The 279,066-nt window shown below is 38.8% G+C and overlaps 14 protein-coding genes and 2 long non-coding RNA genes across 34 annotated transcripts; 6 read left to right on the top strand and 10 right to left on the bottom strand.

The window, feature by feature from the left end:
* Positions 1-4,421: 4,421 nt before the first annotated feature.
* rarab (retinoic acid receptor, alpha b) lies at positions 4,422-111,943 on the bottom strand. 3 transcript variants are annotated; one of them, XM_052553323.1, is made up of 10 exons: positions 111,601-111,943; positions 86,794-86,865; positions 70,088-70,654; positions 19,431-19,579; positions 12,226-12,367; positions 8,737-8,897; positions 8,473-8,649; positions 8,166-8,370; positions 6,862-7,020; positions 4,422-6,777 (listed from the first exon to the last, which is right to left on the bottom strand). In XM_052553323.1, the coding sequence occupies exons 3-10, from the start codon at positions 70,242-70,244 to the stop codon at positions 6,578-6,580; spliced, it is 1,350 nt and encodes a 449-aa protein (XP_052409283.1). In that variant the 5' UTR covers positions 70,245-70,654; positions 86,794-86,865; positions 111,601-111,943; the 3' UTR covers positions 4,422-6,577. The 3 variants fall into 3 exon arrangements, with proteins under 3 accessions (XP_052409283.1, XP_052409284.1, XP_052409282.1); XM_052553324.1 differs by lacking the exon at positions 111,601-111,943 and adding an exon at positions 105,976-106,454; XM_052553322.1 differs by lacking the exons at positions 70,088-70,654; positions 86,794-86,865; positions 111,601-111,943 and adding an exon at positions 36,863-37,725.
* On the top strand, positions 37,762-39,550 carry LOC127953951 (uncharacterized). The gene is made up of 3 exons (XM_052553327.1): positions 37,762-38,238; positions 38,318-38,474; positions 38,807-39,550. Exons 1-3 carry the CDS (start codon positions 38,094-38,096, stop codon positions 39,312-39,314), a joined length of 810 nt encoding a protein of 269 aa, XP_052409287.1. The 5' UTR covers positions 37,762-38,093; the 3' UTR covers positions 39,315-39,550.
* On the bottom strand, positions 39,962-41,670 carry LOC127953950 (uncharacterized). Its single transcript, XM_052553326.1, has 2 exons — positions 41,077-41,670; positions 39,962-40,989 (listed from the first exon to the last, which is right to left on the bottom strand). The coding sequence occupies exons 1-2, from the start codon at positions 41,391-41,393 to the stop codon at positions 40,068-40,070; spliced, it is 1,239 nt and encodes a 412-aa protein (XP_052409286.1). The 5' UTR covers positions 41,394-41,670; the 3' UTR covers positions 39,962-40,067.
* A 5,394-nt stretch (positions 111,944-117,337) lies between the features above and the next one.
* Positions 117,338-118,762, top strand: LOC127953952 (uncharacterized). Its single transcript, XR_008153381.1, has 3 exons — positions 117,338-117,513; positions 118,275-118,459; positions 118,602-118,762. It is a non-coding gene; the product is annotated as an uncharacterized LOC127953952 (long non-coding RNA).
* A 17,314-nt stretch (positions 118,763-136,076) lies between these two features.
* On the top strand, positions 136,077-136,923 carry hspb9 (heat shock protein, alpha-crystallin-related, 9). Its single transcript, XM_052550162.1, has one exon. It carries the CDS (start codon positions 136,164-136,166, stop codon positions 136,797-136,799), a length of 636 nt encoding a protein of 211 aa, XP_052406122.1. The 5' UTR covers positions 136,077-136,163; the 3' UTR covers positions 136,800-136,923.
* An 18,985-nt stretch (positions 136,924-155,908) lies between these two features.
* pyya (peptide YYa) lies at positions 155,909-159,227 on the top strand. The gene is made up of 4 exons (XM_052552770.1): positions 155,909-156,037; positions 156,817-157,004; positions 158,333-158,413; positions 158,890-159,227. Exons 2-4 carry the CDS (start codon positions 156,817-156,819, stop codon positions 158,912-158,914), a joined length of 294 nt encoding a protein of 97 aa, XP_052408730.1. The 5' UTR covers positions 155,909-156,037; the 3' UTR covers positions 158,915-159,227.
* Positions 159,228-159,857: 630 nt separating this feature from the next.
* On the top strand, positions 159,858-199,994 carry mpp2a (MAGUK p55 scaffold protein 2a). 10 transcript variants are annotated; one of them, XR_008152940.1, is made up of 15 exons: positions 159,861-159,985; positions 166,161-166,203; positions 166,417-166,437; positions 167,312-167,412; positions 168,125-168,277; positions 168,370-168,525; positions 169,594-169,821; positions 170,664-170,795; positions 170,999-171,101; positions 171,508-171,576; positions 171,670-171,831; positions 172,012-172,214; positions 172,342-172,467; positions 173,449-174,666; positions 199,176-199,994. XR_008152940.1 is itself a non-coding variant. In XM_052550863.1 (14 exons), the coding sequence occupies exons 1-14, from the start codon at positions 159,884-159,886 to the stop codon at positions 198,136-198,138; spliced, it is 1,776 nt and encodes a 591-aa protein (XP_052406823.1). In that variant the 5' UTR covers positions 159,858-159,883; the 3' UTR covers positions 198,139-198,796. The 10 variants fall into 10 exon arrangements, 9 of the variants coding, with proteins under 9 accessions (XP_052406823.1, XP_052406826.1, XP_052406825.1 ...); XM_052550863.1 differs by lacking the exons at positions 171,508-171,576; positions 171,670-171,831; positions 172,012-172,214; ... (1 more) ...; positions 173,449-174,666; positions 199,176-199,994 and adding exons at positions 196,024-196,092; positions 196,189-196,350; positions 196,525-196,727; positions 196,855-196,980; positions 197,962-198,796 and having other exon boundaries at positions 159,858-159,985; XM_052550866.1 differs by lacking the exons at positions 171,670-171,831; positions 172,012-172,214; positions 172,342-172,467; positions 173,449-174,666; positions 199,176-199,994 and adding exons at positions 196,189-196,350; positions 196,525-196,727; positions 196,855-196,980; positions 197,962-198,796 and having other exon boundaries at positions 159,859-159,985.
* On the bottom strand, positions 184,668-228,623 carry abi3a (ABI family, member 3a). Of its 4 annotated transcripts, none has more exons than XR_008152942.1 (13): positions 228,344-228,615; positions 227,174-227,344; positions 225,352-225,531; positions 223,497-223,555; positions 222,353-222,448; positions 221,951-222,258; positions 219,868-219,987; positions 217,956-218,072; positions 194,655-194,782; positions 191,547-193,102; positions 190,251-190,317; positions 189,503-189,734; positions 184,668-184,887 (listed from the first exon to the last, which is right to left on the bottom strand). XR_008152942.1 is itself a non-coding variant. In XM_052550871.1 (11 exons), the coding sequence occupies exons 1-11, from the start codon at positions 228,473-228,475 to the stop codon at positions 217,627-217,629; spliced, it is 1,575 nt and encodes a 524-aa protein (XP_052406831.1). In that variant the 5' UTR covers positions 228,476-228,623; the 3' UTR covers positions 216,931-217,626. The 4 variants fall into 4 exon arrangements, 2 of the variants coding, with proteins under 2 accessions (XP_052406831.1, XP_052406832.1); XR_008152941.1 differs by lacking the exon at positions 217,956-218,072 and adding an exon at positions 194,948-195,064; XM_052550871.1 differs by lacking the exons at positions 184,668-184,887; positions 189,503-189,734; positions 190,251-190,317; positions 191,547-193,102; positions 194,655-194,782 and adding exons at positions 216,931-217,790; positions 219,222-219,317; positions 219,524-219,655 and having other exon boundaries at positions 228,344-228,623.
* Positions 209,189-216,194, bottom strand: si:dkey-283b1.6 (uncharacterized). Its single transcript, XM_052550876.1, has 4 exons — positions 216,107-216,194; positions 214,814-214,880; positions 214,066-214,297; positions 209,189-209,408 (listed from the first exon to the last, which is right to left on the bottom strand). Exons 2-4 carry the CDS (start codon positions 214,840-214,842, stop codon positions 209,325-209,327), a joined length of 345 nt encoding a protein of 114 aa, XP_052406836.1. The 5' UTR covers positions 214,843-214,880; positions 216,107-216,194; the 3' UTR covers positions 209,189-209,324.
* Positions 228,624-229,587: 964 nt separating the features above from the next.
* On the bottom strand, positions 229,588-230,929 carry LOC127952433 (Ig-like V-type domain-containing protein FAM187A). Its single transcript, XM_052550873.1, has one exon. It carries the CDS (start codon positions 230,927-230,929, stop codon positions 229,652-229,654), a length of 1,278 nt encoding a protein of 425 aa, XP_052406833.1. The 3' UTR covers positions 229,588-229,651.
* An 88-nt stretch (positions 230,930-231,017) lies between these two features.
* ccdc103 (coiled-coil domain containing 103) lies at positions 231,018-232,495 on the bottom strand. The gene is made up of 3 exons (XM_052550875.1): positions 232,177-232,495; positions 231,557-231,686; positions 231,018-231,440 (listed from the first exon to the last, which is right to left on the bottom strand). The coding sequence occupies exons 1-3, from the start codon at positions 232,317-232,319 to the stop codon at positions 231,018-231,020; spliced, it is 696 nt and encodes a 231-aa protein (XP_052406835.1). The 5' UTR covers positions 232,320-232,495.
* Positions 232,496-233,178: 683 nt separating this feature from the next.
* Positions 233,179-235,368, bottom strand: rpl23 (ribosomal protein L23). Its single transcript, XM_052553050.1, has 5 exons — positions 235,286-235,368; positions 234,226-234,309; positions 233,807-233,935; positions 233,545-233,658; positions 233,179-233,305 (listed from the first exon to the last, which is right to left on the bottom strand). The coding sequence occupies exons 1-5, from the start codon at positions 235,296-235,298 to the stop codon at positions 233,223-233,225; spliced, it is 423 nt and encodes a 140-aa protein (XP_052409010.1). The 5' UTR covers positions 235,299-235,368; the 3' UTR covers positions 233,179-233,222.
* A 959-nt stretch (positions 235,369-236,327) lies between these two features.
* Positions 236,328-240,026, bottom strand: si:dkey-283b1.7 (von Willebrand factor C domain-containing protein 2-like). The gene is made up of 3 exons (XM_052553049.1): positions 239,604-240,026; positions 238,329-238,458; positions 236,328-237,535 (listed from the first exon to the last, which is right to left on the bottom strand). Exons 1-3 carry the CDS (start codon positions 240,024-240,026, stop codon positions 237,291-237,293), a joined length of 798 nt encoding a protein of 265 aa, XP_052409009.1. The 3' UTR covers positions 236,328-237,290.
* Positions 240,027-240,800: 774 nt separating this feature from the next.
* Positions 240,801-242,720, bottom strand: LOC127953289 (uncharacterized). The gene is made up of 2 exons (XR_008153134.1): positions 242,212-242,720; positions 240,801-242,059 (listed from the first exon to the last, which is right to left on the bottom strand). It is a non-coding gene; the product is annotated as an uncharacterized LOC127953289 (long non-coding RNA).
* A 533-nt stretch (positions 242,721-243,253) lies between these two features.
* gtpbp1 (GTP binding protein 1) lies at positions 243,254-254,224 on the top strand. Of its 2 annotated transcripts, XM_052552331.1 has the most exons (13): positions 243,254-243,943; positions 245,920-246,031; positions 246,118-246,298; positions 247,590-247,938; positions 248,334-248,457; positions 248,546-248,660; positions 248,756-248,900; positions 248,974-249,156; positions 250,922-251,057; positions 251,146-251,324; positions 251,417-251,581; positions 251,884-251,922; positions 253,119-254,224. In XM_052552331.1, exons 1-13 carry the CDS (start codon positions 243,755-243,757, stop codon positions 253,215-253,217), a joined length of 2,016 nt encoding a protein of 671 aa, XP_052408291.1. In that variant the 5' UTR covers positions 243,254-243,754; the 3' UTR covers positions 253,218-254,224. The 2 variants fall into 2 exon arrangements, with proteins under 2 accessions (XP_052408291.1, XP_052408292.1); XM_052552332.1 differs by lacking the exon at positions 251,884-251,922 and having other exon boundaries at positions 243,358-243,943.
* Positions 254,225-255,399: 1,175 nt separating this feature from the next.
* On the bottom strand, positions 255,400-272,532 carry sgsm3 (small G protein signaling modulator 3). 4 transcript variants are annotated; one of them, XM_052552283.1, is made up of 22 exons: positions 272,041-272,255; positions 266,330-266,423; positions 266,138-266,226; positions 265,950-266,013; positions 262,929-263,140; positions 262,474-262,581; positions 262,051-262,194; positions 261,777-261,972; positions 261,519-261,664; positions 261,157-261,390; positions 260,860-261,042; positions 260,057-260,212; positions 259,916-259,970; positions 259,733-259,782; positions 259,499-259,651; positions 259,329-259,399; positions 259,194-259,242; positions 258,994-259,079; positions 258,797-258,919; positions 258,027-258,087; positions 257,804-257,875; positions 255,400-256,584 (listed from the first exon to the last, which is right to left on the bottom strand). In XM_052552283.1, the coding sequence occupies exons 2-21, from the start codon at positions 266,334-266,336 to the stop codon at positions 257,804-257,806; spliced, it is 2,259 nt and encodes a 752-aa protein (XP_052408243.1). In that variant the 5' UTR covers positions 266,337-266,423; positions 272,041-272,255; the 3' UTR covers positions 255,400-256,584. The 4 variants fall into 4 exon arrangements, with proteins under 4 accessions (XP_052408243.1, XP_052408240.1, XP_052408242.1 ...); XM_052552280.1 differs by lacking the exon at positions 257,804-257,875 and having other exon boundaries at positions 272,041-272,532; XM_052552282.1 differs by lacking the exon at positions 257,804-257,875 and having other exon boundaries at positions 266,138-266,223; positions 272,041-272,248.
* Between the last annotated feature and the right edge of the window lie 6,534 nt (positions 272,533-279,066).

The following is a 279,066-nucleotide window of genomic DNA, read 5'->3' as shown; positions in this document are numbered from 1 at the left end:
TACTTACCTTAATGTGTAACAGTCACTCCTCTCTTCCTTCTCTGCTAATCTCTCCACTGCTAAAATTACATACTACCACATCAAAGTTAACAATTCGTCTAACTCTTGCATGCTTTATTAAACATTTTCCTCACTCCTTTGTCCTCCTCCTCCTCCTCCTGCTTCATCTCTAATAGTTGACGACTTTGCCACATTTTTCATTAATAAAATTAAAAACATCAGTGCATAATTTTCCACACCACAATCCGTCAAACTCATATCACCAGCAAACATACACTCATTCACATCCTTCTCTTCACTCTCTGAGGCAGAAGTCTCCAAACTCATCCTTTCTAATCACCCTTCTACTTGCCCACTTGATCCTATTCCATCTCATCTCCTTCAAGCCATTTCTCCTGCAGTTGTACCTGCACTCACTCACATCATTAACACTTCCCTCCACACTGGTGTTTTTCCCTCATCATTTAGACAGGTTCGTATAACACCACTACTTAAGAAACCCACCCTCAACCCATCTCTTTTAGAGAACTACAGAGCATTAGATTAATTTTTAATGAGCCAAAAATAATACAAGTCACACATCTGTTTATCAATTTGCACTGGCTACCAATAGATGCTTGCATTCAAAACATTGATGTTTGCCTAAAAAACCACAACTGGCATCCATTTACCTAACTCCTTAAGTGTCACTGGCCCACCGGTGGGCCCAAAGCCATTGCATATTTAAAACCGTAATATTCTATACTAAACCTAAACTAATCTTGACAAACTATATATCATTGGAGACCTTAGAGGTTGTATTTTTTTGGTTGCCAATAATTCAGACAAAACATTTTTTCTAGTTTTTATCAAAAAATTTGAGAATAAATTGAATATGTATAATTGTATATCTATGATTGATGTTGCAAGTATTCAGTAAAAAATTAAATGAATGTCAATTTCATGTAGCTATGTTTGATTAAAAAATCATTTACAACCTATCTAGAATGTTTTATTGCTGTTTGAATAAAAAAAAATCAAATCAGTCGTCCATTTCAATTCATACAAGGAGCATGACTAGTACCTAGTGGACATTGTTGGTATAGCAACTAAAAATAACACAGAAACCTCATTTTTTTTTTGTGATATCAATGTCAAATTTGGAACACAACTTCTTTAGATTTTAGGCTTTTCATTTGACATGAAATTAAATTCAACACATATATTTTTTTTATTTAATAAAATATAAATAAATATTAAATTATTTTTTTTATTACAACAAACTTAAACACCTATAACTTTTTTATTTTACATTTTATTCAACTTCTATCACATGTACAAGAAACTTCCAAGTGTGTTTTTAAAAACGAGCCCAAAATTAGGTTCATATTCCAAACCATTCCAGAATTACATTAATTTGAATCTGGACATGCCCTTTTCAGCTCTACCCCCCAAAAGGGGGGGTGACACTTAAGGGGCTAATGTATTATTTTTAGACTTATGTGCCCTCTAGGAGATTGCATTCTGCAAGTGAACGTTGCTTGATTGTGCCATCTCAAAGATGCACAGTCACTTTTACATACTTTTAAATTAAATGTTCTCTCCTGGTGAAATGACCTCCCCAACTCAATCCGTGCAGCTGAGTCCTTAGCCATCTTGAAGAATTGGCTTAAAACCCATCTCTTCCATCTTTATTTGACCCTGTAACTTTAGCACTCACTATTCTAAATTATATTCTTAAAAATAATAATAATAATCAAATTACCCTTCTAAATCTATTTGTATTCAATTTTTTTTTCATTTATTTTACAATTATAAAAAAAGACCTCTAACATTAGCTTGCGCCATTCTTTTTCTAGTCTATCTGTTTTCTTTTTATTATATTATTTAAAAGCCCTTGCTACATGTACTCTGTTAACCTAACTGAGACTTGTTATAGCACTTAAATATCATTGCTCTTTTGTTGTTTTTGATTGCTTCCACTGTCCTCATTTGTAAATTGCTTTGGATAAAATCATCTGCTAAATGACTAAATGTAATGTAATAAACAGAAACACAATATTCTGTGTTGATTTGGCCAGACCCTGAGAATACATATATATATGTATATATATATTTATATTAGGGGTGTAACGGTACGTGTATTCGTACCGAACCGTTTCGGTACAGGGCTTTCGGTACAGTGTACGTGTGTACCGAATGACCGAATGCAATATTTTGTGTGCTGAACATGGGTACATTTTCGTGTTTCCAAACGAACATATTAAGTGGCAGAAGTCTCCGCGTTTAGCGCAAATCCCGCCCTGCAGCTGATTCTAAGGCCGGTGACACACTGGCTGCATGGAGTGAGTGTGGCGTTTCTGCTGCGTGTCAGTTGCGTGACGGCTGCTTCGCATTTTCTATGTCTTTACACACCAGAATCATGCCTGACACAGCGCTGGCGCGCTTCTGCTGCTGTAGGTGACATAGAGCGAGGCCGCCGACAGACCAGGAGTTGAGCATAAATATAAAGCCCACTGTTAAAGGACACCATCAACAGTAGTGATGCGCAGGTCATCTCATAACCCGCGGGTCGGGTTGGTGCGGGTTAAGAAAATTGTCCCTTTATTGCGGGACGGGTTGGGGCAGCCCTCCACAGCAGCGCTATTAGCAGCGCAAGCGCAGCTCAGTGAACTGGTAACTGAACCATTTCATCCTGTCAAAGAATTACTCAACCTCGAGCTAATAGCCTTCGAGTATGAGATGTGACAGAGTATGTTATTTGTTGAATGTAGTGAACGAATACGCCCTTCAATGAACGAGTTTCATATGAGTCTGAACGAGATCTAGAGATCTTATCGTTCGTGAACGAAATTAATGAGAGTAAACTGGGTTAGTCTGCCATTTAGCATGTCAATCTTGCAAAATGCAAAGCACAGTTACAGGTAGGCTACTGTGCACATACGCTTGTTTTGATATTTAGCATACAGAACTCCACGTTTAATTCCCGATTTATGAATGTGAATATAATACAAACTGTCTGACCAAACAATTAAAATACTAATTAGGCAAGAAAACCTTGTGCTTTGTTCATCTGAACAACTTAATTAGACATTATATATATAATGCGATTATGCACATTTTAATAAAGCCAGATCAGTTTTTGTAACAAGTGAATACGTTCGTTGATTTAAAACATAACACACTCTTTTTTTACCACCTGTTGGCATATTTTGTGTAATACGAAGAAATGATCACTAAATGAATCAGTGAATGATTCTGAACGAATCATTTTGGTTAACGAACTGAAAATGAACGAATCTCTTGAAAGAATCATAATTTCCACCACTACAGTGGGCTTTATATTTATGCTCAACATGATATTGTTGTCGTGTCGGCGGCCTCCCTCTATGTCACCTACAGCAGCAGAAGCGCGCCAGCGCTGTGTCAGGCATGATTCTGGTGTGTAAAGACATAGAAAATGCGAAGCAGCCGTCATGCAAATGACACGCAGCAGAAACACCACACTCACGCCACGCAGCCAGTGTGGCACCGGCCTCAGAATCAGGCGGGAAAGAAGTCAACCAGAAGTTGAAGTCGGCCGTATGCCGCCATCTTGTAGCAGAACTTCACTTGCGTTAGCATCTTATTGACTCCCATTCATTTTGGCGTCACTTTGACAGCGAATAACTTTACATTTGAGGCATTTAAAGACTCAATTTGTCCATTATTTATTTCTAAAGATACACGACAATGTATAAAGGGCTCCATTACCTTCTATGTTACATTATGGCCCCATAGAAACAGTTTTTGTAAAAATAGGCTAACGATTGCATCATAACCACTCGACTCTCTGTCGCATTACCGTACAGACAGGATGAGAAGGTCGCATGCAATTAACTCAATATGGCGTACTGGCGTAACATTTTAAAATACTATACAAAATAATTAATCAGAATACTTACTCCTGCTCACTCATGCCAAAGAACTCCCCACTCAAGCTCGCAGTCTCTGCAAGATTAACGATGGCAGTTTACACGCACAGCTACTAGAACATTTACATCTGTCAGACAGGTTGCTGACGTCATCAAGCTTAGTTTGAGTCTGCGTGTCAGAATGGGTTTCACTTGTCTCAATTGAGTTCCAATGGGGTCGCTGTGTCCATTTCTTTTACTGTCTATGCTTAGAATCAGCTGCAGGGCGGGATTTGCGCTGAACGCGGAGACTTCCACCACTTAATATGTTCATTTGGAAACACGAAAATGTACCCATGTTCTGCACACAAAATATTGCATTCGGTCATTCGGTCCGTACCGAAAGTCCTGTACTGAAACAGTCCGGTATGAATACACGTACCGTTACACCCCTAAAAAAAAATAAAAAAATTAAAAAAAAATAATATATATATATATATATATATATATATATATATATATAAATAAATTTCACAAAAACCCAGCATGTTCAAAAACACACAATACAGAAGTCTTTATTATGATCACCTGACACAACAGAAACATTTTGTGCGGTTGACTGTATAACAACTGTTAAAGCAGTACAGGGTTTGTGCTGTACATCGTGTAGATCTCTGTTTGTCATACTTCGAGTGAGAGAAGAGGCCCGTCGAGGTCTGTGATGCAGTACGTCTCAAAAGCAGTGAACCTTCAAATGCAGAATCAAATGAAACGGACAGTGGAAGAGTCTTGTGATTTTTTTTTTCAAACAGGTAGACAGAAGTGAATAGACTGTAGCTCTGTGCATGTTGTGTGCATAGTTGCAGTGAAGCAATTCACACTCCACCCTCAGAGGAACATGTTAAAGAGGAAGTCATTTCGACCCACCGCACTGTTCAAACTTTCATGACACCAGGTTCAGCAGATGTGATGCAGAGGCAGAGCTGTTGTAAACTGGTACAAATCATGATATGCTGACACTGATCCAGCAGAACTGGGTTGTATGGTGCCTACTAATCCTATTCATTTAACAAGCTATTGTTTTGTTTAAAAGGGACACTTCTGTCAAAAAAAAAATATATATCTAAAAAAAACAACAACAAAAAAAACCTGTATGACTATCTTTTGCAGAACGAACGAACATACACACACATACACACACACACACACTATGATTTGGAATAAAATGAGTAAATAAAGACAAAATGTCTCTGGTGGTTCAGATAAGACTTAATTTCATTTAAAACAAAAGAATGCTACATTATCAGAAACGTCAATGCAAGATCTTGCTCTTAATAAAGCATTTCTAGGAAACTCTAATTGTGAAATCAGTACTTATTTGATGCTTTTAGACCTAAAAAAACAAGGCTAGTGGTGTCATAAACCCAGAGGTCTGGCGCGGATCAGTGTGTTATAGAGGCAGAGTTGTTTGTGAGCTTTACTTAAAGTGATTGTCACACAGAGGCAGTGTTGTTGTTCACAACTGTTCAATGATTGTTGCAGGAGAGCAGAGGCAGAGATGTTGTGTAAGGTACAGAAGAGACACGTGACAGATGATTAGAAACAAATCTACCACAAACTGAGGTGTAAAAAAAGAAAAAAAGGCATGACGTTCTGTTACAACATTCTCAATACTTTTGAAATGGCACGTTTTTCTTCGAGCACTAAAAATACACTTTGTATTCTTTGTGAGTCATTATGTTTGGAAATCTCTTTTTTTATTTTGTAATCTGCTAATACTGTGTAGAGGTCGTCTCTGTCTTTCGACAGCTGACAATTACAAAAATTAAGAGTAAATTAAGAAACAATATTAAAAAGCTACACAAAGGCATTTCCCACTCTGAGATCTCATACACATCGTCATAATCACAAGCTGTTGACATGAGATCCTTCATTTCTTTGCCACAACTGCCAATGTTGATCATTGTGAATAAGTCTCGAAATCATGATCAAAATTGTGTTTTAACCCCATCGGATGATTTTCAGTGCTAGTGTGATTTTCAGTTCCCTTGTGTATGACAGTGGGTCGACCATAAACTTGTTTAACCCTCGAGAGATAAGTGAGAGAGAGAAGATAAGAACTGTTCTGCATTCCACCTAAGACACAAGATTCAAATCTCATTTTTCTGTCAATATAGATTTCATATATTCATATATCTTTTTGTAAGAAAACAAAAGAAACCGAACCAAAACGGCTGGAAAGTTCAAAATGTCCCTGACTTGCGGACATTTGACGTCCTAATGTCCTTTAGCTTGCTCTTAAGAGATTGAAATTTATAAAATAAAGTCACAAGCTAAAGAGGAAGAGAGCTTTATCTGGGCCTTCACAGTTTGTGTGATGGGAGCGGAGCTGGGAAGACACAGAAAAGAGCCGCTTCTGCACACACAGGACGTCTCCACAGATCACAGCCATGTGGACAGCTGCAGGACTCTGCTAGTCACTGAATCACTGCTGCTTTTATTGACGGTGTGAGTTTTGAGCAGGCTCGGCCTGTGTGGAGCTCAATTGGTCTTCAGCTAATGAAAGCCGGCCAGATTAACTGTTCGGGTCCGGTCATCCCGGATCAAAGTCTACCGGAATTCTGGTTTCTGGCGCGGGTCGGCTGTGGCTTATTTCTGGTTTGGAACCAGTTTGTTCCGTACGGAGCCCTGTCTGGAGGTGAGACTCAGGGGGAGTGAGCTGAGGGGCTGCTGTGTGTTGAGCTCGGAGACAAACTGGGGCTGCAGCTTCCTGGTGGCGCTCCTTTTCCTCCTCCTCCTCTCGCCCCGCCGCCCTCCAGACCCTCCGAATTCTCCAGCATCTCCTGAATGAGTGGAGGCATGGAGCCGGGAATCTCCATTTTCAGAGTTATTACTCGCTCGGCTCCTGATGGAGAAACACAGAAAATAATGTTAGAATGGATTCTGGATGAGTCAAGCTTGACGTTCAAAGAGTGACTGTGAGTCTCACCTTTAGCGCTGATGCTCCTCAGGTCTGTGATCTTCATCAGCATCTTGGGGAACATGTGTGGTTTATGAGGCCTCCTCTTTCTCACGTAGATCTTCAGGGCCTCCAGCAGTGGCTCCTGAAGCACATCCACCTTATCCGACTGCTCCAGATCCTGCCGGTCTGAGCACAAGTGCACAGGGTTTAATAACATCAGCTCACAGAGAATGACACGAGCATCAATGCTCTAGAACTCATAAAGAAATAATTTTTTTTAACTCCATTCAAAAGACTTCTGAAATGGAAGAAAATGATAATGATTTAAAATGATTTAATACTATTAAATTATAATTCAGGTTGGCAAATTATAATTAGGAGAAATTATATTATTAAATTATTTATTGAATAAAAATATTATTTATAATAATATGAATTGTTGTGAATAAAAAAAATTTGTTGTTAAATATAATTTGAAAAGGCAGATGAACCCACAATTAAAAAAAAAATAAAAATAAAAAAATAAAACCAACATTATTAAACAGTCAAAATTGGACGATATAATTTGGTATACAAGTTAGAGCTGTCAAATAAAAATTTGAATTTTGAATATTCGCCAAATTTAAGAAAAAAATCTTAGACTATCAAAACATTAAATAGGCTAACAAAACACATTTCTTGTGCCACTGATAAGGCTGCCTGATGGACACCTGAAAAACTGAATGCAATTTAATTAAACACGAAACGGAGTGACGATGCAAGTGTCGTTGCTTTTTAATGTTTTGTAAGCCTTTCCAGTTGAACCCTCTCTGCTGCAATGTTCATTAAAAACACTGTAAAAAGAGGACATCCACACGGAGATGATGTTATGTCAAAACTAAAACTAAGCCTTTCACAAAGAACACATATTTGCACATTTTCTAAAGGGGCTTCTATCAACAATGCGAGTTTTATGCTTCAAAAGCATAAAATGTGTGTACATTGAACTTAATAAAAGTGCATTAGTAATATTTAGCTTGATGCGCTCTCTTGTGGCCTCAGGAGAGAAGACAAACCCCCCCCCCCAACTGAAATTATAACGTTTAAATTAAGATATAATCTGAATATTGATAATATTTAAAGTGCAAAGTTTGAATTTAGTTTTTCAGCCATTTTGACAACCCTAATACAAGAGATGTAAAAGCCCAAGAGAAGGACTGACAGATAAAATACAAAACAAAAAAAAATTATATGTGAGAACTGAGTAAGTGAAACATTTACGTAAAGACATTCACAAACCAAAATATGGCTGTAAGTGTCTCTGATTGGATTTGGTTCAAGAGCTGCAGTACCTCCACACAGCAGACAGATGGCGCTGAGGAGCCCCGTCTCTGCATCATCCATCTCCAGAGGCAGGAGCTGGTTGGCGAAAGCGAAAACCAGATCCGTCAGTGGACCGAAGCCGGCGTTGTGCATCTGCGTGCGGTTCAGTGTCAGACCGTCTGAAAACGTCATGGTGTCCTGATCCGGTGTGTAGCGTGTACATATTCGCAGAATCTGTAGACCAGAACGAAAGACACAGGAAAGATGACACTGCTGCAGTGTTCATTCATGCACTGTTTAGACACAAGAACAGATGTAAGTGTGTTGTGCTCTTACCAGGATGTCGAGACAGGCGGCCTTTAACAGGGTGATCTGATCCGCGATAGTGAGTGTGGTGAAGCCCGGCAGCTGCTTGGCGAACTCCACCGTCTTAATAATGCATTTGGTGGAGAGTTCACTGAACTTATCCCACAGGTCCACATCCAGAGCGACCCTGTGGTCTGCACTGTTGTTCTGGTCGAGGACAGAGACAATGTTTCTTAGCTTGCAATTTATTTACCCACAATTCCAAAACGAGAAGCTGCTTTGCGTCTGACTTACGGTGGTGTATTTGCCCAGCTGGCACAGAGAGGGGAAGGTTTCCTGATGGGCCTTCCTGACCCGCTCGATCATCTGCACCGTATCAGGACTTAACACGTAACTCTCCGAACACTCCTGCTTTTTCTCTTCCTTCTTCCTCTTGTTCCGGTCGTTCCGAACAGCTGTGACGACAGGAAGAAAACAGGTCAAACCATCAGATTTACTCACTCCACTCATTAATTACATAACCATACAAGTAGATTTCTATGCTTTATACCAGAAGTGGCAATAAGAAAGAAATATCTAACTAATCATTCACACGTGCCACAAGATGGCAGTAAAAGTCCAGAGAAAACAGCAGATCATACACCGTTAAACCTTAGATACATGTTCTTCTTGCGATTCAATCATTTTGGCAGCTAATCTACTTCAAAACAACAACGAATGAAAGAGGAGGAGACGGATTAAGTAGGTCAATCAGAGCACATATGGGGTGTGTATATAGATAGATAGATAGATAGAGAAAGAGAGAGAAAAGGAACATGCATATAGAAATACATTTCTTGCAGTATTTCCACAGGGTTAAAGAGCTGAATAAAAAACCAAGTGCTTTGATGTGACAGTTCAAAAAGAGCTTTAGGTAAGAGAGTCTCAATCGCTAAACAAGCAGAAAAAGAGGGAAAACTCCAAGGATGGGATTCTCTGAGGTCTTCCCTTCTCTTTCTGTGACACTGAAAATGTGTATTCAACTGCCTTAAAAACACAGAGTAAACTACACAATAATAGAGAAGAAAAAAAACCGCTGTGAATATTTAGGGGCATTATACATGCATCCGATATACACGTGTTTCACAACAACACACAGACGAGCTCATTATACACACACACACCAACGCAAGAGCAATGCAAGTGTTTACAGCAAGATTTTGAAAACGCCTTTTTCCTTTTGGCTTTGACGTCAATGTAAACATAAATGTGAACAATACGCCAAAATGCCATTAACAGTGTTTACATGCGGAGCAAAATGAGGATAACTGGAAAATTAAGTTTTGCATAAAACCAACAGTGACCTACTCCTGAACCAGACCGTTTTAGCCATTCAACAGCACTATTCAAAAAATCAATTAGAAATGAGCACCTTAATTTAGCAAAAACACAATACAAATCGAAAAAAGCTGACAGTAATGCCATTTATAACTTAAAAGGTTTAAATTCAGATTAATCAATTTGAAATTTCTATTCAAAGAGTCCTAAAACAAGCATTTTCAACATTAATACGTTTCTTGAGCAGCAAATCAAGCATATTAAATTGATGTCATTATTGACGTATTAATATGTATTGTTTTTACTCTACTATTATTAAATGTAACCTTGGTGAGCATGAGACTTTGAAAACATGTACAGATATGTTATAAAATATCTTCCTGAACAGCAGTGTTTGTTTTCAAAGATGAAGGGTGTCATTTCAGCACCAACTGCAACCAAATGTAGGACGATGAAGCCCCACTTGTGCCGTTGAGGGGCCAAAAACATAGCTCCATGTTAATATCTCATGCCATCGGTCGAATCCACATTTCTGTATCGAGGTGTTCGGGCTGCTGAATCAATCAATCTTTTGATCACATCCCAGTATTTACACTTTTCAGGGAAATCCGTGCGTGGTTTAATTAGTTGTTTTTGCACATTAAACTGGGATGAGAAAATATTAATGACACTGAAGAATTGCAAACTTCACTGGAAAAAATAATGACTGTAAGATGGTGCATGTAAATGCACTCATTGTGTTTCATCACACACACACACACACACACACAGATGTGCTGATGGTGTGCAGCGTGCAGAGATGAGAAATGAATGTTGGTGGTTGTTAATAACTGTGACAAACGACCTCTGCTTTCACTAAAATCCAGCCTAATCTAATCACGTCACATGACAAATCTCAGCCCGCTTTAAACGTGCTCTCCCTCTGCGCCTGCATTCCTCCCTCCTTCCCTTCTTCCCTTCTTCCTGGAACCTCACAATCTCTGGGTTTTCTTGTCCTCACAGCCTCAATCACTCTTTTATCTCATGTTTTCTTGCTGTTTTCGGTTAGGACTCCTTCCTTTGTCTAAAGATAACTCCTCGCTCTTCTTCTCCCTCCTCCACATACACGCAGGGGAGCGAGAGAGCGAGCGAGCGATCGAGAGAGAGAGGGTGGTAAAGGATGATTCTCCCTCACTTCTCCCCACAGCCACATATTCATTTCTCCAGAGGGAGCTGGGTGCCAGCGTGGGCTCGGAAAACACAATCTAATGGAGCCATTAAAGAACTATTAACGCAGGGAGGTAATCTTTCACGACACGACATGTGCGAGAAGACGAAACCTGCTTGCAAACAACTTTATGATGACAAGAGCGCGCCATCATATCCGGGAGGAGAGAATGAAATATGTAAAATAACAAATCTGGGGCAGAGGTTTCGTGATAGAAAACGCAAACTATAGTTCAGTACAGCACAGAAAGAAAAGTATCTGCACTTTCATGCTAATAACAGAACAAAAGGTACATACAAATCCATATTCATACTTAAAGGCGAAAGCAACTAAATGGTGTACTACTGCAACAGATACATCAGATAAAGCAATAATAATGCACTACAGTAAAACAGATTAAAAAACTATTAATTAAAAATATAGCAGGTATTCATCATGACGTTCATTTGTCCTAGCACAAAAACACAAAGCAGCACAACTCCTTATTAAATGCTTGTACACAAGCCTGTCACACAAACATCACTATAAATGCTTTAAATAACACTGGCAAATGTCCTGTCTGTGGTCATGGTGCAGAGCACTTGAGCACTCCGTCCAGTAGATGGAGACAGCAGGACCAGAGAGACAGATGTCTGACAAGAGGTCTTCCTGGCACAGTGCATTAAACATATGCTGCATTTATTTGAGCAAACATAGTGAAAACAGCAATACTGTGAAATACCATTACTACTATTTAAAATAACTACTTGAATACATTTTTAAAAATGTTTGCAATACATTTTCTTCAGTGTCACATGATCCTTCAGAATGCATTCTTATATGATGATTTACTGCTCACAAAACATTTCTTAGAAACAATGAAGACAGTTGTGCTGATTAATATAGCAATATTACAAAAATATAAGGGTGCAGTACTTTAAATACTGTACTGTAAAGTACAGATAATATTTAAAAATATATATTTTTTACACTTTAAATGTGCCTTTACAGAAGAATGTACACACTTGTCAACATCTGAAATGGATCAAAACCTTTCATCGAAGTTATCCTTAAACTTACAACCTGTGTTCTTGCCTCCGACGACTGTATAGGTGCCTTTATACGTTAGAAAGGGGGTTTCTCGCAAGGGGACCATCATGTTTGGGGTACCATGGTACCTGTATTGTTGCTGTACACTAGATCAGCCTTTGACAAATGAGCTTCCGTGACTTGTCCAGTCGTTCATGATTAAGGGACTTTTAGTGTATGTAGACACTTACATTCTTTAGACATGCCCACTTCCAGGCACTTCTGCAGCCGGCAGTACTGGCAGCGGTTTCGGGTGACCTTGTTGATGATACAGCTCTTCTCTCTGTGGCAGGTGTACAGCATGTTCTTCTGAATGCTCCTTCGGAAAAAGCCCTGAGGAGACAAGCAAGACACAGAGGTTTACTATAGCTGGAAGCAAATTAACACCAGCCCACAGAAGTCGACAAGACTGAGGAAGAACGGTTATTTCAAAACACTAATGATTCACCAGATATTCATCCATTCAACATAATGCGTATCGTCACTGTACACAAACATGAAAACACGAATAATCAACCATGGCATAGATACAGCTCTCTCTCTCACACACACACACGTGGCTGGCTGAGCTCGGTTTAGATTTGGCTGTATTAAGGCTGCTGGGTATTATCTCTCAGTTGAAGTGCCCAGAGGTTCCCATTGGCTAATACCCAGCAGGGCTTAACCCACATAATACTCGAGCGAAGGGCTTCCAAAGAGAGATTCATTACATTATTCTCCTGATCTTAATTACTGCTTGGTCAGACTCTCGAGGGCAGAGAGTCAGGCCTAGGTCACAAACGTACACGACAAAGGCAGGAAAGATGCAGCCGAAGCCACAAAAGATCAGAGAGCAGACGCCCAAGTGTGATTGCGCGGGCTTGTGAAAGGGATTTGAGCTGCTGTGCTGCGACCACGGCTCTCTGGCTGAGGATTAAACCGTGAAAGCTTCACTCGTGACTGCCGCTGGGCACGTGGGTTATCAGCGGCGCTCTGCAGGATTCACAGACTGGGCTGAGCGGGAACACAATGGGTCCAGCGCTTCAGTGTCAACACGAAATGAGAGGAATTACTCTGTGCTGCAGATTTATACCTGACAAATTAGGTCAATACATTTGATAAAATCCACATTCACAGGTTATTAAAAGGGATAAATACAGAGCTGTGTAGATTAATTACAAATTGTGCTAAATTACTGATCACATTACATGATGAAAACTAATGAGGAGCGATCTAGGTTACTTATTTTAAGGTAATGTATTCGGACTACTTTTTTAGATTACTTTTAGATAGACAAATTTGCTTTAAATTTACCATTAAATGTATCATATTGATATTGAAAAAAGCAAAGAGAAAGAAAATATATTCATTGGAATATTTCCTTCTTTCCTGGCTTTGTGAATATACTCAAAGCAACTGGTATGACACACAGTAGGATGTTTAGAAAGGAAAAATTTAAGAGGAAAAAATAAGAATCAGGGAGAATCAATAAATTATGAATAATGTTATCAATAAAAAGTCACTGTAATCTGCATTTTTTAATTATATATATATATATATATATACAGTATTGTTCAAAATAATAGCAGTACAATGTGACTAACCAGAATAATCAAGGTTTTTCGTATATTTTTTTATTGCTATGTGGCAAACAAGTTACCAGTAGGTTCAGTAGATTGTCAGAAAACAAACAAGACCCAGCATTCATGATATGCACGCTCTTAAGGCTGTGCAATTGGGCAATTAGTTGAAAGGGGTGTGTTCAAAAAAATAGCAGTGTGGCATTCAATCACTGAGGTCATCAATTTTGTGAAGAAACAGGTGTGAATCAGGTGGCCCCTATTTAAGGATGAAGCCAACACTTGTTGAACATGCATTTGAAAGCTGAGGAAAATGGGTCGTTCAAGACATTGTTCAGAAGAACAGCGTACTTTGATTAAAAAGTTGATTAGAGAGGGGAAAACCTATAAAGAGGTGCAAAAAATGATAGGCTGTTCAGCTAAAATGATCTCCAATGCCTTAAAATGGAGAGCAAAACCAGAGAGACGTGGAAGAAAACGGAAGACAACCATCAAAATGGATAGAAGAATAACCAGAATGGCAAAGGCTCAGCCAATGATCACCTCCAGGATGATCAAAGACAGTCTGGAGTTACCTGTAAGTACTGTGACAGTTAGAAGACGTCTGTGTGAAGCTAATCTATTTTCAAGAATCCCCCGCAAAGTTCCTCTGTTAAAAAAAAGGCATGTGCAGAAGAGGTTACAATTTGCCAAAGAATACATCAACTGGCCTAAAGAGAAATGGAGGAACATTTTGTGGACTGATGAGAGTAAAATTGTTCTTTTTGGGTCCAAGGGCCACAGGCAGTTTGTGAGACGACCCCCAAACTCTGAATTCAAGCCACAGTACACAGTGAAGACAGTGAAGCATGGAGGTGCAAGCATCATGATATGGGCATGTTTCTCCTACTATGGTGTTGGGCCTATTTATCGCATACCAGGGATCATGGATCAGTTTGCATATGTTAAAATACTTGAAGAGGTCATGTTGCCCTATGCTGAAGAGGACATGCCCTTGAAATGGTTGTTTCAACAAGACAATGACCCAAAACACACTAGTAAACGGGCAAAGTCTTGGTTCCAAACCAACAAAATTAATGTTATGGAGTGGCCAGCCCAATCTCCAGACCTTAATCCAATTGAGAACTTGTGGGGTGATATCAAAAATGCTGTTTCTGAAGCAAAACCAAGAAATGTGAATGAATTGTGGAATGTTGTTAAAGAATCATGGAGTGGAATAACAGCTGAGAGGTGCCACAAGTTGGTTGACTCCATGCCACACAGATGTCAAGCAGTTTTAAAAAACTGTGGTCATACAACTAAATATTAGTTTAGTGATTCACAGGATTGCTAAATCCCAGAAAAATAAATGTTTGTACAAAATAGTTTTGAGTTTGTACAGTCAAAGGTAGACACTGCTATTTTTTTGAACACACCCCTTTCAACTAATTGCCCAATTGCACAGCCTTAAGAGCGTGCATATCATGAATGCTGGGTCTTGTTTGTTTTCTGACAATCTACTGAACCTACTGGTAACTTGTTTGCCACGTAGCAATAAAAAATATACTAAAAACCTTGATTATTCTGGTTAGTCACATTGTACTGCTATTATTTTGAACAATACTGTATATATATATATATATATATATATATATATATATACATATATATATATATAAAACATTTTTTGCAATCTGATTACTTAATCTAAATTACATGCAATCAGTTACTGGATACATAATACTACAAGTGATTTGAATCATTACAATTTACAGTAGAAAAAACAACAACAAAGATTGCTAAAGATTAAATGATTTTTTATTAAATCTGTGTTTTTAAAGACCAAATAAGCGTTCAATGCTAACTATGGTAGTCGTAATAATAGGGGAAGAATATACAGAATTAAATACCCCAAATGTAGCAAAAAAAAAACCTAACACTGACTTATAAGTGATTCATTGTGATCACTATGATTGGTGCTATGTTTGTATGATTATCTAACTACACATGAACGGTATCTTAATGTGCCGTAGTCATGCTACCATTTTAAAAACAAGCATACAGTAAAAACATTGTCCCTCTCTGGTGTAGAAACAATAATCCCAAAGGCTTTCAGTGGAAAAGTCAGGACACAGAGGGAAGCTTTTAGTATGTGTGTGCTTTTGACAGGTCTGTCCAGTGGATGCCATCTAAAAACACTCGTGTCATTTCACCGAAAGCGTGTGTCCAAGGACACGTCCCGCATGCTGAAAGGACATGTCCCTCTCACACTCGGTCTCGGCTATGAAAAAGTAATAAAGGAAAAGGTGAGCATGGCAGATGTGTGACAGAACGTGTGCTCGCCGAGCCGAGTCGAAATGGTTTTCTAATGCGCTGCCCAGAGGCCTGATCTCCCTACAGAGGCGCTCTCATTCATCGGATGTTTTATTCATGCCAGCTCTGATCTTCTGGAGGTCATTGTTGGAGGTGATTGTGGTAGACGCAGATGAAACGCTTCTTCCTGGACCAGTATCAGCAGGTCAGTCACTGCTGTACACACGATACATGAAGTTGCGCGCTGCTTCTTGCACATTTCCTTTTTCAGTGGGCAGCAATTTCGCTTGCACGGTTTCAAAACCCAAACAGTTGTATAATAAAAGCATTACATTTAAATTGACTTTGCACAGGCTTCATAAAAAATGCAGCAAAATTCAGCTGAAAACAAAGCAGTAGCTCTACACTGCCTCACAAAATGTGTTTACATCAGTAGCCAAATATCCCATGAATCCTGAGCGAAGGGACCCTTTGTACAGCCGACAGCCGTCTCACCTGGAGAGCTGATTCAGTGATAACAAACCCATGACAAAAGTCACACCAGTCCACAATCAGAAGACCTCTTTTCCTCGCTCTGCTCAGTGCCGCTGTTGGTCAGGCCTGAAAGCCACAGGAATGAAGCTCAATATCATCACAAGGTGTGAAGAATGCTCTGGCAACAGAGGGGCATCTGGGTAATTCCACCAGATTAGGGGCTGCAGCATTGGCCCATTGAGAGGAAAAAGTAATAGCTGCTGAAAATCCAGCTTTGCCATAAGAATAAACTGATATGCCTCTCGGGCATTCTTGTGCATCTCCCATCTATCTCTTTGAACAGGGAAACTAATTCTTCAAAACTGTTCACCAAACGTATGATTAAATTTCATATATAAAAATCAGCAATGTAATCTGACAGCAACTGTCCCATGAATGCTGTTTCATATGATAAAAAAGCATATTTTCAGTCTACGCAAACCAACGTGAACATATAGTCCTAAGCGTACGTCTGAGCTTCAGTGATGTGATGACTTTATCAATTGCCGAATGGCTCTTTTATTGAGAAGACAGGACAATTACAGCACTAGAAGCCACCACTCACCCAACAGATGGTATTCTGAAGGCACAATCGATTGGTGCTTGATTCAAGAAATCCTTACTGTAATCAACCTTAATTAATAATAATAAATAAGTTTTATCCAGATTTTAATAAGGATAAAGAGTGTTGTCTGAGAGACATGGATACCAAAGTGTAGAAGCAGAGATGGATGAGGAAGAGGCCATAATGGATGTAGGACTGATCTGTGATCCTAATCTCTGTCTAGGCATCACCTGACCTCTGTGAACCCGGGATTGACCTAGTCCTGACCTGCCGGCCAGATCCTGTGTGCCGAAGGCAGCAGAGGAGGGCAGGAAGGAAACGGTTTGAGGTCTGCTGTGGCTCTCACTGGCAGGAGCGCTAAGCCTCTTTAGTGTCTCCACTAATCCTGGACATGAGTACAAACCCCCAGGAGCACTGAGACAACGGAGGAGCAGGCGTGTGCTTGTGTGTGTATGAAACATGCAGTCTATTTCAAATGCATTTGGAACAAGAGACCGTGAGATCAAAATAAGGCCATCCGTCTGTTTAGCGTGACTAAGGGGCTGTGCGTATGATAGTTATTTGTGCTTAGTAGCCGTGAAGATTTAAACGAAGATTTAGACCAGCAGCCGTTACAAAACTTTGTGAGCTGGCTACCTAGGGAATATTTTGGATGCGATTCAGATGTAAAGCTTGATCCAAATGGTAAACAGCTAAATTATGCAGCATGGCATCACATGGAGTAAGGGGTGGGGGCGATGTGGCAAACATGCAATCGCTGTATTTTGATTTCATACAATGATGGAACAATGCAGCGCAAACAACCAACATCTGGTTATTTTAGGCAATTTATAAATCCTGGCCAGATCATGTCACCAGGAAGTGGCACATCTGGACACCTTACTTTGGGCATAACTAGTGTGCTAGGCAGCTGTCAGCTCACTAGAGTCTGGAGCACAGCTAATGTACCAAAAACTCAAACGCTGATCGTTCTCACGCACAGCCACAGAAAACAAGACACCATGATTAAAAAAAGACAACATTTAAGGAGGAGTGTTGCAAATCAGTCCCTAATAAGCCAGTTTCCACCACCTTTGTTAAAGTGGTAGCTATATGGATGGCTACCTTCAATATGGACTACAACACAAAAATGCAAGTAACTGACTTAAGGACAAATAGCCCAAATGCTGACTCCTCTCTTTGTTCATCTCGAAGCAGACAGGGCTGTAGAGGCAAGAGGAGGAGAGTGACAGGAGCTTTCTGAAGGGAAAGACGAGTGCAGATAAGTCCTCCCACTATTCAAAGGCAGCCAGAAAGGGAGAAGATAGCACATGCAAATTTAATGAAGTCATGTTTATTTCTCAGCGAGCAGCACTGTGTGTGTGTGAGTGTACGTGCGCGCTCTCCACCCACACTTCCCTGCGGCTGCGCTCAGATAAGGGGGCTTTGTAACTATCATAGTTCATCTCCAAACCCTGTGTTTCTCTTTCTCAGGGAGACACTGTGTAGATCATACATTGTATACTCTACCAGTCTTCAATTATTAAGTAGCACTGAAGTAAAAGGCTAGAGTTCACCGTTGTGCCCCCCCCACAGTAAACGTCAGTACAGGAGGCTGTCACCAGAAGCACTGCTTGAAACCGCAAAACATATTTAGCATTAAAGGTTAACAAAAGTAGCAAGTTATACATGTTTGTGTGAATTTTGGAATACACAATCTACTGGTACAATATTACTACCCGATTCATTTAGTGATAAACTGTAATAACTCAAATTACCACATGGTATAATTTCCTGACTCCCAATGCCCAGATTCAGAGATTCACATTTTCAAAAACACCAAAAAGTATTTGGATACTTGAAGGCTGAATGCCTCTGCATTTACAAAATAGTAAAAACAAGTGTCACTTATTTTAAAGAAATAGCGGTGAGTATACTTAAATGGACATCAGTAATCAAATTATTTACCTTATTCTGAATAAGGCAATATTTAAGGTGTTTACATGAGATGCTTTTATGATGCCATATACAGTTTTGTGCGTTTCATTTTTTATTTTACGAAAGTGCAGTTAGTTATTTGTCATGTTATACATGCAAAAAGACGATGGTGCTGTTGAAGTCATGCTCTTTTAAATGCTGTCAAGTGCTTGACCACGGTCGTGTGTGGATCCTGTCGCAAAATGCGGCAAAAAGTCCTACACGATGCTATAAGTGTGATTAAGGTGTGTATGTCTATTCTGCACTTCAATTATGTGTCTAAAATAGGAATATTCCACATGTCTCGATTTGATTTGTGTTTACTTCGAGTGTGACTTTAGCCGGACTAAAGTAATCAAAAATCTGTTGACATAGATTCTTAAACACAGTATTATTTAAATCGTGTTCAAATCGGAATATTGTTGTCCATGTAAACCTACTGATTGTGTGACTAAAGCATCTAAATATTTGAGGCCTCAATCCTGTAAACGTGGACGGGACAGATTCTTACCTTGCACCCTTCACAAGCACTAACTCCATAATGGTAGCCCGAGGACTTGTCCTGGCAGACGAAACAGGGCTTGTAGACCCGTGGTGGAGGAGGTGGAGAAGGTGGGCTGGGAACGATCTCCTCTGAGCTTGTGCTCTGGGTCTCCACAGCTACAAGAGAACAGAAACAGCCTTTAGTTTGACTCATTAACGCACCATCATTTCCTCATGAGGGTTACTAGGATCCTTGGTGTTTTAGCAACAGTCTGCAGTAACCTTCAACCTTCAAAAGATGCCTCCGCTCCCCGGGACGGCTCAGTGCATCCCGATGAGCAGCTAAGGTCAAGCTTGTCAGGAGAACGTCTCCATTCCTGGAGCGAGCAGACAGATAGGCTGGTGCCACGCTCTCCTTACAAATTCGCTCTCACTTTCCTCCCGGTTTCAGCTGCTACCGACTGGGACGAGTGCCAGCCTTAATTAATAAAGTCATGACAGTCAGCCGGGGTGTGGAGGGAGAAACCGCACGCTGTGCTTGAGTGGAGGGGGGCGCCCGAGCCACACGGCACCGTCAAAGAGCTGCCATGACAGAGAGCTTATGAAACAACTGCCATTTAAACAGCAGATCATGAGGGAAGCCCACATGTCCTCTCCACAGGTCAAGGGCACAAAACAACAAGCACATTAGGAATTTTGAATAGCTGAAATTCTCCACGTCGCTGATGTTTCCCTGTATGAATATGCCCACATGTAAGTGATATATTTTCTCTGGCATCACTTCTATATTTTCAAAAGATTTATATACACAGACGCATTCACTTCTCAACCCTCATGTGTCTCTCCCTCGCTGCGATCCTCTCCGTTCCTGCTGTGCCTCTTACAAATGCCATGGTGTGAAGAGAAACGAGAGCTGAAGACACAGGTTTGTAGTCAGGGAGAACATGCTATTATGTGGGTGCAGTTAGCAGGTGTCAGTAATCGGAGTTATGCAGAGTCTCAGATATCGTTTCAATAACCCTAATAGCCTAGATGTTGAAAAGGATCAAATCGCAGCATTTAATGGACAGTTGACACAAATGAATATTGTGTCATTTACTCGCCCTATGGAAGTCAATATCGATCATAAGCTATCAATCTTGTTGGCCCATTTTTCTCAAATAAGTTGGTGCACCTGCAATTCTGTCAGCATTTAGGAATACACACGCATATGGGCTACACTGTTCAAATGTTTGGAGTTGGTGAGATTTTCCTTGTTTTGTCATCTCTTATGCTCACCACAGCTGCATATATTTGATCAAAAATAAAGTGTGACAGAATGACATTTTACAGTTTAAGCATTTTGTAATTTTTTTAGTTTGTAATTTATTCTTGTGATGGCAAAAACATTATTGTATTTATGGGGAAGTCATGGCCTAATGGTTAGCGATTCGGACTCGTAATCCAAAGGTTGTGAGTTCGAGTCTCGGGCCGGCAGGAGTTGTAGGTGGGTGTACATTGCTCTCTTCCACCTTCAATATCACGACTGAGGTGCCCTTGAGCAAGGCACTGAACCCCAAGCTGCTCTACGGGCGCCGCAGCATAAATGGATGCCCACTGCTCCGGGTGTGTGTTCATGGTTTGTGTGTGTTCATGGTGTGTGTGTGTGCACTTTGGATGGGTTAAATGCAGAGCACTAATTCTGAGTATGGGTCACCATACTTGACTGTATGTCACGCCACTTCGTCACTTCATCAATTATCTTATCTGTTATCAATGTAGCAAAATCAGTAGTGCTTCTTAATTTGGAAGAACCGATACTTAACGTTTAAAAAAAGAACAACATTTACTTGAAATAGAAATCTTTTGTAACAATGTAAAAGCTTTCACTGACACTTTTGATCAATTTAACTTTATGATCATAAAAAAAAAACCTCGTCATGTCTTTAAATAGAGCACCCAACAGCAAATCTCTTCTGATCTAGCAGTCAGTTACGGCTGTGTGGTAGAGATGCTGAGAGGCACTTAGAGGTGCTTGTGTTGCTGTTTAAGGTTTGATATGATATCTGACTCACTTAGATCAGTGTCTGCGTTCAGAGAGACAATCTACCTACATCATAGTCCCCCCATCTCACAGACGCAAACACTGAGGCCGCCAAACAAATGCCTGAATGTTGAAACAATAACCTCTTTAGGCACAAGGACACTGGTGAAACATGTTAAACTGTGAGTTAGGTGGATCTCTCTCATCTTTGTCTATTACGAGCCGTCTAGTAGAAAACGTGGCCTCACCTTGATCACACTACACATGCACTGCTGCGGAGCCAGTGGGCAACCGTCTGCGTCTATTTCCTGTGTTCAAAAAAAGCACAGTCAAAGCTAAAAATACCGACTCTGGCACCAGCGCAGAGTCAGATGAGGATGTCGAGTTCTTATCTCTTTCCACACAGAGACAGTAAGCGTCCCCACAAACACAAACACGACTCCCAGCGCATTACAAAACCCACTTCACAGCAGTGTACCGAGAGAGCTGCTCACTGGATTCATGTAGAGGAAAGAAAACGTGAAAAACTCCAATGATGTGAGGAAACTACAGAAGAACAACAGACCCATGAAGGGACCGTTACTAAGAATTACAAGAAATTATTTGGGAAACGCAGGGTTTTCCCAAATATACAGAACACAACTTCTGGCCAGTGCATTTCTAGTCACTGGCATTTCCAATCAAACACTGAATAAAATGAAACGTTTCACAGAAGCGACACTCACAAAGCTATTTCTTGCTTATTTGAAATACGAGATGAGCGAATGAGAGGGAGGAAATTTTGATTTAAATTTGAAAATTTGAATTATACAGGCCTGGGAGCTACTATTTTATTATTCCCTACAAGTTTATAATTATTCCAGGTGTTTTTGGTATGGTAACTAAAGGTCAAGTGATTAAAAAAAAAAAATATGGCAGATGCTGAGATCTTAGGGGAGGTAATGTCCGCTATAAAGCTGACATATCACTATTTGATATATATATAAAAATAAAATAAAATACTGCTAGAAAATACTTTAACATGACATTTACTGAAGAAATTATTGGAAAATTAATCAATATGAAAAGATGAGGTAAAAGACTGGTTTTAGCATATACTTTAGTTTTGTCAAAAAAACTGCCGCTATAACCTAAAAAAAGTCACACTTTGTCCTTTAATGCAGCGGTTTTACCATACGAAAGGCAGAAACAATGCCGTCAAACAATGTGTTAATCAAATCCATTTGTATATCAATTTGCAACACTAAAAAAATGTTATTTCTGTTATTGGAAAAACATAGCAAACCGGTATCTCAGCACGAAACATTTGCAGATGGTACTTTAGCTTGTATTTTCACACAAAAGAGAGAACAGGAAGTGAGAAAAACTACCGGCTGGCATCACACATCCTGCTCTCGCAAACACAAAGCTTCAAGAAGGTGAGACTGTTTTTAGATGTCAAACAGTTCATTTCTCTCCCGCAATTATTCTCACTGTTGCACTCGTTCCCTTTCACCGAATCTCACTCGCTCGGCTCTTTCTATGCCATTCGCTCGTTCCCTAGAGCGCCGTCTGACCTCCTTCTGCTGCGCAGCTCCGACATGAGTGGCACATTTTCCATAACCGGGACAGAGCTCAACACATATCCAGGACAACATCATGGGAAGCGCTCTTCTGACAGCAGACACTGCGGCGATGGCCAAAACTACACCTTCGTCTACTCTCACCCATCCCACAATGCTTCAAACTTCCTTTAAACTCCAGCTGATCAATTATAAATAGCACGTATTAAAGATTGAACGGCTGAACTGAACAGAGAAATCCCTCGCTCTTATATAAGTGAAAGTTTGAGGGTTAGAAGCTACTTCCCTGAACCCGAATAACCCTGAATAACCGCAGAACTGGCAGCACAAGCAGCTTGCTGTGAAGCTGTGATCAGGTGGCATGCTCTAATTACACACTCTGTTGCATCTCGGAGTAGACGCGTCTTAGTCATGGCTGTTGAGATGGCCTGTAGCTCTGGGAGGAACAACCTTGTGCTGAAATCAACTTTAATTATGCCCAGAGGTTCGACCCAGGATAACCTCACATTAACCACTGTGAGGCTTTGGGAAACAGGTCAGTTTCAGCACCTGTCCGAGACGGCCCTCGTGCACACAGAAGACATCAGTTACCGAGGTGTTCTTTAGCTGTTTCGTATCACTGCATACTTCCACTCACTTCCAAAGCTGGCAAACTGGTTAAATCTCACTTTAAAACTGCTCCAAAACACAGTCAGCAGGCTACCTAGACAGCATTTTAAGGCATTTAAAATGCATGCAGTCTTCTTATATAAAATACTTTGCTTTCAGTCAGCAATGCGGGAAACCCTCATAAAAGAGGCATTCCCAGAAAGCATTGCAACTATGTAGGCAGCTTGCCAGGTTTTGGAGCACAGGTGTAGCTTTCAATGATCTTACTCATTCTTTTCTTATCAGTTTGTGAGGGTTTGAAATCCCAACAGGGCAAAAATGTCATATTAGCACAATCACTAGGACTGGATTTTTTTTAAAGTAAGACAGAAGTAATAACGGCATTAGTGTTAGACTGCACAAGCAGCTGGCATCGACCTCCTGTCACAGCAAGAGAAGCAGGAGATGAAAGGGGTAAAGGAAAGAAATATGGTTCTTGTATCTCAGTTTCCCCCCCGAGACCGCTAACTGAACTCAATGAACTGCCCTGAGCCCTGTCTATTAATGAAACACAAGACAAATCATCACACACAGCAAATACACTGTGCAGAAACTGTAGAAAATGTAGTTATTATGCAAATACAAAAATATAAACGTACTGAAAAAACCTGTTTCATTAATTTATATCTTACATAACACCACCAGCAACAACAACAACACCTATACCAACAAGATGTCATACAACACCAACAAGTACTATGTGTTAAAATCAACTGTATTGTATGCTTTATATGAATTTGTATAGATGATTTACATATTTAATTATCTCAGGGCCAAAAATCACTTTAATTTGGGTTGTGGGCTAAAAGTAAACAAACATTTTTAATTTACAACAACAAAAAAAGTCACTCACTCATATTTAGGGTTGGCTGGGTGATATATCGGTAAACACGATTAACCGGTAGAGATTTTGGACCATCGTCTTGGTCACAGTTACACGCTCACTACATTATATGCTCACGAAGGCTTATTGTTTTCATGCATTTTTAAGCATTGCTGTTTAAAAACAAGTGATTTTAAGCCATTGAAATGCAATTAGCAGTGAAAGAACTTATTTCGCTGTATGTGCATGCTGTTTGAGAGACTTGAGTGCTGTCAGAGAGGTGCAGACATGAAGCGCAGAGGACTGAACGAACACTGAGGTAAATTATTTTTGCAACTTTATGCGCCTTGAAATACCCTTGACAATACCCTTGTATTTGTCAAAATGCAAGTCTTCACAAGTGAAAGCAAACCATGATGCAAACATGAAATATCAGTCATACAGTAGTAGTTATTTTATTCTGTTGTGCTGCTTTTCCATAGTTTCTTCGCGCTCACGTCTGCAGTGTCTCATGCATGAAACTGCATTCTAAAAACAGTTCACTCATCTTCTTACATGTTTTACCTATTCCACCGCCCGCGTCTCATCTCGGTCAACACAAAAGCTCATTCTGTGTAAATGGCACTTAACGCTATATTTATGGTCCTTCACATGAACGCGTCACACGTGAGCAGTTAATCGCGCGACTTGAGGTTGGATCCTTCTTTTCTCTTTACTGTTATCATCGCCATATTAACAAAGTGTCTAATTCTAACATTCGGTGACATTTGTTCAAAATCACGATTTCCTCGATTTCTAAAAAATATAATCCTGGCAAAACAAATTCCAATTAATCAAAATCTGCAAAACAGCCCAGCCCTATTTCTATGGTATCGAATTTATATCATAAACACCTTATTTAAAGGAAAAATAACTGTACTGTGATACTGTTACTGCGAAATAATACAACTCATATCGTTATATAACATTTAGGTCATATCCCCCACCACTGCTTATACTCTATACATTTTAATGCAATAATCAAACAAATGTCAAATTAAAGGTAATTATGGGTCAACTTTAGCTTGGTCATCTCGGTGTTAAGGTGCATTCCTTCCCACTGTTGCCTTTGGTTCATAAAAGGTGTTCAATTTTCTTTTCAGTTTACAAAAAAATGAAATGACTGCAAACAACAGGTATACTTAAAATACTTGACACTACAAAATATTCCCATATGGATATGCATGTCACTTCTACGTACAGTACTGGCGTATTCTGACATTTCACAGGACATGTCAAAACGGCCTACAGTCAGCATTATTTGTGAGCTCTTTGCAGTAGACACCATTTAGGGAGATAATTATGTTACTTGCACATAAGAGTGAGAAAAATATTATGGTGTTAAAGTCTTTGAGCGTGTGGGTGTGTGTCTAAGTGACAAAAATACAGGAAAGATTGTGAGTTATGTGTGAGAGCGAGAAAGATAGAAAGTGCGTGTGAGAGAGGGGGAGAGGAAAAATAGGACAGACCATGAAAGAAAAACGCTGCATACCTCTCAGCGTTGGCGGTAGCTCTCTGGGGGAAAGCGGATCCTGGTACTATTAAGCCTCCCTATACTTACCCAACACACACTCAATAAAAAATGAGTCCCGTTTCTTTGTGTTATTCAAAGTTAACTCCGTGAGAGGGGGAGAGGGAGATGGATACAAATGGAATCAAGGCCTCATCATTACCAACACCATTATGGTAATGGCCCAGTGCTGCTGGGCACAGAGAGACGGAGACGCTGGAGAAAAACGAGGGAGCGTGCAGGATGAAAAGCACACACTCATGCGAGACGACGATGTAGGTCACTTTGCAACAGAGTGCTGGTGAGTCACAGGCCTGGATCAGTAGCTCAGTCTGGTGACTCATCTCTTTAAGCTCCGCCTCTTCTCTCCTATTGGTCAATGAAGACATGATAGACTGCTTTCCCCCCCAGTATTCACCTTTTTCTTTTCTTTAAGTTAAGGAAGTGGTGAAATTGTTTACTCGTAGCCCTTGTGCTGGTGTGCAGTCTCCCAGGCCGTTATACGCGCAACAAGATACAAATGTGTTCTATTTGAAATGATCAAACTTAGTCCTTAAACACATCAATCAAGACAAAGAAATGAATTTACAATAACACCGTTTATCTGCAAACAGCGAAGGTGTCTCAAAAACTGGTTTCAGACGAGCTTCACTGAAGGTCTGAGTGATTCAGAGAAGTGTCTAGCGCAGCACAAATGGTTCAGGTCAAATTCCTTCTTGCAACACAGTAATAACTTCATCTGCAAATGTCTAAAGGGAAACGCAGATGTCCGCTCGCTCTTTTGAACAGGGACTCTTAAGAAAGCTACTAAGCAGCTCCCAGATGCTACACTATAGGCAAAGATCTCATGCTCTGATTCATGAGTCACTGTTTACACAGCACACAATAGGTCATGAGAACAGCATTTGCCCACAAACCAGTACTGTTGTTCGAGTAATAAAGTCCTCTGTAATCTTTACTGTATAAAATGGCTTTTATGGAGCTTTCAGGCCACTCGGAGAGCAATTCAAACTTGACTCAACTCAAACACATGCTCTTTGTGTGAATGGACTGAATGGTATGGTGAGGCGGCACGGTATCTATTTCTTCATGTGTAATTCAATTAAATCACAGGTACTTTGAAAACATCTGCCGTGCCAGATGTGTGATGTACGGAGATCACAAGACCACACGTGTGCAGTGAGGAACTATCATTTGCGGTGCTTCGCGTTTGTGGTCTGATAAAAAAAAAGGTGCAAACTGGACAACAATAGGCATAATGTGAGCACTTGACACCGACTTAGATTTGAAATGTCAACTTTAAGTTAAAGACATACCTCAACAAGTCCACTGAACTGTCACTCGCTCTTATGGCCATAAATACACCACACTGTCTTCTTAAGTCTAGCAAACTTTTGGTCTTCACAATCTAATTAACGCATGTTTATATATTTATCACTATCATTCCCATAGCTATAATTTCATTACAGCTGTATAAGCTAAAAAAAAATATATATTATATTTTTTTATTATGGAAACCTATACATTATTTTTTGCTTAGAAAATGCATACTAACACAGAAACATGTTGCTAAAAATAAGTATTTTTGTGGTAGGGCCACTGTCCCAACTGGGCCAAAAAAAAAAACAAAAAAAAAACAAAACAAACAAAAACATTACAACTGTGTCCCGGTTATATATTTCTAAAATAATGACCTCACCGTAAATGTACAAAAGTAACATACGCAAATTGCATGTCCTGTTTAAGATAGATTTGACAAAACAGAGCAGTTTAACATCCGCTGCCCCGAACAATCATTCATTTTGACAGCGTAGATGTAACACATAATCAGTGAGGGCCCTCAGTCCTGATCTGAGCCCACGGTGACGCGTAACAGCACACAGAAGCAGTGCCCTTTCATCACAGCAGCTGAACTCAGCAGGGTGAAGCGCGAGCGCTTGCCAGGGCTCTTTGTGGTCAAACCCAAGAGGTAGCAATTTTCCAATTAAGCCCCATTTTTATGGGTTCCTTGGACAGCAGAGGGAAAAGGAAAGTCCTGAAAGCAAACAAATAAGTGTGGTGCAGCACGTGGAGACCAAATTAGCATTTCCCAAAGAGCCTTATTACAGCTGCATCTCAAGACGAGGGACTGCCTCCTTCCTGAACCAAGCAAATAAAACACAAAGACAGGCAAAGAGGGAAAGGATTTAATTAGATCAAGGGCAGTAATGAGATTAGCTTTTCATTAAAATCTTTGAGGGCGGAGTTACGTGCGGGATCACGGTTCAAAACTGTACAGGAATAAAGATCTTAAAGGCTTATGTTTTGCCTCTAAATAGCTCGCTTCGAGTTGGCCCTCCAGATCCAGTTATGTCCCACCGCGCCCTGCGCATCTCAACCGGCCTGTCACGCGAGCCCTAAAGCCCGCAGAACGGTTTATACCACGACAGGCGTGCTTAGCATATTGTGGACTTTATAATAGAGCCTAGCGAAGGGGGCCGGCTCAGTCATAGCTGAGGGAACCCCTGATCTGCCACTAATAGCTGCTGACCTACATTCATCCGCAACAGCCCATGCCTCAGTGAATGCAAAGAGAGGGACTACAAATAAAAGAGGGGCTGTGAGAGTGTTAGCGCTAGTTAAGCACTTTTCTTACACAGCCCATAAAGCCAACAGCCTTTTGAACCTCGGCAAAGCCTGAGCTACGTCAGAGGAAGAGAGCAAAATATGCACAGACAGAAACAGAAGGATGGAAATAGGCAACGAGTTTTATTACCATAGCTATAATATCATTATAACTGTATAAGCTAATAAAAAAAAAATGAAAAAAAACTTATGGTAACCTATAAATTAGGGCTAGGCGATATGACCAAAAATAATAAAAATAATAAAAAAAGGATACAAATTTCAAATCTTTATATCCTTGAAGTTTAAAAACGTATTTTTTGCTTCTCTTTATGGTCAGAACAAGAACTTTTTGAATTCTTCACATTTTCCCAGTCATTTGTTATCAAAATAACTCTCAGCAATAAATGGTCAGCGTGTGGTGCGGTTCAACTGAATAAGCGTTTTTGCTCCGCTTTTGGAGCATAAACAAACTGAACATTTATCAAACTAATTTTATCGATTTGAGGGAAATTATATTGCGATAATTATAGCTAGCATGTTGACGTTAACTTAATACAGCTTAAGATTCATTTTAAAATTGAAGACAATAATATATACATGGTGCACTTTCAGACTGAAAACTCTGCAGGATGCTTTCATTCACTTGGAGCTGTGTTACACACTGCATGAAAGGTCATTTTCAACCCTTTTGGAGGAAAACCACAGGGAGCCCTTAAACTTGATCATGAACAGCTTGCTTGTAAAAGAATACAGTACCAAGCTTCACTCTGAAAGACAAGACGCATTTAATTAAATCACTGCATTTGCGATTTGATAAATCACACTAATTTCAGTTTTACTTTAAATAACTGTAAAGCCCTAGCTGCTCTGTTCATGAAGGGCAGCTACAGTCTGCCACAATGGTGCAAAAAATGTTCTTTTACTTAAAGATAATGAAAGAGGAGAGAGAGAGCGAGAGAGGGAGAGAGATAGAGCGAGAGAGAGAGAGAGGGGACATGGAAGTAAAGCAGCAGGTTAAAGGAAATCAAACTAGGTCAAATGTCAGACTGCTGAATTGCTGTTCGACCCTACAAATGGCCCTTTCATCTTATCAGAAACATCTTGCGGAGGAGGATAAAATGCTTGATGTGCATCACTATGTAACGCACTCATCTCTCTGGTCTTTATCCAGTGACGGCTGTTTTAATTAGTGTTAAAGAATGAATACTAAGAGGCGGTTTTCTCACTTCTTGACGTTTTGTGTTTTGTCAAACTTGCGAGGCAAAGGCCATCAGACACCAGGAGTTATTCCCCCATCAGTAAGACGGAGATAATCACAGGACAAGTAGGGTAGTCGTTCCCACAACTCTATTAACTGTACGCGCCTCATTAAGCCACTAGATTCATTTGCAGCGCCCTACAGAATTCATTCTGATAATTAACAATCTAGCGGGTGAGGAAAACGCAAGCTTCGCAGGACAAAGCGGTCCATTTCGCACCCTCGCCGGAGGAATATTTCAGCCACGGCGGTGTTTAATACACTTCTGACTCTTGAGATCTTACTGAGAGGGGGAAAAAAATGAAATGACAGAACGGAGCTGCGCACACAAAGCCATTATTTCATCTTGCCGTCACGTTAGAGAAGTCGACACGTGATCCATAAAACAAAACTCCAAGGCATGAATCACGCCGTTATGTGAAACTAAGCAAAAAGTGAAAGGCCATCTGGGACATTCAGGACTAGACAAAAAAAAAAAAAAAACACAGTCTGCTGGACATTATAGACATGCTGATTTTGTTCCTTTTAACCTTCTCCAGCCCGATGGTCCCTCTGAGGTGCTGCCCAACCCCTTCCCAACGGGCCCCTCGCCAGAGCAGGTTTCAGCCCCCAGGCCTCCCTTATTTTTATTGCCTGTGTTTATAGCTGGTCTTGGTTTCTCTTTCTGCCCTCTTTTGCTTGACATTTTACGGCCTGCAATATAAGAGACGCCCTCCACCCCCCTCTGTCTGAGTTTTTAAGTACCTCGTCCACAAATTCTTTTTTTCTGTGCCGAAATCCGGCCCTCAGGAATTCACTTGATGTCACTGGCCATCAGGAAACACCACAATGGGTCAAGCGCAGTCTTTTGAAATGGATTGCACACAGCTGGACGACATTCATCTCCTACGACTTAACTTCGGTGCTTATCGCTCGTTTCCATGCATATTATTAACTGATGCAGCAACCGTGCTGAAACAGTGCTCTAATTGAGGTCCGATACTCTTTTTGGACTGTTGCTGGTGCGTTTGGAAATAAAACAGATGTATGGTCATCCATCTGTAATCAAGTAAATCGCTCGAGTCAAAGAGCATCTGAGGCACGGCCAGCATGGCTTAGGTAGCCTTAGCCTCGGCCCAAAATCTGTCAGCGTGTTTGGGCACGGCGCCCTCCAAATCTGTCTTAGCGCTACATAAATATATATTTTTTTATTAAAAGTTTATTTTACTGGGACAAACGCATAGAACATTGCTTTATAAAAATGCAAAGTAGATGCCATGCATACAGGTTTATAGCCATGACTAATTTGCAACCCCTGTCCCTGGTTATGTTTGTAAAATTAAAACAGAAATTACACTATTGAAAATTATAACTATTAAAATACATACAATAAATACAGCCCATACATAAAATAAGATAATGGCTTAAATAGATGTAGAAATCTCTATAATACAGAGTTTAGACACATTTAACAATACAAAAACACGAAAGTATGCACATGTCTGTTCATGCTAACATATGCAACTTTATGTTTGTATGCATTGTGTTGTAGAGCGAGCTGCTGTGGGTAAAGGGCATAATGCAATTTGTCCTAAACATAAGACATGCTTTATATTAAGGGTTTTAAATTCACTTGCCAAAAAAAAAAATGTAACAGAAATATGATATTTTTTTGGCTAAAGGTGATATCAAACATTCAGAATATTGAATTAAAGTAGAAACACTGCGAACCCGTTAACCTTGTCCATGCACAGGTTCGCTCACGGATTCTGGCGCCTTAAAGAAATGCAGAATTACCTGATAGTACATGACTAAGAGAAGAGCTAATGTATGAAATGTGCTTGTGGTCTACAGCACATGGCGGCACTTTAAAGCAAGCAACAGCCATTACAGCTGGAGGGTTGCACATCTGATTTGGAAAGGCGCCATGTGTTGCAAAATCCTGCCCTATGGCCCTGTGCAGGTACAAACCTCCCTGTTCTCCTCTGCCATGATTACAGAGCAGCTCGGCTAATGTTCAGCCTTCGGGTAAAAGTTGTCTCTCTGATCTGAAATTTTAAGACAGCAGACGAGTGATGTTTAGAGTGTCGTATACTAAACATGCACATCTGACTATTAAACTGTCAAGGCTCATTCTTTGGCAGTAAACTAATACAGATCCCCTCCGTCATTCAGGATACATTTACCCCTTCATCAGAGATGAAAACCTGACATTCTGGAGTGAATCTACGAGAGGACGGTCCAGTTTTCCTACTCCATATTATTTTGTCTAAATAAAAACAAAACACTAAAATTTTGGACATTACAACATTATAATGCACATTATGACAAATGGACATTTAGAGATTTCCAAAGGATTACATTTAATAAGTGTTATAAGTGTTTAGGATTAGCTAAATGCAAGCATTTTAAAATGGTCATTTAAAATATAAAAACTGAATAATAAGCGTCTAATATGGACAGATTTGTATCCAATATGGACTAATAAATGTTCAAAGAAAATTTTACAAAATAAATAAATAAAATATATAGTATGTAAATCATTAATTATTTAATATATTGGGGATCCATAACTAAAACAACAAAAACAAACCCACGTTGCAAATGCTTTTCACCTGGGTTCTCTCCCAGTCATTGTTTTAAACACTAAACAAGCACATGGAAACAAATGCACACATTTTAACTGTGCTATCCAGAGTCCGGGCCACAGCCAGCAGCTGGTTACATTTGTGTGCCTCAGCCTCCCCCCACAGTCCACATGGCACAGATGTGGGGTGTGTGTGTGTCTGTGGATCCGCCTGGATGTGTACTGCCACAGCGCCGGCAGGCCCAGTATCTATTGCAAGTCCTACTGTGTATTTAAGGCTAAAAGAAATAAACACTCGTTCAGCCAGCCAAAACCACAGCAACACAAGCGCCACTCTTGCCAGCAAGAGCCGCTGGCAAAATGCAAACTAGCAGCTCGACCGTTCTGTGTTCAGCAGCAGACCTGCCACGCTGTCTGGAGTTCAGGCAAACCCCGGTCCTTAGTAAGCCTTGGTTAACCAACGGACCAGGGCAGTTATTCTTTCTTTCCCTCTCAAACTCTTCTACTTCTGCCCTTATTCTACAGAAATCCCTTTCCCCCCCACTTTCCATCCCCTCCCAGCTGCAACCGGGCCGAGCTATTGCTCCCACCGGCACGGCGCTGTTCATGGGAAACAATAAAACGCCACATGCGTTTCCTTAGTTAGGGCTTCCACACTGCAGCTCCACGCGAGGCTCATCAAGTCATCGATGAAACACCACAGAAGCTTCACGGACTTCAACTTCATTGGCATTTTATGCAAATTAGGGATGCAATAACGAGCCAATAGTTATTTTTGTGTTATGCCTGATATTGATTCTATGTAACCTCGTCTAAAATAACAAACAAAACCATTAGATGGCAAAGGTAATCTAAATGCAGTGAAAAGGAAATGAGCGTCTAAAATATACAATTTCAACTGATAGCAATTTATAATTGGAATTATATCATGCTTTCAATATAACGCATCTCTAATGGACACAAAGAAAGATTTGGCTAGATGTTGATAACATTTCCAAGATGATTGCTTGAGGGGATAAATGGTATAGAAGCTCATCAAAGTCCTTTGACCTTTAGAAGATCTGAGTCACATGACTAAATGCAGAGAAGTAAACAAAACCTGCTCTGGTTGTTTTGAAATTATTTACCACTACATCTCAAAACTCTCTGATCCTACGCCAACCCCTGACAAGGCATTCCTCACCAACTACTAGAGAACTCTGTAAACTTATTACTTTTAAAAGCTGCTTTGGTTTGCCCAGTGGCTATTTTGCATCAAGTTTCCTAGAAGTGTGTGGAATGGAAATACTACTTTATCAGCTTCTTATGAATCGTTTTTGCAAAATTTAGATTTTTAATTTAAGCCGAAATCAAAACTTGGATAGACATATTACAACTGTGATTCTCTAAGTGAAACATACGTGATGATACATCCACGAGATGCACAATCGAAGCATGCTCTTCAACAATGCATGTTCACAAGAGATCAAGCTCTCTGTTAAAACAAAAGAGCTCCACTGGAATGTCGCGAGGAGGCTCGTGAATAGAAAGTTAGCAGTCTTTTAGCGGGGGGAGGAACAGCAGAAAGATCCGACCGCCTGCTTTGATTCTGCTGGGTCCCAGGCAGCCTTCAGAATGATGGAGAGCTTTTCAAACACACCGTGATGGATGCCTCCCTGAGACACGGAGCGCCTGAGCCTCTCACTGCGCAGAGGTAGCAGGGCTTGGAGGTCAGGGAAGCGGAGGGCCTAATCCGCTCCTGATGGCTGGGAAGGTGCTCACGCTTGAGAGCCACGAAAAACCAATCACGTGGCACGCTTCAGAAGAACGCAAGACAATACACAGACAGCAGCAGCAGAAACATGCAACACTGTAGCACACGTCACTTTGAGTGTCACTTAAAGGAACACACTCTGGAAGCATCCATTATTCAAAGTCTCCTGGTCTTGTGCAAGACTCAGAACGCGGTCATTAAAAGCTGCTGCCTGGCTTTAATTATTCTGGGGATTATCTGAAAGAGCCAAGCAATTCATTGCTCTTCCGCCAATGGCCCTCGAGGGTCTTTTCGAGCTTTTTGTGATTTACGCTGTAAAGTGGAAACTATGAGGAGTTGAAAAACCAAACACATGGTTACTCCTGACCCATATATGCCGCCACTGAAAGTCACTCTTGCAGAAATATAGAGAAATTCAAAATATCTTCTTGGACCAAAAGCACTACTCTCATACAGGGAGAAAAGGAGACCATTGGACACTAGCCTATATTCCACCCTAACATGCCACTTATACAAAACAAACAACTTTTCAGGAGATCCTAGGTCAGCACTTATTTCTACAGGTCTTCATTTAGATCTTGTCTCCTCAAAGCTCTGGGGTCGAGCTGCACATGGACGCACCACCGAGTCTCCTCGCTCTACGTGCCCTTTTCAAGAACCATAAATACTTTGGCTGCTAGGACTGTTCTCCATAAGAAAAGGATGCTGAGCTGCAGAACAAATCATCCCTCAAACAGGCTTACACAAGATTAGCAATGTTGACATGCCCCAACAATCACTGGAGACCATGTTTCCAGACAGACTCTGGCCCCCTGAAATGTCACGCTCGTGTTGCAAACACATACCATACGCTGTGAGAAGACATCGCCGTTGTCTAGTGGCCGTGTGTACAAGATGTGGTATCCAAGCAGTCCCTAGTTCTTCTGAAAAAAATATAGTCTGTCTGTCGTTTATGCTCTAAAGATTTAATAGCTGTTATATATAATTGCTATTATTAAATAATAGCTGATAATTAATATACTCAAACCAGGTTCATTAAAATAAATAAATAAATCCAAACAATCAGATAAGTGCTACTGAGAAAAACCACCGTATCTTCTCATACCTTTTATTTTGCAAATATAAATATCTTTCCATTTTAAGAACGTGTCAAACGTACCTTTAAGAAATAGTAAAATTAGCCCACAGGAAGTGATGGTATTATTGTAGCTTCTTTTCAAAGCTGGCTGCACACAGCTGCTGATGGAAGTTCTCAGATCTTGCTCATCAGTTAAACTGTGTTGATTTTCACACATATTCCCCTCAGTTTTCTAACACACTACACTACATTTGAAGGTAAAATAAGGTAAAAAGCTTTTCCAAAGCAACCACTAAGATTGTGTGTAAAATGAGGTGGTAACACGCAGGAACCACAATGCACATGGGAGTAACACCAAATCACATGGAGAAAATGATGCAAAATAGTGTAGGTTTCACAATGTACAGAACTAAAGAGCACTGATTAAAGGGTTAGTTCACCCAAACACGAAAATGATGTCATTCCAAACCCGTAAGACCTTTGTTCATCTTCGGAACACAGTTTAAGATGTTTTAGATTTAGTCCGAGAGCCTTTTCTCCTGGTTGGCTGTGTGTGCGTTCACGACGCTGCAGTGTTTTGAACGCACTCACAACAGACCCGGAAGAGAAAACAATGCTGAACAAATTCTAAATAAAAAAAACAACAAAATAAAAGCCTAATTTATGTTATTTTTGGACCAAAATGTATTTTCGATGCTTCAACAAATTCTAACTGACCCTCTGATGTCACATGGACTACTTTGATTATGTTTTTTTGAGGTCTCACAGGTTTGGAACGACATGAGGGTGAGTCATTAAATGACAATTTTCATCTTTGGGTGAACTAACCCTTTAATATACGTTTAAACGTTTACCTGATTTTCATGTAAATACTGTTTGAATATGAAATTTTAAACCAATCTGATCTGTAGGCCACCACATTAAAAGAAACTTTCTACTACTGAAGTTATGAAACACTACTGCACTAAATGCACAATCATTCAAAACTAGAAACAAAACTAAAACAAGTTAATGGTTTCTATGAATTGACACAACGTAGGCCTAATGGATAGTGGTCACTGGGAGAAACTGCCTCAAATTGACCTTTGACCCTCAAAGCCTAAGGAATTTGAACCCACATACATTTACTTTGATTAGTTTGTTACTCATTCATCACAACATCAATAGAAATATGGTGCAAATTCAGTTCCTGAAAGTGTCTGTACTGATTCACTATATAATTATTAAAAGTAACATTTCATAAAGCCCCACTAAATATACAGTACTCGTATGTTCTCAATGAATTAATATCACACTGACAGGAAACAAGTGTTTAAATTGAGGCTTATTCTATAACAACAGGCAGTCAAATATATCACAGGTAGTGCATTAGCAGTTGTCTAGGTAGTCAGCTCTCTAGGTTTGAGACACAGCCAACATGTATACACGATGGAAAAACACGCACACTCCCTAGCTGACGTGTAGCTGCCCCTGTAAGAGCCCCAGTGACCCCTCAAACATGCAGCAGTCGGGGGAGGAACTCGGAATGAAATTGTGCGCATAATGTTAGATCAGAGACTGTGTTAAGGATAAAGAAAACAATAGGCCACCTACAGTGATTGGAGCCGCTCCAGTGCGGGGTCCTGAAGCCGCGCGCCGCTCCCGACACGAGGCCTTTCTCCGGGATCAGACAGCCGCGGCTCTGGTGGTAGTAATCCATGCTTAAAAACGGGTTCGGACTAGGGGTCAGCCCAACAACGTCCACACTCTCGTACATCGTGCAATAAAAGCAAATAATCTCCAAAAGTGAATGCTTCCTTCTAGTCGCAGCAAAAAAAAAGACTCGAAATGTTATATGCAACGGGAAAATAGCAGGTTACAATTTTTAAAAACCCTACTCAAAAAAACAAAACGGAAGCAAGAGGTGCGATTTCACACTTGATGAGAGACGCTGATCTTGATCTCGGTGTGTTTATATAAATCAGTTCAGCAGAAGCACGCGCTGTCCACGGGGAATGAACTACATTCTTCAGATGTTAAAATCCTGCGCCAGTTGTTGCAACACAGCGAGCTGTTGAAACTGTGTCTCTATAAGAGACCCCGAGATCGATGTGAAACTGTTACATGAGTAACTGTTAGCAGCCGAGACCAGAAAACCTCCGAAAACTGTTTATCTTGAAAAGCTCCCAAACGCCTCCTTACCCCAAACGAAACGTCTTCTAAATGCTATTCGTTAACAGGCCGACGCATTGACGCATATTTACTGTAAACACGCAGTCGTTTGCGTCGATGAGAGAGAGAGAGGGGAGGTTTGGTGTTGTGAATAATCCCGCTGGAGGCTGCAGATCAGACGCGGGACGAACTTGATCCAGTGTTTCCAGACGCGAGCTCAAAATAATGGCTTTTGCATCCTGTGTCGAACCCCTCGCAAACTTGTGGGAAATTTCTCCCTGAAAACCCGAAGCGCTCCTCGACAGGGTAAAGGCCTGTTCACACCGGGACGAATTCCGCGCGCGATATTCGCCGACGTTTAACGCCTCGTGACTAAACAAAGGGCGCCAATGTGAGTGTGCACACCGACGCGAAAAACGCCACGCGTAAAAGAGTCATTTTTTAAAAAACGCTTCGGGTTCGTTTTTTTGGTTTGACGCACCGCGTCAAAAACTATACGACCAATGAGAATGGCACTTTTGCACACGTGTCTGGAGCTTCTGAAGTTACAGTAAAACACAACTTGGGGGCGCTCAAACACAAAACTGTCTTGCTGTGAGCACACATACGTAACGGCGAAGAAGATATACGCCAAGTAGCGTCTACACTGCCGGGAAGAAATAAGACGAAGAAGATGCAAGGCAAGATGAATGTAGAGTTGCTGGTCTCGTTGGTGTCGGAACACAAAGAACTATATGACAAACGTGACAGCGATTACAAAAATCTTGATAAAAGAGAACTGTTATGGAGTGGTATTGCACAGCAAATGGGCCTTGATGGTGAGTTTCATTTAATTTAATTGTCTTTCATGTACGTTCCTACAAACGTTTGACAATCGCCATCGTTTGTGTGCTGTAGTGGAGGAGGTAAAACACAAATGGAAAAGCCTGCGAGATACATATACACGAAAAAAGCGCGAAGATGATTGCCGAAGTGGACAGGCTGCTAAAAACAAGAAGACGTGGAAATTTATGAAGGTCATGGAGTTCCTCGCAACATCAACTGAATTTCGAAGGTAATATTATTAGAACATTACAATACATAGCTGTGTGAGCTCTGCTATAATGCATTGACATTAAACATTGATTAACATGATATCATTGCATGTTCCCTGTTCACCATGCGATCACACCTCTAGTTCAATATATTAGTTTATGTTCTGTGTATAGGTAACCTCTGCTGAAATTTTGTTGCCTGACATATGGTACATTAAAATTTGTATGAATCTAAACTAAATTAGTGATTAAACATTAAGCTCTGGAGTATTTTGTCAAGATGGGTATGAAGTGTGGCATGGCCCACAGTGTGAGTTATTGTTTCTGATGTAAACTGAATTTGTCTTTACAGTGTTCACAGCAATATTTCTCCTGAAAATATGAATGAAGGGGTTGAGCAAGTGGTGGTTCAAAAAGAAGTCAGCGACAGAGAAGAAGCATCAGCAAGCACGTCTCCAGGATCATCCTTCTCCAGCCCAACTGTGACCAGGTCTACTTTCAACAAAAGAAAACGGCCAGAGACACCAGACTTGTTGGACCGGTACCTTTTATCCAAAGAAGCCAGGGAAAGTGAGAAAGAGGAACGCAGAAGAGAGAAAGAGGAGCGCAGAGAGCAACGAAGAGAGCAACAAAATGATGAAAATTACTTGTTTGCTCTTGGCTTGATACCAGCACTAAGGAGATTGTCCCCAGCCGTACAGTCTTCAGTCAAATTAAAAATACATCAGCTGTTGCATGATGCTGAGTTTGGCCAGGCCTCTTCTGCTTTTTTTCCACAGCAGTCACCGGTGTCCTACCATCAGGTCCCCCCACAGACCCCAACAAACTATGGCTGCTCTACAACTTCTTGGCTACCCTAATAGATGTTTACTGTATACATTTTAATTCTGTATTTTTTTTGTTTGTTTTTTTACATTCAAGAAATTTAGTTGAAAATGGCCGTTTCATAAATGTTTATTTGCACTATTGTTCACTTGCACTACAGTCATTGTGACTTATTTGCACAACCTTTTCTGACGCCCTTTTTTACTTTATGTTTGTGATTGTTATTGCAACTTGTAGTTCATTAAAAAATGTTTCATTTTTCCAAAAGAAATTGTGCATAAGTGACTTGAAAGTAATGTAACATATTTTGGGATTTGGCATATATTTGTACATAAGTATTCTTGACCTCTTATTGAAATAGCTATGTGGCTAATTATGGAGTCACTGCATTTATAGGCAACAGTTATCAATCTACAGGAACATAACCATTTTGGGCACAGCATTGTGCAGGGAATGAGAACATTTTAAAGAAAATGCTAGTAAAAATGTTTATTAAAAATACACATTTTCAAAAATACAACTTACATTTAGTTGTAAATAAGTATATGTTGAAGTGACCAAATACTTTACTTTTTGCAAAAAAAAACTATGCTTTAACTTTGATAGAACATGTTATATCAAAAATATTTAATTTGCTGTGGTGAGTGCTGCCATATTAATTAATGAAGAATCAGATGCAATAGATTTGATAGTGTATTCAAGTTCACAGAAATTGTATATATACACATACACTAGCAGTTTTCTCAATGGAAAATGTAATTAAAATGGCTCAAATTTATAGGTTGATATTATCTGTTCCCCAGAGCATGGTTCACATGGTCATACTGCCAAGCAACTTCTCCTGCTGGTGAGTTGAAGTACTCTTTGTACAGTTCTCGGACATTTTGGGCCTCCACAGATGCCCGCTGCCCCCTACAATGTTCAAAGCCTTGTAGTGGTTGCTCACAATCATGGTCATCCTCTGTGGCACGATTCTGGTCATTTCCGTTCGGGCGCAAATAATTGCACAACGCACAAGCAGCTTTGACAACTTTGTCAACAACACTTGGTTGAACCTGTAAAGTTCTTTGGAAAACCCGGAAGCGTTGACTGAGGATGCCAAATACATTTTCAGAGATGCGCCGTGCCCGAGACAAACGATAATTGAAAATTCTCTTGTCTGTGGGGAGGCGGCGTCCAGGGTATGGCCGGAGGAGATATGGTTTCAGCGGAAAAGCTTCATCCGCCACAATGACATGGTTAACTTTTCCCAGCTCAGGAGCACCTGGAAGTTCACTTGGTGGGGGAACATTCAGAGTTCCATTTCTGAGTGCCTTTCCCAGTACAGAATTGGCAAAGATTCCTCCATCACTGTTGCTGCCATAGCTCCCCACATCAACCACCAGGAAGCGGTAATCTGCATCAACTAAGGCCAGCAATACAACGGAGAATGTACCTTTATAATTAAAGTATAGAGAACCAGAGTTTGCAGGGGCCTGGATGAATATGTGTTTCCCATCCATGGCTCCCAAGCAGTTAGGGAAATTCCATCTTTCATGGAATCTCCTGGCTGTACTCCTCCACATCTCTTCAGTAGGCACTGGCAAATGTTCATCTCTGAGGCAGTGCCACAATGCATCACAGGTTTCACTCACTATCGAAGCCACAGTTGACACACCAAGTCGAAAGCTGAACACAATAGAGCGGTACGAGTCCCCAGTGCTTAGAAAACTGAAATAGAAATACTAATTTTTAACAACGCTCCACATATGTTTTTACAACATTCTTTGAAGTGAAGAATTATGTAAACGAACTCACCGTAAACACACGGCCAAACGCTGTTCTGGGTCGATTGGTTTACGGTAGTGTGTCTGTTCTTTCGTCAGCAAGGGAGCCAGTTGTTGAAGTAAATTTTCGAACTCACTGACGGACATTCTAAAATACCCCCGAAAACGCTCATGATACATTTTCAGCTCTTGTACCAGTCGATAAAACTCCCCATGTTCTTCTCTTCTCGTAACTATGGGATGTACCCAAAATCGGCGTCTTTTCCGGCGTCTTTCCTCATTCAACAGAACAATAATTTCTTCATCGCTGGAACTGGAGCTAGAGTTACTGGTGCTTGAAATATTCATGTTTTCTTTGTATGATTCTGACAAGCGCGTAAATACTTGCACTCTTCTTCTGAGTGAAAAGCGAGTTTAAGAAGCGTAAAGTTGCGCAGCGCCACCTTGTGTACAGGGGTATTTCTGTTTTACATTAAGCGCCATCTAATGTCAGGGAATGAATTTGCATGTTCACTCGGCTCATCGTCAGCGAAAATCGCTTGGGTGTGAACACAAAAAACGTGTTGGAAAACGCTGGCGAATAACGCGCGCCGATATTCGTCCCGGTGTGTACGGCCCTTAACTCTAGTCTACACGCACTTCCCAGGCTATCCCATACAGCAGTTCTTGACGAGTGTCAGCAGCTGCGCACAAACCCCGCCCCCGTCCACCCCCAGTCTGACTGCGCCGCTCTCCGATTGGCTGCCGATACACCTAATCTCGGTTTTATCAATGTGAGCCATCTACGAGGATCTGTCGCCATAACAAGCTCAAGTATAAAGTGTGTACATACACAAGTTTACATGTATTTGACTCCCGTTTTCTTCTTCTTCTTCTTCTTCTTCAAAAAAAAAAAAAAAAAAAAAAAAAATTACAGACCATGTTAAAAAGAAACTGGACCAGAGTTATCCAAGCGTGAGGCCAGTTGGATTATAAAGTTTTGAAAGAAACATTTTATAAGTATTTTTGTTTTAAAGTTTTATATAGCTCAGGCTTAATTACTGTATCATATTGAGACAAAATGTTCCAACTTATGTACAATTATATAATACATCTTATATAAACTTGTGTATAACATTTGTAAGAATTTAAATATTATGCATCCCTTAATCTTATTAATAAATACTATGTTTAAAATTACACATTTTGCCGTGTAAAGGTGAGGGAAACTTTGCTATAAATATATATATATATATATATATATATATATATATATATATACACACACTCCCTAGCTGACGTATAGTTGCCCCTGTAAGAGCCCCAGTGACCCCCCAAACATCCAGCAGTCGGGGGAGGAACTTGGAATGACAGTGAAACGGTGACATATTATACCCAAACATTTCTTCATACAGTGCACTACCATTAAAATGAATACAAATTGGGACCATAAATTATTCAGACACTTTGACCTGACCATGTTTTGCTAAAGTGTTTTTTCTTTAATTGTAAATGCAACCTTTTTACACCACAGACTGAACAAAATTAAGCATTGCTTGGCAATTGGTTGACCTAAATTGGTATTATCTAATTTTGTACTTAAATTTAACAGCTGACAGCTATTCAACCAAATTCAATTTAACTCTAATTTATTGTCATATTTTATTACCATTTTCTAAACTATTGCAAATAAACTGTGATAATGTGGGAAATGTTGGTGTCTGAATAAGGTTTGGTTTGACTGTACCTAAACACACACACTGTGTAGTGTTTGTATTAATACTTATATCTTGTATTTTGTTTTCTCAACTTAAAGTGGCTGTCTGATCAAACATGACTTTTTTATCTTTATTATTTTTTACCAGCCTATTACAATTCTAATCAGTTCAAATGAAGCACTATAAATGCCAGAACATCTACTTAATAATAATAACAATAGGTCTACACACAGATCATCTCTTCCAGTTACCACCATGCTGTCTCTGTAAAGAGCAGACACTCACTGACCCTAAGACTGCTTTATCAATACAAACTGAGGTAAACAACACATTGCAACACTATCTAGTTTCCCACCACAAAATCCATAGACGCTGTCTGGAGAGTAGTGTTCATAACAAGGCAATGAACACTCGGGCTGCAGCCCTACAGCATCCGTCAGCTCAACGCACCAAGGTTGCTGCCATCCGCTGATGGCTCCATCCATCAGTGAAACGACGTATTAGCCTCCCCTTATTTTCCGGCTTCAGCCCTCACATTTGTGTCCTTGACATGTAAGAGGTACTGTATTGATTTTTCACCATCTAAAATATTAGCCTGCGCACAAAAGGCCACTCATTCAATAAATACACGTTTATTAATGGACAGTCCTTTTAATTCAACTAGACCCATATAAATCTAGCTATGAAATGGTCAGGGAGGAGGGAAATGGCTGGCTCTAAATAATACTGCTTTACATTTGTGCCAGTTTAAATGTTTCATGGAAGACATAACACAGGCCAAACTGTAAAACTATATAAACAGTAAACACAGGTAAGGTGTGATCACATTTAGCATTGCTCAGCACTAAATCCAGGCTAAATCCAGTCATTTCAAAAGGAATGCACTTCAGAATTTCAGCGAAAGCTTTCCCCTGCAGATTTCACATCGGGTTCAACTGGTCATGCACATTTTCTGTGTGATCTGTGCTTCATACATTGCTACCAGTTGACAATGGACCATTTTGCCTGCAAATGTCTCTAATTTAACCATGACTACACACACAATAAGCTGAAATTTGACTTAAGAACTAATTTTAGTGACTTGATTACACAGCATCGATACTGTTTTTAATTGACAATTGCTCGAACACAATTGTGTGGTGTATTAGAGGAGAAAAACAACAACAGACTAGTATAATAAGCTACATATGTCATTGATGGAGGCAAATAAGCTGAGATTGTCAATACCTTGAGACTGCAGGAGTGGAGAGGTGCAGTATATCGGGGGAGGAGGGGGTTGTATGGCGGCTGTTAGGAATTCAAAGACTTTATGGGGCTTTAGGAGGAAATGCATGAGCAAACCTGCTGGCAACATGAAAGTGTGAGGCTATTTATTACCCTCAATCCACCTCCCCCACTTCACTTCCTCTAAATACGCATAAAAAAAGCTTCTTTATTTTCTAGCTCGACTTCTTATCAATGCTGCACAATATATGTTGTAAGGAGCGAATGCAAGAGAGCACATATTATGCAATGTCAACGCTGTTAGATTGGGTTTGCGATGTGTTAGCATACTGATAGCATGCAGGTTTAAATGCTTATCATTATTCTGTCAGTCACATGACCCAGTTTGTCCCAGAATGCCCGGCCCTGATGAACAGATGGGTGTTTGCATTCACCCACAATGCCTTTAATCTGTCGGATAGGAAGGGGCCATCATTCAATACTGTTACAATGAGAGCCAGTGCTGACTCATTATAAAGTAGCACAGTATGGATGTGCCGCATGCTATTAACACAGACAAAGGTCAAGAGAAAGATACCATTCGACATTCTCAACGGTGACAGCTTTTGAACTCCAGCTATATAAAAACTGCATAGGACAAAGTGAACCATTTTCCCATAAAATGCAATCACATAAGCAGTATGTTTAAACCGATCGACATAACCTTGATCGCTATCTCCGGACATGCACGCTATTAACTCTTCTGTGAACCTCGCTGAAGCAATTTCCTGAAAGCGAGTGACATAAAAAGAGGGTTATTCTTATATAGTCATTAATAACCAAATGTCATGGACTTTTGTAAATTATGGTACAATATAAATGCATTGAAAGGTTTGTACTGTCACTATATGCCAGCTGATGCTTACTGCTGTGGTAAACATATGGTGGAGATTAGCTACCGTCAACCTCTCTGCCAGATGTGTAATGTTAGCGGGTGAAGGCTGTTGACTAGTCTCATTACTCTTGGCTCAAGGTCAAGGATTAAGTGATGAGAATAGATCCAGCATCTTACCGTCCTTATGGTGAGCTGTTTGTTTGTTTGTTTGTTTGAATGTGGGTTTGTGTACTTGAGGGTGAATGTCAGACATCTACATTATCATTACAGATTTATAATTATATAGTCATCACCAAAGATTTTTAAATGCACTCCCGTAATTTTAAACATCCTTTTATTATTATTATTATTATTTTTTGTAAGACTTTAAAAAGGTAGTTCACCCCAAACAAGAATTCTGACATTATTTATTCATCCTCGTGTCACTTCATTTGCATTTCCGAAATCATTTGAAGTAATGAAAATCTGAGATCCTAAAATATAACTATGAGTCAGGTAGCATTATGAGATACATGAAGTTATTTTTATGAAATATTAAATTATTAGATAAAAAAAGTTATAAGATATGAATAATAAGAAATTATAAGATACTAAGCTGTAATTAGGAAAATAAGGTTAAAATAATGACAAAATTCATAATCATGACATGAAAAGCCAAACATTTCATAATTGTTTAAATTAGTAATTATTTGTTTAAATAATTACCAATAATAACATTTTCTCTCATAATTTCATAATTATGATTTACCAATGCATTTTGTTTTCTTATGTTGCAGAAAAAAGCTTCCAGACAATGTCTAAAGTGTCTCATATTGTTTTGGACCCCATTAGCTTTGATTTTATGAAAAAATAAATAAATAAATAAAACTATTGAAATAAATAAACATTTCTGGGTGAACTATCCCTTTAATGCATCTCTATTTTGTTATAGTCAACACATTTGATCTCATCTAATTCTGATGGCCAGGTGATGGGCAGTTTCTTTTAAGTTTAAGGTACAGCATGAGTGGTCAAGTCCATGTCACCTGTCCCCCAGTATACGCATCATAAGACTCTATTGACCTTCTGACCTCTACTGACCCAAACAACAGATAAACAGCTCAATGACACATATGACTGTTTGTATAAGATCAGCCGAGTATGTTCAAGGTATACATGTGTGTGTTATTTGTCTGAATATCATTTTTTTTGTCCAATGAAATGTATTTATAATTTTTTTTAGTCCTGTGCTACTGCTATGGTATGATTATTGTTATCATCTAACACATCATACTATATAGTTTCATTATCAACCCCACAATTAACAGTTCTTAACGGGTTATCATTGGTCTTTTGTGGTGTATAGTGACCTTTATCAGTGGTTCCCAACCTGGGGTCCGTGCCCCCCTCGGGCCATGTGTATGAAAGATGAGGCTGTTATAATTTTCACAAATACTTTGTGAAACAGGAACTCTTTTTGTTAATGGAAATAAGTGTACATCTGCAACCCAACTACATTCAACTCAAGCTAATTTTAAATGTGCATTTCTAAAACTTGTAATAATATTAGTATAACATGTGCATATATATACAGTATATATATGCACATGTTATACTTATATGATGAATTCTTGCTCTTTTCACTAGTAAAGGCCCAGGCGCAGATCGAGCGCAATAGGGCAATGTGTAGAGCTGGTTCAAATGTTAATGGTCCAACTGAAAACCCCTACTTAGCTAGCAGGTTGAGGAACAAAAGCCCCATAGAGGTGCAGCTTGCGGGGTCTGGACATGACAAATGTGTCCGGGACCGGGGCAGCGGTTGCTGTGGAGCTCTGGGGAGGGAAAAGCGGGGGCAGTGGAATGATCTACCAAACCCAAGACTCATTGAGGGCGTCGCATCGGGGGCAGCAGAGGTCAGCCCATCATCATCACCATTTCAAAGAGCCTAAGAGTGAGGTGGAGCCGAGGACGGGGTGGGGGAGGTCCGCTGACCCCGACCGGTGTCCCCGCACTACTCCATCTTCTGTGGATGGAAAGGGCATGAAAGGAAGCCCCATCATCTCTACTCCCAGCACGACAGAGAGATATTGAGAGGATGTGAGACAGATAGGGGCTGCTCTCTAAACAGGCCCATTACCTTGACATCCCCTAGAGGAAAGACCCTCACCCCCGACACTCTCGCTTTTGATTTCTCATTCTCTCTTTCACATGGAGGCAAACACAAAAAGGACCCAACGGGACTACGTTGTGATGGTGGGCCTTGGTCAGGAAATCTGGCGGCCAAAACAAAACCCAGCAATTTCTCAGTTTAAAGGAGTTCTGAGTCATCAAACGCACCTTGGTAGAGCACAGCCATTATGTCTTCCAGGCCACCAGCTCTCTATCTTATCAAAGCAGCCCCACTCCCCATGGAGGACCCCATATCACCACACATAAGAACATCAAGCAGCCTTTGTGATAATCCTCGGTCTTTACTGCCAGTGGCTTAAGCCTAAGCCCCATGCATATCAAAAAGCTCTGAATGTGCTGGCCAAACCCCTGCTTTGCATATAGATACTGAGTCTATTGACATATCGATTCTCCTGGCCAAGAACCCATGAAAGCAGCCGACGCAAATCCCCCCTTTAATCAGCGAAAGCCCCCTAAAATGGTCTGAAGCGGGAACAAGAGCTGGCCGCTCTGCTACAGTACCCTCACAATGGCCTGGCAAATGCACCATTATGACTTGTTTGACCCTCCTCTCCAAGTGCACTGGCCACTTTGAGAGGGTAATTAACCCATTTTTCTCCCTCCCCTCGATACAATTACAATAGAGGCACAGCATTCCTCAAACGCTCTCATGCACTTGCGCCGGGGAAGAGGGCAGACGGAGGCCACGGACGGGATGGGAAGGGACGATCAGGACTCATGGAGCAATGAGAGGCTGAGTGCTTCAGAACAAACACAAAGAGAGTGAAGGTTTAGTCCTTGAGAAGTAAATGAAGAGGCAAAATGTTAATGAGCCATTTGGTTATCATATTCTCATACAGAATGATATGATGCATGCTCTAAAAAGTCTGCACGGACTGCTGTCCGCAACCCATTTTATTTCTGTAATGTGAAGTATTTCAAAGAGGACAAGTGGGCGTTACATACCAGAATGAAGGCAGAACGAATGAGTGTTTGCTAAAACAATGCTTGAATAGCTGAATAGCTATATATATATAAGGTGCTAATAACTTAAGGTACAATAACAAAAACATTATGTTCATTTTTAAAGACAGGAAGTCATGAGATTAAATCACATTTATTTTATTCTTCAGATGAATACATCTAAGAGTGCTTAAATATTGGGTAGAAAATGCATTACCAACTTACATGAAAATATGTTTACATGTCATGAAGATGATCAGATTTGTGGGTTTTTCAAATGCTACACTGCAGCTATAATATGAGCATCTCAGTGTATTTCTACATCTGTACATGCAGTCCACTGTATCTGACACTGTATCTGATATTAAGAGATCTATCCATTTCTAGTGTGCTTCTTGAATGCAGAACGAGCTCCTCCTATAATCCACTTCTCTGAGGGAAATGCGAAGGGGGGAAAAAGAGAAGGGAGATGAAAGAGGGTTGGGTAGTTACGATGGATTACAGGCTCAGCGAGGTGGTGGGGGAGGCCAGTGCACTGATAATATTTAACCAGGCCCGGGTGGACCATCTGGAACACCCCCCCACCCCTCCCCATCAACAGTCCAGCTCTCACATCTGGGTCTTACTCTGAAGGAGTAACTCACATTTGCCTTCGGATGAATAATGCTGTTTTTACATGATCCTGAAAGAGGCTCCACACTCAACTCCCATGACCTCATGCAAAACGATTCTAAAATGATTACGCACACTGTAGATCTCTTAATTAGGTCAACCATCTGAAGCACTCGCACACAACGCTCAAAATGTTTTATGCAGATGTCACATTCCTGGGAATTTCTAAAACAATCTTCAATTACGTTCAGGACATGATCTATTTCGAGTCCCTTGCTTCTTCCTTAACGCGAGGCCTGCAGTTTATACTATTAGTAAGGTTGGGATTCCCCCTAATTCTCCAGAGCAGCTGCAAACCCGTGTGGGGGTCGGGGGGAGGAGGGAGGGGGTACATGAACAGGAACAAACACGCTGACCCCCGTGCGCAATTGGCCAGCCATTCTGGTCCCCATTCGGAGAGCCACTGCACTTCCCGTCTCCAAACTCCAGTCTAAGAAAACAAGCATGCTGTCACTCCACAAGCCCTTCCACATATTTCAGCAGACCAGATTTCTTTTGGATGAGACTGTGACAATGAGCTACAGGATATTTCTTCAGTATAATTACAGCTCGTTTTTGACATCGCGTGCGATCCGATAGTCTGCATCTAAACAAGATTTACAGTTTACTGTCAGTGCTTTTTAAACTGAAGTCTGCCTCTAATACTGCTTAAAAAGTAGAGGACATGATCAATAAAACAGATCTGCCCTTTAATCCCCATGCAAATGCAAAGACATGCAATACATCTCCACAAAAGATTCCCTCGTTAAAGAATATGTGCTGACACCTTGAGAAGATAAACGAGTGCAAGACCAGTCAATGTCTGTTAATCCAACATTAACATATGACATAGCGCTAACAATGGAAAATGTGGTAGAAAGATTAAAGGTTGGAAAATAGAAAGGTTTCGAACCTTAAAGGGACAGTTCACAGTTTAATTCAGTCGTGATTTACTGACTCTCATGTTATTCCAAGGCCATATGATTTCCATAGAAGACAAGGGGATGAAAAAAAATTTTATAATAATAACAATAATAATAATAAAGTGAATGGGAACTGGGTCTGTCAAACTTAAAAAGTAAAAAAAAAAAAGCTCCATAAAAAGTACTGTAGTCCATATGACTCATACTTTTGATCTTCTGAAATCATGCAGCTTTATGTGAGGAACAGACACAAATTTAAGTTATTTAATGACTGCAAATGATATATCAACACCATTCTGGCAGTAGTTCTCATGTGCATTGTAACCACATGTTGACATTAAAACAGAGCATCAGAAGGTGTCATATTTGATTTGTGAGCTTTATATAAGGGAAAAAAGGCAATAAATCCTTTTTGTCATAAGAGTCGTCTTGCCAGACCCAGTCTTTATTCACTTTCACTGTATGGAAAAAGGTGGCCAGGATTCTTCAAAACATCACCTTTCTGTTCCACAAAAACTAAAAAGCGAAAGACCACAACATTCTTCTTCTTCCTGTTTTGTTTGGGTTCAAGTAACAGTTCGGCTCTCTACATTAGCTTCCTGAACACGGATCGGCAGCAAGAAGAGAGGTCAATTGTGTTCATAATTTAGCCTCTTAAGATAATACGGTTGTACAATAGCATCACTGTTCAGGATCTGTGAATGAGTACAAGACTTCCTAATCAAATTCATTCGAAGTCCAGGAAATATTTAGCATGATGATAAGAGCACAGAAAAAATGGTTTCATTTGAATTCTCAACTAATTATAAATGGAAGAAAGCACACAAACAAAACCACGACATTCTCCACTGTCTAGACCCTCCATGCCAGAAGAAAAAACACTCCTGTAAATGTCAAAATACTGTTTTTACTTTGTCTTCAAGCAGGACACTGAGACTGAAAAGGGCTGAGCTCAGCCCCACCCCCCAACCCCCACCCCCACCTTCCTTACAGTTTTTAAGGTTCAGATATCTCTTAACTTGAAGGAAACTTTAGACTACAGTATCTGCTCAGCAAAAAAAATAAATAAAAAAAGTACCAGGAAGTTTTCTACACATTGGGATGCTTTTGAGAGAAAAAAAAAAGTCCCCAGAGAAACCTGATAATGAAATTACAAGTCAAAACTATTAGCTGGCACCATCATGACCGAATCAGCTGGCCATGATTCAGTATGCCGTCAACAATGGGACTGATGGGAAACAGTGTAATACAAAACCTCGAAAGAAGTGCTTGAAACCATGCCATCCATACATACTCGTCAGTCTGACTCTTCCTGTGTGATTTCATCTTGGATTTCAGTATATTCTATGATTTAGCAATAGCAACTAATTATTAGCTTGTGCTCTGTGAAACTCAAAAGATTCACAGGCCTCTACTGAGAACATTTCTCTATTGACCCATCTGTGGATATAGACTAAAGTAAAAATGTTTGGAATTGGTAAGCATAAGTCTCACCAGTGCTGCATTTATTTGATGAAAAATACAGTATATGCGATAATATTGTGAAATATTATTACAATTTAAACTCACTGTTTTCTAGTTGAATATATTTTAAATTCTTGTAATGGCAAAGCTGAATTTTCAGCAGCCTTTACTCCAGTTTTCGTTGCAACATGATCCTTTAAATTAATACAATGTGTCCTTGCTGTATTAAAGTATTAATTTCTTTAAAGAAAAAAAAAATAGTGATTTCAAGTGATTAACTACTACTAAAATGTATTTTCATTCTATGTTGGACATCAAAATGTAAGGTTTGGTTGTTCTGACATAAGAAATATTAAGACAGATCCACATAAGCTTCATGCACACACTCTATAATCTCTGATTTGACCACAAAGTACATGTTAATGAGTCATTTTGTATGATTTTATTTCAGTCAGTATTCATTGGAAAGAAAGAAATAAGAAAAAAAGACCAGCCGTTGTCAGCTGCCACAGGGCAGAGTACAAAATCAAAGCAGATATGCTAATAGCAACTCTTGGACACAATTAGCGAAAAGGAACTCGCTCCATGTGCCACAAATGATTAGCAAATGAACTTTTCCTTTTGATGTAGACTAAAGAAGCGGCTTATTCTTCCCCCCTTCTGTCTGCCTCCTCAATCGGTTCTTTCCAGTACATTCCAGTGAGCTGCTGGACTGGCATGACTGACACAGACATGGTGGCAAACAGGTTTGGCAACAGTTTTACCAGACGTTTATTATATGAAATTGTTCCCAAATCAAGGCATCACACTTCCATTTTTACCAAACAAATAGGCAATAGGCATTCATTCCATATTCAAAATAGACATTTTCTGAACATACAAGCAGAAATCAGCACTGGATTTAATGCGACAGTCTTCTGTTTGAGAAGTTCATAGCGTATTGCTGTCAACCACGGGAAAATCAGTATCTGACGCCGCGCCAATGACTTCCAGTTCACGCAGAGACACAAGTTGTATTTTCACCGTTAACTCCTCAACATCCACAGAGACTAAAAATACTGACAAACAAATGCAAGGACGCCTCTGGCATAAAACTGTCAGTAATAGTTATAAAGCAAATCGTTATGTAACACATTCAAGAAATAAATAAGCTTGCCAAAAGCAGATTCACAAAATGTAGGAAGTAAGAAGTAAGCAAGATGTTTTTGTCAGCAGAAGTTCTCCTGAAGATAATATTTACTTTTTTGCTCAATAAAAGGCTTTTGGACACAGTAGCTATAACTTGGCTTTCTTCACTGGTCCACAAACAGTTTAAAGGCTGTTAGTTAGCTTGCTAGCTTTAGCCTGCACATGTAAAAAAGTGTTTCTAAACACGTTCAGGTGGACAGTTTTATGGGTATATTTAGTACGTGTACCATCATAAGTGCTTAATTATTTGTGTGTGTGTGTTAAACTGTAATCCCTTTACAGTAGCGCACGCAGTCAGGAGTAATCTGTCATCAGGAGGACACTGCTGGTTCCTGTCATTGAGTCGTGCCTTCACTAAATGAGGTCAGACTGATGTGTTGTTTTAATCAACCCAGCCTGCCTCCATTAATTATTCAGCACCTTAGTGGATAGGGAGCCTACGGCCAGGGAAGAGCGACGAGGAGAGAGTGAGAGAGATGGTTTACAACTAGACATGGCTACCATATTAGAGGAAATACAAACAGACACTGGGCAGGTTAAGTAGGCGATGGGTTAAATAGGCATATGTGGCATAAACAAAAACACTAATGTCAGCAGAAATTAAGCACGGAAAATGGAAAACGAATGGTAGAAATATTAAAACAAAAGCTCAGAGGTATTGAGAGCTGTCCCTTTAACAACATCCACGATGCACCTCACACTCGGTCGGCGCATCCCATCGTCCACACCGCGGTAAAATGTCAGCAGCCGTGGAGTGTGAAAGTGTGAATGCGAGGTGTGAGGGAGGACGGCATTTGGGACACAGGCTTTCACACCAGGCACCAGGCCCTCACACACACACACACACACACACACACACACACACACACACACACACACACACACACACACACACACACACACACACACACCAAAGAAACTCAGAGAACTTCATATGACAATACACAACAATAAGATTTCCCAGTGAGGGAACAGACTTCCCAGAGATGCACAACACATCAGTGACCGTCAGCCCATATTAGCAGATTTAGTTCATTATCAGCAAGAGTCTTTACTTGTGTTGACTAGAAGCAGATCACAGTTATTTTGTCCTCAGTTTAAGTAGTACTTGTTTTCTGTAATAAGTCTTTCCTGCTGCACAGTTTTGATTCCTGCATTCCCTTAAAACATGTAGCCTATTATTCTGCCAAAAAAATTATATATTTATCTAACGTAATTTAATGTAATATAATACAATATATAATATAATATGTGACCCTGGACCACAAAACCAGTCAAATTCTCAATGTTTCAAAATTGAGATTTCTACACCATCTGAAAGCTGAATAACTAAGCTTTCCATTGATGTATGGTTTTTATTTTTTTAATCTCTTTACATTATTAATTTGCAATTAAATCATGATAGTGCTACAAATATAATATGATTTTCTATGTGTGAGTGAATGTGATTGATGCCTCTATTACGGCTTAGCGGTGTGTTCAAAACCGAATGAAATAGATTCATGCACACTCCCTAAATTCCACTCGGACACAAACACACACCACACAAACACTTCAGCGATAGAGAGATCCCAAAATATTCCATGCTTCAGCAAAAAATAAAGCACGGCATAGAAAGGTGTCCTGCTGCTTTCCGCCTCCCCTTTCGGTTCCCTCCTTTCCTCTCTTCACTTTCTCTGTAAGTACACATATCTCAGGATGGGGTCTGGAGATTTATGAGCTCTAGTGAGACGAGGGCCTGAAAGCCCTCCCCGGCTCTGGATCTGCTTTGCCGCCTCCCTCGCGTCTTTTATTTCCATCCCTCCCTCTCTGGTTGCAGCGCTTTCTGCTCACATTACCCTCTGTTGAGTGATAAACATTGTCTGTGAGCAGTAAATTCAGTCTGAGCCTGACAGGCCTCCAATAAACCAGTCTATTCTCTCACTGCAAGGAGGCTTTGGTCTGGAGGCCCACAGGAAGGGAATGCAGACACACACACACACACACACACACACACAAATATCAAGATAAACAACTTAAGAGGGACTAGATACATGTGGCGTACATCATGCACATCAAAGGCACAAATAAGGAACAAACACAGGAGACATATTCATACACACTCGCACAAAGAAACAACGATCAAGCGTCTGATTAATAGAGACTAGCTGAAATCAACCAATGAACAAGCATTCAGTAAGCATCAATATACAATTAATGTTTACTAATCATACACGCAATGATTTCAGTTGTAAAGAGTGATTAAAAGGCACCAAATAAAAGCTAATTTCTTAAATGTGTCTTTATCTCTTTTTCATTGAACGTAATGGCATTGCTGTTCTGCTTCAGCTCGTTTTGATATCACCTTAAACCACAGCACACACACTTCTGCTGCTTTACTCAGGCATCTGGCTAACACTACAATGAGCGGTTAGATTACAGTTTGGAAAGCAAATTTATCCGGTAAAGGCAAGACCACCTGCTGCACGGTTAACAAGTGAAACTTCAAGTACCAGGCAGTAAGAAATCACACGTTTGAGAAGGAAATAGCAAGTATATGGTATTTGCAGGATGAATTCACTGTTTATGTGTGCAAATGATGTAGAAATATTTTTTAAGTTATATTTCCAAGTTGTGGTTGTACAAAGTATTATTTTCAACATTGTTGATATTTTAGGAATAGTAGTATACAGAAATATCCAACTCGATCTCACAGGAAAACACAATGATTTTACAAGGTTTGGTTACATATGAATTCATATTATGCGAAAAAAGTAAACATAAAGGCCTGCCCCTAAACATTACTGTCACTGGGGCATGAGACGATTGTGTGAAAACGTAGAAATGAGATTGTACAAATTCATGAATTAGCCACTACTTCACCAAAACCTTAATGAGTTATGAAAAGCCATGAGACTGTGTTACTGTTATTTAGCCATTTCATACAGGCACTTCATTCCTGTGTCTATCGACAGCATTTTTTAATAGGCTTCGATCCCCCACCCCCTTCTTTTAGTTAATACTGACTAATTATTGTGTAAAATTGTGTTCTTTGATTTAAATTCTCATTTGCTCTCATGAAACCGTATTATCTGCATTTTATAAGCTAATGGCCATCTTCTCTAAATATCAGCCACAGAAAAACAACGACACCGGTCCACCATTAGAATGAATCATGACACAGCATCGGACAAGTTCTTTTTCCTACAATGCTCTAAAAGATCTAATAAGTCGCCAAAGTTCTTATAACCCCAGAGAATGATGACTGAAATCAAACACTGTAGCTTTAAAAGCTAGCAGACTCTCCCAGGTCCAGCAACAGCACAAGCTCTGTGACGATTTACAGATGCACCCATAAACCTCCAGCCGATAATGGACCAGCTTCTTCTCATCTACTGATGGCAGCTGACAATTACAAACAGAGGCAATAAATCTGGGTGGTCACAGGTGTGCTCCAAACACACACAGGATGGCCCTGGCCTCTATGCATCTCACTAATTGCATGTTTTAAGCAGAGCTGTCTGCTGTGTCCATTTCCTTGATTGAAAGGGTGTTTATTGGCCACTCTCCACTGAAGTGCCCAGCACAGTCAGCTTCACCCTGGACCACAAAACCAGTCTTAAGTCACTGGGGTGTATTTGCAGCAATAGCTGAAAATACATTGTATGGGTGTAAATGATAGATTTTTTCTTTTATGCCAAAAATTATTAGAATATTATTTAAAGATCACATTCCATGTAAATATTTTGTAAATTTTCTACTGCAAATATATTAAAACTTTATTTTTGATTAGTAGTATAAATTGCTAAGAACTCAATTTGGACAACTTTAAAGGCGATTATCTCCCTTTTTTTATTTATTTAATTTTTTTTTTGCACCCTCAGATTGCAGATTTTCAAATAGTTGTATCTCTGCAAAATATCGTCCGATCCTAACCAACCATAAATCAATGAAAGCTTATTTATTCAGCTTTCAGATGATGTATACTAAATCTGATTTTTTTCAAAACTGACCATTATGACAGGTTTTGTGGTCCAGGGTCACATATGTAATATATGAAGCTTTAAAATGTTTCATAACACTACACTTTGCAATACACCAATAAGTAATAAATATTTATTTATTACTAATATAATATTTTTTTTCACAGCAGATCAATAGCATATGATCATTCAAAAATGTGCCCAGTGTTTACATAGTATTATATATAGTATACACACATATAATGTGTATGTGTGTATATATTATGTGTGTGTGTGTGTGTGTGTGTGTGTGTGTGTGTGTGTGTGTGTGTGTGTGTGAGATATGGAATGTACACACACACACACACACACACACACACACACACACACAAATACACAGAAATTATGAGGAAAACATTCAAATAAGAAATATTAAATAAAAAAAGTAAACATTAATTTTATGTATTATTATTTTGAGTAGTAGTAGTAGTAGTAGTAGTAGTACAGAAACAAAATAAAACTAAAAATATAGTGAAATTCATTATCAATCACAATGAATTTTTCATTCTCACCTTGTTAAAGGGACTACTATATCCAAACCTGCTGTATCAGCGCATCTGTTGCAACAGAAATCCTGCCTGCTACATTTCCATTGTGTGGGTGTGTGTGTGTGTGTGTGTGTTTGTGATATGGGATGTAGAGCGGGCAGAGGCTGTCACAGCTGGATTGGGAACATCTGTTAAGGCAGACTCAGAAATAACCTCTCACACACATACAAGCGTACGCTTCTGTGACCGTACTGTACACTACTGCCAGCTCTGTTCAGAGAGAAAAGAAGAAGTGAAAGAGGGACAAGAAGCATGAAAATGACACCTGGTTGTAATTTCTTCGGTTTGATGAATCAGGTCAACAGTAAACATAATGTGCGTAACAGTTTACGGGTTTCATCCTTGAGTCAAATAAAACCAGAAAACCAGAAAAATGTCCGATGAAAACACTCATATTTGTATGAATGAGTCTTTTCTATAATAACTTACAGGAATGCTGTGGTCCATATACGCCAGAATTACATGTGGAGGCTTCAGGCAGCTGAACGCAAATGTTGGGGCGTTTAATTACAGTGATCCTCTTCAATATGTGTGTTTATGTAACATAAAGGGTAATTAAAAAGCTATCAAACACTTACTAAAGAGCTGGTGGCAGTAGTGGTGGTTTTGGCCACAGTTGTGAGGACAAATGCTGATTATGTCACGGTCCCACAAACTCTCTTTTGTGGCGCATGCCGTTGATACAAGCTTGAATTCACTTCCTCGCATGTCAACGGTGGCTACTGAAAACCTTTAAAAGTCCATAAAAGTTTTCTGTGAAGAAGTCCGAGTAAACAAGCGCAGGAAATCAACACGTGCTAAATCATTCTATAAATCCACCCTCGGATGGGCCTATTAAATCGCTTAAGGAGTTAACGGCGGCAGGCGTCCCCCAGGGACCCTGATTTACGGGACATTGTGTGCATGTCTGTACGTGTGTGGCTGTTTGTATGTATAAACACTATGTATATGGCAGACTAGCTCCCCTCTTTCTGCACTAAAACGTACCCACATTGAGCTTCATCTATAAAACGAGTCCTTCACAGCTTAGCAATGGCCTTGTGAAGTCATTTATGGCTGAAAATGGGGAAATCGTATAAAAATGTCAACCTTCAAACAGTTTATGACTAAAACCAACACAGACTTTACACTGTAAATACATTTTGTTACTTTTTAATTTAAGAGAGCTCATAGGACAGACAATGTGTTCGAGACCAGAAACTGATGATTAAGAATTGGGGCGCTATCATACACCCCGTGTGTTTTGCTTGTTTCCACCTGACGTAATTGTTATTTTCACATCCTGCGCCACGTTGTTTAAATAGCAAACACGTTTGTGCCCATTTGTGCGCTCATGGGCGTGCTGGTCTGAAAATGAGGTGTGTTCAGGAGCATTGCTGGTGCGTTGCTATTTTGAGGAACTGAAATAGACTGCGCCATTGACCAACAAAAACCTGGTCTAAAGACTGCCGCAATATTTATTTATTTATTTATTTTTTATTTAAAGAGCGCATTAGTAATATGCGCTTGGGAGGGTGCATATTACAAATGCATACACTTTGCTTACTACACACACAGGGATGCACAGCAGCACACAAACATAAAAAAAAAATTAAAAATTAAGGATTAAAATATTATTATTATTATTATTATTATAAAAATGTTAAGATTATTATTGTTTACATAGATATAAAAATGCCTACATGTCATAATGGATAGTATTTGCATGTATCAGAATTACACGTATGGGATCTGTTCCCTCACTGGAGAAGTGTTCGGTTTTTTCCTCTTGTAAATTCCATTTAAACGGCGAATCCGCCAATGGCGCGAGCGCAACTGGCTTTTAAAGGGAATGGGAAATGAGACTCTGATTGGTTTAAGCCACGTTACGCCCAAAACACACCCATTACTCATTGAGAGAATAGGGACAACCCTTTTAGACCATAAGCTAGGTGCATTTTTCCCACAAAAAAAAAAAAAAAATAGGGACAACCCTTTTAGACCATGAGCTAGGTGCATTTTTCCCACAAAAAAAAAAAAAAACTAGCAAAAGTAGATTCAGACATGCTCTAAAAGCAATTGCGGCGTGCGCTTTAGACCATGCCCTTAGCTCTTTAAAATAGAGCCCTTTCCCTTTATAGAAGCATTCACCAGAGAAAGTTTTGAACATACAACATAGACAGCAAATCTGTGTGCAATAAAAATGGAGACTATTTGAGTAGAGGTATTGCAGTAGAAGCTAAGCTAACAATCAGCCATTCAGGCATGACGTGGGGCAAACAACATCTTTCTGGAATCAGTGAAATATTAGAACTAGGCCTAATAAGCACAAAACACACACAAAATAATGAAGCAATTCATTTGAATTAAATTGTTATTGTTAACTAAAAATACAGCTATTTGTTATTGTGAACAAATTACTAAAATTAAAATAAAAAAGTTAAATATATTTAAAAAAACTAATACAAATGACAAACACATCAAAAAAATGACTAAACGTAAAATGAATACAAAAAAATATAATATAATTCAAAACATGTATAAATACTACAATATCAAATACAAAAGAGTAAAATAACTCTGATTAGATTAGATTAATCGCTAATAAAATTAATTATTAAATTATAAGTAATGTAATCTGGGACTGCCTTCTCCATAAGAGATGCATGCAACGCAACCTTATGACCTGACCAAAACAAGTTCAGTTAACATGCTGAATAATTACGATTTTGGAACATTGCTTACATCTATGATGTCACAAAAATGTTACTTCTAAATGCAGCTCACTAAGTTTTGGAACAAAGCTTATTGTCCTACAGGCAAAAAGAATCTACTGAACTTACAAATTGAACTTGTGTCAATAGTCTTTTTTGGTCTGAATGTGCGCTGTTCATCTGCGCATGATATCCAAGATGGAAAATCGTTGTCAATTTTAAATCACTTCTAAAACGAGGCTCATTTTCTAATGACATCACATAGGTCATGTGGGCTGGCCTGGCTCCATTCTGCTAGAGAACACCCATTTATCATGGTCAAATCAATTCCTAAATTACAAAATCAAGTTCAGTCCTTCATTTTTTTTGGCCCTGAATATCCTGTTGCGCCATCAATCACATCGCATCACATTATGGAAGTAAAATGGGTCAGGAGCAAACTACAGGACTGAATCAATGAATCTTTGTTTTGACTCAATGAAGATGTGGATCATATACAAGCATACAAAAGCTTTTTTATAACTCTGAAGCCAAGCAACCTCAGCTGATCCTCTAATTATGAGCATTTTGAGTTATATTAAAACAGTGGGCCGGGTAACTAGACTGTGATGACATTTTCTCTGTGCGTACGAGTGAGAGTGTGCTTTTCACACTCCTACAGTACGCTACACTAATCAGATTTGACCTACACACACACACCTCCCTCTCAGTGCCAAGTGTTCGTGCTTGCCCTCATTTCCAGTGCAAGGACTTGCGAAGGTCGAGACTGAGTGAGAAATCAGAATAGGAGCAATAAAAGCAGTTACTTTAACAGGCTTTTAGCGACTTGGGAGTGCCATCCTTTTAACAGTGTCACCCTGAGGCCTCTCCCAAAGGCATGATAAGAGCCTCCCGCTCTCGAGGGAAGCACAGTGTCTCTCCCCTCCTGCACTAAATCTATCCATCCCACTCCATCATGATGGAAGGGTCCAAGGGTCCTCACAGTTAAATGTATCTAAGACTGTATGTAAAGGGTTTGTAGGAAAGATCCTCTGCAGCGCATTCGAACACATCTCACTGATCGTATAATAGCTCAGTTATTAAGATTTGATCTTCAGCTGGGTTTCATCAACTATGGCCACTTCTGGAGACAGAAGAATTCATTTTTTTTGTCATTTTCTGATCTGGCACGAATATTTGCACTACAGAATCCTTTCCATCACAAGATCTCCAACCTTAAATGATGTATAGTGGAAACGCCTATGTTCCATGTTATGACTATTACTATGTGGTAGAAATTACATTTTGAAATATTTAGGGAGAAAAATCTCACTTGTCCCTTGCTTTGCTAGAGCTAGTTTCCTAGCCATCATTTTATGCTTCCTAAAAACAAATTAAATAATATATTCAAATTTCACAAAATTACTAAAAATGTATCATAGAACCAAAAAAAAAAAAAAAACACACGGTACAAATTTGTATTGATATTGATTATTGAAGAAACCAATACTGAAGAAACACGCAATTGCCAGCACACACATGCATACTGTACATAAGGCAGAACAACACCCAATCCAAACAAACAGTTAACTAGGCTGCTGTCATTTAGCCAGGAAGCGAAAGAGAGAGAAAAGCAAGAAATTCAAGACCCAAAAGAGAGCTTCTTCTCTGAGAGGCCGCCTGACCCAGGGTGATTTAGGATGCCTGCAGGCTGCGTGGTCGCCACCCTGTCTGGGTGCCCCCTGCTGCACATTGTGTGGACACTGGGATCAGTTGATGAGCCAGCATGAGACGCGCCGCACGCGAGCAGCATATTGCTGTTGGTTCGAGCCAGTATTGCACTGCAATACACAACTACTGTCTGATGATCACAATATGCCAAGACACATTCTCATCAGCTTCGAACACATTTTCACATCGAGTAGAAAGAGAACTGTGGTTGACACTATGACACAAACCCAACGTAAAGGAAACTGCATTCTTGTTAGTTCTCAGAACATATGTGGTGGACTGACGTGTAAAGGCAACCATTTGTGGTTAATGTTAAATGGGTATAAGGTAAACTGGCATGCTGACAAGTAGGCGGAGCTTAGTCAGGGCTGTGGCCTTGAATGCAGTTAGCATGCATGCTTAGACATGATGCAGGGTCAAAGCCCATTTCCAGACACTGTTCCTTACTCTTTTCCCCTTCATATACTATACTAAAGTCTTTTCTATATTCAATGTTTCCAATGAAAAGTGAACAAAATAAATCTGAGGCCTAAGTTATATTAGCTTCTTAGCTATGACACAGTTCAACAAAAATAAAAGCTCTTAGAACTTAGACACTAAACAGTAACACTACTGTTCAAAAGTTTGGGGTAAGTATGTTTCAATAACAAACGCAGCATCGGTGGCCTATTAAAAACACTAAAAGATCTCGCCAACCCCAAACTTTTGAACAGTCTTCTGAAGCCACATGAGCTCACAATCTAGCCATTAGCCTTATGTTCAAAATAAAATATGGTGCCTTCAGATGTGTCAGGCTTGAGGATATTATGTGTCAGAAGTAAAAATGGTGCACCAGTCTGTTCCTGTTTTGGTCTGTTTCTCAAGCAAAGCTATTAAAAGGACTTAAACAGACTTGGAATAATAGCACATGAGTCACATAGACTTCTTTTTTTATTTTTGGCGCTTGTGTCCTTTATGGACCTTGACAGACAAGATCACAGCGATCTGTTATATGACAAAGAGCTTTCAGAAAGCTTTCATTGGTTCTCACTGAAGACATAAATCAATAGCATCATACAGGTTTGACATGAGAGCCAGGAAATGACTGAACTTTAACTTTTGGTTGAAATGATGCAGAATAGTCAGCCAACACTAATACTTGAATTGGCACAAATAAATAAACTTCAGCTGAATATCTGAATAACATCTACTCATGTTTATTAAAACTACTGATTGGGTCAAACAGATGCTTGCAGATCAGATCTGGACTGTGAAATGAATGAGTGCTGAAGCCAGGTGCAAGTAAACAACAGCAGAAATCAGACGGCTCAAAAACTGACAGAGATGAGCGAACTGTGACAGTGTGATTGTGAAGAGATCGCTCCATTGCTCTGGGCATCTAGAGACAATTCTCCCGGCTTCAAAGCTACTCGCTCTGCCGTTTCCTTATCCTGGCATCTGAAACACAGGTGCACTTGACAACATCTCTTACCAAAACATAGTGTAAATCTTTTTTTTTTTTTTTACCTTTTTGCAATTAATATTCAAACAACTGAACCAGCATTTCCGACACAAGCACCATAACCCGACATGTAGAGTACTAACCACTACGCCACAGCACTGACCAGTGTAGTTTAACATAACACTTTCTGTCTGCTTCATACGTCCATTTCACATTTACAGGATAAGCAATTCATCAAAGTTAATGCAAATTACTAGTCAAAACTAATTATTCTACTCACTTCCATAAGCAACTGAAGTGTGATTAAACATCATATATGAGTGAACTAGTGACATGGTGGCCCTGGTTGGAAGGTTAGGAGACATAAATATCACCCTGACAAGCCCGCAGGCTGAACGCCCAACCCAGGCACGCCCCAGATGCAGATCCATCATCCACACGGGCTGCACCCAGAAAAATCCACCGTGACGAGGAGTAGAAACAGCACGCTTGACAAACAACGGGGGTCTGCTCCTCACTGACAGGAGACAGGAATCCTGAAGACAACCTAAAGCTAAACGACACGGGCAGCCAGCGCCAGAGCTGACAGGCAGCATTTTCACACTTCCAGGAGCCAGAGAGGAACCAGAGGGACTCTCCTCACACACACAAGTGTGAGTGAACGACTGTAGCATGACATCCATCAAGATGCGTTCCAGACAGCTGCTGTAGGACAGACAGCTCTTGTATCGGCATCGGACTGCAAACCAGCACTCTGGTGAGCATCACAGAGCAGTGCCAGGCTTGGTGGGAGAAGCGGATCTCAGGTTTTTGATGCATCCGGTCACAAGGTCAAAGGTCACGTAGGAATTTTCATTATAATGATCATAATATTCATGCTCGACATGATTTCCCCAATAGGACAAGTCCCTTGATCATTGATTTGCATTGGTCTTTACAAAATGATCAATATCGACATTATTTTTTTTTGACAGAAACCCGTAATCCAATTATCTTTTGCATGTTATGGCTCATGATTGATATATAATTGATACTATAAATCGTTGTCAAATAAAAAGAAAGATAGGAAAAAAACGCCAAATAATAAAATAAATAGACTGTACTTGAATTTAGGCATTAAGACATTATAAAACTTGAAAGATATGTTATATTCAGTTTGAAATCTGCGATTGAAAATGTATGCAGTGTTCATTACAGGAAGGCCTCTGGACTGCTGGTTAGTCTTTGAAAAAGAGAGAGCTTAGTGAATTAAAAACAATGGATTAGAATGATTTATTCGGCTAATACAAAGGAGTTTGTGTGAGTGGTCTGAAACAGTTTACTGTCTCCTTCAGCTTGACATTAATAAAGGGTGGTTTACATTTTTTTTTTTTTTTTTTTTTTTTGGAGACACAAACCCAATGAACTAAGAAGTGAACTCCCTCACACACAGCTCTAGTATCATATATGAGCACAGCAACTCATATATCAGATATGTGCTCTTAAAGGGACAGCGCTCCTCAGGAGAGCTTTGCTATAATCTATCAGTTTTATAAGTGCTAGATATTTATCAAAATCAGAATAACAACAACAAAAAAAGAAAAAATAGCCAGAAACAAATAAATAAAAAAACAAACTGACAAATATCAGGTAATAAACATCCAATAACAATTACATACATTTCCAGTACTATTTAAAAACTTAAATAAACAACCAGCATTGACCAGAAAGTATCCATTCCTCCCAAAAAAACCCTCCTTCCAGGAGCAACAAGGGCATTGATTCGTGATGTCTTAGGGAAATCATATTAAGCTTACTAACATTGCTGTGAGCCTTTAGTAATGATATAAACTAAGATATAAGTACAGACATGGGGTGCGTTCACTGCTGAGAGGCACTCAACATTTTATGATACTTTAGTCATGCATCTAAAACATGAAAATGACTCAACACAACACAGCCACACTAGAAGGCTGAAGGTCACCTAAACATTAAGGGAAATGGAGCAGTGTGATAACGACAATTGTGTCGCATTAGTTAACTCATGCTGCTGCTGTTGCTTACTAAAGCCAATGAGACACAGCAGCAACAACAACACATTAAAAATTAATAAACCGAACCAAGGAGGGTCGCCTTCATTTCCCTGCAGAATGGAGCACAGTTGGCATGCTTTGAATATTTCTGTGCTTTCTCTTTCTGCAGGTACCCTGGAGGGGAGCAGGCAGGGGCTGTTGGTAGCTGATGCTAACCACTTTGTGGCATTAAACTGCGTTCTATATTTAACTCAAGTGGCGCTTGGGGGGAGCTGGTGGCAGAATAGAAGTTTGAATCGGGGGAAATTGAGAATCAAGGATTAGGGCTATACTAAAAAACACAGCTGCCCAAATTTGTTACAAGCTGTCGGAGGGACCCAGCAGACAACAGTACCTGGCAGGTCTGATCAGGAGAACACTTCATTAGCCTGCACTAGCCCTGCTACCACTGCTGGAGATACACAGTGTGACAGCACAAACTAGCACACATATCTACGTTTTTGACTCTACTAAAGCATAAAAAACCATAATATATTTGCAGATATTAAAGAAACATGCCAAGTTAACATACTTGTTTATCTGTAAAACAATGCTACAGTCAGTTATTCTCCTTTTCCGGGCCGGAACGTCACTCTCTGTTTTGGTTTGTGAAACACGCCCACTGCCAGTTTACCCAACTGTATTTCGGGTCCGTGTATCTTTTGGTCATTCGATTTTCTATTTAAAAATGAATAAAGATAAATGAGGAACGGTTTGATTTTCGTTTTTTCGTTTTGTTTAAGAAACGGAAAACGAAAATTTAGCTGGATTTTTCGTAATTTTGTTTGTGGGTAAAAAATGAGATTATGCTTTAATATTTGTTTGAATGTGTGGGCGGCGCTGAAACGCCCCTTTCATCCCTTCTGTACCGCACCAACAAGCGGCACCCGCAAGCTCAGTTCATTTTCACAAGAAGAGAAGCGGCAGACAGCAGAGTTTATTAATCCTGCGAATTCTTTGCTAGTGGTGCTGGCAAGCTTTATATATATATATATATATATATATATATATATATATATATATATATATATATATATATAAATATTTTTAGTTTCATTCATAAATAAATGACATACCAAGTAAATCTTAATTAGATTATTTAAAAAAAAAAATTAAATAAACAAATAAACATATATATTTATAATATATTTTATATCATATATATGTTATTACTATATTTGCCAGCTACCCACAGAGTTCTAGATTTTTTTCATGGGTGATAAATAAACTACCCAATATTACATTTACACATACACAATTGCACACATATTGCATGTTGTCTCTTAATTAATGAGGTCATACAAACTAGTGCCCAAAAACAAATTCGCCAGACACTAATGGAATTCACTTGAGTCTAGCAGACCTCAGAAGTGTTCAAAAAGAGCGGAGTCATTCATGTCATACTTCACTCACACTTTGTGAAATCTGGTCACTTGCTTTTTTAGTGTACAGAGCCTCTTGTGAGAGCTGAGTAATTCATAACTGCAGTATCATGAATAAACTTTGTACATAAAAGAGCATCAGACTTCGAATCACTTTCAGTCTTTATTGGGAGGACAGACGTCCACCTTTCAACTTTCTTTCTAGAAACCACACCGAAACACTCACATATCATGCCAGCTAAGCCCAAATCGGAGGTGAAAGTCTGCTATCTCTGCATAACTCCTAAACCTAATCACCGTACCTCCCAGCTGCTTGAATTCTGTGCCTGGCAGTTGACACATCATTACAGCACAGCAAGTGACAAGAAGCACCCCGGGGATTCCTTCTAGCGGCTGTTTAAGTCAAGTTAGGAGAGCTCGACAATAACAGGCACCTTCATATCCATCCATATTCTATATCCCACCTCCTGCGCAAGATGATAAACAAATGCTCCGCACACCATCGATTCGTGTTCTCTCATTTGGACCTCATGCAAATACACCGCCCAAAGCCAAACCAGCAAACTTATTTGGGTTTCACAGCGATACAGTCTCCTGACTAATAGGTTTACCAGAGGTAATCCCATGCAAACTTTTGCATCATCCTCAGGAAGCAAAATAATAACATTCCCACAACAACCCCCCCCAAACCCTATATCTCACATGGGGTGCCAAATTTTTGCTGCACGCCTTTCCTCGCCTGACAGTGTGCGGATTCTTTCCGCAAGTCAGCAGGTGTGTAATAATTAGCCCCCGAGAGCGTCAGAGGGTTGTCTGTCATATAGCACTATGCAGAGAGGCACATTAGTAGCTCCAGGCCCAAGAGGGAGCTGGCGCTGACTGCCTGCCAAAACCTCTGCCACGGCTGCATCAGTAGCTGACTCAAGACGCGCTCCCACCCACCGACTCGAAACATTATGTACCGTCATTTCAAGTGTGCAAAGTGGACGGGAATGTCTCCACAGATCACTTATCTCCTCTCGGCGGGGTTGACTGGAAAGCTACGATGGAGACATGGAATACTAGAAATCGTCCTGCTGTACGATTTACTCGTTATGGTCTCGCTTGGCAATATATTTACACTAATGCCGTAGTTTTGATGAACATCAGTAGCAATAATGGCATAAGTTTGGTTTCTTTACGTGCTTGAATCATATCAAACTGTGATTTTAGCATCATCACTCAAAATGGTGTTTTCTTTAAAGTCCCAATGAAATCAAAATCTACGTTTTTTGGCTTTAAGTATGAATATCTTAGCCTTGAGGTTATCTATAAAGTAGTGCGTAAATTCGCATTTACAAGATATTCAGAAGCATTCAAAACTTAGTCTATAACTTGCACCAGTATGTGACCATGGACCACAATACCAGTCATAATGGTCAATAAAAAATTAATAAAATTATATATATATTTTTTAAGACATCATCTGAAAGCTGAATAAATTGAGCATTCCATTGGCGCATGGTTTGTTAGTACAGGACAATATCTGGCCGAAATACAACTATTTGAATATCTGGAATCTTCTCAATATCAAAATACTGAGATAAATCACATTTAAAGTTGTCCATATAAAGTCCTTAGCAATGCATATTACTAATAAAAAATTAAGTTTTCATATATTTAACATTTATTTACCATCACCAATTTTAAAAAAATATATATATATCTTAATGGAGCATGATCTTTACTTAATATCTTAATGATTTTTTTTCATAAAAGAAAAATCTATCATTTTAACCCATGCTATGTATTTATGGCTATTGCTTCAAATAAACCTGTGCTACGTATGACTGCTTTTGTGATCACATACGGATCGACGATTTTGATGACATCACCCTGCACTTCAGCTTCTCATCAAACTTTCTGTCCAATCAAATGCTCTCTAGAATCCGAAGTGTCCCGCCCCCTTCATTATAAACAAATGCTGAAGCTGCATCTGAACTCGATCACTTGTTCCCAGAGTTAGTGTTTGACGTACAGTGAATGGTATGTAGTGCACTATATAGTGGATCGGGATTGAGCTCTAAAGCTCTGGCCCAAGTTGTGCTATAAACAAAATACTATTGGCTATTTAAAAAGGGGGGCAGGGCTGCTTGATATGTCCTGAACCTGTCTTCCAGTTTAAGTTGAAATTCCGTCACCACACAGGAAAAAACACTGCTTGTTTCAAGGCACTTCAGTGAACCTTTAATAGTAGAAGCAAAAATAGAATTGGGCTAATTTCCATGAACCAGTTCAAAGTGTCATTTTTTAATTTGGTGATTTGCGTCATTACTCCAATTGTAACTCCAACTCCTGTCTTGCTTAGACAGATAGTCCCGCCCCAAATTCACACTATCAGTTGAGCCAGCGTTACTTTGGGCTGGTTATAGGATACACAAAATAAAAAAAAGCACCACAAACCCACAATGTTTGCATTTGTGTCTGTGGAAACAGCCTTTGACTTACTTAAGCTTGACATAAATATCAAAATAGATCTCATCGTGCCTGTCCAGACTATGAAAAATCTTGTGATTTTTGCGATATACTGCCCAGCTAGGCTATTGCTAACAAGCTATAAAGAAAGCATGCTTTTTCATGTTTCATTCAATAATCATCAAGTGCTCGCATGCAAATGCTCATGCACAAACAGACCCGAGCTAACACACACAGGTCTAGTTCACATCAGGACGTTCATAACCCCAGGCACTGTGGGCAGCCCAGGAACATTCCGGTGGTTTTTGCACCTCAAAGTGCAGAACAGGCCAAACAACAGATAGCAGAGATATAACCTGAATAAACCAATGAGATCTGACACATCAAGGCCTTATGAAACGGCAGGATCATATGTATGGGCTATAATCAAATTCAATGCATGTTTGGCGGAGCAGAGCTTGAAGTTGAGCATTAAAATATATGACAGATCACAAGCACCAATGAACCAAAACTTCAGAGGGATTTTAAATAGTCAGTCACTCTAACATATTGATTTAAAGTGTATTTCATACATTTATGCACACACAAGCTATGCTGAAATAGATTTTCAAAAGAAACGTCGAGACAAATTCCAAAGTTCTGAAAGCGAAACTCTCTCCAATGATTGGTTTTATAAAATGGTCTCATCGTGGTTGTTCAAAAATGTAAAACTGGGCTTTAACAGTATTTAATCAGTGGGTGATTTGTAAAGTAAACATATAAATAGCAGCCACCATATTGTCAAGAACAGATTTACATCACTTAATTAAGCTGTGGCCAGTGCATATGTAAAAGACCAATCACAAAAAGTTCAATCTTAAAGGGACAGAACACCAAAAATAAATTTCTGTCATCATACGGAATATTTGATTTGATAGCTGTGTAATCTATTCATTATAGAATCACAGTTTCCACAAAAATATTAAGCATCACAACTTTTTCAACACTGATAATAATGAGGATTTTTTTTTTCTTGAGCAGCAGTTGATTTCTGCAGAATCATGTGACGCTCAAGACTGGTGTAATGATGCAAAATAATTCAGCTTTGATTTCACAGAAATAAGATACATTTCAAAATTTATTATATAGACAACATCAAATAAAATAAACACAACCTTGGTGAACATTAAATAATTCCCTAAAAAAGATTTAAAAAAATCTCATTGACTCAACTTTTGAGAGGTAATGCATACAGCGCTATATTTTTCCATCCTTTCTTGTTAGTCCCTGTCACTGCGGCATAAAATAGCAAAAAGATAATAATAATTGTGCAACTGTGAGATTATGTTTAAAATAGAAAGTCACAATTGTAATACAGGCACATATTGCCTCCATTCTATGAACTACAGTCTGAAGAAAATTAACTATATATAAAAAAGACATCAATTTCATTTTGCGATGAGCTGTTTCTTTAAGGATTTAACTGTGCTGTGCATGATAAGCCTCAGGTAACAAGTGTTTATTTAGTACGTACTTCTTGTACTTTTCCCAATAGACCACTATGTGCCATTCTTTATATGTGTGTCACACCTGAAATCATTGGTTGATAGCGAGATGCAGAAACTTCCCACCAGAAAAGAAGGGTACTCACTTGCAGGAGACGGAGTGCTGTATCCACTGACAGGAAGTCCTGGAAGCGTAGGAGGGGAGAGCCCTCCTAGCATATGAGGAAAGAAGTAAGGGTAGTGCGACATCGGGAAGCCCCCTAAATGGTTGCCCAGACCTCCGGGGTTGCCGTTTCCAGACATGGCACGCTCAGATACAGCACTGAGTCCCAGACCTCTGTGAAGGCTATCCGTGATGCCGGATGTCTACTTTCCCATCATGAGCTACTTTTGGTAATCCAACTAGGAGAGCTTTGTCTGCGGTTGTCCGCGCGGGTGCTTGCTACTGTGGCTTGAGACAGATTGGTGATCCAGGGTGCATATGAGTGGTTAAGACTCCATTCGATCACAGTGTATGGCTCACAGGTGTAGCACTCTTTGTTTTGGTGTTATGTAACTCTCTGGATTCAATCCCACAGTTCTCTTGCTGAGGCAGTATATTCTAGTTACTCTACACAAGGGCCTGCTCTCAGGCGACGTGACGCAAGAGGAAATGAGAAGCAGTGCTCCGGAAGGGTCAAACCTGTCCGAGCGGGTCAGTCCGACACGGTAACCTAGGAAAGACAGAAAAAGAGTGGACAGGATCAGACAAGAGGACATTGTTTAGTTGTCAGATGTGTTTGTGTGTGTGCACTTCAAATAATCCTCCTGTAAACAGCTGTGACCAGTATATAGATATATCGGCCAAGTCAGTGGATAAAACTCTCTCTTTTTTTCGCTTAGCCAATAATGTTAATGCATAATCTACTTTTTTTCATTGAATTAATTTTGCTGTCATTATATCACACATGCTTTTCCAAATCTTTCAGTAATTCCTTAAGAGCACATACTGTGGATTAAAATAATTTAGGTAATTCCTAAATGAACATGTATAAAGAACATCACATTATTTCATCAAAAATATAATAAAAACAACAATATAGTGATATATCATTACAATTTAAAATAACTGTTTTCAATGTGAATATTAAATATTATTGTATTTTAAAATATAATTTTTAAAGCAGCCATTACTCCAGTCTTTAGTTTCAGACGATCCTTCAGAAACAATTTGAACGCACTGCTCAAGAAACATTTCTTGTTAATATCCAAGTGGAGAACTGCTGCTATAATATTTTTATTAAAAAAAAAATTTGGGAAATAAGTTGAAAGTTCAAAAGAACAGCATTTATTTGAAATAATATTTTGTAACAATACATGTCTTTACTGCTACTTTTGATCAATTGAAATCATCCTTTCTGGAAGAAAAAAAAAACTGACTCCAAACTTTTGGACGATTATGTATTTGCTCTTTCAGTACATAAATTAATATTATTAAGTTAATGTAATTTATAAACCAATTAATGTCATTTTAAGTCAATGGGATCTAAAGAGTTCACAGTACCATATTGTTGTAGTATCATCACAGTTGTGTTGACTTACACTAATGCTTTCACATGAAGGTATCAACCTTTCAGTTGACTGTGAACATCATTTACTTTTATCTAAAAATAAAAAAATTAAGAAAAATTGGCCATGCTTTCTAGATATCGCTATCAGTACTGCCAATTGAAAACCCTGTAACCCGTATTATAGACTGTCATACACCACAGATCACACTCAGATAAGATACGATGACTGCTGAACTCTGGTTCTTTGTAATCATAGGAATGTGTTCTCCATTCTTACGCTTTCGCTGACAGAAATCTGGAACATCACCTTACATCCAGTTTGACATCGAACCTCAGACAGAGTGTAAATAAACTGAGGAATTGGAGCAAGACAGAGGGAAAGACTGCATTTGAAGACTCAGGGCTGTTCTTGACAGCGTGGGAAAATGCTGCCAAGGTCTTCCCCAGTGAGCTTGTTAACTGTAGAGCTCCCTCAGGAACACGGAGCAGGATCTTCACACAGACCGTCTGTCAGAAACCCTCATTAACACTGTCTATCTGGGCACAACCTGCATGAACTGTGAGGTGGAGGAGGAAAAACACTGTTTGAAGACCCTGTGATGTGCACTATATCTGTAATGAGTCTGTCTGTCTGCAAGCCTGTGGTGCTTCTTCACCGTCCCAGCATCCATCTATCCTTACCTTCTAATCCATTTGTATTACCGTAGCTCGCGTCTTTCTGCTCGTCTCCACCCATCCATTCTCCAGACTACACAACAGATACGAAATACCGCACAGATAAATCTAATTCAAATATCCTACCATATGGAATATGGATTATGAATTTCCCAGAAGGCATGCAGAGCATCATGGGGGTAGCGCTCAAAGCGGGAATGAGAAACTAAGAGAAAAAGCAGAAAAAAAACAAGGCAGCAAGAGGGAGAGATCAAAGCTGAAAAAGAGTAAGTGAAGACACCTTATTGTGCTGCACACGGCTCTCAAATCTCACTCATACATTATTAAACGGCGTACTAAGTAGGTTAAACCCCACTGGTCCCCTTTACATAGCAATGAACTCACTAATTCAAACTAATTCAATGCCACAGAGTGTGTGAGAAAGAGAGATTAGAGGAGTGTATCTGTGTGAAAGACAGACAGGAATAAAGAAACCAAGATGGAAAAAGAGAAAAAAAGAGATGTGCAATGTTTCCATAAGATGGTTAAATCGGTTTGAGGCATCACCTCACTAGAATTTATTTGATTCATGACAAGACACAAGTATATTTAGCTTTTAGTCTCAAAATAACATTCATCTTTAGCAGATTTAACTTTTTCTTGAATTAAATTGTGCCATTGCAATTAAAAAAAAATTATGGTTAGTGCCTGTGAAGTAAACGAAAGCCATTTACTTTCAAATATTAAAAAAAATGATTTATTCATTTAATGTATTTATAAACAAACAAACAAACAAACAAAGCTCAATTTATTTATTTTATTTGTTGAAAGAAAGATATTTAGTCATCTGACAGAAAGAGCATACAGTTTAATAGTGATTAATAGTTTGGGGTCAGTAAAAATAAATTAATACTTTCATTAAATTAAGTGATGGTAATGGCATTTATAGTTTTACAAAAGGTTTCTGCTTCAAATAAATTATTATTCTTTCCATTCATCAAAGAATAAAAAAAAAAAGAAAAAAAAGACTCAGTTTCCACAAAAATATTAAGCAGAATTATTGATAATAATAAGAAATGTTTCTTGAGCAGCAAATCAGTATTGGGTCACAGGAGTAAATTAATAATAATAAAAACAAATTCCCTTAAAATACATTCACTTAGGAAACAGTTATTTTAAATCGTAATATTACCCAATATTATCGATCGCTATAAGGGGCATAGACACTCATATACACAAATAATCTGACAATGAAAGTAAGTGTGGGCGAAGGCACACTGGTTCCCATGCAAGACATACACGCAAGACTAGAAGGTGACGCACAGCTCAGCAAAAACACTGACAAGCACACACTCAGAGTGAGAAACTCCTGTTTTACACCAAAACATCAGAAGTGCCCTCTCTTTATGCTCCCAAAACACTCTGTATACACACGCTGCACAATAACAATCAAACATAATGAGTATAATTTGGTGTATGTAATGTATTCTGTATGTTTGTTTATGCAGTTCACAGACAAAATAATTATATATTTCATAAAGTGCGTGCGTGCATTCATAAATTGTCATATGACTAAAAACTGACCATGAACTTTAAGTTTTTTTTGTGTGTATGTGTGTGTGTGTGACAAATGCCCTTTAGAAAGAGATATAATCTCCTCTGACTAATTGAGCAAACTTAAAAAAACTAGTCAAAAATTCACCATTACTAATTACTAAACCACATGCTATCTATCTAACACTCCCAATCCCTGTATTACTCATTTCCTTCACAGTTTTGTGTTGTTAAAAGTTTAGGAATGAAAAGGAGTAGTTATTTTATTGAATATTTAAAAACAGTTTTATGATCTAAGATTTATTAACCATTTCACAATCAGATTTTATGCTTTCATGATCCACTAAACAAAAGGCTTATGTCAATCACCCATTTGTAAAGAAGGAAATGTCATTAGAAATCTCTGCAGTCAGAGATTAATCATCTTTCTAAATATGGGTGCATGCAGTGCAAGCTCAGATTTATGCACATCATTCATCATGCATGCTCTTCAGCAATGTGCTTTCATCTTATACATGCCTTAACCAGCACTCAAATGAATCAAATCTAGTGACATTTGTATTCTATTAAAACATGCTGGTTGCTTGTCTCTTTGACCATGGAAACTATTTTTGAATGACAACAGGGGACAGAAATGGCATATCTTGAGGCAATGATGAGAATAGAGATACTGAGTCTGTGTGTGAGAGAACAGAAGATCTGGCAGACTGAGGGAAATGTGCAATAACAAAAGGTCAAGGTTCGTGGCCTAGGATTCAGGAACCTTGACCTTTGCTATTTCAGCATAACTGGGAGAGACATGTGGACCTACTTTAAGAGCTCACACACACACACACAGTTTCCTTTTCACTTTCCGCCGTTGCCTGTGGCATCGGTCCATGTCTCACATATTTGCAGTAATGAATGACTGAAATGTCAGAGCCAGTAAAACCAACATTTTGTAGCAGTGCTACAGACTGCAACTGTCGACAGTATTTATTGCACATTATCGTCCCACACTATATCCCTAATCATAAGCATTACCCATAAAATATACACACACTGTACACTGTAAAGAATAGCTAGAATTTGATCGCAAGTCTAGTGAACGGTTTTGTAGAATTTGATGTTTCTCCATTCAAAGAGATAGCAGTTGCACTTGGATGCCCAAGAGGCGTTTCAAAGATGGCCGCTGAGTCACATGACTTGTCTTAAAAGGACTTCGGTTGAACATAAAAGAAGATGAAAGCAAACTAATTTGACACGACCAGAAATAATTGGTTAAGTTGGATTTATAACACTGTTCCAGAACAGTTCAACTCAAATAATCAGACGTGTGCTGTGCATTTTATGGAGGACTGTTTCCTGATCCTGGAAGAGAAGACTACAGTGCTGTCTGTTTTGACTCACAGACTGTAAGTACATTTACATATTTAAAGGATTTGTCACTGATGATTTAAACAGAAGTTTTGAGCAGTGTAGAGTAGCACTTGTTGTTTGTTGTTTCTCCGATCACAAATGCAGACATGGTTTTATGTTTATGCATCGTGATGCAATGCAATGAGTAAAAAGACAATATAAGTCATTATAATCAGTAATTATGTCCCCATTGGATGCAACAAATGCCTCGATTGTAATGGGTTTTATTGGTTTTTGGTAGCATTATTTGTTAGAACACCGGGACACGCATCACAGTATATTAAGAGGAGTCACACGCTTGAGGTTTTCAGCCAATCACAACACACTGGATAGCTGACCAATCAGAGCACACCTCTCTTTTCAGGACGACAGAACGTCTCAGAAAGGCAGGGCATAGAGGAGCAACAACAATGTGCAGTATGGAAAATAATGTATTTTTTTTAACCTTAAACCGCATAAACACATTTCATTACACCAAATAATGTTCAATGTAATCATATGATACCTTTACTATTTTTGTGGGAAATGTGATTTATTTTTTTCATATCATATAATTTCTTTCTTTTTTTAAATTTTTTTTTTCATTTATCGGTATAGACATAGCTTAATAATTATTAGCCATAACTTAGGTATCAGGACTAGGGATGCACCAAAATGAAAATTCTGGGCTGAAACCAAAAAACCCAAACCCATACTGAAAATGCTTTGTAATAATGATTTATTATTTCATAACGTTATTTTGTAAGACTTTTCAATTTAACTCAATTTAAAATGACACTAAATATAAAAAACAAAAGCAAATAAAACAACCGCAAGTAACATAATACAATGACCAAAAAATTAATTAATATTAAATAACAATATATTATTTTCATTCAGTTCTATGCAAAAAAATCAGATATAACAGTTTTATTCATTTTATTTATTTATTTTTTGCCTAAAGAATGCATAGTCCTACAAAGCTATTATATTATCAGAGCTTGAGATATGCGCGGTATATTTTTCTGGCCGTTTTTTCTTTGGGGTTAAAACTGAAAATGCCACTTTCGCTGATAATCTTGGGCGTCCCTGTTTGGCACATCTCCAAAAGCACTTATTCAGTTGAGCACGCCTTGGCACCATGTATTCAAACATTAAATTGTTACAGTCATCTCAAATCTTTCTAGGGTTTCAAAGTATCACTGATATATACTTTGCAATAATAATAATTGCGCTCACACACACACACACAGTAACATACAATATCTGGACCAACTGCTCTCTTGCTACAAACAAACCAAAACCACTGGGGAAGAAACCGCCCGTATTAAACATTCCCTAATCTGACCGACATCCACTTCACATACTAATATAGATATGAGAACTCGCTCAATACATGTATTGCAACTGCACAGTCAGATGCAAAACTGTGTTTGAGGGGAGAAATATTAGAGTTAAAGAGGCCATGTCTACCAGCACCACTCTTAGATAAAGCACACACACACACAGACCCAGAGAGAGAGAGAGAGAGAGAACCGTAAAACACAATTTCCTCTCTGAAATAGAAGGTTGTTTTTGCTTCAATATCTTTTTGTTAAAGATGTCTCTGTTCATTAGCATTAGCCATTAGAGCGCCACGAGGGGGGGGGGGGGGGGGGGTTGGGGGGGGACAGAGAACGAGAGAGATGATGAAAGTCCATAGCCCAGTAATGGGCTCTATTTCCCCTTCCTCTCGTCCATTAAGACAGCCAAATGAAATGAAAGGAAATGAATTGAGACTGCAGACATGTGGTAAAGGAGACAAGTGGGAGAGAGGGAGGGTTCGAGAGCGAGGGAAGAGAATAGTTTCAAAGGTCATTACTATAGGTATGAGATGAGCAGAGGTAATAAATCTAGGCACTAAACGAGGACTATCACCTTTATGAGAGAGCGAGAGCTAAATGCATGTGAACATCATGCATATAGAGTGCACAAGGGAGCGTTTCAATTAGATAGGAAGAAAGGCTTGATCTATAGATACACACATGATCGCTATTCACTACACACATTTGCAGCCAGCATGTGCGTATTCCTTACAAAAACATGTCACACCATGATTTTTGGACACTTCCATGATGCCAATTCGGGATGCAACAAAATTAATATTCTGTCTAGAACAGATAAGGCGATAATTTTTGTTCTTAAATATTATACCAGATATTACCCTTTTTTATTATTTTGTCTAAATAAATAAATAAATGAATAAAAAATAAAACAGTTATAGGCCTATAATTTGGTATCATTATTACATGACTGGATTTATACAAACACATGAGCCAGTAATTATGCTCATGTTATAGCTGATAACCGATAAAAAGTAGGTTTTAAAATAGAATACTGTTTTGTCAAAATAAAATAAAATAAAACAGAATAAAATAAAATATTCCTTATTATAGCAATACTATAATATTCCTATAAGTTCCTTCTAAATACTGCAGTATCATTTCATGGACATTTTTCATAGCATGTTTAATCAACAAATGTTTCAGACAAATGGTTCTAGAGACATGGATGGTGGAATAAAAACGGCTTGAGAACCCGAGGTACAAGACAACAGAGAAGCACGTCGCTCAAGTGGAGCTCAAGAATGAACTCTACTTTTATGAAATGAAGCATCTACACACAAGCAGAAACACACACACACCTGGTATTTGAGAAAAGGTTACTGGCGGGATGTTGTGTGTGTTTTATCCGCGGGTGGTCAGTAAGATTAATAGCATCCATCAAAGATAAGAATGTGTCCCAAATGCCAAAGCTCCTGTTGTTATGGTACATATTTACCAGAGGAATGAAGATCTATATATGCTATAATGAAGACACACACTTTAAACTCATACAACTAGTATACATTTTTTGTTTAATGTAATAGGTGGTTGTATGTTTCAGGAGAGAGTATATAAATCCATTATATACGACAAGAGAGAAGTGATGGATTAAACAGGACAAAAACATAGTGGATAATTGAAAGAAAATACACTTTTTTTGGCATGGTCATTGGAACATACATTGCAGCATCAGAAAGAGCCTAATTATAAATGTTTGTGTAGATCAAAGGAAGTGAGATATATAGAAAGAGACTATACATGCTTAACTTGGCAGAATAAGATGATACATCGGCTGTTGAGTATGTAAACTGATTCTATATGATTCTATGGTAACCAAAAATTTTGTCTTTACACACTGTTTCTGTCTCTTAAGCCCATTTTTCTGTGATCTCCCAGCTAGACTGTTTCCTAGAGACCCAAGGGTGTCCTCTTGTTACTAGGTGATCGTTTTTAAAGGTCTTTCCATTTGTGTCCATCAAGAACACTGTGTTGACATCTCTTTTTTTGCTTTTTCTGTTCTTACAGAGTCAGCAATCGCACACATAATCCTATTACTGAGGGGCTTGAAAATCAGGCCACCAGGACACAGAAAATGAGAGAGAGAGAAACTGGCTACAAGAAGGCATGCTGAGCTCTTATTGCACACAGAATGAGGCACAAACCAAATTCTTGACCTCATGCCCTAACTACACAAATGATCACCTTCCTCATTTTGCAAACCAGCAGAATATGTTCAACCTAAAATGAATCTAATACACAGAGGTGCCTTCATCTATCAAAATAAATCCTAAGGAAGTGCAAACCATGCTGCATGAACCAAGCTGCAGTTCCCTGCCGCACGCGCGGAGCCGTCTGAAGCGGTTCACTCAAATCAAAGCAAATCTGCAAAGGCTATTGGTTTGCTAGCAATGAAGATCGTTATTAGATGAAGACCACGTGTGCGGTCTACAGTTCGACAGGTATTAGTTAGGCTACATTCGATTATAGTACACGATACCACTATGACATTAGTTTGTTGTACGTGTAATTTATAACAGAGGGGAGCCAAGTTGAATGCAGTTTCCAAACGACATAAAATAGGAGATTTATATTTTCTATATTTGATACCATCACACCAGCGTGAGAACTCAGTGACTCATATCATCAGCTGCTAAATTCAGATCTGCGTTCGCTGGCTGGTGGTGAGCTAGAGATAGACGCGTTTTTTAAAGCACTGCACATTATAACCAATCACACACGATTCTGTTGAGCTTATGAATGCATTGGCCAATCAGAGACATTCAGATGAGTCATCGCTAAAAGGACCGTGCTTTCTTCACTCGCTCCTGACTGAATTACTCTGTCTGGTTAATTTCTTTTGTCAGAAACAATAAAGTGCAGATGTATGTATGAATCTGTAAATAAGATGTTTCACAGTTTCAGTGATTATAATGGGAGTTTCTGAGAGTGACTGAACTCTCTTTCTGTACAATGAAATAGTAATAGCTGTTTTTATACCACATTAACTTCAAATGTTAAATTCAAATTTAATATAGAGTCAGTTGTATTAAAAATATGTTATGGCATGACCCCCATATCTGTTACTTAAGTAAACAGACAGATTTCTAAACATAGTTAATAGATACATTATTAGACTGCTTTGACCATCATATATTATCATAATCTATGATGGTGAGAATCAAGATTTTTCATGATATTTCTAATGGGATGTTTCTAATAAATAAATAAAATAATAATAATTATTATTATTATTTGCCAATATGCTGTTGTGGCTGCTATGTGTCACATTGATGATAATGAATTTATTTACAAACAAACATCCTGAAATTCTAAATATCTTATATTATATTATATTATACTATATCAAAATGAACATTTGGTCATCAGTTACTCACCCTCATGTCATTCCAAAGCTTTATGTTTCTGGCAGAAACAGAGAATGTTGAATATCAGAATACTGAGACCGGTGATAAAATAGCAACAAAAGCATTTCTGAAGTCATACAAAGGTTTTGTTCGAGGAATACACTGAAAATGGTGTTGTTAAGATTATCATTGATTTCAAATCTCATTCACATGTGTGTATACTGATATTCTTAGGTTTGGGATAGTAAAGTTTTGAAAGAACTCTCGTATGATCACAAAGGCTGCATTTAATTGATAAAAACACAGTAAAACTATAATATTGCCACAATCTGGAAAACATTTTTGTACTTTAAGAAACTTTGATTTATTCCTGTGATGACATAGGTGAATTTTCCATTATTCCAGTCTTCAGTCTCACATTCTATAATGCTGATGTGCTGCTTCATTTTTTTTTTTCAGTATTCTTTGACAAACAGAACGTTTAATAGAATAGAATTTATTTGAAACAAATATTTTTTTTTGAACATTTCAATAAAAGATTTATTAATTTTAATAAAAATAAATAAATGTTAGTGATGTTGAACTTTAGAATGGTGGTGTATATACAAAAATGCCAAGTCAAACCAGGTTTAATGATGTCAAGTGTCATTTCTTCCATTTCATCTTGTAACATGAAATTTACATTTGCACATTTTGAGAGGCGAAGACTATCACTAAATAATGACTTTTTCAATTGAATTTAGCATTTCCTCACAAAAAGCTGTGAAATGAAGACTTGGAACAGCAAATAAATCTGTATTGCTTTTTTTTCGTTTTTGGAGCTCGTCAGCCCTTGTTCACCATTCAGTCAATATACGACAAGAGCGTCACGAACATCTTCAGTAGTCTATGAGGAAACAAATCCACGCAAGTTTAGAACAATATGAGGGTGAGGAAACGATGGTGGAATTTTCCATTTTAGCGAAACAATCCCTTTAATATGACACTCTTTTTGCATAAAGAATCATAAAGAACATAATGAAAGAGAAAAGATAAAGAAAAGATGGTCTCAGAAGAAAAGCCACCGTGAAAAGATAAGTGGACTGGCTGAGAGAAATGAGGACATTGGGAAAGAGAGAGGGATAGAAAAGAAAGGGAAAAAGAGAGAGAGATGCATGACACAGAGGTCTACTCGCACTGTAAGGAATAGGAGGGTGATGGGCACATGCAAATGGCTTTTACCCCACCGAACGATATTGGATTCTGGGAAACCCATCTGTTACGTGGCGCCCACACCAGAGAATAATACGAGGAAGACGGCGCTGGAGGAGGGTGGGGGAAGGCAGATGATAGATAGCAGTCTGAGTTTTAATCAGCACTGCGCCTCTAGCTCTTTCTGCCCGCCGCACCGAGGCTTATCCGTCAAGCGGCTCACATGACCCTAACTGAGGAGAGAGGAACTCTTTCCCCTGGTGCATACCTTACCTCCCTCCTCCCTTCAGCAGAGCGAGAGAGAGAGAGAGAGAGAGAGAGACGGAGGAATATCTTCTCACACCATCACGCCCCAACCGCACGTGCAGAGTTACAGCATGGAGGGTCGAACTGTTTCACCTTATCTCAAAATTACACAGGAAACAGATCGTACTGCTAGCGCTGGAGAGCCTGAGTGAAAATTCTTCTCTTTATCAATCGGTTTTTTTGTGATGAGCCTGGGGAAAATGATCTTAAAGTGAGGAAGGACTCAATAAAATCATCCCGATTAGCAGTGGAAAGCTAATTAAAAACAAGTGAAAAGCAGAGCTGTACGCCTCCGCTGGCACATGAAACAGCATCATCTATCACTGCAGCGGGCCCAGTAGCAATGAAAGCCATATCTCTGGGTTAGGTAGATGAAACGGTGGGCTGAGTCTGGCGTAACAAAGGCATATCATTTCACATGACTGATACAGCTATAAGGCTTTAATATGGTTTGGAACACTTCTCCCCCTAATGATGCTATTACCGGCAATAACCAAACCCCCTCCGATGGCTTTGGCGCAAACAGCATGCCGCCCCATAAACCAAGTCTAGAACTCTTAACCCTTTCATGCCTCAGAAGATGTCTGGATGAGAAACACGCTTGTTTTGAGAGATATCTGAGAGGTATTCCATGTGCTCGGAAGACTTTGGCAGATTCCAAAAGTAACACATTTTCAAACACTAAATATTGATAGAGATGAGCTTTGACTTGTCGGTTGGTCTATTACTTTTCTTTGCAAAAGAAAGAAAACATTAAAAAAGCAGTCCTAAAAACATGTCAATACTCATGTCAAACGCATAAGCATAAATGGGTTGCAATTTCATTCCTTAAAAATATTATGACAAGAGGATGATATTAAATCATTCTTTAAAACTTATGATATTATTACAACAAGAGGGTATTAAATTATTTATAATATTTACAGAAAAATGTAATGCCATTTTCTGCAATTCAATCACAAAAAACAGTTTTTTTTAATAAACATGCCAACAGATGATGAAAACTCACAGGTCATACTAACACAGAACTCTATATATTTAAAATACAAAAAAAAAAAACTTATTTTATTTACTTTATTAACTTTCTTTACTGTCTTTACCCACTTACTAACACCAGCAATTTGTAACCAGCATTGATATTTGTAAAAAACAAATATAAAAAAATAAACAAATAAAAGTTTCTGTTTACATAAAATGTGTGTGTACTGTGTATATTTATAATGTATATATCAATACACACACATACAGTATATTTTAAAAATATTTAGACAGTTACATGTATATAATTTATATTATATAGAAATATATTTAATCTAAAACAACATATTTTTCTTAAATATATACACATGTATATGTGTGTATTTATATATGCTTAATAAATATACACAGTACACACACATATACAGTGTTGGGTATAGTTACTTTGGAAAGTAGTTAGTTAGGTTACAACGTTACCATCAATTAAAAGTAATCAGTTATGATACAGCGTTACCTATTCATAAAAGTAACGCGTTAGAGTACTCATGCGTTACCAAAAATTAAAAGCCGTTTGCAGCGGCTCACACATGACAGACACAGCCCCGGCCCCTTTAAATGCACCTAGAAGTCGTGACTCCCGACAATGAATAACGTCAGTCATCCGACTAAATTAACACTGCAGGATAACAATAACAGGAAAGACAGTCAGCAATCGGCTATTTCACATGGCGTTTTATTTATTTATTATCACAGAACATATTATTAATCAAAATTCTCACCTAACGTTACCCAGCGCGGGTAGCCTAGGCTACTGTATATTATGAGCACCACAAGATAATTCCTGATTTTTCTTTAACTTTAAATAATGCAGTTATCAAAGTACAAGTATGCTTACTTGTAAACACAACCTTAAACATGCTTGCAGATTTAAATCAATTTAGAAATGATGAACAACCAGCCAGCCAATGATCTAACAGAAATTAACAGCTGCCTTTCAAACAAAAATGATAACCGAATTAAATCCTGCCACACAGGCAAATGACAAATCGCTTAATAGCCGAACTAATTATTATTAAAGTGTTACTCACAGTCACAAGCCTAAATTCACTTTAACACAGTCCTCTTACATTTACTCTTAAAATTAGTGATTAAAACGTAGCGTTAAATTTGAGGTAGAATTTTTGGCGGTCGACAGAAGCTTTTCACCAAAGCAGAGTGTGCATTTTACCGTTTTTTCGTTGACAAATTGAAAATAATGTGCGTACTTCCATAAACCAAACGCTGTCCTCTCTGCTATCTTGCCAGGAGTTCGAAAAAAAAACACACACACACACACACACACACACAGGGTCAGGCGCAGGGCACAGACGCATCACAGCCATTGACTTTACGATCACAGAGCTTCGGCTCCGCTGATACTGTACATCCGCAGGTGGCACAGTAGACCTAGGACTACTGTCTGACAAAAAGCAGGCTGCAGTCGGGATTTTCCTTTCCTTAAAATAACGGATTACTTTTTTTAAAAAATAACGAAGTTACTGATTACTTACGCACGAAACTAACGCGTTAAGTTACAAATTTCAGGAAAAAAGTAATTAGAGTACTCTAACGCGTTACTTTGTAACGCGTTACCCACAACACTGCACATATATTATGTAAATAAAAAATAAAAATAAAAACAAGACCAAAAAAAAAAACTTTAAAACTAAAAAAAATAATTATTACTAAATACATAGTTAAACACTGTACATAGCTTGCCTGATTATCATCCCGAAGACTGGTATAACTATCATCAAGGCTTGACCAAGTATTATGACTCCAATGAATGTCAACAACAATCACAACACAATAAAACACCATATCACGTCTTCTTACCATAAATTCAGTTCCCAAAGCGTATAAATTCAACAATCCCTACAAATCGCAGAACATGCATCACAGAGCGGTCTTCCTAAATTTATGTCAGCCAGCTGTTACGTGCCAAAACAAGCCTCCATCACCCGATCCTTCATTACGACAGCCCGTAGCATCATCATATTATCCCCGGCGAAATCCCTGGCGTCTGGCAGAAAACGATCGCTCGTGTCAGATACTGAAAATGTCAGAAAGCTGCAGCCTGCTTTTTGATTCTGGGCTCAAAGTAGAAGAAGTGTGCCTGCCAGCGCTGTCATTACCCTTGGCTTCAATTAACATCAAATGAACATCACAACTAAAATAGGCTGGTTTAAAGAAGCCAGCAGCAACCAAGCAGAGCTGGTGCACATTAAAGCGTTTACTGTGTATGCAAACTAGCTATAGGGGGAAGAGATCCACTTGTTTGCCAGATCATATGCATGAAAGGACACACACTGACAAGACTGAGCGATGTTTTCACAACCAAATGAGGAGGGAGGTCTCGCTATTTCGAGTGGGCCGGAAGAGACAGACAGCGTGCCACATTGCACATGGAGTTTTTCTCGTAATGGCACTCGCTTGATTTCGAAGCAACGGCAACAATTACATCCTTTCGCTGCTGCGCACAGTTTTTGAGTCTGACCCACAAATCCCTCTAACTCGAGCAGCCAAAACCAATCTCCCCTCGACGTTTTTTCATATTCCTCCTCTCGGCGTGCATGAGATGTCTTTTTCAACTGCAGCTACTTCAAAGCGAGGACGAGAGTCCCAGTGGGAACGAGGAGGAAGTAGAGAAGATAACATTGAAGTGTTTGGGGTGATGCGCGCTCGCCAAGTTCCCGCTGCAGATCCGCGGGGGGGAGAAACCACATCTTTTCCTTTCTTATAAAGGATGTAAACTATATGCTAATGAGCGAGAGAGACAATGAATAATTTGCAATGTTTTTTAGGAGCTGACGAGGCATTGTGGGGTCATTACATTCCTTTTGATGTGAATCTGGTTTGCTTTTTGTTATTGAGAATTAATTAAATGGCTTGTGAATTGCACCAGAGATCTGTTGAGAGAACTAGGAGTAACTATAAATATGATGTATTCATAAATACTTGAAACATGGGTTTCCAATTAAAAAGCTAAAGTAATAGCGAGTCCGAACCTCTGAGACTGTCTTTCTTCTGCAGAACAAGAGAACTGTTTCTATCCACACATCGAAAGTCACTGGGGACCAAAACAACACTGGACACTGCTGAGAGTCATTGAATGGGGAAAATAATAACTAAATAAATAAATGAGGGAGTAATATAAAAAAATACGATTTCTTTTGTTTAACTCCAGAAAGCAAGTACATTTAATCACCATCGTGAGGCTACAAATGTGAAGTAAAAAGGCTGCAAACAGCTTGAGGCTATAGCCACAGGATTTCCGCAGGTTTTATGAAGACAAATTTAAGATTTTTAAGACATTTTATGACATTTGTATTGCCTGTCTTGAATATCATTTTATATCTATCTTTATGTCTGTAAAGAAAATGTAAGGAATAAATTGAATGGAATATATTATGTAAAAAAAGAAAGAAAGAAACAAAAATCCTTAAGGCTTAAATATATCTGCTCCAATCCAATATAATAATATAACATGGAAATAACCTTTACTGTACTTTCTGATCACGCTGCAGAAACAGAGTTCTTTCGCTGTATTTTTCTTGTGTTTTCCAGTGACGAAGACAACATTCCTATAAAAATCAAGCTACATTTACTTGAGAATTTTTGTTTTGTGAGAAGTTGATAAAAATTATGCAAGTTTATTATTAAAGCACCTGCCAAAGGGATGAGGATTATCATCTTCATTCAAAGGAAACCACATTTTCATTCCCCACTGACAGAAATTGATCAATTAAGAATGTTTATGCTTTAAAAAAAAAAAAAAACCTCTAAGAAAACCTGATTTAAGGATGTCTGAAACAAAACTAAAATACTGAGGAAGACATTATTATTTGCAATGCATGCAGCATTTAATGCCATGGCTTTATGAATTTCAGACTTCCTGCTCTGATTTCAAACCTTTTTAGGTCTGTGGAATGGTGAAATAAGACTTTAAGACTCGCAGAAACCCTGAGCCAATCATTTACAAAGTGGAAAAAAAATGCACACAATCTTCTTGGCATCAAGCGTAGACAAAGCACACAATCACTTTGCATTTTTATAACGGTTCAATACTTGTACTGCATTCAAACACAACTGTGGTCGCTTTAAATATTGCTCTTTTAAGTTGGCAGGGATATGTCTCAACCACCAATACCCAATTCCACGGCCAAAGTCAACTTATTTCAGTTTCAGGAAGACCTTCCACATCTGTGTGGTAAGAGTGAGGGGATTTATTGGGATGGATTTTGGAGGAGGGAAACAGGCTCCACATGAAGCTCATATCCTGGTTGGCGTTCGAAGCGCTCTTTAAGATCCTACAATCTGATTAGAAGCTACATGGAAATAAAATATGACATGCATCCATTTTCTGTGCTCTTTTTTGACGCCTACCTCATTTATTCTCCATTTCTCCTGCCGTTGAATCCTTTAAGAAAAGGCCAAATAAAACCTTAAAGCCTTAATGACTGAGTAGAGTTACCTGCTGCTGGATTGCTCCGTCTTGGATCTCTTCAGACAGCCAAAGGAACAGCAGCACACCAGAGAGAAACACCTGAAAGAGAAAAAGAGAACAGGCCTTGAGTACAGAAACCAATGGATAGTCTCTCTAACCAGACATCTACTCGAACTGAAACCGACATAGATATTGCATTTTTTATTTTTTCAGGAAGAGGCCTTGACTGAAAAGGGAAGTAGCATATGACATAATATTGACAAGCATAATGATACTACCATATAAAAATCAAACCTAACAAATCAATTCAGTATCGGTCATGATATCACAATAAAGTGAGTTAATGTATTCAAAACGGCTATATTTTGCTATCCTTTACTTATTTGTACTTACATTTATCATATTCTTAGCTTGTTCGTAATTTGAAGTAGTGGAAATAACTGGGTTTTCAATAAGAATTGTAGTAAATCTACTTTTTTTCAACAAACATTAATGTGAAAAATAACTGTTAAGATATAAATGATTGGCATGAGAATACTGTAAGGTAAAAATAAATGCAATTAAATGAAATGAAAGGCTAAAAATAACATCAGCTACCCTTTTCCCAGCGCCCTCAGTATTAATCTATGGCACACTTGTAAAACATCAGATGCATCACTAAATATTTCATTCAAGGACTTCAAAGGTTTCTGCTCCTGACAAAGAATATTCCAGTGAAGTCACTTAAAAGAATCTCTTGTCATCTTGTGACGGGCTTTGTGATTTAGAAAGGAGGTGACAACAAAGAGTCACGTGTTTCTCACAGTTTGAAGGTCTTGATTCATGGTTTGCTGAGGCTTATTTTAGAGGTCAAACTCATCAGGGGTTTGCAGCTACACATCTGATATACGTAGAGGAGGAGAGATGGAAGAGTGTGATTTTTCTTACTCTGACATTTCCCGTCTCATCATGTGCTCATGCTTATTGTGTTTGAACGCTTAGTAAGAAAAATGTGACAGTGAAGGAAAAGGTAGTGCATGAGTACCCTGACAACACCACAAAGTGTACTTTAAGAGTGAGTGTGAGATTGCATTTGTGGGTGTCTGTTAGCCGAGGAAATGTCTTTAGACTCCATCTTTACTATAGTGAATGTTAGGAAAAACTTACTTTCTTCCTCTAGCAAACTTTGAGAGAAAATACTGTCATTTGACACCTGGACCTTGTTTGTTGTATGTGGTATGTTGTATATGACCTCATCAATCCAGAAGAATCTGATTGGTTCAAAGTTACTTGTCCACTCTCTCTCAACTCAAACTCTGAAACAAGGTGCCTGTGATGCGCCTTCAAGAGCTGTTTGCTCAGGGACACTGAAATGTCGTTTCACGCGGCGCGAAGGCCACATGTGCCGTCTACCCAGTCTGACAAACATGACCAAGCTTTGTCAGCAGGTCACCTGTTCTGTCCCGAGTGCTCTGCTATCAACAGTGGTCCCATCACCCGTCCCGACCTTCAGATGGTGAGAGTGCATGACATTTTAAAGGGTGATGGCAATAGCGCAGAGAAACACAGTGTTCCCATCCCACCAGATTCCTGCTATTTCTGTTATATATAAAGCCGAGCGTCTCCTGTAGAAGGGAGCTCTTCCAGGCTTTCGACATCTCTATCAAGCACAAGCCGGAAAGATGCTTTAACAAAACTCAATGTTATAGCATGATATTTTGGTTAAAATTTGGATAAATTAAAATTACGGGATACAGACTACAACAAAAATTAATTGAAAGTGACATGACATACAGGCAAGTATGGTGACCCTTACCCAATTTTGTGCTCTGCATTTAACCCATCCGAAGTGCACACACAGCAGTGAACACACGCACACACACACACACACACCGTGAACACACACCCGGAGCAGTGGGCAGTCATTCATGCTGCGGCGCCCGGGGAGTAGTTGGGGGTTTGTCGTGGGCACCTCAGTCGTGGTATTGTTGGCCCAAGACTCGAAACAACAACCTTAGGCTTAGGAGTCAAACTCTCTAACCACTAGGCCACAGCTTCTTTACCTTATGAAGGATGATTTTAAGTAGAAAACAGTAAAATCACACACACACACACACGTTTGTTTTTGTGAAAAGTGGGGACATCCTATAGACATAATGGTTTTTATACTGTACAAACTGTATATTCTATTGGCCTTCACCAACCCTTCACCTAACCCTAACCCTCACAGGAAACTGTGCATTTTTACTTTCTCAAAAAAAAAAAAAAACACTAATTCTGTATGATTTATAAGCGTTTTAAAAAATGGGGACATGGGTTATGTCCTCATAAGTCACCCTCTCCTTGTAATACCTGTGTCATACCCATGTGATTATACAGAGTTGTGTCCTGATATGTCAGAAAAACACACCCACACGCACACACAAAAAAAGACTTTAGATGAATTTTCACATCCAGGGTTAACTGAAATAATACAGTAGATTATAAAATCAAATATATATATATATATATATATATATATATATATTTTTTACATTAAATAAAAACATTTATAAGCGTTCTCTGACTTTTATTCACATTAAGGTAATGAGCATTGGAGTAAAAATACTTTCATTTTTCATTAATAATAATTTATAATATATATATATTTTTTTTACATTAATAACCCTAAATTATAGGTGTTGTTTTTCTTATTATTTAAATATAATTTCTCACTTTTTCCTCTTGCTTCTGAGGTCATTAAGTTGTTGACACGCTTGTGAGTTTCATCACCGTATAGATGTCATTCTTGGGTTTATTTTTACCCATTGGTAATCTGCTTTCTAGTCGTTTAATCGCATCTGTCGTGTTTTTCGGATTACATGATGACAGTGAACAGAAATTGTTTTCCAGGAATTAACTGCTATGCAGCTACGCAGTTTAAAACGACACCTGTCATTACATAAACGATTACGCAAGACCGCAGAGCAGAACAGATGCATGGGAGGCACTGGAGTCATGAGACCACAGTTTCCCTCCCTGACCCGAGTCTTTTCAGAAGCACTGGAACAACTTCTGATAAAACTGAGAAAGAAACTGCATTTTTATATATATTTATATATATATATAAATAGCTTATATGCCAAAGGTTGCCAGACACTTTATTAGCTGTCTACTGAGAGAGAGAGCAGAGTATAGAACAAAAGAGATCAGGGGAGACAGCAGAGATTTGTGGGCTTCAGTCTGAAAGGGTGAAAAAGGGGCATCACCTATTTGTCTTTTTAGATTGAGCTTGACAAGAGCAGTTAGAGAGACAGGAAAAAATATTCTAGAAGACAAATTGTCATAGCAGGGTGACTAGTGACATCCACCCATCACTTCTTAATGGATGATGACCCTGTAAAGGCTAAAGGTCACCCTTACCCCCACCCCAACCTGGTCTATCTAAATAGGACCACCCTCTGGTGACACAAGATGAAGCACCTCCACCCGCTGAACTTTGCAAAACAATCTTCTATAGTGGGGGTCCGAATGAGATACATTGGGAGGTCTTGGGGGGGGGGGGGGGGGGAGTGTATTTGTGTATGCATAAGAAAAGAAGGAAAAACGGAAACAGAGGAAGAAAGACCAAACGGGCAAAGAAATAAAGAGATATAAACAGATATGTACAAGATTGGCAATACAAAAGTCACATGAGTAAGTGTGTATATCTTTCAACAGGGTGACTTTCGGTTGTGTGTATTCTTTATGTCAACACCTGTCCAAAATAGCAATCTAAAAATCCTGAGCAGATGGGCTCGTTCACTAAACGACACCAATCTATATAACATAATGGAAAAACAGCCACCAAACTCAAATGTCAAGAGATATCTTTCATCTAGATAATTCACACACATTACAGGCCTTGGCAGCCATACTGGTTATATCTTTATATATAAGGCTATTTAAATAAAAGACTAAAATATCTAATATTGTCAATGTTATGTTTAAATAATATGTTCCACATCAGGCACACAATTTGACAACAACATTTTCATAAATGGATATTAGCTTACAACATGCAACAAAAATATCCAGTTTATGCATGGGGTCATTCAAGAGAAAACCAACAGTTAACGACTCTAGGAAAAAGCTGATTGCGCTTTTAACTGTAAGGCAGAGCTGATATGTTGAATGTTACAGTTTTGACTTTAAGCACGATCACTTCTGTTTTTAGCCTCGGCAGCCAACACAGGGCAGTGTATGGACATATTGCACAAAATAAAATCTTGAGAAAGTGTCACACAACAAAAAATGTTGACAATCCACCTTTACGCTAAAAGTATTTCAAGTTTTAAAATAATACACTAAAATGTTGTTTGTTTGCTGTGAGAGAATACAATTCTGTCAGATCATGTAGCACTAAAATTTGAATAGAAATATGTAGGCAGTCGGCAAGCGTAGAGTTTATTCATGCATGTGCAAGAACTTCTTCTTTATAAAGTCTCTTTTTCTGCCCAGCAACAATCAGGCAGCCTCGCCCTAAACTCATGCCATTGGTTCAAGCTTATAAGTTGAGCAGCTCAATCAAACAGCAACATTCTAAAGTTATTTTTGCAAAAACTAGGACAAAACAAAAGTATTTTACCATAGAAAAGAACTAACATGACTGAAACTGCAAAAAATAATGATCGTTTACAAACAGGTTTCCGGAACAATCACGTCGTTTGTCATTGGTCGGTCAAACAGACAGCCCCGCCCCAAACTCACGCCATTGGCTGAGTCAGTGTTGCTATGCGGGCTGGTCGGATTGCTCAAACAAACAGAACAATGATTTGAAAGTGCTACGGAGCCACAATGTTTACACTGTTCAGGGAGATTTTGCTGACGAATGACTGACTTTTAGTTGCAGAAAGTTACTTATCAATTACAAAATTACAAGTTTCGTTACAAATCTGCCACCTAAACAGACAGAGAGCACCAAAGACAACCCAGACACATCAAATAAAGTCCCATTCCCATGCCGGCCACCAGACAAGTCTATAGACAGGGAGTACCGCCTGTGTCATCTGTGTGTAAAGTCCAAGTCACACCTCCCATGGCAGCCAGAACTGTAGCCTGAAATAAGCCGTGAGTAACAGCAGCCGGGCCAACAGGGACGAAGCGGGTGACTAAACGCGACATGGCTCTGGCTTTAGCCGAGATGAGAGGAGAGAGGGGATGAATCACGGGAACAGGCGATCCCTGGAGGGAAGCCCCTGCACTCAGAACACTCCGTCCTTGGGAGCTGAGGATTGATGGGAATCGAGTGATAAAAACCAAACTGTCCTCGAGTCCCTTGAGTCTGAGACTCAGCCGTACTTGCTGAAGTGTGTGCCACAGCCACATGTTTCCCCCTCGGGTTCAGGGGCTGACTCAGGATAGGCCTGTGTCAGGCCTTTGTCTGAACCATTACTCCAGCCGTTAGATGTATTAGAAAGGGAGGCGGATTTGGAAATGAGGCGTAAGATTGAATAGTTGCTTTTAAAGAAACGGGTCAGGCGAGGTGTTTCGGTTAAGAGGGGACGGAGTCGTGTTGACCAATATACAATAGAGTCATACAATGAGAGAACATGTCAGGATATCAGAAGGTCTCTGAAAGTGTAAAAAAAAAAAGTCAAGCTGCATGTTTCACAGCCCAATGCACGAGGGAAGCGCAAATGTAGATCTGGTATGAAATCAGGAAGCGTAGTGTAGGTGTTTTGAATGCTGATAAGATCAAACCGCCCCCATTTTGAATGATTGTTGAGTATTTCAGAAAGCTGGTTTATTGATAGGTGAGAGCTTCTCCTTTAATTGTCTGCTTTGGGATGGCTCGCAGCACTGTGTTGTCTTCAAATCTTACAATATTGTTTTAATAAAGCACATGAAAGCCCAAAAGAAGGTGGAACGTTAGTGTGCATGGAACACGGAGTCTGTACGATGCATCCATGTTGTAAAAAAAAATCAATATTCCGAGCAAAGCTTTAAAGGGACAGTTCATCCAAAAATGTAAATATGTTATCATTTACTTATTCTCCAGTTGTTCAAAAAATGTGTATATTTCTTCTTTGTAACACAGAAGAAGATCTTTTCTAAGAATTTTTTCATACATGCGTACATACAGTTAAAGTCAATGGGTTCCATTGTTATTTGAACCTTAACAACATTTAAAACGTTTAAAACGTGTTCAGTACTAGAAAGAAAATCATAGAGATTTGGAACGACACGAGGATGAGCTTTCAGATGGTTTATATCTGGTTGTCTATGCATCGTAACAAATCGTAACACATCACTTTTAAAGTTCAATAATAAACCTTTATTATATACTATTCAAACGTTTGGGATCAGCCTAATTTTGTTCATATTTTTAAGAGAAGTCTTCTATGCTCACCCAAGTTGCATTTATTTGATCAAAAGCAGTACAATTGTGAATTATTTAAAACTTTAAAATAACAGTTTCAATATATGCATGATTCTGATAAATATTCATTTCAAAAGAACTGAATCTTTCTTAACATAATACATTTCTTTGCTATCGCTTCTGATCAAATAAATCATCAATGCATCCTTGAGAAAAGTATTAATATAAAAAAGTACTGAATCCAGACATCTGAATGGTAGTGTACATACTTGGTCCTCTATATGGGTGGTGCCAAAGCAGCTTAGGTCAACACACCTTTTGCGTTCCATCAAAAACATGACTTTACTCATGGCCACACCTCAACCTTAAACAATCCACCATCACAGCACTATGATGTGACAGTCAAATTTACACGGTACAGAATAAGTGCACTCCAAACAGAACAAACTACATCTGAGTTGATGGACTCTAAATACTAGAGGATACTCTAATAAGACACTATAAATTCTGTCATTTTGTTTACTTATGTGAAAGTCTGTCCCTACACATCGGTAAAGTGCCTCAGTGGTCTATAATAAATTGACAATTGTGTAAGTAGCCATATTGAATTCCTACTAATACTAAGCACAAATCACGAAAGACACACACACACACACACACACACGCTCTTCTACATACCAGAAGATAGTTCAGTTCAAGCCAGTGACCGCACATAGTGGCACTCCAGCCTGAGCAGGTACATCTCTTTAATAGGCTGCTATCGACCAGCTACCCAGACTCCACTACATGCAGATCGATTCTCTGCCCAGAAACAGCCTCTAGAGACTGAGCTCGGAGGCAGCGAGGAACGGTGTGTACGCCTGAGTACTAGACTGCATTTCTGAGCTCTGTGGCGGTGCTCTCTGTTCTGTGTGTCTCTAAGTGGGGAGGAAACCACATCTTAGAAAAGATGGTAAACAGTCTGGTGCTGTCGATGAACTTGAGAGAATCCATAGAAACTAATTATTTATTCCAATCTTTTATCAATCTGAATTTCCATTCAGTGTAACATAACAATTACACGTTTGTGTTTATGCAAACAAAATAAATGTTTGACTCATTAGCTTTATTTGGAGAGGACCTGTTATCCCTGAGGAGGTCGTGGAAATGTGTGTAACACAGATGTACAGTCCAAACTGAACGTCTGCTTTTCCTCAAATAACCTCTGCACAAAATAAATAAATAAAAATAAATGTGGCTTCTCAAAAATGTTAGTTATATCTGCTTGGTGATCCTTCATTTAACCTTTTGCTAAATTTATGGGTAAAATGACAGTTCATATACTTCTGGTTTTGCGGTCATCCTCACACACACACACACACACACACACATATATATATATATATGGAGCACAAAAACAGTCATAAGTCGCTGGGGTACTGGCCCCAAATACTACATCGTATGGGTCAAAATCATTGATTTATATTTTATGCCAAAAAATCAATAGGATTTTAAGTAAAGATCATGTTCTATTAAGATATTTAGTAAATTTCCTATCATAAATATATATTTATTTAAAATACATTTGATTAGTAATATGCATTGCTAAGAGCTTTATTTGGACAACTTTAAAGGTGATTTTCTCAGTATTTTGATTTCTTTTAGTTGTATCTCTGCCAAATATTGTCCTCTCATAACAAACCATACATCAATGGAAAGCTTATTAACTCAGCGTCCAGATTGTGTATACATTTCAATTTAAAAAAATACATACCCATATGACTGGTTTGGTGGTCCAGGGTCATATTATAAGGTATAATATCCAGGTAAAAAGGTATGTTCTGAGGAGTTTTGTGTCAATTTCCAATGCAAACACAGTATTATTCGATACTGCGATCATTTTTTACATGCATTAAATTCACAGCTTGAATGGAAACATACAGACTGCTCAGAACAGCTACTGTAGCAGCAGTGTCAGGTGTTCATTGACTTCTTCCCTTAGATAGACAACGTTCAGATTATAACAGGAACGAGTCTTGTTTATTTCAATTGGCATCATGACAACAGCATCCAGATCACATGACCATGAATAATGCCCACATCCAGGGAAAACGACAGCATTTCCAATCCTGTCTGAATCGGTCCATGAATACAGAACCTCAAAGGTTGTTTTGAAATCTAATCCCGTCTGAATAGTGCTGTTGGCTCTGTCTAGGATCTATGACACATCAGAGCTCATAAACCTTTCCTTTGCAAGAGCTAATCACAGCCAGACCGTGTTTCATTTGAGGAGTTTGGTTAGTGTGTAGAAAACCTGCGCATTCAGAGTAAGGCGTGACTAATCTCGCCGTTTTAGCCGGAGCTGTATTTTTTAAAACTCTGGAAAGTGGGGCAGCGAGCTGTGCCATGAAAAATTGAAACTTCCCCCCTCCGGGCCCATGAGCATAAATAGAGAGGCCTTCGTCAGTCTTTCCCCCTCTAGGAAAATCAATCCTTCTCTCAGACTTGCGCTATCGTTGCGTGAAGGTGAGGATTACAGCGGGATTAAATACTGGAGACTCCTGCCCTGCCCAGGGAACCAGTTTTCCTAGATTATAAATCAGCCTGTGCCTGCTGGCGCTGCTGACAGGAGCATTGTTCAGTTGTTTGGAAGTACTCAGTCAGAATCCAGTCTAAATGCTAAAGTCCAGGTCTATATAGATAAGACCGTCTTAAGAAGGAAGCCTTAAAGACCTTTGAGACAACATGAACACCAATGCATTGGCTCTGGTTAACTAACAAGTCTCACTTAAAAACGTGAAAACTGTGGTTTTAGGGTAGTATAGAAACTAAAACTCCAGCATCAAAACAACATCTTGACGGTGAATGTAATATTTCAAATTTTACCCAGGAGCAAAACGGTTCATAAATCCTTAAAAATACAACCACTTTGGTCTACTGGGTTCCTTTTTTAAGCTTCGCACCTCTCAAAAATGAAAATTCTGTCACCGTTTATTTATTACTCACCCCTATGCCATTGAAACGTAAACGCAAAATGAGATTTTCCATCCAACAAGAGTCCAAAATGACTGTATGAAAGCACTGTTAAAATAGTCCATATGTACTGTATTTGTCTTTTGAAGCTACTGTATGTGATGGCTTTGTGTGATGAATAGACTGAAAGTCATTTTTCACTCTCAAATCAAATCATTCATGCAAATGATTATGCAGCGCTCAAATTAAATATGGTGCAGATTTCACGCCATGACGCTTGGTCACAAAACACAGGAGAATGAATTATGTTTGAGAGTGTTAATGTATAAGCTGCACCATAAACGCCATATTTGTTTTGAGAGCTGCATAATGATGTGCGTGAATGATTTGATTTGAGAGTAAATAATGACTTCAATTTCATTCTGTTCTCACAAAGCAATCAAGCAGGATTGGAATACAGCGCATGAGTCACACGGAGTGGACCTCTTTTATGCTGCTTTTTATTGAGCTTGACAGCCAAAGGTCACTGTTGTTGTGTGCAAGAGTGCTGTGTAAAGATTTTGCAGAATTCTCCTGTTGTGTCCCACGGACAGATTAACAGAATATGAATTTGGAGTGTGAAGACAGATTGTTAATTTTTGGGTGATTTGTTTCTCTCGGATGTAGTTTAGTTTTGTCTAGGGGCCTCTCTGTTTATAACAGCTTCTTCTAGCACTTGTTTTCTCCAAGTTTCTTCTTGAAAATCTTTTTGCTGATTTGTTTCTCTACTACTTCTTATTTATATGCCCTTTGGGCTTATTTTTACTTTCCCTGCATTATAATTTTCAATATTTGTTTCATCTTTATGCGTATTACTTGTGTCCAAATAAAAAATACTACTAGTCACAACAGACATTTCCACAGGGTACAAAAACAACAAAGAAACAACATGTTTTGAGTGTTTCCATTGGGATTCTGAAGCCTGTGCATGATCTTGCACATTATGATTCTGAACCAATGAAGAGGAAGGCAACAGAATCTGACGAAAGGATCATGAGATGTCCACAGGTACAGCATGTACAGCTGCAGGTCAGGACGTGAACGCTGGGAAGTACATTTCACTGTGAGACATTCAGCACTGGCAGATTCACAGATTTATCAGCTGGAGAAACACAGCGGTACTGCCAGCGCTGTACAGATGTTGAGCCACATCTGTCTTCAATCACACATTAAAAACAGGGAGAAGAAGGGTAGGGAATACAGGTATTTGGCAGACGCGGAGCAGACGTGTCAAACTGAATTACTGAGGGAGAATTGATGGGCTTACAACAGCACAAAACCTGCAGAAAAGAAGCCCATTTGATCGTCTCACACAATACACAAAACACATAAACAAGATGCACTGGCAAATCAACACTCGTATAGCTTTATATTGAATACAAACGGGGCAGGCCATTGTGAGGCGAAAATCTTAATAATCTAGAGATTATTATCGCAAACAAATTGTGTGTTATCTTACTAACGAACACTGGTTTGTAGCACAAATGGTTCTATCTTCTTTTTGCTCATTTTTTTTTCGCCTGGCTTTATTTTTGGGGCGGGGGTTAATGAACCAGAAGTCTCGCACATTTAAAGAAAATGGCTTACTTCCACGTTGAAAAAAAGGTGCATAGAGTCCTCCAGGGATGACCTAAGTAGCTATCACATTTTGGTTTACTGCAAAACATAAGCTCTGTGACCAATTCAAGTTTATGGTTCTTGCACATTTTGATCTTTACAAATAGACAACTTTTTTGAATTTTTGAAGTAAAAAGCAAAAACTACACCATGGTCACATGGTGTTACCACCATGAAGCTTCCAGCCAGGCTTTATATAAAATCTAAAGTTCAGTTTTGTTTCAAATCTAAAGATGGAAAGTTGGAGTTAGTATAGATTTCAAGAGTGCAATTATAAATACCACAAGGCTGTAAAAGCGGATCTAGCAAGTAGATGAGTTTTCCCGCTCAGTGCGATGATGTTTAACGTCACCGACAACCTCCGTAGCCCCATATAGCCACTTGTTAGCAACTGCCTTTTTCAAAAATTGTGGAAAAACTAAATTGTTATAGAATGAAAGCTTGTATTAACCACAGATCTAATTTCATTTAAAAAAAAAAAAAAAAAAACCTACTGTGCCTTTATGCTGCATAAGGTTCACTGACTGGGTTCTGCACTGTTTTGAATGCTGTCGTTACCACCAACGAGGAGTACCATGCAAATGCGGTTTTGTTTTGTAATTAACTTGGGAGTTTCGCAAGAATTCTTAACTTAAGTGATTGACAGCTTCGGTGATTATCCCCCTTCAGAGGAGGTCTTTGTTCACTTTTGTATATACCGTATTGACACTTTAAATAACAGTTTGGTCCATTATCATTAAGAAGCCCTATGAGATTCTGTTCTCAACAACACAGAAAGAGTATATAAATCGCTACACGCTCACAATGACATACACTTATGATACCATGCCAGAATGAGGTCGGGGAAATGATGCAGCCCTTCCAGCTGGGTTTTTTGTGGCTATCAGAAATGTAGCATAATCTCTTGGGCTAGCAGACTAGAGTGTTTATTTTACTAGACTGAGACTCATAAGCCAATCCAGACCACACGTACTCCGCTCTCCTCCACCCCACACTCACTCACACCCTCGATCCAACACACCCTCCTAAATCATTCAGTTGTGCTCACAAATCACAAACACACAGTCAAAATTAAACACGCTAAACCCAGCCGGCGATACAAATGAGCGGAGACAATGTGCATGCACAAAAAGACAACAGAACAATGACATAAACAGCTTCTAAACCTTACGTACGAAGCACGCAAACACACATAAAACGCCTGAGCACACACACAGGTGCTTTTCCAGACCACACACTCCAAGCTGGGCTTACTTCATTAGACTCGGTGTGCCAAGGTAAGCAGCCAAATTAGGGCCCTCTTCCCAAACTAGAGGGAAGGGTGAAGGATTTTCCATGCTGCGGTTGAGAGCGCTTTCTGCCCCTCTACTGGAACTACACTGGAATTGTCTTCGTTCATGAAAATCAGAGTCAGTTTTAGGGGACCACTGTGCATCTGTGCATCTAAGTACAGATTATCATTAATCATCTGAGAATATACTGCTAAATACTAGTCTAATTTGATCCCGATCCATCTGTACCAGAGTCTTTGGTTTTAGCTAGAAGCTGTACCTAGCAATTTGCTGGACTTACCAACCGATTCATGTGTTCCCATTTATGTTTTATGCGTGTCCCAGAGTAACTTGGGAGATTATGAGCAGATACAGACATTGGGTTCTGTCCCAAATGGCACTCTAAGCCCTTGCGGTCCTCCTTCAAGTCTATACTTTGTGGACGTAATGCAGCACAGACTGTTGAGTAACAGTGCCTTTCAAGAAGTCAATTTACTCTGCGGCCATATTTGCAACGCCTCCGGACAGCTATTCCAGGCATGAAAGTCTAAACTCCTATCTATTTTAATATAGAAATACTCAGATTTCAAAAACTGCTCGCCAAACTCACACTTAAATAACATACTTCAAACCGGCAACAAAATTAGACATAAACCGTTTCATTAAATGTAGGGTTTTTTTTATTCTAAAATATGGAATAAAAATAAAAATATTAAATATTTTGCCAATGTGCAGTTTGTGTTATCAATAAGCAACTGGCTTTTATTAAAAGCCTGGATTTCTTATGCTGTGCATTGCACTTTTTCCTTCATTCGTTGTAATATGAGTATACATACATATTCATACACACATGCATTATCTTTGGTAATAATCTGCTGTGACACATCAACATTTTAGAGACTATTTTAAATGTAATCTTTAGATTGATAATCTTTATCAAAACACTGATTTAAGATTTAGCAAAAATCGCAATAATTATCCCTTTTTATTCATGTACATTATAATGTTGCGATTCCTAAACCGCATTGTTGAATTTAAAACTATAGATTTTATTTTTTATTCATTACTCAAAATATAGGATTTGAATTGGCCAAATATCAGTTATCATTCATAGCATGAAAAATAATTATTAACCATTAAAACCCACTAGAGAGAGGGGTCAAAGCAAGAGGCCAGGATGACTAAGGAGCAGATGGCGACAGGAGTCTTACTCAAGGTCGCAAGGAAAGTGTAACAAAACAAATTGGGAACTGAGGAATTTTAAGTAGGGAATTTCAGTTTATGCTGGTCTTACAGCAGAGGCGACAACCTTAGCAAGACAATGGGCCTTAAATCAGCTTCTCTGTTTGCCAAGAGGCAACTAGAGACGCAGTGGAGCTATGGTTTACTCCTTTATCCACTTCAGGAAAAGTCTAAAAGGCCAAACATAACACACACAAAAATCACAGTCATGCAACTGATCCACTCCTTTTAAAAGACCAACCTATCAATAAATGAATCGAACATGTCTTTAGGTCAAGATGAATAATTTGCAGATGAATTAAACCACTCGTACACAAGCACACGCATAAATATGAAATGTGGGGAAAGGATCATCCAGAGGAAAGGCGACTCACTGTCACCAAAAAGGGGAAGTCTCTGTTAAAACAGAAGTCATTGGCGTACTTAACACCTCTCAAATGATTGCCAAGATCCCAGGCGTCTCCTCAGAGCACTTCCTACGCTGGTGCCAGTGGTGTGGCGGCACTTCCTATTCCAGAGCCTGCTCCACAGGATATCCTGTGTCTATGGTATCAACGAACCTCACGTGAGGATGCCGGCCAACCTCTACTCCACTCAGGGGAACTTTGTTCCTTTGAGTATTTTGATTTTTTTTTTCTATGAAACTGGAAACTAATGGTCAGTCTGACCGGTCTTCCTGGATTTGTGTGACTACTTCACATTACATTCTTCATCTAGCTTAACTTCCCAGTAAGAAGCTTCATCCAAATTCAACCGTCTTGCATCACAACTCACATTTGCCTGGTTTCAATAAATGCAAAACTGTTCTTATAGAACTGTAACATGCTGTTGTTTGCCTCTCATTTTTTTGCAAACGACTAACATTTAACATTAATTAATAAGAGAAACACATATACTGTGTTACAAGGCACTGCGGCAGCATAAACATAAAAATACAAACAGTTTTCAAAGTATAGAAACATGGATTAATATGAGACTGTACAAAATTGTATCTAATTTTTTCAACATCTGTCCTGACCGTACAAAGCCGGCAATCCGTTTAGCATTCACATGATGCATATGGCTGCCAACAGATTATTCAATTGAATAAAAGCATTACATACAAATATAAGTAAAATAACCTAGAAAAGTGCTCTTACAAAGAGCAGCTGCACACTTTTGTTTAACTGGGATATACTTCGACTCAGATTTTTCCATTGGAAGTGTAGTATTGCTTGTTTGTACAAACTGAGGGATGAATCTAAATGATTTTCTGTGGTAAACGACAGCACGCCACAGATGTTGTCAAGACAGCTTAACTCGTAGTGAACCAGGAAAATTCCAGCTGTTGTCTTTAAACTGTGGACTGAAATAGTCTTGTACAGCCTTCGCTTCATTGATCAACATCACAGTGTTTTCTTCACTGAATCCATCAGCTCCAGCGTGACTGCATAGCAAACAACCCGCTACTTTTTTAAACCATGAGTATGTCCTTACAGCACGCAATCAAGCAAAGCACTTCCTTTTGATTTATTCAACCCAGTTTCCAAGACATCTAGACCAGACAACAGGACATAATGATCCCAACCGTGAGCGCACTGAAACAGCCCAAGAATTGCTCTCATGGCTCATCTTGGCTCCATTCTCGTCCCCATTAGGAAGGTCTGCTCCATTGTCATGATAATCCACCAAATGACCTCTCTTTTCAAGGTCTACAGAGTGTCTGAGGGAGAATAGAGGAATCATACATCACATCATAGGACACGTCTGTCAGACCTGCCACCTGTTAAGTCTCGTCCTCATGAGAACATGTCCCTCAGATCAACCGTACTACTCATCTCTTCCAGAAGGATCACACAGAGCTGAATCGATTGTCTGATGAGTCTAGCATTATCTGAAGAGGTTTATCAAGCCAGGCTAAATATACAGAGTAACATCCTCACGGGTCTAGTAACACAGAGGATCAACTGGGCTTGTATTTGTTGTGCAAGATCAAACATTTCTAAAGCAGACAGTGATCAAAAGTGTGTTTTGAAATGCTCCAGAGGGATAGCAAATGAGTCCAGTTGGGTAAAATAAAAGTAAGTAAATCCAAAATGTTTCTATTCCCATCAGCTTACACTTTATGGACAATATATATATATATATATATATATATATATATATATATATATATATATATATATATATATATATATATAATTATATAAATTGTAATAATATAAGACAATATTAAATTTCTTTTCTGTATTTTTGATCAAACAAATGCAGGCTTGATGAGCAGAAGAAACTTCTTTCAAAAACATTAAAAATAGTAATGTTTCCAAACTTTTGGTCTGTACTGTATACATTATCCACTTCAGTAATGGAAGTCAGTGGGAACCGAAGACGTTTGGTTACCAACATACTTCAAAATATCTCCTTTCATGTTCCACAGTAAAACGTAAGTCATACAAATTTGGAATGACATGAGTAAAGACAGAGTTTTCATTTTGGGGTGAACTATTCATTTAAACCCTTTTATATTCATTTCATTAAATCTACTGTAAGACATAGACTTGATGCCACAAATCAGATTGAGCTTATGGAAAATGGACCTGCAGAAGTCTCTTTATGGATCTGTTTCGCTTCAACTAACCAAACACTTTGATATATCTGCCAATCACAACATCTAGACTTCAGAATGGTGATTAAATTAAGTTTCCACTTGCATATATACTCTTAAAAATAAGAGTTCTTTGTTGGCATCTATGGTTCAGTTAAGAACCTTTACCATCTATGGAACCAATCCAATGCACAAAAGGTTCTTTGTAATGTGCGTGTAATGTAACTGTTTACCCTGTTTAATGTAACCCTTTTGGAAACTTTCTTTTTTTTATCATATCCCATGGATTCAGAGCAGAATCTCCCACATCACTTTTCAGTCATCATACTGTATTAACAGCACCAGTATAACTGTAGCATGAGCATGTGTCTTCGAAGTGAGTGTGTAACATGTAGTGTCTTGTTTAGATAAACTATATTCCTGGGCCTCACTACTCATGGATCTCCAAGCTTTGGTAGTTTCTGGCAAGATGAAATACAGAAAAACAAGCCCCTATGAAGTTTGAAGATCTGCAGTGGAGGAATGCGCAGGATCTACTAAGCTAAGAGCACTTTTACATGCTCGCCATTATGAGATGAGGGCAGTCTGCCATGGCTGGGTTACAACTTCGAGAACTAGTGTCCATGGTGTCGCACTGGGGCTATAAATCAAGAGCGAGGGAACCAGCGCAGCGACACTTCTGCTCCAGATTTACACACGCTATCTGGGTTTTACGAGCACATTGAGCAAGGAGAGGAGCCTTTGAACTGTTGTGTCATGCTGCGAGGAGGCTCAAAGACGTGAAGAGGCCCACTGTCATGCACCTCCAAAGATCAGTGGCTCTGTCTGACATGTCCCAACAGATTTTCCACCTCTGAACGCAGACCACACAGTCGGTTTGTACTGAGGACCAATACAACAACACTAACACTTCCTAACACAACAATGATTAGCATTTTCTCAAGCATATTTTTCTGTCACAGTGTCTCTGTGTGTAAGATTTCTTCCGGTCAAAGTTCGAGCAAATCGAAGGACTGTTTTAGGAGTTCATTTTATGACACTCTTTTTTATGTCTGGTCTAATCATTTATTATAAAAATACATGTTATTCATACATACATAATAATGACTTAAACTGTAAATTGCATGTTGTGTTACCCACCCAAAACTTGATTTTTTTTTTTTATGAATAAATACTACATCATATTTATAAAAATATATCTTTTTAAATGTATATTTTACTTAAAAAAAAAAAAAAAAAAAAAAATATATATAATAACATTTTTTTAATTATTCAGATGTGTACACTCATATGTAATTAAGATAATAAAGTCAATCATTTAACCTTGACAGACAGACAGTCCTTATCCCGGACACTTATCTGTCACGTTTCCCTGCAGAGAAACATAAGCCAATAAAAAGAAAAGAACAAAAAAAAAAAAAAACAGGACACATGAAACATCATGGTTAACTGCTTTTCTCTCATTTTTCCTTTAACATTAGTATTTTAGGGCTGGAAAAGGTGGTTGCAGCTCCCGAGGTCTGGAAGACATATTACAGTAGCTGTGAAATCATTTAGTAAATTTTGAGTGTGGTGGGTCTTTGAGTAATTGTATACTGATGGCCCACCTCCAGCGTGACATTGTTAATTCACCCTCATTTGGTCATGCACACAGACAGACAGAGCACTTAGAAAATCACATAAACAATTCATAAGTGTGTTCACTTTACTTTAATTGTTTCCATTTATTGAACCTGTCACGTTCATCATATCACATCATCTCATTTTATCCATTACTCCAACTCTCCCTCCATTACTAGAGGCCTGCAGCGAACAAAAAGAAATGCAGTCTGGATTAGGACGACACTGTTCTCTCCATCTGCGAAGTATGAAAAAGCATTCAAGCCATGTCTGGATCATGCTGGTTTGTTTCCCTAAAGATCTGCTTGTGCCCTAGGAAATAATGCCAACATTGTGCACACGGAACAAAGAAAAACTCTAATGATACTTAATCAGTATTAGTAATCCTAAAAAAGCCCATTTACCGGCCTTATTCATGCTTATATTTGCATTGTTTTATGCATTTTACAAACCACCAAAAAGCGAGATCTTTAGCAAGGTTGCAACGCTCAAAATTTGTTGCAATTATTATTTTTTTTTTTTTTATCAGCAACCTTTATTGTTATTAACATTAATTTTGCTTTTATGTAGGGCTGGGAGATATAATGATAACATCACAAGCATAATTAATTGCAATATAATTTTCCTCGATAAAACGACAAAAAGAGTTTGATAAATGTTCAATATACTGTCCTGTTGATGTGCCAAAAGGGAAAAGAAACAGCACAACTCATTTGAACCACAGCACATGGACCGTTTATACAATTTACAAATCAGCATAATTTACCATGGTTTTACTGTAGTAACACTAACTGCACCATGGTATTGTGGCAGAAATATGGGACAATCATGAGAAATGTTATGTTATTATTAATGAATTTAATGCATTAAAGGAGTAAGGGAATATAATTACTGTATTTTCTTATGATTAAGCTTCAGTGTGTTGGCTTTTATAGGCCTACTGAATGTTTTTAGACTAGTGTTTTTCATACAAATACCTATAAACATATATATATATATTATACACACATTTTTTTAATGGTATTGCGATCTAAATTTATGATTTAGATTGAGATCTAAATGTATGCCACTATAGACTAGTGGATAATCTTAATAGAATTCAGACATTGAAAATAATTAAATTTCAACATAAAAAAATTTAGTGTGATAATTATCAATATCGACTGATATGAAATTTTTTTTGCTATATCGTCCAGCCCTACTGCTATGTATGAACATAATGCAATTTCAATTGAAGTGACAAATATGAACAAGTAATGTCCGTCACCCTGAAAACCTCACAACCGTTTAACTGTGCACTGGATGTGGATATGACTTTCCCCCTTTTCCCCTGAGTTTACAGAGCTAATCCAGACGTTTTTCCATTCCCTGCACCAAAATTGCTTAAGGGTGACTGAGATAAATACGCCACTAATGGCAAAAAACAACGGCTGCAGCAAAGCCGTGGTGATTTCACATGACAGCGGTCCATGCAAGACTCGAGAGGAACCTATTATACCACAAGCTACTAATGTAGAAACCAGCGTGTTCTGAGAGGAAACAAGAAAACACTGTCTCATACTCACACACTGCATGGTCAAGTACACAACCCTGCTCTCCTCTTCCCTTCAAATTTCATTCTCTTCCTCCCGGCAGCCAGGGGGGCAACCAGGCAGACAGAGCCCATTAACACCGGCCGTTAAATAATGACAGAGACCCGGCGCCGCGGCTGGCACACTGTCAAAGTGAGGAGAGAAGGCCAGAGCAGCTTGTTTAATTTACCTCCACCCATCTGTCTCCCGCTGCACAGCTCATGAGCGAGAATCCACTATGACACACTCACTATTCCTACATCTGAGACATGCCTAAAAGGAAAACGTCCCATCCGATTCCATTTAGATGTCATAAATGCCATGTTTTGGTATATATATAAGTAAAAACACAAAGTGAGCGTGTCACGGACTATGAGTTCTTGTTTCTCGTGAAATCTTTCCGGTCATTAGAAGCGAGCGTGTCCTTGGATTGCATTGCCCAAGGCTGCATGTGATGCCACTCACAAGGCAATGTGTTCAAAACAAAGCTATGTTACTTAGCTGAAAAGCATGTTTTACAAAGGAAATCGTGACTGACAGGAAATAAACACACCTACTTCCTGCTTCTCATTCTGAAGGTTTAGTCATCGATGTCTTGTCTTATTCTAGAGATGTTTTAGTAACACTGTCGACGTGTGAGCAAAGCCTGGGTGGCCTTTTCTTTAAAATATACACATGGATGGGCAGACATAACATCTTTTTATACATTTACCAGGATACAAGAAAGTAGGCCATGTGGGAAAATGTTAAAAAATAAAATAAAAATTATATATATACACACGTATGAAAAAATTTAAATCATTTACTCTCTCTTGGGTTGACCAAAAGATTGATTGATTAATCTCTCTTAACACAAGTGGCTTTGAATATTAATTGGGCTAGGAATATACAAATTTTAGGCTCAGCTGACTAGGATCATCGGCTTCTTTTGGAGACATTTCCATAGTTTTTTAAACTATTTTTAATTTGGAAACGTGTATGGCACAAAAAGCCCAGATAAACAGCTCGCCTGATGTTTATGAGCTGGGTTTAAAGGGTTTTACCATGCTAACTGTCTAACAGCTAAACCTAACTAGCAAATTTAAACTTTGCAGAATAAATAATTAAAAGCAAACAAACAAAAACTATAATTAGCTGGATATCACAACTGACTCCTACTTACAAAACATGCTTTGACTAAGGATAGGAACTCGAGTCGGCTAAGTTATTTGCGTAGGGTATCATAACAGTACTATAAAAACTATTGGCGATGGTATGATAAAAATCTTTAAGGTTTCTTAATTGTAAGTCGCTTTAAATAAACGCGTCTATGACTAAATGTAAATGAGGTGGGTAAAGAAAAGTTACTTGAAGGAGAACTGAAAAATAGGAGCTGCAAGCTAGACACTTTGGCTGAGTCAGAAATGCTGAATCTAGTCACAGTCCACACCAACAACAGAACACATGTAAAGATGCAAGTAAAAATAGAGACAACGCCACTGGAAGGGTGTCAGAGGACAGGTTGTCTGTTTACCAAACTGACAGTGAAAGTCAGGTAGACTATAAAAAAAGAGAGGTGAAAATATCCCATTTCAAGAAAGGTCAGCAATATTTATTGCCCTTACATGACAATCTCTGCAACTCTGGTAAAAAAATCTACTTTAGGTCTAATGAAGCAGGGTGAGTGACCTGAGTCCCTTAAAGATGAAAATCTGTGACCAGAAAGAAGATAAACTGAGAAATATGTCAAAATACTGTGGTATGTTGTTTATAGTTGAACAGCGGGTAGAGGTAAAAATCATCTGGACTACTTTTTTATAAATATTATATGAAAGACTACTGAAAAAAAATAAGAATAAAAATTTTCCAGTAAACTACTGCAAGCTCATCGTTCCAGTTTGTAACCATCCTACTCAGTGCTGTCCGTATATGTGGTGTTCACAGCCAGGTTTAATTTCTGGTCAAATTAAATTCATATTACATTTACGATTATGGAGGTTAAAAGTCATTTATTCACAGCTGCATGCTTTCTGAAAAAAAAAACACAAAACAATGTCAAGAGATCAGTATCAGTGACTCACACTCGTTATGAGTACAAGGGGGGAAAAGCACTTGAGAACTTTTAAGTAATTAGTAATATTAACAATGAAATATCACATTTCAAGAAAGGTTTGTATAAATCAGTTTTATGCGTTTGCACTGGTTAAATATATTAAAAGCTTCTGTAGAAAAAAAGCTCACTCTTTCTTTGTAAACATTGAAATGTGTTTGTCTATGCAAATCTGACAGCCAACATCATCTCTGATTGATTATTTGCTGACATGGATCATTCTATTAAAGTTTGACCAGCAACTCAGAATCTTGTCTTCTCAATCTACAAAAAAAAAAAAAAAAAAAACACTGATAATGTAGTGTATATAGAGCACATCAAATATTTTAAAATAAATTTTACAAGTTTATGTACTTGTGTCAATAAAATTCTTAAAGAAAATCTGTTTGCAAATAAAGCAATTAGAACTTTTCCGAAAACTTGGTTTAAACTTCATATGGATTTCTTTTGCAATGTCTATTCGTAGCTTGAAAATGGTTACATAGACTTCAGATGGATGAACAATCTTTATTTGTGTTCCAAAAATGAACAAGAGTCTTACGTGTTTGGACCAACGAGAGGGTGAGTAAATGATGACCCAATTTTTGGGCGAACTAAGCCTTTAAAGAGAGGGATCAAAAATATTTAATCATCAGTTCCGTCAATTTAGAGTACTGTGGACAATTTGAAATGATTAATGAGAGAGTACGCTAAAATCCATTCACTGGAGAGGAGGGCGGTGGAATAGAAAAATAGAGGGAGGCATGTCACCTAGTCATTTCCAGCGGTGTGGAAATGAAGTCTGTTAAAAATCAGATTTCTGAAAAAAATGCCAAGGACTTGGACATGAGACAGCACCCTGATTCAGTCAGCTTTGTTTTCCCCTCCCCGCTATTTTGGAATGCCAGAGAACATTAGAGAGCCCTGATGGAAGGTTTGAGACTAACACCGCAGGAGGTGATGCAGTGAGCATGCACATGCTTTCATGAACGGAAAAATCAAAATGTCAAGCTTTGTGGCATATGCCTCTGCAGACGACAGGCATGAAAGGGGCAGCGCTTAGAGGAAGTGAATATCATACCCATTCCTCTTTCTATTGCAGACAGATTGGTTGAGGAACTTCCCATTTAACTGCGAAAACAGAACTAGCCCAAAACACCTCGCTTCTTACACCATATGCTGAATAGTTTCAATGCATCACAAGTGTGACTCATTTCATCCTCTTATTATTGCAGTTAAACTGATAGTACACTCCAAAATGAAATTTCCGTAATCATTTACTCACTTCTCACGTTGTTCTAAATGACTTTTTTCCTTCCGAAGAACGTAAGAGATATTAGACAGCATGACAATCTCAGTCCCCATTCACTTTCACTGTAATAAAAGTCCCTTATATTCTGCCCAATGTCTCACTTTGTGTTTCACAGAGGAAAGAAAGTAATACAGTCATCATGGCCAATAGTTTTGGCAGCGACATACATTTTGTGTTTTGCAAAGTTTGCTGCTTCCATTTTTTGCTATTTTCCACGTTTCATGTTATACTGAAAAAAAAGATAAACATGTCAAGTTCTAAAGGCTTTTATTGGCAAACAATATATGAGTCAATATTTCCAGTGTTGACCCTTGTTCTTCATAACCTCTGTAATTCACTCTTATCATGCTGGATATTATCTTCTGAGCCAAATCCTGACTGATGGAGATCCACTGTTGTCATTAGTTCTCAGAGTTGATCACAGTTTGTGGGCTTCTTCTTGTCCACTCACCTCTCGAGGACTGACCACAGGTTCTCTATGGGATGGAGATCTGGGGAGCTGCCTGGCCACAGATCCAAAATTTCAATGTTATTATCTTCTTTATCACTCTTGCTTTGTGACATGGTGCTCCGTCATGCTGGAAAATGCACGGATCACCAAATTGCTCATGGATCGTTGGAAGAAGTCACTCTTGCAGGACGTTTTGATACCATTCTTTATTAATGGCAGTGTTTTTGGGCAGAATTATGAGACAACCCCACACATGAATGGTCTCAGGATGCTTCACTGTTGGCAAAACACAGGACTCATGGTAGTATTTTCTTCTCCGAACAATCTATTTTTCAGATGTCCCAAACAGTCGGAAGGGAGCCTCGTCAGAGGAAATCACTCTGCACCAGTCTTCTGTCTAATCCTTGTACTTCCTGCAGAATTTCAGTCTGTCCTTGATGTTTTTCTTGGAGAGAAGTGGCTTCTTTGCTGCCCTTCTTGACACCAGGCCATTGTCCAAGTCTTGGTCTCATTTTGCGTGCAGATGCCGTCACCTGCTGCTGTTTCTGAGCAATCTCTTCACTGCTGGAGACATGATTCTGTATCTGACTCCACAGGAGGAGACAGTCCTGATGCTCGCTGAACACTCTGGGACGTCCTGAAGACTTCTTCACTGCAGTCGAATGCAAATCGATGATGGCTGCATGGGTTTCTTTGGAGATAACCATTGCTACCAAGAACACAATTATTGGAAGCATTTCTTCCCTCATTTTATAACAACCAGTCTGCTCTTACAATCTTATTAGTAGTGATTTTACCTGACTAGTATTCATTCACACTTTCACATGTGCTGCTCATATGATTAGTCAATTAATAATATCTAAACATTTATTTTGTGTCAGGATCAAAAACAGTGAAATGTGTGTTTCTGTGAAAAGTTCATTTTTTGACCAATTAAGCTTTTAGTAATTATTTAAAAAGCCTCTGATCACTCTACAGAATAATCTAGAAACAATGTGAATGAACACCACAACTGCTGAAGCGGCGAACTTTGCAAAACACAAAATTGATGTCACTGCCAAAACTTCTGGCCATTACTGTACAGCTTTCAAACAACATGTCAACGAGTATATTTTCATTACTGTACTGATCTGAATTTTGGGTGTGAGCTATCCCTTTAAATGGTAGCTTCGGGCAAGTGAGCCCTGATATTGCGCTCAGTATTTAGATATTCATACTGCAGGTCGAACCTAATGCTCTTAAACTATTTTCAGCAGAGTTAATCCACGGAGGAAATTACTAACATAGAGGCATTTGTTGCTTTTGTTTGTGACCCAGTTAAATTCATTGTGATATAACGAGGCACTGTAGCTACACGTAAATGGCGCTCAACATGTTATATATGCCTATATTATCAAACACACAACACATAAGACTTTTAAAGGACAGAAAGGATAAATTGCTTGGATAAAGTCGACGCGAACGACGAAATTCCAGTCGCTCAGCTGGTGGAGCGTAGCGACGCTTTGCGTGAAAGACCTGCTGCAAGAGCTCTCATGACACATTGCTCATTCAGGTGAGAGAACAATACAGCGCATTTTATTACGTAGCTGCCGCAGACCGGTCGTTATTACCCCCCGTATGCCGTTTCGATCAAAAGCAACGGACAGCTTTACAGCTAAGTAGCACACCGCATCTGAGCGCCGAAAGACGCGCCTATTCTCTGCTCCACATCTGTCAAGACGCTATCAATGCGACTACCTGTCAGCATAGCAATTGTATTCTCACGTAAATAGAGAGCGACAATACCTGTTGACTCCTCCTACCGCCGTGTTGGTTGGTGGAAGTTGAAGCCCGAGACGCTTTAATTTCTCTCCCGAATGGGGCTGTTCTAAGCCGGTGAGCTGGTCGATGCAACGCGGAGAGGAGTTTCGCCTCGGCGGGTGCTAAATGTCTGCACCAACAGTTCAACGAAGCGAGAAAACTGATGTAGCCTACATTCGCTGTGCAGCGGAGGAATGATGCACTGCACAGAGCAGACAAGCAGCCATTGCGGTCACGTGTGAGCTGGTGAAACCGAACACCGGTCAGCATACGCCGCCGTCTCCTCCCATTCTCCCCTTGCGCGCGCGGTGTCACTTCAGGGCACGGTACCACTGAACATAAGCTCAGCTGGTGCCTGCCTTTACGTAACCGCAGCGCGTTATGCAGGAAGTTTAGTGCTTTTGCATTAGGGCAAGGCTATGTTTCAGGTCACTGCTGGCTAGAACAACATTTATAGACTTCATCTAGAAGCTCTTGCAGAATTATGCAGTAAAAATGAAAAGATAGGGCTACTTAAAGAATTATTTGTGACCCTAGAGCGCAAAACAAGGCATTAAGGGTAATTAAAAAAAATAACAACAAACACACAAAACAGAGATTTATACATAATCTGAAAGCTGAATAAATACGCTTTCCATTGATGCTAGGGTAGAACAATATTTGGCCGAGATACACATTTAAAAAATCTAGAATCTGAAGGTGTCAAAAATCTTCAAAACTTCTTTTTTTTGAGAGAAAATCGTTTTTAAAGTTGTCCAAACGAAGTCCTTACCAATGCATATCACTAATCAAATATTACGTTTTGATATATTTACAGTAGGAAATTTACAAAATATCTAAATGGAACATGATCTTTAAAATCCTATTGATTTTTGACATAAAAGAAAAATCAAAAATTTTTAGTCATTTGTGAGCTATTGCAAAAAAATAGTGCAATTTTTGTGGTCCAGGATCACATTTGAGGTTCACTGACAGAACTCAGATTCTAGGTGGGTCAGAGACATAGTGTCATGTTCCTGACAACTTGAGAGCCGCCAAAAATTATGCATGGGAAGCAGAGAAATAAAAACCTGCTGCATGTAAATGTAACAATTTGTGCTGTGGAATTGGATATTAGTGGATAATAAAACTGCAGTAGAAATGATCACACTTATTATTATCAACGTAAAAATTAGCATGTAAGTGGATTGAAGAGGTTTGTCTATATCAGACGTTCTGAACCAGGGGCCCAGGGGGGGTCAAGATGATTTTAAATTTAACCCAAACAAATAAAAATCAAGGTGCAGAATTCCTTGTTTTCTGTCTTGAAAAAGCCTTCAAGTTTCTAGACCGGAAAAGGTCATGTTAATTTAATACAATTGCATAGGCATTTTTATAATGAATAAAAAAAAAAAAAAAACATATATATATATTCTAGATATGCAAAGCTCTTAAATATTTTTGTGGGTCAGAAATTGTGAGTAAAAAATATTAGTTTAAATCTTTTTTTCTTAAATATTGTAACCGGAAATCGAGTAAAAAACGTTTGAGAAACACTGAAAATCTGAGTAATTCCATATTGTTATTTTTGGCAATAGTCAGACTACTTTTGTATACATGTAAGTGTAGCCAGTGAAACGGTCTACACTGGAAACGTCAGTGGAAGTGATTCTGCACATTCAGTTGACCGACATGTACAAAATATTTTGCACTGTGCTCTAGTTGCTTTTTGAATTGATTACTATGATAATTCTTCTTTATTATATATGTTTTAAATAACATCCTTGGAAAAAGATAACTCATGTCAATTTTGTAGGTTTTTTAAACTCATATCTATCTCAAATAAAAGTGTATTGTTAGAAATATGATATGGTTTAAACATCACCATTTTGATGGAATAGGGGTATGAGTAGCAAAATGGAATCCATAAATTCCTGGAAGAATTTTATAAACACGATCAACAGTTCCTCCAGTAACACTAAATCACATGGGAAAGGATTTGAAACAAATAGAGGAAATATATGAAAGTTCCTTGAGTGCACAGTAGAAAATCTGAGCCATCATAAGGTGCCTAGAAGTTCCCCCAGTGTAAATCTGAAAACCCCTAAATGGTGTCTTAAATATCTTTTCAGTTTTACAGTGTATGATATGGTAGTAGAGCGCTGCAAAAGGCTTCAAGCAACATTTGCATTGCTGTCCTTTGTGGTCTCAGAACAGATGTGTCAACATAGTGATGTGCACTGTGTGAAAAACAACTGCAAGCACCATTGATCTTGTGATGATGCTTTGAATTTACACAAGCTCTGAACATCCACACTCGGTATACGATCTTTCACCACTTTACTGTGACGACAAGGACACTGTATCAATGTTGCAAAAGGTCTTCTTTTGCAACAAAGAATTTCAAACTTCTTCTTCTCCATCCACAGTGAAACACCAATTAAATAGGCCACGAAAGAAGAAAAATCAAGCCAGATTGTTGGACTAAGCGGGGCGGGAGACCAGGCAAGACCAGCAAAGACTGGTTTAATCTGTTTCTGTTTTTGTTTTTCTTCACAGCAGGGAAGAGACATCAGTTTGTCTCCTCTCGTCTTGTTTACATGAGCTATTTCTAGGAGTAGCCTTTGCTTCTACTTGTTTGCTACTCATCCTTGTGTACAATATTACTGCCCGCTCTGAGTGACCCCTCTAGATATTCTTGCAGAGTGTGATTCAAATAGTACAACTGCTGAAAGGATGCCAAGACCTTTTGCCTATATGGCCCATCACCTTAGAAATGAGGGAACGTCCCATTAACAGAAGAGGAAAAATAAACTATCCTTAAGTTTAGATGGACTCATGTCACATGTGGTTTTCTTGCCCTAATGGCTTCAATGGCTGTTCTAATGACTCATGATCCCTTTCTTCAACTTAGAAGAAAATATCTAAAAACTAAAACTCTATTTTTCTTGATTCTATATTTAAACACATCACATGTCTTAGGTTATATAGAAGCTTTAGAGTGCTCATAATCAGACAGGACAATAAAAAATGGATTCCTCCCAGTTTTAGCAAAGTCTTTAGCTCTAATTACACAAAACATTATGGTTACATCATTGGTTAGATGTTTTATTGCTGTGTTGCTTCATGAATTCTTCAGAAGTATAATGGGACTAAGTGGTGAAGTGTTGAATATTACGTGACCATTTCAAACCTTCAGGGGCCTTCAGCATTTGTCTAGATTTCTGATCAAGGAATGTTAAGATCCCTGTTTTAAATGGTCATTTTATATAGCTTAACCATTATTCAGCACATGAAACTGAGCTTCGCATTTTAAACCTAGTCTATACAAACATCTGTATATTACACTGATTTATATATTCTCTATTATAGATCAGTGGTATATTATCATTTTAATCTAATTACTGTACATATGTACCTAAAGATGCCTACAAAGACAAGATGCCTTAAATTGATCAAAAATGACAAAGACTCCTTCTTGGCTTCTTGGCTTGACAAAGATCTTGGCTTATTTTACCATCCTGAATCTGTTTAGCACATATGAATCGTGAAATTAAGTGATCAACCCTGAAATGAAATTTACTGGGCCTGCTTGTGGTTAAGTGAGCTTGTCATTTTTCTCATTGTGTACTTGCACAAAGTTTAATTTGTATGGCCTTTGTATCCTATCTAGAGCGAACACCTAAAACCCCACTGTGTTTTGACGGGTCACAAGACTTGACCAGAGGAAATGAGCTGGGAACACAAGCCTGTGAAGATCCTATCAGAGGGTGGGAAAGAGCTAGCGCCGTTTAGCATCCCACCACTTCAAAGAGCACAGCCTTACTACTGATCCACACACACACTGGTGCACAAAGGCAGGCTCAGATAGTCACGGATCTTCAAACGAGTACAGTCTTCCCTGCCGTCCTCGCACCATCTCATCTAGAGCCTTTAAAAAGCTATAACAAGTTTCATTTTCTGAAATGCACTCTTTGAAAACTTCCAGCCCTGGATAGCACAATCTGCTCCATGGGGTTTAGCCTGTCTGAAAGCATGTGGTAAGCCTTGTGGAATGTTTTAAATGACTCCCAGATGCGGGCAGTGAACGTACTTAACCCTTTAGCATCTATAAGCAGAGCAGTCAGGTTTACTTTTATTTTAAGTGCATGTGTTAGTGCACTTTTATCTCTCCTTTATTTTCCTTGCCAACCATCAGAGATATTAATGGGCTGTTTCAAATCTTTGTCAGCTCTCTTTGATAACCTTAAATATATGTTAACAAAACAGTCATTATATTCCATAGTGCTTGTAGAAAAAAGTTATATCAAACATAAAATATTATGCTGCATTTTTCATTTGTCAATCAATAGCAAGTTAAGCCTGGCACACAGACTGTTTAGTCACCATAATACTTAACAGTTGTTGTTATTGATTTTATGACAATAATTATTCCTCTTTTATTAGACTATTTGTGACATTTATTAGCTCTGAAACATGTCTAGAGTTGTTTTATTGGAGTATCAACACCCTTCATGTGTGAGAGCTGAAGTATGATTGTTGGTGCCTTCGGTTCAGGGAGAGGAAGTCTTGTGTTTGTGAATCTGCTGCTTGGGAGGGCGATCATATCGAAATGACTGATATCCTTTAAAGAAACAAACTCGATTGCCCTTTCTCTCGCCAACCCTCTGCCTCCCTCTCTTTCTGCGCTCATTGGCCTGCCAGAACAAAGCCATGGATTGAAGCCCATTAGGCGGACTGATAACAATAGACAGAACTAAGTGAGTGGGGAAAAAGTAGAGGGGAAAAAAGGCAGAATGTAGGTCGGAGGTACTGCCATAAGATGAGGCAAGTAGAATTACTGAGACGTATCTTGAGGAGAGCAGAAAGAGGTGTGGTAGTTGGTTTTTATGTTATGAGCTGATTTCTTTGGTTTCTTGTACAATCACTGGTGGAGTTTTATTTGTATGGGAATTTTTATAGTGCATGTTGTTCTTCGTATCCCCAGATAAGGAAGAGGCTTAGAAGTCTCACATTTCTAAAGGCTAAACGAACACATTATTCCTTGTGTTGACATATTTCCACAGAAGTTAGTGTAGGACATGTGGAAGGCTTGACAGTGTGTATGGCTTCGCAATGCAGAAAAGGTGAAAGTGTTGGGAAAATGGTTGGCCGAGGCTGAATTTGAGTAACCTGAGGATGGAATTTAAACCTCAAGATGGATGTGTGGTTAGATGGAAGATGGTAGAAATGCTGCTTTTTATTATCATATTGAAAACAGTTGCACTGCTTAATATTTTTTGTGGAAAATGTGATACCGTTTTTTTCCCCCCAGGATTGTTAGGGTGCTTTCAAACTTGGTTCAACTGTGGGAGTCAATTTCTGTGAGCAGAAATTAGAAATAAATTCTTTCTGCTGCAGTGCTTCAGTCGCATTTTCAAGAAAGTGAGTGAATAAACATAAAATTTAAATTCATACATCATTAGTAGTGGTTTACTTCTATGATTTAGTCCAATGGCATTCACATCACAAACAAACCTTACCGGAGTTACCCCACATACCACCCCTTTTACAGGTGGGCTCTGGTACGGTTCAGAAAACACATGGACTTCACATGGGTCTTCACATGGACCTTTTTCATATTTCTGGGTTTCTCAATAGCAGTTGTCATAGTTGTGTTAACTTCAAGAGAAGTGAATAGGAGGCAAGCCTGACTCCAAAATCAAATTGTTCATGGTGCTTCTTAAATTAGTGAGGGTGGTATAGGCCAGAGCCATATAGAGTGAGAGTTGCGACAACTCCATTGACTCCAATGGAACGCTTTTTTTACAGCAATGGCGGCTCGTGGAGCCTCTCAATAGTTCCCGGAAGTAGCGGCAAACCGATGCCGCGCCGTAGAAGATGCAGCAGAACAAACCGTTTGCAACGCACTTTTAACAGGTAAGACATTTAAATAATAAGATTGAGTATTATCAGTACATCTTAATCACAATAAATTGCAAATTAAAACCTTCTAGTAGATAATCACTCATTAAATGAGTAGATTTAAGGTTTGTTATCAGATAACTAACAGATTAGGCTAGGACTGGAGCTGAATAAAGTTAGTAACGAACACCCTAATAATTGTAAAATCTGTTCTCATAATTCAGTATCATCCATCGTGTTTGCAATTAGAAAAAAAGGAGTATAAACATATTTTTTTGCAGGGTGGGGAAAGTTAGCTAACGTTACATAGCCTATTACGTTAGTTCAATATAACGTGTGACAGCGGTGAGTGGAAGTGGTAAAAATGAGGTTATAAAGTTTGTTCCTTATTACACGTATTAAATTACTTAATAATAAAATGCACCCTATTGATATACATTTAGAGTGAATTGAGTTTGCAAAAACATGAGTGGAGTGTTTTTAGTCATTGTGATTCATTTACTATTACCTGTCTATATTATATAATAATACTGTATTATATACTTAGACTTGTTAGTGTATAAAAGTAACATACTGTAATATTCTGTGGGTTCTGGTGGGTGGAGGATTAGTGGTGCCACTGAACTGTTCTGTGATGGAGCATCAGTGAGGATGCAGGTCTGGAGAGCTGAGGGGACCTTTTTTTTTGATAGCTGAATTTTCATTATTTTTCTTAGTGCTGCCTTTGCATTGCTTGATCTTTTTTTTTTTTCTTGTCTCTTAAATTTTTTTAATAGACCCTGGTATCTGGCTGATGGTTCACTGGAATGCTGACTGGCTGCTGACTGACTTGCTGCTGGTTGACTGGGCAGTGTCACCTGTCCCTGTCTCTCCTCTCTAGCCATGTCCTTTTTCTTCACTCTCACTTTCCCTTCTCTGAGTGTCCTCGTTCTTTTTTCCTCAACCTTTGAAACTGATAGAGGTAGAATACATGGTTTTGCTAATTTTAAATATTGAAAATATCACATCACTTTACTTCAACTAGTACGAGTTTGTACTTATTATATATGAATCACCTGAAATAACATAGCTGTAATCAGTAGCCATTTCTTGTATGTTCACAGGTCTAGGGGTGCATCGTGGAGCAGGGCCCTCCTCTTTTTGACCACAGGACGGTGTACAAAGATTGTGGGAATAGCATCTGGTCTCAGCCTACTCTTGAATTTTTTGGTCATGACAAATTGCTTTGCCACAATTTGTCTGCATACTGACTTCAGTTTAGTTTTTCACACTCACCTTTTTTTTTTGTCTACCCACTTACAGTACATATCACATGGTGGTTAAATGCACAGTTATAGGTAACACTGATGACTCCCTGCAATGTCTCACCATGAGTCTCAGCTCCCTGGGTTTTGCAAGGCTTTGCTTGTTCCTTATTTCTAGTAAAACATTGTCAATGTAAAAAAGTGCAAATAAATTTAAGTATAATTACCTAACAATTTTTTGTTGTTGTAATTTTTATTTGTATTTAGATTGCTCCTGCTGACTTGAGCCAACCATTATTTTCTCCTCTCTATGTCAGCTGGGAAGATATACATTCGCACACCTTTCTCTGACTGAGTGGAGCATCCCCATGCAGCACAGTAAACCACGGTGGAGACTTTGCAAGGACAACATGAAAGAAAGGACACATACAAAATGCTTGTCATGCTATTAAATTTATTAGAAATGTATTCATGAATTGCTGTAAATAGTTAATTGTATAATTGCAATTTAAAATAACTGTTTTCTATTTTAAAATGGAATATACTCCTGTGATGCCAACCTGAATTTTCAGCATCATTACTTTTGAATGGCAGTGTACATGTTTATATACGAGCATGCTTAAGTGGTTTTAAACCTGAATATATTGTGTACATGAATAAGTATTGTAAGAATTATACTAGATATAATAGGTATATTATTTATAATACATAATTATATTACTATATGTAATTGTAAGAATTATAAACAGTAAGCTTCATTTTACATTTATTTAACATGCTAATTACTGCTACTAACAGTTAATTGACCCATAGTGCGGTGCGATCTGAAAATCACCTGTCACCAGCCTGTCTCTGTACTACCTGAAAGTCATCAATATGACATTAGTTAACATGAGATCAGTGAAAAAATGGACAATATGTAACGTAAAAAGCCAACAGCAACCCGTGTTTATAAAACTTAACGTTATCCTGAAATACGTTTTTAAAATAACGGTAATTGAACACTAATCCTCAAATATTACCCGATTTGATATTTTAAAAACAACATCGCTGTAACTACATACTCATGCTACATACATATGTCATTGTGTTATATAAACATATAAAATAAATGCATTTATTGATTCCTTATTACCAGAAATCGCAGTTCTGTCACTCTACTCTTATCAGTTTGAATGGCCGCCAACGCACTTCCTGGAACTATTTGAAGTCTACACGAATCACGTGACAACCAAACATTTCGAACTTCCGTTGTCGCAACTCTCTCTCTATATGGCTCTGGTATAGGCTATATAAAGGTTTTAGTGCCATCCATTGCTATTGCAAACAGAGCACTCAATTAATTAAGCTGTCACTCATTTTCATTGCGATCTCACAAAGTTATATTTTAATCAATGAAGTTCTCTATGCTGCACAACGACTGTTCGTTTGTTGTGTTATGTGTCTCATGACAAGCACGCGTCGCCATGGAAACAATAAGGCGATACATTCTAAAATAACGTACGTCTACAAATTAAAAAAATTTAAAACTCACGTGTGAAAGGGTTAAATATTAAGCAATATATATTTTCATATTTTATTAGGTTCTTTGATAAGGTTACAATACGAAGGCGTACGTAGCAACGTAACTTGCGTGATGTCTCTGATGCGTGGGTCGTCTCATGCGCGGGTCGGGTCAGGGCAGGTCAAGAAATTTGTATTTATTTGCGGGGCGGGCTGGGGCAGGCCAAATAATTTAATAAAAGGGGGATGTGGGTTGGTAAAAAACCTGACCCGCACATCCCTAGTGGACAGCCATTTTTTGCGGCGGCCAGGGATCAGTTGGGGGTTTGGTGCCTTCCTCAAGGGCACCTCAGTCGTGGTATTGCCGGCACGAGACTTGAACCCAAAATCTGAGGTTCAAACTCTCTAACCATTAGGCCATGAGTTCCCAAAGTCAGAGTTTACAACAGAACTGTTCTAGAAAAGTTCAACCCAAACATTACAGAGGAAGAGGAATGTTTTGCAGGAGTAGACTACAATGCTGGCTGTTCTGACTCACAGTCTGTAAGTACGTTTTCACATGTAAAGGATTTGCCAATGATGATTCAAACGTGAGTTTTGAGTCGTGTAGAGTAGCACTTGATTTGGGTCAGTTCTCAGATCACAAATTCAGACATGGTTTTATGTTTATGCGGCGTGATACAATGAAACATGTAAAAAGACAGTATAAGTCATTCTAATCAGTAACTATGTCCCCATTGTATGCAACAAATGCGTAATTTGTAATGGGTTTTATTGGTTTTGTGTCATCGTGCCAGGACACATAGCATCACAGTATGGCAAGGGGCATAACATTTCTGTCACACACTTGAGGTATTCGGCCAACCACAACGCGCTGGATAGCTGGACAATCAGAGTACACCTCACTTTTCAGACCAATGAGCTTTGTTAAGATTGACGCGTTTCAGAAGGCGGGGCATAGAGGAGGAACAAAAATTTACAGTATGTGGAAAATAATGTTTTTTTTTTACCTTAAACCGCATAAACACATTGCATTACACCAAATACACAACATAATGTTCTTTTAAGCAACGTCATATAACCCCTTTAATCCCATGACTGTTGAATAGGAGTGTAAATAAATAAATAGGCTGAATAAATAAATCATTATATTATTTCTACAATTTCCCTACATGTTTCCAGGCTACTGTAGGTACAGTCTGATGGACAAGAAACTCTCAAACCATCCTCTCTTCTCAGGGAAACTAATCTGTTGAAATATATCCGCATTAGACACAGTGCTTCTCAGAGGCAGTGAGTGAATGGCACCATGAGCTGGTGGAGAGGACAGAGCCCAGTGATGACAGGGATAATGAGGGTGATGAAAGTGCAGACAGGGTACACATGGAAGAGACAAATGAATTATTCACCTCACTTACCAATTCCTACCTTGTCTTCTTCATGTGCTATCTGAACATCCGCCGACCTAAATTCACAACAACAAAGTTTCCCAGGACATACTGGATCAATATTTTCATAACTTTTTGTCATCATTCAAAAAAAAAAATCAAACATCTTCGAGTTTATTGTTTAGTTCATTGGTAACAAGATCATAGATGCATGATAGTGCCGCTAGTATATAACCAGACACAACAGGCCCCAAAAAAAAGAAAGCTCCCTGCTCCAAATGGTGCGTAACAAGCCCTCTCTGCCTGTACACAAACACACATTCACAAGCTCAATAAAACCGAACAACTCTGTAAACTGCAATTAAAATCCTGGGCACCAATTTGATGGAAATTGATGCTTGTTAAAAGACAGCAAGTTTAGGAAATGGACTCAACATGGCGACCGTTTTATTTACCCCCTGTTCACTTCTGCCAGTTCCCATCACAGGATTTCTTTACACACTGACAACTGATACGCTTTACAAACATGTCAACATGCGTTTAGAGCACATTTCGGGCAGACGTTCTTGTTTTTACCGCTTGTCTTGTTTGTGGCTTGGCTAATCTGCTGAGTTTTTTAATTGGTTATCGATCACATCATTGAACCTTAGAGAAGGACCAGGAAAAACAAGAACCTTTGCTGCCTCAATTACAGAGCAGAGAGAGAGCAATGTGCTGCCCAATTATATTGTTTTGGTGTACATGGGTTCAGCTGATGGCAAATGTACAAATACATGTGAAAATATAATACTCTAACAAAAAGTACCAGAGTATTACCATGTTGTTTGCACTAGACCATGCACTACTGGTGTGCCTTATTGACATTACAATACCATAGGATAACACAATGTTTTTATGACATCTACCATGCTTATACCATACTCTGTGATGTACCATGATAGCATGACATCATTTGAGGACTACCATAGCTATCATCCAGAACCATGATATTACCATAGTATGATCATATTAGTTCTGTAACAAGCACCACAAATAAACACCAGCTTCACTATGTAAGCCACATGATACAATCTCCACCTTGTCTTTCTCCAGGTCTCTCATTTGTTACTAAACTCACTCCACTCAACTTCATTTGTGCTTTCTCTGTGTGTATATTCAAACATTAAAACAGCAATGTACTGCAAAACAGTCACATTTTTCAGATATCAAGCCATTTTAGATTAAAATAAAGGATTAAGAGATATTGTTTACATATGATATCAGTCTGATCAAAATTGCATTTTTTTTTTTTTTTACTTTTAACAATTTTTAAATATGTGTAACTTTCTACATTGGTCCTAATTGCGCAAACAAACAAACAAACAAAAATTCCTCATTTTTTTATGTCTTTCACTTTCTACATAAGGATGTTCCCACATACTCCAGCCTCTTCTCCATTTTTTTCATTCCTGAAAGAGTCCTCCTGTGTTCATTTTAGGACACGGAGCCCACTGGTGCGTGAAGGCTAGCTGTCGCGTCACATTACAGTGAGCAGGCATTGGGCACTCGGCCCTCGCGAGCAGGAGCCCCTCACAAAACATACATCCTCTCCTCCAGAGGTCCTGACAGTGTATCAATGTGAGAGGAAACCGTAACACTCTTTTCATTTTTTCTTTAAATAGCACACTGCCTACAAGCGCCACAGAGACTACTGTAATATTTATTGTAGATAAGATCTGATTTTTCTCTTACCTGAAAAGAGAGTGACACTGTCGGGTCTTCTTAAAGATTCATATATCCACAATACTTCACATGCAGATTCGGCCAACATGCAAAAGCATAACGGCTCAATATGAAAAGGCAGGTCACTGGGTAACATTCACCCATCAGTACATGCCACCACAAAAGTTAAACTGAAGAGCAGAAGCGCACACGTACACACACACATGCTCAAAACCTCAGCCCACTTCTCACTGTCTCTCACGCAATGCTCTTCACCAAGGGCTTCCTGTTCCTCATGCTGTTGTTTATTTGGTGCCCAAGCGCTATCATCAACACCTTCTGAAATGAGAAGTGAAACTGGGGTCACCTTAGGCCATTCTAGGAGCACAGCCATGCCCACATTTGTGTTGGAAAAATGAATGAATCTGATCTAAACTTTTAGATTTCTGCTCTTACATAAAGTTTAATAGTGCAACACACTGTCATGAACATTATGTCTCCTGAGAAACAAATGTGTCTTAAAGACCCATTGAAATCACTTGACAAATCTTTCTTTCCTGTGTTGATGTACTTCCTGTTGAAACAGGACGTTTTGGTGAGACATATTGAAGGGCCTGTCACGTTTGTTTAAAAGTGACACCATGATTTGCTAGTTGCTAGGTGGTGATATGGGGTGGGACACATTTTCATTCCAGAGAGCAATTGATTGGACAAAAATCTGGATGAGTCATCAGCATTTTCATTTTTTTAGGAGAAAGACTGCACAAGTTATGTGTATATGTTCTGAAAGTGACTTGTGTCTGTATTTAAGTGCTTCTAGAGCTTTAGGTGCTTCGAAAGCTGCAGAACAACAAAGACAACAGCTAAATGTTCACATTGAAGCAATAACATACACTGCTGTTCAAAAGTTTGGAGTCCGTAAGATTTTAATGTTTTTGAAATAACTCTTATGCTCACCAAGGCTGCATAACTGATCAAAAATACAGTATAAACAGTAATATTGTGAAATATTTATGCAATTTAAAATGACTGCTTTCTATTTGAATATATTCTAAAATGTCATTTATTTCTGTGATGGCAAATCTCCTGAGCTGAAGAAATATAAAACATAAAAATAGTGTTTATCTTAAGTATTGCACTATTTAACCACAGTATGCAGCAATGCTCACTAATAAGAAGATACAGTGCCACATGACATACAGCACAACTGGATGAGGAACTGAATGTCAATGTGTTTATACTGCTGAAAATATAATAGAAGCAACCTTTAGACAATAATGAAGCTCAATGCAAAGGAAACACACAGTACTGAACAAATATAATCAAATACATCCAGACTCTTGCGGAGTTATGAAACACTACACCTGCGCTCCTACACCCTCTGGGCTCAAAGATACATACAAAATAACTCAAATAAACCCCAACCTCCCATTCAAACGGATATTGTGTTGTCTAAGCCTATGCGTTTCAGCATACACACACCCTCGAGTCGTTCACCTCGATAAATATAATTAACCTCAAGCCATCCCCATGCAGCTCTGAATTGATCAGAGCAGGCAGGGTTGCAGCAGGGCCTGTCAGCACCAGGCATAATCAATACACCTTATCGATCCTACACGCGGTGAGAGTCTGTGTGTCAACGTGCATATGTGAGGGATCATGCTGCATCTGCTTTGGGTTTGCACTCAGTGTGAGCATGTAGGCACGACATGAAAAAAAGAGGGTCTTTGCGGTTTAGTCTCCTACCAACTGCTTTTTAACAGAGTAACTTGGGAAGGCAAATGGAGATTTAAAGTGGGCTAGTGAAATACAAGATTTTTTGTTGGTGGCTAATGCAAGCCATAAAGCTTGAGATTGTCTGCAACAGCTAATATTTTTTCATTTACTATTTAATATGTATAATATAATACTTTTTGTGTTGCAGTGGTGTGGTATAATGGAGTGCAGTAACACTTTAACACTTTTTTTTTCTGCTCATTTATGCTGACAACATGTAGCCTATATCCTACAACATCTTTGACACATTAGCAGCTACTTCCTGTGTCATTTAAATATATGAATTAATAAATTCCGATTATAATAGAATGTTTTAAATGTAAATTCAATATAATAATTATATTTATATTATAGAACAAACAGTTGCCAGTCTATATTATATTAAACGTATTATATTTGTTTTTACCAGTCCCTCATTTCGACTGCTCAGCCTGGTCTCATTGTTTATATGAAGGTATTAATATGTCAAATTTACAAGCACACAACATACATTTTTGTATGTTTTTATTAATGTTAAAACTTTTTGATGTATTTCAACTATTAAAACGTACAAATCGCTACGTATTTTTAGCTAAAAAAATGAATATTTAGGTATCTTACTGTATATATTATCAAGATATTCATGTCAATGCATTTTTATCATTTTATCAATACGCAATTTACATTTTAGACCCCTTAACCTACCCCCACCTAAAAACAACAACAATAATAAAATAAATGCCACGGTTTTGTATATATAAATGCTGAAAATATGTCAGTATTGAATTTTAGTGCCTGTAAAAACGTAAGTAAAAAGTTTGTAGAACCATACTTTACATAAAACACATACAAAGTATCATAAGATCACTTTGGACTGCTGTAAGAGACACTTTAATGACATTAAAGATTAATGTTACGTTGATAAAGTGAAGAACACAGATTTTTTTGGAAACACTCTAGTATAGAGACCAATTCTCACTATGAACTAGTTGCTTATTAGTGTGCCTATTAATAACATATTGGCCTTTTATTAATACTTCTAAAGCACATATTCTGCATGAGCGTATTCTACACCCCAATACCTAAACTTACTAATTACCTCACTAACTACTAATAAGCAGCAAATTAGGAGTTCAAAAGTCATAGTTAATGGTTTGTTAATAGAGAGAATTGGACCTTACATTTTTAAATGAATGCCCTAAACAACACAAAAACATATGACATCAAATATCCTCAATGCATTATAACAATAAAACCAAAAGTTACTGAGGAAAGATATTTTTACTTAACTTTCTCAAAAAGTTTATTTGTATATCACTATTTGTGTCATTACTGAAAAACGTCTCGGTTACATACCCTCATCGATGACCGACGAATTGGGATCCCTACCAAAGCAACATGGTTGCTGCCCCTTCCAGTGCCCTCTGCAAGCCTCCTGCTTTGATGAAGGCCGCGGCTCGGAACAAGTAGTTCCACTTACCATTGTCAAAGCACTACCACACTAAGTGAGATTGGATAACACTGGGATAACGTAACCATTCCACTGTGAACAGGGATGCTTCGGAAGCCCCATCCTTAAGACCCATCCTTCCTGAAGGAGTTTTTGGAAGCAAATATACATATAGCATCTGTTTAGGTGTATATGGAGAAATTGGAGGTGATTGTAACCCTCTTGGGAAGGCAGAAGTCTGCCGGGGAAACACAGGCTCTAAGGCTATTCCGTGGACTATACACATAAGAGTACCGCTTAGGTCTCAATATGGAACTCAGGATTTCTATGTAGCTGGGTCAGGGCAGGGCCTCAGGATTACCTGAGAGTCAGCCAGCCCAAACTCTAAGCATGAATCTTCGACCAAAAATGCATGCAGGACCCCGAATGGGCCCTGCTGTAGTGATTTTAGCACTAGAGTCAGGTCCCAAGAGGGTATAGAAGGGGGCCGGGAAGGATTTAACCTCCTGGACCCTCTAAAGAACCTGATGACGAGGTCATGCTTACCTAGAGACTTCCCATTCACAGGGTCATGATATGCAGCATTAGCAGCACCCTGGACTTTGAGGGTGGAGGGACACAGCCTTTGCTCCAGCCTTTTCTGCAGAAAGGAAAGCACGACTGCAATCGGGCATCTACAGGGGTCTTCTTGGTGAGAAGAACACCACTCAACAAACAGATTCCACTTCAAGGCGTAAGCATGTCTCGTAAACACTGCTCACACAATGCCAAGTGTTCCCTCGGTCAGGGAGTTGAACAACTGGCAGGGAGAGGTCTCTGGAGAAAGCAAACAGGTTTATCTGAGTGGCTTTTGGGAGCATTGTTCCTGACAGCTCGTCGGCTGTATGGTTGAGCAGGACCAGAATGTGAACAGCATGAAGTGACCTCAGAATCTGACTCCAAAGGAGGAGGTGGCTGGCAAGTTGTGTCGTGTGATTGGAGTGCAGACCACCTTGTGTACGCAATGATCGCTGTGTTGTCTAATCGGACCAGCACGTTCTTGACTCGTAAACACCCTTTAAGATGGATCAAGGTGAGGCATACTGCTAACAACTCTAGGCAATTCATGTGCCAATGCAGCTGAGGGTTCGTCCAAACCCCTGAGACTGCTGGCCCATTTTAAATGAGCCCCCAGCTGTTGGAGGAGGCATCCGTGTAAACCACAGAATGCCTGGAGATATGTTCTAGGAGCACCCCTGCTAAAGCTAGTGCTGGAACAGTGGCTGTGCTTGAACGTATTCAAGCAGGCTAGCACAGAACGTGCACATTCCTATATGAGGTGTGCTGTCTGTTTGACTGATTCCAATTCCATATCCGAGAAAAGAGATCATCTGCATCGGTGAGAGTTTGTTCTTTTCCCAGTTGACCTGAAGGTCCAACAGGCTGAGGTGCCAGATCACCAGGTCCCTGTGCTCGCACAACTGATCCCAAGACTGTAATAGTATAAGCCAATCATCTAGATAGTTGAGGATGCAAACTCCTTGCACTCTAATGGGAACAAGAGCCTCCTCCGCGACTTTCGTGAAGACACAGGGACAGCCTGAAGGGCAGGAACTTGTACAGATATGCCCGTCCTTCGAACGCAAACCACAGAAATGGTCTGTGGTGCAGAAGGATCAACACATGAAAGTATCTTCATCGGAGAGCTCTCCCTCCGATGCTGAGATCGACATCTGGTAAGGGGGAGGCCCACTGGATGCTGCTGGTATGCTCATTGATGAGGGCCCATCGCATTCCAATGCGTTGCTCCACTGGATCGGAGGTGCTGGAGGAATGGTGGACCCCAGAGGATTGGTTCCCTGCGGGGTTTCTCACCTCTTTTAGAAAAATATGCTCTTTAGGAAATTCTCTTTTAGTGCTGAGGCGCACAGGGGAGACGGCCACTTACAACACGACAAGGGTAGTGCCGCCTGAAGTGCGCAACCCATTCGACTCTGGAATGACCACCGCTAAAGCGCCATCTCGCCAACACAGGAAGCTTCCAAGAGCATGCTGAACTCGTAGTTCACGACTGGACACGCAGTTGAGCAGAACGATACTGTCGTTCGGCTACGAAGCGAAGAGCTGGTATGCATTGCACTTGTTGCCTTATTATACGCAAGCAGCTCGATGCAATAATTGCATGCCAGTGTGCATTGGCTCATTTAGTTTACACTCTAAGTAGATTGGTCTATCGAAGCGATATCCCAATTCGACTGAAAGGGAACTACTTTATTTTATAAGCAAAAAAGTTAGAACACTTCCATGTCATGTGACCATTACCCAATCTTTGAGAACTACAAACTTATGAAATTGTCAATAAAATGATTGAAATTTTAGGTCAAAGGGGTTTAGCTTACAAAAACATTCGGTCATTCCTGAGGATAATGCCTGAATTGTGCTTTAACACACCAGATATGGGCTGTCTGAGTGTGTTGTGTTTTTTAAGTTATTTCCAATGTAACATTTATTAAGTGCTGCAATTATCCCTGCTCTCCCCTCCTGAATAATACAATTAAGTTTTGTGTCTGAGATGAATTAGTCACAGAAACATTGCAAGAGGTAAATCTACCTAGCATAATGAAAACCAACTGCATTGTGTGCCTCTCTCAGTACCACACACAGGTATGGAGACACATGAAAGCGCTGGGGGTTGGGCACTGCGACTGTGAGGAAGAGAGAGGGGCACATGGGAAGAGGGTGGAACAAGATTTATGTGAGTCTGCTGTAAAACTTTGACCCCACAGTTGTAAATCTGCCATTGGAGTCTAGCCAGCACAACAGGAAGTATGGGGGATCAGAGAGAGAGAGAGAGAGAGAGAGAGAAAGAGGATGCAAATATAAGAATGGGGGTAGAAGGTAGATTGTTAGGCTTCATTCAATTAGAAAATTTTTAAATATGTCTCGATTTTGCTATTTAATCTGAGTGGATGTAATGGCTGGTGCAAATGCTATTTTGCATTTGCTTCAGTTGATTTTCTGGTATCATTGAGCTGTATATGCTTGCTTGAGTCCTAACAAGCCATATATGTATGTATGTATATATACTTACATACATTGGCTGCTTGCATGTGGTCAGATATAGACCATGAAAATGTTCAAACTTTAAGTTGTCAGTAATGAAAAGTGGCTAAGTGGTCAAAACAACACTGTTTTAAAAATGGTCGATAGCATATACACTTTTGTTGGGAGTTTAATTTAATGATTTTATGCCTTCTGTATGTACACACACCACAAACAGGTTGTTTTTGTGCTACTGAATGTTTTTCTTAATGCTCAATTGAAAGATTACATTTCCATTAGCATCAAGTGAATAATAAAAAAAAAAAAGGGGCCCTAGGATGCTCACTTGAAGATAAACATCAACAAAACAGCATGAGAGCATATTACGAAAGTTAATGTGCCACCCACTTAGGTGTGGTAACTCAGGGTCATGATGTGAAAATACAGGATGTAGGTACTGAGACAGGAAGTGGCAGGCATCGAAGTTTCAGTCTTTGATCAAGTCAGTATTCAAGGTCATGGGAAATTTCTGGCATGAATACATCTCTGAACTCTGACTGGCTTTAAGGATGTGATGTGAAAAATAAAACTAAAGACTTACTTTACAATAATCTTCACTTTTCAATATAAGGTGCTCTTTCACACATGTAGTAGCATTGCCAAGTCTGATGCATTCTAGTTAGTTGGTCCTTTGTCTTAAATGTAGTACTGTAAAGTCTAATTCATTCAGGCAAATTGATTTGTTTTAAATTATCCTCTCACTAATATGTAGCTTTGGAAAGACTGAGTCACTGTAAAAAAACAGGTCCTTTTCAACAGTTTGTGTAAATGAACTGATTAAAAAATTCAACAGTTTGAATCTCTGTACTATGCACTTGAATCAGTCATGCATTGTATACCTTATTGAAGTATCCTACTAAACAATTAAACCATACGTTTTTGTATTATTTTTCTTTTCATTATTAGCCTATTTATAAAAAGCATGTACCCAGCAAACATGCAGGGAATGTTCTAACTGTGGCTAACATTCTGGCAAGGCTCTCTCAAAGATATGGAGAAACATTCTTCAAGTAATGGTAATAGATTGTTTGTAACTACTTGTTTCAGAGTGTTTAGAAAACATTAAATGTAATGTTCCTGGAATTTTTGCAAAATAATAGAATGCATAAAAAAGGTTTAAAATGATGTTTTGAACGTTCAGAAAATATTTAGAATTGAATTATTATTTTTTTTATCATTGTTATTGAAAAGGAACATTAGCAAAACATTCTTAGGGTACCTTGGGTAACTCTAAAGTAGTTTGCTACTTTGTGTTTGTACAGTAACTTGTAGTTAACTACTTATTCAGTGGCTTAACTGTAGTTGAACAACTTGAAATAATGAATAGCTTTTAGCTTGGCAAACCTTTAAAGCAGTTTCCCCAGCACTGCTAATGACCATAAAAACCTCTTTTCACTCTCTTATTTGACTTCTAGACTTCCCTCTTCTCCTGTATTTGTCTCTCTCTCTCTTTCTTTCTTGCTGTCTTGACTCTCTCAGTAATACACATTTACATGCACACAATTGTTCAGGGATCTAGGGGAGTGTCTAAGCTGGTGTGTTGAATGCCTTCTATATTTCTAAGAGTGAAAGACGTACAGGATCTGTTCTAGACAGCAGCTGTTCTCAGGTCAAGACAGGAATTCTTGAAATCTTGAGATCTGAGCAACTGCTGGTTTATTGGATACCACTCAGCTAATGGGCCTGTATCTACAGCCACCAGACCAGATGTTACTCTGTATGTGTATGTGTGTGTGTGTGTGTGTGTGTGTACTTAGCTATAGTTTGAGGCTGTGAGATAAATTACAAAAGAAATAAGTAAAAGTAATAATAGTAAATAATAGTTTAAAAGGCTGAGGCTTTGATTTGCAGGTCAGTATTTAACTAAAATTCTCAGAAAACATAATAATATTGTTGCATTTTTTAATTTAGTTTTTCAAACATTATTGTACAGTGCTCCATAAAATGTTTCCTTTTTTCACAAGTTAAACCCTAGAAACTTCTCCAAAATGCATAACATGCCCGATTATGAGTCAGATTCAAGGAATAACCAAAAGACGGAGAAATAAAAGTATGCTATGAAAATGATAAGATCAAAACAAAATTAATGTAGGCCTACAATAAGTGCAAGCATCACTGAAAGTTTGAGTACAGAAAAAGAATGAATTAGAGGCATGCTGCTTCTGATCTGATACCTGGTTTACACATACTGTTGAACTTCAAAGTCCTGTGAAAAACTGCGAAGGTCTTTGGGAAAAGAGCTGACTGTCTTATTTCATGAGCTGAGAGTGAGGTTTGCGTGACAAGGCTGGCCGCGAGAGGAAGTGAAATGTGTGAGAATGGCAGTCACCGCAGTCTCATCTCAGAACACTCACCGCCAGCTCATGTCTGCCCTTACTCTCAAACCTACTGCTCCTGCCTTCACCCCTCTCACTTCCTGACTCGTTTCAAGATTGTGTGTTGTGCCACTTTCTACTTCAAAAAAAAAAAAAACTTGTTGCTGAAAAATGTAGATTCTAAAAAGAATCAGCCCCTCTTTCTACTGAATTTTTTTTGCATTTTACTAAAAGATTATTTGTCTTGGACAAAACCCACAAACACATTTTATTAAAATTGGGACATATCAGAGTTCTGTTTTACATGTTTACATATGTTGCCTTTAAAGTTGTTAGAATGCATATTACTAATAAAAAATTTAGTTTTATATTTAGATATATTTATGGTTGGAAATGTACCAAATATATTTATTGAACATGACCTTTACTTGTGTTTTTCTGTTTTGGGTAAACTGTTCCTTACATGCCGATGACGTGTATGAGCTGTGTTTTGGTTAATTAAAATTTTATAAAATGTTTTTGTGGGACCAAAATTATTCTTCCATAGCATTGCTGCAAAAATAAAATAAAATGAATAAATAAATTATATTTTAAGATCATGTCCCAATCCTATTCCCCATTACCCCTGCTTTTCTTTCTACACTCAACTTTAGACTTAAAAAATGACATAAAAATTTACATTTAATTTCAATTAAATAAATACTAAATAAATATTAATTATTATGCACATTTTAATCCAATAGCCTACTTGTGCATCATAATAATCTAATTTGAATTATTTTAGTTTAGATCTGAAAAAATCCACTTACTCATCATACGCTTGACGGCTGTGTTCATAATCAGCCTGCATTATTCCCATCATGCTGTGCTGTTTTTTGACAGTGAGTTGACACTGACCTGCTTTGTATGCTAGTATGAACAGTGCAGTGTGACATGACTTCTGCGTTCAGAGAAACAGTGTTACTGCTTCAGTGATATTTCATCTATTGCTGCAAATGACAAAAAACGCTCACTTTTCCTCTCTGTCTCCCTCCCTCGTCTCTTTCTGCTCTTTTAGTATGGGTAAGCCCTTGCTCGTAGGCCTTGAAGGTTAAGCGCTAACTCCCTACAGTTCTGACCTTGCCTTGCTTTGAGCGGCATTAGTTCAGTGCTCTGTCTCAGTGACTGTCATGATGAAACACTTGCTGACTTGTTTCAATTCAGTGTCTATAATCTGAACGTGTTCAGGGGAAAAAAGCTAATTCAAAAGCTAATCTTCAAAGCTAATTGCAGCCTAATTCATAGCCTCCATTCTTCCCCCCACCCGCTGCCACTTCCGCTTGGGTCTCTCGCCCTCCTTTTCTCTCTCCGTCACTACGCTCTTTCCTCCTGCAAGCGTCAGTTGGAAGGTCTCAGGGGAGAAGCTGCGGCCAGGCTTTTTGTGGGAGCTGTCAGGCTAATAGATTTCCTCTCTCACTCTGATGTGAACAGAGGGAAAAACCTTCCCTGCTGGGACACACTAAAAGCTAAGTTTTACATGGCCGGTGGAAGGACCATATGATATTTATCTCATAGATATGAATGTTTTGGGTTTTAAGCACTGATATTTACATATATTTGACATTTTAATATATTTGTGTGTGTTGTCAATAGTTTGCTTCTGTGTCGTTGTGTATATTGTATATAGTATATTATGCAAAACAAAACAAAATTAATTTATGATTCATTTTACTTTATTTTTTATCTGGTATGCAAATATGATCATGAATATACCAGAGACGTAATGTTTTACAGTAATACAAGAACTATTTTAAGACAATCTTCAAACGCCCTCTAGGGGCTCAAGCTGCACAGCACGCAGAAGTGAGCTTTCAGACTTAGCTAACAGCGACACCTCATGTTCGTTTTGCTACTTATCAAACAGTATTTTTTCAATGTCGGTTTATATATTATATAGTATTGGCTGAGTACACAAATAAAATAATAAATTTTTTAGCACAATAATTTTTGTGCAGTGACTAATTTAAAAAAAAAGACCTTTAAATAATTCACTTTTCAAACCTGAAAATCAGGCCATCATCACCATAAACATTGAGGGACCACCATCAAGGAAGTGTTGTACAAATGATCAGAAATCAACTAATTGAAAACTGAACTGAAAGAGAAAAAAAGGGAAAAAATATAATAACCCATGACAATTCAGTTATCTTTGTGCCATGTGATTCATGTACTGTAACTGGCAAATAACATTTACTAATTATTCACAATACATATATATATTTTAAAATATTTTAAATGAAAAAAAACAAATATTATTGTGATTGTTATTGTGATTTTACCCCAATAACAGAGTTGAAATATTAAGTTTGAAAAGTGTAACTACAAAGATATAATGATAAAGACTAAGAAAAAGCACTGTGGTCACATTCAGTATCCTGTAAATTATATCAGTAGAAAATCACGACACACATAGATTTTTTTTTTTTTTTTAGGAAAATGTATATATAATATTATATATAATACTTATATAGATAGATTAAATTATTTTTGTTTTAAAAGGTTTTAAATTAAGTCATTTCAATTTCAGGTTTATATGGTATTTCCTTTTGAATAATTGTGTCATTAGCCTGAACTGTGTCGTAGGTAAATATATCTGTGTGTTAAATATAGACGTGCTGTCATGGCACAGCTGTTTGCTCTTCCTTCTGGATGTTTCAGAAGCTTCTGTCCTGTGCTCAGCTGAATACTTTCTGGATTAGCTCACAGGGTGACTCCTCATTCATGAGGAATGTGAGGGCGACACTTGACTCATATATGGAGAAGACAAAAAAAAAAAAAAACTGAGGTAATCAGTTATATCAAAATGTTTAAGAAATTCAAGTAAGCAGAGAAAAGTTTGAGTAAGCAGAAGTTTTAATTTGTATTCATACATATTAATTGCCTTTAATTTATAAGCTAACTGATACCTAACTGATCATTTAACGTTATATAAGCTCAACCAAAACATTTTTAGGAGTGAAATTTATTACAACTATAATTATACAACTAATTCAATAAATGCTAACTTGATAACTGGTAACAAAATGCCTTGATTAGCATAGCAGTTGCTGAATGAGGAAGACATTATAGAAAATTTAACCTACTGTATATTTGTTCTCAAATCATGATCATGTTTCATTCCTCACCATGACAGAACCCCTTCAAAAAACCCAACAGATACTCATCTAAACTAAGCAAAACATTAAGTTCCTCTCAATTAAAAGAAACATGTTCATTACACGCAAAACCATGAAACAACGACTTAAAATGCATCCGTTTTGTGAACTCAAAAGAAAGTTCTAAATACTCTTAAAAGTTCATTTGTTTGGACTAATTTGTTTCATATAAATATGCCGTTTCATATAATATGTGACTTTTGGAGGATTAGACGAGTTGATTTACTGAACCAAAAAAACTATTTGACTACATTTTAAATACCATTGCAGATACTGAGAAGAAAACATAAATGTTTGGCAAAGATTATTACAAGATACTAATCTAATTATTTGATTTATTTATTTAAATATTAATAAATAAGCTTAAAACTATAAGTTTTGATCTAAGCACCCAAGTAAGGTCATATTTTGTGTTTCTGAAAAATAACATGTTTCCATATTTTTACTTATATTATTCTCTTATATCATATATATATATATATATATATATATATATATATATATATATATATATATATATATATATATATATATATATAGTTAAAATTTTATGAAAAACAAAATTGATTATTGAGTATTTCCTGATTTTAGGAAATGACATCATGACTGCAGTCAGCATAGTTCTTGTTTACGGTAAGCAGCTTCTGGTGGAGGTAAGGACAGAATAAACACTCGCACACACATAGGGTGTAAAGTTAGCACATGACTTCACTCTCTGTGCATGTCTAAGGTTGCAGTGGGCAATCCCAAACTGGACAGCAGGGCCAACGACCGCAGCAGGACAGTAAAAGTGACACCGACCCATAAATCAAATTACAACTATAAACTTATTATAGCTATATGAACGTTTCGTTTACTTGTAGCTTCAAATTCTTATTCATGACCTCACGGGTATAAAAAGACCAGCGGTGGGAGGTTCTAGACGCCTGTTGGAGAAATATATAAACTGGCGGGACCCGAAGCAAGTAGATCACTTTTCTGAGAGCACAGACAAGCGCTCAAGACAACACCGCCCAGACAAACCGACGAGAGAAATGTCTTCTGTCGAGAGCCTCTTCATGGATGACCCTTTCTTTGCAAACTCCCACTTTCTGTGGCCCAGGCGCAGTGTGGCTCTCTCCAGCTTCAGAGAGGATTTCCTCCAGCGTAGAGCTCAAATAATGCAGACCCTGAGGAATGAGATCCGAGACAGCTTGCTGAATGAACTCACTGATGACTTCTTCCAGTGTCTAGATGGTCAGAGGTCCTTCTCCAGGCTCTTCAGCACCAACACAGAGCAGAACAAACGGCCAGACGTGTCTCTTACTCTGGACACTCAAGGCTACTCTCCAGAGGACGTCACCGTGACAGTATCTGGAAGACGTCTGGAGGTGATGGCCGGCAAGCGGGCTCAGGCAGATGCTTCTTCATCATCTACCAGCACCGCTCACGTCGCAGAAGCCCAGCCACATGGATTTGTTAAAGCTTTGCAGCTTCCTGACCACCTGGATCCAACCTCCTTGACCTGCTCACTTGGAGAAGATGGGCTTCTGCATATTGAGTCACCAGAATCCAAAGATGAGTCCTCAGAGGAGCAGATCATTCCCATCCTCTTTAGAACATCGCTTGATTTCCCCATCAACAAGGACAGCACGAGCAAAAAGGAGGACGGGGCTAAGGAAACAAACTAAAGACTGACTGATGGCCTGGTATGCATTGTACAATTGTTTTTCATGAATCCAGTGGATGTGCTTCCTGTGACAGTAAATTATTTGTTCTAAAATGGTTTTAATAAAGATATTAATTGGTATATGACTTCATGCACAACTTCTGTTTTCTTGACATGTGAAAGATTAAGGTTTAAAATAAAAAAAAAAAACTGAGGTAATCAGTTATATCAAAATGTTTAAGAAATTCAAGTAAGCAGAGAAAAGTTTGAGTAAGCAGAAGTTTTAATTTGTATTCATACATATTAATTGCCTTTAATTTATAAGCTAACTGATACCGAACTGATCATTTAACGTTATATAAGCTCAACCAAAACATTTTTAGGAGTGAAATTTATTACAACTATAATTATACAACTAATTCAATAAATGCTAACTTGATAACTGGTAACAAAATACCTTGATTAGCATAGCAGTTGCTGAATGAGGAAGACATTATAGAAAATTTAACCTACTGTATATTTGTTCTCAAATCATGCTCATGTTTCATTCCTCACCATGACAGAACCCCTTCAAAAAACCCAACAGATACTCATCTAAACTAAGCAAAACATTAAGTTCCTCTCAATTAAAAGAAACATGTTCATTACACGCAAAACCATGAAACAACGACTTAAAATGCATCCGTTTTGTGAACTCAAAAGAAAGTTCTAAATACTCTTAAAAGTTCATTTGTTTGGACTAATTTGTTTCATATAAATATGCCGTTTCATATAATATGTGACTTTTGGAGGATTAGACAAGTTGATTTACTGAACCAAAAAAACTATTTGACTACATTTGAAATACCATTGCAGATACTGAGAAGAAAACATAAATGTTTGGCAAAGATTATTACAAGATACTTATCTAATTATTTGATTTATTTATTTAAATATTATTAAATAAGCTTAAAACTATAAGTTTTGATCTAAGCACCCAAGTAAGGTCATATAAGGCCATGTGAAAGATTAAGGTTTAAAATGGGCTTTACAAATAATATTCTCAGTCTGGAGTGCTTCTTTACCAATTTTGAGTTTCCTGATAGTATTTTGAGTGATATTTTTGATGGTTGATTGATTCAGAAATGCTGTTAGAACAGGTCTTAACCTTGTGACTCATGCTTAGTGAATGTGGTGATGGAAAAGTAGAAAATAGGTTTCAAGAGAAGTACAATTTACCTTCCAATACAAATGATGGCGCTAAAGACACGCAATTGAGACTCATTCATCCCATTGTGCCAACTGATATATAACTGTGTCATAAACCTACCTGTTTAATTTTCTTATCTACTTTGTGGTTTCTTTCCTAGCTGAAGTAAGGGATCGCCTGTTGAATGTTGTCTGGGTCAGTACTTCTCTTATATTGTGGTTCAAAAGAGAAATATACAGAACGCGTTCTTCTGAAAGTTACAGTTTTCCAAATAGAAAATAATTAAATCAGTAGTCCTGTTATAACTAAGCGCGTCCTCTCATCTGTTGCCGACAAATGGCAGAAAAGTTGAACCTCGACGCAGCTTCGCGATGCTCAAGTGAGACTCACTGAAAAGAAGCGAGACGCGGCGCAACGCCGAAAGAAACGGTCTAGCACCTTTTATTTAGAAAACCACTGCAATAACTAAATAAGAGCAATAACGCGTTTCGTGTTCACACGTATCTAATTAAAAAAGCAAAGGAAAAGCAGCGCAGTGGAAATACAAAAACGCCTCCTGTGTGAACGAATGCAGAGCAATCTGGGTGGAGGACGTACGCATGTATTATAATATTGCTTTAAAACGAACAAGCCTTCCTTTGAGTAAAAATGTTTCAGTCTTAGAAACGCTATATTTGAAAGACATGGCTAAGGGACGTTTTTTGTGGTGGCTGGTGGTCAAAAAGTATCTTGTTTTCACACCGTTTTTGCAAGTGAACCATGTGTGCTTAAAGGGTTAGTTCACCCAGATTGCAAATTTATGTAATTAATAACTTACCCTCATGTTGTTTCAAACCCGTGTTCATCTTCAGTTCTCTCTTCAAGGCAGTTCAGTCAGTGTACTGTTCGAGTGAATGAATTACTCCGGGATATTGGTTTGTTTTAACTCAGAGGGAGTGTCAGCCACATTAAAAAAGTTAACATCTTAAGTCATTTGTGGATTAATGCGTATTAGAGATGCGAACCGTTTAAAACGATTCAGTTCGATTTGGTGAACTGAATGATTCGCTTGCGAACCGGATATCCAGACTGCTTTGATTTGAACTCTCTCTCACACAGACACGGAAGAGAAGACAATGCTGAATAAAGTCGTCGTTTTTGCTATTTTTGGACCAAAATTTATTTTCGATGGTTATTTTCGTCTAACCGACCCTCTGATGTCACATGGACTACTTTGATGATGTTTTTCTTACCTATCTGGACATGGACAGTATACCGTATACACAGCTTCAATGGAGGGACTGAGAGCTCTCGGACTAAATCTAAAATATCTTAAACTGTGTTACAAAGATAAACGGAGGACTTAAATGTTTGAAACAACATGAGTGTAAGTTATTAATTACATAAATTTGCTATCTGGGTGAACTAACCCTTTAAGATCATCCATTCAACCGTACCAGAGTTCATTTGGAGGAGGACCGAAACCAACCCAGCTGGGTCTCGGTTTGGTTTTTTAGGTGCGCACCCGAGTGAGATTGCTGTATTGTATTCACACCTGCCCAAAAAATCCACATCAAAGGAGGAAACAAACTTGAGTTCGATTCAATTGAGGTGTGAATACACCCTCATCATTTGACCACCAGCCATAGTAATCTAATCATAACTTGGCATTACCATTTGCTATTTATTTCTTCTCATTATACCTGACACAGGAATCTTTACTTTGAAACAAAGAATGCAGGGCATCCGAGATCTATTGACCATCCCTAAATCCTGTCAAGACGGCGGGGAGCAAAAGTTCAAGAGATGAAAGGCTTCTGGATAAAACAGTCAGCTAGCTATAATAGGTATTCTTGAAATGGACAGCAGGGGAATTTGACACCAGGCCAAATCCTGCCATTACATTCAATTCCTAGGAGGAGCTAAATATGAGCCAGTAAAGGTTTCTCTGACATTTTCAGCCTAAAGGAGACCATTTGTTGTGGCTTCAGCGCAGGTACAAAACACAGCGGTTAATATTTGATGTGTGCAACCTCAGGCAGCAAGATGGAGGAAGCGCACAAGGGAAACCACAAATGTCTCCTGACTAATTTAAATGTCAGCGGCATAGAGATTTTTGATATGGTTCCCATTAACGAGAAATAATGTCTCGGGCTGAGAGAGAAAGAGAGTTACAAAATAAAAGCAATTGCTCCAGTCCTCTCTCAACACCTGCCATTACCTGACACTGATCACTGCTTTTACCAGAATTTTGGCAAGAGGGTAAAATAACACAAAATTGTCTTTGAGTGGGCAAAAGTGATATCGAGGTGAAATTGGAACTGGATTTCCCATCTCCACTCACAACTAGTTTAGTGTGTAATGCACTAAAACACATAGAAACTAATTGTGTCGTGGTAGATTGTCATGCTTAATAAGTTTGCTAAATCAACATATAAAATATTAAATATTCCTATACTATTCCTATACTTTTATGTAGTTTTTATAACATGTATTAGACTTAAATATTTTCATGTGTTTGTTTAAAAATAAAATCTAAATGATTGAATATTAAATATTTATTATAATAAAAATAAAGTAAATACATATACATAAAGTCGATTTATTTAGAAAATATTTTTGTACATGATCTTAAAAAATTTTCACCAAATAACTTGTTTATGATGTTGCCACCTTATTATGTCAACAGTGTCACAGATATCATTGGGGAGGGGGGGTCTACCTCCACTGCACACTTAAATAAAACTTTTTAATGAGTGCTTTCAGCTGGGGAACATCTCTGTCCAATCCTCTTCACAAACTTTAATGGTCTTGTTTGGCCTCCAGCACAATAGATGACTCAAACAGTGACAAGCAATCCTTGTGGGCAATCACTTGGATAAGGAGACCCACACCAGCAGGTAAATATTGATCCTTTTTCCACCCAGCACTAATGATAGTCCAGTGTCTTGCGGAGCAGCTCAATGCCTCTGGGAGAGGAGACCTGTTCCCTAGGCAGCCGGTGTCATCTGCACCAATGCACCGATAGAGCTGCTCCCCTGTGCCTTGGCATCAATCTTTTTCAAAACATGCTTTCTTTCCCCCTCTCAGTCATTTCTTATTGATGGTCTGTAGGTTTGACATTTCGTCCCGGACTGTTTAACCTCTGTGAGCATTGGTACACCAGCTGTTGAAATGAAACCGGGTTCCTGTGATCCATGGCTAACGCTTTGAAGGGAAAGAGGAGTTGCTAGGTAAAGAAAGGGTGCGTGTGATTTGAGTCTTTTGTTTTCTTGAAAACAGGTTTAAGGACCACATGTGAACAAGCAGCCAGTTATAATGGAGCATGTGACAACATATTAGCATGCAAGACATTAAAAAAATAGTTATTTTTGATAATATTGTTGTGGCTTAATACAAAGTAGTTTTATTTCTGAAAGTATCTTTTGTGGTCTGCAGTAGAAAGAAAATACAGGTTTTGTAATGACATGAGGATAGTTTTTTTTTTTTTTTTGGAACTATCCTATTAAATTGGTGTGATGTGCACAATTTGAGGTAGTTTGTGATTTGCTAAACTGTCTCCAGTGGCAGTGAACAATTTGTGTGATGCAGTCAGTTAGGTTATACTACAGGCCAGACTGGAGGCTATGGCACTGAGGGTGTTCAGCCACAGACTTGGTTCTGGCACAGGTTAATGTGCTCCATCATACTGTCATCTTTAGGATGCGTCCTTTTTCTTTTAGAATTACAGTCTTTTTTTGTTTCCCTGGTAGACTGAACCTTACACTAAATGGATTTGTCAAGCAGTTTTGGCTGGCAGTGGTAATAGAAACAGATTAGTAGTAGGTAGATTTCTGTGTGCTAATTCTCAACAGATTGGAATCTGATGGAACTAATGGAAAAGATCCTGGATCTTAATAATCTTCTTATAGACCTTAAAGGTCTTAAATAGACCTGCTTGATAAAAAGTAATGTGTTGTAGTGTCTTGTTATTGCAAATTAAGAGTTTATCCTCCTAAATTTGCAATATGTGACCCTGTCTATAAAAACCCAGGTAAAGTCTTATTTTTGTGATTTACTGTTTGCTACATAAAATCATACTTCATAATGTAAAGAACATTCTGTGAAAAAAAGAATCTTGATATCTTTAATATCGACTGAGTAAAGCCATGTCAAAGATTGAAATCGTAGTGAAATCAAACTTTGATGCTTGTTATCTCATAATAAGACTCTGAGACTTGACTAGATTTTGAGCCTGGATTTCACAGAGAGGGTCACATACTGTATGTCTAGTAATTTAATAGTCACCATGAAATCAAATAGACATTAAAAAGAAAAACCCTCCTGTGCCTCATTAATTTCCTCTCCATCTCGCAGCGACACCAATGACGTGTGCACTGGTGTGAGGGCGGGACAATAACTTCTGCCCTACAGCAGCCTGTCAATCATCAGATTGCAGCAATCAGCAAAGGACAGTGATCCAATTGCAGATGAACCAAGCCACTTCACTTGGATGTATGTCGCAAAAAAGGAGAAAAGACAAGATCATAATCTCAGTTTCAGGCCAACCTTGTTACAGTAGCTGGTTAAAAAATATATATAAAAAATAATCAAAAATAAAAACAAAGAAAGGTAGTGTTTAGTTTGACCGATTTTAGCTTGAGCAATATAAAACAAATCTATGAAAACATCAATATTGAAATTAGCATATTTTCACGAAATGGATGTTAAAGCAAGTAACTATCTCAGCTGGTTTGAGCTAAATTTGGTTGGGAGACCAAATAAGACCAGCAAATGGCTTAGGTTAGTTTGAATTATTTACTTATTTTTTTTCTTCTTTCAGCAGAGTAATGTTCAGTACATTTGACAGATAGCTTATTTTATCAGGGAGCAACAGAAAGACATAATCCTAAAAAACTCATTAAAGGATCAATGGTCATAGCCTCATTATGATATTTATGACTCTAAACACTCCCACTAGCTCAGACAACTAAGAGTGTGAAGCTAAGAAAATGTGCTTTGTTCCTTTGATTTATCGTTGACTTCAAGAAATAATGGGGGCATCAGTAGCAGGTTAGTAAATTGGTCAGGTCCCCCCTGGAGTGTTTCACATTTTGGAAGGAGGAAAACATAATTGGGGCAATCAGCTGTGGTGAAGAGTCATGTAGGTTTGAATGAGATCATTTTGCAGTTTCTCCTTTATGAGGGTCCGTGACAGTCTGAAGCAATAGGTGTCACAGGGCGACAGTGTAAAATGTGGTCCAAGCCCGAAAGGTCTCAACGGCGACAGATATGAACTAGTAATAAAGATGTATTCCCCTTGGCAGTGGGTGCACTGATTTGATTTGTCCAGCGGTTCAGTGAAGCGTCTGCCCAGGTCTTGACTCTATAACTGCCCCTCACGGCACATCTGTGATGATTATGATATCTCAACACAAAGACACCCACTGATCTGAGCACTCGCATTACCCTGCTTCTGATGAAGAGCAAACATTTGCTCTGATATTACATGATAGATGCCACTTAATACACCACCTGAATTATATTAACTTTATAGTTTAGGAATCAGATGTCCAAGAAATTATATAAACAGGAGGTGGATTTTTTTTTTTTTTTTTAAGTTTGATTCACTTCTCCAATGTCTTGAGCATGTGTTTTTTTTTTATACTTTTTTTTTTTTATTATTACATTATGACTCAGTCAAACTCTATGACTAACATGAGTAATGGTCTTTAAGTGTTTCATTTTAGCAGCTTTAACTAGCAGTGAATTCTTTTTATTAGCATGCCACAATGGTAGGGCATTTTTATACTATATGGGGTAAGCTGTCAAAATGGCATTTGCTTATCAGAAATGTTTACAACATTTTTTTTTTTTTTTTTATTATTATTTGAATATATTTTATTCCTGTGTTGCAAAGCTTAATTCTGAACACCATTACTCTTATCATTTTTCTGTCACATGATCTTTCAGAATGATTCTGATATGCAGATTACTCAAGAAACATTTCTTATTATTGTCAGGGTTAAACTGCTTAATATTTTGTGCAGACTGTGATACTTTTTTCCCCAGAATTCTTAGATTAATAAAAAGTTCAAAGTATAAAAAAAAATATAAATTAAATATAAGCTTTGTAATAATTTAACAGTTTTTGATAAATAACAGAATAAATATTATTTTTATTGTGTCCTTGCTGAATAAAAGTATTCATTTATTTAAAAAATGCCCCCAAATGTTTGTGTGTGTATATATATATATATATATATATATATATATATATATATATATATATATTTTTTTTTTTTTTAATCTGATGATCAACTATCTGTATTTCCTGTGAGCTTTTATAATAAAATCTCTTTAAAAAAAAGATCTATTTGGGGAAAACAAAGAAAGAAAAGAAATGGCATTGAAAATGGTAGTGCGTCCCAAATATAGCTTCATCCTCTTTCGGCACCACTAAACCCAGTGAAAGACTAAATTAATTCGCAGAAAACATGTTGAAGACACATAAAACGACTTTCAGAGAAAAATAAAATAACTCCATCCCTTGAGGACCGAGACGCAAAGGAACCAAACTTTAAACTTTAATCTGGATGAGGGCTCTTGAGAACTACAACACCAGCTCCAAACAACACACAGTCACAGTTTTGTCTCTTTGCCTCACATTTCTGTCAGCGTCTCTTCTAATGGGATAAAAACATTGAGAGGACAGAAGAAATGACCTCAACAATAACGTTAGGTCACGTGGAGTTTGAGGCAGGCAGTGGATGATCTGTGACTAGATAACTACGGCTGACGTGCAACATCACACTTTCACTGCGTATATGTCAAAAGCATGCAGTTCTTTAAGTGGCAAGCTGTTACGTCTGTTCTTTGCGGCTGAAGAAAATATTTTCCACTAAGAACATCTGTGTCTCTTTTAAAGCATTGTGTAGTAGATCAAAATAATACCCCTGGACTGAATAATGATTTTTTTAGGTGGCTTACACAAGGTAATGTGTTTCGTATAACTTAAGGCCTGGCCTTGTCATCTTGCCAAGATAAATAGCTGTAATTAAAACCTTGCTGCAGGCCTGTTTATGCCAGAGGCAGGAGAGTTTGGGCTCAATAAAAGTTAAATGTAAGTTGTTGTTGCAGGTGTCATCATTTACTCCCTCCTTCGGGGAATACTGGCACAATTGTATCAATATATCAAAAAAATAGCAAAAACTACCATTGATATTAGACTAGAGCGGTATTATTTTATTATTACACAGCCTCGTAAGAATATACTGAAGAGAATTGTAAATTAAAGAAGGATTGCATGTTTGTGTAAATGACACCTACCATAACGTGTATCAACATTGTGTTTACAAGGCTTCTAACACCATTGAACAGCTTGAGTAAACTATGTGCAATCATTCTCTAAAGATGCCAAAGGCCGTTTTCATTATTACGTTGACCCCCTCATGACGTGTACTGAATAAGAAGAGATAAATATATACTCTCATACTCAGCTGGCTTTAGTATTTTGGAGTCCATTATTGAAGACAATATGAGACTTATGATATATGATATTTCAGTGTGAAAAGATGGATCTTCAAATCATAGAGTCACTGTTGGAAAGGGTTTAAATATGCCAAAAACTCATGAACAACTATCACTAAACAGAAAAACAGTCGTGACTCATCCAGGAAATGACACACAGTATTAAGTTTTTGAAAGGGGTCTTTTTTTTTTTTTTTCAGTTATTATTTTGCCTTACGGAGAATATATAAACATCCGTTATGTGAAATAGCTTATTCAGGTCAGTATTAAATAAACAAAAACATGCAATTTTCATTATGCCTCTTATTTTGTTAAAATTATTAAAATTTTGCATATTCTGCAAGGGGTATTTAAAATTATGAGCACTGTATATATATTAGATTTCTTTTATTATTACATTTTTATACTGTGATTTTAATTAGAGGACAGTTTTGTATTCAGACAATTGAGACTAATTACTAATTAGACAATATCACTAATTAGACTAAAGACTATTGTTATAAAACACACAGACAAAAGTCCTAAACCAATTTTCAAAAATGTAAATATTAAAAATGACCAGCACCATACATTAAAATGGCCTTAATTTAGCTAATCTCCCATAAACCATAATTACATGACTAATTCTTGGACAACATCTTACCTCGGTCTGCGTCTACTGTTCTTAGGAGTCATAATCTGCTTATCTGAAATGTTGGCCAAGGTCAATAGTTGGCGATTTATTGGCAGACCAGGTAGGGATCCTTTCAAAATATGGAAACGGTCTAATTCCCTCTCGCTTGAACAACGAACAAAGCCATACAAACTGACAGTCTCATATCAAGAGAGTTTAATGTTGGGTCTGGCAGTGGCAAATGTCTCAACTCTGTATTTCTGTAATGGTAACAAAGCCCATTACAAACAAGTCTCAGAGCTCTCATCTGAGTCTTTTGTCCTTGATAAACACTTTTTGGACTGAAACCGAGTTCTGCGCTTTGATCTGTCAAAGTCAAGGCTTGGATACTGAGTCTGCCTTTTACATATGCTGTGATGCTCTGAATGCAGTCACGCTACGAAGACACATCATAAACAGAAAGTGACTCATGTTACTTATTGAGCACTTACATTTGTGTAAAAATGAGTGTCTAAATGTTCTTATGTCTGTTTTTCTTTTTCTGTTGGGTATAGCACCAAGCCTCCATACAGTACCTTGGCGGTAGACTCAAGCCATATGTTTTCTTCCATGGTCAGACACAGCAGCTGTGTGGTAGGCCTGCAAGCTCATCATCCATCAAACCTAGCCGTGGTTTGAGTCTTCTCTTGTGTTTTACCAGTTTATTGTGACAGGAAGATGATTTCAGTGTAGTCTCCATAGACTCTACACAAAGACTTGTTGATTTCAAATAGTAATAATATTTTGTGATTATTATCTCTCATTATTGTTTTACAATTCGAAATCAGACCTTTTTTTTGTTGTTGTTGGCGTATGCCTTTATCCTATTCATATGACACAGGAATGCTTCTCTTCCCTCTAGGCATTATCCAAACTACAAAGTAAAGAATTAACAAAAAACATTATGTTATATTTCTTGATGTACTTGTGCTCAACAGATGTTTCTTAATTATGCATGAAATTAAGACGATTTCATTTGTGCTTTCAGCCAGCTTACATTCAAAGTTAATCTTGATTTATATATTTTTTTATTACATTTGTATTTTCAGAACACATGGCTTCACAGACATTTCCATATGCTTATCTTCTCCTCCTCATCAGAGATAGCAGATTGGAAAAAATAAAGCACAACAGATATTTATTTTATTCCCGTATGGGGAAAAGATCAGTGTCAGTCTTCTGTGTTAACCTTTTCACCTCGCATGTATCGACTGCACTCTGAGTCAGATTTCCCCGTCATGATTTGCTGCTGCTATGATGGAAAGAAGAGATGCAGAAAAGATGATTACATTATAAAAGCATTTGGATTAAAGTTATTTAATGGGTTTAGCTTTTCTGCCCTTTTTTGTCATCCTCTCATTATATTCCCAATAATTCCTGCTTCTGTAGTGACCTTAACCATAATACCATTTAAGCTACAATCTAACAGATGATGCTTTGCTGAGTTTGCTTTTAAGTGGTTGTCTCTTGTATGTGCTTACTAGTGAGCGCTCCTTAAGCATCATTAGTTTCATACGCCATCAAATGCCTCTGCTTAGAGCTCCACATGCCATCATTTTAGATAGTGTAGTTTTAGATAGTATTTTATTTTTACGTTTATTTACAGATCCATTTTTCGTATTTTGTGTTATGTCTCTCAGGGAGCTCAAAAACGTATTTGAAGTCAGGTTACTAAACCAATGACTTTAATGAGGGGCTTCTTTAATGTACTTATTTAGGAATGAAATTAAACACATTTTTTAGACAATGATCTAACTGACCAGAAGTGACAGTACAAGCATTTATAATGTTGCAAAATATTCGAGTTTCAAATAAATGCTGTTCTTTTGATTTGTCTATTCATCAAATAATCCTGAAAAAAAAGTATTGCAGATTCCATGAAAAATAGCCGCAGACTTAGTGAGGCTTCTTTCAAAAACATTTTTTTTTTATCATACTGACACCAAACTTTGACCATATATACCCTGTATAAGTTTATTTCTTCTGTTGAAAACAAACTAAGATAATTTGGGGGAAAAGGTTGATATCAAGGCCCCCATTGACTTCCACAGTATTTTTTGCATACTACAGAAGTCAACGGGGACCATCAACTGTTTGGTTATCCATATTCTACAAAATTAAATTCATCAGGAAAAAGAAACTCATACAGGTTTGGAATTACTTGAGGGTGAGTAAATGATAGCAGATTTTTGTATATATTTTTGGGTGAACTATCCATTTAAGGCCAATTATTAGATTTAATTTATGGTGAAATTTTTTTTTCATCTTTTGACAATACAATTGCATTTTGTTTCAAATACTTGTTGCTTAAAAGTTCTAGCGGAATCAATAAGGAAGGAAAATCAATAACCGAAAGCAGAATCAAAAGCAGAACTCTTTCTCGATGCCTATCCTCATTCATCATGTCATATTAACAGCTTCCACTAAGATTGACCACAGAGTGACTTATTTTATACAATATGCATTGTTTTATAATTGGAAGTAACTTTTTTTTTTTTCAAATGGCTTTAAAGTATTGTTTTTTTAAATAGTTGGTTCAATATTTTATTTCATAATGCAAAGACATTCTTTCATTTCTGTGGCTTAATTGTCCAGATACTTTTATGGTTCTCTATATATCTCCTGTGTGTCACGAAGCTATAATTAGACATTCTGGAACTCACTGACACACATACAATCTCCGCAGTGTCTAGTTGGCCAGTGAGTGAAGTGCTGAACCTGAGTTCATGGTTCAGAGCACCGTTTGCAGGACTCTTCTTGGAGGCTGGGGGATGCTTATGAACTCATGAGTGTGCCATTGAACAGGCCACAGGTGTTAAGGTTGCATGAGGCCTTCGGGGCTTCAGTTGGAGCTGTCAGTTTCGATCAGCTTCTCCAATCGAGATGTAATGCTACACCCGCCTGCACCAGAGGGCTGAAATAAAAACCTCAGTTACCTCAGTCGTGGTCACCTCAACAGAGAGTTCAGAAGCCATCGGTGTCCTTACATCCTTCAGTTCACTGAGCTGCATTTACTTATGTTGAGTCCTATGACTCGTTGGTCAGTGTTGCCAGCATTTTCAATTGGCCGCAAGAGCAGCAATACCAATACAATAGCATTGAGGTACAATTTCCAACCTAACCCAATAAAGCAAGCCTGAGGAAAACTGTGCCACAAATCAAAACACATCATATGGACATTTCCTGCTTTGTATCTTCATATTATCATATAGTTTGAGTCACTTGGGCTGCAGGTGAATGATGATGCATCACTGTTTATAGAGCGTCAGTCAGTGTTATTGAGGTCTTACTTCCTCTTCATAACATGTTCTGCCATCGGCGCTTGGTTTGACTGTTCACTCTTCCTGCCCTTGCTTAGATTTCACCAGAGGTCTGCTGCCAGATGATTGTTCTCATAGAAACACACTTTGCAGTAAAGCACAAGCTTTTAGCGACAAAAGCTCATTGTCGTTCCCCAGGGGTGTTTCTAGACTTTCATGAGTACCGGGAATCAGCACCCCCCCCCTCCCCCATTAAAAAAATGACACTCATATTTTGATACAGTTTTTTTAAATACTGTTATCTACTATAGCTATGATACTGTTTTGTGTATAAATGGAAGTTAAGTTACCTTTGTCTCAAGCACATAGTCATTTACAAGCTGCTTGTGCAATAAAGAGCTGTTTCGTCATTGATAAATGATAGAAGACATTTGTAAATTTAATTTCCTACTATGTTCTTTTAAGTAAATATCCGTCCTCATCTATCACTCTTTTAAATAGTTTCTGTCTTATGAAGTACCACGTTACTATCTCAGTGTGAGAAACCAGTGAAAACGGGCCAACAGTCTGAATGATTCAGTCTGAATTACGTTTTACAAACCTGTTTGACCGATTGGATCAAAAGAGTGATTCATATGCAAACAGCTGATAAAAAAAAAGACTCTCGGTTTGGCATAGACGTCAATCCCATTGACACATTAGGATTTATCTGAAATGTTTTACTAATGATGATGTCACTTCTCCCTCCACTTCCTGCCACATGACGTATTTTATCAGAAGATTTCTCGCAAAGAATGAGAATAGGAGACTTCACAGATTCAAACTGGCTCCTATTGTGACTAATATGAGTCAAAGAGCTGAACGAGGACTAGAACAGAAAGCGATGCAGGAAAAGGAAACACTTGCACTTCCTGTAAAACTGACACAGTTCACATGCTATTCGAAGACACCAGAGGCCTTGGTATTTGCATTCTTGTCTTAACCTCTTTTTGTACCGCCATTTCGACAGATTAGATTAGAATGGATTCTTCTTTTCTTCAAACTGAACTTTTGTTCACCTGAGATCTTTGCAGGAAAGCCACAGTTGCCAAACAGAAGGCTGTGTGACTGACAGTGTGCGTCTGCAGGGTGTGTTATGACGCAGAGCCTGCTAACCCACTACACTAGTTCTCCTACTCCCTCAACTGCAGGTGTGACGGCTCCACAAAAAGAGCTTTTCCAAGTTCTCTCCTTTTCCCCTTCGAAGAGGCTCAACTGCTGCATATTAATCTTGTATTGTTTTGTAACATAAAATGCTCCTTTTTCACTGTGTTCAGCTGCTTGATTTCAAAAGATTCTGTATCATTTGAATATATTTATAATGAGAAAATAGTGCTGAGTTTATCAGCTCATGTTAATCAGAATCAGTTTTAAACAATATCTGTTGAGAAATATGAGAATATAATTACTCTTCATATATTTTTTCGTAGCGATGCTTTCATAGTGATGCAATAGGAATGTACCCCAAAGAACCTTTTAGTGAAACGTTTTTGGTAGAATTAGTTCTTAAAAGAAAAAAAAAACCTTTATTAAGAAACTTTTGTGCAATTAAAAGGTTTCATGGATGTTAAAGATTATTCATGGTATAATTGATACTATAAAGAACCTTTATTTTTAAGAGTATATGGATGTTAAGGGTTTTTTTGAAAATGCCAATAAGAACCTGTCTGACGTTTCTTATACCTGCAGTTTATGTGTTTGAATCCTAGCGACAATTCCTCAATAAATCAAAAGGACATTTGGGATTTGTGTAGATGGCAAGTAGGCACTTTGTCATAGTTTAGCCGCGCTAATAAAAGGCTAGTCGATTATGTGACACGAACCTGAGAGGCGGACAGTGAAATAAACAGTCAGTTCTCCAACAGTCACAGACTGAGTCACCGTTGCTCTTTCTCTAACACTTTTGACAGTTTAACATACAATGATATTTGGATGTGGCATTCAGTCCGAGCGCTGATTGCTTTTGGTACATAAACTGATGAGCCTCTTTGTCAGGGAGGGAAGTCACACTTTTTCATGTCGTAATGATCTGTGTTAATGCCCAGGAAGTTGTATAAGCCACAGTTTGACCCTAAAGCAAGATGATGCAGACAAGTAATACAATGGAATGTCATGGCGCCAAGTTTAGTTGTATTTGGCAAATGAGCGTGCTGATTTATTAAACAATATATGGTCATATGTGGCATCTTTGAGTCATGTGTTGTCGTCTAAACATGCTAATCCATAGTGAGGTATATTACTAATGCTGTTATATTTCTTCTTATTTAATGCTGTTATGATATTTCCAGTCTCATACAATGGAAACTACATCATACATCAAGTGCAGAGTGATTTTTCGTTCAGACGGATTAGCCGTGGGTTTATCTAAGTCTGTCTTTCTGCCTTTTAGCTTTAACCTTATATTACCATGTCAAAGGAATTTATGACGTGCGTGTGTCTGTGTATCTTTCCAAACAGGCTTTTCCAAGAATTTTCCAAAATGTTATTCAGTTCTTTTCAAAGCCACTCACCATAAAATATGGAGCTCTTAACTGTAAAAAATGCAAATGCAAATGTGTAACCTAATGTACAGTATTTGGTTTGAGTCAATGACGTTGACATGAACAAAATAAATGAACTGAGATGTTACCAAATGAAGCACAGTTTTTAATGTAGAAGAGCTGCCAAAAAAACTTTTCTACATGTGTCATCAACCCCAACCATGGAATAACAAGAATATTTCTAAGATTTTATTCTCTTTTTTAATTAGTTGGCATTAATTAATGCAACTTGTGATTTTTCTTTCATGCATCTTTTGTAGTCACTTATAGAAATCGTATTTAATCACTTACTGACTATAATGAATCTGTGATCCAGCTTTTAAACGCAGTATGTATGTTCTGTATAACTAATTGAGTGCCAGATGGGATGTGTGACATCCTGGCATCGCAACATGCGATTGCTATTAAATACACTTTCTACCTGCATGCTTCAGTCAGATTGTTTAATATTGCAGCTTTGGCAGTATCTTTTGATTAACAACTTCAAGGTTTAAATGTTGAAGGATGACATTTTTCTCCTCACGAGGCAAGAAATAGGTTAGCGATTCGATTGTCACTTCCACTTGCAAATGTAATAATGTCACTTACATTCATTAAAATGTATGTGACATTTTTAAATGTTAGACTGTTAAGATAGTAATTCTGAATTTTTAAAGGTAATGTGGGGACGTATGACCACACTTGTTAATTACATCTCTGAAAACTTTATAGTTATTTATTGTATTTTTTCATAGGAGTAGACTAAATGCATGCATTTATTAGTTTTATTTGACTTTTGACACATTTTAATTATAGATCAAACATAGTGAGCATAGGAAACAATGGGGAAGATGATCTGGAAATGCCATAAACTAGACCGTTCACATGAGCACCACAGCTCAAGGCATCGAAACGCTTGCTTTCGACTAATTGTGCACATTTGATCATAAAATACTCTTACTGAGGATCTCTCTGCAACAAATCCACCCGAAACAAAGACTATACAGAAACCAACACACATGTGTATCTAAACAAGAACTTGTCTTCATGACAACTTTTGCAATACAGTGTAGACTCAGGCTTTTTGTGTGGGTGACTCGTCCTGAGTCAGTGTGAGATTTGGGGGGGTCTCGGAGTTGGTGGATCAGTTCGAGTGACTAGATCGCACCTCGAGGGAGTTGAAAAAGCCTCCAAACCATGATGGATGTGGAGCTTATGAATAGCATCACCTAGCTGAGGAAGAGCAGTTAGCATGAGCAAGCCCCATTGACGTCTTCTGCGCTGTGATTGGACGAGTCGGGTGCATAAGGGGGGGGGCCTCCCCGTGAGGGCAGCCCACGTCAGCCGCCCCGAGACTAAATCCAGTATCATGACGTTGCGCACATGAGCCAACAACAACTTGAAAGAACTGAAAGAACTCATCAGTGCCTGTTATGACAATGAGTCACATATTAGTTGACCTTTTTAATACTTCTGGACAATAAAGATGATGATATTAGTTTTATTGCATAGAATAAATGGATATGGAGAAAAATTACAGTCTGACTTTGAACAGGCTGTTTCACAAGCACATTTCACATGGTAAATCTGTAGCATGCAGGGGTGACTGTTGTACAGAGCACTACTAAAACATATTTACCATCAACCAACTATCTAACTATTTCTGTTAAAAGCAAGAATTCATTGGTGCTTAATGCACTTAAAATTAGGTTTATAATTGCACCAATTAGTTTATACAAGATAGAGTAGGAAAGATAGAGATGCTCAGAAATAATCATATTAAATTGGCTAAAAAGTGTAATAAGACTATGTTACTGATTGCAATTTCATATGTGCAGTTTTTAATCCATTTTAGACAACACAGTAATACCCACAGCCATATGATTTCTGTCATTAATTGCTGTTGTTCTGCATCTCCTAAAGCCATTTAAAAATCATTTGAGTCTCATTTTATTAATCTTTTTTTTTCATTCTTTTCTCAAGTAATGTAACTAAACCACGCAGACAGAATGAGTGAAACATCAAGTAAAGTCATAATTAAATTATCACAAAGCTTTCCGTGGGAGTATTAACTCCCTGCAACATAATCGGTCTGTTAGGAACAAGTTTGATTACTTAAGCCTCAAAGGATCCTGAAAACATACAGAAATCTGATGTATTATTACAGACCCAGGGGCCAAAGCAACTCTTTCATTTCCTTCTACCCATATTCTCTTACTGATTTCATTTTAGACTTTAGGCAAATATGTCACTGTATCTTCTAGCCTACGATATTGACACGGATACATTTTACTTTATCTGCAGGTAATTTAAGATCCATGATGAATGCAAATATGACGCAAAGTGATAGGCTTACCTGTGCAAAATGATCATGCTATTCTGCAAGATCATATTTAATTTACATTTTTCAAAGTAAGTTTTAATTTATCCAGGCTTCCAGCCACCATCTTGTAGGGAGAAGTCGGTTAAAATGGACCACATTTTGGTAAATGACTTATAATACCATCAAATAAGCTGTGCTTGAGATCTAATTATATTTTTTTTAAATTAGCATGGGTCTCTTTAAATATTCATATATTTTTTAAATGTCAAAAAGTATAACTGTTTTCGGATTATGAGAGTTAGAGTATCAGCAGGTAACTTCTTGAGCTATAGCACAACATTCAGTTAAAATGGGCTGTTCAGTTAAAAAGGGCCAATATAAAAAGAGAACAACGCAGGTTATTTCGGATGAAATTATTTTATTTTTAACAGTAAATTGACACTGTTGTCTTTATTGTGTCATAGGAAAACTTTCTTAAAATTTTGAAATAATTTTACTATCTAATATCGACTCCAAGCTTTTGAATGGTAGAGTGTGTAATGTTACAAAAGCTTTTTATTTTATATTAATGCTAATATTTGGATCTTTCTATTCATCAAAGAATCCTGAGAAAAATTACTCAACTGAATAAAAAAAGATTATTGAACATCAAATCAGAATATTAGAAATTCAGCTTTTATCACAGAAATAAATAACATTTTAATATATATTCAAATAGAAAACAATTATTTTAAATAGCAAAAATATTATTTTTTTATATAATATTATAATATTATATTAATATAATATATAATATAAATATTATAATATTAAATTATAAAATAATATATATTTTTTTAACTTTAACTGGTAGTTTATGTCTGTTTGTATTTGTTTTTTTTAAGATTAGATTTTATATGCATACTTATCTCAGCCTATAAACCTATTTTCACCCTCAATTTCTGTGTAAAAATGTGTGTGTGTGTGTGTGTGTGTGTGTGCGCTGCCAATTTTAGCTGAAAATTGATGCCAAATTTTAGCTTAACCAGCCATTTCTACCTAAAATGCAGTTTTTTACAAAAACAGAAGATTCTTTTTTAAATTATAATTATTATATTTTATTTGAAAGTGCATGTCAAAATATTGTTCATAAACCTTTGCTTTGTTGGTAAGCATATGCATAATTGCTTTAGTACCTTTATTAGTGATGAAATGCACTATATCAGGCTCACTTACCTTACAATGTCTCTGAGAAGCTTAATGTAACACTCTGTCCTGCCTGCCTTAAGAAACTCAGACCAATCTAAATTATTCTTACATGTCAACAAGTGTTGAAGCAAGTGCTCAACTTGATGGAGATAATACTTGACAGACACTTGTTGCTATCTGTTCATAAACAATGGGGTCTTAAAAATAAGCCACTTTCATGGAAAAATCATGTACATAAATAAGCTTTAAGAATGTTATTGATATTAATTTTAAATTAAGTCTGATATTCAGGTAACTGATCTATATCTGAACAACAGCACTGATCTTCATGAGACTATCGTGTTACGAATGTGTTTGTATGTCTGACGTTGGAAGTGGTTTTGGGGGGCAGAGCTCGTGTCATTTCCACCGCCCGTCTCGTGTTTACGCAAGGCGCAGCGCCGTATATAAAGCGCTCGAGCTGCGGGCAGGACAGAACAGATCCGCGAGTGGACGACTACTTATTTCTGAAAGACCTCGCAAAAGAACACTGAAACTTCAAGACACTTCAAGATTCCAGTCCAGAGAAATAACTGAAGCTGAACTCTTAGACTGCGCTGAAAGTAAGTTTGTCTTGTGGTTACCATTCTGCACGTGGAGGTGCTTAATCAAAACTTGCGTTTCACATTTGAAAGATGCTTGGCATTAAGCAGAAATTCTATGCATTATTGTTTTCATTCCTGTTAAATTCTGTTTTTTTTGTTTTGTTTGTTTGTTTGTTTTTTTATGTCGGACGCTAAATATGTTTTCAGTGTCATTTGTAGGCTATTAGTACTAGCACATTCAGCACCATGGACAGCAATCACTTTGACGCTCAACGATTAACTAAATTCATATTGGGCTACTTTTAATTAGCTGCTAGGGAAAACATGTTTGATGGTCTAGATAACCATAAGAAATGTAGATTTTGTTTTTATTTGTGCAGCTATTCCATTTATACAATTATCCCATTTCTCAAAGAAGTCTTCATCATACTCTTTTAATCATGCACAAGCTAAAGTGATTCTTTTTTTAATGCATGTGTTTTTGCTTCTGATTTTCGATTGATTTGAATAAAAGTTCTGATATGTCATTCCGAATTTCAAACAAGTAATTTTCATTATTGTTTAAAATGAAGTTTTTGTCGTCGTTTTGACTGCAATATGCCCAGCAACTAACTCGCAAAACTATATAAAAAACTGTATTTTTCGCAACAACTACACTTTTTCCACCTGTTGTTGCTCATGCACTTTCCCGATCAATTCAGATGCCGTACAAAACACAGCTTCTTGTAACGTAACCACAGTTAGTCTACATGTGCATTTGTTTATGGAAGGGAAAAAACGCGAGTTTTATTTTCCAGATGGCTGTCATGCTGAAACCCTGGACCGTCATCGCTACCCTCCTCTTCTGCGTGCTCCTGTGTCTCGGGACATTTGTGGACGCCTATCCGCCCAAACCAGAGAATCCCGGAGATGACGCTCCTCCGGAGGAACTCGCCAAATATTACACCGCACTGAGACACTACATCAACCTCATCACGAGACAACGGTGAGAAAGGCACCTGCAATTATGTATGTTTGCTTAAAATGATCTTATCACCCCAGCCCTACGGACATCAATCAGGTGACCATGATAAAAATGATTTCCCGTTGGTGCCATTGCACCATCGCCCATTAATATGTCAGGAAAAAAATGACCAAGTTCTGCAGTAGGATTGTGAAATTGCATTATGGTCCACTTTTCAGTGGCCAAAGGCTCTTCATATAACAAATCTGAGCGATAAAACCTAAACAGATGCACCTCGGAGAAGCCTCAGAGACTGAATAGGATACTCATCCAAAATAGACTGATGTTTCTCTCATCCCTGCTTTATAGAGGACTATATTTATTTACATATTTATAGTCTTCTAACAGGCTTTTGACATTTAGGACTCAGAAAATTTAGTGGCACATTCCAATAAAAACATTACAGTAAATAATTTATCTCCCCTCAATATACTTTAGTTCAAGTTAATTTCAGCCTCATCACTTTCCAATGACTTACTAGTCCATCAAAGAACCTAAAGTCTTCCCTTTAAAAGGGTTATTTGAAAATATGTGATGAATTTCTAAGAGAAACCAACAGACATGATGGTTCAAGAAGCTAAACTATGTGTGCGCCACAGTCGTGACTGCATGAAATGACTCCTGGCCTCTTCACAAAGTATTGCTGACGTTCATAATGGGGAGCAGGTGAGATTCTGGCGAGCTCATGTTTCAGAAATAGCTTTAACATTAGTTTGGTCTCAGACTCATTGATATTGCTCATAGGCATCTATCGAGGAGGAATCTGGGCATGAAATTGCTTTGTTTTTTTTCGAGTGCCAAACCGTTGCCCTTAGCTTGTTTTCAGTGTAGGCCTGTTCATCTCAAAGATGCCTTTCTGAGAGATAAGAACTAGTCAAGTATTATTGTCTCAGCTCCATAATGAAACTTTTTCTCCATTTCCACTAAATGTTCTCTAGAACTGACAGTCATGTTTTGTCTGAAGATATAGAGGCTTTGTATCTTCCATCTGTGTGATCAATGTCAGAGTCTTCTCGGTGACATGTCTCAAGCACATTCAGCTGTCAAGTGGTCAAAAAAACATTGAACTGCTAAATTAGATTCATAACGTCTTGGGTGAAAAGACAGTTTGTATTTGTATCAGTGATTGGTGTCTGACAGATAAAGTGGGCTGACTAGTTCTTTTCACTTCCCGACACTTTCACACGCAACAATGAGCTCACTGTGTGAGCAATTTGAGATCATTATTTCAGTACCAAAATGTTCCCAGCTAAGCTACACGGCTGGAATAAAGTAATGAGGGAATAAACTGTCATATTTCTTACATACAGGTATGGAAAAAGGTCCACTTCGGAGGATTTGATGGCTGAGTTGCTGTTCGGAGATGACAGAGAGCACAAACAGAGATCAAGGTGGGAGTCTTTCTTTTAACTGTAGCTGCAATTTTAATGATAGATGCTAATAGAGATGGACACAAATAAGTTTCCTGATTTAAATGGTATTCTAAAGGTATTTGGGGTAAATGCAGTCTCTAAATCCTCGATGAACACACTCATGAAGTGTGATAGGTAGTGTATTAAAAGGAAGGAGGAACAACTCCTCTTGAGGAATCAGGGCACAGATGGGATCCCTGGCTTCTTGTGGGTTAGGGAATATGACGCACACTGAATATTTGAAAGGCTTTGACATTTAACAGCCCTAATTAGGTCTCAAAAAGGAAGAAATCGCACTGTGCTTACTAATTGAAAACTAAATCACTGACAGAAATGGGAGCATCGATGAAAAGACTGAAGGTGAAATAGTATCAGTGAAACATACTGATATGCCTTACTGATGTCAGAAAAACTATCGATGTTGATTGCATATTAATTACATTTATGTCTTTCAGATATGAAGACTCTTATATGTGGTGAAGTTCAGTGACCCCCGTGTCGCCTGTCCTGAGCTAAGCCCACATGTGCCTCCCATAGAAAACCTCCAGACAACTATATGAGAACTAGTCCCCATCAGACAACCTCATCCACCTCTTTATTAAATACATGCCCTCTTTTTCTTTCATGTGCACAGAACAAAAACCATTAACAACTGTACATAATATATTATAATAGGAACTAACGATGGAAATGTATATGTGTATACTTCATTGTGTCATACAGAAATTATGAGCTTTTGTTTGTACCATGTAAATTATTATATGTGATTAAAAGTTTATTGTGTGAATCTGGATATTTATTTTGCTCTGATGGTCTTTGAACAAGATGTACAACATGCCATAAAGAAAAAAAAAGTCGTTTTAAAATAATAATAACAGTTTGATCATAGTTTTCAGTACTTTTTTTTATTTTTATAAGGTTATTTCTAATTGACCAGCAGATGTCCCTGCTGTAGTATAAAACAGAGCTCTATTAGAACCCACACAGTAATAACACAACATGTACTTTAATTTTATGTATCAATTTATGTATTTATGTATCAAATTACTTTTCATTTATTTGACCACAAGTCAAAGCTAACGTCTCACTCTACAAAACAGCAACTGCTGTTTTAACCGCATAATTATATAAATAACAGTTAACACATAACACTTAGGGTCACTATATTATCAGCTAGTTTTTATTTTTAAATATTTTTTACAAAAAAAAACTATTTACTGCTTTGTGGTTCTCTTTTTATAATAAAATAACACATTAAACACGTTAATAAAATACATTTTATATGCAGAACCTGCTAGTACATGTTACTGAACTGATTGGCACTGTTATGTAAATTAGTGGAGAACATTTAAAGCGGCTTGTCGAGAACATTCTATTGTTGACACGGGCCTGTAGCCACACAGCGGCTGGTGGGTCCCACCTACTGAGACGTTTGAGCGTTGCCCCTTTATGTCTACGCAATGGATAGACTCTGATTTGACGCTTTGTAGCGGTTCAGACGCCTCTAACAGTATCAAAACAACGTTACGAAGCGTCTACGATACTGGAAAGGTAAGGATCTATTTTTACGACACACTTATTTCCAGTGTTATGTATTTTTATGTGCCGACGCATCCCGAAACGTGTGTTCCATTCAGCAATGCGGACCACATCGTTTCATCTTCTGTGATGATATAGGATGGTGGTGTTGTCGTCTTATTGTTGTCATGCGGTTAGGAATGAAGTACAATGAATCATTCATCCATTGTTTAAGGCGTCTTGAGGTTATTGCTGTTCTTCATCAGCATGATTTTCTTTCATTCATCATAGTTAATTTCAGATGAGAATGCTAGTTTTGTATGAAATTAAGGCTGTACCAGATATATATGGCACCGCTTCCGTCCATATTGTTGGTGGTGAGCGGAATCACTCAACTTCTGATATTTCTAACTATCATCCGCAAATTCATTTTAATATTAAGACTAAATTTTGGTTATTCATTCCTAATTGTAAGAGAACCAGTGATTAAAATGTAGAAATATACTAATTTCCATATGAATCGAGCCTATATTTGGGATTAACCAATTTATGTAAAAAATATATATATGTACGTTATAGCTGAAAAAAAATATATGAAGTTAAGGAGTCATTATAATACAGCAGTTAGTTCTGGTCATCTAATCTGATTGGTCAGTTGCTTTATTGGACGGGACGCTTTACTAACTTTGCCCCAAATCACATTGATCTCTATGGCGTTCAAAATCTTAGTAAAGTGTATTGTCTAGTGCACTCATTTAATAACAAAGACACAAAGAATTAAAATACATTAACTGACAGTTGATACTGATAGCTGCTGGTGCTTTTGTTGTGTGTTTGGTGAGGGCACTACAAACACATTCTTGATACCATTACAGTAGCTGATTAAAGTGTTAATACATATGAATATGTATGTGCTGTCAAAACCAGGTGATTAAAAGTGAAGAATAATCTGGCATAGCCTCACCATCTCGTTATGGTTCCTTAAAGGGGATGCAGGCCTATTTGTGTGTGTTGGAGACAGATGGGCCATGCCTTTTTTTGGCTCGAGGGAGCAGATGGAGAGCACGGCTGCTTGTGATGTGGGCTGGGGCAGACCGGGGTGTCATTAGCGCAGGGGCTCAGCGGGGTCCGCAGGAAGAATGGGACAAGAAGGAGGCGGGGGGCTCAGGAGTTGCCAAGCCATGATAAATTCACCATCCCTCCCTTTTGTAAAGGGCTGGAGGAAGACCCACTCACGCTTTCTCTCAGGGGATCTCACTCAGATGCTGAGTTTGCATTCATACCTGACCAAAGAGCACTGGAGCAAGTCTGTTGGTAATGAGATTGAAATGTGAGCTTGGGCATCTCTCATGTTTGGCTGACAGCTTTCAAAGTCAATTTAGATCAATAATTTTTAGATATAGTACAATTATTATAAATTGATGTACTAAAATAACTACAACTAAAACCAAAATAAAAAAGAATAAAAAATGTGTAGAGATATAAAAAAAAAAAAATGACAAAAAATTATAATTTAAACATTAAATAAAATGGAAACAGAATATATAAAAATGAAAATGTTAATACAGACTATAATAATATCTGAGAGATACTAAAATAACACTGATCTGGACATTTTAACTAGCATAATTTATTTGAAGGTTATTATCATTTATGGATTCAAAAACTTTTGGGGGCTTATTTTATTTTAATTGTAACACTATAATTTGCTTTACTTTGTTTCTTTGGCAACATTGCTAATTTTAATATTCTAATATTAAGCAGTGATGTTCAATATTTAAAGTTTTAATCAAACATCTTGGCCAGAGAAGCAATTTATGTGCTGATATAGTGCCTCTAGGTTAACAATAAAACCTGTGTTTTGTGTGGGTTAATAAAAGCACTAAAGATCTGCGAGAAGGTGGAATAGTGGAACAACATAAAATCAGAGGCAAAGGGTTCACCGCATCTATATATTCAAAGAAAGCACAGACAACACAAATTAATAAAGATCTGCAGGAAAGCAGCTAGGTAAATGAGTGTGTGTTTGCCTGAACTGAACTGACCCTTCATCCCAGTATAGCAGCATCACTCTGAACACTGATTTCGTTTTTGTGAATAAACCAGAGTGTGTGAAACAGAGGTGTGTGTGTGAAGTCTGACCTCTCCATCCATCCCACTGGGACTGATCTCAGCTACACAAACAACAGATTCACACTAGCATTACAAGTCCACATCATCAAAGCTCTCTTGTTCTTTCCTTTGATTAAATGTGACATTATTTGACGGTCCAGCAAAATCATAGTGTTTGTATATAGTAGAGTGAATAGAATAAGTCATCAGTCAAGACAGCTTCACTATAAAACACGCTAGAGATAAGATGAATTACATTTTTTTTTTCATTTACAAAAAACTAATTATATCTAAAATGCTCAAGCTCATATCACCAGCAAACATACAGTACACTCATTCACATCCTTCTCTTCACTCTCTGAGGCAGAAGTCTCCAAACTCATCCTTTCTAATCACCCTACTACTTGCCCGCTTGATCCTATTCCATCTCATTTCTTTCAAGCCATTTCTCCTGCAGTTGTACCTGCACTCACTCACATCATTAACACTTCCCTCCACACTGGTGTTTTTCCCTCATCATTTAGACAGCCTCGTATAACACCACTACTTAAAAAACCCAACCTCAACCCATCTCTTTTAGAGAACTACAGAGCAGTTTCCCTTCTTCCTTTCATTGCAAAAACACTTCAACGAGCTGTGTTCAACCCAGTCTCTACATTTCTCACACACAACAACCTCCTTGACAACAACCAGTCTGGCTTCAGAAGTGGACATTCAACTGAGACTGCCTTGCTTTCAGTTGTTGAAGCTCTAAGACTGGCAAGAGCGGAATCCAAATCTTCAATACTTATCCTGCTTGATCTGTCCGCTGCTTTTGACACAGTAAACCACCAGATCCTCCTGTCAACCCTACTGGCAAAGGGCATCTCAGGAACCACACTTCAATGGTTTAAGTCTTACCTATCAGATAGGTCCTTCAAAGTATCTTGAAGAGGTAAGGTGTCCAAGTCTCAACATCTAACTACTGGGGTGCCTCAGGGCTCAGTTCTTGGACCACTTCTCTTCTCTGTCTGCATGGCATCATTCTTTCATTCAGAAACATGGCTTTTCATACCACTGCTATGCTGATGACACTCAACTCTACTTCTCATTCCATCCTGGTGATCCTACAGTAGCTGCACGTATCTCAGCTTGTCTAAAAGACATTTCTTGCTCGATGGAGGACCATCACCTTCAACTCAACTTTGCCAAGACAGAACTGCTTGTGATTCCAGGAAACCCATCGTTTCATCATAATTTCACCATCAAGTTAAGCACATCATCCATAACTCCTTCAAAAACAGCTAGAAGCCTTGGAGTTATGATTGATGATATGCTGATTTTCTCAGACCACTTTGCTAAAACTGTCCAATCCTGCAGATTTGCTTTATTCAACATCAAGAATATCAGGCCCTTTCTTTGGGAACATGCTGCACAACTCCTTGTTCAAGCTCTTGTTCTGTCCAGAATGGACTATTGCAATGCTCTCTTGGCAGGTCTTCCAGCCAATTCTATCAAACCTTTACAATTAATCCAGAACGCTGCTCACATTAAAAAAAAAAAAAAAAAAAAAAAAATATATATATATATATATATGTATGTGTGTGTGTGTGTGTGTTTGTGTGTGTACAGACCTCTAAAACTAGTTTGCTCTATTCTTTTTCTATTCTACCTGTTTTCTTTTTATTTATTATATTATTTAAAAGCCCTTGCTACGTTTACTGTGTTAACCTAACTGAGACTTGTTATAGCACTTATATATCATTGCTCTTTTTGTTGTTTTTGATTGCTTCCACTGTCCTCATTTGTAAGTTGCTTTGGATAAAAGCGTCTGCTAAATGAATAAATGTAAATGTAAAAAGCAGGCTTATTTGACCTTGTTTACCCATATACATTGAGTACAGACTATATAAAGCTCAGCTAAACCCTCTTAAGTGAATTCTGGACTATACTCTGGCTCATGTTTAAAGGTAATTTACTCACCCTCTTGTCAATCCAAACCTGTATACACTGATACACAAGACAAGATATTTTGAAGAATGTCGGTGACCGTTTCAGTGCGCATTGACTTACATTGTATGGACAAGTAAAACTCTGAGACATTTTTAAAAATATAATTTCAGGAAAAAAAAGTCATACATGTTTGGAGCAATATGCGGGTGAGTAACTGATGACAGTTTTAATCTCTGAGTGACACATCTGTCTAATAACTGTATAACAGCAATCAAATAGACCAGAAGTTTAAGTAAGACGTTCCCGCTTCCTGGGCTTCAGCTTGAATTCGGCACAGCTGGAATATAAGGCAGCCACTTTCCCCTTTAGGAAGTAGGCTAGTCACTCGGCTCATAACCTACGTAACATGTGGGAGAAAAAGAATCACTATAGCAACCACCTCCGTCATACAGTGTATGTGGAAATGGTTCATGGTTGCAAAGGATTTTTGAGAATGTGTTGCTCCCGTTATTTATGTTGAAAGCCTCATAATGTCAGTAGAATGGTGTGTTGTTAATGCTCCCATGGGAAGATCCTACTTTGAGCTGAAGTAATGATGGCAGTGTAGTCGTCTCTAGCATAAAAACGGTTAATTTATACGCCCACTGTGGCCTGTATCAGTTCATAAGTTACATAATACATCCTGTTTTATAATATGATTGACAGTGCAGCTCCTGTTCGTGAGAAAGTGTTGCAAAGTCACAACAGATGTACAGAGAAAACAATTGTTTGCCTATTAGTTGGATTAGCCATTTCTGTGTGTGTGTGTGTGACAAATGAGAGAGAGAGGTGTGTCAGTTCTTAACCTTCTCTGATCCTTCAGGTCTTCAAGGGATTACTGCTTTCTGGGACACGGTTTACACAGTTTTAGAGAAGGAATTTACGGCAATGAAAACTGAATTATACATCATATTAAATTAAAATCTATCTATCTATCTATCTATCTATCTATCTATCTATCTATCGTGTAACTATTTCAATCACTTTATTAAAATAATGTAACGGATTACATTTGATTATTTTTTGAATACTTTTCTAAATTTCGAACGAATGTTTTCATGCATTTAAAGCAGGCAGGGTTAACCTTTCAGTAGCACTCAACACTGATTACTGTCAGACTTTCATAATCCTTCACCACTCGCATTAAGATTATAATAGTTTCATTTTAAAGCTCAGGCGCCATAAAATCAGACTTTAGCACTTCTTTTTATTTTGCGACTCTTAAATACAGATTTAGAATCATTTCAAGGAATAGTTGAATACTAGCTAAATCTGTTTTTGAAACTGGCATCTAACAATGCCTTGGGAAAAAACGCATTTAAAAAAAGCATACTCTATACATTAACTCAAATAGTAAATAAAACTGTTATCAAATAAGCATGTGTCCTACTCTTGGTCCTAACCTCCTGAAATTCGGGTGTCTCATTTTAGAGCAGTCATTGCAATTTGGGAAAGATATCCATCTGTCTGTCCATCCTTACTCCTGCTGCCAATCTGTTATATGGTATAATTTACAGTCAGTGGTCAGTAAAGCAGCTCTTCAGGAGGACCATGTATCAGTTACTTCATTATAATGACCAGCATACAAATCACTATCATGCCTAATAACAAGAATCTCTGATTTAGTTGTTAGAAATTATGTTATTATATTGTAAGAGAGTGACTGTGGAGTGATCTAAATAAATATATAATCTATTGCCTGGGACAGAACAGTCATTCATACACAGTCACATTCATTTATACAGAATTATTTATAGCGATTGATCAAACCGAATCAAGTATTCCAGTAAGTCTATTATAAAAAATATGCATAAAAGCTTTCAATCTTATCCTCAGCACTTCTGTTTTTCCCTCTCTCCTCCTCCTCTTGTTTCGTGTGTATCTAGTGCACCTGCTCCCTGTCATGCTTTCATTTGGAGGATAGGGCTGAGTCTAAGCAACCCGCATCCCCCCCCCCACACACAGACAGCATATCTCATTTCATTGTTTATATTGTAATACCAGCCACATCTTTCTAGTAAATGCCCCCACTCTTCTACATTTCTTTTCATTCCCCATCTTTCTTTTGCTTATACTTACTCTGCGCTCTGTTCGTAATGATGATGTTAAATCTCTCTGGTTGCAGATTTCAAGCATCATGCCTGTGGCAGCCACCGGCACGGAGCATGGTAAGTATCATCATCAATAAGAGCGTTTGTGGCCCTCTGGAACTTTACAAAATACACATATAAAACACACTTTTTACATTCTCACCATTGAATGTTTCTTTAATGTATCTGATAACAATGTCCAAAAGTGAAAATACAGACATCACAGGAGATTCATTTTTGTCACTTTTTCATATTTCCACCACATTTCTAATCATGCATTGTGTCCAACAGCATTCTGTGATGGAAATAACGGTGAGGAAAATCATGCTTTTAACCATTTTAAATGATCAAGCTTATCTGTCCTGCTCAATTTAACGTTATAGTTAGTCCATCCTAAATGCCCCCCATTAATTTTTGCTATTTGTCAAATAAAGGATGAATGTATGACCAAAAGTGCTTTAATGTGATGTGTAGTCAAACAAAACAAGTTTAAATCCATTTGTTTGAATGAAAAAAGCTTTTAAAATAAAGTTGATAAAAAGCATTTATTTACAGCATATATGTTTCCTTTGCACGTCTTTGGACCCTAATGCAGATGGCTTAGCTTCATTTCAGCGCACTAGTGTTGCTTTGTGCCCGTGGCGTAAATAGTAGCCGCAACAAAGTTGTTTCATTCTAAGAATTTGATGTCGAGCCAAAACAGTACAGATCACAGCAGATGAATCACAGAAATGATGGTCACTAAAGGTAATTGGACTGTTTGCTGTGAGGATTTTCCTGGCGCTGTACTTATAAACATGGACACCCTTGTGCCACAGATGGCTGACACAAACACACACACACACACACACACACACAGGGACACCCAGCTTCAGTGATATCATTCCCTGGAGATCCACATGTTTGTGCCCTGCAGTGTCTGCTAATAATAATAATGTGTGATTCTGATATATCTACCCTAAGAGGTCAGTCTTGTAGTTTAAGCCATCTACATCTTATCATATCCACGATTAGTCATATTTCAGTAGTTAAAGGCATAGTTAGTGAAGGCTTCACAAAAATACATATTTCATATACATTTGAGCTGTATTGTCCAGATGGTAAGATGCATGTATAGAACAGATTGAATGAGTGTGTGTTTGATCAGACAGTACAGTGTATGACCAGGTCTCTTTGTTCCCCCCAGCAGTGCCGCAGGTGCTGGACACACTGAGTGACAGCACCAGCTCCACCACGGCCAATGACCTGGACCTCATCTTCCTCAAGGGCATCATGGAGAGCCCAGTGGTCAGTCTTCAGCCCCAAACATACCGCAGTCATTACTGCCCAAAAATTATTTTAATTACTATAAGTTACACTTATACAAGTTAATACATTTATGAAATTTTGATTTCAAATGAATGTATACCACCTGTCAAAAATGTGGAATAATTAAGATTTGTAGAGTCTCTAATGCTTACTACAGCTGTATTTATTTCACCAGAAGTACAGTAAAACAGTTATATTGTTAAATATATTATTACAATTTAACATTTTCATTTGTTTTAAAATGTCCTGAAATTTCAGCAGCTATTATTTCAGTCTTAAAAAATGTGGTACTCAGTTATTATTGATAATCAACTATTAATAATGGTTCTTATCATTATGAATGCGGAAGGTTTGCTGCTGAATCTATGGAAACTGTGCTACATTAGCAAGCTAATCTTGCTACTACAAACTATTGACCGGTCGTATATCAGTTACCAGTTAACTGTTTTCAACATTAATAATGATAAAAGGAAATGTTTCTTCAGCACCAACCCAACATTGATTTCTGAAGGATCATGTGACACTAAAGACTGTAATACCTTCTGTAATGACCACTTTCATAATTTAAATGTTGTTGATTCTTGCATGTATTTTGATGGACTTTTACCAGTATCAGTCTGTAAAATATTCTTTCACGACAAACCAGTAACTGATAATCAGTGTGGCTCTTAAACCCCGACTGATCTTCCAGAGCGCAGAGAGTCTGGAGGAGACACGGCTGGAGGCCGTGAGGGACAATAATGTGGAGCTGGTGCAGGACATACTGAGAGAGCTGAGCCCCTTCACACACCGCAGCAACACGGCCGCAGAGCTGTCCCGCATCCTCAACCAGCCGCACTTCCAGGTACACCGCCGCAGATCAGCAAACCTGTCCAATCAAATGAGAATAACAGACAGTCTGATCAGTGTCTGACGCGCTGTGCTTCTGATGACCAGTCTCTGTTAGAGACGCACGACTCGGTGGCCTCTCAGACGTGTGAGACTCCGCCCTCGAGCCCCTGTGCTTTCATGGAGCCGCCCATCAACACTGCACCGGTGCCAGCTGATGCCATCCGCATGGTGGGCATCCGCAAAGTGGCTGGAGAGCATTTGGTAAGACTGCATTCACAGTGTTTCTTTAAAATATCTCTCATACTCAAGTTCTTATACTTTTTCTTGAGGTTGGCTCCCACAGTAACAAAACTTAATTTTTTCATACCTGGAAAAGTCATAGAAATAAAAAGAAACTTTAAAAAAAATCTTTGAAAAGTCATACATTTCTGTGGAGAATATACATCTTATAATTATGCTGTGCTCTAAAGTATGAATTTCGAAGTGATTATACTTTGTTTATTGATTAAATTATATAATTGGTGTAATGATATAACCTTTGTAAACATCGGGAAGAAGGAGGCGGGAACCGGCGCACAATCAAAACATTTTAATATTCAAAATAAATACAAAACAGCGCGCCAGCCCCTCGCGGACGACTGGTGCGCGCAAATAAAAACCAAAACATAAAATATGTCCCAGGCCTGGTCCTCTCTCGTCCTTCACGGTCGTCGCTCCAGTTTTATATCCTTCCATCTCCTACGTGGGACTCGAGACCGGCGGTGGGGCGCAGGTGTAGCTCATCTCCAATCACTACACCTGGCCTCACTCCTCGTTCCCACGCCTCTCGGCCCTGCCCCACTCGCCACAATTGGATATTGTATCGTATAATAGTAATGTTATATTAAATTATGATATTTAATGTCATTTTAAAATATTATTAAATTATAATACTAATGTTATATTTCAGAGCAAACCATAATGATAGTATTAAACAATATGTATGTTAGGCTCTGCTGTAAAATATGATATTTTCACATTTCTGTAATATTATATTAAATTATACTATAATTATCTAATTATTCAACCAAATTTATGGATATGTTCTTATTATATATTATATGATAATTTATTGTATGTATTTATATGTAATACTAATATATACACAGCATAATAATATGATATATATATATATATATATATATATATATATATATATAATAAAATGAAATATTATGTTAACACACTATGTTAATATTATTATATGAAATTCTTCAATGAATATAGCAAAAATGTGTTAGTATGCATCACTCCGACTAGTTTCTGACTTGTTGTCCTGTTGTTTGTCAGGGTGTGACGTTCCGTATTGAGAACGGAGAGCTGGTGATCGCCCGTATTCTCCACGGGGGGATGATCGACCAGCAGGGACTGCTCCACACGGGTGACATCATCAAAGAGGTGAACGGGCGAGAGGTGGGCGACGACCCTCGTGTGCTGCAGGAGATGCTGCAGGAGGCCAGCGGCAGCGTGGTGCTCAAGATCCTTCCCAGCTACCAGGAGCCGCATCCCCCCAGACAGGTACCCTCAAAATAAACAACGGGGCATGGTCAGTGTTCTTGCATGCATACGGCATCACACCTATGACCTCGTTTACACCTGGTATTATGATTCATATGATATGACATATGCACATCACTGCTACCTACTTTCCTCTTGTTTTTCTCTGCTGCTCTTTCGTGGTTTCATCCATACCAGAGTAAGGAGTGAGCACAGCAGTCTCACTCTTGGTTAAAGCCGGATGTGTTCACTGTCTGAACAAATCAGACAAGATTTAGATTTTTAAATGTAAAAGCATGTTGCAGTCAGCAGACATGTTGTATTAGCATTTCACTATTTCAGACGGCATTTATATAGTTCTTTGATGGGGTGAAACAATTGTAACTTTGAGATGGACTGTTAAATCAATTTATATTACATGCCTTAGAATAAACTCTGACCTAATTTCTTAATGTTTAATGTCTTATTTTCAGATTTTCAATTATTGGAAATAGTCAGTGCTGGGTAGTAACTGATTACATGTAACCTGGATTACATAATCAGATTCCAAATATGAAACTCTTACATTTTACATTTTAAAATGTTACAAAATCTGTTTATTTTTTATCGGTTACCTGATTACTTATTATTCACACAATGGCAGTAAATAATTCATAATTTATTGATTCGCTCTAATTCTTTTTTTTTTTTTTTTTTTTTTTTAAATATTACTTGTGATGTAGATTTGTAAAGTCTCTCAGTTTTATGGAGCTGTGCTCAGCAGCAGTTCCTATCATGTAATTTGTAATCAATAACTGGAAACAGCTCACATCAGTAACTTTAATGTGTTTCAATCATGATCACACTTATCCTGGTCTCTGCAGGTTTTTGTGAAGTGTCATTGTGATTATGACCCTGCCAATGACAACCTCATCCCTTGCAAGGAGGCGGGGCTACAGTTCTCCAGAGGAGACATTCTGCAGATCGTTAACCAGGAGGATGTGAACTGGTGGCAGGTTTGTCTGTCAAATTAGAAGCACTAGAGTAGCCTTCTGCTAAAAATGATGTGTTCATTTCTTTTTTGAGGACCTGAAGTCATGTCTGCTTTTTAGTTAAAATGGAAGAAGATCTCTCTATGAAAGTTGATCAGCCTGGTGAAATGATAACCAACGAGCTAAAAATATGCGGAGTGACTTGTTTGTACGTGATGTGTCCACAGGCGCGTCACGTCGAGGGAGGCAGTGCTGGCCTGATTCCCAGTCAACTTCTGGAGGAGAAGAGGAAAGCTTTTGTGAAGAAAGATGTTGACCTTTCACCAGCAGGTACTTGTAGTGATAATAATAATAATATAGAATTGAAAATGTCTTTATATACAGAATATACTCCTGTGAGGCAAAGCTAAATTTTCTGCATCACATGGTCTTTCAGAAATCATTATAATATAAAGATTTACTGTTCAAAAAGAAAGAAAGAAAAGAAAACAGTTGTGCTTTTTTCAGAATTCTTTGAACAGAATGTTTAAAAGAACTGCATTAATTTCAAAATGTTTTATTGTTTTTTTAACCCTACCCTATTTGAATGGTTGATTTGTGCATATTGCCCCCTGGTGGATTTAACATGAACGTTTACGATGTCTATGTTCTTAAAGCAATGCAAACTTTGTTATAGGTTCAGTAATGCAGTAAATATTTGTGTATAAAACATTTATTTCTCTGTGTTGTATGACAGCCAATCTCTGCACTGGAATGGTTGGTAAGAAGAAGAAGAAAATGATGTATCTAACTACAAAAAATGCAGGTTTGTTTTCGTTTTACTCAAATGCATGTCTTTTTGAAACGGCATGTCTTTTCTGTTTTGATCTTTCATTCTTTCTATTTTAAACCCTGACAGATTTTGACAGGCATGAGTTACTGATCTATGAGGAGGTGGCAAAAGTCCCACCCTTTCGCCGGAAGACGCTGGTTCTGATTGGTGCAGCTGGAGTGGGCCGACGAAGTCTGAAGAATAAGTTGCTAGTGTCAGACCCTCAGCACTATGGCACCACCGTCCCCTGTGAGTCCTCTCTGGGGGTATTAGGCACAGTTTTCATTACTCTGGGGGTTCAGACTCAGTCCTGATGCTAATATTTCTTCCCTTTATTATGAGAGATTTTTTGGACACAACTAAAATCTAGTGCTAATCTGTTAATAAACAGAAATGATTTCATCTGGGCTGTCATATAACTGTCCACAGACACCTCTAGGAAGCCCAAATCAGCAGACAGAGAGAACATGATGTATGCCTTCACGTCCCGGAGTAAGATGGAGGCTGATATTAAAGCTGGCCACTATCTTGAACACGGTGAATATGACGGTAACCTCTACGGCACCAAGAATGACTCCATCCATGAAGTCGTGGAGGCGGGACGTATCTGTATCCTGGACGTCAGCCCACAGGTAAGGGTCTCTTTAACTAAGCAGAAGATCAACATCTACGAGATTTCATAAGCACATGATGCTGTTTTATAGTATTTCATGAAAAGCACTTTTTGATTCTGATTTTTTAAATTTGTTTTTGCCATAGGCCCTAAAAGTCCTCAGGACATCAGAGTTTTTGCCATATGTGGTGTTCATCAAAGCCCCAGAGTTTGAGGTGCTGAAGGCCATGAACAGATCTGGGGTGGAGGCAGGAGTGACCAAACACCGAACAGTAAGTTTAAAGGGATAGTTCACCCTAAAATGTAAATTACCCCATGATTTACTCCCCCTCAAGCCATCCCAGGCCTTTCAGATGAATACAGTCAAAGTTATAATAAAAAATGTCCTTGATCTTAAATACTTTAGGTTTTGAGCAAAACAAAACACTGATCACAAATTATGAGTATGAATATTAGTTCAATTCAAGTCAAGAGGAGACTTTTCTGTATACAAAACTTGGTTTTAGCGAGACTAGCCGGCTAGAGATTAAGGTTTATAAAGTTGTACGGTGATGCTTTATTTTAAGGTGTCCTTGTTACACGTTACATGTTCATACTATTATAATGACAATAAATTATGCATAATTACATGCAAATAACCCTAAACATATAGTAAGTACATGTATTCATTTAATGTTACTTAGTGCCTAAAGGGTGAGTTCACCCAAAAATGAAAATGATGTCATTAATGACTCACCCTCATGTCGTTACAAACCCGTGAGACCTCCGTTCATCTTCGAAACACAGTTTAAGATATTTTAGATTTAGTCCGAGAGCTTTGGTGAAGATGAACCCTGTAACAAGGACACATTAAAATAAAGTGTAACCAGTTGTAAAAATTGATATTTTTATTACACAGATACATCGCTTTGCTTCAGGAGGCTTTTATTAACCCCCTAGAGCTGTGTGGGGCAATTTTTATGATGGATGGACAGACTTTATTGGACTTCAAAATTTCAACACCTGTTCACTTCCATAGCAAAGCTTGGAAGTGCCAGGACATTTTTTTTTTAAATACAAAAAAAATTGTATTCATCAGAAAAAATAAAGTCATATATAACTAGGGAAGGCTTGAGGGTGAGTAAATCAAGGGGTGAATTTAATTGTGTGAACTATCCCTTTAAATCCCACTTAGTCGCTGTATACTAAACATGGTTTGCTTGAAACTCAAGTTTTGCCCATCCTAAAAATCTTCATCCGTCTCATCTCAACAGGACGCAGAACTGAAGAGGACGGTAGATGAGAGCGCCAAGATTCAGAGAGTGTACGGACACTACTTCGACCTCACCATAGTAAATGATGATTTGGAGCAAGCGTACAGGAAGCTCAAATCCTCCTTAGAGGAGTTAAAGGGAGCTCAGCAGTGGGTTCCAGTTGGGTGGGTGTTTTAGAGCTCACTACAGCAACTAGTGGATGATTCATGTGACACTTTATACCAGTGTTAACCTCATGCCAGGGGTGTTCACTGATCAGAGAGCTTACATGAGTGTGTGTGTGTGTGTGTGTGTGTGAGTGAGTGTGTGAAATCACCATCTACTCTACAAAAACAGGTTATAACTAGTAAACATTCAAGTTTCAGTTCAGATGTTTTTTGAATTGTTACAAAATTTACACAAATATCTGAACATCCTTTAACAATTAAGTTAAAAAAAGATAAATTTCTTTCAGAAGCAAAACTGTATTATATATTTTTTTAATTTAACCTTTTCAAAAGGTTGTTAGATTTATTGGGTTAAAACAAACAAACAAGCAAATAAACTAACAAAAAAAAAAGATCAAACTTGGAACTACTGTTCAAAAGTTTGGGGTCAATATTATTTTAATAAATTAATACTTGAATAATTGATTAAAATTGACAGTAAAGACATTTTAATGTCACAAAAGATTTCTATTAAAATAAGAGCTGTACTCTTGAACTCTCTACATCCTAAAAAAATGAATCACGATTTCCACAAAAACATTTAAGCAGCACAACTGACAATATAAGATATGTTTCCTGAGCAGACACTGAAGACTGGAGGAATGATGCTGAATTCAGCTTTAATATCACTGGAGTAAATTACATGTTAAAATAAAAACTTAAAAACAAATGAAATTGTAATAATATTACACAACTGCTGCTGCTTTGCTGTATTGTTTATCAAATAAATGTAGCCATTATGCCTAAGAAAACAAATCTGAATCGACCCCAAACTTTTGAATGACAGTATGTATTCTCTAAAAACACATCTTATGCAGATTTGCTTCTCAAGTATTTTAACAAGTTACGTTTTTAAAACATAATTTTGATTTCAAGCCCACAGGTCTACATCAATTCTGTTTGTGTATGTGGTAGGTGTTTGGACAGTGTTTCATCTCTGAATTATATTTTTATCATAAGGCTCTATTTTGCTCAGCTCCTGTTGTTGTGTCAGGCACATGACTTTTGTACAGTTTTTTTTTCATATACATCCATATTACAGCACCATTCTTTCTGAATTTAGCACAGGAATATATGGAAATGTGTTCATTAACAAACAGAAACAGCAGGCAGATAATATTTGCACACAATAAACTGTGCAGAAGGTCACTGAATGCAGCATATAATTCATTTCAGATGGATCTTTTTGCAGATCACCAACATTGTGGACTATATTTATATATTTATATATGTTAGTAACAGTATATACCTATTTATTTATTGATTCGAAAAAGGACCAAACCTCATTTTTACATTTAAATTGGACACAAACCTGTGAATTGAAGGGAAGAACAGTGCTATAGCATGGCATTAAGACCTTTATATCAATATGTATGAATATGCTCTCAGTGTAAAATGTTGTGACTGCATGTAATCTGTGTATCTGCTCTAATTCACAGCAATTTATTCTAATGCTGTATATGCTTATTGGATGAAAATATCTTTTTCTTACGGACAAACCCTCTCTACTTTTTTATTACGAATGATCATTCTTCAGTATTCTTCTGTTTATTTTCAATGATTATAATTCATGTCAATGATATTTGGCTTGAATATTGGCAGCTATCGTTTATTTATTAGTTTTTTTTATCATTTATTATCTGTGTGTGCGGTGTTAGGATTTAAGTTTTGATATTGATATTAGGTTTTTTTACATATCAGATAATGGACTAAGCTAGAGACAGATACTGTATATACAGTAGTAGTCATGTTTCATGTGCAAAATCGATGAATGATTAGAAGAACAATCTGTAAATTGCCTGATTTCTGAAATAAAATGTTTGGAGAAATAATGTGTTAATTAACCATTAATTGAATGAATTTAACAAAGTCAGTATTTTATACACCGATTAACTTTAAGATTTTTGAATAAGCATTATATTTAAAAGCAAATGTGAAATTAAGTCATAAATATAAGTCCTATGATATATTGTTTTTCTGTCTCCGAAAGGGAAACATGAAGATATTTACTTATTTATCTTCTTAAATTTAGATTGGTTCACATAATTGTTTGTTCACCGTCACTTCCGCTTTCACCAGCAGAGGGCAGAGTTTGTCCCACAATGACATACACTTCAGAGGCTGAATGCCAAAAGAGCAACACGATAAAATTCATCCCACAGCACTAATTACATATTTAATTTCCTGAAAAGCATATTTTCCCACCTCAGGCAACAAATCCCTATTATTATTGGTCATTATTTTAAGATATGGACACTATTAATCTTCAACCCCGATGATAATGAAATCAACATTTTCCTATTAATCAGATGTCCCTCACACTAATTCAGTATTTGTGAATATAAAATTTACATAAAATCTCACGCTTCGGCTATACTAAAGTATTATTGCTATATTTATTTTTTTTTGTAACAGCAACCTCATCATTTTTGATCAAAGAAGGCGGTTCAGAACTTCAGAATTTGAACTAAAATCAGTTTTCTTATGATTGCTCTGAACATTTCAGACTGAGTTCAACAAACATTAAATTACTTTTTCATAAACTTAAAAAAATAAATAATACAAATCTAGGTGTGATGGGGTTAAGACTAGGGTAACAGGGTTAAAGATGGTAACGGGTTGAAGAGTCAAATACAGCTTAACATATATATAGTTGTTTTTTACTCATTCACTGTATTTTATTATGTTACCAAGAAAAACAGATATAAATGCTGTGGGGCTGTTTTAAAGCGACAGGAACCGAGGGACTCGTCAGAGTAGGAAAAAAAAAAAGCTTAGTGCACCAATATATTGAGATAGCATTAATGATAATGATTCAAAATCTCAGACTGGGCAGGAAGTTCACCTTCCAACAGAACAACAACCCTACGCACACAGCCAAGATAAAAAATAAAAAAAGGATCATCCTTTAAAATGACTTGAGGCTGTAATTTCTGCCAGGGGTGCTTTAACAAAGTATTGAGCAAAGGGTGTGAATACTTATGTACATGTGTGTTTTTTGTTTGTTGTTGTTGTTGTTGTTTTAATAACTTCGTTCACATTGTCATTATGGGGTATTGATTGTAGAATTTACAGAACAAATGTGAAAATCTCGGCAGAACACACGTGTGCACATACACATAGCTTTGACAGACACATTCAACATATGCATTTGGTTTAAGATTCTTGATCAGATATAATAATTCATTTATATTACTGGATAACTTCAGAACCAAAGTGTTACAAACACAACCCATCACAATCTCACAACCCCTTTATGATCAGATAAATAACGGGGTTGAGTGTGACCGGGGTGTGATTTCTTTGCCCAAAACGGCCTCTGCAAATCGTAGCGGTTTTGTGGAATGACTCAAATACTCACCCTCATGTCGTTCCAAACCCGTAAGACCTTCGTTCATTTTCGATGGACTCTGAGGGCTTTCTGAGCCTTCATAGACAGCCAGGGTGAGTAATTTTTGGGTGAACTAACCCTTTAAGCATAAGGTACAAGAGACCACACTATATTATAAAACACTAACTAAATATTAACAAGAGAGCAAGACACATACAGGTTGTGAGTAACTGATGACAGAATGATAATTTTTGGGTGAACTAACCCTTTAACACTCTTCCTTGAACTCACTTATGCAAAATAAATGTAACTTCTTATTGCCACTCTCATCACTAACCTGATTTATCTTCCCACACGTGTGGAGGTGGAAACAGGATGTATTCCAGTAAAGAGGCAACTTCTTGGATAACCTGTAGAAATGCAGATACTGTATGAAAGCAGAAATGTTTAAAATGACCAAACTGTTCATTAAGAGAAGATCATTTATAGCCTAAAAGCAAGTCATTCTCTGCAAAAGGGTTAATTTGACCTTTCAGATATTTTCAGCCATTTACTTTTATTGACCCAGTCGCTCTGAGAAAAACAGTGAGTGGCCATGCATGAATTTACCTCACTGGACCCACAGTCTTCCATTCATTTATTCAGTTTTCATCTGAAATGTATTTTATAAAGTAAACTACAAGCAAACAGGAAATGTCTATAATTTTATAGTTCAGTTGGTCATATAGTAGAAGTGGATAATGGCAGATCATTGGTGGCCTTTCTGAGAATATTTTAATCATGTCAAGATATGATGACATGGGTGTGTTTTATGGTTTTTCTCCACTGACTTAAGCCATGATACACAAGAACAATAGTCTACGTAAGACATGATGCGCAGGTACAGTACTCTGTAGACCTTTGTACCAGTAAACATTCCATTACACTTACAACACAGACACATTAAAAGCTTTTACACTTCTATAGATTATGTGGCATGAGAAATGAGGATGACGGTAAAAATTGATAAGACAGTTTTTTCTATTCTAGAACTCTCAAACCTTTTAAATTTGCATGTAATATAAAGCATGCCACAAACTGAAATGTTCTGAATTTATGCAGTTTGATTATCATCATCCTATATTTTCTTAAAGGGGGTCATATGATGTTGCTAAAAAGAACATTGTTTTGTGTATTTGGTGTAATGCAATGTGTTTATGTGGTTTAAGGTTAAAAAGCATTATTTCCCACACGTTTTTTACAAAGCTCATCGGTCTGAAAAGCGAGGTGTGCTTTGATTGGCCAGCTGTTCAGTGTGGTGTGATTGGCCGAATACCTCAAGTGTTACGCCTCTTAATATACTGTGATGCTTGTCCTGGTGTTCTAACAAATAATGCTTCCTATCAGATTATGCTACCAACACTGTATTTATCCTACTGTAATAATAGGTTAGGGTTGGGGTAGGTGGACATGTTTATAAAGTATTTTGCTTCCAAATTATGCTTCCATCTGTTTTAATGGGAAGAAGCAAAATCTGATAGGATAGCACAAATCATCATTTTTAATAGCCCTGGTTTAGTCCCATTTCTTTACGAAGTAACTCTGAGGTCATCAATATAATCTTAGCACCCCACATATTGATCTAGCCCCCCTTAGCACAGGTAGAGAAAAAATGATAGCGCCGTGCCTGAATTACAGATTATAATGACTTAAGGCTGATTTATACTTCTGTGTCAAACCTACGCCGTATAGGCTACACATAGCTGCACATCCTAAACCGTAGCCTACACCGTAACCTGACGTGCAGTTCTCCAGAAATTTAATGGCACGTCACTTCTATGCGGACTGCAAGCGCAGTGATTGGTCTGCAAAAACCCCTTCCTTCACAATATATACTTGAGTTTTGTGTGTGTTCATGTGCACTTTAATATATTTTAATGTTACACAATATAAAATAAATCTTATATAAAATAAAACAAAGCAAAGAGTTAATCTGCCGTGGAACTTGTGGTTTACACTATTTTACAAACTCACGTTTGTTTTTGCAAATCCTTTAAATATGAAAACATACTTACAGAATGTGAGTCAAAACAGATGGTCTTTGTAATCTACACTCCCAGGATCAGGAAACAGTCCTCCACAAGATGCGCTGCACACATCTGAATATTTGAGTTGAGCTGTTCTGGAACAGTGTTATAAATCCAACTTAACCACTGATTTCTAGTCGTGTCCTCTTTTGGAAGACCAAACAAAGTAGTTTGCTTTCATAACGTAACACACAGTGTCTCTATGGCATGGCGGTGGCAGCAACAGCGAGAATCACAGTTACTCCTTTTTTCTTTGCGTAAACTTTTGAGCCATGTTATGCAAATCTTCCCACATAGTGAGGTAGAGACGTGGGGACGTGTTTAAACAAGGCATTTTAGGAGGGTGTTGAGTCTAAACTTTTATAAAGAATATCTATTTAGGTTTGAGACTTTGGTCTTTGCAGCTTTAGGGAGCTCATCTATTCACAAACAGCTTGAAACACTCCAAATAGAAAGGGACATTTTTAATTGCATTGTATGACCCCTTTAGGTTATAAAATATTATTTCTAAATTATACATAGTCCATGTAAATAATGAATTTGCATTATTTCATTTGGTGGTATATGTTCAATATGGAATCAACTAATTACATCAATGAAACAAATATTTCATATTAAATCAAAAATAAATCAATAAATGGACAGAAAGAGAGAAACACTTAGCAAAATGACGGTATGCAATTATATAACCTTTGCTAACATTACAGTGTTTGAAGAGGTAGATAGAAACTATGCTGTTTCTGTCAGGATACACACTCGGAGACAAGGGAAGTGAATCCAAACAAAGTGTTTATTTACAAGAATCGAGTGCAAGATGAGTGACTTAGGTGAATCCGTGGCGAGGCTGGCAGCGTTCACCCGATGCCTCGGAGGTAAGCAGGCGAGTAGCCGCGGTGCAATACGTTGTATCTTTAGTGGACAAAGGTCATCAAGACTTGGTGTTTTCCTCTCACAGGGGTAGCCAGTTGGGATGGAAACCGAGTCCGAGGATACACAGGAGCTAGGAGATCAGATCTGGAATTATCCAGCGGATCTGGAAGAAGATCAACAGAGACACGGAATTTAACTATCTGAAGAATGTATACTTCTCTTCCACGAACTTGGAATGGGGGTATGACGGTAAGTGGTCTGTCCTATTCGAGGCTTGACGTTGGAGTGCTGTTATGAGATGGATTTTATGTGCTGGAAAGTGACGGTGCTGATTGGGAACAGGTGCTGATCAATACTCAGGTGAGTGTGAACGCTGACTGGTGGATGGGACCGAGCTTGATTGGTCCCTAACATTACCCCCCCCTCCAGGGTCCGTGCCAACGGACCAAGGACCCCGACGTCGTGGGGGTCTGCCTCGGGGTCGTGGAGCCGGTCTTTGAGGGTTTTGTTTGTGAAACTCATTCAGTAGATTTGGATCAAGGATATCATTTCGAAGTACCCAACACCTCTCTTCCGGTCCGTAATCCTCCCAATCCACTAGGTATTCGAGGCGACCACCCCGATGTCGGGAGTCCAATATCTCCTTAACCGCATAGATGGGATCGGCTTCAATGGGCGGTAGTGGGGGGCTATCGTCAGAGACCGGATCTGTGGAGGGAACAGGCACAGGTGAGTAGTGTGGTTTCAAGAGAGAGACATGGAATGTGGGATGTATCCGATACTGGGCAGGGAGTTGGAGTTTGTAAGTGACTGGGTTGATTTGTTCTAGTATAGGAAACGGCCCGATATATCTTTGACTCAGTTTTTTACAGGGTTGACGTAGGCGAATGTCTCTTGTGGAGAGCCATACCAGTTGACCAGGCTGGTAGTTTGGATTCTGTTGTCTGTGGACATCTACAAACCGTTTTTGTCGATTCCTGGCTTGTTGAAGGTGTTGGTGGGCTTGGTTCCAAACCTCTTCACTTTGCTGAAACCATTGATTTACTGCAGGTACTTCTGAAGGCCTTGGATCTTGCGCTCCGTCTGTCCATTCGTTTGTGGATGGTACCCGGATGTCAGACTGTTACATTCAGGAGTGAGAAGAAAGCTCGCCAAACCCTAGAGATGAACTGCGGTCCTCTATCAGACACAATGTCCTCCGGAATTCCAAAGTTTCGGAATACGTGCTCGAAGAGTAATTCTGCAGTTTTAAAGGCTGTAGGGAGACCCTTGAGGGGAATTAGTTTACAGGCTTTAGAGAACCTGTCGATGGCAACAAGAATACATGTATTCCCTTCAGAGGGTGGTAGATCAGTGACGAAATCTACTCCGAGGTGGGACCAGGGACGTTGTGGACTGGGTAGTGGTAACAGCTTCCCTGAGGGTAAGTGTCGAGGAACCTTGGTCATAGCACAGAGTCGGCAACCTTGGATGAATTCCTTAACCTCTTGGTGCATACCTGGCCACCAATACTTTTGTTGGATCGCTGCGCAGGTCTTAGTAGCCCCGAGATGGCCAGTCCCTACTGAGGAATGAGCAGAGGAGATCAAAGCTATGCGGAAAGCTTCGGGAACATAAGTCTTGCCTGGAGGGCATTCAGGAAGGGTAGGTAGACCTCTTGATGCTTCCTGGAGCTGATCATTTAGGTCCCATTGAATGGGATTGACGAATATCTTGGCAGGAAGAATGGTTTCGGGTTCGCCTGTAACTTCTTCTGGGGAATGGATATGTGACAATGCATCCACTCTAGTGTTTCTTGACCCGGGACGATAAGAGATCGTGGAATGGAAGTGGGTAAAAAACAAAGCCCATCTAGCCTGACGGGGGTTCAGTCTCTTTGCTTCCTTCAGATACTGTAAGTTTTTATGGTCTGTTAACACTATGAATGGGTGTCTGGCCCCCTCTAACCAGTGTCTCCACTCCTCAAGTGCAAGTTTAACTGCTAAAAGTTCTCGATTCCCAATGTCATAATTGCTCTCTGCTGAGGACAACTTCTTCGAGAAGAAAGCACAAGGCATGGGTTTGGTTGAATTTTCTTGATGTTGTGAGAGTATGGCTCCAACTCCTGTAGTTGATGCATCGACTTCCAGGATGAATACTTTATCGGGGTTTGGATGACAGAGCAATGGGGCTGTGGTAAACGCGGTCTTCAAGGCAGTGAATGTTCTTTGGGCCTCTGGATTCCAATTGAGGACTTTGGGTTTTCCTTTCAGAAGGGAGGTCAATGGGGCTGTTATCATACTATACTTATCAATGAATCGACGATAGAAGTTCGCAAAGCCAAGAAATCGTTGTAACTCCTTCACAGATTTGGGAACGGGCCATGTGGTGATTGCCTTGATTTTACCATCATCCATTTCCACCCCTTTCCTGCTCAGATGATATCCCAGGAAGTCAACAGATTCCTGATGAAATGTGCATTTCTCCGCTTTGAGGAACAGTGAGAATTCCCGAAGTCGTTGGAGCACTTGAGAGAAGTGGTGTTGATGGTCGGAGGGATCTTTGGAGAAGATGAGGATGTCATCAATATAGACTAACACAAAACGATTCAAGAAGTCTCGAAGCACCTCATCCATAAAACTCTGGAAGACTGAGGGAGCATTTACCAACCCATAAGGCATGACCAGATACTCGTAGTGCCCTGCTGGTGTTATGAACGCGGTTTTCCACTCATCACCTTCCCGAATTCTGATCAGGTTATAGGAGCTCCTCAAGTCCAGTTTGGTGAACATGTTAGCCTCTCTGAGCTGTTCTAGAGCAGAAGGCACAAGAGGGAGGGGATAGCTGAACTTAACCGTAATCTTATTTAGGGCTCGGTAATCTATACCAAGGCCTTAATCCTCCATCCTTTTTAGGAACAAAAAAGAAACTGGCAGCTGCAGGAGAAGTGGAAGGTCAAATGTACCCCTGCTGTAGGGCCTCTTGGACATATTTCTGCATGGCTTCTTGTTCAGGAATGGATAAAGAGTATATTCGACCTCTGGGAACAGGTTCACCCGGCATTAACTCAATAGCGCAGTCCCAAGGTCTATGTGGAGGTAGTTTGGAGGCCTCCACAGGGCTAAAGACGTCGGCAAAGGAAGAATAGCATGGAGGTATGATCACTGAAAGTTTCTCGCTGAGACTTTCAATTGAGGTCGAATTCACATGAACCGAGTTAGATAATCATTTGATCAATGATCATTTAAGCATGTTAAGCAGCACTTGCAACCCCAGTGAATGATTTTACCCGTTTTCCAGTCGATCTCAGGTTGATGACGAATCAGCCACGGACGACCTAGGATAATGTCTGTTTGACAATTTTCAAGAATAAAAGGATGAAAACATTCCTGGTGGTCTCTCTCTACACACAATATAACTGGTTTGATTTGGTAGTTGACATACCCCTTATTGATGATCTCTCCAGTTACGGCATGGATGGAGTATGGCTTCGGAGTGGTGATCCTCTTGAGGTTGAGTCTGGACTCTGCTTGGGATAATCTGCTGGTTTCAACTTACATCCGCTCCATCCCTTGTGTTTCCACTTGTTCAGTGAGATTCATATGAGGAGTGAAAACCTGGTTCGGAATTTCACGGTAACAAAACTTGGGATCGCTGAATTTCAATGAATACTCAGATACTGAATCTTTTCCCTGCCGGAGCTGCAGGAGCTGATCGCTGACGGAGGAATCTCCCACTGGCCGGCAGAACCAGAATTGTTGCACAATAAAAGATATCTTGGATCTCTCTGTGGAATATTGATGTGGTTGCTGTTCCAGGGCCAGTGAACATTGAAGAACAGAGAAGGGCGCTGGTCTAGATGTCGGGCTTGTAATGTACACCAGCGAAGGAGCGGATGATGCGGAAGCGTTGGAATGGCCAGCTGTGCTCTGCACTGGAGTGATTTCTGGTTGTGTTGGATCCATGACGGTGCTGATTGGGAACAGGTGCTGATCAATACTCAGGTGAGTGTGAACGCTGACTGGTGGATGGGACCGAGCTTGATTGGTCCCTAACAGTTATGTTGCTTTTTTCTATATATATATATATATATATATATATATATATATATATATATATATATATATATATATATATATATGCATGCATTTATTTAGATCTCTTGGTTTTACATATTGTGTTTACTAACAAAATTGCACTTATGTGACTGTGTGTGTATTTAACTGTCAATGCACCTTCATAAATAGCCAAAGCTGTGAATTCTCCAAAGGTGTTGTTTTAACTATATGGTTCACATTTTATGAGTTATAATAAATGCATGAGCTTATGTCTGTGTAGGATTGTGAGGACAATGGCAGTGGTAATGCAGGAGGCGGAGCTTCACCTCTGATGTCACAGCGCTGGACTTTGGTTCCTGAGGGTGCAGCTCAGGAGGCATGATGACTATGAAGGGTGACAGGAAAAAAGATGGCTTAAACGACACATCGTTTCTCATCTCTCGATACCAATAAAATATCCTCAAAGGTTATTATTAAGAGCCAGTGTTTATACAACATTATTTTAATCATAGAGTTTCAGCTGTACAATTTACAACAGGTCAACAGTTTACAACATTTATTATAAATGAACACATTTCACAAAGTTAACAAAAAAGGTTTAGCTATGGCATGTACAAAATTGATAAATATTCACAAAACAAAAACATATACTTTTAAACCTTTAACCAAGTTCTGCTGCTCATTGTGCAAAACAGTCTTTTCTTTGTGACTTTGTGACTTTTCTTTCTCACCATTTAAACCTTTGCATAGATAGCATGAGTAGTATAGTAGTCCTTGGAAAAGTCATGAGAATATGATTCTTATTTTTCCTTTAGCCAGTCCAAGTGTTTGAGATGCGCTCATAATCATGAATGTGAGGGTGAAGGAGAGATGGATTCAGAATATGCTGGAGGGGCTTCCACAGGACAGGCCTCGGGCTTCAGATTCAACTGAGGAAACAGGAATTAATAATCATTACCAGCGAGGACAAAGAGCTCCTTTAAACATTTCAGGACAAGATATTTTAAATTAGGGTGTTGACAACTTGAACTTAATGTACTGATGCACTTGATGTTTTTTTTTATTATTATTATTTAAACATTTTAAAGCTGTGCAATCAATGAACCCATATACCTTATGAATTTAATAAATTAAAATTTAATAAAAGTATGTAAGAATAGCTACTTTTGGTACCATGAGAGTCCTGTCACCCGGATTTAACGTACAGCACAGTTTCTCCCGAAATACATGAAAGTGGCTGTTGAACTCTGAGAAGAATAGTAAACTTTATTGTTCTGCTATGTGTGTCTGATATTTGAATAAAACACGTCGGCAAATTACATTTGAAAGAATGGATAAGATAGTTTTTGCTGCTTCCATATACATTTTTTTTTTTTTTTTACAAATTACCAATGTATTGTTTTACTAGTGATTATGTATATTTAAATGTATGAAACCTAAAAAACATTTATGTTGTTGAAAACACTGCATATTAGTTTCTGGCTCAGCGCCAGCCAACGCACGAAAGCAGTTGGAATCAGGCAGTTCTGTGACGCCACTGAACATGACAAACTCTCAGGGGCACAGAAATAAGAATCCAATATATGGTGCCATAATGCTTAAAATGTAACATACACTTTAAATTATTTTCGTTAAAAAATATCCGCCGACATTCGGAGTGTCAACCAATCATCAAACAGCCGCTGACTGTGACCCCAGCAGCTCCCCAGAGATCTTTGCCGCTCATCTAAACAGCATTTTTGCTAGCAATATGTCGCAGAGCTCTCTTGTCAACTTTTTTTTTAGCAAAAAACCCTCGGCCTGATGGACAACCGGACACAAGGCCTAACGTTACATCTGATGAGGATGTTTCAACAGATGTGACTCCTCCTGCACTCCTGGATACTAAAAAAACTATTGAATGAGAAGACTCTGAAATGGCCTCCATCTCAGAGCTAAAGCCTACAAACCCTTCCGCAGCAGCTGGCCAATTGACGCGAAGCATGCAAATACTGACAGGTTCGCGGACAGTATAAATTGCATGGGCGTGAAAATTACGTCAGAATCTCTTTCTTCACGCTAATGAAGTTATCTTCACGCTTTGAAGTCTTTTATCTACCATCGTGGAAGTTGTATCAGAGGATTACTCACCATTTCCTCTCCGCATCCGATGGCAGCTACTTGCCAGATTTGTGCGGGTCCCTCATCTGTTCTATGTTTCCTGCCTGGGCCTCGCCAACGCCGAGGCAGCTTTCACGGATGACACGTGCGCCCACTGTGCAGAGCTGCCAGTGCGCGCCCTCAGAACCAGGAGAGAAGTGGCTCGGGCAACAGCGGGGATGAGGCCCACTGCCGCCAGCGAGCCGCTGGTGGGCTCTCCCCCGCCCCAAGACGAGTTCGACGCCGTCAGCTTCACAGACGATAGCTTCCGCCCCCCCAGGCCGTCGCGGACTTCGTCTCCTTCGGAGCTGGCGAGGAAGATGACTCCATGCCGCTCTCTGTGTCAGAGAAGGATTGGGCGACTCAGTCAGACCGCCCCGACCACGAGGGCCCTGCAGACCTCCAGGAGGAGCTCTTCAGGATCCTCGGCAAGGCCGTCACGGAGCTGGACCTCTCCTGGAACGCACCTGACGAGCCGGTGAAAAGTAAGCTGGACACGTGGTTTTTCCAGTCAAGCTGCCGCCAGGCCGCATCAAGGAGAAGCACCCCGTTCTTCCCAGACGTGCATGAGCACGTGGTGAAGTCGTGGGCTGCACCCCAATCGGCGCGCACCCACTCTCCGAGACTCAGAAGCGCGCCAAAGCGATGAGCCACGTGATGCCTCGTCGCTCACTTCAGTCCTCATCCGCGAGGTCCCGCTCTTCTTCAGCACCTCACCAGGCCCAAGGACTGGCTGGACAGCCCGCCGTGACGCCCCGCCCCGAGCCGAACGTCCGTTTCTGCCGAAACAAGCAGTGGTCGGGGCCTGGAAAGAGGCATCAGAGTAGGAAGAGGAGCCCATGCCGCGATAGAGCCAGCGCATCATCCTCGGCTGCAAAGCCATCTTCCTGACGGGCCGCTCAAGAGGAAGAGAGAGCACGCTGGTGTCCCCGCCCCCAAGCGCCGTGTTCAAGAGCTTCGTGTCCCCCAGGTTCCTTTGGGCCACAAGCAAAATGTGTGTTTAAATGCTGTTTGTGTGAGTTCCACAATAAAAACATGTATCTTTTCACAAAAAGAGCTTTCTCTTCCTCATGCACCCAACACTGTGTCACTCGCCCTGTCTCAGGACAGCGCAAGCAATGATTATAATGGCCTCTTGAGGGCGCGAGAGTGCCAACAACACACAATGCCCACCACGGGCCGCCCCCCAGCCAGTGCTTCTAATCTCGCGGGGGCAGGGCCCCGGTCTAAACAAGCCTTCAGTAGCTACGGTAGCCATAGAGCTAACGCGTCCACTGTGTCATTTTCTGGACGCGTGGAAGGCTATCCCAGGCGTTTCACCGTGGGTACTGGGAATTATTCAGCAAGGATGTTCTCTCCAGTTCAAACGCAGACCTCCCCGATTCAACGGCGCGGTCCCGTTACATGCTTTGCCCCACAACCTTTCAATTCTGAGACAAGAAGTTTTCAGTCTGCTCGAGAAAGGAGCGATAGAGCGTGTCCCTCCAAGCGAGCAGAAAAGCGTTTTTTACAGCCGCTACTTCGTGGTGCCAAAGAAGGGTGGAGGACTCCGTCCTATTCTGGATCTGAGACCCATCAACCGAGCACTTCACAAACACACATTCAGAATGACAACACTAAAACAGATCTTGACGCAGATACGGCCCGGGGACTGGTTCGCCTCAGTGGATCAAAAAGACGCGTACTTTCATATTCAAATAGCGACGCACCACAGGTGCTTCCTCAGGTTTGCTTTCGAAGGCACGGCTTATCAGTATTCGGTGCTTCCGTTTGGCCTGGCCCTGGCCCCCTGCATGTGAGCAGAAAAGCGTTTTTTACAGCCGCTACTTCGTGGTGCCAAAGAAGGGTGGAGGACTCTGTCCTATTCTGGATCTGAGACCCATCAACCGAGCACTTCACAAACACACATTCAGAATGACAACACTAAAACAGATCTTGACGCAGATACGGCCCGGGGACTGGTTCGCCTCAGTGGATCTAAAAGACGCGTACTTTCATATTCAAATAGCGACGCACCACAGGCGCTTCCTCAGGTTTGCTTTCGAAGGCACGGCTTATCAGTATTCGGTGCTTCCGTTTGGCCTGGCCCTGGCCCCCCACATGTTTTCAAAGTGTGTGGACGCAGCGCTTTCTCCCCTCAGATCGAGCGGAATGCGCATCTTGAATTATCTGGACGATTGGCTGATTTTAGCCCACTCAAGAGATGTGCTAATCAGTCACGTGGAAATGCTGCTCCGCCATTTGGATACGCTGGGACTGCGTGTGAATATGCAGAAGAGCGTGCTTTTACCGAGTCGGACTATAACATATCTGGGAGTATGTTTGGACTCGATGGCGATGCGAGCCCATCTTTCTCAGGAGCGCATGGAGACAATCTCATCGACTCTGCGCCGTTTCAGACCGGGCAGGTCGGTTTCTCTGAGCGATTTTCAGAGGCTTCTGGGTCTGATGGCGGCGGCTTCTTCAGTGTGCCATCTGGGTCTGTTGCATATGCGACCGCTACAGCTTTGGCTAAAAGCTCGAGTTCCGCCGAGGGCGTGGTCGTCGAGCCACAAACGAATTACGGTCATTCACAGTTGCGTCAGCACTCTGAGACCGTGGAACAGCACAGATATGTTCAGCGCAGGAGTTCCTTTGGGTTTAGTGACTCAGCGCAACGTGGTCTCGACAGACGCATCAACTTCAGGCTGGGGAGCAGTGTGCCTGGGCGTTCCTGCCTCAGGCCTGTGGTCGGAGTCACAGAGAACGTGGCACATAAACCGTTTGGAATTGGAAACGGTTTTCCTCGCCCTGCAAGCCTTTCGGTCGAAACTGGAGCGACAACATGTACTAATTCGAACCGACAACACGTCTTTGGTCTCGTACATAAATCGACAGGGAGGCGTGCGCTCCAGAGCTCTATTCAAACGAGCAGCGAGTCTCTTGTTGTGGGCGGACCGACACTTTCTCTCCATAAGAGCGGCGCACATCCCCGGTATTCTGAACCGCGGAGCGAACATGCTTTCGAGGAACGGGATTCCTCAAGGAGAGTGGAGGCTTCACCCAGGATCAGTTCATATGATTTGGGATCGATTCGGGAGGGCGGAAGTGGATTTGTTCGCCACAAGCGAGAACACACACTGTCAGACGTTCTTCTCGCTATCTCACTCCCCATTACCGGGAGATGCTCTGACATCGCGCTGGCCGGAAGCCAGACTTTAATATATATATATATATATATATATATATATATATATATATATATATATATATATATATAATTTTTTATTTTTTTTATTTTTTCAGTTCAACAGAAGAATGATACTCATAACAGGTTTGGAACAATATTTCATTTTTGGGTGAACTATTTAAGTTATTCTTGTGATGTTAACAAAGCAGTGTACTGCACAATATGTCCAGGGTTACCTCGTGATAAGCAGGAGGCGACTCGTAGAACTGTACTGTGCTGTAGCGCGGTGGTCTGTGCAGATCATCTTCAGACAGAGAGATCGGAATGACGTAAACAGAGGGCGGATCCACGGCTCGAGCTTGAGTCTGCACATGCTCATCTTGCTCCTTACAGACCCGCTGGAATATTTTACAGCAGCCAACACAGAAGATCGTAAACACAAAAACGGTAACAATAGGTGCGATGATCCTGAAACAGCAAAGATTGAGTGGTGTTAAAATACAGCATGAGTGGGAGTTGTTAGTGATGATAAAGGACATAAACCAATCGTATATCCTACAGATTAAGAAAAGATACAAACTGAATGGGTATTTTTCACATTTCCAATTCCAGAATGTGGAAATAAAATACAGATACATAAGGGAATAAAACCAAATTTATTTTTTTTACATTTTATGATCCTCAAATGTAAAAAAAAAAAAAAACTATTGCACAATGCAATTTTAATCAGCTTTTACTATATTGTATATTGTAATTGAACATGAGGTTAAAATAATCCAGTATATATTATACAATATATAATTGTACATTATTGTGTTTATATTATGCTGCATACACATGTGTATGTGTGTGTGTGTGTGTGTGCAAACTGAATACACACACACACACACACACACACACAATAACATTAGTATAGTATGGTTTTGGATCAGATCTTATGTGTGTTCAGTTTTATAAAAGAGTATTGAAAGTTGGTATACATACTTAAATACTAAATATGGATCAGACCCCATGGCAATGAAGAAATTCACTTCACAATTCAGAAGCAACTCTGTTAGGAAAAAAAAATGATTATATTTGGTGATGACATTTAATTTGTCTATAATCATTAAGATGCATATAGTATTGGAATTCATAGTGAACTGGACAGGCAAGAGCTTGATATAATTAATTAATCAATTATACCTAAAACATTTATAACATGTAAATGTATATTGTACAGTACTGTGTTGAAATGCATCTTAATGCAAAAAAAAACAAAAAACATACAAAACCTGGAATTCCACAGGGCTTGTATATCATTTGATAAATAAATGTGAAGTAAATAAAGACTTTTGCAATTGATAGACCTTTGAAAATCAATGTGTGAATATGTTACTCCCATAATGAACTTTTTTAACCTTATATGAGTCAAGACAGTCATGAGTGGTGTCTTACACACCAGAAATGACCCAATTCTGTATTGAGGCCAGATAAATGATAACAAATCGGTTATAAAGCAAAAAAAATATATATAAATAAATTATATATATATATATCTCAAACTCTTTGGAGGTCTGATACAGGTTCTAAAGTAAAGAAATCTTTTCCATTCAAAATTGGTCTTTTACCGTAAGTCAAGGATTTTGCTGAGGACCACCAAGGTCATCTATATGGGATAGCTTACTCATTGGGCCCAAGTGGGCTAAAAATTTTGTCCCGAGCCCTGTAAAGATTTGTGAACGCCTTGCTTGTAGGCCAGGGGTAGGCAGCGTCGGTCCTGGAGTGCCGATGTCTTGCAGAGATTAGAAAAAAGCCTCTCCTGCCTGTAGGCCTAGTCATTCTGAAGACCTTCATTAGCTTGTTCAGGTGTGTTTGATGAGGGCTGGAGTTAAACTCTACAGGACAGCGGCAATCCAGGACCGACCTTGCCTACCCCTGCTGTACGCCTACATGTTAGAGCAGCACCCCTTCAGCGGACACCAAACAACAGCTGCCATGTTGATTTCTCCAATATCCACTTACTGCCAGCAGTGTTTCAGACCTCACCTGTCCTTTCCATCCAACAAAGAATCACAGAAACACAAAACAAAAGAGACTCTAGCTTATATATAAACACTGACGCTGTCAAAAAACTAAATCTTTAACATTATTAAAAACCTACAGGTCAATATATTTATACAAGCCCAGTCACATGTTCAGATATTCTACTAGCATAGGTGAACATCATACACATTTTATGTAGTTAGTAAAAAAATGACTTCTTCAAGCACATCTCTGAGAAACACCTAGAAGTCTTACCTCAAAGAACACAGGTGATCCCGGCAGTAAAGTAGATGTTGAATGCAGCGCTCTGATTTGAGACTGAGTCTTATCTGAGGGAGGGTTTGAAGTGCAGATAGTGAAGTTTGAACACTTTTATGGTGACTGTCTGGTGTTTAAACACACAGTATGTATATACCAGGTGGACATTTTATTCTCGCAGCACTTAGGGGGAAATTTAGTTATGTGTAAAAGGGTACCATCCCAGTGACCGTTTTGGTTTTTATTTCTTTTTCCTTTTCTTTTCTAAAAGAGTGCACCATCCACAGTGTGCTTCATTATTTATCTTTTATTTACCTAAGTAACCTTGCCATGAAATAGCAGGCGTTATATTGTCTGTATCATTATACTGCTTCTCTCTGATGAAAATAAAAAAGAAATCCAGGCTGGTTTGTGTTGTCCTGGTTCTGGTACAGCTGGTGAATCAATATGATCTTTCTGGCAAAGACAGGTGATCAAGAAAGTCTTGCTATTTAATCTATTAAAGATGCCGTACCTCAGTGTCCAAATACACATTATATCTGGCCAGAAGTTTCCCTTTCATTTATGTCAAATAAAGAGAAACACATTTAAGTTTGCGAATGGTGCTGATGAGCCAGTTCCCCATGAATGAACTTTTCATCTAGTTGTCAAATAAACCTACCATTGTATATTATGAATTTATTTAGTTTTATCTTTTGTAAATCACTTTGAATAAAAGTGTTTGCTAATTGCATAACTAAAATGAACAGGTCAAATGATCTTATAAACAAAGTGAAAAGAAAGTGGATGGTTAGAAATGACATAAAACAAATGCAACTTCATTCCCAGACATTACCATCAACAGTTTATTGATTCTGTGGACTGTAAATGCTAACTTGGTATCATAAAATATTGAAATTGTGACTGAATTGGGCCAATGTGGCGTGCATAACATTTAATTCATTAAACGGAGCATAAAATGTTCTGGAAAATACTCTAATTGCAAGGGATTTAGGAAAATTTTATCAAATAAATGTAATTTATCATAAGTAATAAAGGCTTTTAATTAGGAAACTGCATTATAATATATTACACATATCTATTATTATATATTACTTCAATGTTCACTTTGCACAATTGCCTATTCAAACAAACCATGAAAATATGCTAAGAGAATTAACCACTAAACATCCACTATTTAACACGACTTTGTGAGCTTAACATATCATATACAACTAAATGTACAAAAATGTTACTTAATATGTTTTACATTATGAAATGTAACTTAAAAGTCCTGAGAGATCAATTATGATCATCATCATCATCATCATCATTGAAGACTAAAGTCAACTTAAAAACACAAACTCATCTCTGCTGGTTTAAGCCAGCATGTTAATTCCATTTCAAACGTTTTAAAAGGTCAACATAGTATAAAAACATTTCTGCAGTTTCATTTATACAGCGGACTTCACCGTTTTACTATAGAAATAGTAATGAAAGGTTCCTTCCATCTCTATACTTCATTCACTTGCGTTCTGTTAAGCGGTGGACTCCACATAGTTGCCAGGAAAAAATCCCTTAAAGGGTTAGTTCGCCCAAAAATGAAAATTATGTCATTAATAACTCACCCTTATGCTGTTCCAAACATGTAAGTCCTCCTTTTATCTTCAGAACACAGTTTAAGATATTTTAGATTTAGTCCGAGAGCTCTCAGTCCCTCCATTGAAGCTGTGTGTACGGTACACTGTCCATGTCCAGATAGGTAAGAAAAACATCATCAAAGTAGTCCATGTGACATCAGAGGGTCCTTTGGAATTTTTTGAAGCATCAAAAATACATTTTGGTCCAAAAATAGCAAAAACGACGACTTTATTCAGCATTGTCTTCTTTTCCGTGTCTGTGTGAGAAAGAGTTCAAATCAAAGCAGTCTGGATATCAGGTTCGCGAGCGAATCATTCAGTTCACCAAATCGAACTGAATCGTTTTAAACGGTTCGCATCTCTAATACGCATTAATCCACAAATGACTTAAGATGTTAACTTTTTTAATGTGGCTGACACTCCCTCGGAGTTCAAACAAACCAATATCCCAGAGTAATGCATGCACTCAAACAGTACACTGACTGAACTGCTGTGAAGAGAGAACTGAAGATGAACACCGAGCCGAGCCAGATAATGAACGAAAGACTGACTCGTTCACGAGTCAAGAACAGTTTCTTTCAGACGTGTCCGATTCGTGAACCGAGGAGCTGATGATACTTCGCATGTATGATTCAGCGTGACACACAGAGCGTCTGAACTGAACTGATTCTTTTGGTAATTGATTCTGATCTGATTCTGTGCTAGTGTTATGAGCGCGAGTAAACCGAAGGCTTGAATCAAAGGCAATCATCGCCAATGACGCCATTACGTCGAGTGCAAAAGAACCGGTGAACTGTTTTCTTCAACCGGTTTATTGAATCGGAACTGTCCGAAAGAACTACTGGTGATCCGAACATCATGCAACCAGTTCTTCACTCGTGAACGAGTCAGTCTATTGTTCGTTATCTGGCTTGGCTCGGTGTTCATCTTCAGTTCTCTCTTCACAGCAGTTCAGTCAGTGTACTGTTTGAGTGAATGAATTACTCTGGGATATTGGTTTGTTTTAACTCAGAGCGAGTGTCAGCCACATTAAAAAAAGTTAACATCTTAACTCATTTGTGGTTTAATGGGTATTAGAGATGCGAACCATTTAAAACGATTCAGTTCGATTTGGTGAACTGAATGATTCGTTCGCGAACCGGATATCCAAACTGCTTTGATTTGAACTCTCTCTCACACAGACACGGAAGAGAAGACAATGCTGAATAAAGTCGTCGTTTTTGCTATTTTTGGACCAAAATGTATTACTTCAAAAAATTCTAACTGACCCTCTGATGTCACATGGACTACTTTAATGATGTTTTTCTTACCTTTCTGGACATGGACAGTATACCGTACACACAGCTTCAATGGAGGGACTGAGAGCTCTCGGACTAAATCTAAAATATCTCAAACTGTGTTCCGAAGATAAAAGGAGGCCTTACATGTTTGGAACAGCATAAGGGTGAGTTATTAATGACATAATTTTCATTTTTGGGCGAACTAACCCTTTAACTCCATTGAGAAAGCCCTCACACCAGCCATCCTCATTCCTGCTGGTGAGGTAGATGATATCGCCCTCCTGAAACACCAGGTCGCCCGGCTTGCCTGTGTCGTAGTTATACAGTGCCACCACTTGGTAGGAAAGAGAAGTACAATGAAAAAAATCACTACCTGGATATATAATTAATATCTCTTGTTCTGAGTGTGTGATTACAAAATGATCTGTCTTAGATGTCAATACAGTTGTTTTCACAATGCAGATTCTGTGCCTGAACGAGTCATCAGAAATGAGCTTACCTTTATCCAAATAGTCGGCTGGTGCAGTTATGTCATAATCAATGGGAGGGGGTAGAGGGGGCATCTCTTCAAAGTTGTCATAACTGTCTAGTGGTGGCGGTGCTGGAATCTCAAGGTCTAAATGTGCATCGACACACAAAGTTAACAAAACTGACAAAGTGCAACTGCACAAATGTGTTTGAAGGAGATGTGGGTGATTTCCGTTCAACAAGCCACATAAAACAAAAATGTGACAATCAAACAATTTTTTTTTTTTCCGTCTGAAACATATGGACGCCTACACGGTTTATCAAATAATACAACTAACACCAATGCATGTACACTAGAAATCACACACTTCATCATTTACAGCGATCGTTCACCAAAGACAAACGGCTTCAGAAGACCTGGAATATAATGCAGCAGTGTTAGTTCATTTTCTTCTGACTCTACACTACTCTAGTGTTACACTACGGTTCAAAACTTTGGGGTCGGTAAGATTTTTAATAATGTAAAACAATATTTAATAGGTTAGGATGACTAAGTGGGTTGAAATTTGACTTTTTGCTTTTTAAAAAAAGTTTTCTACAGTTAGTTAAGCAACTGTTTATTAATCTTGTTAATAGTTGTAGTTAATAACAACAATGTTGTATTGCATAAATTGCATGGATTATTTATTTGATAACTTGTTTCTTCTTTGCCCTTTCTGTAGCTAAAGGTCGGAATATATCTACATGACATTTGCACTGGTTTCCCCCCATTTACATTTATGATCAATCGACACTTAATTGCTGGAAGTCAGAGCTAGTCTGCAGGTTTGAGTTGACCGATTCAATAGAAAATTGCAACGTGTATGATGGTCAAATTTTTTTAAAATATGCACATCACTTTTATAATCATAATTATCATCATAATTTTTTATTGTTTTTTAACCCTACCCTATTTGAATGGTTGATTTGTGCATATTGCCCCCTGGTGGATTTAACATGAACGTTTACGATGTCTATGTTCTTAAAGCAATGCAAACTTTGTTATAGGTTCAGTAATGCAGTAAATATTTGTGTATAAAACATTTATTTCTCTGTGTTGTATGACAGCCAATCTCTGCACTGGAATGGTTGGTAAGAAGAAGAAGAAAATGATGTATCTAACTACAAAAAATGCAGGTTTGTTTTCGTTTTACTCAAATGCATGTCTTTTTGAAACGGCATGTCTTTTCTGTTTTTCCGATCTTTCATTCTTTCTTTTTTAAACCCTGACAGATTTTGACAGGCATGAGTTACTGATCTATGAGGAGGTGGCAAAAGTCCCACCCTTTCGCCGGAAGACGCTGGTTCTGATTGGTGCAGCTGGAGTGGGCAGACGAAGTCTGAAGAATAAGTTGCTAGTGTCAGACCCTCAGCACTATGGCACCACCGTCCCCTGTGAGTCCTCTCTGGGGGTATTAGGCACAGTTTTCATTACTCTTTAGACTCAGACCTGATGCTAATATTTCTTCCCTTTATTATGAGAGATTTTTTGGACACAACTAAAATCTAGTGCTAATCTGTTAATAAACAGAAATGATTTCATCTGGGCTGTCATATAACTGTCCACAGACACCTCTAGGAAGCCCAAATCAGCAGACAGAGAGAACATGATGTATGCCTTCACGTCCCGGAGTAAGATGGAGGCTGATATTAAAGCTGGCCACTATCTTGAACACGGTGAATATGACGGTAACCTCTACGGCACCAAGAATGACTCCATCCATGAAGTCGTGGAGGCGGGACGTATCTGTATCCTGGACGTCAGCCCACAGGTAAGGGTCTCTTTAACTAAGCAGAAGATCAACATCTACGAGATTTCATAAGCACATGATGCTGTTTTATAGTATTTCATGAAAAGCACTTTTTGATTCTGATTTTTTAAATTTGTTTTTGCCATAGGCCCTAAAAGTCCTCAGGACATCAGAGTTTTTGCCGTATGTGGTGTTCATCAAAGCCCCAGAGTTTGAGGTGCTGAAGGCCATGAACAGATCTGGGGTGGAGGCAGGAGTGACCAAACACCGAACAGTAAGTTTAAAGGGATAGTTCACCCTAAAATGTAAATTACCCCATGATTTACTCCCCCTCAAGCCATCCCAGGCCTTTCAGATGAATACAGTCAAAGTTATAATAAAAAATGTCCTTGATCTTCAATACTTTAGGTTTTGAGCAAAACAAAACACTGATCACAAATTATGAGTATGAATATTAGTTCAATTCAAGTCAAGAGGAGACTTTTCTGTATACAAAACTTGGTTTTAGCGAGACTAGCCGGCTAGAGATTAAGGTTTATAAAGTTGTACGGTGATGCTTTATTTTAAGGTGTCCTTGTTACACGTTACATGTTCATACTATTATAATGACAATAAATTATGCATAATTACATGCAAATAACCCTAAACATATAGTAAGTACATGTATTCATTTAATGTTACTTAGTGCCTAAAGGGTGAGTTCACCCAAAAATGAAAATGATGTCATTAATGACTCACCCTCATGTCGTTACAAACCCGTGAGACCTCCGTTCATCTTCGAAACACAGTTTAAGATATTTTAGATTTAGTCCGAGAGCTTTGGTGAAGATGAACCCTGTAACAAGGACACATTAAAATAAAGTGTAACCAGTTGTAAAAATTGATATTTTTATTACACAGATACATCGCTTTGCTTCAGGAGGCTTTTATTAACCCCCTAGAGCTGTGTGGGGCAATTTTTATGATGGATGGACAGACTTTATTGGACTTCAAAATTTCAACACCTGTTCACTTCCATAGCAAAGCTTGGAAGTGCCAGGACATTTTTTTTTTAAATACAAAAAAAATTGTATTCATCAGAAAAAATAAAGTCATATATAACTAGGGAAGGCTTGAGGGTGAGTAAATCAAGGGGTGAATTTAATTGTGTGAACTATCCCTTTAAATCCCACTTAGTCGCTGTATACTAAACATGGTTTGCTTGAAACTCAAGTTTTGCCCATCCTAAAAATCTTCATCTGTCTCATCTCAACAGGACGCAGAACTGAAGAGGACGGTAGATGAGAGCGCCAAGATTCAGAGAGTGTACGGACACTACTTCGACCTCACCATAGTAAATGATGATTTGGAGCAAGCGTACAGGAAGCTCAAATCCTCCTTAGAGGAGTTAAAGGGAGCTCAGCAGTGGGTTCCAGTTGGGTGGGTGTTTTAGAGCTCACTACAGCAACTAGTGGATGATTCATGTGACACTTTATACCAGTGTTAACCTCATGCCAGGGGTGTTCACTGATCAGAGAGCTTACATGAGTGTGTGTGTGTGTGTGTGTGTGTGAGTGAGTGTGTGAAATCACCATCTACTCTACAAAAACAGGTTATAACTAGTAAACATTCAAGTTTCAGTTCAGATGTTTTTTGAATTGTTACAAAATTTACACAAATATCTGAACATCCTTTAACAATTAAGTTAAAAAAAGATAAATTTCTTTCAGAAGCAAAACTGTATTATATATTTTTTTAATTTAACCTTTTCAAAAGGTTGTTAGATTTATTGGGTTAAAACAAACAAACAAGCAAATAAACTAACAAAAAAAAAAGATCAAACTTGGAACTACTGTTCAAAAGTTTGGGGTCAATATTATTTTAATAAATTAATACTTGAATAATTGATTAAAATTGACAGTAAAGACATTTTAATGTCACAAAAGATTTCTATTAAAATAAGAGCTGTACTCTTGAACTCTCTACATCCTAAAAAAATGAATCACGATTTCCACAAAAACATTTAAGCAGCACAACTGACAATATAAGATATGTTTCCTGAGCAGACACTGAAGACTGGAGGAATGATGCTGAATTCAGCTTTAATATCACTAAATTACATTTTAAAAGAAAAACTTAAAAACATATGAAATTGTAATAATATTACACAACTGCTGCTGCTTTGCTGTATTGTTTATCAAATAAATGTAGCCATTATGCATAAGAAAACAAATCTGAATCGACCCCAAACTTTTGAATGACAGTATGTATTCTCTAAAAACACATCTTATGCAGATTTGCTTCTCAAGTATTTTAACAAGTTACGTTTTTAAAACATAATTTTGATTTCAAGCCCACAGGTCTACATCAATTCTGTTTGTGTATGTGGTAGGTGTTTGGACAGTGTTTCATCTCTGAATTATATTTTTATCATAAGGCTCTATTTTGCTCAGCTCCTGTTGTTGTGTCAGGCACATGACTTTTGTACAGTTTTTTTTTCATATACATCCATATTACAGCACCATTCTTTCTGAATTTAGCACAGGAATATATGGAAATGTGTTCATTAACAAACAGAAACAGCAGGCAGATAATATTTGCACACAATAAACTGTGCAGAAGGTCACTGAATGCAGCATATAATTCATTTCAGATGGATCTTTTTGCAGATCACCAACATTGTGAACTATATTTATATATTTAGATATGTTAGTAACAGTATATACCTATTTATTTATTGATTCGAAAAAGGACCAAACCTCATTTTTACATTTAAATTGGACACAAACCTGTGAATTGAAGGGAAGAACAGTGCTATAGCATGGCATTAAGACCTTTATATCAATATGTATGAATATGCTCTCAGTGTAAAATGTTGTGACTGCATGTAATCTGTGTATCTGCTCTAATTCACAGCAATTTATTCTAATGCTGTATATGCTTATTGGATGAAAATATCTTTTTCTTACGGACAAACCCTCTCTACTTTTTTATTACGAATGATCATTCTTCAGTATTCTTCTGTTTATTTTCAATGATTATAATTCATGTCAATGATATTTGGCTTGAATATTGGCAGCTATCGTTTATTTATTAGTTTTTTTTATCATTTATTATCTGTGTGTGCGGTGTTAGGATTTAAGTTTTGATATTGATATTAGGTTTTTTTACATATCAGATAATGGACTAAGCTAGAGACAGATACTGTATATACAGTAGTAGTCATGTTTCATGTGCAAAATCGATGAATGATTAGAAGAACAATCTGTAAATTGCCTGATTTCTGAAATAAAATGTTTGGAGAAATAATGTGTTAATTAACCATTAATTGAATGAATTTAACAAAGTCAGTATTTTATACACCGATTAACTTTAAGATTTTTGAATAAGCATTATATTTAAAAGCAAATGTGAAATTAAGTCATAAATATAAGTCCTATGATATATTGTTTTTCTGTCTCCGAAAGGGAAACATGAAGATATTTACTTATTTATCTTCTTAAATTTAGATTGGTTCACATAATTGTTTGTTCACCGTCACTTCCGCTTTCACCAGCAGAGGGCAGAGTTTGTCCCACAATGACATACACTTCAGAGGCTGAATGCCAAAAGAGCAACACGATAAAATTCATCCCACAGCACTAATTACATATTTAATTTCCTGAAAAGCATATTTTCCCACCTCAGGCAACAAATCCCTATTATTATTGGTCATTATTTTAAGATATGGACACTATTAATCTTCAACCCCGATGATAATGAAATCAACATTTTCCTATTAATCAGATGTCCCTCACACTAATTCAGTATTTGTGAATATAAAATTTACATAAAATCTCACGCTTCGGCTATACTAAAGTATTATTGCTATATTTATTTTTTTTTGTAACAGCAACCTCATCATTTTTGATCAAAGAAGGCGGTTCAGAACTTCAGAATTTGAACTAAAATCAGTTTTCTTATGATTGCTCTGAACATTTCAGACTGAGTTCAACAAACATTAAATTACTTTTTCATAAACTTAAAAAAATAAATAATACAAATCTAGGTGTGATGGGGTTAAGACTAGGGTAACAGGGTTAAAGATGGTAACGGGTTGAAGAGTCAAATACAGCTTAACATATATATAGTTGTTTTTTACTCATTCACTGTATTTTATTATGTTACCAAGAAAAACAGATATAAATGCTGTGGGGCTGTTTTAAAGCGACAGGAACCGAGGGACTCGTCAGAGTAGGAAAAAAAAAAAGCTTAGTGCACCAATATATTGAGATAGCATTAATGATAATGATTCAAAATCTCAGACTGGGCAGGAAGTTCACCTTCCAACAGAACAACAACCCTACGCACACAGCCAAGATAAAAAATAAAAAAAGGATCATCCTTTAAAATGACTTGAGGCTGTAATTTCTGCCAGGGGTGCTTTAACAAAGTATTGAGCAAAGGGTGTGAATACTTATGTACATGTGTGTTTTTTGTTTGTTGTTGTTGTTGTTGTTTTAATAACTTCGTTCACATTGTCATTATGGGGTATTGATTGTAGAATTTACAGAACAAATGTGAAAATCTCGGCAGAACACACGTGTGCACATACACATAGCTTTGACAGACACATTCAACATATGCATTTGGTTTAAGATTCTTGATCAGATATAATAATTCATTTATATTACTGGATAACTTCAGAACCAAAGTGTTACAAACACAACCCATCACAATCTCACAACCCCTTTATGATCAGATAAATAACGGGGTTGAGTGTGACCGGGGTGTGATTTCTTTGCCCAAAACGGCCTCTGCAAATCGTAGCGGTTTTGTGGAATGACTCAAATACTCACCCTCATGTCGTTCCAAACCCGTAAGACCTTCGTTCATTTTCGATGGACTCTGAGGGCTTTCTGAGCCTTCATAGACAGCCAGGGTGAGTAATTTTTGGGTGAACTAACCCTTTAAGCATAAGGTACAAGAGACCACACTATATTATAAAACACTAACTAAATATTAACAAGAGAGCAAGACACATACAGGTTGTGAGTAACTGATGACAGAATGATAATTTTTGGGTGAACTAACCCTTTAACCCTCTTCCTTGAACTCACTTATGCAAAATAAATGTAACTTCTTATTGCCACTCTCATCACTAACCTGATTTATCTTCCCACACGTGTGGAGGTGGAAACAGGATGTATTCCAGTAAAGAGGCAACTTCTTGGATAACCTGTAGAAATGCAGATACTGTATGAAAGCAGAAATGTTTAAAATGACCAAACTGTTCATTAAGAGAAGATCATTTATAGCCTAAAAGCAAGTCATTCTCTGCAAAAGGGTTAATTTGACCTTTCAGATATTTTCAGCCATTTACTTTTATTGACCCAGTCGCTCTGAGAAAAACAGTGAGTGGCCATGCATGAATTTACCTCACTGGACCCACAGTCTTCCATTCATTTATTCAGTTTTCATCTGAAATGTATTTTATAAAGTAAACTACAAGCAAACAGGAAATGTCTATAATTTTATAGTTCAGTTGGTCATATAGTAAAAGTGGATGATGGCAGATCATTGGTGGCCTTTCTGAGAATATTTTAATCATGTCAAGATATGATGACATGGGTGTGTTTTATGGTTTTTCTCCACTGACTTAAGCCATGATACACAAGAACAATAGTCTACGTAAGACATGATGCACAGGTACAGTACTCTGTAGACCTTTGTACCAGTAAACATTCCATTACACTTACAACACAGACACATTAAAAGCTTTTACACTACTATAGATTATGTGGCATGAGAAATGAGGATGACGGTAAAAATTGATAAGACAGTTTTTTCTATTCTAGAACTCTCAAACCTTTTAAATTTGCATGTAATATAAAGCATGCCACAAACTGAAATGTTCTGAATTTGTGCAGTTTGATTATCATCATCCTATATTTTCTTAAAGGGGGTCATATGATGTTGCTAAAAAGAACATTGTTTTGTGTATTTGGTGTAATGCAATGTGTTTATGTGGTTTAAGGTTAAAAAGCATTATTTCCCACACGTTTTTTACAAAGCTCATCGGTCTGAAAAGCGAGGTGTGCTTTGATTGGCCAGCTGTTCAGTGTGGTGTGATTGGCCGAATACCTCAAGTGTTACGCCTCTTAATATACTGTGATGCTTGTCCTGGTGTTCTAACAAATAATGCTTCCTATCAGATTATGCTACCAACACTGTATTTATCCTACTGTAATAATAGGTTAGGGTTGGGGTAGGTGGACATGTTTATAAAGTATTTTGCTTCCAAATTATGCTTCCATCTGTTTTAATGGGAAGAAGCAAAATCTGATAGGATAGCACAAATCATCATTTTTAATAGCCCTGGTTTAGTCCCATTTCTTTACAAAGTAACTCAGAGGTCATCAATATAATCTTAGCACCCCACATATTGATCTAGCCCCCCTTAGCACAGGTAGAGAAAAAATGATAGCGCCGTGCCTGAATTACAGATTATAATGACTTAAGGCTGATTTATACTTCTGTGTCAAACCTACGCCGTATAGGCTACACATAGCTGCACATCCTAAACCGTAGCCTACACCGTAACCTGACGTGCAGTTCTCCAGAAATTTAATGGCACGTCACTTCTATGCGGACTGCAAGCGCAGTGATTGGTCTGCAAAAACCCCTTCCTTCACAATATATACTTGAGTTTTGTGTGTGTTCATGTGCACTTTAATATATTTTAATGTTACACAATATAAAATAAATCTTATATAAAATAAAACAAAGCAAAGAGTTAATCTGCCGTGGAACTTGTGGTTTACACTATTTTACAAACTCACGTTTGTTTTTGCAAATCCTTTAAATATGAAAACATACTTACAGAATGTGAGTCAAAACAGATGGTCTTTGTAATCTACACTCCCAGGATCAGGAAACAGTCCTCCACAAGATGCGCTGCACACATCTGAATATTTGAGTTGAGCTGTTCTGGAACAGTGTTATAAATCCAACTTAACCACTGATTTCTAGTCGTGTCCTCTTTTGGAAGACCAAACAAAGTAGTTTGCTTTCATAACGTAACACACAGTGTCTCTATGGCATGGCGGTGGCAGCAACAGCGAGAATCACAGTTACTCCTTTTTTCTTTGCGTAAACTTTTGAGCCATGTTATGCAAATCTTCCCACATAGTGAGGTAGAGACGTGGGGACGTGTTTAAACAAGGCATTTTAGGAGGGTGTTGAGTCTAAACTTTTATAAAGAATATCTATTTAGGTTTGAGACTTTGGTCTTTGCAGCTTTAGGGAGCTCATCTATTCACAAACAGCTTGAAACACTCCAAATAGAAAGGGACATTTTTAATTGCATTGTATGACCCCTTTAGGTTATAAAATATTATTTCTAAATTATACATAGTCCATGTAAATAATGAATTTGCATTATTTCATTTGGTGGTATATGTTCAATATGGAATCAACTAATTACATCAATGAAACAAATATTTCATATTAAATCAAAAATAAATCAATAAATGGACAGAAAGAGAGAAACACTTAGCAAAATGACGGTATGCAATTATATAACCTTTGCTAACATTACAGTGTTTGAAGAGGTAGATAGAAACTATGCTGTTTCTGTCAGGATACACACTCGGAGACAAGGGAAGTGAATCCAAACAAAGTGTTTATTTACAAGAATCGAGTGCAAGATGAGTGACTTAGGTGAATCCGTGGCGAGGCTGGCAGCGTTCACCCGATGCCTCGGAGGTAAGCAGGCGAGTAGCCGCGGTGCAATACGTTGTATCTTTAGTGGACAAAGGTCATCAAGACTTGGTGTTTTCCTCTCACAGGGGTAGCCAGTTGGGATGGAAACCGAGTCCGAGGATACACAGGAGCTAGGAGATCAGATCTGGAATTATCCAGCGGATCTGGAAGAAGATCAACAGAGACACGGAATTTAACTATCTGAAGAATGTATACTTCTCTTCCACGAACTTGGAATGGGGGTATGACGGTAAGTGGTCTGTCCTATTCGAGGCTTGACGTTGGAGTGCTGTTATGAGATGGATTTTATGTGCTGGAAAGTGACGGTGCTGATTGGGAACAGGTGCTGATCAATACTCAGGTGAGTGTGAACGCTGACTGGTGGATGGGACCGAGCTTGATTGGTCCCTAACATTACCCCCCCCTCCAGGGTCCGTGCCAACGGACCAAGGACCCCGACGTCGTGGGGGTCTGCCTCGGGGTCGTGGAGCCGGTCTTTGAGGGTTTTGTTTGTGAAACTCATTCAGTAGATTTGGATCAAGGATATCATTTCGAAGTACCCAACACCTCTCTTCCGGTCCGTAATCCTCCCAATCCACTAGGTATTCGAGGCGACCACCCCGACGTCGGGAGTCCAATATCTCCTTAACCGCATAGATGGGATCGGCTTCAATGGGCGGTAGTGGGGGGCTATCGTCAGAGACCGGATCTGTGGAGGGAACAGGCACAGGTGAGTAGTGTGGTTTCAAGAGAGAGACATGGAATGTGGGATGTATCCGATACTGGGCAGGGAGTTGGAGTTTGTAAGTGACTGGGTTGATTTGTTCTAGTATAGGAAACGGCCCGATATATCTTTGACTCAGTTTTTTACAGGGTTGACGTAGGCGAATGTCTCTTGTGGAGAGCCATACCAGTTGACCAGGCTGGTAGTTTGGATTCTGTTGTCTGTGGACATCTACAAACCGTTTTTGTCGATTCCTGGCTTGTTGAAGGTGTTGGTGGGCTTGGTTCCAAACCTCTTCACTTTGCTGAAACCATTGATTTACTGCAGGTACTTCTGAAGGCCTTGGATCTTGCGCTCCGTCTGTCCATTCGTTTGTGGATGGTACCCGGATGTCAGACTGTTACATTCAGGAGTGAGAAGAAAGCTCGCCAAACCCTAGAGATGAACTGCGGTCCTCTATCAGACACAATGTCCTCCGGAATTCCAAAGTTTCGGAATACGTGCTCGAAGAGTAATTCTGCAGTTTTAAAGGCTGTAGGGAGACCCTTGAGGGGAATTAGTTTACAGGCTTTAGAGAACCTGTCGATGGCAACAAGAATACATGTATTCCCTTCAGAGGGTGGTAGATCAGTGACGAAATCTACTCCGAGGTGGGACCAGGGACGTTGTGGACTGGGTAGTGGTAACAGCTTCCCTGAGGGTAAGTGTCGAGGAACCTTGGTCATAGCACAGAGTCGGCAACCTTGGATGAATTCCTTAACCTCTTGGTGCATACCTGGCCACCAATACTTTTGTTGGATCGCTGCGCAGGTCTTAGTAGCCCCGAGATGGCCAGTCCCTACTGAGGAATGAGCAGAGGAGATCAAAGCTATGCGGAAAGCTTCGGGAACATAAGTCTTGCCTGGAGGGCATTCAGGAAGGGTAGGTAGACCTCTTGATGCTTCCTGGAGCTGATCATTTAGGTCCCATTGAATGGGATTGACGAATATCTTGGCAGGAAGAATGGTTTCGGGTTCGCCTGTAACTTCTTCTGGGGAATGGATACGTGACAATGCATCCACTCTAGTGTTTCTTGACCCGGGACGATAAGAGATCGTGGAATGGAAGTGGGTAAAAAACAAAGCCCATCTAGCCTGACGGGGGTTCAGTCTCTTTGCTTCCTTCAGATACTGTAAGTTTTTATGGTCTGTTAACACTATGAATGGGTGTCTGGCCCCCTCTAACCAGTGTCTCCACTCCTCAAGTGCAAGTTTAACTGCTAAAAGTTCTCGATTCCCAATGTCATAATTGCTCTCTGCTGAGGACAACTTCTTCGAGAAGAAAGCACAAGGCATGGGTTTGGTTGAATTTTCTTGATGTTGTGAGAGTATGGCTCCAACTCCTGTAGTTGATGCATCGACTTCCAGGATGAATACTTTATCGGGGTTTGGATGACAGAGCAATGGGGCTGTGGTAAACGCGGTCTTCAAGGCAGTGAATGTTCTTTGGGCCTCTGGATTCCAATTGAGGACTTTGGGTTTTCCTTTCAGAAGGGAGGTCAATGGGGCTGTTATCATACTATACTTATCAATGAATCGACGATAGAAGTTCGCAAAGCCAAGAAATCGTTGTAACTCCTTCACAGATTTGGGAACGGGCCATGTGGTGATTGCCTTGATTTTACCATCATCCATTTCCACCCCTTTCCTGCTCAGATGATATCCCAGGAAGTCAACAGATTCCTGATGAAATGTGCATTTCTCCGCTTTGAGGAACAGTGAGAATTCCCGAAGTCGTTGGAGCACTTGAGAGAAGTGGTGTTGATGGTCGGAGGGATCTTTGGAGAAGATGAGGATGTCATCAATATAGACTAACACAAAACGATTCAAGAAGTCTCGAAGCACCTCATCCATAAAACTCTGGAAGACTGAGGGAGCATTTACCAACCCATAAGGCATGACCAGATACTCGTAGTGCCCTGCTGGTGTTATGAACGCGGTTTTCCACTCATCACCTTCCCGAATTCTGATCAGGTTATAGGAGCTCCTCAAGTCCAGTTTGGTGAACATGTTAGCCTCTCTGAGCTGTTCTAGAGCAGAAGGCACAAGAGGGAGGGGATAGCTGAACTTAACCGTAATCTTATTTAGGGCTCGGTAATCTATACCAAGGCCTTAATCCTCCATCCTTTTTAGGAACAAAAAAGAAACTGGCAGCTGCAGGAGAAGTGGAAGGTCAAATGTACCCCTGCTGTAGGGCCTCTTGGACATATTTCTGCATGGCTTCTTGTTCAGGAATGGATAAAGAGTATATTCGACCTCTGGGAACAGGTTCACCCGGCATTAACTCAATAGCGCAGTCCCAAGGTCTATGTGGAGGTAGTTTGGAGGCCTCCACAGGGCTAAAGACGTCGGCAAAGGAAGAATAGCATGGAGGTATGATCACTGAAAGTTTCTCGCTGAGACTTTCAATTGAGGTCGAATTCACATGAACCGAGTTAGATAATCATTTGATCAATGATCATTTAAGCATGTTAAGCAGCACTTGCAACCCCAGTGAATGATTTTACCCGTTTTCCAGTCGATCTCAGGTTGATGACGAATCAGCCACGGACGACCTAGGATAATGTCTGTTTGACAATTTTCAAGAATAAAAGGATGAAAACATTCCTGGTGGTCTCTCTCTACACACAATATAACTGGTTTGATTTGGTAGTTGACATACCCCTTATTGATGATCTCTCCAGTTACGGCATGGATGGAGTATGGCTTCGGAGTGGTGATCCTCTTGAGGTTGAGTCTGGACTCTGCTTGGGATAATCTGCTGGTTTCAACTTACATCCGCTCCATCCCTTGTGTTTCCACTTGTTCAGTGAGATTCATATGAGGAGTGAAAACCTGGTTCGTAATTTCACGGTAACAAAACTTGGGATCGCTGAATTTCAATGAATACTCAGATACTGAATCTTTTCCCTGCCGGAGCTGCAGGAGCTGATCGCTGACGGAGGAATCTCCCACTGGCCGGCAGAACCAGAATTGTTGCACAATAAAAGATATCTTGGATCTCTCTGTGGAATATTGATGTGGTTGCTGTTCCAGGGCCAGTGAACATTGAAGAACAGAGAAGGGCGCTGGTCTAGATGTCGGGCTTGTAATGTACACCAGCGAAGGAGCGGATGATGCGGAAGCGTTGGAATGGCCAGCTGTGCTCTGCACTGGAGTGATTTCTGGTTGTGTTGGATCCATGACGGTGCTGATTGGGAACAGGTGCTGATCAATACTGATCAATACACACAATAGGTGAGTGTGAACGCTGACTGGTGGATGGGACCGAGCTTGATTGGTCCCTAACAGTTATGTTGCTTTTTTCTATATATATATATATATATATATATATATATATATATATATATATATATATATATATATATATATGCATGCATTTATTTAGATCTCTTGGTTTTACATATTGTGTTTACTAACAAAATTGCACTTATGTGACTGTGTGTGTATTTAACTGTCAATGCACCTTCATAAATAGCCAAAGCTGTGAATTCTCCAAAGGTGTTGTTTTAACTATATGGTTCACATTTTATGAGTTATAATAAATGCATGAGCTTATGTCTGTGTAGGATTGTGAGGACAATGGCAGTGGTAATGCAGGAGGCGGAGCTTCACCTCTGATGTCACAGCGCTGGACTTTGGTTCCTGAGGGTGCAGCTCAGGAGGCATGATGACTATGAAGGGTGACAGGAAAAAAGATGGCTTAAACGACACATCGTTTCTCATCTCTCGATACCAATAAAATATCCTCAAAGGTTATTATTAAGAGCCAGTGTTTATACAACATTATTTTAATCATAGAGTTTCAGCTGTACAATTTACAACAGGTCAACAGTTTACAACATTTATTATAAATGAACACATTTCACAAAGTTAACAAAAAAGGTTTAGCTATGGCATGTACAAAATTGATAAATATTCACAAAACAAAAACATATACTTTTAAACCTTTAACCAAGTTCTGCTGCTCATTGTGCAAAACAGTCTTTTCTTTGTGACTTTGTGACTTTTCTTTCTCACCATTTAAACCTTTGCATAGATAGCATGAGTAGTATAGTAGTCCTTGGAAAAGTCATGAGAATATGATTCTTATTTTTCCTTTAGCCAGTCCAAGTGTTTGAGATGCGCTCATAATCATGAATGTGAGGGTGAAGGAGAGATGGATTCAGAATATGCTGGAGGGGCTTCCACAGGACAGGCCTCAGGCTTCAGATTCAACTGAGGAAACAGGAATTAATAATCATTACCAGCGAGGACAAAGAGCTCCTTTAAACATTTCAGGACAAGATATTTTAAATTAGGGTGTTGACAACTTGAACTTAATGTACTGATGCACTTGATGTTTTTTTTTATTATTATTATTTAAACATTTTAAAGCTGTGCAATCAATGAACCCATATACCTTATGAATTTAATAAATTAAAATTTAATAAAAGTATGTAAGAATAGCTACTTTTGGTACCATGAGAGTCCTGTCACCCGGATTTAACGTACAGCACAGTTTCTCCCGAAATACATGAAAGTGGCTGTTGAACTCTGAGAAGAATAGTAAACTTTATTGTTCTGCTATGTGTGTCTGATATTTGAATAAAACACGTCGGCAAATTACATTTGAAAGAATGGATAAGATAGTTTTTGCTGCTTCCATATACATTTTTTTTTTTTTTTTACAAATTACCAATGTATTGTTTTACTAGTGATTATGTATATTTAAATGTATGAAACCTAAAAAACATTTATGTTGTTGAAAACACTGCATATTAGTTTCTGGCTCAGCGCCAGCCAACGCACGAAAGCAGTTGGAATCAGGCAGTTCTGTGACGCCACTGAACATGACAAACTCTCAGGGGCACAGAAATAAGAATCCAATATATGGTGCCATAATGCTTAAAATGTAACATACACTTTAAATTATTTTCGTTAAAAAATATCCGCCGACATTCGGAGTGTCAACCAATCATCAAACAGCCGCTGACTGTGACCCCAGCAGCTCCCCAGAGATCTTTGCCGCTCATATAAACAGCATTTTTGCTAGCAATATGTCGCAGAGCTCCCTTGTCAACTTTTTTTTTAGCAAAAAACCCTCGGCCTGATGGACAACCGGACACAAGGCCTAACGTTACATCTGATGAGGATGTTTCAACAGATGTGACTCCTCCTGCACTCCTGGATACTAAAAAAACTATTGAATGAGAAGACTCTGAAATGGCCTCCATCTCAGAGCTAAAGCCTACAAACCCTTCCGCAGCAGCTGGCCAATTGACGCGAAGCATGCAAATACTGACAGGTTCGCGGACAGTATAAATTGCATGGGCGCGAAAATTACGTCAGAATCTCTTTCTTCACGCTAATGAAGTTATCTTCACGCTTTGAAGTCTTTTATCTACCATCGTGGAAGTTGTATCAGAGGATTACTCACCATTTCCTCTCCGCATCCGATGGCAGCTACTTGCCAGATTTGTGCGGGTCCCTCATCTGTTCTATGTTTCCTGCCTGGGCCTCGCCAACGCCGAGGCAGCTTTCACGGATGACACGTGCGCCCACTGTGCAGAGCTGCCAGTGCGCGCCCTCAGAACCAGGAGAGAAGTGGCTCGGGCAACAGCGGGGATGAGGCCCACTGCCGCCAGCGAGCCGCTGGTGGGCTCTCCCCCGCCCCAAGACGAGTTCGACGCCGTCAGCTTCACAGACGATAGCTTCCGCCCCCCCAGGCCGTCGCGGACTTCGTCTCCTTCGGAGCTGGCGAGGAAGATGACTCCATGTCGCTCTCTGTGTCAGAGAAGGATTGGGCGACTCAGTCAGACCGCCCCGACCACGAGGGCCCTGCAGACCTCCAGGAGGAGCTCTTCAGGATCCTCGGCAAGGCCGTCACGGAGCTGGACCTCTCCTGGAACGCACCTGACGAGCCGGTGAAAAGTAAGCTGGACACGTGGTTTTTCCAGTCAAGCTGCCGCCAGGCCGCATCAAGGAGAAGCACCCCGTTCTTCCCAGACGTGCATGAGCACGTGGTGAAGTCGTGGGCTGCACCCCAATCGGCGCGCACCCACTCTCCGAGACTCAGAAGCGCGCCAAAGCGATGAGCCACGTGATGCCTCGTCGCTCACTTCAGTCCTCATCCGCGAGGTCCCGCTCTTCTTCAGCACCTCACCAGGCCCAAGGACTGGCTGGACAGCCCGCCGTGACGCCCCGCCCCGAGCCGAACGTCCGTTTCTGCCGAAACAAGCAGTGGTCGGGGCCTGGAAAGAGGCATCAGAGTAGGAAGAGGAGCCCATGCCGCGATAGAGCCAGCGCATCATCCTCGGCTGCAAAGCCATCTTCCTGACGGGCCGCTCAAGAGGAAGAGAGAGCACGCTGGTGTCCCCGCCCCCAAGCGCCGTGTTCAAGAGCTTCGTGTCCCCCAGGTTCCTTTGGGCCACAAGCAAAATGTGTGTTTAAATGCTGTTTGTGTGAGTTCCACAATAAAAACATGTATCTTTTCACAAAAAGAGCTTTCTCTTCCTCATGCACCCAACACTGTGTCACTCGCCCTGTCTCAGGACAGCGCAGAGTCACAAGCAATGATTATAATGGCCTCTTGAGGGCGCGAGAGTGCCAACAACACACAATGCCCACCACGGGCCGCCCCCCAGCCAGTGCTTCTAATCTCGCGGGGGCAGGGCCCCGGTCTAAACAAGCCTTCAGTAGCTACGGTAGCCATAGAGCTAACGCGTCCACTGTGTCATTTTCTGGACGCGTGGAAGGCTATCCCAGGCGTTTCACCGTGGGTACTGGGAATTATTCAGCAAGGATGTTCTCTCCAGTTCAAACGCAGACCTCCCCGATTCAACGGCGCGGTCCCGTTACATGCTTTGCCCCACAACCTTTCAATTCTGAGACAAGAAGTTTTCAGTCTGCTCGAGAAAGGAGCGATAGAGCGTGTCCCTCCAAGCGAGCAGAAAAGCGTTTTTTACAGCCGCTACTTCGTGGTGCCAAAGAAGGGTGGAGGACTCCGTCCTATTCTGGATCTGAGACCCATCAACCGAGCACTTCACAAACACACATTCAGAATGACAACACTAAAACAGATCTTGACGCAGATACGGCCCGGGGACTGGTTCGCCTCAGTGGATCAAAAAGACGCGTACTTTCATATTCAAATAGCGACGCACCACAGGTGCTTCCTCAGGTTTGCTTTCGAAGGCACGGCTTATCAGTATTCGGTGCTTCCGTTTGGCCTGGCCCTGGCCCCCCGCATGTGAGCAGAAAAGCGTTTTTTACAGCCGCTACTTCGTGGTGCCAAAGAAGGGTGGAGGACTCTGTCCTATTCTGGATCTGAGACCCATCAACCGAGCACTTCACAAACACACATTCAGAATGACAACACTAAAACAGATCTTGACGCAGATACGGCCCGGGGACTGGTTCGCCTCAGTGGATCTAAAAGACGCGTACTTTCATATTCAAATAGCGACGCACCACAGGCGCTTCCTCAGGTTTGCTTTCGAAGGCACGGCTTATCAGTATTCGGTGCTTCCGTTTGGCCTGGCCCTGGCCCCCCACATGTTTTCAAAGTGTGTGGACGCAGCGCTTTCTCCCCTCAGATCGAGCGGAATGCGCATCTTGAATTATCTGGACGATTGGCTGATTTTAGCCCACTCAAGAGATGTGCTAATCAGTCACGTGGAAATGCTGCTCCGCCATTTGGATACGCTGGGACTGCGTGTGAATATGCAGAAGAGCGTGCTTTTACCGAGTCGGACTATAACATATCTGGGAGTATGTTTGGACTCGATGGCGATGCGAGCCCATCTTTCTCAGGAGCGCATGGAGACAATCTCATCGACTCTGCGCCGTTTCAGACCGGGCAGGTCGGTTTCTCTGAGCGATTTTCAGAGGCTTCTGGGTCTGATGGCGGCGGCTTCTTCAGTGTGCCATCTGGGTCTGTTGCATATGCGACCGCTACAGCTTTGGCTAAAAGCTCGAGTTCCGCCGAGGGCGTGGTCGTCGAGCCACAAACGAATTACGGTCATTCACAGTTGCGTCAGCACTCTGAGACCGTGGAACAGCACAGATATGTTCAGCGCAGGAGTTCCTTTGGGTTTAGTGACTCAGCGCAACGTGGTCTCGACAGACGCATCAACTTCAGGCTGGGGAGCAGTGTGCCTGGGCGTTCCTGCCTCAGGCCTGTGGTCGGAGTCACAGAGAACGTGGCACATAAACCGTTTGGAATTGGAAACGGTTTTCCTCGCCCTGCAAGCCTTTCGGTCGAAACTGGAGCGACAACATGTACTAATTCGAACCGACAACACGTCTTTGGTCTCGTACATAAATCGACAGGGAGGCGTGCGCTCCAGAGCTCTATTCAAACGAGCAGCGAGTCTCTTGTTGTGGGCGGACCGACACTTTCTCTCCATAAGAGCGGCGCACATCCCCGGTATTCTGAACCGCGGAGCGAACATGCTTTCGAGGAACGGGATTCCTCAAGGAGAGTGGAGGCTTCACCCAGGATCAGTTCATATGATTTGGGATCGATTCGGGAGGGCGGAAGTGGATTTGTTCGCCACAAGCGAGAACACACACTGTCAGACGTTCTTCTCGCTATCTCACTCCCCATTACCGGGAGATGCTCTGACATCGCGCTGGCCGGAAGCCAGACTTTAATATATATATATATATATATATATATATATATATATATATATATATATATATATATATATATATATATATATATATATATATATATATATATAATTTTTTATTTTTTTTATTTTTTCAGTTCAACAGAAGAATGATACTCATAACAGGTTTGGAACAATATTTCATTTTTGGGTGAACTATTTAAGTTATTCTTGTGATGTTAACAAAGCAGTGTACTGCACAATATGTCCAGGGTTACCTCGTGATAAGCAGGAGGCGACTCGTAGAACTGTACTGTGCTGTAGCGCGGTGGTCTGTGCAGATCATCTTCAGACAGAGAGATCGGAATGACGTAAACAGAGGGCGGATCCACGGCTCGAGCTTGAGTCTGCACATGCTCATCTTGCTCCTTACAGACCCGCTGGAATATTTTACAGCAGCCAACACAGAAGATCGTAAACACAAAAACGGTAACAATAGGTGCGATGATCCTGAAACAGCAAAGATTGAGTGGTGTTAAAATACAGCATGAGTGGGAGTTGTTAGTGATGATAAAGGACATAAACCAATCGTATATCCTACAGATGAAGAAAAGATACAAACTGAATGGGTATTTTTCACATTTCCAATTCCAGAATGTGGAAATAAAATACAGATACATAAGGGAATAAAACCAAATTTATTTTTTTTACATTTTATGATCCTCAAATGTAAAAAAAAAAAAAAACTATTGCACAATGCAATTTTAATCAGCTTTTACTATATTGTATATTGTAATTGAACATGAGGTTAAAATAATCCAGTATATATTATACAATATATAATTGTACATTATTGTGTTTATATTATGCTGCATACACATGTGTATGTGTGTGTGTGTGTGTGTGCAAACTGAATACACACACACACACACACACACACACAATAACATTAGTATAGTATGGTTTTGGATCAGATCTTATGTGTGTTCAGTTTTATAAAAGAGTATTGAAAGTTGGTATACATACTTAAATACTAAATATGGATCAGACCCCATGGCAATGAAGAAATTCACTTCACAATTCAGAAGCAACTCTGTTAGGAAAAAAAAATGATTATATTTGGTGATGACATTTAATTTGTCTATAATCATTAAGATGCATATAGTATTGGAATTCATAGTGAACTGGACAGGCAAGAGCTTGATATAATTAATTAATCAATTATACCTAAAACATTTATAACATGTAAATGTATATTGTACAGTACTGTGTTGAAATGCATCTTAATGCAAAAAAAACAAAAAACATACAAAACCTGGAATTCCACAGGGCTTGTATATCATTTGATAAATAAATGTGAAGTAAATAAAGACTTTTGCAATTGATAGACCTTTGAAAATCAATGTGTGAATATGTTACTCCCATAATGAACTTTTTTAACCTTATATGAGTCAAGACAGTCATGAGTGGTGTCTTACACACCAGAAATGACCCAATTCTGTATTGAGGCCAGATAAATGATAACAAATCGGTTATAAAGCAAAAAAAATATATATAAATAAATTATATATATATATCTCAAACTCTTTGGAGGTCTGATACAGGTTCTAAAGTAAAGAAATCTTTTCCATTCAAAATTGGTCTTTTACCGTAAGTCAAGGATTTTGCTGAGGACCACCAAGGTCATCTATATGGGATAGCTTACTCATTGGGCCCAAGTGGGCTAAAAATTTTGTCCCGAGCCCTGTAAAGATTTGTGAACGCCTTGCTTGTAGGCCAGGGGTAGGCAGCGTCGGTCCTGGAGTGCCGATGTCTTGCAGAGATTAGAAAAAAGCCTCTCCTGCCTGTAGGCCTAGTCATTCTGAAGACCTTCATTAGCTTGTTCAGGTGTGTTTGATGAGGGCTGGAGTTAAACTCTACAGGACAGCGGCAATCCAGGACCGACCTTGCCTACCCCTGCTGTACGCCTACATGTTAGAGCAGCACCCCTTCAGCGGACACCAAACAACAGCTGCCATGTTGATTTCTCCAATATCCACTTACTGCCAGCAGTGTTTCAGACCTCACCTGTCCTTTCCATCCAACAAAGAATCACAGAAACACAAAACAAAAGAGACTCTGGCTTATATACAAACACTGACGCTGTCGAAAAACTAAATCTTTAACGTTATTAAAAACCTACAGGTCAATATATTTATACAAGCCCAGTCACATGTTCAGATATTCTACTAGCATAGGTGAACATCATACACATTTTATGTAGTTAGTAAAAAAATGACTTCTTCAAGCACATCTCTGAGAAACACCTAGAAGTCTTACCTCAAAGAACACAGGTGATCCCGGCAGTAAAGTAGATGTTGAATGCAGCGCTCTGATTTGAGACTGAGTCTTATCTGAGGGAGGGTTTGAAGTGCAGATAGTGAAGTTTGAACACTTTTATGGTGACTGTCTGGTGTTTAAACACACAGTATGTATATACCAGGTGGACATTTTATTCTCGCAGCACTTAGGGGGAAATTTAGTTATGTGTAAAAGGGTACCATCCCAGTGACCGTTTTGGTTTTTATTTCTTTTTCCTTTTCTTTTCTAAAAGAGTGCACCATCCACAGTGTGCTTCATTATTTGTCTTTTATTTACCTCAGTAACCTCACCATGAAAGAACAGGCGTTATATTGTCTGTATCATTATACTGCTTCTCTCTGATGAAAATAAAAAAGAAATCCAGGCTGGTTTGTGTTGTCCTGGTTCTGGTACAGCTGGTGAATCAATATGATCTTTCTGGCAAAGACAGGTGATCAAGAAAGTCTTGCTATTTAATCTAGTAAAGATGCCGTACCTCAGTGTCCAAATACACATTATATCTGGCCAGAAGTTTCCCTTTCATTTATGTCAAATAAAGAGAAACACATTTAAGTTTACGAATGGTGCTGATGAGCCAGTTCCCCATGAATGAACTTTTCATCTAGTTGTCAAATAAACCTACCATTGTATATTATGAATTTATTTAGTTTTATCTTTTGTAAATCACTTTGAATAAAAGTGTTTGCTAAATGCATAACTGTAAAATGAAGAGGTCAAATGATCTTATAAATAAAGTGAAAAGAAAGTGGATGGTTAGAAATGACAAAACAAATGCAACTTCATTCCCAGACATTACCATCAACAGTTTATTGATTCTGTGGACTGTAAATGCTAACTTGGTATCATAAAATATTGAAATTGTGACTGAATTGGGCCAATGTGGCGTGCATAACATTTAATTCATTAAACGGAGCATAAAATGTTCTGGAAAATACTCTATTTGCAAGGGAATCAAGAAAAGGTTATCAAATAAATGTAATTTATCATAAGTAATAAAGGCTTTTAATTAGGAAACTGCATTATAATATATTACACATATCTATTATTATATATTACTTCAGTGTTCACTTTGCACAATTGCCTATTCAAACAAACCATGAAAATATGCTAAGAGAATTAACCACTAAACATCCACTATTTAACACGACTTTGTGAGCTTAACATATCATATACAACTAAATGTACAAAAATGTTACTTAATATGTTTTACATTATGAAATGTAACTTAAAAGTCCTGAGAGATCAATTATGATCATCATCATCATCATCATCATTGAAGACTAAAGTCACCTTAAAAACACAAACTCATCTCTGCTGGTTTAAGCCAGCATGTTAATTCCATTTCAAAAGTTTTAAAAGGTCAACATTGTATAAAAACATTTCTGCAGTTTCATTTATACAGCGGACTTCACCGTTTTACTATAGAAATAGTAATGAAAGGTTCCTTCCATCTCTATACTTCATTCACTTGCGTTCTGTTAAGCGGTGGACTCCACATAGTTGCCAGGAAAAAATCCTTTAACTCCATTGAGAAAGCCCTCACACCAGCCATCCTCATTCCTGCTGGTGAGGTAGATGATATCGCCCTCTTGAAACACCAGGTCGCCCGGCTTGCCTGTGTTGTAGTTATACAGTGCCACCACTTGGTAGGAAAGAGAAGTACAGTGAAAAAAATCACTACCTGGATATATAATTAATATCTCTTGTCCTGAATGTGTGATTACAAAATGATCTGTCTTAGATGTCAATACAGTTGTTTCCACAATGCAGATTCTGTGCCTGAACGAGTCATCAGAAATGAGCTTACCTTTATCCAAATAGTCGGCTGGTGCAGTTATGTCATAATCAATGGGAGGGGGTAGAGGGGGCATCTCTTCAAAGTTGTCATAACTGTCTAGTGGTGGCGGTGCTGGAATCTCAAGGTCTAAATGTGCATCGACACACAAAGTTAACAAAACTGACAAAGTGCAACTGCACAAATGTGTTTGAAGGAGATGTGGGTGATTTCCGTTCAACAAGCCACATAAAACAAAAATGTGACAATCAAACAATTATTATTTTTTTCCGTCTGAAACATATGGACGCCTACACGGTTTATCAAATAATACAACTAACATCAATGCATGTACACTAGAAATCACACACTTCATCATTTACAGCGATCGTTCACCAAAGACAAACGGCTTCAGAAGACCTGGAATATAATGCAGCAGTGTTAGTTTATTTTCTTCTGACTCTACTCTACTCTAGTGTTACACTACGGTTCAAAACTTTGGATTTTTAATAATGTAAAACAATATTTAATAGGTTAGGATGACTAATAAAGTGGGTTGAAATTGGACTTTTTGCTTTTTAAAAAGTTTTCTACAGTTAGTTGAGCAACTGTTTATTAATCTTGTTAATAGTTGTAGTTAATAACAACAATGTTGTAGTGCATAAATTGCATGGATTATTTCTCTGATGACTTGTTTCTTCTTTGCCCTTTCTGTAGCTAAAGGTCGGAGTATATCTACATGACATTTGCACTGGTTTCCCCCCATTTACATTTATGATCAGTCGACATTTAATTGCTGGAAGTCAGAGCTAGTCTGCAGGTTTGAGTTGACCGATTCAATAGAAAATTGCATAGTGTATGATGGTCACAGAGTCCCAATTTTTTTAGCTTCAGACTTTGATTCCATCCAGTCGGAGGATATCAAACATGTTTGTTATTTTCAGTCAATTTAAGAACTGTCCTTTGTAACTGTGTATGATGCCTAGTGTTAAAATCGGTTCAGATTTTAAAAGTCATGTCATGTATTCAAGTCTTAAAAGTTGAGTTGAGTACAGGTTTGTATTGACATGATGGTGAGTCAATGACGACAGAGTTTTCATTTTTAGCCGAACTATCCCTTTAACAGAGAGATCTAACTCGGCTGAGGATGTAGATCGAGTGTCCTGTTGTGTGCAGGATGGTGTGATCTGAGGTCATGTCATGTGCTGATTTGGCTTGCTGGAGAGCAGACTGGGGAAGTGGCAAATATAAAGAAAGAGAAGAATGTCAGACAGCGACGCACAGAGAGGCCTCACTTACCCAGGTGCTCCAGGCGGGCAGGGATCCTGCACAACGGGCTGAACGAAACCGGCGGAGCCAGAGGAGGCGGGTATGGAGGGGGTGGGGGGATCATGACTGACAGGTGTTTATCAAGGGAACAAATTCGAGGGTTGAACAATAAAAATGAACTAAATGGTCTTTGGATGGTATGCATGGCTACATAAGAATCTATTTTTGGGGGATGTGGTGTCAATATATTTGGTAACAAAATGAGAAACTATCAATGAAATCTGAGGGGGTGGCTTTAACCAATCGGGTCTTGGGAAGGAGCGGGGCCTTACGTGATTGAGCAGAAGGCAGAAAAAGCGAGCGTGTGTAGAGCGAGCGAGCGCTGGGGCCCATGCGAACCCTCATAGACAGCGAGCGAGAGCTAGGAGGATGACGTCGCACCCGTGAGCGGCGAGAGCGAAGAGCTGAGAGAGAGGACAGAGTGAAAGAGAGACAAGTGTGAAAATAAGAGCACAAGAGCTCACAGAAATAAACAACAGCAACACCAAAATATAAAGCATAGATAAGCTGCCTGGAAGACAAAGCAAACATGTCATCATACAAACTGAGCATTCTGGAGCAAGATATAATGCATCATACAAAACAAAATACCACCTTTGTTTGGCCACGTTTGTACCTTCAAAGTTGTGGTCACACGGCGGAGGCAGTGGGGCTGGAAGATCGAGGCCATCAGGGGCTGGTGGAGGAGGCATGTCAATGGGAGCTTCTGGTAGAGGAAATCCATTCTCCTCAGCCACTACACACAAACATTCTCCATTCAATTTGGGATTTTAACTACGGTCATAGGATTCGTTTTCTCTGACTTCACTACAGAGTACAAATATGTCTACTGACTGGATTGAATTCTTACAGCACACTTATATTTTCAGAACATACTTTATTTTTATTTGATTAACATTTTCTGTGGATGGTTTATAATATTTCCTTGTTTTTAGTCGTTTACATCATAACTTGATGTAATACGTGTACGTTCTATATCAAATGTAGTACGTACTCTAACAGTACACAATTTCAGATGCAAGTCTTAAATTGTTAAATTGAGAATTATCTTTTACTCGCCCCCGAGGCATCCTAGGTGTACATTACTTTCTTCATTCAGATGAATCCAGACAGGAGTTATATTAAAAATTGTCCCGGCTATTCCAAGCTCTATCATGGCACTCAGCGGGTGTTGCAGTGCTTCAGTCCAAAAGAAGTTAAATAAAAAGTGCCCATCTATAAAATAAAATAAATTGTCTCACACGGCCCCGGGTGGCTAGGTGAACAAAGGCCTCCTGCAGTGAATCGATGTGTTTTTGTAAGAAAAATATCTATATTCAAAACATAATAAATCACTTGAATGCAGCTTGTGCTCCCAGTGGTAAACAGAAGCAGCTCAGGGAGGATGATGTATGAGGTCAGTGTTGCACCGCTCAGAAGTGATGCATGCAGAAACATCAAAGCAAAACAACACTCACTAATTAGAAGTACAAGACTGAGGATTTGTAAAGAAAAATGTCAGAGGATTTCAATATAAGCCAAGAGGAGACTGGGTTTCCTTTGCTAAAGGAAACTTTGCTTCTGTTAACAAACGTTGGTTTTCATGAGACTCAGCAGCGCATGCGCAATGCTGACCATAAGTCATCCTCCCTGAGCTGCTTCCGTGTACAACAGTGAGTACAAGCTACATTAAAATGATTATTACGTTTTGAATATGGATATTTTTCTTACAAAAATGCATCGATTCGCTATAGGAGGACTTTGTTGATTTTTTTGGTGCTTTTTATTTCACTTCTTTTGGACTGAAGCACTGTAACACCTGCTGACTGCAATGATAGAGCTTGCAATAGCCAGTACAAATGTTTAACATAACTTTGACTGGATTCGTCTGAAAGTAGAAAGTCAGGTACACATAGGATGCCTCTGGGGTGAGTAAAACACAGGCTAATTTTCATTTTTGGGTGAAATAACTCTTTAACCAGTCTGTCCACACTTACCATAAAACAGCTCTGCAATATGACAGTCACAACCTCTCAGATAATAATTCATGTGTAATGCACATTTACACTACTGTTTAAAAGTTTGGGGTCACTATTATATTATTTAAAGAAATAAATACCTTTATTCAGCAAGGACACATTAAATTGATCACAAGTGGTAGTAAGGACATTTATAAATGATGTTATAAAATATTTCTATAAATAAATGTTTTTCCGTATATATTTTGCAAGGAATCCTGGAAAATATTGTATCAGTTTCTACAAAAATATAAAGCAGCACTGCTGTTTTCAACAATAAAAAATGTTTCTTTATGCAGCAAATTAGCATATGAGAGAGATTTCTAAAGGATCATGTGACACTGAAAATAGTAATGACTATGTAATAGTAATAGTAATGAGTAATTTAAAAATGCATTAAAATTCAGAACATGTATTAATATTTCTCAATATTACTGTATTTACATTCTCTCTGATCAAATAAATCCAACATAAACCCAGCCTTGGTGAGAAGAATTCTTTAAAAAAACAAAAACAAAAAAAAAACAAATCTTACAGACCCCCAAAATTTGAAAGTTTAGATTCAGAAGTTGAACAGCTGGTTAGGACAACAAAAGAAAAATCACTCCCTGATCACACGTCACATCTAGTTATGTCTAGTAGTCATATGGTGTAACCGTGTTATAGTACGATGCTGAAGTCTGTCAATCAGCAGGGACTAACCTGTTTCAAGAGGTGGAGCTGGTGGAGGAGGTGGAGGAGGTGGTATGGCCATGAGGCTGCTGGGATCAGGTGCGTTCACTGAGGTGGCCATAGGAGGGGGCGGGGGGATGTTGGTGCAGTCGAGGGGAGGAGGTGGTGGAGGTGGGGGTGGACCGGTCTCCAGCCCATGATCCTGTTCACCCTCTGCCTCCATCGGTGGGGGTGGTGGAGGAGGCCCTTCACCCAGTAGCGTGTCAATGATGTCAACCTCAGGACTGGTGGGCCAGCTGGGCACCACAGGAGGCGGCACGGCTTTACCAAAACTTGAACTGCAGCCATGGAAGAAATCCAGTTATGAGAAGTGATATAAATCTGATGTTGGAATTATAATCAGAAATTATACAACACTTAATGTGCTCTTACGCAATAGACTTGTCATTGAGCGAGGTGAGGGACGCTCCATGAGAGAGAGTGGGTGCCACGGGACACTGGACAGGCTCAGGTGGACGGCTGCTTCGACTTCATTAACATACAGACACAGACACACATACTGAGCGGTCAGAGAGTCAATATTAGGCACGTAAGTACTTCTGTATTTTACACAGAAAGCCACTTAGGACACTGTTCTGAAAAGACACGTGCATGACTAAAGTGCTCGTTCTGAGAAACTTCAATTACCACAACGCAAACCATGTTGCTTTCAGGCAGTGCAAAGAAGGGAAGTGGGTAAAACAAAACTAAAATCGCTTCCTGGAGAAAGGCCCTCTAACTGAGAAGGAAGAGGAACAGAAGCCTGAGACATGTGAACTTAGTATTAGTAATATATTAGATGTCAATTTTAATTTCTTTTTTTTTTAAATGAACAACAGACACATTTTTGGTGGAGGTTCAAATAAAAAGAGATGTGCTGACAACCATTGTAGTTTCTCATAGGGTGGTTGTGGTCAGGTGGGTGGCAGGTGATGAATAAACACAGGATGCATACTTGTGATCAAAAAAAAAAGGTGGATACTGCATAACAATGAAAACCTGCAAAAGTCTCGATACGCTTTTAAAAGTCAACAGCATCACAGCACTCATGACGCAAGATACTGGAAAAGATGCAGACACTTCTCTATCTCAGACGCCATATATATAGTATAGATAGAGATATATAAATATAGATATATAGATATAGATAGACATAACACATGTTGTTTTCTTAGTGACTAAAACTATTAAGAATCATTTTCATTAACCGAAATAAAATGAAAAGAATAGAACAAAGAATACTCATTTTAGAATATTAGAACTTTGAAATTAAAAATGAGAAAAGTTCGCAACTAACACAAAATAAGTATTAAAATGACTAAAACTAAAACGGAAATAAAAATAAATTAACACACACACACACACACACACACACACACACACACACATATATATATATATATATATATATATATATATATATATATATATATATATATATATATATATATATATATATTATAGTATGTACTATACTGTAATAGTATACAATAATACTAAAGGAACACTGGTCCTGTGTGAACAGAGCTGGACGTACCTCAGTGTGCTGCTGCTCCGTGTCATGGTAGCTGTTTTTACCTGCGGCTGGCCAGAATCCTGAAAACAACAAATCTCAAGATTAGCCATTTTTGAAAGGAACTAAATCCAAACAAACACAATCCACAGACAAACTAAAGATGGACCTCCCTGACTCCCTCTATTAGCAATAGCCAACCTCACATGTTTACTGTGTTTCCCTGAGAATGCAGAATATATTGAAAACAAAATAACTGCACATTTACTCCCGGAATAGAAACCATATTTAATGGCTAACCCCAAAAAGTGTAAACACTGTGGCTCAGTGATGCTATCAGTACATTGCTGTTCGTTTGAGCAAATCTACACAGCAGCACTGGCTCAACCAATATGATCGAGTCTGTTTGACAGTAGTGCGTAGTGTTCAGGAAACCTGCTTGAAAACATTTGCATTCTTATTTCTGTATTTCTTTTTAATGAAATCACACACTTCAGCTTTACAGTCAAACATGAAGTGAATAAATATGCATTTAGATTTCTTTTTTCCCCTAAAGTTTCTGCAAGACGTCTTTCATGCTTATCAAAGCTGCATGTATTTGCTCAAAATACAGTAAAAACTGTAATATTGTTAAATATTATCATTATTATGAACTTTTTTTTTTCCAATATATTTTTTTAAATGCTTACTCCGGTCTACAATGTCACGTGATCCACAACAACGCTGTGCTGCTTCATATAACAGAAAAGTAACGTTTGTTTGATCAATTTAATGCATGATCTTGCTGAAGAGTGTAAAAACTATTGCACTAACCTAGTGTAGAGGATCAATTTATGATTAAAACCATAACTCTTTACATGTAGAACTACCTTTTATAAGTATATCAATGTAAAAATGTGTGTTTGTGTTTACATGTGCATGCATTGTGTGTATGCTTCATGATATTCTTCATATAAATGTGTGCTTTAACAGCCTTCTGTGGCTTGGTGCCGATGTATCTACAAGCCTGACAAGTGCATTCCTGTGAAATTCTTGATGCTTTGTGTTTGTTTGTCTGCTCACTGCTATACGGACCTAGCGGGGAATCAATGAGCTAGCTTAGCCTGGGTAACACCAATTAATGACTAGCTGCTTTTCCCACGCTGCTTAGTTCCTGGTAGCCAGCCAACTGTGTGTGTGTGTGTGTGTGTGTGAGGGAAAAGAAGTGTGGAGGAGGTAGGAAAGAAGAGTGATCTGAATGTGTGTGTGTGTGTACGGTTCATTGATGTCAGACTAACTGCTGTATAACAGGATGTGGTCAAGTGTGACAAAACTAACAAAAGCTAAACTAACATCGAATGCTACTTTCACCATTTTGCCTTTTTTGCAATGGCAAGAAATTAAAAGTCACATGCAGAAACGGCTAAAACGGTCCATCTTAACATCTCAACATCTTCATTGTTAATACAGAGTCATAGGAAAGATCGGGTGATCTAGGCGTATATTATTCCATTCAGTTTCTACTTTACCCTAAACTACTAAATAATCCTGAGTAGTCAGGTTTTGAGATTTCACACTGTACAACTGTATATATTTATGATGATCACATCAGTACAGCAAGCAACAGGCATGCAGTTTGTGTGGAAACCAGGGCAAATAAATCTAATTTAGTTGTACTGAATGTTTGGATAACACAAAAACACTGTCTCTTCTTCATTCCAAGTCATGTATTTGCCACTGCATTTGAATGTTTTTCACCTCAGACACTAAATATACAAAAGCATCATGTATATAATTAATGGCACTGTTGATACATAATTCAGTGTATCACCCCAATGCATAACTTTGGCAGCACAATTTGAAGGGCAAAGCCACTTTATGAAATGATATGTGTGCTCACCTTCACGCCATGTCCGACTGAGTCCAGGCTAGAGAAAGAGATGGGTGTGCGGGAGTACTTGATCTTGGCTTCTTTATTTTTTGCTGGGGGGACAACCTTATGACTGCGTGGGACCCTCTTGGCAACAGTGAAAGCGCCGATCTCTCTGCGGGCCACCTTCTCCCTGTGCATGTCCACGGTCTGTATACAAGTACAGATATGGGGAGGAAAATTACTCCTAAAAATCTCAAAAACTATATTTTTTGATAAATGAACAAATATTCCCAATCTACATGCCGCACTGTCATCAATCGTTAAATGTTTCTCTGAAAAACACTGATTCTGGTCTTTGTAGCATTTTGCAGTAAGATATATATTTTTGTATTATACTATGGATCTGTTGAGGAAAGATTTATAATTATTTTTCAGCAAACACAACAGACGCTCCAGGCATATTTATTAATAATGGCTGATAAATTATTGTTGTTGATAATGCATATTTATTTTTAAATGCTTTGTATTCACATTTAGCTTTATTAATCAATTAACTAATATTTCAATGTATATTTTTACATTTGTTTTACTAACCATGTATTAGTTCACAATTCAGCAATGGTACATCTGCTGTTTGTGTTAAGTGAAACAAAGCTTAACTAAAAATATAAATATAAATATTAGACTGTTCCAGTCTACTCAACTCCCTCTGTAAAAGTTTAGTTTGTCATGTAGGAGGAAGTGATGTTGTTGGACCTACACCCGATATTAGATAGGCCTACACCCTGAAACACCAATCTGGCGTTCCTCTGTGAGCCCTCAGATAGGGTGAGAAGGAGCACCATTATTCCAGGCCTGCTTGTTAAAGCTCTTCCTGGGCACAGGGCAGACAATGGAGAACATCAATCAGGGTTCAAACTTTGTTTCTGAGTGAGAGAACAGTGGTCCTTTCATTCCAAGTCTGGGATCTGGCTTACCCCCGCTTTAGCCCTGCCTCAGGTGACCTGGTTAGGCAGGCTGGGCACGGAGCGCGCTGGAATGCTGTGCTGGAGTCCCAGCCGCAGTGAGAGGAGCCAAGGGAATCGAGGGGGAAGGAGTATTATCACCCGGGAGACAGGGGGCCCAAACAGTGACTACCTACACTGAGCTTTGGGACATTTCTACAACAGTACTCTGTCCTTAACCACTTGACAGTGGGAGTCTTTTTTGAAACCCTTCACAGATTCTTGCTCACTTAAAATGTATCACAAAACTGAAGGTCATAATCTTAATCATTTAGAAGTCCAGTCATCTTCTAAATGAAAACATAGTCATACTATAAACATAGGATGCAGAATAGTACTTTGAAACTAAAATAAAAAATAGAATTAAAAATGTAAAGAAATTTGTAAATATGTATTTAAAAAATGTAGTTTTTAAGTGTTATCATACCTACAACAGTTTTTTTTTTTTTACATTTGCAGAAACCAAATATTTGCAAAAACATTAGTTTTTGTTTTATTTCTATTATATAATTTATTCTTTGCTTTATGGGCTATAGTGGAATAAATAAAAAAATTAATAAGGACAGCTGTCATCATGTGTTGGTGATGTATGACGAAATTCAGATTGTACCAGTTTTCAATTACTAAGGGAAATAAGGAGCCAGCACAAAAAAAAACTAAAAAAAATTCAAGGCAACTGAAGGACAACATCCATTTTTCATGAAATGACATTGTAAAGCCGGCAAAGTTTCAGAGTCAGCATGATAGGACTGAACTAATTTACACTGATAAAAATGACTGTACTGTGATAACATGATCAAAATAAAGGAACATGTTCAAAATGATCTCAAAATGGGGTCGGGTACCTGTCCGATCTGGTTGATGGAGGACTCAATCTTGCGGAGCTGCAGGGTCTGTGCATCCAGAAGCTTGAGCACATTGGTGGCCATAGAGCTGATCTGATAGGCCACACTAGCCAAGGACTGGGTGGTGAAGGCCTTGGTCTCCTCAAGGGCTTTGGTGGTGTCATTTCCAGCCTGCAGAATTACAAACCTCCTTTAATTAAATCATTAACCACAGATGACATGAAATCATGTTTCAACCAACTTCATCTTAATGTAGGCTACATGAATAATATTAGCTGTCATGGTGTTGCATGTTATACACGACCTTAACATCCTGCAGCAATTAAAAAAAAGGGAACAAACTTTTTTTGTGTGTCGTTTTCATATTTTGTTCTTGTTTCCATTTACTTATGTTGTTTTTATACAGTGCCAGTGGTATTAACTGACCTAGGCCTACTCCTCAACGCCAAACTTTTAGCGGTGTTATATTTTCATAATTAATGCATCCCCTAAGCGTTTTCTGCCGTCTTTGTGGGGAGCAAACGTAATGTGAAAAACCTTGACCTCACACACGGCTCGAGTCAGACACTGTCTCTACTGTAAGGAAGACAGTCTTGCTTCATCTTCTCACTTGTACGTCTATCTTCTTGAATGCGGTACAACAGCACATTTCAACTGAACACCAGTCTCACAAATAGCGACGTGAGTGTGAGCGGATGAGATCTCAAACTGTAAAAGTTTTAATCTGTGGTTTCGTCAAGTGTACTGAGGGACTCCAAACACTCCTGAGGAAAATGAATACACCCTAAAAACACCTCTGAGTAAGCATACTGACTGTAAAAACTGATTTCTGCATAGGCGAGCAATTCGCAAACACCGCGTTTTTGGGACGTAGGGCAGAGGAAAGTGGTAAAACGCAAGGTTATATGTCTGTTTAACTGATTTTATCTTGAATGCTGACGCTGCGATAAACGCGACGATACAATACATTTAACGCGTTTATATATATATATATATATATATATATATATATATATATATATATATATAAAAATAGGCAATGGCAACGCACCAACGTATCACTCAAGTATACTGTTAAAGTAATTAAAGTGTTGCTTTGTAAATGACACGTGTCATCATTTGTCTATCGGTGACAGATTCAATCTGTGTGTGGGTGTGAAGCGGTCTTACCTGCAGGTAGTTGCTCTCGCAGTACTCCGCTACTTTGTATAAATTGTTATAGTTGTCTAAAAGTGCTTTGCGAGCGGAGGGGGCCTCCTCCAGTATTTTTGTAACTTCTTCGGAGTAGTTTTGATCCTTCATCGCGAGACGGAATGACAGACCGTTGAGGAACAGCTCCGGAAACCTGTATGCGACAGCAGCCTACTGATATATGTCAGTCATCTCAGAGTCAGACCCCATCCGCCCGCCGCTGCCTTCCTCTGTCAGCACACTTCTGCTTTATAATGCTGCAAGCACGTATCTGATCAAGGCCTCTGTGAAGACGCGGAAACAAGAACGTCCTGCCATTTACAAATAAACCTGCAATAAATTAGCAGCCAGAGTTACTATAGTTCTAGAAACATAACATAATTCTACACATATTAATATTACTTAGCGGTTTCACAAGCGTGGTTCCCATCAGCGGTGCAATCACGCCCTCTAGCGATGGTGACCACCTAATGTGAAATATCTGAACAGAAAATGAAAAATCTAAGCCTTATTTACAGCAGAAAAATCAAAAGAAGCTCCCAATAAAATGAGTTTAATATATATATATATATATATATATATATATATATATATATATATATATATATATATATATATATAATTTTAATTACAACACTTTTTTTTTACTTTGAATAAATGAGATTTTAAAAGTGTGATTTGTAAATGTAAAAGATCTTATGCCAAGCTCTATAAAATATTTTAAAATATTCAAAACTATTTATTTACTTTTATTTTACAACTAAAATATTTCAGTGAATCACAAACGACTAGAAAAACTTTGTTTAAAAAAAGATAACAATCAGCTTTTACGTCTTCTTGAATTCGAAAATTATCGATTATACATAATTTTCACAGAAACTATGAGTGATGAGTATGCACAGATAGAAATTAAGAGAGCACTGCTGTGGGAACTATTCACATCATATATATATATATATATATATATATATATATATATATATATATATATAATTAATATAATATATATCATTAATATAATTATATATATTAAAAACAATTAGAAAAAAAATGATTTTGAACCCTCACTGTACAATATGTAATGTTTCTCTCTTTTTTTCTACAATTCTGTATTCAATGATTATTATTTAAATGTTTTCAGAATAAAAGAAACATACACAGTGCTTTACTTCCTTTGTCACTCTCAAGTCTGTTAAAAAACAAATACATTCAAATTCAGAAAATTCAATAAGCAGCACATTTATTCAATTTCACCTTGCACTTCACATTAAATGTACATCAGTATAACTACAGCAAACCCAAGTTAATATCTGCAGAGGTTTCTTCCTTGCTTATCTGCCAAATAAATCTGACCATCACAGTGAGGAGAAACAGAGCAGAGATGCCAGCGTAGCAAGCAAGTATAACTTTTAGTGCGTAGACAGACTCTGGGTCCCAGATTTGACGCAAGCGTCCCAAGCGCAGATACACCCCCAATCTGATCTCTGCAGCCAGCTCTCCTTGGAGCCAGCAGAAATAGGAGCCTTTGTCTTCCAGCCGCACGGGTCTGAAGTGTAGGTGGTGACCGGTGTCGATGAAGACACGAGACGTCTTATTCACTCCCTCCATATACTGAGAACGGTGAAGCGGTGCTGAACCTTTATCCCAGGCCACAGCGTACTGCGGTTTGGCACCAGGACAGGTCATGACCAGATCAGAGCCTGTGGGGTGGCTATGAAAGTGGATGGTGACACCCGAAGGAGATCGATCGTCAAACTCGAGGAACTTTAGCAGAGCTTGTCTCTCTGGAGATGTCGTAGGTTTTGGAGGACAGGGGGTGTGACAGTTCCTCACCTCAAGCTTGGCTCCGTAGCCACTACCAGAAAGGCCAAACTGTTGGGGAACAGCTGAGGAACCACAAGGAGCCTCTGTGTCCGATTCACGCTGATAACGTACATGGAGGTAAATGCTTTTGACGTAACAAAGTCCTCCACGCATCTGCTCCCCCCGGACGTCACAGCGGTCACATTTAGACCACGGCTCGTACCTGGTGAACACATGAAACTTTTCAGCTTTTATGCTGAGGGGCTCTGCTTCTTGTACTTGAGTCCTCTGTTTGACGCTCCAAGGAAACAAAACTTGACGGACCTCCTGGACATCCACATCGTAGCCGTAGAAGAATTCACCAGAGGCTGTGCCACAGATATAGTGCCCTGAGTCGGCTTTCTGCGCCCTGAAGATGAGGAGACTAAACAGACGGATGGAAAAGCGACTGCGCAGATCGGACCCTCGGCCAACTTTGGATGACTCCACCACCGTAGTGCCCTCAAAGTCTGTGAGGACTTTGGTGTTCATGGAGCCAACTTGTTTCTGATAGTACCACACCACTGAATGAGTCTCCTCTGGTTTACAGTGACAAGGAAGTTCAATGGTCATATCAGATAGGAAGGCAGCAGAGTCAAAGACAAGAAATGCAGGACAGGCCCTGCTGGCAAAGATGTCCTCCTTGTCTTCGGGAGCCTCATAGGCAGAATGTAACAATGGGCAAATGGCCCAAAAACAAATGGCCAGCACTTTTCTTGGCATATTTTTCTGCCAGCACAAACAACAACTACAAAAAAGGATATATAATACAATACAAACTGTTTAAGGTACAATGGAAATTCAATACAAACTATTTCTGGATGCCATATTTTCCCATCAACGCTTTCAGTTTTGCTGTAAGACTTGCCTCACGAGCCAATGACGTGTCAGAAGAATCACCTGCTGTAACTTGTAGCTTGTGGAAAAGCTCCTCACAGGCTTTTTGTTCTGCCTGACTAAGAAGAGACAGGTTAAGCCCAAAACGGCCAGTGCTGGAAAGGCCGTCTAGCACGCCGAACACTATTTCCTCGTCTCCTGACTTCAGACACTGTGACAGAATCAGAAGGAACTCGCCGAGGAGACCAAGGCCAACCTCAGTCCTGAAGATCTCCTGCAGAGCCTTGCCTCCCAGACTCACGAGGAGACTGTACTTTTCCAGTGAACTTCCCGCAAACCTGCGCCACTCACGGATGAACTCTGACGCACTTCTTGGCTGGATCTCAGATAACTTTGGCTGGAAGTAAATCCAGAATCTAGTTAGTTATATACTTCATTCTTAGGTGAGATGATGTACTGTGAGACCTAGCATTGGGACAACATATAGCTGATTTGTATCATAAAATGTCTCACCTGGACCTCCTCAGATAAAGCGCTCTCATGCTTTGCGCCAAAAGCAATGGGATTCCAGGGCTGCTTTCGAGGAGCACCAGAGATGTCCTTTCTGTCAAGGGCCTTCAAGTGAGATGCAAGTACTATATCCCTGAAATCATTACATATAAAACGGAGACACCACTGTTACTTTAGTATCACTAAGATACAAAAAGAAAAAATAGTTTTGATTAATATTTTGAATGTTGATATTTTGTTTTCATTATCATTTTATTCAGTTTAAGTAAAAAAAAAATGTCGAATTTCGAATGTCTATAACATTGCATAGGTAACGTAGCGTTACACACACACACACACACACACACACACACACACACATATATATATATATATATATATATACTGATTATTTTTGTTAAACTATAACTTTTGCATTGGTAGTTTATTTCTATATATTTTGAATTTATCTTATTTTGTTTATTTCAGCTAACGTTTATTTTATTTCATGTATCATTTCGTGTGTGTGATTTTAGTTTTAGTTTAATGACATTGAGTTGTTGCTCGGTAAAAATGAATGCAGAAAAACTAGGTTTAACAGCTATTAAATGTACATCTTACAGTACAACAAATCGAAACCGTACCTGAATTCTTCATAGCTGGCGATATTTTGGTTTAAAGCTCGAAACTTGGCTTCATTCTCCCTCTGATATCTCCTGTCCGCTTCCAGCGCCGCTTGAAGCTCCTTTTCAAGTGAACTGAAATTTATCAGACCAGACTTCTCCATACCTGCTCTTACTGCTTCGTGAAAAGATACCCAATTTACATTTATGAGGAGAACTGATGATGTTATTTACCTCAAATGACAGAAATTCAGCAAATCAATACGAGTACAGCTACGGTTAACTCGCTAGCTCAAACTTCCACAACAAACTGGTCTCCATAACAACCACGCGTCGCTTTGGAGCTCGCGAGAAATTTTGATTTTCAAATCAGCGAAGCTCATTTAAAACGTTCATATATATATATATATATATATATGCACAATATACTCTATAACATTACTAAAACACACACAAAAGTGTAGCTTACCTAATTTAAAAAGACTTGATCATCATCCTACAGACTTGCAGCTCGGATTGTATTAAGTAACATCTCAAAAACAATTGAACAATGTGTATTTTGTATTTTCTGGATTTGTGCATAATCATCTCGTGTTGAGTTAAAATGTATTTTTTTTTACCTTAAAGATTAAATCTATATACAAGGTTTTAAACCTGGGAGTATATTAAGATATTAATTTCACAGTAACTATTCAAGACAAAACTTCATTATCTATTAAAAACTATTTTTAATTTAAGGAGTAACATTTCAGGCAGGTTCTTAAAGTTAATGCATTACTGAATAAATGTAGTTTTCATATACTCATGTCAAATGCCAATACTCAAGATATTGATCACAAACATTTACCACATGTAGCCTACTGACAAAAAAAAAAAAAAAAAAACTAAGCTCAAGAGTCTGTAATTTTTGGATTAAATCTATAATCATGTTATATCATAAAATGTTAACAAATTTAAAATATTGCAGTTTTAACTTAGCGTCAAGACCAAAGTCCCTGGAATCAACAGACAGTGACACACATGTAAACTTCAAGGACTTTATTGAAAACGACAAGCCAGATTAGCGATCAGGCGATGCTCCCGGCATTGGAAGCAATCCTGGGCCACAGGTCTGCGCACTCCTTGGCTACGGGTCCCGTGATACCTGAGCCTACAGAAGACAAAAACAACTTAGCACTGCACACAAGCAAAACATCAAGATGCAAAATGACAGGTCTCAAGTAGAAACTGTACCATCACGGATTGAGATTTAACAGCACATGGCGACTGCCATCTCACCCAACAGCAATGGGGTTATTATTCCTTCACTGACGACTCACCCAGCCACAGAGCAGACGAAGCAAGTGCTTTTAGAAGGGTACAACACAAGATCTTATATTCAAAACTCACCTTTCATTTCTCCTTTGTTATTCACTATGACCCCAGCATTGTCTTCAAAGTACAGAAACACACCATCTTTTCGCCGATACGACTTCCGCTGACGTATCACCACCGCAGGATGCACTAGATTACAAGGGAAGAGTTGTATAAGCATACATACACTAGACCATTAATTCAGATCAGCAAATCAAATATCTCAGACAAAGCCTGCTATTTACAGTTAAAAAGCTCAGGCTCCCGAAATGTGAAATCAGGTCCAGCAAACACTCACCCTTTTTCCTGAGCTCTGGCTTGCCTTTCTTAACTGTGGCCATGACCATGTCGCCCACACCAGCGGCGGGGAGCCTGTTCAGACGACCCTTGATGCCTTTGACGGATATGATGTACAGGTTCTTGGCACCTAAGTGAGAGAAAAAGCCACAGCTGAGCAAACACCAACTCAGTATATTCAATTATATTTTTATACCTAAAGTTAGTTAGACAAAGGTCTGCTAACCCTCAGCTGCATCATTAGAAACAAGCGTACATCTGTCCCATCACGGATTGAGATTCAACAGCACATGGTGACTGCCATCTCACCCAAGAGCAATGGGGTTATTATTCCTTCACTGACGACTCACCCAGCCACAGAGCAGACGAAGCAAGTGCTTTTAGAAGGATAACGAGCCCAAATACTGGCAGATCTCTCACCTGTGTTGTCGGCGCAGTTGATGACCGCTCCCACTGGGAGACCCAGGGAAATACGGAACTTGGCTCCCGATGACCCACCACGTCCTGAACAAGAGGATGAACGTGTTAAGAGTTTACAACGGTAGCAGAACACAAAAAGATGCCAGACACATTTTTATTTAGCTAGCCAGCGACTTCATTTATAACTGATTGCCAAAATGAAGTGACTTTAAATACCAACTACAAATACATTCACACCTAGAGTTGTCAAACAGTTGTGCCACTATCAGTTAACCCTGTAAAGCCTCAAGTCAGTTGAGTTAACGTTACTTAAACTATTCAGATCTGGTGCAACACTCTTTACAGTGATCGAGGTATCAGGCACTATTCACTGCCATCAAAAACACCCAGCGAAAGTGAATGGTGGCTTAAGTTGTCATTCTACTCAATGGTCAGTGTTTTCTATAAATAAGAAGTGTTTAAAGTTTATAACAACGTGTTAATTTTAGGACGAACCATTCCTTCAGGTCTGCAAATGGCTAATGCTAATCGCTATCGATCCGGCTGTGAGTTGCAGCAGTGAACTAACGTTTGTAATGAAGACAGTAATACTTCAGAATCGATGAACCTCAGTATTTGTCCATTTGTCCGGTGTACGATCAGAGTCTCTCACATGTGCGCTGCGCCATCATCTGTGTACGGAGAGCTGCTCCGCTGCGTGCTGGCGCTCCACTGTTCACACGGTTACTGCTTTTAATAGTCACATTTCTTATTTCACACCACGGTTAACGTTAAACCGTGTTTCAAAACTTGTTATCGCAGAGTAAAGTTTGTGCACGAAGCGTTTAAACAGGACACTTCTGGCACCACGAGACTGGAGTCCGTGTACCTAGCAAACATGGCTTCTCTCGCTAGCGGCAAACGCTCGAAACTAGTTTTAATCTAAGTTGTACTTGACCATCGGCGATAATATATCGAAAATATAAGTTCTCTATGATCTGTTAAACCCGTTCAGTGCTTCACCAGCCTTCAGCGTGTCTCATTTGAAGGATGAGTGTGGATTCTCAGGCGCGTTTCTTACCTCTCTTAGACATTGTCGCCGAAAAGGAAAGAGGAAGAGACAGAAAGGAATGCTGGGATATAATCGTGCGCGTGCCACAGCTCTCACAGCATCCGGCGCGCGCGTCAAAGCCACCATCCCTACATCGCCACCTAGTGAGCCGTATGTATGTTTGCTCTCTTGACGCATTTTCGATGTGACTTTTAGTCTCTAATATAAAATCACCTTTTATTTTTTTTCTCTATCCACATGTTTTTGTTCTAATTTATCTGTTTCTTTCTGATATTGTTAATAATTAAAAATCAATAATAGTTCCAGACATATGATCCAAATAAAGCGAGTACATTGCAAATATACAGTGATGTGTTCATCTGACACACTGGAAATGATCATCAGGTTTGGAAACTTGTGGAGTTCATGAGGCTCAAGTGTGTCTCACATCAGAGGGACAGACCAAATACTAAAATACATGCGTGAATAACATAATCTGTGAGTAAAAAGTTTATTAAATTAGAAAAAAATGAATTAAAAATTGTTAAAAACCTTGACTCAGTTTAAAAAAAAAATAATAAAAAATAAAAATTATTTAATTTTTTTTCACGTTTGCAACTCATAAAGACAAGAGAGTGTTGCCATTATGTTTCAATTTTGTGAATTAGCTGTTGCAGTGTTCATTTAAATTGTTAAAATCAGCAAAACATAAAAAAATGCAGATTCAGATTTTTACATAACGAGCAAGGGGAAACAACTCAACCCGAGATCATTTTTATACTTAAATATACTTAAATGTTTCCTTTTGACCAGCCCTTTGAAAATGTTTTTTTTTTTTTTTTATTGCATGCTCCACTTCCTATCTAAACAAGAATGTTAATCTTCTTTAAGGAGAACATATTTTTACTGGTTATATCTATACAATATGATTATTTGTAAATGTATCCGAATGAACACTGATATTGTTAAATAAGATGTCATATTTGACATGGAATAAATCATTTAAACATCAAAAAATATTCAAGACTTCAAAAGTGTGTAATGTGTCCATTAACACAACATGCCACAAAAATGAGATGGAAAAATGGGGAATAATATTTTAATACAATGTTCCATATTTAAATATAATGCTGCATAACTGCATTTTAGTAAGAAGTATACAACATGATATGCAGTAATAAACACATATTCACACGACCATTCAGAAGTTTGGAGTCCATTCAAAATAAATTAAAGTAACTGCTTTCTATTTTAACATATTTTAAATCTATCTATTCCTGTACTGGCCAAGCTGAGTTTTCAGCATCATTACTCCAGTCTTCAGTGTGACTTCACAAATCATTCTAATGTGCTTTTTTGGTGCTCAAGAAAACCGTGATACATTTTCGGGATTACTAGATAAATAAAAAGTTCAAAAGGACAGCATTTATTTGAAATATTTTTTTTTTTTTACATTTACAATGTATGTAATGCCATCAATTTAATGGGACCTTGCTGCATAAACTCATTTATTTTAAAAGTTACTGACCCTGATTTCTGAACAACAAGTGTGCTATGTATAGTAATGGAAGATTTTATTAGTGCATGTTGCTTGTCAGTGGGTTGCCAATCTGGGTCAGGATGGTGGGTTGGCTAAAGAGGTCAGTGTTGGCAGTTATCCCAGCGCAGGTTGTGACACCTGCATGGTGCTCTGCAAGACTCTTGTTATGAGAGACAAATTATGCACAAAGGACATTGAGAAGGACATTGAGATGCTCACGGTATCCCTCCGGCCTCATTATCTGCTTAGAGAGTTTCCCCAAATACTTGTGTCTATTCACCCAAAGAAGAATGTGAACTTGGCTACGGAGTACATTGAGAAGAGTTTAATGAAATACCAGCAATTTTTTTTATCATTGGTGATTTTAATAGTGTAATTAAATGTTCTTAAATGTGTATTAAGAAAGAACTTGCCTGAGTTTTTAGTTTTTACCATTACAATTTTTAATTATCCCCTCCTGCCTGTCAGGAGAGCTGGTGCCAGACACACTTCTCGTCATGGGATGGCATCCAGCCTGGGTGAGAACACTCTCTCTCTCTCTTTCTCCGTCTCCTCCCTCTGTTTGGATGTGTTGTCGGAGTCACTGGCTTCACTGTCTGCTTGTTGGCGCTCCACACAGGTAGCGTAAAGGTACGTCTGCCCCGTTCCATCCCGGTAAGTGCAGAAACACACCGTCCGCTCATCAACCTCAACACGTTCTCCTGCTGAGATCACACGATTTCCAGCAAAGCAGTTTGGCCCTATGAAAAAGAGACACGGAGAGCATGAAGCTCAGGATTTGGTTAGAATTAGAGCTTCTCTTATAGGAATAGCTCAACCAAAAAGTCTGTATTAAGTAACTCTGTATAAACCTGTATGACTTTATATGTTCAGTGTAACCCAAAAGAAGACAATTCAGTGGAGTCCAAACAAATATCTTCTTTTGTGTTCTCCTGAATAAATAAAGTCATTCAGGTTTGGAACAACATGAGGGTGAGGATTTTTGGGAGAACTATCCCTTTAAAAACTATTTTCTACTGAATGCTTGATCTCGTATAGAAATTGCCAGGCATATACACACAAAAATGCAATACATATTTAGTATGTAGCATCTTTAGTTTTGAAATCGGTACACATTACCTGTCAGATTCTATATGAACATTACATACACAAACTATCACACACACAATCTGTCCACCTCATGCCTTCTGTTGTCAGGGATGGCCCAGTGCGCCATCCCAGCATGCCGTGGACAGGTTCCTATTTATAGACGGCATGGTAGTAAGCAATCCATCGAACAATTCCATTGCATCATTATTTTCCCATGACATCACCATCAACTATGCAGTAATCAAGAAGAAATCAATCAAAAAGAGGTGAGGGCGCCCCACACCATCAAAGAAACTTCATTACTGATCCTCAAAATACAACCTTACCTCTCAGAACACAAACAGGTCTGGACAGATGCAGATGTTTGTTAAAACATTACGTTATTGTTAGCGACGTTGGATGGAGCAGATATGCACGTGAGATGTTGTGTGTAAAACCTCTCACCATTTTTGCACACAGGACAGCAATGGTTGGGTTCGTATACAGGATTCACACAATGTAAGGTAGGGCAGCTGGATATGGTGCAGTAAACTTCTCTGTTGACCTCACACCGGCAGCGCTCACACGGTGACAACTGATTAAAACAGGAACAAAGATTCACTCAGGATTATACAATCTAAATTCACTGGGGACATATTGATCGATAGGCCAGGGAAATCACATATACTGTCAGAGTGTCAGAGACAGTCTTCGATCAACAGCTATGAATGGATTCATCTAAAATACTTTCTTTGTACTCAAACACTTTTACTAGATACAGTATATTAAAATACAGAGTATTTTAAATGAACTGTCACTCACGTTTTTGAAGATAGACTTGAATGTGCATGATACAAACCTACATTTTCATAATGCATGACTGAAAACATTTTGTAACATGATATTGATGTACCATTTATATGGTAATGAAATGTCTGATTTTAAAATGGGTTTTAAAGGATGAATTTTTAGATTTTATGTTTTCAAGTGATATATAATTTCTGAGGATTTCTAAAATGTGATAGAGAAAAAGGCAACGAAGAAGTCTTTTTTTTAAACAAAGGTCAAAACTCCTGTTATAATGTAGATTTTTGAGGGTGCACTCTTGTCATAAATTAATCTATTACTTTTCTTACATCATTTTTAACAAAAAACATTGGTAAATATATATTTGGGAGTCTTAGATCTTTCCAACGATATATAGCTTGTCAGTATTAGATTAGATTAGATTTTAATATAGTGAGGTAAACTTAGGCGTACCGTATTCAGGACGGAGTGACAGTTAAGGGGTTTTAATGTAGAAGTAACAGTTTTGAGGTAAAGAAGATTAACTTTTAGGATATTGCACTAGTGACTGTTTTCTAGCCTTTTTTTCTAGCCTTAGTTTTGTTCCGTATTCTAGAATTATTATTATTTATTATTATAATTTTTTTTAAGTGTCTGACAGATGTAAGTTTTTTTTTATCCAACAAACATTAGTTCATTGACTAGACTTAAACATAACACAGATATTATGCAATTTTTTATGATGTCCCAATTTTTATGTCCTGTGATAAAACAAACCAAACAAGGCAAAAGGTCATCATTACATATTATAATTTCTGTATTGTTATAATAAACTTAAGAACGTTAGTAAAACAAAACAAACAAACAAAAAATAATCAAAACGAAATATTATAATCATTATAAAATGTCCATGGCAGAACAATATAGTGCAATCAATGTATTTTATCGACTCACCTTAAATTCCTCCAGTATTCTGTAAGTTTTGCCCCCGTACACACAAACTTTACTGACAGCTTCACACACGGGGCAGCAGGACTTGTATGTGATGCGCGTGCATCTCGGGTGTATACGCGGGCACCTGGGTCTGACACACACGGGTCCGTCCTCTGTGCAGGTGCAGGGGCACGCGGTGGAGCTCGGATGATAAACCTCTCCGATGCTATAAACAAAACCTTGGTCGTCGATACAAAACTTGCCACGATAGTCACCGAATTCGTATTCCAGCCCGGATTTGGAAGAATACTCGGATGCGCTTTGGAGAACGAAGCACTGGAGTGCAAACGAGATGCAAAGGACGGGAGAGCGCATCCTTACTGGCAGCAGGCTATGTATGATGTGGTCTGGATTGTCATCATGCGCGTGGCAGTGCAAAAACATATGCCCAATGACATACACCACAGAAAATGACCCTCCTGTGAATGTCACATACCTCACTATACAAACAAGACTAAAACTGTATTAATATTATTTTTATTTTTTAAGTATGGCTTCAAAAAAAAAAAAAAAAATCTTTAGGCTACGTTTACTTTTTACAATATGACTATCAAGTGCTTGTGTTAGCTACACCTTAAGACTAATGATAATATTTTACAAATATTTGATAATGTTTTTAACGTTTCCAAAACTATTCCTAAAGAATTTCCTCTTAAAATAATATGGAAGTGGTGCATGGATGCACACCTGGCCTGGGCTACATCATGTATTTCACGTGAAGAGCTTCACAGAAATGGTGGTGTAACGTTTAAATCTACCATGTTTTTTTTTTTCATCAAATTACACTACTTTTATTCCATTTCACTCTGCTGATCAAATGACTGAAATGTAGCACAGTTGCACGGTCCTTATGGTCCATTCTCTTATTTGTACATTTAATTTAACTTTGGCAAGCTTTGTCTTTTAAAACGTGAAATAAAATAAAAAACTTCCCCAGACTTGGAACCACACAATTTAGTAATCTACAATAAATTAGAATGTCGAGGTAAAGTTCATTTATTTCAGTAATTCAACTCAAATTGTGAAACTCGTTTTAAAAAAAGAGTTCAGTGCACACAGACTGAAGTATTTTAAGTCGTTGGTTGGTTGTTTTAATTATGATGATTATGGCTCACATTTAACAAACCCCCACCAATTTACTATCTCAACAAATTAGAATACTTCATAAAACCAATAAAAAAAAAAAACCATTTTGTGAATTGTTGGCCTTCTGGAAAGTATATTCATTTACTGTACATGTACTCAATATTTGGTAGGGGCTCCTTTTGCTTTAATTAATTCCTTAGTTCAGCGTGGCATGGAGGTGATCAGTTTGTGGCGCTGCTGAGGTGATATGGAAGCCCAGGTTTCTTTGACACTGGCCTTCAGCTCATCTGTATTGTTTGGTCTCTTGTTTCTCCTTTGAAAATTCAAACTTCAAACAGCTGGTCAGCAGAGGGAAGCATGAAATGCTCCAAGATTTCTTGGTAAACGGGTGCAGTGACTTTAGTTTTCAAAAGTCACTCAGTACATTCCTTGTGAAGTTCACTCAAATTCTTGAATCAATTTTGCTTGACAATCCTCATAAGGCTGCAGTTCTCTTGGTTGATCTTCTTCTTCCACACTTTTTTTTCGTTCCACTCAACTTTCTGTTAACATGCTTGGATACAGCACTCTGTGAACAGCCAGCTTCTTTGGCAATGAAGGTTTGTGTACCCTCCTTGTGAAGTGTGTCAATGATTGTCTTCTGGACAACTGTCAGATCAGCAGTCTTCCCCATGATTGTGTAGCCGAGTGAACCAAACTGAGAGACCATTTTGAAAGCTCAGGAAACCTTTGCAGGTGTTTTGAGTTGATCAGCTGATTGGTGTGTCACCATATCCTAATTTGTTGAGATCGTGAATTGGTGGATTTTGTTAAATGTGAGCCAAAATCATCACAATTAAAAGAACCAAAGACTTAGACTACTTCAGTCTGTGCATATTGATTTTATTTAATACAAGAGTTTCATAATTTGAGTCGAATTACTGAAATAAATGAATTTTTCCTCCGCATTCTAATTTATTGAGAAGCACCACTATACCTGAAATTACATTTATTCTCAGAGCTATTGACTTCTAAAATTAATCTTTGTATATATTTTTCATTTTTAAAATGTTTTAAGAACTAACATTTCTTGCTTGGAATGTAGGGAAAAGAATGATAGTTCAGCCAGGGCTCCATTAAAAAGTTGCACTCTACAACTATGCTGACAGAGCACTTTTTACTCTTTGTGTCAGACATGATGTTGTTGTGTCCATTGTTCTGGTCGGGTTGCTTGCTTTTTGTTTTTAGGAGGACCACATCGACTAGAGCACCTCACCAGCCCCTAAATTCTGCCCTACAATGCAGCCACATCAGCCAAGCTCCTATCACGTTGCCTTTATAGGTCCAGAAACCTGAAGAGATTTCAATGATCCAGACAGTATATTATCACAAATAAAATAAACATTATACAGTACAATACTAACATTTACTTACATTATTAAATCAGCTGAACAATTAAGATTTAAATACCATCTGAAAGGGGTGAAATAACATGTTAGGCTACCTGACTTGTGAGCCTGATTTGACATCCCTCAGATTCTTGATGACACGTTTAGTAATTTAGTTCATTTAAAGTCTCCGTGAAACGGAAGTTGCAAACGGCTTTTCTCCAGTGTTGTGACGTATTTCCGAGAGAAACGGAATAATAAATGAGGAAAATAGTGGGCGTGGCTTATTTTCCAACTAGCACCTGATTGGATCTAGATAAGTAGGTGTGTTCAATTGCATGAGACATGGTTCATTTCAACTCACCGTCGTCAAACTTTGTGAGGTACTAACGGTGTACACTGACGGGACAGCGTTATCTGTTAATGACAGATATCTCAAACCCCATTTCGTGTTCTGTCCAATTTTTGAAGTATTCGCGCGTGAAGTGCTTTGAGCCCATCCGTGAACACTTTGTTATCCCTCCTTCCTCGAAATGTAATAAAATCGATCCATCTGGACCGTAACGAGGGAATTTCAGGGAAAGGGAAAAGCGTTCCGTGAGTTCCACAACCAAAAATGCACCTCCTCGCCATCTCTCCTTTCACGCGCTGTCAATGCTCGCAAACACACAGGCAGCCTGTCTACTGTCAGTTGGAGGGGCGTGGTTACGGATTAAGCAGACACCCAATTCCTCAAGCCTACGTCATCAGTGAAGGTCCTCCAATGCAGAGGGGAGGGGCATTTTCAGATTTTGATTAAAGATTATGAAGCCATGATTTTTTTTGTGTGGATTGACTCGCATGGATGAATTGTTCAGCACAAAACGATCAATTTAGGCGAACAAAGTAAATATAGTCAATTTTGATTTCATGTGTACTTTAAATTACACAAGCAAGATAATCTGGTGAGTCTTTTATGTTTAATATTCTCGTCACAGGGTTTGTTATCACACGTGGATTCAGTTATTACACAACTGCGTGTTGAAGACGGTCAACTAAACTGTCCGTGATCTACTCGCTGGTTTTTAAATAGCATAGGCTACTGATATCCTTTATGTGTCTGACTTTTATTTTTTTCAATAATTTTTTTCAAATTATTATTACTATTATTATATTATATTATTTTTATTTTATTTTATTTTATTCTGTCGACCATTTACCAAAACAAACCTTGGGACTTAAAAACTAAATGTTGCATCATTTGCATTGTAATTATATTTTATTAATAATGACATGCACCGCCCACGAACTCTCATTGGATGATAACACACGTGATTATAATTCTGAAGAAAATGATTGGTCTAGACCGCTCATCAATAATTCATGAGAAGAAGAAAAACACACATGACTCATTTTCTACAACATTTTTTAACTTAACGTTTTAACGTGGGCAGTGACAGATTGTCAGACTCTGGTGTACTCTGTTATCAGTTTAGCGTGTTATTGTGATACCAGTAACATGTAGCGATACATGTTTATCTCGACGAGGCAGGTTTAGCCTAGCGGCGAGCGTTGTTACGGTCTGAATGTGTTTGTGCTGTATCAGCTTACAACTGTTCCCCCAAAACCGCCTCGTTTTATAGTTGTTTTAGCTTGATTTTAAAAACAGCTGCCCCGGAGATGGCATCAACAACGACGACGGATCCGGGTTTTAATCCCGGAGCCATAGGGTTACCGGAGTCTGTGGTCCCCGCTAGCATGTTTGCTCCGGCGCGGGGATGCGGCGAGGATGACGGGGCGGAGTTCTTCGAGGACGGGGAGATGTTCAACGGCGAGGTCGTGGATCTCGGCATCGACTTCTCCAGCAAGGTAGGCCTCAAACTTGTCTAGTCAGCCAAATCGTAGTAAATTAATGCGTTTACAAAAATGTGTATTTTTAGTGACTACACGTTGGAATTTTGAAGGGACAGGTTTAATCATGTTTTTAATTTCTGTGAAAATCTCAAACCTTACAGTTTTACGAGCTGACCACTGAGTGATTGCATCTGTAAACCTAAGCTAACTCGGCTAACGTACCTTTAGCGATATTTTAACACATTTCGTATCGTCTGTATGATATCATATGCACCTGCCGTAGTGCAGAATTAAACTATGGCTTTCTGATTTGTCCATATGTTTGGGGGTTTAGCTATTTAACAAGCTGATTATAGACCGTAAATCTGCATTAATTCCAATGAATGAAATATGGACAGTTTGTCAGTTGAAGAAATGACAGCCTCCCATCACAATACCTGATGAAATATCAGCGCAACAGAGGGATTTCCCTTCAGAAGAGGGAGACACGGAGGAGATAAATAGATCGGAGAACAAGGAAGCACATTTTATGAATTTATTACTTTTTGTTTAGTTTTTGTTTATGGTGCAAACTTTTTTTTTTTTTAACATAAACGGTGTACAATATTTTCCTTCCTTGAAATTAGGTAACTGAAAACTCTTTGCCAAGAAACCCCTTTTAAAATTGTAATGTGGTTTAACACTATGTACTAAAATATTTCAGTCTTAACAAGGTAAATAAATAAATAAACATTATAAAGACTTATACAAATGACCTAAACATACAACAAAATGACTAAAAAATGTAAAAAAAAAAAAAAATGAAGATTTTTTTTTTTAAAACCACTTAAAAATACAAAAATTATAATAGTATCACTTTGTTACTAAAATAATCAAACTGGCAATATAACCTCTGATTATTGAACACGATGATAAGCTAGTATCTGAATAGTATCTACTGTAGTAGCCTGAATGCACTGTAAGTCGCTTTGGATAAAAGTGAGGCTAAATGCATACATTTTAATTTAATTTAATTTAGTACTCTTTTACAAGAAAATAACTAACCTGCATATCAATATCACTAGTAGCTAATTATTATATACAAGTAACTACTACATTATTACAGGTTTAAACAACAACATGTCGGTTCTGTTTTTCACTCATCCACTATTTATCCCAAATAGTATGAATTTGATTGTTTTCGGCACCTATTCCAGTTTCACTAATAACTATTTATTAGTTCTGGTATTTATTTCTTAGTTACCAGCAACTATTAAAATAGATAATAGTATATGTTATCACGGTTCTTGTTTTAGACACTAGTGTGCATGCTAGAAGTAATTGTAATATTTTGAGTAATATTTTTAATTGAACTTGTAATGTCTCTGTCTGAACCCTTCTGACTAATCATGACGCGTGACAAATGATTAGTAAGATGAAGAATATATCTTAATTATTATTGGCATGGTTACTAATAGCTAAGAAATAAGTACTAGTGCATACTGCCTACTAGTACAGAAGGTACTATAAGTAGTATATGCATTATATTTAAACAAGAATTAGTGAAATGTTATCTTAAATAGATTTAGAAGATGTATCGCATGTCAAGCCGGGTCGTGCGGTGACACGTCAGCTGTTCATAAACTAGTTTAGGTCTACACACATCCACCCGTGCTCAACCTTGAAGGACGTGGGAGCTGTGGCAGCTGCCTTCTTCTCATTCATCAGACAGGTTCAGACTGAGGGGAGGATCTGTTTTTGTTTGGCTGGAGCTGAGCGCTGTGTTTTTTTGCATGAAGCTCCTTCGTCACTTCGGCTTGTGTAGCATTGCATTGTAACATGCAGTAAAGTCTGGCAACTCTGTTCAAGTCCATTGATGACTTTGTTCCTTTTACAGTGGTGTTGAGTCAGACCTGGTCTTTGTATTGCATTTATGAGTGTAACACACAGAGGAAATGTTGTTCCACAGTCGTTCTGTGTTTAATAAGATTAATTTCTGTGATGTGTCATAGCTAGCCCTGGTCAGTCCCAATGGGGAACAGTACGACTCACTACTACGGCAGCTGCGTGAGAGGATGGACGAGGGCTGCGGGGAGACCATCTACGTCTTGGGGGTGGGCTCAGGTGAGAAACTAAGAGGAGAGCCTTAAGACTCATTGTATTAATTTATTTTAAGAATACCCACCAGCTTGTCTGTCACACTCTTTCAGATGGAGGAGACTATGGTTTGAATGAGAGCGATATGCAGGCGTCTGTGGCCACAGTGAGGTCCATGTGCGAGCAGATCGAGGCAGACCTCATCCTGTTGAGAGAGCGTGCCGAAGCTGGCGGCCAGGTCAGAGATTACCTCATTCGCCGTCGAGTGGGAGAAGCTGACTTCCTGGAGGTTAGGTGAGTGATGAGACCGAGTGACAGTTCAGTTGAACCAAAATAAACACCTGGTCTCATGTGCTCATGGTTGCTCAAAGATCATTTTTTTTTTTTTTTTTGGAACATAAAATGATTTGTTCTGTACAATGTCCAGGCTGCTGTTTTCCAAACAACGAATGTTGACAATGCAAAAGATCAAAAAAGCTCATCCAAAAGAACATGACAACAACATTGCGTTTAGGAAGGAGACATTAAATTGATAGAATGTGACATTAAAGACACTTTCTAATGTTACTGAATTGTTTCAAATAAATGAAGTCCTTTTGAACTTTCTATTCATTAAGGAGTTTTATCAAGTTTTTTTTCACATTATTAAGCAGTATTGATAATAATGAAAGGAAATGTTTCTTGAGCAGCACTCAGTAGATTAGAGTGATTTCTGAAGGATCATCTGACACTGACTGGAGTAATGGCTGCTTTGCAATGACCTTAATAAATTAAATTTTAAGATTGTACATTTTAAATAATTCACAATTTGACAGTTTTGATCAAGTAAACATTGTCTTGGTGAGCAGAAGAGACTAGGCCTGATGTGAAAGACGATGTTGATGGTGTTACCGATGTTAAGCTGCGTCACGGGTCATGTCACTTATGCACCGTCCCCCTCCGTCATGTAGATTTTTTTATAGTAAAAATAAATGCAGTGTGTCAAACGACAGTCACATCATAGATTTCATTCATCACATGAGGAAAGTGAGTCGAGCTGACTGACAGTAAGTGAGGAGAGGCAGACAAGAAGATGGAAAAAGGTTCACTTTCGAAATGAAATGCTAAAGCACCTGTTTGGCATTATTTTAGTCTATTTTTGTTTGTTTTGTAAATAAAAGTTTAGTTTCATTGTGAGTTTGTCGTTGTACTGCGTTATTGTTGTCCAGTCAAGCACTTGATGCAAAACTGGGGCTAATTTGAAAGGGATTTATAAGCCATTTAAAAGCAAAGGAAATTGAGGAAAAGAGGGAAAACTCCCAACAGACTCGAGCCCCGGTGATATCAGTATTACCGCTGTTGTCACACATGAATTAACCAGTGGGGAAATTTCCTCGCTGTCACAACCCTATAAGAGACGTCTTTCAAACACTTGCCAACCCCAAACTTTTCTACAGGAGTGGAGCATATCAATGATTCATATGACTCCTGCTCTATCATATTAAAGGAGCATCTTTAATGCATCTTCCATGTTCGAAGAAACTTTTCCCTTACTGACTGTAGCCATGATGCATTATAGACTCAGTCTTGATGGTGTTTTCCTCAGGGTGGCTGTAGTGGGGAACGTGGACGCCGGTAAGAGCACTCTGCTGGGTGTGCTGACTCATGGAGAGCTGGATAACGGACGTGGCTTCGCACGACAGAAGCTCTTCAGACACAAGCATGAAATGGAGAGTGGCCGCACCAGCAGCGTGGGCAACGACATCCTGGGATTTGATCAAGAAGGCCAGGTAGTCAACAAACCCGACAGTCACGGAGGCAGCCTGGATTGGACCAAGATCTGCGAGAAGTCTTCTAAAGTCATCACCTTCATTGACCTCGCTGGCCATGAGAAGTACCTGAAGACTACGGTGTTTGGAATGACCGGCCATCTGCCTGATTTCTGCATGCTGATGGTAATTGGTTTCTTCAGTGGCAGCATCCAAACCAAATATGAGCACGAGTGAGCCACATGAGAAGTGACTAGACTCACTGTTGCTCATGGTTTATTCTTAATAGTATGTCAATAGCATGTTGCTAAGCTAAGAGCTCAATACTCTAACAAGCACAACAAATACCATTTTAAATAGTCCATATTGATTTATTATTTCGTTAACTTTAAAAACAAAAACATTTTTAGTTCTGATTAAAATACATTTGTAATAGACATTTCCTTCTGAACTTGATGTTTGGAGCACATTTATGAGATGTAAAAGTGCTGCCGACTTGGGCAGATTATTAGGATTTGTAACAGAGTGCTCTAATGAGTGTTGATGTCTTTAAATTTACTCCATTTTTCTCTCTTGCACAGATCGGAAGTAATGCAGGGATTGTTGGCATGACCAAAGAGCACCTGGGTTTGGCGTTGGCTCTCAATGTTCCTGTCTTTGTGGTGGTTACAAAGATCGACATGTGTCCAGCTAATATTCTTCAAGGTCAGCCATAATAACGGCATTTCTTAAGTGACTGTGAATTATGGAAAGCGGTAGGCACTGCCATACTAATGTAACACTGTCTTTTCAGAGACCTTGAAGCTCCTGCAGAAGATCTTAAAGTCTCCAGGCTGCAGAAAGATCCCTGTCCTGGTACAAAATAAAGATGATGTCATCGTCACCGCATCCAATTTCAGCTCTGAGAGGTGATGCTGCCCCACAATACACGTGACATTTGTGCTTCTCGCTGACCTTTATCCCAGTTATTCTCCAGACTTGCATATGTTTGTTTGTTTTGTAGAATCTGTCCCATCTTCCAGATCTCGAACGTCTCAGGGGAGAACATGGACCTGCTGAAGATGTTCCTGAACCTGCTCTCCTCCAGAAGCTCATTCAAAGACCATGAGCCTGCTGAGTTCCAGATAGACGACACCTATTCAGTACCAGTAAGCACGCTGTCTGTCTCCGTTTAGATATTTATGTGTCCCCTCTCTCATCGGTCCAATTATTTTTGGCCAGGGTGTAGGAACAGTAGTGTCTGGGACCACGTTACGAGGGCTGATTCGACTCAATGACACTTTGCTTCTTGGACCAGACCCTTTGGGCGCTTTCCTCACCATCACGGTCAAATCCATTCACCGCAAGAGGATGCCTGTGAAAGAGGTCCGTGGTGGACAGACGGCATCTTTTGCTCTGAAAAAGGTTTGTGTTTCACTAAATGGAATTAAATATTTAGGAGACAAGTTAAAATTTTCCCTGCTAGAGTTTTTGAACAAAGTCGCAAGCCACTGCCAGCATTTTTTTTTAATAATTTCCTCTCAAACATCATGGCCCCCAGAATATTTTATTGTATTGTATATCTGAACATGCAATACGTCAAAATGAAGAACATAGCCTATACTTTTAAACAAATAAATCCATTTTATTATTATTTTATCAACACTTTAATGTAGGAAAATTTCATAAAAAAATTGAGCTGAGAACATCGCATTTTTATCAAATACTATATATGGATCATACTATTACAATGATCAAAGCAAATATGCATTAGGTCACTTTCATCAGTACCCCCAAATTTTGCATAGTACTTCACTGTACCACTTCCTGTATCTACATTTTCACTCTGTAACATTAGGTAGTCTTCATTCATATGCTGGTTGTTGATCATTGCATGATTTTTCCTATTTTTCCTGTTGATCAGGATATTGTGGACTTATTCAGAAGGTGTGTAATAGTGCCCCCCAGTGTGTAACAGTGAAAACACAAAAACCTGGACAATTCAGTTTGGCAGGGAAAGTCTTAATTTAGTCAACAAATTACAGAATTGATCAATAAAATGGTTGTTGAGAAGTTATCTTTAGTGATCCTGATTATATTTGTGACAAATATATAAAGTAACCATTTTGTATGAATATTTATACCTGTTTGGAAACAAATGCTGTTTAAAGCAGGGCTTGAAAACGAAAAAATTCAATCGGTTCACTCCGAGCAGAATCGATGTTAACCTATAACCTATGAAATGCCTATATTCCTTTTTATGTAATCCTATAGTTTTTTTTCTGTTTTCTCCATTCACAGAAGCGCTGCAGGTGCATGTGATCTGTTGAATTAATCTCACACTATCCTCAGATAAACTCTAAGTGTGGTGCATTGAGACTTGTCCATGATGAGTTCACAGCTGAGCGGACATTTCACTCGTTGGCTTCAGCGTCACATTTGCATAGGACGTACTGCTGGAATGCAACACTTTAAAGAAAATACATTTCAAATATTAAATGGAACGATAAAATAACGTTATTAACCGGTTAATGGCCATTTCAAATTTTCGATTCTGTTCGGAACTATAAAATTTGATTTAGTTTCTGTTCCTGTTCCTGGCAAAATTTATTTAGTTTTCATTCCTTGAACCGGTTCAGAGCCCTGGTTTAAAGTGCCCCTATTCTGCAAATTTGACGGTACCTATACTGATTTTGGAGTCTCCTACAATAGGATAACATGCATGCATGCATACAAATGTGTTACCCATTTAAGTGGGATTTGAAATGACTAAGGACTTGTTTAAGCTGTACAGAGTCGATTCTTTATTTTGGGAGACGATAACTTTATTTATTGTGCACTTTCGGCTGTACAACTATGCAGGTCATTTACATTTACATACAGCTACATTACACATTGCGTGAAAGGAAATATTGGAAATGGCATAATAGGGGCACTTTAAATTACAGTTGGACCTCACTGCTAAATGTTGTGAATATGTATTATTAGTTACAGCTAACAGTTCCTGATTGAATCATCCGTTAAGTAAGAGGTCAATATTTGAGCGATTTACTCTGGATCAGTTTCTCTCAGTCAGGGAATCGTTTCGACCGACACATTAAAAGCTGGTTCTGAATCATTTGTTCATCAATGGGATCTCGTTTATCTTGTCGTTCATTACAACATTCCTCCTCTTTTCTCTCTCCTTCAGATCAAGCGCTCCTCAATAAGGAAAGGCATGGTCATGGTGTCCCCACGATTAAACCCGCAGGCATACTGGGAGTTTGAGGCTGAGATACTGGTTTTACATCACCCGACCACCATCTCGCCGAGATATCAAGCAATGGGTGAGAGAACATGCACTTGCACGCTCCTAAATGTAGATATGAGATTGATCTTGTACCATTTCTCTCACTTGTCTCTTCCTTCCCACAGTGCACTGCGGTAGCATCAGGCAAACGGCCACGATCCTGTCTATGACCAGCGACTGCTTACGCACAGGAGACAAAGCTACCGTACACTTCCGCTTCATTAAAACCCCAGAGTACCTGCACATAGACCACAGGCTGGTGTTCAGAGAGGGGAGAACTAAAGCTGTGGGCACCATCACCAAGGTCAGCTTCATTCGAGGGTGTAGCCTACGACACGGAAGTGGTTCAGTATTTTCCGGCTAGCAGTTGATCACTTTTGTTCCTGTGGCTTGTAGTTGCTCCTGTCAACAAATAATCAGCCGTCGAACTCCAAACCTCCGCAAATCAAGATGCAGTCAACAAAGAAAGCCCCGGCGAGAAGAGAGGATGGAGTGACCCCGTCCGGTGAAGAGAGCGCTAGCACAGGATCGCCAGCCGCCCAGCAAAACGTACCACAACAGGTAATAACCACAGATGAGGGGATGGATAACAAATATAAGATTTGCAATGCTTCGATTTATAAGTACTGGTGATTTGTTCTTTCCTGTCTGGTCTAATTGCTTTCTGTCACTTTTTTCCCCTTTACTCCATGTTTTCATTTCCTTTTAATTCTCACATGAAATGTTTCTTTTGCTTCACCTGCATCTCACTCTTCTATTGCTTTTCTTCACCTGTGCTTTCATTTCATCCCTCTTTATTTCCCGTAAATTGCTCCGTTTTTGCTTTGGTTTACCTTTTTGTTTCACACTTCTTACTGCTTCAGACAGAAATGGAGGAAGAGCCTCAAAACAAAGAGAACAAGGTAAAACAAGGGACAGCAAGTGACTCACTCATTCCCAAGACTGCTAATTACCCCCTCGCAGGAGCCGTGCTGTTTCTAGAGTCTCAACGTCCTGAAAGCACAGTGCACGATGCATCTTTTACCCAAATGATACTGTGGCATGGAAATGAGTGAGGCTTGTGACCGGGAGGGTGTTGTTTAATATTGGCTAGTTTGGGAGTTGTCCCAGTGCACAAAATATGAAACACTCTAGTGTTCCTGTAACTGTGCATTCAGGCACAGATTACTATTTTGTGTGATGTTCTAATTTTCTCGGCCAATGTTACATACAGTGATCTGTTTGGTTGATAGATTAATTAATAATTGGATTTTAATTTGAAATTTGAATTTTAGACATTTACCAAAATAGTTTTTTTTTTTTTTTGCATGTGACAGATTTAAGTTTTTGTGTGGTATTTTAAATATTTGCATTTTTTTTCTAAATTATTATTATTTTTTTTAATAGAGGTGAAGGTAAATTAAAAATAAAAACAATTTTGGCTAATGTAATTTTGATTTAATTTCTGAATACCATCTCAAAAGCTAAAACGTTTACATTTTAAATTGATCCGTCTAAAATTCAAATGAACAAAATTTAAATCTTTTTTTATAGCTGCATAGAAAAATTAAATGTTTGGTTATATTTGTAAATCAAATATTTATCAGTAATCAAAAATCTGATATTTATTAATGAAGAACTAACATTTTAGTATGAAAGTTTTTTTTTTTAAATGAATGTTTTGAATTTTCAATTTTGTTTTTATTTCCATTATAATTAATTATGTTCTGAATTCTGTTTGTTTAGATAAGATACAATTAGATTTTTTTAATGTCTATATAGTTTAATATAATTTTTATTTAATTTGTAGTTTTTTTTTTTGGTACATCAACTTAAACCGAAAACAGAAACATTGCTGTAGCAGCTAGCTAAATTAAAATGTAAATTTTTTTTTTTTTTTTTTTTCAGTTCATGGTTTCAGTTCTAGGTTGCATTAACTGTATTAACCCTGTACACTTCATGTACTTGGTGTGTAATTTGTGCTGTTCTGCTGCTTATTATTAGTAACTATGTTTTACTGCTGCAGTATAAAGTGGTAGATGTTGGCACAGCAGGGTCAAGTGTTATGTTTTCAAGGTCAGCAATCATCTTCTAACTTCTTTCCTCCTGTCTTTTGAAGCCAAAGTCTGGAGGCAGAAGACGAGGAGGTCAGCGGCACAAAGGCAAGCCTCAAAGCGGTTCCACAGTGACCCTCGCCGGCGCGGTCGGGGGCTGCTAAACTCGCGCCTTCAGGAGTCCAGTTCACCCTCCATGGTTTACTCACGCCTTTCACCTGCCCACATGGACCAGACCACTTTGATGACCAGGCTTAAGAGTTCACAGAACCAACTTGCACATTGTTTTGTGAATTTTAATTTATTATAAGATGTGTGTGTGTTTGTATACTGTATATACCGTAGATTTTGAGACTATAATAGGACACATACTGCATAGTGGATCTGTTTTGGCTGTGTATGTCAACATTGAGTCCATTCTTCTCGCTGAACATTACATCATGTACTTGCTCTATGACTGTCAATCTTTTTTAGGATAATCGCAATGGAGATGATGTAAAGCTCTGGCGGCTGAACTCTTCGTTATGTAGCTGTTTTTAAGGGACTATTAACAAGACTTGTCACACAATTGCATTTAATTAGAATTAGCATTGTTATTGTGGACCATGAAGTGGATGGGTTCCAGATGTTTTCGGTAGGTGATATGAGCTGAATTCAGTGGGGGCTGAGGACACTGGGACGGCAAAGTTTGCTGGCAGCTAGTTTGGTGTGAAATGTGAATTGGCAAGTAAACACGCTTCGAAATCTAATCGCACTCATTGCTAATTACCTCATATTACAGTTCATTTACACCTGCCCAAATCCTTGGTCAAGCGGAGCAGATCACTCGAGTGTTATCGGGCCTGACAGACCTGGCTCAGGATCTGGGAATATACTTCAGACACACAGAGCAAGGGACGAAGAAAAGAATGTTATAAAGATGTGTCTAATAGTTCATGATTGGGGAACTTTACAAACCAGTGCCAGTTGTTCTTAAAAAATGTTTTATCAAACTTGTTTTTTTCCAGCTGTGATCTATAGGCCTTCAGAACACTTGCTGTAATTTCTTTCAAATGGCTTTACTGTTTATTGAGCTTTAGTATTCACACCTTAGAGGCAATATACCTGGACCATTCTCTGCGTTTTCATGTTCCAATACCAATATACAAATAAACTGATGTTCACAGTATAAGCAGTGTGTGCTTCTTGTTATCTTAATCATGTGTTCGATCAAATACCCCTCTGTGGCATTAAAGATGGAGCAGGTATCTCTGTTGTATAACTTTAATGATGTCTAGCATTTTACATTTACATTCAGAGACGATGAATCATTTAGTTGTTTAGTTGACAAACTTAAATATCCACTCCATTTTATAAATGATTTTATCAACCTTCTTGTGAATACTTCATGCCTGTTTCACTTTTACAAATGTCATAACGGAGTCCTCCAGTCTTTTCTCTCGATAGGGAATGACGGACTTCTCAAATCAAGTCTGCCCAAAAATGAAAATCCTGTCATAATTTACTCAAGCTTTTTCAACTCCTTTTAAGTGCATTTCTTCAGTTTTTACACAAAATAAGATATATACTGTATATATGTGTATATAAAGAAAAAAATAGAAGGAAAACAGTTGAGGACCCCATTGACTTCCATTGTATTTTGTCCGTTCTGTGGAAGTCAATTGGTTCCTCAACTGTTTGGTTACCCATATTTTTCTAAATATCTTCTGTGTTCAGCAGAGAAAAGAAACTGAAATAACCTGATGGTGAATAAATGAAAATGTTCATTTTAACAATTCTTGTGTGAACTGTTTAAAATCAGACTGCAAGCTATCATTCAGATTCGCCTCCATTCAGTCAAACACAATGAGAAGAACCAAGCCTATGCACAACATCCGTTTTTTATGAATAATGCCATTTCAAGGTTGTGCCATCTAGTGGTGTCTTTTTTAAGTGTAGCCCAGGAGATTGACAATAATCATCTTTGTCAGTTCATCCATGCAGGTGTATCTTGAGTTTGTAGGTTGCAGGAAGCCATCTATGCCTGAAACAAATTGATTTACTCATGATTTTGATTTATTATAATTATTATTATTATTATTATGAAATAGCATGTTGACAAATTTTTTTATTGTTTTTTGAAAATCACATTTGATCAATTGTGGTATTTTTCCAATAAATGTCAGTTGAATGTACTGTATGTCACAATAAAGATCTGTCTTCTATATTGTGACTACAAGAAATATTTTTTACAAAAACATATGAGTTTAAAAAATCTCAAACTGAAGACCTTAGGGATTATGCCTAGTGGCACTTAACAAGTCTCTCTCTCTTTCACACACACACAAAAAGACAAAAGCACACAAATTCTTACAGATATAGATTTTTATTTACGTACACATTATCAGTGATCGTGGATATGATTTAAAGCCCTGTGAGTTTGGTCATGCTCAACCATTACGGACTAGTTTTTGGTTCAGAACAACCATGTCTACCAATTACAAGAGTGATAAAGTGGAGGCTTTTTTTGTCACGTACTCTTAACGTCTGTACCACTGCAGGCTCTTGCAGAGAAGACACACAAAGCTCTTTCAGAGCGGCCCATGTAGCACTCCATGTAGACTGGACAGCGCTGGACCTTTCTTTTTCATATCTCAAAAAAAAAAGCTAAATACTATTTTTCTCTTTTTTATACTTTACATGGTTTATAAGAAATATGTAACACAAAGCTGGTTCCTTGCCACACCAACAGCACTGAATCGGTGATGTCCTTCATGTTGAGGCAGATTCAATCCAGCGTCTGAAGCACACACCAGAGAAAGAGACCTGACTCAAGTCAATGCCTTCATTAGTTTGCTGTGGATGTAACGGGTGTTACGCATGTGGGCTGGTACACACAGGATATCTTTTTTATTATTCAGCTATTTTTGGAAACGATCATAATTGGCAAGTCCTCTGAAGATAATGAAAATGTGTTTAACCTCTGATTGTACACGTCTGATATACACAAACGTGATCATTCAGACACTGAATTAACTCTTCAAGACGATCTTTCTGGAGCATCAGAGCTGGACTGATGTCTTTCCCACTCTCCAGAGATCACCAAGAGTAAATGGACAAAGGGGTTTAAATCCTACATTCATTCATGACCGCTCTAGTCGTGCCCCAAATTCAGCAACATTTATTTCGCTTCGGAGGAAAGGAAGTGTTTGCAGGTTGTCTTTCTTTAGTCTAATTCTGTGTGAAATCTTGGCAAAGAACTCCTCCTTTGTACAAACAGACTCTTACAAGAGTCGCAAAGAGTGAAACTATTGAGCCATAACACACAAACACTCAACAATTCAGCCATGTGACCTAAAGCTTTACAACGAATGAAGATGAATTTCAGGTGTTTCAGATCCCTGTTTTTCTGCAGATGGAGAATGATTTGGTCTGTGTGTTTGCAGCTCACAGGAAGTGTGTGGTGCTTTAGCCATCAATGTCCCAGCTGAAGAGGTGATGCTTCACCAACATGTCCTGAACTCCCTCCTTCAATGGCCTCTGCTCCTTCTCCTGGAAAACATGTGGGGTAAAGTGAGACATTTGGTAAGGTGTCTTTACATCTGCACTCCGCTGATTAAATGATGCTCCATTGCCTTGAATGGTTGAACTACTTCAAAACAAATGGCTGTGCTCAGTATTCCTGCAGTAAATAAACACTGTACTCTATCAGAGCTCAAGACAAGGTCATGTGACGCAAGAAACGCCACATCTAAAGGTCAGAGCAGAGAATCCTCTACAAGCTAACATTAGCACTATTGGTGACACGTTTCAGGTGAATGTGGAGTCACTGAGGAAATCTCAACACCAGGAAATGCCTCCCAGTCTACTTCCAGACAACAGTGAAAACCTCCATCAGCATCAAGTCTAAATCCAGACTGAAGAGAGGATATAGAATTCATAATCCCAATATCATTCCGTTAAACACCTGGCTACTCTCACCTTGAATGTGACTGCAACTTATCACAGGAAGTCTGTCAGACATGACCGCATCAGCGTAGCGTCATTTTAGAGAACATCTGATGAATGCATGCAGCTTCCGCTCTTCTGTGTCAGTTTTCATTCAAATCAAAGCGTAGATACACATAGAAAATGTATTCTTGTGGCACAGCTGACACAGAAGAGCGCAAGCTGCCTCCGTTCAGAATATATTACCCAAATCACGCTATGGTGAGGAGACAAATTGTTGAATAAAATGTTTATTTATGTTTTCTTCATGTACAAAAAGTATTCTCGTCGTGTAAGTGTACAGTGTAAGTTACTTGGCCGTCTATGGGACAGTCACAAGCCTCCCGGTTTTCATCTAAAATCTCTTAAAATTGTTTTCTGAAGACGAACTAAGCTTTTACTGGTCTGGAACGACATGGGGTCAAGTGACAAAACAGTTATTTTTAAAGACTAGTCTAAACAGTTTAGGCAACCTGCCCTAGAAGCATAATTAGTTTTTGCCATTTAGTCATATAGGCCTTTATTTTTCCAAACACACTGGGATCCAAGCTTCTGTTTGAACTAAACATAATGGAGAGTAGTATTTGCTCTAGAGTTTCATTAGCATTCGGCACAATAGCTGCTGAACTGGTTTTTAAAGGTTTAGATGGCATTATGTGAAGGCACTATTTAAACAGCAGTGAACAGGAGAGCAGAACACACCAAGCACTACTACAACTACCAGCACTGACTGCTTCCGCAGACACTTATCAAGCAGCGGCTACTAACTAGTTACCAGCATTACCTAGAGGTCCCAACTAAAGAGGTGATGTTGCACCAAGACATCCACCACTTCTGATTTGAGAACAGGAGACTTCTGGAATGGCAGACAAACACGCAGATGCATGTTAGCCTGTGAGTAGGTGTGTGTCAGTGTGTGTGTGTGTGTGTGTTTGGGGGGGGGTTAGGGTTAGGGGAGGACACGTGAGACGCTGAGTGAATGTGAGGAGGTAGTTCCAATCTCTCACCTCTTTTTTGGTAGGCAGCTCACAGTCTTGGGAGAGACTGAAGGCAAACTTTGAGAGAACTCTGAAAGTAGCACATACAAACCCATGTCAGTAATACACTCAAATCAACCTAAAGAACATTTATGGCAGTCATTTTGGCATACAGGATTCACCAAATAATTGAGAGCATTTAGTAATGATTCATTCAGATCAATTTGTAATCTCTATGGGTTATGAGAACAAGTAATGTAAACACGGAAAGTTTGTTGAGAGCCATTATCTAAAATTGGGCATTAATATGTTTTTAATACTTATTATGTTAAAGGGAAGCAAACTTTGGAGAAAAACAAAATTAAAAGTGCATTTTCCCCATTTTTGAAAGTTCACCATTGGCATATAATGCAACAAAGACTGCTAAAGCCATCAGATTTCACTAACAGAGCTACCAATCTCTGTAAAAATAACAAAATTATGCTGCCATCTTTTTTCATTTTAACCCAACTGTAAATTATCTCTGAATCTCAAATGAAAATTGTCCTTTCGACTCCCCTCTATAAAGAAGAAAATAAGATCAATGGTTTAATATTTTGGCTTTCATCACTACGTGTTTATCTTTCTTGAGAACAATACTGATAAAATAAAAATTTGAGCCGGGAAAATGTGGTTGATTTTACAGGGAATGAGCCAATAACAAATGAGAAAATGTCTTTATTAATTCAACTGTATGTGTCAGTTTCTATTTGAAGACCTTTGGAGCTCATTTGAGCCCATCAGCAGCGGCTCAGTCTTACCTGAGTTCACACTTGATCTGAACCCAGCCAGGACTGCGCAGGAAGGACCAGGGATGGTACCACTTCTCCACGGCACTCATACTGGAACACAACACCTCCAGCCACAGGTGCAGCACCTGCTCACTAACACAACACACACGCTTGCATTATGGGAACAGAGAACAAAACCGAGATGGTGTCACCGCAGGCTGACTTACTTCAAGCCCACACAGATGAGCGAGCGAAACTTGACGTCCATCTGAACGTGTGCAGTGTCGTGGCTCATGTTGACAGACTGCACTGCCTAAGATCACAGACAGAGAGTGTACAGATGCTCGGTGTACAAACGTGAAACAAGTGCTCAACCACCCTAACCGCTGATCAAATTTGATCAGGTTTCCTTATTTGTTAAACTCACCCTGTAAAGAAGCTCTTCAGGTGTGAGCACCTTCCCATCTTCATCTAACCTAAAGAGGTGAAGCAGATATCATATGAGCGAAGCACCATAAAGGCAATTAGAGAAGACGAGATCTAATGTAGCTACATGTCTCACCTGTAGGTCTTGCAGAGCACCAGTCTGGAGTAGACAGAGTTGAAGTCTCTCTCCACTTCTCTGCTGGCTGCCTGTGATCAACACACACACATGAGTGTAACACACACAACTCTTTCACACACATATCTAAATGTACATAACTTTCCATAGGAAACCCAATCTGCTCCTACCTCCTCGATGAAGAGCCAAGGGTGACAAGGTCCTCCCAGTATGGAGGGCTTCTTCAGGCCATGCTGAAAGATGGACTTGAGAGCAGGACACAACGTGCCTCTGACCAAGTCATTGACTGCCTCAGTTACAGTGTCGTCTCCAGCCAGAGAGTACTGAACGACAGGTTGAGACGGTTAAGATTTATCTCTTATTAACAGGAATTAACAGACACAATCCAAAAGCAAGGATATTACCTCTTTACTTCGTTCATCCAAGACTTCCACAAATTTAGCCGGAAACCAGCCTAATGGGACAAAAGGTTTGTGGGAAATACCGATTGGTGTAATGAGTTGCATGTAGGGTATAAGTGCCAGTCGGAACCATTTGAGAAAATCAAAGAAATGTCAAATGCTTCTTGTAAGCACATCTCAGCTCACCTCTCAGGCCGTTCAGCTCCCCAACCCAGCAGTGCTCATCTTTCTGTGAGATGATCTGAGAATGAACACAGAGATGGAGTCGAGGAACAAAGGCGAGGCATCAGTGAACATGTTTAGATGACAGAAACAGCAGGTGCTCACCGTGATGATGTCATTCTTCCGAAAACCCAGTTCATCATCGTCGTGCCGCTCAAAGTCCAGCAAGGCTTTGGCTCGTCTCCGGCGATTCCGAGACACAACCAGGAAGTTCTCGTGATCCCTTTGATGACTCTCCATAGAATAGTCCGGAGTCAAATCCTAGAGAGCGAGTGAGAGAGGGAGTAAGCTGGACAAGAGTTTCCTTCCCCTAGCTTATGTGTGTAATATGGCAACTACAGAGAGAAATTCAGCTAGTTCCTCTCCTAATTTAAAGAAGAAACCAATCCGATGTATAGTTGACATATGAGACTTAATACTATAGAAAGCACTAAAGGTTTTCAGTTAAGAGTTTTTTTAGCTTGTTTATTTAAATATAAAAATACGGCATGCAGTTGCATCAAACAATGATATAATCATAATTGAATGTAAATTGTGATATTCGTAATTAATAATTGCAATTACAGTTTCAAGGGAATAATTGACAATTATGATTTTTGTCATAATCGTGCAGCCCTAAATTCAGCAATATCAAATGAGAAGTCAGGTTTGACGTCTGACCACTTAATGATTATAATTGATTAATAACTCGAGACTCTCTCTGACTCATGGTGGTCTGTTTACTGCTAATGCGAGTGTGTCGCTAATTTCTTGATACATAGGCCTAATTTGCACAATTCAACAAAACAAGTCAGTGAGTCACCAGGTACATGAGTCAGTGTTGCCGTTTCAGTGCAAATGTTCTGTTTCTAATTGAATTATTCCTGACAGATTGTAAAAGGTGATTCATGTGATCGCGTGGCTCTCACAGTGCTGCAGTTGCGGGGGTCCAGGCAGTGAAAGTGCTCTGCGGTCCGACTGATGGCTTCTCTCAGTGCTGCCACCAGCTCCGTCTGTTTGATGTTTTTGGCCTTCAGCGCCTCCACCTCGTCCTCCCCCCAGAGAAGCGAGCTCAGGGTGGATTTCCTACGCATGCTCTGTCTGCGGACCACCTGGACATTGACACACACAAATGAGTGAGTCTGTATTCACATTTTGTACATTGTAAGTGAGTCTTAATATGAGCATCACATATGATGATCCAAGACACTGTTCATGCTCTCAACCTTGTTGAGGTTGGTGTGGAGGGAATGGGAGTTGCCGGAGTTGAGCTGGGCCTGCTCTGCCAGGATGTAGGCAAGATGCTTGTGTCGGAGTGCATCCAGGCTTTCCTGAGACAGAGATCCTGCCAGACGCACCGCCTCGCCCAGCACTGCCGCCCCGTCCTCTAGTTGACTGGGCAGATCTGAGAGGGTGTTAAAGATGGATGCAGAGTTCTCAGATGATACCAGTTCTTCCTCCTTTACAACACAAAAAGAATCCAGTTTGATTTAAAAGTGTGTCATATCAAACACTCATCGCTGCCTTGTTTAACCATCGAAGGCTTAGTTAACAGAAAGATAGAAGTCTTTGAATAAAGTTAAACAACCTTGATCTTCAGCATGCCCAGCGTAACCTGGAAGAGCACCACTGAGCCCTCGTAGAAGAGCAGGTCCCAGATTCGCAGCAGGATGCGGATGTCCACCACACTGGCAAAGGCAGTGAGGAACCAGTGCAGCGTGATTAGAGAAAGCTCTGAGAGGGAAAACATGAACATCTGAATGCTTTTTTTAATCTTTGGAGCAAAAGCAATAAAAATAAAAAAAGCATCTTGCGTTAAATATTTTCGAGGCTGTTCGTGTCTCACCAATGTCATGCTCCTGTAAGAGCTGGTCTAGACTCGGCAGATACTGCACTATGAGCTGTCTGAGCACGCGCTGGTCGGTCTGAACTCCCAACAGCGTGGAGGAGAAGTATGAGGGAGGTAGAAGGTCCTCAATCAGTGCACACATCATCCACAGAGCATCCTCCTCCTCCAGAAACAGCAGCAGACAGGACACCACCTGTATCAAATACACACACCTCAGAGTCTGACACCCGATGAGCAGAGAGACAGAGTCTGTGATCCGGTCGCTTCATACCATGCCTGTGCCCTGACAGTAGCCGATGTCTGGATACAGCCACGCCAGTCCTCTCAGGACCCGCCTGAGCTTGGGCACCCCCACACTCGACATGTTACTGAAGCACGCATTAGTGGGCATGGTCCGCAAAAGATCCTTTTCTATCTGCAGCACAGACAGAGAGACGAGCATATTCAAAACAGTACTGGAACACGTCTATGTAAAGTCTGAGGTGAGTGCATGAATGAATTTGAGCTTAAAATTGAAAAGAAAAAGTCAAAAATCTGATTTTGAAATCATTTTAATATGCCGATTCAAGAAAAATTTTGTTATGACTATCAGTGTTAAATCAGCTGTGCTGCCGAAAACTTTTGTGGAAACCGAATAAAAAAAACGAAACTAAATCTCTGACTACATCACATCTGTGGCTGAGATGACGTGTACCTGTTTGGCTGCTGTGGTGTCCTCGTTAGAACTGTTTTTGACGATTTCCCTGTAGGAGATTTCTGATGTCCTCTTTTTCTGCAGGGCCCCTGACAAACGCATCCACATCTGAGGGAATGCATGTGACGGAGACAATGAGGAACAAGACAGATAAACACACAAAGATCCAGCAGAGGTGCGCTTGGAAGATCTGAAACGCACTGCTGTTCTCGTGGGAATCTCTGAAAATAGCAACACAGCATCAACAAGATACTGTACTGCCAAGACATCATGTCGTATTACAGTGACACTAAGAATACCTCAAGCATTAACATGATTGCCATGGGAACATTACATCAGCAGACCAGCCGCCTGATGGTGTATAACAATACAGAGATAGCCTTAAATATGTGGTGAGGTAAAACCACAAACAAAAGAACATTTAGAGGGTAGATAAACAGCTTCTCAGTGCTGACCTGTGGTCTCATGCTGTGTGGTATGCCCCCCAGCACAAGGGTCCGAAGGCGGTCAGAGCAAGCCAGGGTGGGGGAGATCTTGTCCCAAGTCAGGTCTCCTACAGTGTGATTGTGGGTGAACTCCAGATGGGCCTGCCAGCGAAGTCTTTGCTGAGGGTCCTCTTTCTGAGGAGCCCCTTCACCACGCTGCCATTTACTTGTCTCAACCCCATCTGAAGCAGAAAAAAAACTCTTAACTCCTGACAAATATGGGGAAAGACAGTACTAAGCCCGCTAGGCACGTTATACTTTCACTTAAACTGGCGAACGATCTCAGCTTCAGCGTGGACAGTGAGTAACTAACTGATCTCTGCTTCATTACAGTTTGCACAGACTTTTTGATGCAAACGTTGATCTGCCTTCAAAACACCTGGTAAAAACGTTGCGTGATAACGTGCATCATCACTACGACACACCATTAGTTCTGGCTTTTATTTACACAGAGCTCGTTCCAGGACTGAACCCGGCAATGTTACTATGTCCCCAACCCAGGATCGATCCCAGAATCAATCCCAGAACGTGTTTGCTTTCACACAGAAGGCAATCCGGCAATGTTCCGGGACCAACGTGCAGTGTGAAAGGGGCTCTAGATGAGACTTAACAGCTGTGTATTAAACACTGTATCGATAGGACCACTGCTAACTATTGACAGAGCGGGCAGTTGACCTCTGCATTATGAAGGGCCTCCATAACTTTACCAAAGTACAATATAGGTAATGGCATTTGTTTTCATGTTTACATGGGGAACTCCTCACCAGGTACAACATTCTCATTGCTTGGATCTTGTTTTAGAGGTCCAAAAATATTAATGCACTCATAATGATATATCTAAAAAAAAAAAAAAATAATAAAAAAATCTTAACATTGCTGGTAGGTTATCATTGAACAAATTAATGCACTCTCTACATTTAACAAAAATAAAAAATAAAATAGAGAATACTAATAAAATGAATTATACTATTATACTAATATTATACTATTTAAAATATTAATAAAGAAATATGACAAAACAGTGGTAATTCATAAATAGGCAGCCTCCCTCTCTCTGTCTCTGACATAAATGAAAAGTTGATAAATTACACTTTTCTGAGAATAGAATATTGAAGTGGAGATCGCTAAACTGCAAGCTAACCTGTGTTTTCAGAAAGCGAGCCCATTTATCCATAGTGGAGAGAGAGTGCATACACATGGTTGCCAGGTTGACAATGATTAGTAGATCATTTAGTAGATATTTTTGTATTACGCAAGTGGGAAGGAGATTACGTCTCTTTATATCAGGCAACCCAGTTGTATTCCTCTGCGGCCAGATTAAACATTGTTGTAGCCAATATATTATTCTCCATTCATAATTTTTTTCGAAACCTCACACTTTTCTACTCCATTTTAAGCAGTGTTCTCATATTCAAATTAAGAGCGGTCCACTGCTGCACATGTGCCACAATATCGATACAGGGCCAACTGTATCGATACTCGTATCATTAAATCTTTGTGACAATACATCGGCAAATCAATGTATCGAACACAGCGTTAGTGAACACCACGATAAATTTTTTTCAAATTTCACATATTCTTGGAATTTAAAATATCCACATTCAAATGCAAAAACTTATTTTCGCGCATTTTCTAGAGGGACATCTATCACCGTTGCACTCGCATCTCATACAAAAAGAGTTTGTTTAGAAAGCCATTTAAAATTAATGCAAGTTCAACTTTGAAAAAACATATCTTGAGACTTTACGGCGGGTTTATTCCCCATCCAACTGCAACTTGTGTTTTTAAATGAAAAATGTACTCTGTGTGATTGTCTTTCAACCCTTTGTATTAAACTTCATACATACATGATGCTGTTTGGTTTATAGTTTTTTTTAAGCCACTTGATTAAAATTGGTTTATAAACATTACTTTAAAGGGGGGGTACAATGGTGTTCGTGTTTTCAGAGTTGTTCGCAGTGTTAAAGAGATGTATTCTCGTGCTAAACATGGCCAAAGTTGTAAAAAATTATTTAGAATAATGACAGAGAATTTATGTGCCGAAAGTCTTACTTCCGGGTTGGTACAAGTTTCGGCTGTTTTTTTTCGATCGTGGATCCAATGACGTAGACAAGAGTGGAACATAGAGCGGAACTCCTTATATGAGCATTTCTGGCGGAAAAGCACGCCCGCGCACACGTTGGACAGAGGAGAGCGAGACCGCGCACATCAACGCGCTTCAAAATCGTCAGCAGCGCTGCGTAGGATTTGTTCGAGAATGTCTCCAAATAAGAGCATTTTTGGATTTGAGGGAAAGTTTACCGTGTTCAGCTTCCCCAAGAACCCAGCATTACATGAATAGTGGATGCAGTTTGTTTTTCCGAGTCAGCAACGGAGTGTATCAAGTGCCTTTGTGTGTTCTGGTCATTTGAGTGACGAATGTTTTATAAACAAGGCCCAAGTCGACACTGGATTTGCACAACGTTTGGACATGGAGCGATCTCTGTGATAAAAGACCCCATTCATGCATGTACAATTGCATCAGATTTCTGTTTTTTTTTGGAAATAAGCACATAAATGAATATATGTTAATGGAAACAACAAGAAACGTCAGTATTATAGCTCCGCTCACGGCACGCCTCCAGGAGCTCTGCTTTTTCCGGAAAGCTTAGATTCCAGAAAGCTGTATTTTTCTTTTATAAATTTGATAAAACTAAAGACTTTTTGGATATATGAAGGATGCAGTTCTACTCTATAGGTACTGAAGTTTAACATGAGATTAGGTGAAACTGTGTATGTTATGTACCCTTTAAACATTATCCACTTTTTTTCACAGATAGTCATGTTATCTTACACTTTGAAAAAAAGTGCAGTAATATTTTGCTCGATGCACCCTCTTGTGGCCTCAAAAGCCAAAAGCTTGTCTTCACCATAACTGAAATTATACATTTTAAATTCAAAAAATTCTAATTTTGTTTTTCAGCCATTTTGACAGCCCTATCCCACACTAACCTTCACTATCGATCCGGAAGCCAAATTCATCATACTGCAGTTCTGCTTCCATATCGGGGTCTTTCTGCAACAGTCAGAACAACATCTCTCAGAAATGAACCACTTCCCATAACAATGATGATGATACAATAACAGAATAACATTTATCTGCCACTTCGGGCATTATAAACAAAGTATGAGTAAACTACCTGAAAGTACTTTGCCAAAATGTCCTGGGGCCACATGCTGGGTGTGAGGGCCGAAAAAGGGCCCCCTGGGGCTGGAGTGTAATTACCTGCTAAAGAGAACAGAAAACCATGTGATGAGATTAACTGTGTTTGACAAACAATACAACTACGCTTCCATTTTTATTTAGTGTATTCATGCAGCAGTAAGCTTACTTGACATGGTCCTGGAGTTTGAAGTGTGTTTCTTTAGCGTCTACAGAGATGAGTCCAGCTGGAGCAGGTCAGGTCAGGTCAAGGTTCACAGGCCCTAGATAAGGAGACCGAAAGAATACAGACAGAGCCATACAAAATGCGTAATTACTCAAGTGATCAATGCAATTCACAGTCACTGGAAATAATCACCTCAAAATAGGCATTTAAAGGACTGAACCAGGCAGAATATCATATAACAACGTCACTTTAGTGCAATTAAAAAAGAAAAAAAAGAAGTCTGCAATGAGGAAGTGAAGAGCCTGAAAGCTTTTTAAAGCTGAACTTGAGATGCATGCACCTTAATACTGTCCTCCTTCATGCTCCAGTTCTTCAAATCAACACAGACACACAGGATGGCAAGCTAAATCTTCAGCAGCACAGCTTGTTTGGATAAATTAAACATGCCAGTGGACCCACAGACGACACACTACCTTACACGACTTCTCTCTCCATGACACTGACATCATCTGCATTTACAGCCCAGCATAAGGCAGCCTTTGTTTCTCCACTAAACTCATGATGACAAACCCAGTGGGGATGTGTGAGAGAGGGGGATATGTGATTACCCACCCACATCAGAAGGAAAGATTGCAAAACTGATACCAGGATTTGCACATATAAGCCCTTCTACAGATCTTTTGGTCTCTGCTCCAGTGTTTCAAGAAACTCAACAGTTTATGCCTGCTGAACCAACCAGAAGCTTTTTAGAGGATATGCTAATGCACAATTCAATTCCTTCATTTGTTTAAAATAAATCACTTCCTTGTTGGAAGAACGCCAACAGACTGCTCTATAAATGCAACCGAGCTTATCTTCCTGTGTGTGTGTTCAACATCATGTAAGAAAGAGAGCAATGGAAAAATGTAGATGCTATCTGGACATGCATAATGCAAACACAGAACCTCCTGGAAGCTGAGTCTTAACTGAGTCTTATAGCCAAAGTAAAGTAAAAAGAGCTGGACACCAACATCCTGTGGTTGTGTGTTGATTTATGTGGGCCTGGATGAATGATGCAAAATCTAGCCTTTAACAGAATCACCAATATGAAAGACCTGCCATCAAAAATGTAACATACATTGATCTTGTGCATTCATTTGTATGCCCTGCAAACCTAAACACTTGGTTTTTCTGTGAGGTTCTCAACCTTTTTTGACTCTGAGGTCCTCTACTGCCTACAACAAGGTTCAAAGGCCCCATTTTATTTCCAGTTCGTGTAAAATGTAATTTAGAATTAAGTTTAAGGATTTTTACAAGTAGGCCTATTTTTTTACTCACAATTTTTGCTCTACCCAATAAAATATTTTGGAGCTTGAAATATCTAGAAAAATGTTTATTCCTATACAAATGGCCATGGAGTATTCTGTATTAGAAGACTTGACTTTAAATAAAAAATATAGAATTTTACATACTGTAATATGACATAATTTCATAAATCCTAGTTTTCCGAAAATTGTGGGTATCGTGGTTCTTAAAAAAAAAAAAAAGTTGTGATATAAAGTAAGCAATGGATATCTTGATTTTTAGTTGTTTGGGCTTATTTTAAATCATTTTAATCTTAAAATGTGCTTTTCCCTTGGTTGTTAAGATAATGTTATCTGACCGACGAACATACATAATTTGTCAAAATATGAAAAAATAACTTGCGACAATCTTGAAATCATCAGTGAAGTTTACATCATGAATAGTTTTCTGTTTATATTTTGCAAAGAAAATTGAATTGAAATAAAAACGTCTATAATTTTAGATCATAAAAATAATCTATCTGAAAACATTTGAAATATACAGCCATCTAAAGCACTTGAAAAACAGTACTTACCACTTCATCCAATTACAAACTCAAATGAATCCAGATCCGTGCACAACAGACAGACCTTTCAGTGGGCCTCATTAGAGGACAGTCACGACAACGAGTCTCCATCATAAACAAACACTTACTAACAATGACACCGCTCATCAAGCTGTGAACGCCAGCGCTAGCATCATCCCTATGGCAACAGACCCCACAGCAACCAAAAAGACAGAGGCGAGCAGCCGAAGGCACCGACATTAGCGATCAGTGAGTGAGAGGAGTCAATGCTCCCTGAAGACACTCTAAGAAACACTCAAATCCTATAACATCCTCTAACAGTAGATTATAAATGCCAATACTCTCAGGAAATAGAGTCTGGACTGCTAGCTGCTGATGAAAGTAGACTGGATCATATCAAAGTAGGCAGAATAATTAGTCAGCTTATTATAGATAAGTTAAATTAATACCAACAACATAGATTCGTTACTTGAAGGCAAACTGAAAGAAAAAACAATAAAGTCCCTTATTCTAAGCTAGATGCATCTCAACAATACTAAAACAACATTGGTGTGTGTGAGACTTCGATTGAGAGAGACTGCCCATTCATGACATGAGCGGAGAGAGGAGGGACGTGGCAGCTCTCTGACGACAGCGGGATGGGGAGAACAAAGCGAGGGATGGGGGCAGCGTGCTACATGACTCACTGTGTGTTGTGACTAGAAGAAGCTGGAGAAGGGAAAGATGGAGGTGGGGCTGATGAGAGACAGGGGAGCTTTATGGTTTAGTTTGGCAGTGCTCATTATGGGGTACTTTTGTTTTCAGAGGCCAATCCAAAGTCCCTGCACTGAGGGTCATAAGCTGGTGCTCTCTGCAGGATCTCCTGCCCTGCCCTGTCCTGTGCTTGAGGAGGGTGTGAACCACACTAGATAAACAGAGCCGAACCTTATAGCCACACTACACACATGTCAAAGGAGTGGCCAATTTAAAGACCAATCCAAAACTGTAAACAGATGAAGGGATATTTAATAGCAAAGTTGCTGACTACATTGGAAGCACATTCAATCTTTCAAACGTTAGAGTACAACAGCACCTGCCAACTTCTGCAGCGGTGATGGTCCGGGAAGCATTTTCATATTCATTTTCCCAATAAAGATTTTTAAAAAGTTTTAGTTTAAGAGTTACAAGCCATGATGCAAACCAACCAGCTGCAAGATGAGTCACAACACAAACTTTGATTTGAAGCACAAATGTATTTGAAAGTCGGACAAAAAGACAAAGGTCCTTCATGAGGAAAAGAACTACAATCCCATGATGCACTGTGAATGACAGTCAACTTAAAACCTAACTTTACATTTAAACTATATTTGATATTTTCTTGTACAATATGCACATACAGTGGAAGCCAAAAGTGTTAGAACAAACACAAATCTTAAAATATTGACCCTTTTTTTGCCTCCAAAACAAGATTTGATTTCATAGTGTTCATGAGATATGCAGATAGTTGCTCTGAGCACAACAAATATCAAATGTCATTCATTACTGTCATAAAAAAGACGCTAAAGAAACACTCTTCAAACTCCAGGACCATGTCAAGTAAGCTTACTGCAGCAAATCTCTCTGGAAGAGTGTCAGTATATTTCCTGAGAACTTCAACACTAATGTCATCCCATGCTTTCTGCAACTCTTGCCAAAGGATTTCCTTTGAAAGTACAATAGATCTGTCCAGTTTATTTTCCAACTCGCCCAAAATTTGCCCGATGGGGGTAAGGTCTGGACTTCAAGGGGGCCAGTCAATCATTGTCAGTGTTCCAGCAGATTCATTCCATAACAAGTATTTCCGGCGATAGTTCATTTTATGGGCATTGCAATGGCCAATTCAACAAAAACAAACTGAAATCTCTTAAATATGCTGTGTGTTCTAATAATTTTGGCCACCACTATATACACACACAAAAACTTCAGAAGTTTGAGATTTTGGGGAGACAGTCTCGGTTACGTTATTCACAGTGGTTCTGTCAGCAGAACCCATTTCCTGAGTTAACGATGAGCGCTGCCAAATTCTAAATTCTGATTGGATGCTCTTCTGTTCCGATCTCCAAAGCAATGCAAACTTTTGACTGACAAATGACGGTCATTGCGACACTGTAAAGTATGGCGCCATGGAGCCATGCGCATTTTAAAAAATTTCAAATAGGTTTATCATTAGATTATTAGCTCGAAATTTACACTAATTTGACAAGAAAGACTGGAGAATGGAAATGGAAAAAGCATCCTTCCGGTTAAGAGTCAGGAGTGACTACCCGTTCAGGACAAACGTCTATAGAGATTTTTTAAAAGTATTTGTTAAAGCAATTTTAGCCATTAACCAAAGTAACCAATTGCGAGGAGAATCACATCACTAACATTTACTTGAAGAAAAATGGTAAATGAAAATCTGGCAAAAAGACAAAGCTACAAAACTAATTATAAGCTTCAGTGAAGGAAAGAAAGAACTACAATCCCATGAAGCAATATGAATGACATTAATTGAATTAAAAACACTGGAGAAATTTAAAGTTGTAGCTTGTATCTACAGAAATATATTTTTAGTTCATTACCAAATATGCATATATACATAAATTAAAGTATTTTGAATGTTTTTTTTCGAAAGACCGACTCAATAACATTATTTGCAGTTCTTCAAGGGATTGGGCAGGGCTAAATCCACTGACAAACAACTATATTGCTTACCAACCTCATATCTTATAGTAGGTTTGTTATAAGTTAATTTAAAAAATCAATTTGCCTATGGAAAAAATCTGATTTTTATTTTGGAAACCCAATTGTTGCACACCATTCCTAGGACAGAAGAAGTGTTGTTCAAATGCTGTTGGAGTCAATAAATGCTTACAACTACTTGTATTAAATAAGATAAAAGTAGACATGCTGAAAAATTAGTCTATTATTCTATAAATCAAAGTGTACAAACTAAAGTGTCAAATGTCACCTTTAATTTACCTTTCAGGTGAAAACTAACATCATTCTCTCACCTGTATGACTGACTTTCTTCTGTGCAACACAAAACTAGACGCTAGGCAGAAAGACAATCTTGGTCACCATTCACTTTCATTGTATGGAGAAAAGAGCAATGAAAGTTAATGGTGACTGAAGCCTTCAGTTCATAATGTTCTACTTAACATTATATTTTGTGCATTACAGAAAAAAAAATGACATGACAGAATTCTTAGTTTACAGTCGATAGAGACCTTTAAATAAACAAATAATCAATGGCAGGGCGAGTCATTTACCATATGGCACGTGAAAAGAGCGTGTAAACTAACGTTAGCGCAGTTCACAATGAATCATAATAACGGAACGGTACCAAACGTTTATCGAACCTAATAAAACACAGGACATTCATAATAAAACACAGTAAGACAAGCATCTAGACTTAACGTACAAGCGTCCGTTTCAAGTAAATACTGCGTTTTTCGGTCAAGCAGACTTCGATGCACTATTAAACTGAACACCTCAGAACAAGAAGAAATGTTAATGTCTGTTCCTTATTTCGTGGGAAAACACCTAAGGGGAAATTATGGAAACGAAACTCTCTAAATATTAACATAATGTTCTCAATAATGTAACGTTACGTCCACTCACTCTCAAAACCACGTTACCGCTGAGAGGACATTTAAATATGTGTGCCACTTTCAATGTCGATACCGTTAACGTTACTGAGAGTAAAACACATCTGACATAAACAGTAACGTTACACTAAAACGTATAAAAGCGTTCCGAGATAATAACGGTCACTGGCTAAAGCCATCCGAGCATCAGCGATCAATGCACTTGCGCTACGATTAGCCACCGAGCTAGCGGAATAACAAATGTTATGTCTTCTTACCTTACGTCATGTTGAAACTCTTTTTTGAGCAGCTTTACTTCGTGGTAAAATCACACACATATATTTTGCAGATACGGTGTAAGTATGAGATGCGTGCTTCTGGTTTTGTGATGACGCTGAACGGTTGCATCGACCGACTGTTTTGCGTCATACACCTGTTCGTGTTTCGCACTGAAGGATTGTATCCCTCCGCCTAAAGAGATTTCCTGAAGAAATAGTTCCCATCCTGCTAACAGCTTTTTTCGATTGGAGGCAAAGAAAATGTTGTAGCAGTAACTATTTGAAGCTAGTCAACCGCATTTTGACAATCTCTGCATATTTCCCACATATTTTCACCTAACTGCGCTTCACATTAGTTTTCAAGTGAAGCATAACGTTCTACTAGTTTTTTTTTTCCTTCGAACTGCATACATTAGCCGCGCTATGTTGCCCATTATAGAAAAACAAATACTGTAACAGTGACACTCCTCTCAATGCCCAGAAATCATGAGGCAGAGCAGGAACTAGAGCAGACTGCCAACACGACATCGTATCCATCCGCCGTCTCGATCAAACTTCATGACGTAGCCTTACAACATTGATTAACCAGTTCATTCATTTCTAAATTCTCTCTTCACCTTCCAGGCTTTTAGGTTTAAACGGTTTGAAGCTTATTCTTTGCTGCTCATGCAAGCATGCTAGCGTTTCTATCTGCTTACAACTGACAAACATGAACAATTCGCTGACATTTAGTTTTGGTACAGAATTGCTTAATTTTGCGTAATGTTGGCGTATTTTATGTTGTATTGTAACGCCATAAAAGAAAAAGAAACTGTTTTTACTAAAAACAAAGGGCTGTGTATTTTGTATATCTTCCACGGTGATGTGATTTATATTTTGAATAACAAATGTGTGGACATTTTAAGTAAATACAAGTATTAATTGTAAGTATAAATCGCTATATTAAAAATACAAATATTTTATATATAAATCTACAAATAGCCGTCGTCATTTTATAAATAACATGAAAAGCGCCAATACCAATCTTCACCACATGATGTCAGGATATTGCTAATTATTTGAGCAGGGCAAACTTTCTGGATGAAGGCCTATTTTATTTATGTCTTACTTCACCCAAACACAGAGAAGAAATGGGGACGGATAGGAGCAGACGAATAAAGTTAGAAGTAAAGTGTGAACATGCTGAGAAACTGGTCATGTAATATATTCTGTACTGTTTTTGGCTCACAATGTTGCTACACATTTCTACACATTTCTCCGAGAAAATGAGCTGTCTTTGCCTTTTGCCATTTAATAGCGAGAAAATGGTCTACTTCTGAATAAGCTTACAATATCATATCATTTCACTGGTTTTTATTAAATTGCAATGAACATGACAAACACTGTAAGGTGCTAGGGAAGTAAAGTTGTACTGTATGTTTATACACATTAGACAAGAAGAGCAGCAAAGACCAACCAACCTGAGAAACTGGACTAAAAGAGCAGAGAAGTAACCAAAGGGAAAGCTACAACACTGCTGAGAGCTTTGACTGAAATCTGAGAAACTGTTCAGACATAACCAATCTGTTCAGCACAGATTCAGCCTCTTTGGGAGAGTGGCTAGAAGGAAAGCACTCATTCCTGGAGTTAGCTTGAAGCCATGTGATGACCTGAAAAGTTGTGGAGCAAAATTGAAGCCCGATGAGTTTTTTTTTTCTTTTTTTTTGAAAGTGAAACCAAATCTAGCTGAGGTAACACCATCATCAACCAAGGTGCTGGAGAAACTTGAAAGTTTTTTTTTTTTTTTTTTTTACTAAAGGTACCGTATGCTTGGTAGTTTATTATTTATTACAAAAATGCACAATATATAAATAATAAAATATTTATTAGTAATGCTTTACAATAAGGTCCCATTATTTAACATTAATCCATAAACTAACAATAAGCATTTTTTTAACATTACGTATTTTTCATTGTTAGTTTGTGTTAAATATAGCCAAATAAAGTCAACAAAAGAAACCTTGCTGTAAAGTTTTACAGATTTATTATTAAGATGGTACATTTTAAAATCACATGTCCAGCTCAACACTCACAACATCATACTTTGTTATTAGATACTTTCATTCATGAGATAAATTATCATGGCTTAGTTTTATCAGTGTACTGACAATATTCAGTATTCTACAATAGCATTAATAATTGAGAAGTTTACATGATGCTTCATTCTGCTTTTAATGTAAGTCCAAGATGACAGCTATTAGGTCAGTACATATTTAAATTAAATATAAATTTCCAGATGTTATTCCTTCTAGAACATTGTTCTGTCCAGTCAACATTGTGTTCTGTACACAAATGTGCAGTATGAAAAGACATCAGAGACGTTTCTCATCAGCATTCATTCTCAGTTTTAGTGTGTCAGTGTTGCAGGTCAGAGACTGCTAGACATGGTAACAAGTCTTAGTTAGAGGGACTATTTTAGTGTAATGTGCATGTTTGTATGTGAATATTGTTCCTCTATGTATTCCCAAGATTAAACTTTATAGATGCAGCTATTCATTAAGAGGGCAACTGTATTTCTAAGACCCCATGAGTCAGCAGCAGTAGCAGACTTCACAGAATCCTGATCAACTTACCATTTGTCTGCACTGTTTGGGTCTGTATTATACATCGATCTAATATTTGTATTAAGCAATGTCACACAAGTAAGAGTGCTGTTGTTCTGATTATAAGCTGACATTCAGAACAACAACACAGCATGTGTGATATTGATTTTTTTACAGATAGCCTATCAGTATGATGTATAATACAGACAGACAAACAATGCAGAAAAATATGTTGATCAGGATTCTATAAAAGTGTGCTGAAAATGTCCCTCACACTATTTATTTCAACACGTACAAAGGTAAATGTGACCACGTCTTAACGTTGTCTATTTTGGCTCTGCCAGTTGATCTGTTGAACTGCAGAGCAACACAGAGCAGCGTTGCTCACTTCCGGAACAAATCAGTTAGGTTGATGATTTAAGGATTTATTAATAAATACAGCAACTTTTTTGCATTCCTGATTGAATTACTGTAGTGTTACGAGGAAACTAATAGAGCAAACGCCTCAACGATTCACTCATAAAACAGATCTGTTTTATGGAACAGATCTGCTTCGCTGCAGGCTGCAAGTACTGAGACTTGCTACTGCCAATACATCCACAACATGCTGCTGTGAGCGTGTTAAAAATACTGCTGCCGCCATGCATATATCAAATGAAATAACCCCCATATAGAGAATACATGAAATCACCCTGAAGCAGGTCTATGCAGGTGGAGCTGGGGAAGGTGAAGGGTTCTTGAAGTGCACTGCAACTGCTACAGCGAGCACTCGCCAAATATTTGAATGTTGAGTAGCAACCTCATTGGCTGCTGATGTGATATCGTTAGTAGTAAGATTAGTACAAGGTTTCCAATTCAGCAAGTGAAAAGTCCCAGTGCTGTTCGGCTGCTATACAAGCTCTCTTGGAACACTACTTGACAAATCCTATTCAAGGACAGAAACTATAGGATTATGATAGTTCCTTCATTATTGTGTTTTATTCTGCGTAATCTGGGAATTTTTCTGGTGCTGTGTTTGATGAACAACGGCTGATCCATCTCCCTCACTTTTTTCTTTCTCTCTCTCGCTCTCTTTTCCATCTGTGTGTCCTTTGTACCACTTTCATTCTTATCCTTCTCATGGTCCCCCATTTGCCCTGTTGCTTCAACAGTTTTGTTGTTAGCTTATCCCCCCCCCCCCCCCAGCCTATCTCTTTCCTTCTCTTTTCATTCTCTCTGTCAGTCTTAAATTCTGTTTCTCTTATCTCCGTCTGATCCCCACTGCTCCTGGATCATCGCTGTGTCGGATATGCACTAGTGGCTGAGACAGCTGCAGTCCCTGTGACGTCAGTAGAAGAGTTAGAGAGAGAGAGATGGCAGGTGATTTAAAGAGAGACTCCACACATTTTTCTTTCTTCTATGTGCCTGTTGAATCGATGGTAGCCCATGTGGACGTGAGGTGGCTACAGGATCAGCATGCGATATTGACCCGGCCGGCGATGTTAATATTTATGGGGTGTGATTCAGCAGGTCTCATACAGGGAGAGGAGGAGAGGAAGAAAAGGCTGATGGAGATTTTTTGCTCCTCATTTGCTCACCCTGTGCACTGCAGTAGTACTGTAGCTACTCATGCAGATCAACAGATGGCGCTGTTGCATTCCTCACTGAGTCTGCATATTACATGTATGTCTACACTCTAGCAGTATAACCATTTAATGTACAGTGCGTGTACTTGCCAACTCACCAATTCATAATGCATACATTTCTATATTCTGTGCGCAGGCATACTGTGACTTACATTTTATATTTATGTCACTGTATTGTACTTGAAGGATATGTATGTTTTTAAGACGAGCACTTTTGTGTGCAAGTTTCACTAATGTGTGGAAGTGTAAGCAAATGTTCGTTCCAGACACAGGCATGTCAATAGCTTCTCTTCTGGGCTGAGGATTTATGCTCTAGGGGCTCTTAAACATCATAAACTAGTCAACCTGAGCGTGTCAGGAGCTAAGTTATTATTACCTATGATATTTGACTGCTGCTACATTGCATCATCTGGCTTGTGAGTTAGCTTGCAGTCTCTTGGGCTGAATGTGAGTCTTTCAGCAGATTCACAGATGCACTGGCTCTCACATGGGGTTCTGTCACGTTGTTTGGCCGAAATGTGTGATTCTTTCTTGTCTGTGGGTATTTCAGAGTGGCAAACCATACTACACATATATTATAGTGTCTGCATCATGTAGTAGGAGTATACACTGCTAAATAAAGGGAGTACCAGGGCCAGATTATAGTCTCCTGAAGCTCTTTGGGACACATCTTTAAACGTGTTTTGACAGGAACAGTAAAGTCTCATTAAACCAGTAAAAGCTGAAAACTGATCTGCCCCAGTTTTTCTTTTTTAATTGTATGATTTCCTTCAAAAATCCAATAATTCATCACAATCTAATTTAAGGATGTACAATCTTAATTAGATGTGCCATTATTACATCTATAGGGTAAACAATAAAAACTAAATAACAACCAAACCAGGTCAGTAAGATTATTTTTTTATATTGAGACTCAATACAGCAGAAATGCATGAAATCAAGAGTGAGAGTCAAACATTTAGATTTCAAACAAATGCTGTTATTTGGAACTTTATATCCATCGAAGAATCCTGGTTCTACAACAATATTAAGCAGCCCAGCTTATTTCACAATATTACTGTTTTTACTGTATTTTCTCTTTCAGATAAATGCAACCCTGGTGAGCAACTTTTGAATGGTACATTTTAGTCATTTGACTTTTTGAATAAAGATACCAATATCAGTTGTTTTAATTCATCTGATAAGATATTATTAATCCAGTATTGCTTTCCTTGTATACTACTAGTTTTACTGTTGACTATTGTTTTTGGGGAAGTCGTGCCAAAGTGGTTAGAGAGTTTAACTGCTAACCCTAAGGTTGTGGGTTCGAATCTCAAGCTGGCAATACCATAACTGAGGTGCCCTTGAGCAAGGCACCGAACCCCCAAAATGGCTGCCCACTGCTCCAGGTGTGTGTGTCTGTTTGGAAGGATTAAATACAGGGCACGGATTCTGAGTATGGGTCACCATACTTGGCTGTATGTATGTCATTTTCACTTTTTAATGCATGACTTACAATAAAAAAATTTTTTTTTTCAGTTTTTTATCTTGAAAAAAAAAAAAATGTTTGCCTAATAAATTTTTATGAAAGCTGTGCAATGTTATGACTAATTGTCTGTCACTGATTAGTTACGCAGTGTGCAAACAAACTAATGTGCTACAAACAGTATCAGAAGCTGCAGAAGCAGACTTCAAATGCTGTATGTGCTTTAAAATGTTTTTGAATAAAAGAACCACCACTGGCTAATGTGTACATTGATCTTTTTGCATGATAATATTCATTGTTCCAGAAATATTGTATATAAGTAAGATTTGATTACTCTAGAGGAGAAGGGATGTGCAGAAGCACTGTTTTAACTCACAAACTATAGGGGCTCAGCTGTACATGCTGACGGGGCCAGTGACCCAGGTGTTATGCCTGCGCTGTTTGTGTCGATGGGCCTGGGGCCCTTGTGCTCCTGCTGTATATGCTTCCAGGCCTAGTGGCCTTAGTGGCCAGTTTTAACTGTAGGTGCAGAGGGCCCTCTTTCTGCTTGTTCGTCTGGTGGTACTAGTCATCATCTCACAGTGTATGTACCAATGGGCCCTGGGGCTTTGGAGGACACTGGCAATCCGTGGCCCGAAGCACTGGCCTGGTCCATAATTCAGCTTTACTGATGACCTGCTAAATGAATCAGAACCTACTGACCAAACCATAAAAATAAACTGACCACACAATATTTTCTATCCCCTAAACTTACCCTTTCAGAAAACCTGTTTGCATTGTTACACTTTCAGGTAAACAACATTTACTAATTTTAATAATTTTTTTTATTATCAAAATATATTTTTTATTATTATTTTTTATTTTTTAGGGACCACAGGCACCGTCACAGACAATGTCAAAAAGTTCACGTTTTACTATCCTTTTGGAGACATTTGGATGACAACAAGTACACACACATGCACACATACACACACACGCGCGCACACACACACACACACACACACACACACACACACACACACACACACACACACACACACACACACACACACACACACACACAGAGAAGTAGTTGAAATCTTTTAAGGTTTTATCTATTAAGGTTTATCTGGAGTAACACTGTGCACAATGCACATATCTTTTTTTTAAGTTATATTTGAAGGGCTTTTATGCCTTTAATGACATATATATGATATATGTTAGTGGAGAGCTGACAGGAAAGTGTTTGGTGAAGAGAGGGGAGCGGGATCAGCAAAGGACCTCGAGACAGGAATCAAACTCTAAATATTAAGGCTAAAATGTCACTATTTAAGCCTTGTTTTAATGTCACTATTGATGAGGATTGTATGGTCTT

This window comes from Carassius gibelio, chromosome B3 (genome assembly GCF_023724105.1).
Source record: "Carassius gibelio isolate Cgi1373 ecotype wild population from Czech Republic chromosome B3, carGib1.2-hapl.c, whole genome shotgun sequence".
Classification (NCBI taxonomy): domain Eukaryota; kingdom Metazoa; phylum Chordata; class Actinopteri; order Cypriniformes; family Cyprinidae; genus Carassius; species Carassius gibelio.
This window is presented reverse-complemented; position numbering and strand designations above follow the sequence as displayed.

Coding starts and splice junctions, on each gene's coding strand:
- hspb9 (XM_052550162.1), top strand. CDS start 136,164: ATGTCTTCTGTCGAGAGCCTCTTCATGGATGACCCTTTCTTTGCAAAC.
- ccdc103 (XM_052550875.1), bottom strand. CDS start 232,319: ATGGAGAAGTCTGGTCTGATAAATTTCAGTTCACTTGAAAAGGAGCTT. Junction 231,687..232,176: donor GCCAGCTATGAAGAATTCAG/GTACGGTTTCGA, acceptor TAATGATTTCAG/GGATATAGTACTTGCATCTC. Junction 231,441..231,556: donor CTTTATCTGAGGAGGTCCAG/GTGAGACATTTT, acceptor ATTTACTTCCAG/CCAAAGTTATCTGAGATCCA.
- LOC127953951 (XM_052553327.1), top strand. CDS start 38,094: ATGCAAGGCAAGATGAATGTAGAGTTGCTGGTCTCGTTGGTGTCGGAA. Junction 38,239..38,317: donor ACAGCAAATGGGCCTTGATG/GTGAGTTTCATT, acceptor TGTGTGCTGTAG/TGGAGGAGGTAAAACACAAA. Junction 38,475..38,806: donor ACATCAACTGAATTTCGAAG/GTAATATTATTA, acceptor TTGTCTTTACAG/TGTTCACAGCAATATTTCTC.
- LOC127953950 (XM_052553326.1), bottom strand. CDS start 41,393: ATGAATATTTCAAGCACCAGTAACTCTAGCTCCAGTTCCAGCGATGAA. Junction 40,990..41,076: donor CGTTTGGCCGTGTGTTTACG/GTGAGTTCGTTT, acceptor TTTCTATTTCAG/TTTTCTAAGCACTGGGGACT.
- si:dkey-283b1.7 (XM_052553049.1), bottom strand. CDS start 240,026: ATGTTTTTGCACTGCCACGCGCATGATGACAATCCAGACCACATCATA. Junction 238,459..239,603: donor GAATACTGGAGGAATTTAAG/GTGAGTCGATAA, acceptor TGTTTTAATCAG/TTGTCACCGTGTGAGCGCTG. Junction 237,536..238,328: donor CTGTCCTGTGTGCAAAAATG/GTGAGAGGTTTT, acceptor TCTTTTTCATAG/GGCCAAACTGCTTTGCTGGA.
- LOC127952433 (XM_052550873.1), bottom strand. CDS start 230,929: ATGCCAAGAAAAGTGCTGGCCATTTGTTTTTGGGCCATTTGCCCATTG.
- mpp2a (XM_052550863.1), top strand. CDS start 159,884: ATGTCTACGCAATGGATAGACTCTGATTTGACGCTTTGTAGCGGTTCA. Junction 169,822..170,663: donor AGCCGCATCCCCCCAGACAG/GTACCCTCAAAA, acceptor TGGTCTCTGCAG/GTTTTTGTGAAGTGTCATTG. Junction 196,093..196,188: donor TCTAACTACAAAAAATGCAG/GTTTGTTTTCGT, acceptor AAACCCTGACAG/ATTTTGACAGGCATGAGTTA.
- si:dkey-283b1.6 (XM_052550876.1), bottom strand. CDS start 214,842: ATGGGGTCTGATCCATATTTAGTATTTAA. Junction 214,298..214,813: donor GATCCATATTTAGTATTTAA/GTATGTATACCA, acceptor TTGCTGTTTCAG/GATCATCGCACCTATTGTTA. Junction 209,409..214,065: donor CGCCTCCTGCTTATCACGAG/GTAACCCTGGAC, acceptor CTGTTTCCTCAG/TTGAATCTGAAGCCTGAGGC.
- sgsm3 (XM_052552280.1), bottom strand. Junction 258,088..258,796: donor CAGATCAAGTGTGAACTCAG/GTAAGACTGAGC, acceptor TGCTACTTTCAG/AGTTCTCTCAAAGTTTGCCT. Junction 256,585..258,026: donor AGCTGCCTACCAAAAAAGAG/GTGAGAGATTGG, acceptor CATGTTTTCCAG/GAGAAGGAGCAGAGGCCATT.
- abi3a (XM_052550871.1), bottom strand. CDS start 228,475: ATGAAGGATCAAAACTACTCCGAAGAAGTTACAAAAATACTGGAGGAG. Junction 225,532..227,173: donor CCATCAACCAGATCGGACAG/GTACCCGACCCC, acceptor ACTTGTATACAG/ACCGTGGACATGCACAGGGA. Junction 222,259..222,352: donor CTCAATGACAAGTCTATTGC/GTAAGAGCACAT, acceptor CCATGGCTGCAG/TTCAAGTTTTGGTAAAGCCG.
- gtpbp1 (XM_052552331.1), top strand. CDS start 243,755: ATGGCATCAACAACGACGACGGATCCGGGTTTTAATCCCGGAGCCATA. Junction 248,458..248,545: donor TCCAGCTAATATTCTTCAAG/GTCAGCCATAAT, acceptor CTGTCTTTTCAG/AGACCTTGAAGCTCCTGCAG. Junction 249,157..250,921: donor CATCTTTTGCTCTGAAAAAG/GTTTGTGTTTCA, acceptor TCTCTCCTTCAG/ATCAAGCGCTCCTCAATAAG.
- rpl23 (XM_052553050.1), bottom strand. Junction 233,659..233,806: donor GCCAGAGCTCAGGAAAAAGG/GTGAGTGTTTGC, acceptor CTTGTAATCTAG/TGCATCCTGCGGTGGTGATA. Junction 233,306..233,544: donor TAACAAAGGAGAAATGAAAG/GTGAGTTTTGAA, acceptor TGTCTTCTGTAG/GCTCAGGTATCACGGGACCC.
- pyya (XM_052552770.1), top strand. CDS start 156,817: ATGGCTGTCATGCTGAAACCCTGGACCGTCATCGCTACCCTCCTCTTC. Junction 157,005..158,332: donor AACCTCATCACGAGACAACG/GTGAGAAAGGCA, acceptor TCTTACATACAG/GTATGGAAAAAGGTCCACTT. Junction 158,414..158,889: donor GAGCACAAACAGAGATCAAG/GTGGGAGTCTTT, acceptor TATGTCTTTCAG/ATATGAAGACTCTTATATGT.
- rarab (XM_052553322.1), bottom strand. CDS start 37,025: ATGTACGAGAGTGTGGACGTTGTTGGGCTGACCCCTAGTCCGAACCCG. Junction 8,650..8,736: donor AGCTGGGCAAATACACCACC/GTAAGTCAGACG, acceptor GTCCTCGACCAG/AACAACAGTGCAGACCACAG. Junction 8,371..8,472: donor CCGCCTGTCTCGACATCCTG/GTAAGAGCACAA, acceptor TCTGGTCTACAG/ATTCTGCGAATATGTACACG.